At 44.4% G+C, this 288,358-nt stretch overlaps 4 protein-coding genes across 7 annotated transcripts; 1 reads left to right on the plus strand and 3 right to left on the minus strand.

The window, feature by feature from the left end:
• Positions 1 to 13,934: 13,934 nt before the first annotated feature.
• Positions 13,935 to 51,598, minus strand: CCDC25 (coiled-coil domain containing 25). Of its 2 annotated transcripts, XM_081236249.1 has the most exons (9): positions 51,493 to 51,598; positions 46,691 to 46,738; positions 42,437 to 42,476; positions 37,936 to 37,987; positions 32,028 to 32,103; positions 27,938 to 28,041; positions 27,535 to 27,737; positions 19,100 to 19,145; positions 13,935 to 15,294 (listed from the first exon to the last, which is right to left on the minus strand). In XM_081236249.1, the coding sequence occupies exons 1-9, from the start codon at positions 51,518 to 51,520 to the stop codon at positions 15,265 to 15,267; spliced, it is 627 nt and encodes a 208-aa protein (XP_081092375.1). In that variant the 5' UTR covers positions 51,521 to 51,598; the 3' UTR covers positions 13,935 to 15,264. The 2 variants fall into 2 exon arrangements, 1 of the variants encoding a protein (XP_081092375.1); XR_014016010.1 differs by lacking the exons at positions 13,935 to 15,294; positions 19,100 to 19,145; positions 27,535 to 27,737 and adding an exon at positions 30,212 to 30,314 and having other exon boundaries at positions 27,950 to 28,041.
• Positions 51,599 to 53,121: 1,523 nt separating this feature from the next.
• ESCO2 (establishment of sister chromatid cohesion N-acetyltransferase 2) lies at positions 53,122 to 81,232 on the plus strand. The gene is made up of 11 exons (XM_081236660.1): positions 53,122 to 53,210; positions 54,351 to 54,419; positions 55,180 to 56,011; positions 59,298 to 59,391; positions 65,362 to 65,419; positions 68,159 to 68,285; positions 69,388 to 69,519; positions 70,962 to 71,051; positions 71,752 to 71,895; positions 76,558 to 76,733; positions 79,847 to 81,232. The coding sequence occupies exons 2-11, from the start codon at positions 54,367 to 54,369 to the stop codon at positions 79,977 to 79,979; spliced, it is 1,839 nt and encodes a 612-aa protein (XP_081092786.1). The 5' UTR covers positions 53,122 to 53,210; positions 54,351 to 54,366; the 3' UTR covers positions 79,980 to 81,232.
• Positions 81,233 to 93,176: 11,944 nt separating this feature from the next.
• Positions 93,177 to 122,713, minus strand: PBK (PDZ binding kinase). Of its 2 annotated transcripts, XM_081237509.1 has the most exons (8): positions 122,547 to 122,712; positions 118,323 to 118,400; positions 113,507 to 113,600; positions 108,915 to 109,057; positions 108,064 to 108,233; positions 105,578 to 105,707; positions 94,814 to 94,993; positions 93,177 to 94,184 (listed from the first exon to the last, which is right to left on the minus strand). In XM_081237509.1, the coding sequence occupies exons 2-8, from the start codon at positions 118,378 to 118,380 to the stop codon at positions 93,985 to 93,987; spliced, it is 975 nt and encodes a 324-aa protein (XP_081093635.1). In that variant the 5' UTR covers positions 118,381 to 118,400; positions 122,547 to 122,712; the 3' UTR covers positions 93,177 to 93,984. The 2 variants fall into 2 exon arrangements, with proteins under 2 accessions (XP_081093635.1, XP_081093636.1); XM_081237510.1 differs by lacking the exon at positions 94,814 to 94,993 and having other exon boundaries at positions 122,547 to 122,713.
• A 35,366-nt stretch (positions 122,714 to 158,079) lies between these two features.
• SCARA5 (scavenger receptor class A member 5) lies at positions 158,080 to 277,233 on the minus strand. 2 transcript variants are annotated; one of them, XM_081238490.1, is made up of 9 exons: positions 276,891 to 277,233; positions 272,937 to 273,057; positions 252,955 to 253,083; positions 210,158 to 210,832; positions 199,620 to 199,700; positions 197,432 to 197,530; positions 195,231 to 195,287; positions 171,454 to 171,648; positions 158,080 to 160,496 (listed from the first exon to the last, which is right to left on the minus strand). In XM_081238490.1, the coding sequence occupies exons 2-9, from the start codon at positions 273,049 to 273,051 to the stop codon at positions 160,360 to 160,362; spliced, it is 1,488 nt and encodes a 495-aa protein (XP_081094616.1). In that variant the 5' UTR covers positions 273,052 to 273,057; positions 276,891 to 277,233; the 3' UTR covers positions 158,080 to 160,359. The 2 variants fall into 2 exon arrangements, with proteins under 2 accessions (XP_081094616.1, XP_081094617.1); XM_081238491.1 differs by having other exon boundaries at positions 272,937 to 273,112.
• Positions 277,234 to 288,358: the final 11,125 nt, after the last annotated feature.

Raw genomic sequence — 288,358 nt, forward strand, 5'->3', positions numbered from 1 at the left:
CCCCACCATCCTGAAACTGCACACCCCAGACTGGGACTCAAACTCACAATCTCCCAGCTGAAATTGCACACCTGGTCTCAGGACTTAATGAAGCTCAGGTTCTTTACGTCTTGTCGCATGAGGAATTCACTGAGAGGTAAAGTGATAAGAAGTAAATTTATCGAGAGATATATACGCTCCATAGACAGAGTGTGGGTCATCTTGGAAGGTGAGAGAGGCCCTGAAACATGGGGTGGTTAGTTTTTTGTTTTTGTTATTTTTTGCGGTACGCGGGCCTCTCACTGTCGTGGCCTCTCCCGTTGCGGCCTCTCCCGTTGCGGAGCACAGGCTCCGGACGCGCAGGCTCAGCGGCCATGGCTCATGGGCCCAGCTGCTCCCCGGCATGTGGGATCTTCCCGGACCAGGGCACGAACCCTTGTCCCCCGAATCGGCAGGCAGACTCTCAACAACTGCGCCACCAGGGAAGCCCAGGGTGGTTCGTTTTTCTGGGCTGGGTAATTTCATAGGCTAATGAGTGGGAGGATTATTCCAACTACCTTGAAGAAGGGATAGGAATTTCCAGGAATTGGGCCACCACCCACTTTTTGGCCTTTTATGGTAGACCTTGGAATTGTCCCAGCGCCCTTGGGTGTGTCACTTAGCATATGCTAATATGTTACCATAGCGTATGATGAGGCTCAAGGTCTACTGGAAGTCGAATCTTCTGCCACCTTGTGCCTATTTGGCTCTCAACAGTTTATTCATATGTCACTCTTTTAAGGTTGTGCCCTGCCCACTTCCCTCCTGTCTCAATCCCAGCCCTAGTCAGGCCCTGCCCCTTCCTGGATCTCTCCAGCAAGGCCAAAGGTCATCTCTCTCTCTCTCTCTCTCTCTCTCTCTCTCTCTCTCTCTCTCTCACACACACACACACACACACACACACACACACACACACACACACTCCACCCCACCCCCGCTGCCAGGAAGAGGAGGGATTTCTCCCCCAAAACAGGCCCATTTTCAACCTCTCCAATCAGATCCTTGCAGGTCCTTCCTAAGCCCTGGTTGGGAATCTTGTCTTGTTCTCCAAGTTTGGGGCCTGGTGGGCCTGGGAGGCAGGTCAGTCATGTATGGATGTGTGTATGGGGTGGCAGAGAGGGTGAGGGTAGGCCATTCTGTTTGTGCCTATGACTGGGTAGCTCCCAGTTTGGGGCAGCCTGAAGCTGATACCATTTGCCAGGAGGCCCTCTTTAGGAAAAGGTGCATAACATTACAAATACAAAATTAGACACAGACCTTGGAAGGGGGTCTGTGAAAGTGAGGTGACCCTACACATTAAGCATCATTGGTTTCATGGCAAGCCCGCTAAGACACTCACCACATCCTCAACCCACTTTGGGAGTGGGGGTGGGCTACAGAAAGAGTACAGGCCTAGGACCCTGATTCAGTCCAGCCTCTGCCCTGGATAATCAAATCAGGGCATATCTCTGTTCTGGCTGATCTCTAAGGTACTTCCCAGCTTCATGAACAAGGCCACTTAAAAACCATCCAAGTCCCTGTTACCTTTTTTGGAAGCTCCAGCCCATCTTACATTAAATGCAATAAATTTTTTTTTTGGCCATGCCACGTGGCTTATGGGATCTTAGTTCCCCAACCAAGGATTGAACCCATGCCCCCTGCAGTGGAAGCGCAGAGCCCTAACAACTGGACATGCAGGAAATTTCCTAAATGCAGTAAAATGTATTTAATTAAACATAAACCCATTAAATATATATTTGGATTTGCTGTAAAATTTGGAAGCTGTTTTTAAACTTCACTTTGGGAAGTGTCATTCATTCAGCAAATATGCATTGCATGCCCACTCTGAGTCAGGCACTGTTCTAGATATTGGGGTACAGAGTTAACAAAAACCCCTGCCCTTATGGAGCCTATGTGAGCTGGGGCCCAAGAAACAGATACAAAAAATAGATAGTATGGCAGATGGTGATAAGTGCTGTGGAGAAAAATAAAGCAAGAGATTAAAAAAAAAAAAAGCAAAAAATAAATTAAAAAATAAAGCACGGATGGGGATAGGGCTGGCTTATTGCTCATAAAGGCCCTGGACTTTGGTGGTCAGTTCTGACCTTTGGCAATGACTGATGAAAGACAATTGGGATTAGTGGTGGCCTCTGATGAGACAAAAGTCAGTGAGGGCTTCCCTGGTGGCGCAGTGGTTGAGAGTCCGCCTGCCGATGCAGGGGACACAGGTTTGTGCCCCCGTCCGGGAAGATCCCACATGCCGCGGAGCGGCTGGGCCCGTGAGCCATGGCCGCTGAGCCTGCGCGTCCGGAGCCTGTGCTCCGCAATAGGAGAGGCCACAGCAGTGAGAGGCCCGTGTACCGCAAAAAAAAAAAAAAAAAAAAAAAAAGTCAGTGAGACTGAGTGTCTTGCCAGGAATACTCAGGACTCTGGAGCTCAACCTTAATTCAGGGATGGTTCAGCGGCTCTTTGGCTTTGATTAACTCAAGTAGTTTACAAATGAGTACAATTTCTCAATAATCAATGCGCATTGCTAACTTAGAAGTTTGAAGTGAAATGTTTCTATGCTAAATCTAAGCATAAGGATGGCAGACTACTATTACATTTGTAGACGGTAGTTGAACATGTATTTGTGTGCTGGTTTCTATTTGAACTTGGTAGCCCATCCATGCTTTTAAAGGTCTTAGTCATTTTGTCTGCCCTGGGAAAGCTGGCAGGAACTGTCCTGAATGGGTGACCTGCCCTGGTAATGACCTCCTCCCATTGGGGCAGGTGCTCTTTGGTCGTGAAACTGAATAAAGACACAGGCAGGCCCTGGGTGCAGGGCGCCCATTGTTTTTGTTCACATCTACCCTGGCCTTCACATCTCTAAAAGGGAGATTGTATTCATGAACTACCCCATAGGGTAGTTTGAGGTTTCAGCAAGGTCACTCCTGGCCCTCACAGAGGCCTGCCAACTCTTCTTTAAAGTTTTTTTTTTTTTTTTTTTTTGATGTGGACCATTTTTAAAGTCTTTATTGAATTTATTACAATATTGTTTCTGTTTTATGTTTTGGTTTTTTGGCCATGAGGGATCTTAGCTCCCCGACCAGGGCTCGAACACACACCCCCTGTATTGGAAGGCAAAGCGTTAACCACTGGACCACCAGGGGAGTCTCAGGCCTCCCAACTCTTGGTGCCTTCATCCCTGTTATCCACAGAGCTCTCTTTGAAAAACCATCCACCAGCTCCCCTGCTACATCCTGCAACTCAGCAACCGGCCTCCGGCCCCCTCCTGAAAGGCTGACTCCTGGAACTGACGTCACGAAGCCCCGACCTTCCAGCTTTGTCACCGCGAACTTTCGTTCACTCTCAAACCCTTTCCCTCCTTCACCCTCCTCCTTAGCCAAAGGGGCTCTCCCCTGTCCCATGGGGTCATCTCCCACTGCCATCTCACTCCATGGCCACGTAGGGGACTCTGCCTCGTCCCCTGCTGAGACCTCCAGGCCACGAACGCATCACCATCCCCTGCTCCTCCTTTGAAGTTCATCTGTTTCTGGCACTTTCAACTCCAGTGGCTCTGGCACCTAATGTGGGCCTGGCGCCCTGACCTGGTGCGGGGTGCTCGCCTGCCTGGGGATGCCCCCCCTGAGCCTACTCCCACCCTGACATCACCCCTGGGTCCGTCTTCAGCAGCACGCAGCATCCCTTCCCCAGGCCACGTCATCACCCTACTCTGTGTCCATCCTCCCGGCCTCACGCTCGGTGGCTTCCCTTTCCTACCATAACCATAACCCACTCCCCTCTCCGCAGACCCCCAGTCACATCACCTGTCCCGTCTCCCCCGCCCACTCCACTTTCATGTCGTCTGATTTCCTTCCCCTGAGGGCTGGAGCCCCTCAGCCCTTTGGATGCTGCCCATGCCAATGGCCTCAACTCTTCTCAATTTACCCCTCTGCCCCAGACTGTCCTGTCTTCTCTCTCCTGTCCTGTTCCTTGGCTGGGAGTTGGCTGGTGGAGAAAGTTATCATTCCACGCTAAATGGACCGACTACGAAATCATTCTAACTCTGCCACTTCTTCGGCAATCTGATCCCTTTTCCAGTAATAGCACGCTTTTCATTACTCCAGGGACTATCTCAACCTTGGCCTTCCGCTCTCAAATTCTTAATACCGCGCCTATTGCCAATTTCTTAAAATTACTTCACCTACCACTTTCTGGAAGCGGATCTTTAAGAGCTTTGTCCTCTTCCCATCTCTGCAGTAAAATGCCTTCCTTGTCTTAGGGGATTAGTTGCCTCTGATTCTCTCCAAGTCCTAACTTCCTGGTCCAGATCAAGGACACTCCAGGTATTAAAAACTTGTGAAGGGGGGGACTTGGGCTCAAACAGCTCTCAAGGCTGTTTGAGAACTTTGAGAAATCACGGAAAGCAACAGGTCAGAAAACATAGTTCTGATTTTTCAAAGGTCGAAGGCGATTTCCCACAACTATAGGCTTGGTGAGCTTGCCCTCAATCTCCGACAAAATCATGGAAACCAAAAGGCTGCTTTATGCTCTTTAAAACACAGTAGAGGGGCTCCCCTGGTGGCGCTGGTGGCGCAGTGGTTGGGAGTCCGCCTGCCAATGCAGGGGATGCGGGTTCGTGCCCTGGTCCAGGAGGATCCCACATGCGGCAGAGCGGCTGGGCCCGTGGGCCATGGCCGCTGAGCCTGCGCGTCTGGAGCCTGTGCTCCGCAACTGGAGAGGCCGCAGCAGTGAGAGGCCTGCGTACCACAAAAACAAAACAAACAAACAAGAAGAAAACACAGTAGAGCAATTACTTGGAGCCAATACACGTTCTCCAAGCCTCATTTTGACAAGTCTGCTGGACTGGTAGATCAGGAAAATGCCATAAATATAGTTTATCTGGATTTCAAGCAAGGTTTTGTGCGGGGGGTTTTAATACTAAAATATAGTTGATTTACAATGTTGTGTTAGTTTCAGGTGTAGAGCAAAGTGATTCAGCTATACATATATATATTCTTTTTTAGATTCTTTTCCAGAATATAGTTCCCTGTGCTATATAGTAGGTCCTTGTTGTTTATCTATTTTATATATAGTAGCAAGGTGTTTTTTGATAATCATGTGAGCAAGCAGGAAAATATCGTCTGAATTCAAGTAAAACTAGGAGAATCAGTTACTGGGTGACTGTGCCCAAAGAGTGCTAAATAATCCATTAATCTCAGTCAGAAGGGATGTTTCTAGAAGTTTGCTGAAGGTACTATCCTGAGATTTACCCATTCAACATTGCCCAAAATTTTTTGGATGATAATATAGAAGGAATGCTTACAAATATGTAGATAATATTTATAAAGGGTTAGAGGAGATAATTAAAGCCCGAATTAACTCAACTCTAACAAGATATCTTTAATAGGGAAGATTAATTAAACACATACTATTGAGTGAAAGAAGCAAGTCATAGAAGAAAATCACAATAAGATTCCTTTTATATAAAGTTCAAAATAGGCAGAACTTAACAGTGTATTGTTTTGGGAAATGCGTGTAGGGGATAAAAACCACAAAGAAAAGCAAGGGAATGATAATCACAGAAGCTAGAAGAGTTGAGAGGGAAGGAAGGGATGTGACTAGGGACAGGAACTGAGGGTCTGTGGGGGGCTACAGGGGTTCTAATTTCTTAGCTTGGGCAACGGAACACAGTATTTATATTATTATTATCCTTGAAAATGAATATATCTTTCCATGCATTCTTTTGAGTGTTTGTTACATTTTACAGTAAAAAAAAAACAAACAAAAAAAATTGAAAGGAATAAATCTAAAGTTCTCTGGTCCAAAAAACTCCCCCAAAATTCCAATAGTCTAATCAACATGATGTGTGGAAAAGACTTAGGGGACTTAGCTGATAATGTAAGTCAAAGAGTCAGGTGATCTAGGCTAGGCATGGAGAATGGTCTTTACCCTGCTCTGTGCGAGCCACTGGGGTCATGGCCAGGAACCGTGCACAGTTGGGGAGTTGCTATTTCCCTGGGAGGAGGGGACTTGACTCAGGTCATATGAGGTGCCATTATCTGTCCTCAGATGCCTGCTTTTCCTGCTAATGGGAGTTTAGGAGGAATCACAGGTGGCAGTTGACAGCTGTCATCAAACCTTTCAAGGCTGTTACATGGAAGAGGAATTCAACTTGCCCAGGGTAGCTGCAGAAGACAGAACGATGTGTAGAAGTTACTGTGAGGCTGACTTCGGCTCAATCAAGTAACTTTCTAATAGTCAAATGGCTTTAAAAATTCACGAGCTTCCCGTCTCTGGATGCATTCACGCAGAGAGTGGAGGAGCTCTGTTATGGGTGGTTGGAAAGGACACAGAAGAGTACGATCGGTTTAAATAATCTTTCAGGTCCCTTCCAACCTCCACGGGCTATGGTTCTATGAAATTCCATGATTCAGTGCAACTTGCGCATTATGCCCGGGAAGGAAAGCAAGAGGCTGATTCTGAAACAAGAGAGATTTGTTTTCAAATATAAGCCTTATGTTTTGACAGCTTTTTTTTTTTTTTGTCTGCACCACGTGGCATGCGGCACCTCAAACAGGGATCGAACCCGTGTCCCCTGCTGTGGAAGTGTGGAGTCTTAACTATTGGACCACCAGGGAATTCCCCCAGCTTCTTGTTAGATAGATACATGGCATTGGTTTAGAAGGTTCGGACACCTTCTACCCCGCATTTCTGAGATGTCAATGGCCAAGAACTTTGAGACCCCACCTCCACCGACAGAAGCATCTCTTTTCCTGATGTGTTTCACGGTTCTTGGCGCTGGAGGGGTCCCTGAGGTCCTGTGTCAACCTCCCATCCAACTGCAGGAATGCAATATGGGCTCAGAGGGACACCCGGAACTACAACCGAACGGAAGCTGACTCATGCTGTTCTCTCCTGCCACCTTCTGGTCCTTCCCTTCATCTCCTGCTTCTTCAGAATGCTGGAGGTGTCAACTCAGGATAAAACATTTCCAGGAGGCCTCTGCCACCCAGAATTCCTAGGGGAGAGGGACCCTTCCTATAAGGGGAAAAGCCTGGAGGACTTCCAGTGGTTCTTACTAAATCTAGGAAAAGCATAAATTCACAGATGATGAGGACTGGAAGAGACCTTAGAACTCTTCTAACCCAGAGCCCTCACACTGATAGCCCATGGGCGACGGACAGCCCATGGACAGGTCTGATTGGATCTGGCAGCGCTGAATAATTTTGAGCTACCATATACACATCTGGAGACTTGACTTAAAAACCAGATTTGTAATGTAATTTGCTATCAGATATTCGTGAAGTCTCAAAACTGAGAGCAGTAAGTAGTTGAGTATATCCACATCCTACCTGCAAGACACACCAACAGCCAGATTACAATAGTGCTTATCCCAAAGGACCCCTCCCATTGGCTCTTGTATAGGAGGACCAAGTGGTAACCTTCCTTAAACCTACCTTTCTAGCCTCTGCCCCACCCCTAGAGGAGCCAGCTGCTGGGGGGCAAGGGGAGCCCAGGGAGAGCTGGAAGAGGTGGAGTGAAGAATCAGACCTGAACTAGAAGGTGGGTTGAAGTTTGGAATCCTATTTGTGGTTAAAGTTTGGATTTAAATGATACTGGAAAATTTTTTTAACTTATTTTTTATTAAAATATAGTTGGGGCTTCCCTGGTGGCGCAATGGTTAAGAGTCCGCCTGCTGATGCGGGGGACACGGGTTCGTGTCCCCGTCTGGGAGGATCCCACGTGCCGCGGAGTGGCTGGGCCCGTGAGCCATGGCCGCTGAGCCTGCGCGTCCGGAGCCTGTGCTCCGCAACAGGAGAGGCCACAACAGTGAGAGGCCCACGCACCGAAAAAAAATAAATAAATAAAATAAAAATAAAAAAATAAAATATAGTTGAATTACAATGTTGTGTTAATTACTGCTGTTCAGCAAGGTGACTCAGTTATACATACATATTTTCTTTTTCCTATTCTTTTCCATTATGGTTTATCACAGGATATCGAACATAGTTCCCTGTGCTATACAGTAGGATGTTGTTGTTTATCCATTCTATATAAGACTGGAATTTTTAATACATAAAAGGAAACTGTAATTTAAAAATGTAACTGTTCCTATCCTGGGAAGCGGTCAGAAAGTCATGGAATCTGACCTATTCATCCAAGATGTCATCCAAGGGTAGGGAAAGCAGACCATTGTGGAAGGTGAAATTAAAACGCTCTTCTTTTTCCCCTGTCAAGTTCAGCTCCTTCAAGGAATGTTATTCATTGGCTTCTCTTATGGAACTTGATTTCCCTGGAGCAATTCGCAGCTGGAGCTCGGCGGCAGCTGCCCCCTTTAGAAGAGCGACCCACACGTGGTGCGCACACGCTTGCCCACCTCGCCTCACCGGCCCTCATTCCCATCACCGGCCTGCACCCCCGTAACACTGGGATGTATAATCCTTCCGCTAGTCCTATTCCTTTCTCCAGTGGGCAACAGGAGGCCCAGAGGGGACAAGTGACTTGTCGTTAAGTCACATAGTAAAGGAGCTGAGTTACATCCTAAAATGCACACTCCTAAAGGTAAAATCGAGGGTGAAAATGGTGTACGGCTCCCGTTCCTTCATGCTACGGGCATACCCTCACCCACGCTAGATCTTCTCTCCCGTCCTTTCTGCCATAATAAGAAGAGGCGCTGGGATGCAGGGTGGCTAAGGGAGCAAGCTGGGGGCGGGAGACAGAACCGAAGCGGGGCTGGGGTGCTGACGTCCCGAATTGCCTGAGGCCAGTGCTGTTCCCACCCCCTCTCCACCCCCAAGCACAAACTGAGATGAAAGTAAGCAGTTTTCTTCTTTTCCTTTGTTCGTTCTCCACTGCGCTCAGATTTTAACTGGAACTCGGGAGTTTACTGAGAGAACCCGTCCTGTACCTCCGTGTCCAGACACAGGTGGTTTCGAGGATGGGGACACCAAGACACCACTCGTCCTCTCGTTCCTCTCCATTTCTGAACTCCTGAGGTTCCCCTAAGCCCCAGCGAGGGGTGACTCTGGGAAGGGGCTGGGCATTTTCTCTTGGATTAAATGCCCCACAAGGCAGAAGCATAGAGCAGTCCCCCCATACTCCCCCTTCACTGAGCCGCTGGTACATCCGGGCTGAGCAGCAGGCCGAATCCCCGAGCTCAGCTGAGTCCAGATCTAGACATTCTGCCTTTAATAAAAAACTGGTACTACTGGTAGCCTCCAAGAAGGGGAACTGGGAACATTTATCACTCTACCCATATTTTCTTTCAAGTAGACTTTATTTTTTAGAGCAGTTTTAGGTTCACTGCAAAATTGCGTGGAAGGTACAGAGATCCCACGTACCCCCCTGCCCCCCTCACGTGCACACAGCCTCCCCACCAACAGCCCTCACGAACGGTACGTCCATTACAGCTGATGGACCTACATGACGCGTCATTATCACCCAGCGTCCACAGTTCGCAGCTGGGTTCACTAGGTGTTGGACATTCTATGAGTTTGGACAAACGTATAATGACACGTACCCACCATCAGAGTATCATCCAGAGTAGTTTCACGGCCCTTAAAATACCTGTGCCCTTTTCTACCTTTTAAATTCTGAATTTCTGATCATATAAAGGGAAATAGTTTAAACATTCTTCCCAACTCAGAGTCCCCGGAGATCCAGCGGAGTTGACTGGTGCTTGGAGGGAGGAGTCGACATGCTGAAGTGAGGGAAGGTTTGTGGGTTTCCTTTATCCTCTTTAACCCCTGATATACGAGCAGTTGTCTGGACAGATGTGAGGGAGAAAAAGAGTCCTGGTAATCAGTGTATCGTCCTGTTCACGAAGGTCTTAACGACAATAAAGTCCTAATCGATCACTGGACTTAAACACGGCAGCAGAACGCTTTCCGCCACGGCAGGAGCAGGACCCCGAAGGGCCTCGCCAAGGGGCGGGGGGCGGGAGGCGGGCAGGGACACAGGTTGCCCTCTCCCTTCTTATTGAAAAAGGAAACATTTTCCAACTCTAGGCACCAGTACAGCTTTTCCTGTGACTCAATGTAAGCCTTGACTATTGCAGACCTTCCATCCTTTTCCTAAGACTCTTCTTAAAGCAATTCTAGTTTGGAAATAAGTTATGTAAGCCTCATTGGGTGCAGAGTACGTTAACCAAAGAACAAAAATTTCAGAGTTTTGAAGGGATTAATATAACGAAGCGAGGGGCTTCACAACTGAAGATAATTCTGGCAAGGCTGAGACAGATAAAAGGCCATTGCCTCGAACTGTATTTTTCTCTTTACATTTCTCAGTCTGCCATTTTAACCTGTTGACCCTGAATCTGACTAAGAGCTAAAACGTTTCAAGATCCACAGGATAGCCCTCAACACCTGGAAGATCCCGTTCTCATAAGCATATCCCAGAAATCATAAGCAAATGTTGACATTCTCTCTACAAGGCAAACTGCTGAGGCAGAAACCAAAATACCAGCAAACGCAGGCGGCTAAGCCTTCATCTAGGCAGGATGTGAAATGTCAGGCCATTAATCTTATATTTTTAATGCAGTGGTTACAGGATGGGGTTGATGTGGGATTGAAAAACCATACTGACTTTGGAGAATTCCTTTTCTTTTTAGCCTTAAACACTGACACCCACTCACCAGGGTTGGGTACCAGCAAAAGCTACATGGGATTCTAGGGTGAGCGTCCATTTCCCCGGCCTCTGTTCCTTGGCTGTCAACAAAAGCAGAAAATGCCTAGTCAGAGCCCACTGGAGCATGCCAACACAGAGACCTGTTTCTTATTTCATCTGGCACAGTACAGAATTGCAGTCATAACCACTAAGGTGGAGAGCTTGGTGTTCCTCCAATAATTGACACCATGAAATCAGCAAGACAAAACAAAGCAATCAACTGTGAGAAAATGGAGGTATGTATATTCTAATGGTAAGCCATGGTTAACACAGGGCGTTAGATAGCTATTTTGTATTTTCAGTGTACTCCTGAGTCCACCAAGAATATACACGGATCTCTACATTTTTCTATATGAAAAGTCTGGTTTCAACCTACATTCCCCAGATAGGTTGATTTACTCAAAACCTTAAACCCCAGGATTCTAGTCGCTAAGGCAGTTAAAACCAAAAGGGCACAGGTATTGCCTTGACTAATGACAAACAGAACCCAGCATCCTCTAATAAACATTTAAGAAGTCAAACATGCTTTTTACAGCTGGGAGCAAAGCCTGTTTCTGTGGTTCCTTCTATCCTGATACCTCCTGCCAACATACTGGGTCACGTTAGAATAAGCACTGTCACAGAAGGGGTGACTCTATAAACAGAACGCTGGCCCAGAGATACGACATTCATCAGTGATACCATTCCAGCAAGTCTACATGATTTGCACCTCATTCCGGGGTCAGGGTCTCAGGCAGACCCCTGAGAACTCTAGGGGGGCAGGGAATGAGTTGTAGACTTCAAGTTCTAGGGCTCAAAGATCACGGCCCTCAGGCTCTGAGTTCTTCAGTTCTCTTCCTGGAACTCTTGAGCCACCTTCCCTTTACTGTAATTTGCTCTCTTCTTCCTGCTAAAGGGCAAAACTGACTGCTCCAAGGGCACCATCTCAGGTAGCCGAGAACCTCCTTCTCCCTACTTGCCTGAAATCATTACACATCCTGTCAGTGAGACTGCGTCATGAAGGAGAAAAGTAAAAGTGAAATCCCCCCCACACACTTGTTTCTTCTCAAACTATCAGCTTTTATTCTATTTTACATATCACTCATCCAGAACATGATGAATACGTGGGTGGCACCATGCATGTCGTTTGTGAAATGATGTAACACACACGAGTCTCTTGCCCTGTGCTGGGCCCACATGCACGTGGCAGAGAAGAGCTCTCACGAAGCCCAACTTGAACGTGAGCCTGCTGAAGCACCAGCCGTGCCGTCCTCATTTCCCAGCTGTCACATACTTGCTGGAGTTAGATGGGTCAAGATGGACATTTAGCTTGGAATTTAAGTTTCTAATTTTACACTTCTGAGCACAGCTGGATATTTTCACAGTCTACTTTAAAATCCAAAGGTTGCCCACTCAACTCTACTATGATCATTCTGAGTATGGGATTTATTATTCACAATGCTGTACTTCAAATCAGAGAAAAGCGGCTTCAATACCACAGCTCGGGAAAAACTGGAAGTGTTCCATTTCTCCATCCTGCTCAGTTTTTCCCATAACCTCTTCCAGCTTGGAAGACGAGTTTCCCGTCTCTGACGGACGCCAATGTGGGAAGAGGAGCTTTGCTCTTTTTTTTTTTTTTTTTGCGGTACGCGGGCCTCTCACTGTTGTGGCCTCTCCCCTTGAGGAGCACAGGCTCCGGACGCGCAGGCTCAGCAGCCATGGCTCACGGGCCCAGCCGCTCCGCGGCATGTGGGATCTTCCCCGACCGGGGCACGAACCCGTGTCCCCTGCATCGGCAGGCGGACTCTCAACCACTGCGCCACCAGGGAAGCCCAGGAGCTTTGCTCTTAACCAAGAGGCTAGAGCTGAACTCTCCTTCTCTAATCTTGCTGTATGTGTAGCTCATACCTTCGTTCCCAAGTTGGGGAAACCAATGGCACTGAAGAGTTAAAAGGTTCACCAAAATCTGGGCTTCAGAAAATGTTAAAAACAGCACAACAGGGCTTCCCTGGTGGCGCAGTGGTTAAGAGTCTGCCTGCCGATGCAGGGGACGTGGGTTTGTGCCCTGGTCCGGGAAGATCCCACATGCCGCGGAGCGGCTGGGCCCGTGAGCCATGGCCGCTGAGCCTGCGCATCCGGAGCCTGTGCTCCGCAACGGGAGAGGCCACGACAGTGAGAGGCCCGCATACCGCAAAAAAAAAAAAAAACCCCAAAAAACCCCCAGCACAACAAAGAGATACTGAAGGGGTTCAACTACAGCTTAGTGCCTACTTTGCTAAGGTCAAAACCTTCTGTGTTTTGGTAAACATCCTAGTCTGTTCCACCACAAGCACTGTGACAAACTTCCCTTGCCCAAAGATCATGACCCTAGGTCAACAAAGGTGGATAAGAAATAAATTCTCAAGCTACAGGAATACAACAGAATCTGTGTAGTAAATTAAAGGATAATGTGAACCTCACCCGCACGCAGATCAGAGTGGGGAAAACTGAAGGCAGAGCTGGAAAGAGAAGTCCTCTTTATGCATGATTTGATCAAGGACACAGCTCATAAAATTGCCAACAATTTGGAATTTTCCTACAGAAAGTTGAGGAAACATGCCAACAGCAAGAAATGAGATGACTTCAGTGCCAACAGTTTGACCTGTTGGCACTGAACCAATGTCCTCAAAAGAAAAGGACAATGCTTCCTCTGGGACCACAGGAGCTGGGGAGAAAAACCTACCCATCGCACAGGCAGAGGTAGGAGGAGACCACCACAGAGCAGCTAGAAAGGTTTGAGCGCCGGGGATTCAGAAGAGAGGCCTTGACATTTGAAACCAGTGTCAGCTGAGAGTTAGGACATGTGTACGACGTGGACCCCAGGATCTCTCACACTAGAGTAAAAACAGATGTATTCTTCAGAAGCTCTCCCTGTATACGTTAAAATGTGCGGTAGAGAGGAGTCCTTCTTAAGCAGCAGAGAGAGCTGAGGTGACAAAGGCGATGTTAGAAGCGAAGGCTCCCCATTCTAGACATTTGCAGCAGTTTGCCTACAGTAACCAGGCAGGAGGGCCACCTAACTGAAGAAGTACAGTTACTAATTTACACTCAATCCACAGTGTGTCTGAGAAAAGTCATCCACTCTGACCCAGTGGGCATCTGGGGGAGAGACACATTTATCGCCGAGGCAGGAAGATTACCCCGTAGAACCTACCAGTATAAGCCTATATAATAGATGAGGTTTTCACAGCCCCATCACCCTCAAAACTAGTTTGGGGAAGGAAATAACAAGCTAATTCTAAGAATTTATATATCAGTATCCTCCCAAATAAAAAAAACGAGTCTTTATTATTACATTTCCAACTCATAGAACTCCAGGCTGAGTATGACTGGACATATATACACACACAACCACAGATTTCTGGAGTCATCTCCCACACCCCTTCTCACAATCTGGCCGAGTTATGTCTCAGGAAATCTTCCAGTTCAACCCCATACACCAACTTGGGATAAACAGAAACCCCTGAAGTCTTGTGGTTTTACCCGCCACTCCAAAGTGCTGTTACAGGTGGAATATCTGTTGGAGGAGGTATTTTTGCTGGGTTAGCATACAGCTGCAGACTCTGCGTGTGGTTAAAATGCGCATCTGCGTGCCTTCTGACCTGCGGCTTTGTGCCTTCCCCTTCCCCCCACACGGGTTGCCTTGCAGGCTGTGATAAAAATATATCTTCTATTCAGAATCATCCTGGAGGGCAGGTGGTGCAGATGGGTAGGACTGCTACATAATAAGTTACTGAGTCTACGATTGAGAAACCTGAACTCTGGGGTTCTAACTCAAAATAAATATTGTTTCAAGGTAAATAAACGACTTGACTGGCTAGTGAAATGCTTAATCCTTTCTAAAACCGTAACTGCCAAGTAGACTTGTGCTTTATGCTACATCCCAAGACAAAAATCAGATAACCTACATCGTCAAAATGATTCACAGAGCATCCCTTCCTATTTCTCCCCTCAGGGCTGAGAAATGACTCTGGAGCCTGAAGTTTAATATACGCAGCTGGGGTTACTTGGTGCTCAGGTAAAAATCGCCATAAGGCCCAACCTTGATTAACACCGATGATTTATTTAAGCCTGATGGTACCTGGATGGAGGCTCTCAATGGGAAAAGGAAGGATGTATGTAGCACGTGGAAGCTTGGACAAGCTGAGAGCTGAGGGCAGCTCTGCTAACAGACTCAGATGGCACAATGGGACATGACCACTGAAGCCAGCAACCTTCTGAAAATATCACTGTCACCTTCAAAACCCATGCTTTTTTTTTTTTCTAATCAGGAAATCGGGGGTGAGGGGAACATTCCAAGAGCAAGGGCCGCCAACCTTCATGAGGTACCAGTACATGCTCTGGCAAAAATGTTTTCACCTTCCTAAAGTTATATGCTGTCTTTAAGCCCAACTATATTGTATACGTGTGTGTGTGTGTGTATTTATCTGCTCCTTTTCTGAAAGCAGAAAAGGGAACAATTTTTTTTTAACTCCAAAGTTGGTAATATTTGTAGAATATTATTTTGGTTGGCTGTTGTTTATGACTCAGAACACAGATGAAATCAAAACTTCTGCAATTGTCCCTAAATTCACATCTTTAAAAGGTCCTTTTCTCCATTCACATGAATTCATCTGAATCATTGCCGTCCTGTAGGAAACAAAACAGTGAAACCATAAAAGCCTTCGAAATAAATAACTTGATTAAAAAAATTTACAATTAGTATTAAGTAACAAGCCCCCTTATGCCAAACTGCAGAATTCAGAGTAAAAAGTAAAATAATTAAATTCACTCACTTCTTCTCTATCTTTAATTGCTAGTTGTTTAGAATAGCTAGATTAGCAGCTATATTCTCTAAGGTGTCATTACATGGCCTGGATTGCCCAGCAATAAGATACCAATGATTCCCAAATTATGAAGTAAGGCCCAGTGACTTAGTATAGGATGTAGCAAGAGTGACCGAAAGAAAATGTAACTCTTCCTTCAACAGATATACCATAACATGAAACCAAACAAATACTGCCTCAATGTTTTAATGCCAACAAAGCTGCAAATATGCAAAAATATTTTTGACCTAAATTCCATTACTCTGAGCCTCAGGGTTATTACGTATCTGTTACTTCACAAGATGGCTTCTTTTCTTTTCTTTTTTTTTTTTTTTTTTTGCGGTACGCGGGCCTCTCACTCTTGTGGCCTCTCCCGTTGTGGAGCACAGGCTCCGGACGCGCAGGCTCAGCGGCCATGGCTCACGGGCCCAGCCGCTCCGCGGCATGTGGGATCCTCCCGGACCGGGGTACGAACCCGCGTCCCCTGCATCAGCAGGCGGACTCTCAACCACTGCGCCACCAGGGAAGCCCTTTTCTTTTTTTTTTTTTTACTGAAAAAGTCACCGGGAAACTACAGGCTAGTTATCACATTAGCTGGCTTGCCAAGCTTTTGATGAAAAGAATCGTACATGATGGTGGTATATAGTGTAAACAAGTCCTGAAGATCAAGTACAAAAGTAGAGCCCCAAACTCCTTGCTGAACTACTGCACACCCTAAGAAAACTGCTCTGGACGCCAACATTCACTAATAATGTGACTTCTGGGACATCTGCTTGAAAATGTCATAACTTGAACACAACACTGTTTTGACTCCTCTCTCTTTCCTGCTGCTTTATACCTGACTTGTTAGAGAGGGAGAGGACTTACGCTTATAGGTATGCTAGATGCTTGTCTCCTTAATAACTCGTATTAAAGATGGGCAGGGATATAGGAGGAACAAGTGGAAAACAGTGATTTCTGTGAAGTCTGGTTTGATCTCTAGTTTCATTCAGCAGGCTTCTCTGTGCTTCTCTTCAATTAGCACAACGAACTGAGGCCAAAGTAAAAATGCCTTGGACAATTGTACAAAAAGAAAACTAATGTTTGTAGTCTATCCACGCACCAGAACTCTGACTGCCCGAAAGTTCTAAACTGAAATAACAGCATTAGGGATGTTGAAAGAGTCAGCCTGCAACTTTGAAGGTCAGCTTTAGATGCCAAACACTGAGGATGTTTGTGTCCCCAAAACTCACTAAGATAATGTGGCTTGGGGCCAATCCAAGTGAATTACTCCTTATAAAGGCTGTGAGTTAGATCTGCAGAGTTGCCATGTGTCTGGGGATCTGTGTTTAGGATTAAAGTAACTTTTAAATATATAGCTGCGATCCAAGACTTGACTTGGACAATTTTTGTATTTTAGATTCCCTGTAAGAGTCAACATGTTTTTCAGCGTAGCAAAAGAGGTTTCTTGTCATCCACTTAAAAAGTGATATGCAAATAAAATGTCAAAAGTAACTGCTGATGGTTCCTGATGCTTAATTTAGAAAGATTAGAAAGAAATTATAGATTGAAGAGAATTATTCTACATAGGAGAGCAAAAACTCAAAATTAAAACCAACCTCAGAGTGGAAGACTAATATTTTTCCTGATGAACTTATATAAGCTCAATTAAAAATTAAGTCATATCTTATGTAAACACCAGCCTTTGACTGAAAATCAACTGATCATGCTGCCAAAGTGGATCAAAAAAAGGTCTGCGTCCCCTTCACAGAAGACAGTTACAAGGAGAATGAAAGTCCTTTCTTTTGAAGTATGGGGGAAAGCTGTGTGAGTCCTGCCACTGTGAGAGAGAGAGAGAGAGAGAATGGAAACACCCAATGCAAAACTTCCTCAGAAATTTGAACCCGATTCCAACCTGGGCCTCAGGAACAGAGGTAACAGCAACGGGGGAGAGAGGAAAGGCAGAAGGGTTAATAACCCTTTGGTCTACAAATCTGACTTCCTAATCCTGGAACTTGTAACATCCGTAGCTGTATTATGGTGGTGTTTGTATACACATGTATATTCGCGCGCGCGCGCGTGTGTTTATTTCTTAATTCCAAAACAACATTCAAACTTTGAAAATCCATGATGAACATGCCTAAGGTCATAACATAATATATGTGCCAGATTTCTGCTGAAAAGTTGTCTCTAAATAACAGGAAACTTCAATAGCAACAACAATCACAACAAAGACATTAGATTTGGCTTATGTTAAAGACTTCTGCTCAACCGTTAAACTGTTTTCTAAGAATAGTTTCCAGAAGCGATTAAATACATCTCATCTTTTGATACTGATACTGTGTGTAAATACCAACTAAGGACTATAAGGATAAGAAATAGTAATGACCGTTTATATTGTCTAAGTCAAAGAAGAACTTTCACACACATGACCTTGTTTAAATTTCAGAACAGCCTCAGGAAGTAATATGTCTCCTTTTATTGCTGATGAATACTCCTACTGAGAGGTTAAATAACTTTATTAGTCTTATCCAATTAGTAAATGACAGTTTAAGTGTCTAAACTTCAAATTCAAGGTTCTATTTAAATACATAATGCTACTCTGGAATACTCAGGAATAAATTATGACGATACATCTGTGACTCAAAAAGGAGACTCATAAATTTGGTTTTTCAAAGAGACAGGAATAAAAATATTGTTCTTATCCATTTTTAGAAGGACATATAGCTATGAACAAGGTGTAAAATCCTATTAACAATTACAATTCATGCACTGAATATGGGGTTTGGCTAGGTAACCCTTAAGGGACCTTAAATTCTGTTATTTCCAAGCATCTAGAGCAGTTCTGTTTAACAGTATTTTTGGCTGTGACAGAAATGTTCTATTTCTACACTGTCCAATATCATAGCCACTAGCCACACATGGCTAGTGTGACTGAGAAACTGAATTTTTAAATTAAATCACATTAAATGTAATTTAAATAGCCACATGCAATGAGTGCCCAGTGCACTGGACAACACAGACCTAAAGCATCATACATTATAAGCATTCAACATAGCAAATATATCCACCTAATTTCGATTTCCCGCAAAGACTGTTTAATAATAGCTAAGCTGTACTATCTCTAGACACTTCAAAATAAATTTGGGGAAAGACACGTGGATCACCATTTCCCTTTATCGTAGGTCCTGAGGAACAGGAAGACAACCAATATTGCTGTTTAGACTACAAATAAGATCTTTTGTTTCATTTAACTGAATTGTCCTCGCTCGATTACAATATAGAATCTACGGTCACATTAACATATAACAGTAATAGATAAAGGCACTTTCGCATGCCTGCAACTAGAAAAGAGGGGAATGGGGAATGGGAAAGTCCTATAAATACTAACAGACCTGCACTTCACAACAGACAAGATGTAACAGTCTCTTTCCACGAGGTGACCTACTTAAAAACAAACACAAGGCAAAGTCCACAGGGAAGTGGGGGTGGGGCTCAATGTCTAATAGAATCCACCTGAGTGTATGACTGCTGCCAAACCACGTCAAGCCATCTGCAACCTGTGAACCAACACTGGCCAGAGACTCAGTCATTAAAACCTTAGTGAATTATTTCAAGGTACAACATTAGAGCAAAGAACTTGAACATACCTGATTTGAAGACATGTTCTCAACTTTCATTAGTGATGAATAGCTCCTAGAAGAAAAGACACATTTAAAGTAAGGTTATTTGGCTGCCAAGTATCTCATGAACCTTTACCAGGTATCTAGCAATGCTGAGGGCCTTTCGAAGAAAATAGAATCCCTGCTGAGCTCAGGGAGATTGCAACATATAAAGGATAAATATCTATGACAATAAATGACACGTGCACTACACTTTATAGTTTACAAACATGCTTGCTCGCTCATATCATGTCACTTCCACAATAACGGTGAGGTGGTGGCATTATTCAGATGAGGAACTTCATCTATAGCCAAGAGCAGACGTGATTCAGAGCTGAAGTTCGCTGTCCAGACTACAGATCTACAGGAATTCAAAAGAAGAAACACATTAGTGTGGAAAGGGCTGTCGGGGTACTCTTCTCAGGTGACGTGTAACCCAAACTGAGCCTGACAAGTAGGGAGGATGACGGAGGAGGGCAGATGCAGAGATCGGTGTGAGCAAAGGCAAAGAGATGGTACTTACAATGGCATTTCAAACCAACTCAAGTGGAGTCTGAAAGCCAAGTAGTGGGAAACCAGGCCGAATGTGTGGGGCTAAATTACCTTGTCCTAACCATGTGAGTGAAAGCAGTGCGATCAGCAGGAAGCCACAGTACACCATGGAGTAGACAGATGAGATTCGACAAGTATTTACTAAATATCCATGATGTACAGGACCCTGCGCTAAGCCTGGGGAGAAAATGGAATGGAAAGAAACGAGAAAATGATGAATAAGACAAAGCCTAACCCCAAAAAGCTTATCAGGAAAGGAAGTAAGACCTATTCAGTAGTGGCTACATAAAAAGTTCTAGTAAAAATACATAAAGGGACAAAGGAAAGTAAGACCACGTAATACCAGTGTTTTAAAAAGTGTAATCCGGGGACTTCCCTGGTGGTGCAGTGGTTAAGACTCCTTGCTCCCAAGGAAGGGGGCCCGGGTTCGACCCCTGGTTAGGGAACTAGATCCCACATGCATGCCGCAGCTAAGAGTTTGCATGCCACAACTAAGGAGCTGGCGAGCTACCACTGAGAAGCCTGCAAGCCACAACTAAGGAGCCGGAGAGCCACAACCAAGGAGCCCGTGAGCCACAACTAAGGAGCCCATGAGCCGCAGCTAAGGAGCCCACCTGACGCAACTAAGTAGTCTGCCTGCCACAACTAAGAGCCGGTGCAACCAAATAAATAAATAAATATATTTTTTAAAAATACATTAAAAAAATAGAGTAATCTGTAGCAGAGAGAAGAGAGGGAGAAGGGCAATTAGGGCAAGGAGACCAGTTAATGATAAGGGTACTTACCATTTACCAAGGACCCTTTACTCGCTAGGACCTGTATTATGTGCTTCATAAATTACTGCTCATCCCCACAACCACCTCCTAAGGCAAGGGACAGCAGCAGGCCCACTGTACACACAGGAGCTACGGAAGCTGTCCAAGGTGTCACAGCGAACAAGTGGGGAGAGAGGTTTCGAACCCAGACCTGACTCCCAAGCTTATAGTCAGGCCATCGTGCTCCAGTCCACCGCAATATCCCACCTCGAGGGCATGAATACAAGGGGTTAACGGCTGTGCCGGTAAGAAGGGATAAATCTGAGAGGAATCAACGATGACACCAAGGCTTCTAGCATGGGTGATCTGAAGGAAATAATGCTACAACTGAGAGAAATGGGAAAATGTTGCAAAGAAGATGTACTTGGTTTAGGACAATGTCACACCTGAAGCGATGGTGGGACAACCAAGGAAATATGAACTGTAGAAACTGGAAACTGAGGACCAGAGGGAAGGAGACTTGTCACGGACAGAGACAATGAGCTGGGAGACACCCAGAGAGAGGTAGTAATGATGCTTGTAAGAGTCAGTGGTATCAATAAGATATAAATGGACAGATAAGATCAATAAGTTGCATGAGCAGAAAGAGAAAGCCATGTTGATAAAAAAAAGTAGTTAAGAGCAGAGAACCTCACTTCCAACTGTATTTTAAAATCACCTGTGAAGATTAAAATATCTTCAAGCACCCAGCTGTGGGCATCTATGAGCCAGAACCACAGGGTCCGAATTCCCACTCATATGAAAGCAACACACAAATTACCCTTCTTTAGGCCACACGCCTCCTCTGCGCTCCATCCCATTAATCCAACTGCCTGTCAGACTCTTTCGGGGGATGCCTCAAAGACACTTTCAGATTCCTGTGTCCATACCCAACTCAAGGTCTTCCCCCCGACCAAAAATAGTTCGGTTCCTTTCCAGCATTTCCTAGCTCAAAGAAGAGCATCACTATCCATTCCATTTCACAAGCCAGAATCCCCGCAGTCATTCTTTTCCCTGCCCCTCCTCTGAATCCAATCTATTTTCAAATCCTGTAATTTTATCCAGGAAACTATTTCTCACTGGTCCAGTTCTCTTCGCCTCCACATCACCACCACAGCCCAAGTGACTAACTCTGTCACGTGGACAGCTACTGGCCTAGCCACACCCCTACCTGGCACCCTTTCCGATCAGGTCAGTCACATGACCTTTCCAAAACACAAACCTTATCACACGACCCCTGGCTTAACACTCTCCAATGACCTCACAAAACCTTCGGCCTGAAGACAAACATGACCAACAAGGCCCTGCTGGACTAGCCCTTGATCCCTGGGCTCCCTCACCTCTGCCGCTCCAGACCTTTGGGTCGGCTTTTAGTCCCGTGATGTGGTCTTTGCACACACAGTTCCTTCTGCTTGCGGTACTATTTCCACTGGCCCTGCCCTCTTAACTAGCAAAATAGGTTGGATCTTAGCTCAAGCATCACTGCATCAAGGGAAGCTAATCTCAGTTACTTATTCATCTTTAATGTACTGACAAGTCACTCACTGCATGTGCAAAGCACAGGGTCACATTCAAGGAGATACAGGAACGCAGAAGTGCCTCTTTGAGGGAGCTTATCATTAAGACAAAGACCTATGGCACAACACAGCATTATTTATGGAAGGCAGCAGCAGTAGTGTGTGAGAGAGAAACAACAGGAGGTACAGTGAAAGCAGCCACTTCTACACCTGACCATACCATCCTTTCAGTCACTGGTCTCACCATTACCTCCTTGACACGTCGCCAATGAACGCTTCCGACAAGTATTCTTCTTCCTAATATCCCAGGAAACCTACAGTGGTTCCTTAGCACTTACAGCATGAAATTCTGGACTAAACAAAACCTTTTAAGTCACTCTCCAATGTACCTAATTTTTCATTCTTTTATTTGCGTTTGAATTGCCTTGACTCAGGTCTTGCCAACCTGGGCATTCTTTGCCTCACAAGCAAGCTACAGTAGAAGTGTGGACTTCAGAATTACAGACTTGAGTTTGAATTCCTGCTTTGCCACTGATCAGCTATAACCTTTCACACATTAACCTCCTTGCTAAAGTAATCTCTGCCCCCAAATCAAGTTCATGCCAATTCTCAGACTGACGACATGCTTACTTGTGACTTGCCCTCTTACCTGGGTCTTGTACTTTCCTGACTTCAATCACCTGAACCTCAGGTTCCAATTCTGATCTCTGAGACTCCCAAATTTTAAATATCCCCACCTCAGGTAAACTTAGGCCCTACCCTTGGTCTTTTCTGATCTGTTATTGACTTGCTTATTTCTTCTGGTTTCAATGTTCAGATGGTGAGCTTGATTTTGATGTTAATAAATGTTTGTTACAGTATGACAAAAGCCAAGTAAGTGAATACAAGATTATACCCTGAGAAAACCATAATTCGAAAAGAGACATGTACCACAATGTTCACTGCAGCACTATTTACAATAGCCAGGATATGGAACCAACCTAAATGTCCATCGACAGATGAATGGATAAAGAAGATGTGGCACATATGTACAATGGAATATTACTCAGCCATAAAAAGAAACGAAATTGAGTTATTTGTAGTGAGGTGGACGGACCCAGAGTCGGTCATATAGAGTGAATTAAGTCAGAAAAAGAAAAACAAATACCGTATGCTAACACATATATACGGAATCTAAAAAAAAAATGGTACTGATGAACCTGGTGGCAGGGCAGGACTAAAGATGCAGACGTAGAGAATGGACTTGAGGATATGGGGGCAGGGGACAGGGGGGAAGGGGAAGCTGGGAGGAAGTGAGAGAGTAGCAATGACATATACACACTACCCAATGTAAAACAGACAGCTAGTGGGAAGCAGATGCATAGCACAGGGAGATCAGCTCAGTGCTTTGTGACCACCTAGGGGGTGGGATAGGGAGGGTGGGAGTGAGACACAAGAGGGAGGAGATATGGGGATATATGTATAACGGATTCACTTTGTTGTACAACAGAAACTAGCCCAGCGTTGTGAAGCAATTTTACTCCAATAAAGATGTATTAAAAAAAAATAAACACAGCAGGTAAGCAGTCTGTAACCATGAATCCAACTACTGAGATGAAACTGCCTAGGACACACTGGAGGGAGCCACGGACACTCTTGCACAGCCCGTGTGGTGTCCCCTGGGAGACTCACAGGTATCTGCCTGAAGGACCGCTCCAAAAACGACATGGAGACTGAGTAGAAGCTGTTCTGCTTCTCTAACTTTCCAGGCAAGGTCACTTCTAAGGCTCTGACTACTTTCAAAACCTACGTAGACTCTCTTTTGCTCCATCCTCTTCCTCTATGTATGGCTTACAGTGTAGCAGGTACAGAAAGAACATGCCATGTGAGGCTTCCTCCCTACACCTAACCCTATACAAAGATTCTCTAAACTAAAATCCCATGAGATTCTAGGCTGACAGGGCAAGTGTGAGCTAAAAAGCTGTCTAAAGAGCTAACAAACAAGATGGGTGAGAATTAATACGTGAAGCTTAAATAAGGGGAACTTTTCATTATTGTGTGAATGAATAAAATAGTTAATAAAAGATGTTAATATACTGCTACCATTTAGCCTCCACACTTTGGCATCCTCCCAAACAATCTAAATATTTCTTTAAAAAACTACTTAGAAGGACGATCTTTATGTAGACCTATCTACATTATCAGATCACTGAAATTTCTGCACGCCGAGGACAAGGGTGAAGCACTCATCTGCAAGAACAAGATGGAGTTCTGTCTCCAGGGGCTGCTGCTCTTTTCATCTGAGAAGGAAGTTGGTGCCTTCTGTGTTGTGGGCTTTGTTCTGTTCTGATCCCGAGGCTAATGGATATACTCCTGACTAGAGCTCAGAGAACCTGGACTCTACAATGACAATTCCATCCACTTTTTTTCTCCTGGTAGAAATTAGAAATGAAAAGCTTACTGCCCTTCCTGTTCAGAAAGTTGAAAAAAGGAGTCTAGAGTCTAAATAATGGCTTTAGAATTGGAAAGAAGTTGGGTATCTTCTGGGTGTGAGGCTGTTAAGGATTTCTTCCCTATAATCATCTGGAAGCACGGGGGATACTGTCCAGGATGAGACTATCTTCTCAGTTTATCTATAGAATCCCCTGAAGACTCAAAAGTCAATTTTCTTCAGCTTATCACAGCAATTAAATTGGACATTCCTTAATCAGTTATACATATACATATGTTCCCATATCCCCTCCCTTTTGCGTCTCCCTCCTGATTAAATTTGTTATAAAGCAAAAAAGAAAAAAAAGTGGACTCACAATTCTACGTCAAACTGAACGTTTAAATCTCTGCATCAGTCTGTCTCATGCTGGCAGCTTATAACTTGGGGTAACACTTCTGGAGTTCTCCATTTGAATATTGTATTGTAAATGCAGTCACTCACCCTGTTTTAGCAGAACCCCCAACAGGGACGCGTGCATATGGATAACAAATAAATACCAGTGCCTGATCATAAAACCTCCACTCTGGTCCAATGATCTCTCTAATAATCCAGGGTATTCCAAGGAAACTAGGTCAGGACAGGGCAAGATAGCTCATATTGATCCTATACCCTTCCCAAAGGAATCAATAACTTTTTTTTTTTTTTGGTATACTTATCACAAATGAAATCTATGGAAAATAGTGGGAAAAAATCTAGGAATTCTGTGACTAGAAGTGGCAAGATTAATTTCCTTCTTTCTCAGAGAAAAACTGAGGCCCCTTCAGGTATAGTACTATGCATCTATAGAGAGTCAGTATACTAGGCAGAATAATGATCTTACCCAAATGTCTACATCCTCATCTCCAGAACCTGCGAATATGTTACCTCACATGGCAGAAGGGACTTTAATTAAAGACCTTAGATGGGAAGGGGTGGGATAGGGAGGGTGGGAGGGAGGCAGACCCAAGAGGGAAGAGATATGGGAACATATGTATATGTATAACTGATTCACTTTGTTATAAAGCAGAAACTAACACACCATTGTAAAGCAATTATACTCCAATAAGGATGTTAAAAAAACCCCAAAAACCATAAAACTATACAAAAAAAAGCTCATATCTTCTTTAGACTTCATCCTATGGAAATTTAGAGCTGTAATAAAGAGGAGAAGACTATAAATTGTCATGAAGACTGCTTGACACAGTGAGAATGGAGCTGATAACTTGGCAGTCTCTGAAAAGGCATGGAATCTGACTTGGTGAATAATAATGAGGAATGGAAAAACAGAGTGGATAAGGTAAGATGATGAAAGTACAATGGTTCATTGTGTAATACAAGCAGGAAGAGAAAAGTAGTTCATCTCTAGAAGTTCTTGTGAACCTGAGAGCATTGAGATAAATGACATTTGCAAGGACTTCTGGGAAGATGATGAACTGAAAGTGCCCGGAATGCTGTCCAGCTACTACTCGGCACTATTTCTCTAAAAATCAATAGATTCCAGAATTCATTCCCTTTCTGTTAATAGAGTTCCTGTGATTTCTCTCCATTTGTGTCCGATTCACTTATTTAAATTTAATTTAAAAGAGGTTTGATGTTCAATTTACAAAACTGAATTTTTATCATTTAAAAAAAAAATCTTAGGGCTTCCCTGGTGGCGCAGTGGTTGAGAGTCCGCCTGCCGATGCAGGGGACACGGGTTCGTGCCCCGGTCCGGGAAGATCCCACATGCCTCAGAGCAGCTGTGCCCGTGAGCCATGGCCGCTGAGCCTGCGCATCCAGAGCCTGTGCTCCGCTGCGGGAGAGGCCGCAACAGTGAGAGGCCCGCGTACCACCAAAAAAAAAAAAAAAAAAAAAAAAATCTTAGATGGGGAGATTATCACGCAGTATCTGGGTGGGCCCAATGTCATCACGTTGGTCCTCAGAAGCAGAGAAGGCTGTGGTCAGAGAGGGGGCGGTGACTACGAAGGGGCAGAGAGATGCACTGCTGCTGGCCTTGAAGATGAGGAAGGAGTCACAGGCCCAGGAGTGTGGGCGGCCTCTAGGAGCTGGAAGGTAAACTGATTCTCTCCTAGAGCTCCAGAAAGAAACACAGCCTCGCAGAAACCTTGATTCTAGCTCAGTGAGAACTATTTTGAACTTCTAACATGAAGAACGGTAAGATGATAAATCTATGTCATTTTAAGCCACTAAATTTGTGGTAATTTGTTATAGTAACAACAGAAAACTAATACAATCAGTATTTTCATGGCCTTATACACTAGAATTTCAGGATCCAAGATGTGTTTTAACTACTATTTATTGTTTAAAAATGCTGTGTTTTGGAGCAGGCCTCTCCACATTAATTACTTTAAACTTTCGAAATCTATAAAAAAGAGGTTTTAAAAACAGCTTTTAAGAGTTACTAGCACTGGCCTTTAGAGCGGAGACAATTTCACTCAAATACCATCCCTAATGTAAAACACTCAATATAGTATCTCTTCTTTACCTGAAGATGTTTACAAACCAAACTCTGAAGATAACCTACAATGGTTTATCTAAGATTAAAATTAGCTATTTTATTTTGTACACTCTCATATCCTGCCCCTATAAAAGGGCAATTCACTTGACCAACACATTAGCATAAATGCCTTATTCTAACTCATTTAAGGCTTGGAGCTCGTTATATGTCCCTTCATCTACCAGAATACCAGAATACACTTGTCCCTCGGAATCCATGGGGGATTGGTTCCAGGACCCCCCTCAGATACCAAAACGTGCGGATGCTCGAGTCCCTTATAAAAATGGCATAGTATTTGCATATAGCCTACACACATCCTCCCATATACTTTACATCATCTGTAGATTACATATAATATCTGACACACTGTAAATGCTATGTAAATAGTCATCATAAAGGTAAATGCTACGTCAATAGTTGCCAGCACAAGGGAAATTCAGGCGTTGCTTTTTGGAACTTTCTGGAAGTTTTTCCACCCCCAAACATTTTTGATCCATGGTTGACTGGATCCGGGGATACACAGGGCCAACTGTACCATTCCTAAGGGTTAATCCCTAATTAAATCAGCAGTGAAGACTCTCCAAGTCAACGGCAGTGCCTTAGCTCCAACATACCTAAGTTCGTCCATCTCCCTTTTCTTTTTCATCTCTTCCTTTTCTTTCCTTTTCATTTCCTGAATCTGGGCTTTCTTCTCATTCCTCTCTTCGCGGTCTCTGCATTCTTTCTCTGCCTCTAGGTCTGGGAACCGCTCCATTTTGGTCTTTTCCAATCGGTTCAGGATCTCATTCACTTTCTTCTCCACTGTCACAATTTTCACCTTGAGGGAGATGGAGGGAAAAAAATACTGAACCTTTATGGCTTTTCTCTTCCCCCCAGAATAGGGCAGGGCTTTCCAGCAGCTTAGCAACCCAGCTTGATTCCCTTTAGGAAAGAGACATCATGCTGAGCCCTCAACAGCAGAGACAGACACCCACTCAGCGCCAGGGCACTGCCACCTCCGGTGATGCTCACACTTACGTCCTTCTGCCTGTGAAAGCCTATCTGTCCCACATCCATGTCGGCCGTTTTCTTCAGGTTAGACCACGGGGTATAAACCACATTGACGTTGTTCATCTTGCAGCCTGCCAAGAGAGACTGTCTTCAACATGTGGGCAGGAGGACGCTGAGCAATGCGTCCCCTCACCCACAATTAAGTCACCATAATCCAACAGAGGAACAGGCTGAGAATGAACAAGCCACCAAGTGTTTCAAACCACAAAATACTTTTTTTTAAAAAAAGAAGCCACCCACAAAGGCAAATGGGAAAGCCAACCAACAATTCAAGCTAAAGTATTCTGATGAAAAGCAGGGTCAAGAGATCAGCTTCAGGGATCTTTGAGACTCTCTAAAATTGAATGCAAATTTTATTGTATGTGTTTTTAAACAGGAAAGGACCAAACAGGTTTCCTCAGATTCTCAAAGGAGCCCTTGATCTAATAAAGGTTAAGCAGCAAGATAAAGTGATTCAAGACACCGGATTCTACCCTGCACTCCCCTAAACCAGCTGTGTCGCTTTGGGAAAATCCCCATGGCTCCTGGCATCTCATCTGAAACATGAGGAAACTGGACTAGTTTAGTAGAGCTTTTTGGTTTTTGTTTCTTTAGCTGTGGAACCTCTTTTACCAAAGAAAACATAACAAAGTAATCAAAGCAGAGATACTCTGGAGGAAACGGGTGCCAGGTATCCTGCTCACTCCTCCTCCTCTCCCCTCACCACCCCCACTTCGTGTTTCCCCTCCACCCCTGACAGCCTCGCGGGCGGCTCTGAGAATCACAGTTTAATCACTGGTCTAGTGCTCTCTAAGGCCCTTCCAAATTAGATGGCAATACATTTCAATGTTCATTAAATGGCCACGTACACTGGGGAGATCTGGTGAACACGACCTTACCTAAGCGATCAGTTAACATCGCCAAAAACGAGGCAAACTGGCAGCATGTGCCTCCTGACTGTAATGCATGAGACTTCACTTACGTAGTATTCCTGCCACAAAATGCGTAATGTGGTCCTACTGAACAGGAAGCATCGGACCAACCCAAAGTGGTCTCCACTCTAAAAGTGTCAACGTCTTGAAAGACAAAGAAGTGTCCAGATTAAAGGAGACCAGCGATACATGACAAGTGAATAGAACGTATGATCCTGGATCAAGAACAAAAAACTGCTATAAAGTGACGGTAGTGGGACAACTGACAAAACTTACATATGGACTCTGTATAACAGCATTGTACCCATGTTACATTTCCTGAATTTGATCACTGTAATGCAGTTACTTACGACAATGTACTTCTTAGGACATGCTGAACGGTCATGATGCCTGTGATTTTCTTTCAAATGGTTCAGCTAAAAAACCATTGAGTGAATTACAGGGAGAAGGCAAACAAATAACGGAAAAACTGCTGATTCTAAATTTTCTTGCAACTTTTCTGTAGGTTTGAAATTTTTTTCAAAATTAGGTCAAAAAAAAGAAATCTCCATGTGCAAGGCACTGTGGGAGATACAAACATGGATCAGATAATGGACCCTGCCTTTGAAGATTAAAGGAAGACAGATAAGTACATAAATCATTTCAATGAAAATTAGAAGTTATCAAGTGATATTGGAAAGATACAGGTGAAGAGTTAAGGGAGTTCAGAGAGGGCAGTGGTCACTCAAAGCTGGAGGAAGGAAGAGGCTCCGTGGGAGAGATTAAGTTCCTTAATTCTTAAATTCAGCTTCCTCATCTATAAAATGAAAGTGATATCTTAATTCAGTCGAGTTGATCAATGAACAATCTGTAATATTCCTGGCACAGTGCCAGGCATGTAATTAACATTCAATGCTAGCTGTTATTACTATTACTGTAACTACAGCGTAGCTCTTGAACCTGAGCTCGACTCTAGACATGTGATGACTGAGCAGGAGTGTAACACTGAGGGCAGAGGGAACAATACAAGCAAAGGCACAAAGCAGGAAAACAGCAAATATCTGCTTTGGCTGGAGTATGAAATACATGAAGGGAAACAAAGTCTGTGGTCAGATCAGAGATGCTTAAATGCCAGCTGAGAAGTTTGGGTTTAACTGTAGAGGCAAGGTGAAGGCTGTCACAGAAAGTGTCTAAGCTTTTAGAAAGTTTAATCTGGCAAGAGATTATAAAATGAATAAAGAAGAGGCTGACCAGATTCTATGACGACAAACAGCCCTGAAGGTGGTCAACCAGGGAGGGAAATATTTTAATAACACAGTGACGCAAATGTAGTGTACTTAGCAAATCTCACAGCAAAGACAATCTTCTTCACTCCTCAGCATCCTCTGCTATTGACTCCTGAGAGTGAGACGCTTGGGCTTAGCTCCTTATGAGTGAGCTATCCCTGTGGAAGGCTGAAGAGGAGAGAAGAGTGATTCAGTGATTCAATGGCTCTTCCTCTTTTCTGCTTTCTTTAGAGCTAGTAAACTATAAAGGGATTAAGAAGAAAGAGGCCGGGCCAAGAATAACGAGTCCAAAGCTCTTTTAATAAATTCACAATCTGCTAGCCAGGGGCACAAAAACACATTAAAGAGGTTGCAACACACAAGGAAGGAGGATAATGACGTAGTTTCAATTTTCATTATTTTTCTTTCCATAACCAAAGATTTTAACTGGAAATCTGAGGAGCTCTTCTTCTACTCATAAAAATGCAATGTCCTAAAACTAACTGCAATTTAATGACTTAGGGAGTTGAAAGTGAATGGCTCTGTAAGACAAGACTTCCAGTTTCTTTGGCTAGGCACCTGATTCAGTAAAGCTGCCGAGTGAGATGCAGGCAACGCCGACTAAGTGATGGGGGAGGGAGCACACTGCCCAGCTCTTCTCCTCGAATCACCAGCTCCCGGGACCCGTTGTCATCTCTGTGTCTGCCCCATGCTTATCTTCTATGCAAACCACATTTTTTCCGAACCCTCTGGATCACCCCTCAACTTTCTATCAAACCAAACTTACCTCTACCTTATCCAGGTCCAGGTCCTACAACTAACGTCCAGTGTACTAGCTCGTTCCTGGCAGAATACCATCACCCAGCTCCCCTTTATAACTGCCACCTCCACTCCATTAATTGTCCTATACTGACTTGACCAATTAAATCTTGTACAGTAGAACTAAACCAGCACCAAGGCCAATACTGCAGGTCCTACTTAAAACATGGAGGCCAATTGTCTCAACACTCTTTGCACATTAGAATCACCTGGAGAGCACTGTAAAAATACTGATTCTAATGCACAACCCTAGACATATTATTTAAGATTCTCTGGGAGATAACAAGATCAACGGACTTGACATCTTCACAGTTTACAGGGAGAAGAAAGTATGGAAGGAGAGAAGGAAAGAAAGAAGAAGTAGGAAAGAGTAACTGGGAGACTTGGGTCCTAGAATCTAGTAACAAATCATGGAAACAAAGACATCAACCAACATTACAAATAAAGCCATGAGACACATCTCTTGTTTGGCAATTAACATAATGTAATTTCCAAAAGTCTTTCTACAAGTAACCTTAGGGGTAGGCAGGTCTAGACAATTTTCTTTTCTTTTTTTTTTATTTATTAATTTATTATTTATTTTTGGTTGCATTGGGTCTGTTGCTGTGTACGGGCTTTCTCTGGTTGCGGTGTGCGGGCTTCTCACTGCAGTGGCTTCTCTTGTTGTGGAGCATGGGCTCTAGGTGCACGGGCTTCAGTAGTTGTGGCACACGGGCTTAGTGGCTCCGCGGCATGTGGGATCTTCCCAGACCAGGGCTCGAACCCATGTCCCCTGCATTGGCAGGTGGGTTCTTAACCACTCTGCCACCAGGGAAGCCCTAGACAGTTTTCTATTCAAGGTAAAGAAAACTGGGTAAAAAAGACTTGAGATAGGGCCATGAAAATTAGAGGGGCAGGGAGGTTGGCTTTCAGTTCTCTGACAGGCAGTGCAACTGCCATCTTAAAGAACAAAACAGGGGAAAGGCATGTTACATGTCATTCCCTTGACTCAAGCTAAAGTCAGTAATATGTTCTCTAAGATGTAATCATTTCAGACACAGAGAAAGCGGTGTTAATTCTGAAAACACCTCTAGGAAAACTGACCTTGAATGCTATTGGCCTTCACAAGATGGGCACAGTCCATCAGTACTTCCTTTGGAATGTCTTCTATTTTCTCCCCCTGAAACACAAGAATAAACCAAATGGTCCACTACCTTGTCACTGATCAATACTGGAGCACTTTTATAGGGCTCTGCAGGGGCTCTTCAACTGTATTTCAAAACATTGAAAAATGAAGTCCATTGTGGAAATGTTTAAGAGAAGGCAGTAATATGGAAAGTCCTGACTTAATAAGTGGGGAAAAAAACAGGGTATGAAAGAAAACCACTAAAATATTAACTGTATTTATGTCTGAGTCATTTTTCCCTCTTCTCTCTCTTACTTTTAGAAACCTTGTGGAGAAATGGTGCCTATTTTTGGCAATGGGAAGTCTTCTTAGCTGAGGTCCCTACAAACTCCCTCTCAAGAGACATCTTCTAGTTTTGGGTCTCCGTGATCTGTTAGGTCATCTACCCTCGGCATTAGTCAGGAACCAAGCTCCTGGTGTGTTAGATGTGACCTTCTACCATAAAAGAGAAAAAATACTGATTCATTCTCTTTACAGATACCATATCAAAGTCAAAGCTGAATAAGCAAAGCCATTCCAAAAGAACAAAAATATCTGAGGCAAGAGCTAGTGGAAATCAACTCAGCACTTGGCTGTTAGGCATGGGATTACTGAAGCACTTCTGTCTGGGAATGAAATGTTTTATCTACCTAAATATTTGAGATAAATTAAGTTTATTCCATTATGTTTCTATTTTTTTCCTTATTTTAAATGTTTCAAAATGGAAATCTCAATTACCTAAATGTTGACCAAAAAATACGTGATTTAAGGTTGTCACTACTTTAACGCCATATCTCATCCTGTGAGATCCCCTGACCACTTAAATAGAGGATTCTGAATTTACCATCTTGATAACACAGTGTCATCATCATGAATATCAACCTTTACACTAGGCTGTAATACAGTGATAGTGATGCCTTCAGGGGCATCTAAAATACACAGAAGCTGACTGACCCTATACTAAATAAGTCAAATCAATAATTAAAAAACAAAACAATAGCTACCACTTTTTGAATATCTGCTTTTTGAGTGCTAGGTACACTAAATAAATGGCCATATGAAATGGATAGTACTACGCTCGCTTTGCCAATGAAGAAGATGAAGCTTAGCGAGGTTAAGCAACCAGGCCCAGCTCCCAGTATCTAGTAAGTGACAGAGGTGAGAGGTGAACCCAGGACCAACTAAAGCCATGCTCTAACAACTGGCTCCAGAGTGTGGTGCTTATGGAGTTTTTGTGGGAACGTACAGCTTCTTGGTGCTTGATATCAGGCTATGTCACAACATCCCTTCTTGCTACCTGTACCTATTGCTATTCCTGAAGCAATAGCCTCTTCTTGTTTTGCTACTTCTAATATAATATGAGCAGACCAAATAAAATAAAATAAAATAATTCAGCTTAGCACTATGCATAAAGTCAGAGTAAACAAACTCTGCATGGAGAGTGTAAGGTACTCTCCATATGAAAAGGCCAGAATTTTGACTGTGGGCTTTGTGCCATCTGTGTTAATGAGATAAGCAACCTCTTGATAAGGGAGATTTTTCTATAGGTTTCCAAAAATCAAATAAGCCTAGGAAAAAACACTTGTTGAATATCCATGATCTTCAAGGCTTGGGTTGAATTCACCTGAATTTGACAAAGAAAGAATGAACACACACAGCGCTTAGCATGTGCCGAGCATTATTCTAAATGCTTCAGTTATGCTATAGCTCATTTAATTCTCACAACAACCCAGTAAGACAGGGACTGTTAGCTCCCTTTTACGGATGAGGAAACGGGCACAGCTGAATAACTTGCTCAGAGTCCAACAGCTGATAAGCAGCAAGGCCAGGATACAAAGCTGGCAGTCTGGCTCCAGAGTTTGGGTTCTGAACTACTTATACCTAGTCTCACTGCATCTCCAACACTTACTTGGTACCTACTAAGTGCAAAGGGCTATGTTGTTTACTGCAGGAGATCAACCAGGTAAAAGTTCCTTAAGGAGCACATATTTTTATCTAGCACATTATGTGCTTCCAAAAGAAAATGAAATCAAACTCCTGTTCAAACAAGTTCTAACTGGTGGCAAGGTGAACCTGGGACTACCCACCGTTATTTCCACTTTCTGATGCAGCAGAACCCAAAGGAAAAAATTTAATCTGAACCAAAAGGAAAGTTGGGAACACCATACTTTATTTTCTCTAGACTTGAAATAGTTCCAGAATGGCAAGAAGTTGCCTAGGAGAATTCAGAATTTTGTTCCAGCAAAGAGTTCACAATCTTCTTTTTTTTTTTTTTTTTTTTTACAACACAGTTCTCAAAAATATAAATAGAATAAGTAAAGATGTGGTAGAATGTTTTACCCTGTTAGTAAATTAAGGAGTAAATATTATAAGCATAATGAAGTAGCATCTTGTATTTATTAAATTGGTCAAAAGGCTGCAATTTTTCTGAAGTTATAAAACCCCAAAAAGTTTTTGGAAAACCTATATATATCAGGTAGCATTTTAAACCAGCATAATATTTTCAAAGGGCAGTCTGGCATAAAAGGAGTTATCAAAATGTTTATATCTTTTGACCCAGTAATTTCATTTCTGAGAACTACTCTAAAAAAAGAAAAGAAAAGAAAAGAAAAATAGAAAGTAGTTCATTAAAAAAATATTTCTTGTTGGGGATTCATAATGCTGAAAACTGTAAACAACTTATATTCTGACAAGGGAGCTTTCAAATTAACTGTGGCATATCATCAACTCAAAGCAGCCAGTCAAAACAATAAATATGAAAATAATGCAGTAACGTGAAAAAGTTTGTAAACTGTCACTTTAAAAGTAATACAATCTTTTTGATATCACGCTCCATGAGCTGTTCGTGTATTTTGGAGATTAATCCTTTGTCCGTTGTTTCATTTGTAAATATTTTCTCTGAGGGTTGTCTTTTTGTCTTGTTTATGGTTTCCTTTGCTTAAAAGCAAAAGCTTTTAAGTTTAATTAGGTCCCATTTGTCTATTTTTGTTTTTATTTTCATTACTCTAGGAGGTGGGTCAAAAAAGATCTTGCTGTGGTTTATGTCAGAGAGTGTTTTTCCTATGTTTTCCTCTAAGAGTTTTACAGTGTCTGGTCTTACATTTAGGTCTTTAATCCATTTTGAGAAAACCATAATTCAAAAAGAGACATGTACCAGTGTTCAATGCAGCACTATTTACAATAGCCAGGACATGGAAGAAACCTAAATGTCCATCGACAGATGAATGGATAAAGAAGATGTGGCACATATATACAATGGAATATTACTCAGCCATAAAAAGAAACGAGATTGACTTATTTGTAGTGAGGTGGATGGACCTAGAGTCTGTCATACAGAGTGAAGTAAGTCAGAAAGAGAAAAACAAATACCATATGCTAACACATATATATGGACTCCAAAAAAAAAAAAAAGGTTCTGAAGAACCTAGGGGCAGGACAGGAATAAAGACGTAGAAAAGACGTAGAAAAGACATAGAAAATGGACTTGTGGATACGGGGAGGGGGAAGGGTAAGCTGGGATGAAGTGAGAGAGTGGCACGGACATAGATACACTACCAAATGCAAAATAGATAGCTAGTGGGAAGCAGCCGCATAGCACAGGGAGATCAGCTCGGTGCTTTGTGACCCCCTAGAGGGGTGGGATAGGGAGGGCGGGAGGGAGGCTCAAGAGGGACGGGATATGGGGATATGTGTATGCATAGGGCTGATTCATTTTGTTGTACAACAGAAACTAACACAGCATTGTGAAGCAATTATACTCCAATAAAAATGTATTAAAAAAAAAGTAATACAATCAACCAGGGGAAGCCAAGGTGGAATGCAGACTGAGACGAAAGAACCTAAGTGTGTGACAGACATCACTGAAGGGCATGAGGTGGGGAGGGCGGGGAGCAGCTGACAAGTAACTGTGACAAACAGCATTTTGAATGGAAACTGTAATTGCACTGTACTTCAGTTGATAAAGTTGTTTCTTATGGGGATACAGGCTAACAAATCTGAAACCACTTCCATATATACTGGATTCAGATAAGCAAATGATGGTGGATGGTGGGAGCCAGGCTTCCCACTGTCTGAGAAGGAAGGAATAGATAAACAAGGAAGGAATGTGAGAAAGGCCCCTGTAGTAACGGGTTCATCAGAGACACCAGTCATGGTTAGCTTACTGTAGATACAGAAAAAATTATGCATACGAATGACTCACACGGGTTAGTATACCTACACCTATTTCCTAGCTCTGTCACACGAGAGGGCCTAGAAGCAATGATACTCTAGTAGCAGTGAGCACACCCAGAGTCCAGATCTTGATTTCTAAATACCATTTCCCAATAAAAGAAACCAAAGTTCCTCAGAGAAATGGCTGATCCTAGAGCTGGAGCAGGGAAAATACAAGGTGAGCCTGGAGCATCCTGAGTGTCAGAAAGTAAGGAAGTGCTCAAAAAGTAAAACGACAGGAGCATGTCCAGGGAACACAAGAGCCAAGCTGGCAGAGTGAAAGCAGGGACAATTTTAGCAACAAAATGACACAGTACTGGATTATAACCCAAAGTGAAAAGTAAATGTGTGAGTCCGTACTGATATAAGTAAATGACTGAATTAAATACATGGGAGAGAAGAGATGAATCTTCCTTACAGAAGGATTCCAAACAATATATGCAGGTACTCCCCAGGCCAGGACGTGGAGCTCTCCCCCTTGAGTACAGGCTGGACTTAGTGACTTGCTTCCAAATAATAAAGTATGTGGGGAGAAGAGCAACTCTCTAGTGAAGAAACCTGACAGACATTACCCTGGCCAGGAGGTCAAGGTTAACACCATCGGTGGTAAGTCCTAGCAATGCATATACTCCTGACATGATGGGATAAGAGCACTTCACCTCTGTGCTAGTGTTCCCCCAAACCCGTAACTCCAGTCTAGTCATGACCTGGTCAGTACTTCTCAAACGGTCAAGGTCATGACAAGCAGGGAAAGAGTGACAAACTGTCACAGACCAGAGGCTAGGCAGACATGACAACTAAAATGCAATGTGGGACACGCTGGACCAGATCTGGGAACGGAAAAAGGACAATAATGGAAAAACTGGAGAAATCCAAATAGAGTCCAGAGCTTAGTTAACAGTGATGCATCAGTTCTGGTTTCTCATTTCAGACAAATCTACCATGGTAACGTTAAGATGTCAGCAACGGGGAAAACTGGACATGGGGTATATAGGAACCTGTACTGCCTTTGCAACTTTCCTGGGAATCTAAAATCATTCCAAAATAAATATTAAAAAAATACACATAATTATCCACACCCTATGATTCAACTACACAAAATACAACAGATGGATATAAAGACAGATTGGAAGAACAGTGGTTTTAGGTGACTAGGGAACATTAAATCTTTTCCCTTTACTACAATAATGCTGTTTTAAACCTCCCAAAGCAGCCCCTGATAACTAGGAACATATATGCCCTTGGTGAGGCAGGAGAATCACATGAGTCTGAGAAAAAGGAACTACGACATGATCTTCCTAGAAGAAGACAAAGTCCAGTAGTGTCAACTGAAGTGACAGGGAGAGAGAGCAGAGGTGACACACAGCACACCTCAGCTGGCAGGACAAGGCAGTGCTTCTATCTGGGAAATATGTGCTGTGTCCCCTTCCAAGCCTCAAAAATCACCAGAATTGCCCTTCGTGATTTCCTGGGTTGGGGGAAGACATCTCTTCATTTGCTAATTTGTAGACTTTTGTACATGTTTATTACTCTAAACAATTTATTTGCCAAAAAAAAAAAAAAAAAGGACAGAGGACAAGATAGGATGCTCCTCACTACAGAAAAAGTCACGAATCCATGTTTAAATCCAGTTACCTTATGTAATCGAAGGTATACATGAGCCGAAGAGAGTTTGTCCACATGAAACCTACAAAGAATGAAAACCACTTTTAGCAAGAGGTACAAGATAACCATCTCCTCAGGCCACCTGCATTTAAAGCATTCCACTCCAAAAATATTAATTCAGTGCCTACTGCACACTGAGCACTGTGGGGGGCAGAAAACAGTCACCACCTCCAAAGAGCTCACTATCAACTGGGAGAGGTGACAAAAACATGGAATGTTCTGCAGCTGTGTGAGGCTAAGTCCCAAGATGAGTACAGGAGGCAATGAATGTTAAAAGCCCAGGGAAGGGTGATTTTTCAAGTGAGGAAGAGCTATCAGTGACCCAAGGCTTCACTGATGAACTGAGACTTGGTGGGTCCCAAGCTGAACCACGGGACTTAGAGCAAACACGGGGAAGGAGTTTTAGGGGAGAAGAGAAGGGAATGAAAGAAGTCAGCAAGACTCCAGGGTTTCCAAGCCTGGGAGACTCACAGGACCACTGACAGTAACATCTTACAGTTGCAGAGGGAGCCAGTTTGGCAGAAAGATGACAGGTTTGGTTTGGGAAATCCTGAGTTTCAAGCAATGGCAAAACAATCCACAGCGAATGTCAATCACAGAGATGGAAGAGTCAGGTGAGGACTGAAGCAGTAAGCAGACCACATCACCAAATGGGTCAGACCAACAACTCATCCAGCTGCATTGCCTCTGACAATGACACTAATATGTGCCTCCTGGGAAAGCACGGTGATTGCCCTTTATGACGCTGTCCGAAAAATATTCAGAATGCCCTCTCACCCCAGTATCCTAAATTTACCTTTCATTAAGGCTCTATCATTCACCAATTTAATTAAATCTTTTAAAACTTACTTCTTTTTTCACCTAGTCCAACATTTGGGGATTTTAAGTTTTTCCTATTTACAATTCACCAAATGAAGGTGACCGCTCTCCCCAACACCCAGAGAGGCCTCCAGAATGCCAGCCGACGATGTAACACACGCCTGTCACCTCGTGATTTTACACGTTTTTGGCAGTCTATGATGACTCTCGGTTTTATTCCTAACCATTAGTGATAGCCAGAAATGAGTATAACATCTTAGTTTGATTTATTTGTCTTCTGCTGGTTCATTTACTTGTTTGCATTCCCACGTAAGAGATTGCTACTGATTATCATCTTCGGCTTGGCATTTTCCAGCCAGAAAATGTGTTTTTTGAAAACCTGGAAAGTATACCTCACTACTCTGTTTCAGAGTCTTAGGAAAATACCCCATTAGTAAGCAGGCTCCACTGAGAAAACTTCTCCCATTCCAATTTGTGTTAAGTTCTCTATTTATAACAACTCTTTTCTACATACCCATAGTAGCCTGATTGTATTCTGATTTTCCTTAGAGGTCTCTGATGTGGAATTTTGTCAAAAGACATACACAAGTAGTTTAATGTACATACACACTGGGTTCATACATAGGCAGTCAAAGTACTAAAACACACCCGGGAATATCACTGCTGATCTACACCAACTTCAGGCTTGTAGGTACACCTCTACAAAGTGCAAGGGGAATGCATGTCCCAACGGCACTTTGGTTGAAATGTAAAACGAACAAAAAAGTCAGTTCTGTAAACAAACTATTTTGAGCGAGTTTCCTTAAAAAAACTTCCAAACCTCCCAAACCTCCCAAAATGCTCACTCCAAGTTTAAATTATGCCCACTAGTTCCCTAGTTCCCTCTCTTCCTTGTTACCTTCCTCTCCCTGCTTAATCACTATTACTCTTTATTGAATGCAGAGACTAGAAACATGAGCATCCCTGACCTGAGAACGCAGAGATGCACGGGACCCCAAGCTTGGTCGTTTAACTCCTTAAAGTGGGGTCTCTGGAAATACTACTCATTAGGGGGTTTGGAAGCAGTGAACGCACACTCTTTGTATTTTCCTTTGTTTAAAATGAATTTAGTTCCATTCTCATTTAATCCTAGAAAAATTCTTTGCTTAAAAGCACCTTAGGAGGTTTCCTGGTATAAACTTAGATGCTGACATTCCCAGAGGTTAAGTTCCAGGTTGAAGATCTGCCCTGGAATGTAGATCAACTGATTCATTCTTTGCACGCCCAGGAATGTTTCCAGGATTGACAGTTTATTAACCGTAACAGGTCTTGAAATTTAGGGCTCTGCCAGCTCACACCTGACCTAGAATAGCTTCTGGAAGTAAAAGTCAATCACTTCCGACAACAGACATTAAATCTCAAGATTAAAGAGTGTCGAAATGGCTATTGGGAAGCTATAGACACCAGTCTGATAAGTGCCTTCCAGAAGTCTACATTAACGAAACGAAAAACCCAAGTCATAATACATGAGGTGTAGGTTGTAAATTGGAAATTTCTCTTCCGCTTAATTTTTTTTTTAATGTCAAGTAAAAGGCTGTAGTGAACTGACTTTCACGGTGCATCTGAGTATGTAACCTTTCCTATGCAGGTACTTTTGCCCCAAACCTTACAGCAGGTAACTGCGTAACAGGTGTGATCATCCTTATCTATTGTGTGACAGATCTGGAGATCTTTGGGGCCCTAAGGACAACTGAAATAATCCAGCCAAGGGTGACAGGTACTCAAAATGGAGATGACCAGAATGCAGTTACTGTGAAGACATGTCCAGCAGAGATCATTTCCAGACAGGCAGAGAGCTAGTCAATTAGAAAGTCCACATCTACTGAACACTTACTCTGTGCCAGGTCCTACGCTAGGTAGTGGGACAGAGTAGTGAACAAACCGGGTGGATCACTGTCCTGGGCTGGGCGGGGGAGGCAGGGGAGCAGAGATTATAGTCAAGGGTCCTAGGAAGGTAAGCGGCATCCAATGCAGAAGCCCTGAGCAGCGCAACCTGCCCACCTGAGGTATGGGGGCACCAAGCAGTGTCCACCTTGATGACATATTTGAGTTCAGAAGATGGGCCGCTGTGCTGGAACAGGGGGCTGATAAAAAAAAAGCCTTTAAACTTCCTCAGATTTCTAGTGCCTCTTGGTTCCTGGAGTGTGGACTTCAGAGAGGGCGGACAGACAGGGAAGCGCTTCCACGGGGTTAGGAGGCAGCTCCTTCACAGTGAGGTAGGCTGGAGCCAGAGAGGCGCCCTTCAGTGGGCTCCTGCAGGCAGGCCCAGGGGTTCCGAGAATGGCTACATCTAGGGAGTAGCTTGAGTTAGTCTCTGGGCAATATCTTTCCTACCAGATATTCAATGTTGCATACCTTATTGAAAATCAGTCAACTCTTCTAAAAAGTGGCAGCCTAAGCTCTGCCACTATAGGGAATTAAGTGAAGGATCTGGGCCCAAACAGCCTGAGGGAAGACAGAAACAGGGATCTAGAACTCAAGCTGGCTGGGGGCCAGCAACGACCCGAGTGGATCTGTTCAGTTTCCCTTAGCCTGAGTTTCCTCATCTGAAAAAGGGGCATGATATTGGTAACTATTTCACAGGGTTGTAGTGAAATGAAATGTATTAGTGGAGGTAAACACTCAACAGGATCTGGCCTACAGTTCATGTGTTTGGTAAGTGTCCATTACTACTATCATTAAAGCCAACAGGATCTGAGTGCTTCTCCTCAGGGACAGCATTTGGTAGGGGGGTGTTAGGAGTTATAGAGACCATATCCCGCTCTATAGTAGGTCGAGTTAGGCTCCAGGAGAGAGACATCACAAGGGTCAGAGGGAGTGGTAGAAGCTGCAGCTAGAAAAAGAAAGCAAACTGAGTGTGAGAGCATTACATGAAAGAAAAAGAAAGTAGCAGGAATCCATGAACTCCTCACAGGTTTTGGGTTTGAGTTGTAGAAGAGCCCATATAGCATCCCAAGGCAGTTAGAAAAAGAAAAGAATTCAACTAAAATGAAGGTTTTTTTTTTTCTGCACTTGTTTTGTTGTTTTTTTAGACTGGGTTTGGTGAGGAGCAAAATAAAATTATCTTGGAAGGAGGTTAAGAAAGAATATATTATAATTTTTGAAATTTCCATAAATTCTTTTAGAAAGAGTGGGTAGGGGCTGGATCAAGCCAGGGTTAAACTCTTTGTTGAGAAGACAAAGGGAAGCCAGGCTGTGTTTTCTCTAAAGCTGGACCTGGTCAGATGCTCCACCTATTCCACCGACATGGAAGCTTGAATCTATTTTCTTCACTGCTTCTTGTGAAGCCTGCATCCATCCACTCAGAAAGAGGGGTCTGAGTGTGTTAAGTGCAGTGGTCTCAGTAACCTACTATGAGGAGACACACAGGAGGTAAAAGCCTATGTTCCTGAGACCTTTGCAGTGAGGCCCGAGATCTAGCCCTAAGACCTCATTCCCAATTAATGTGGTAATTATAAATGAAGGGAGCTGGCAGTCAGCTATTTACCACTGAATATTCATAGCCAAAACGCAAAGCATGAGTTCTAGTTTTAATCATAGGAGTCAGGTGGTTGGTCAAGTCTAAGAAAGTAAATAATGATCCATAAAAAGCAGAACCAAAATTGCTACTTACCAAATATCTTCAGGCCAGCCATACTTTATCAGATCTTCATCTGCAGAGAGACAGAACAAAGAAAAGGAAAAAAAAGAGAAATGAGTCTTAAGGGATACGAACTACTATGTATAAAATAAATAAGCAACAAGGATATATTGTACAGCACAGAGAAATAAAGCCATTATTTTGTAACAACTTTAAATGGACTACAATCTATAAAAATACTGAATCAGTATGTTGTACACTGAAACTAATACAATATTTTATTTATTTATTTTTAAAATTTTAATTCAGTTTTAAAAGTATTCTTTGGTTCTTTTATTTATCTATTTATTGGCCGTGCTGCACAGCTTGAGGGATCTTAGTTCCCCGACCAAGGACTGAACCTGGGCCACGGCAGTGAAAGCGCCAAATCCTAACCACCAGACCACCAGGGAACTCCTACATATGTATATTTTTAAGGTTAATAATATATACCTCTACAGAAAGGTTATCTCAATATATACCTCTAAGAGCCATATTAATAATTAGTAATACAGAAGCATTACTTAAATTATTAAACCTAAAGTTAAAAACTGTAAGGTACAGTGACTCACATATGATGGTTTAAAATGTACTCAAGTATAATCTATCTAACTTGAATGAAGTATTTATTTTCCAGAAAAGCAAAAAGATGATAGAGTACCCTCTTGGATGAGGGTACTCTAAGCAACTGCAGACACCTTGAGTTTTCTGAAGGGTTTTCTACTAGCTTAAGTAAGAAGCTGAGCAAATAGCCGACAAGTGATCAGAAAAATCAGAAAAAGGGAATTATAAAAACCTCTTTTCCTCATCTGGGCAATGTTTGGCTCCCTGGTGACACCTGCTGGCTCATAAAAAGAACACACCTGAAAAGCTTCTTGGAGAACGTGACTCATTCAACTTAAAATTCATTTATGTTCCATCCAGCCCTCAGCCTGAAGTCATCAAGGCTATTAGAAGTAAACGTGATGTGTTAGGAGTACCAGAGAACAGGCAACTTAAAAATGTAATACTGTTCTTACAAAGCAGACTAAGAGGGTTGGATAACTCTAAGAGTGCCTGGGGAAAAGTATTCGACGTACAGATTTTTTTTTCCTACATATACTTTAAGGAGAGCAAAACACCTCTACAGTGGGCTCCAGACAGAATCTAAATTTACATCTGCAGACATAAACTCTGTATCTAGATTTGTATCTGTAGAGAGAAATTCCTACAACGGAGGTTTAAAGGATTCATTCTAGCCCATCCTAACCCACTCTTCCACGAAGCCTTCTCAGCTCTCCCTAACCACATTTACTCTCTGCCCCCTCTAATTCTACAGTGTTTGCTATTAATATCACTTCATTTTGCCCATACTTTTGTTTAATAGACTTTATTTTTTAGAGCAGTTTTATATTCACAGCAAAACTGACCGCTCTTTGGTTTTGTATGTGCCTCCACCTGAATGAACACTGTGAAGACACAGACTCAGGGGCTGGCACACGGCCTCACACAGATCAGCCCCAGCAACTAGGAAACTACAATGGAAGGGAAAAGAGACACGGTGGGAATGTCCCCGGCACAGCTGCCTGCGTCGGCAGCACTGGGAGCCCATCAGTGTGCACTGGAATCAAAGCAGCCCTTCGCTGTAAGACATACATAAAGCTGTCCCCGCCCCGCCAGGGCTGCACAGTGCAAAACCCGCACGACCTCGGCTTTAGGTGCCTCTCAGGAACCTGAGTCTTGGGTTCACACCCTTCGTGTGGTAGAAGGGAAAGTAGATTTGGTCAGGTTTGGATCCATATCTACTGTAGATAACTAGGACTCCTATAACTGTGCCTTATTGTTCAGTGTAATATAGGGAGACAGTTTCCCCTCCCCAGCTATGTTCGTCAGCAGGACGCTATGAGAAAACGTATCCATGACAATTCACGGGTTACTAGGAGAAATATAAAACTCAAGTATTAATATGCTGCAGACAGCTTCTCCATGAAGTCACAACCAGAGTCAATGGCAATAAATTCATTGTAAGGAAAAATCCGTTTAAAAATTAGTTATTGGGCTTCCCTGGTGGCGCAGTGGTTGAGAGTCCGCCTGCCGATGCAGGGGATGCGGGTTCGTGCCCCGGTCTGGGAGGATCCCGCGTGCCGCGGAGCGGCTGGGCCCGTGAGCCATGGCCGCTGAGCCTGCGCGTCCGGAGCCTGTGCTCCACAGCGGGAGAGGCCACAGCAGTGAGAGGCCCGCGTACCGCCAAAAAAAATAAAAATTAGTTATTTTATGCTATTGGTTTTTCCTCTTGGCTAGGATATGATAGTCTTGCTTATACTGATGCTGCTTATGGTTATAGCAGGGTTTGAAGCCGTTATATAGATGCAGTTTATAATTATATAGTTATATAACTATATCACATTATTGTATTTATAACATTATACATATTTTATGTGATGTATGTGTATATACACCAACTGCATATACTTAGCATGTGTAACTATATATATACATACCACTACACATTTTTATAAAACTATATGCATAGTTACATCTAAGTTATATCTAACTTATCACTGTTCTTTGACATCTTTTAATTTGGGGCCTTATTTCATTAATCAAGTGTCTCATACTAAAGAATGTTATACTTGTCTCTTTTAAAGGATCAAGTTTAAACTGTCAGTTACAAACTGCAGCTAGAACAGACACTGATGGTTTTAGAAAAGGAAAAAAACAAAAAGCAATACCTGAGGGTTAAAGAAAAGTAACTGAAGTGAATCAGGCAGCTCGCAGACTACTGAGGCAGTCACCCAGGCCTGGAGTGTTCCCAGGGGAGAAAGGAGGCGGCTTTGGGGAGCTCCAGAGCGAATCACCAGTTACTGAGCGCCCACCGTGGGCCAGGCACCCCCCCCAGGCTCTTTCATTTAACCTTCACAGCCCTGTAAGGCCGATACCGTCCCAGGATCCTCTTCTTACACCTAAGGACCCTGAGGTTCTAAGGGGTTAAGTAACTATGGCTAGTTTGCCGAAGAGCTGGGATTCTAACCCAGACTGGCCAGACTTCAGAGCTGTCTTTTCCAGAACATGATGCTACCCTCAAGAGAAGAGCAACTGTGCTTTTCAAGCTTGGAGAAGAGGAATTCTGTCACCTTCTCCCAGCTCCCTTGTTGCAGTCCTTTCCTCCCTCTTCAGTGTCCCACATCCTGAGGGTCAGTGGTGTCACCTCCCTGCTCTCTCTCTCTCTCCTTTTAAAATAAATTTATTTATTTTTATTTTTGGCTGTGTCGCGTCTTCATTGCTGTGAGAAGGCTTTCTCTGGTTGCAGAGAGCGGGGGCTACTCTTCATTGCGGTGCACGGGCTTCTCACTGTGGTGGCTTCTCTTGTTGCAGAGCACGGGCTCTAGGCGTGCAAGCTCAGGAGTTGTGGCTCGCGGGCTCTAGAGCGCAGGCTCAGTAGTTGTGGCGCACGGGCTTAGCTGCTCTGCGGCGTGTTGGATCTTCCTGGGCCAGGGCTCAAACCTGTGTTCCCTGCACTGGCTGGCGGATTCTTAACCACTGCGCCACCAGGGAAGCCCTCCTCCCTGCTCTCTTGATCAAGAAAGCTACAGTTCCCTTTCGGCGCCCCCCGCCACTCGTGCAGTCAAAAAGGCGATTCCTAAATCAGTGTTTTTCTTGTAAACTTTAGATCAAATGCATTAGTGAGTCAGAAAATTAATTTAGCAGGTTAAGACTAGTTTTTTTAAAATGAGATACAACAGAAAATAGTATGGGTATTTTTTGGTAAATTTTTGTTTTAGTTAGGTGAATGTTTGTATCATTTAGTCATAGGAATGTGCACGGTATGAGATAACGTGTTTCATTCTGAGAGTGGTCAAGAAAGCACTGTTAACATTTCAACTCAAAAAGAACCATCTTCTGCCTCAAAACAACCAAGATATGTTTCTTAAACGAGGTAAAAATGTACAGAAAATGATCTTTTCAAGCCACAGATTATTTTTATTTGATGAAAACCAGCACAAGTTAACCTCTAATTCCTGTCACCCCTAAATCAAATGATACCACAAAACTCTTTGTAAAGTAAGATTCTAATCAGCCACAGGTGGTCCAATTAGCTCAACTATTATCTGATATAATGAAAGTCTAAGAAAGTTAATCCTTTGGAATTCCTTATAACAGGTTAGTTAGTAGTTAACTGAAAACTCATATCCAACAAACCACTGGGAGAAAAGGCAATTAACACTTACCTGCTGGAAATTTCAAAATCAAATGCTTTTGAAAACTTACTTTCATATTTATCCTTTCCCATGTAAATAGTGTAAGCAGATGAGTTAACTAAGACAAAACAAAAATAAGAATAGTTAGATAACTTCAACACCGACACAACTGTTTGATGGGAAAAACAAGTGACAAATGCTTATTAGGGGTCGGCAAAACATTCATGGCCTGTAGGCCAAATCCAGCCCTGTTTTGGGACAGCCCTTGAGCTAAGAATGATGTTCACATTTTTAAAGGGTTGAAAAAAGCAAAATGAAGAAGAATAAGCTAGAGAGACCGTATGTGGCTTACAAACTCTAAACTACTGACCATCTGGAGAAGGTTTACCAGCCCTCATTAAAAATGGCTACTTTCCTACTTTCTCAGGGATTTAGTTCAACGCAATTCCAGTTCAGTCCTATACTTCTGCCTTCTTCAAAATAGTTTTAAAAAAACAACGACCAAAACTCTTCACCTCAACCATTTAAAAATAGGTTCCTATACTTAAGCAAGTTTTATTTTTCATAATTTGATTTAGCTATGTTCTAGGTGTGTTGCAAATTATAATAAGCTCCCTATTACAACGGCTCCCTATTACAAGGGGAAACAACGGCTCTCAAGCTTCTTCTAATCAGTGGAGCTGAACCCTGTTTACACATTAGAATCACCTAATTTTGCCCCAGCTCCACCTAAGACCAACCAAATCCAAATCTCTGGGGATTGGGGTTTTGCAAAAGATCTCTTTTTACAGTGATTCTAATGTGAAGTCAGCATTAGGGACCACTACTCTAAATCAAAAAGAATATTCTGGGTATGGTTTACCTTAGAAATGACATTTGCTTTCCTGAGCTAGTGTGTTTTGATGTGGGCATCCTCCATCTGGAATCAGTTAGGTTTTGTAACTGAAATTCTAACTGGGTCCTGGTTTTCCGAGCTAGTCTACCAAAACCTGTTAGACCCCGTTTGGACCTAGACTCCTGAATTAACAGCCACTGAGCCTCTGCCTACAAAGCCTGGCAGACAGGTACAAGCTTGGGCCAGGCAGTCTGCTAGCTGTCGCTCCAGAGGACTACCACCTGAGTGGAGCTCTGAAGGCTGGGAAGCAGCACTCTTCCATCTACAGATCCCTAAATTCAGGATTGCCTGCACATTCAGAATGAGAAGCTCCTTAAATGATCAATCATAGTTGCCTCTCTTGGGGACAGAAAACTCCCAATTCCTTCAGTTAGCAGTTATGATGACTATAGTCCATAATTACTTGGAAATAGTTGAGAAAAATAACTTGAAAGAAGAGAATTTTGCACTGACCAGCTGACAGAAATACTTGTCTATAACAGAGCATTATATTAGCTTGATAAGCCCTTTGCATAGCATATAACAAATGCCAAGTGCAGGAATACAACTAAAAAGTGTTTCAGATCCTCTCTGTACATTGTTATATGTGTACACCCTTTTGAGCCTATAAATGTCACCACTAGGAGTATATATCCTACTAATTAATACTCCGTCAAGCAGTGATGTTCTTTTTACAACTTAAACACTCGTTAGTTAAGACTGGTTATACACACTATAGAATATCCATAAACAAAATACCATGTACCCATTAAAAAGAAAGGACAGGTGAAGAAATTAAACAGCAGAACAGTATTTTTGTGTATCTATATACAGTAATATTCAATTTGTAAAAAATAAGTAACTGTGTATACATAAACATGTTTACATATATATTTTTAATACACGCACCCATTTTCTTTATACTGTGGAAGGATATACATTTAATTGTTAACAATAGTTACCTTGTCTACTTGCTTATAAAATGTATAGATGGTTTTTGTAATCAGAACAAAGGTAATTTTTTTAAATGATCGAAATAAACAAAGCTGTCTCTGCAGGACAAGCTATCTAAATTACAGCCAAGAGAAGGACAAATGGTTCTTTGGATGGTTGACCTATAAAGTGAGGTGATTAAGAACATAACTGCTACAAGCCCAGACTGAGGGGCATTCTACAAAGTAATTCTTCAACTGACAGTGTCCGTGTGAGAGACAAAGACTGAGCAATGCTCCAGATCAGAAGACGCTAAAGAGTAATGAATGACAGCGGAATGCAACAATGATTTGTAATTTTCCTTTGTTATAAATTCATCACTAGGACACTGATAAAAACTGAATAAAAGCTGCTGATTACACACTAGTATTGCTGCAATGTTAATTTCCTGATTTTGATAATGAAGAATGTCTTCCGATAAGAGAATATCCTTGATTTTAGGAAAAACACCCTGAAATATTTAGAGGTAAAATGCAACTTACTAACAAACGGTTCAGAAAAAAAAAAAAAATCTGTGTGTGTGTGGAGAGAGAGAGTTGGGGGGGAGGGGAGCTGGAAAAAGAAAGAGAAAGGGGAAAAGAAGGAGATAAGGTATATGTGGTAAAATGTTAAAATTTGGGGAATCTGAGAGAGGCTATAAAGGAAATCTTTTACTGTTCTTATAACTTTTCTGAAATACTGAAATTATATCAAAATAGAAAATTAAAAAGGAGCATGACTGCTGAGTAAGAAATCTGAATTAAGCTCCCATCCATGTTAGAGGGATAAAGGAAAAGTAAATTGAATTATTCTAGTATTTTTGTTACTCTCACCCAAATATTAAGGTTGATTAGTATGGGAACTAGTTATCTTCAAGATACCTGATACAGGTGTAGCAACCAGGCCAACTTTAGAGGTACTGTGATAAGTTCGTAATTCACAGAACAATCTATCTTGAGACAGATGCTAGCAAAAGGTACTAAAAGTACAAGTGAAGTTAATGAGCCATGTGCCGGTAATTTGTGGGTCCACAAATCAGAGGGGCTTAAATGTGACACTGGAAATACAGCAAGGCTAATGTTTCATTATTCTATTATGAGGGCATGAAAGAATAAAACTAAGCAGATTTTAGTTAGAGATACTAATTTTAAAAGGGAAGGCAAAAACTTTCTATTGAGATTTTCAACCCATTTTTAAAAAAAGTTTTCTTGCAGTAAACCATCAGTTGCTTGAAAAGCTTGGCTATCTATACGAAGTCATTTCCTGCAGATTCTGTGTGTTCAACTTGTTTTCTGTACTAGGATATATAAAGTTTTACTACTAACTTACTGGAAGTTATAATTTTTCCATTAACTTTGCAATTTTAAAAGCTGCACAAGTGCAGATTTGTTAGACTTTGAGGCCAAAGATTTTTCTGACAGGAAGCAACTGTGATGTTATAATGGAAGCCAATGAGAAAAACATGATCCACAAATCAACTGAAGCAGTCTGCTCTATTAAGGGCACCTGCGTGTGTACGACTAGCGCTCAAGGAATTTAGAATCACTTTAAGGAGAATAAAGCAGCCAGCATAAAATACATGTAGTACCTATATGGCCTGCCTATAGTTTTCATTCCATTGCTGGACTTGTACGGGTAACTATGGTGTCAGGGGCTCTCATGAGAGGCTACGAAGAGACGCTCCAGTTATCTGGAGGGGCAGGACAGGGCAGAGAGAGGATGAAAATGCTATTCGGGACCTATAATGATTTTTCAGGCTAGTGTGAATTTTGTTTCTAGTAGTTTTAATAATATGGGTAAGACAAAACTAAGCCTAGAGAGACAGAGAAATAGCTTATGGCACCCCGTGGAAGCCTAAACTACTGAGAAAAATGAGATGTGTGATAGTATGATGGAGTAGCAGGGGAGGGGGTCTGTGAGTGAGAACTTCCCTGGGCTTCAACGTTCTCATCTCTAAAGAGCAAGTGCCACTCTATTCAAACCCACACAAACACTGCGCAGCTAGTTTCACTTAAATCTCACCTTTAACAAATAGGCAGAGACGGGAGCAACAGAATAGAGTGTGCTAGAAGTCAAAAAATATCATTCATTGATTCAATAAGTATTTATTGAGTAACGATCATGAACCAGGCACTACACTAGAGAAACCAGGAGATCCTCTCCCTGCCCTCAAGGGGCTTACACTCTATCTCAAGCAGACAGAGTTTAATATCATATGACAAGTGCAATGCCAAAGGCATACATGGGTGTTAACGGGATCCCCGAAGAGTTGTATCTAAGCAATCCTGGCGTGGCGACAAGGCGGGAAAGGCATCTGGAAAAGATAGGCGAGGGCTGTCTCAGGGGAGAAGCAGCTAACTGGGGGATTGATTGTAGGCAAAGGGAACAACCTAAGTAGAGAAATGAAGACAACAATATTTCCTGGGAACTAAACACACCCTTTCCTTGCCTGCCAAAGACAAATCAGAAACATTATCATGTCACTTTTCAAGATCTGGGACATCAACTCTGCCCAGTGAGTGGCTGTATCGCTATTCCAGAGTCTTTTTATGGCTTTCGGTAACATCCAGGCCCTATAACCCTTTCCTAGAAGGCTAAGGCGCACTTCCGGTAAGGCAGAGTTGTTGGCAGATGTCTCCTTTCTTTCTCTATGTGGGTAATTACCAGGGCGCAGCAGGATTAAACGTTACGGGGGTGGGTGGGGAAGGGAAGACTTGGGGTTGGGGTGCGAAGAAGTCCACAAACTGTCCAATTCCAGGTAGCGACAGGTCTTTCTGATTGAGGGAAAAGAACAACTCCCGGAGGCAAAGACAGCAAGGGGGATGGTGCCTCTACGCGCCCCCAGGCCCTGACAAGGGGGCGCACGGGGGGGACTGGGATGGACACGGTGGGGGGACCATGAGGACGCGAAGAGGCACCCACTGCCGAGGAGGCGCTCAAGGACCAGGCTCAGCGGCGGCCTGGGGGTCTCGGCTTCGGAGCCCCGCGGTCGAGCAGGGACCCGGGAGGTCTCGGCGCCCACTCACCGCTGCTGCTAGTGAAGTAGAACACCATGATCCCGGCGGCGTCACGGAGACTGCAGCGCCGAGCGGCGGCACTCAGCTATGGAAGCTCAAGATACCGGAAGCGCGGAGGCCGCGTCCCCCGGAACCCCTCCGCGCACTTCCGGCGGACGTCGGGCAGTGTCATAACGTCGGCTGCCGGCGCCGTTTTCAATCCTGGCGGGCTGCCCCATCGGCGCGCTGAGAGCTCAGTTTACTGGGGGGTTGAGGGGAAAGAGGATGGAGCCAGGACAATAGGTGACTGGAAAACTGCGGGGAAACTCCGTCTTCCTAAGAGAAAAATGTCATTCACTGACTTTATTTTCAGAACCTCCACCCCGTGAGCGGTCAAATCTTGAGGCTTAGCTCTTGGTCTTATCTGCCTCCTTTCACTCGCATCTGGCCTGCCTGAGAGTAGAAACCTTTTGTCTTCTTCACAGCTAGGCGTTCACTGAGCCAGTTACGGTACTTGGCACTTAGTAGGAGCTCATTAAATTTTGAGTGAACCCCAGTTCCTCCACTATTCTCATTCTAGGTCCATCACCTACTGGGCACATTTGGTGCTGCACTTAACCTTAGCTGTAAAATGAAGATGAATAGAGCTGCTAATTCACAGGCTATTTTGCCAGGGTTAAATAAGTTAATGGGCATAAAATGTTTAGGACATAGTAAATTGTGATATTCCCCGGAGGCAATATGCCTCTCTGCGTAAGATCTGCCATCTATTATTACCTGTGAGACTGGGCAAATCTCTGAACCTCAGATATCTTCCAGATGTAAAGTGGGAATGATCTGACTCAAGGAAAGTTCCCACAGCACTTAGTTTTGACCTGACTATTTCTCTTAACTTAATCTGACCGACTTCATTCTATGAAGTTAAGCACATCACTTAACGAAATTTATTTAGAACTAAGAAAGTGCCAGAGACTGTACCAGGAGCTGGTACACAAAGATAACAACAGTAGCTAATAATCAGTGAGTGCTTTAGGAATCTTTGGGCTTTGCAAAAGAAGAACCTAGCTCTGTCCTATAAATAGTCATTGTTTTCAGGCCCTCAGTTTTATTCTCTGTAAAATGGGAATGATGATACATATCTCATAGACTGTGGTGAAGAGTAAATGAAATAAAACACATGAAACGTGCAAGAATGCCTGGCGCATAGATGTTACTGTCATGATTTTTTAATTTAACTTGAAAAATGAAAAAATGAGCTGGAAACCTAACGTATTACTAGTAAAAAAAAAAAAAAAGGTAAACTAACAGTAAAGCTTCAAATGTGAAAAAGAACTGCCTCGAAATCTTAGAGAGGCTACTTTACAAAAACATCTTACACTAAGTGACCTTAGAATGTGCCTGGAGTTCCAGAGGGCCTCAGTTTTATTCTGCTAAAAACTACAATTCCCAGAATGCATCTTAGATAAGGCCTCCGGAATGGAGCCCGGCGCGCCGCAAGGGATTGTGGAAGACTTGGTTTCTGAGAGAAGAGAGCTTTTAGCCTTGCAAGGGCGGGAGAATCTTGGAGACCGCCTTTCGGGTGGGCGGGGCAAACGTTAGTGCACAGCCAATCATCGAGACAGCCCCTGGACGCACTTGGAAGCGGCCAATCGGAACTCACCTACTTCCGCCTGGACTGGCGCGCGAGAATTTGAATACAGTGGGGACCCCTGGCTCTGCTGAGGAGAGGTTGCCCGTCCGAGGGGCAGGTAAGTCCTGCGGAGGGTCGAGGCGTGGGGTGGAAGAGCCAGGAGACCGGGAGGTTCTGTGGAACGTGGAGGTGAATGTCAAGGAAAAAGAGCCTCTGCTCGGTGCTTGGCGCGTTCGCGGCTGGAGACCGAAGCCAGCGAGCGGGTGTCCGCACTTCCAGGTCACCGGGTTTCCATCTTTCTGACGCCGAGTTTTCTCGTCTTTTTGCCCTGACAGCGTTTGGGGACAGAGGCGCTTTTCTCTCCTACCTTTCCTCATTCAGCCCCGGAAAGGTCTTCCCTTAAACCGCAGCTCGACACGAATTCCCAGAGACCCAGGTCTTTCTGTTTGTTTGAAGTCAAGCTTGTGTAATTTTTTTTTTAAATACTTGATCCGAAGGAAAAGGAAGGGAAAACGCTTATTGAGCAACATACCATCTGCCCGAGAGTTAACATGCGTGATTGTGTTTACCCTCAGCCTTAGGAGGTCAGAGTATTTTGTAAATAAGGAAACAAGGGGCTCCTCGACTAGAAAAATGAGAGGATTATGCTTCCCCGTTTTCTTGCTTCTGATGAAAAAGCTAGAGACGGTCTCTGTCTTCTTTGAACATGCAGGCTGTTGAGAAAGACAGTCAAACGAACAACAAGAAAATGTGCTAAACGGATACCAAGGAGGTGCAGGATGGAATGGAAGCCTAGGGCAAGAGCATCTAACAGCGGGAGGGGTAGGGGTGAGGGCAGTGGCAAGGACAGCTGCCCAGAATATAAAGTGATTAAACTTGGTAGGGATTCATCAGGCTAATTGAGGGGAAAGTGTGTCCTGAAATGGGGTAAAATCCTTCCTCCTTGGTAGGATCATTTTCCGGCTTGAAACATGTACTATTCCTGCTTAATTAGTTAATTAAATTGTACTGTCCCTGCTGAATTAGTTGCTACTGTGATGTAGTGTTTTTCCTTTCCTTTTTTTTTTTTTTTTTTTACCTTCATGGTTTAAACCTTTATTAAAGTGATTTGCTTTTTAAACCCATCCCCCCTTTTTTGGATCTTTATGGACCATTACCCATCTGAGAATTCTTTCAGACTTATAAAGTGTAATTTTGATTTACTGATTTTTATGCACATTGGATTAATTTGGTTATTATATTGTTCTGTTGCTTTTAGGAGTTCAGTTAAGAAGATGTCAACTTTAACTCCAAGGAAAAGGAAGCAGCATTCTTTGAACTGTGATAAGTGAGTCTCATCCTATGAGTAGAAAATCACCATCTTGCATTTTTTATCTCTACTCTTCTATCTCTAAATATTTCCATTCTTCCATTCACCTACTCCCTGTGGCTACAGTAATACTTTATATTCTAATTCTAGTCTGGAAATACTCTAAACTTTCATAATTAATTCTTTGAGGCCTTTGGAGGGAATCAGAGAAAGGGCTGTTTCCTATGGCTTGGAAATGTGGGTCAGATCTTTTATTACCTTGCTCCTTTCTGCTCTCTTATGTAATATTTAACATACTGTTTTGCATATAGTAGATACTCATCCGTAAGCAATCCTATAAAGCTCTATACTCTATGTATGTCATACCAGAGATATATATTATAGAACAGCCCTAAGTGGTCAGTTTATTACATAAAATTAATCATTTTAGGGAAATTATAGCAGGTATATAGCCAAAGCTTAGAAATAGGTTTTAAAATACACACACACACACACATATATACATATATATGCATCTCAAAGCTTCTTTGTAAACAGTGTTTGTTTTTACAAACGTTGGAATCTTAGTTTTGAAAAATATTCAGATGCTTTGTTTGGTAAAGACAGAATTTGAGAATCCTGCTGTTAAACTACTAATGTATATGGATGGATGTTTGGTGGAGAAGATGCATTTTTAATATGCCTTACAGGTAGAGTTGTTTATTGCTTAGCAGTAAATTGACATAGAAATGGAAGCAAAATAACTATATTTATCAATGGACTGTGTTTCTTTTCATAGCCTATTATCAGAAATTCCATCAAAGAAATTAATTTTGGACTTCACTGAAAATGTATTTCCATCACCTAATAAAAAGCACATTTGCCAAAGCAGTGATAAAAATGAAGAAAAGATTCATTGCTCTCCACAAGGCCATTTCATTTCAAGTCCACTCAAAACGACTAAAAATAGATTGCCATCTGCAAATCAAGGGTCACCATTTCAATCTGCTGTGTCTACCATATCCTTTTACAACAAAGATAAGTGGTACCTCAATCCACTGGAGAGAAAGCTGATAAAAGAGAGTAGATCTATTTGTCTAAAAACTAAAAATGAAGATAGATCATATCCCAGTGTGACAGAAAAAATGCAGGGAAAACCAGCCTGCTCCAAGAAGATGAACAAAAAACCACAGAAGAGTTTAACTGCTAAGTGTCAACCAGGATATAAGTACATCAAGCCTGTGTCAAAGAATTCTAAAAATTCCAAGCAAAATCGAGTGGCCTATAAGCCAATTGTGGAGAAAGAGAATAATTGTTACTCAGCTGAAAATAATCTGAATGCTCCTCGAGTTCTAAGCCAAAAGGTCAAACCACAAGTTACCCTCCAGGGAGGAGCGGCTTTTTTTGTTAGTAGGAAAAAACCCTCCCTGAGAAAATTGTCCCTGGAAGGTAAGCCATTACTGGGACTCACCCAAAAGAATAAATCAGAAGTTATTGAAGAGTCTGATGTGGAAACTGTCAATGAAAGAAGTTTTGAGACAAGGCAAGTGCCAAAGTGTTTGTTAGCAGAAAAAGAACTGAACACTGAGCTGCTGAGTGAAAGAAGTAAAAATGATGAGAAATTAATAAAGGTAAATGTAAATATATCACTTTAAAAACTAAGCTGGCTATATAACAGAGCTTCAGTATACATTGTATATACGTAACTTTGAACAAAATTTTTTTTTTTAACAAATTTATTTTATTTTTAGCTGCGTTGGGCCTTCCTTGCTGCACGCGGGCTTTCTCTAGTTGTGAGCGGGGCTACTCTTCGTTGCGGTGCACAGGCTTCTCATTGTGGTGGCTTCTCTTGTGGAGCACGGGCCTCAGTAGTTGTGGCTCGCGGGTTCTAGAGCACAGTAGCTGTGCACGGGCTTAGTTGCTCCACAGCATGTGGGATCTTCCCAGACCAGGGCTCGAACCCATGTCCCTTGCATTGGCAGGCAGATTCTTAACCACTGTGCCACCAGGGAAGCCCAGAATTTTGTTATCTTTACAGTCTGTAGGACTGCTTTTATGAAGCCAAATAGTATCATCACTCTAAAGAATTTAGAGACAGGGTAGAAAGATGGGCTTTTCCTCCCTTTTTGGCTTACGGAAGCCTACCAACATTTTCTTGGCATTAAGGTTTACATCTCATTAAGTTCCCTCATGACTGTGGTCCAGAGAAACTTAACTTTTACTTGGTAGTCAGTGTTTTTAGAAAGTAGAAATAACAAAATTCAGGTAGTAGATTTCCAGAGAATGAGCATATTTTTGTTTGTTTCAGCTCATTATTTAAAGTACTAACTTATTTTAGAAAATTTAGAGAATACAGAGAATATAAAAAATACATATCTTCTGTAATCCCACTACTTGAGATGATCACTGAATGTATAGTTGGGTTTTTGTTTATTTTACATAGTATGTTTTCGTGGGTGCCATTCCATGCTTTTTTTTTTTTTTTTTTTTTGCGCTGTACGTGACCCTCTCGCCGCTGTGGCCTCTCCCGTTGCGGAGCACAGGCTCCGGACACATAGGCTCAGCGGCCATGGCTCACGGGCCCAGCTGCTCCGCGGCATGTGGGATCTTCCCGGACCGGGGCACGAACCCGTGTCCCCTGCATCGGCAGGCGGACTCCCAACCACTGCGCCACCAGGGAAGCCCTCTATGCTTTTTTGATTGTGCTCCTGTTTGTCACAGCTGGCCTAGACTAGTGCTGTCTGATAGAATACCAATACATGTAATTTAAAATCTTCTAGTGGCTACATTAAGAGAGTTTCTAAAAAGTTTAACCCAATATGTTTTAAATGTTACTGTTTCTATGTCGTCAATATAAAAAGTTATTAATGAGATATTTTGCATTATTTTTTTGTACCAAGTCCTTGAAATCCATGTTTATTTCCACTTGCAGCATGTATCAGTTGGGACTAGCCATGTAGCAAGTTCTCATTAGCTGCTTGTGGCTGGTGGCTACCATAATAGACAATGCAGGTCTTTACCTTCTATTGTTGCCCTCTTGTCAGTAAGGAGAGAAAGGTGGTTTTCTTCCATGTAGCCACGTGCAGAAAGTAGTTGAGGCAACAGGCCTTAAGAAGGGCTCCCAGTTTGGTAACTTCCATGTCTGTGGTGACTTGTTTATATTCATCACAACCCTTGCAGCTGTAGGCTTTCACATACACTCTGAGGCTCATATACTGCTGAGCAATTCAAACTCTCTCTGTAGTCATTTCCCTCCTCACCTCCTCTTACTGTTCTCATTGCCTCCTCCCAAATCCAACCCCAGTTCCTACCTCTTGTCGTCACCTACATTTCACATCTCAATGGCAAAGATTATAATTGGTGGCCAGTGGACCAAGTCCAGCCCATGGATGTTTGCTTGGCCTATGTAACGTTTAGAGCCAGCATTTTTTTTTTTAAATGTAAGGTAACAGATTTCTGGTGTTTCATGAAAAATTGAACTCTGGCAAAGCTAAGCCCACATTCCTGCATGGCAGTAATCTCCTGGAACAGAGTATCAGGCTACCATTTGACAGGTATGGGCTCTTCATTTCCTTCCACTAAATCAACGTGTGGATACCTATCTAGATCAGTCCAGTTTTGCTGCTAATTTCATTTACTTGCTGCCCTTGTAAGCATTTCTATCAAGTATTGCCAAGTATATTGTTAAATGGAGCATGTTCTTGCTTGCCTCAGCCATAACAGCAATTCTACTAATTCTTCATCTTGTTTCTGACAAAAAAACCCAAAAAAACAAAAAAACCCACCCCTATATCTTGATAGGGGTTTTGGGTTTGGGTTACATGATATATAAGTTTATGAAAAATTCATCAAACTCTACTTTATATCTGTACATGTCACTGCATATAAATATAACTCAGTTTTTGAAAATCTAGGGCACAACTCAAGCTAAAATTAACTCTCAATCCAATGAAACAAAGTGCGTGTACGGGAGGGGTCCTGATTGGTATTCTCCATATCCATTTGATAATGAAGAGACAGGCTTGTTACAATGACATGATTTCTCTGCAGTACTCTTCTGACTTTTTTTTCTGAGCTTCATTTTAAGGGGTTAGGTTTTGGGTTCTGCCTGGTTTTTAGTAGTTTGAGAAGCTGGGCTTGTTGTGCATCTTAAATTTGTGGAACTGGGCTCTGTTCTCTACCTAAGGTTTTGTTAAATACCCACTACTAGTATTCATCTCTGCTAGATGAGGGTGAATCCTATTTTCATTAGAGGGTGCATAACCTTTCCCCAACTCCTTATGGACTCCTGAGAAGTGGCAAACTGATGGGTTGTCTCACCTTTTCTGAGATGTTATGATGTTGAATGAGTTCCTCTTTAATCAAAAGTTTTTTCCTTTTCCCCCAAGCTATATATTCTGAGTCTCACCAAATAAGTAGTGTTAGTCCCTGCTACTGCCCAAAAAGTGGGAGTTTAGAAGCCTCTCCAACTACCCCAGAATGTTTTTTTTTCTTTCCTTGGCTCCCTGATTTTAAAGCTTGTGACAAAAGGTTGTTCCTTTTCAGTTTTGCAGCTGCTGGGGAAATTTTTGCTGTTTTCACTAATTTTTTTGTTGTTGTTCAATTCATTTTTGTAGAAGGGATGTTCTATAATCTTCATTCTGTCATCTTTGTCAGGAAATAATACATTTTTGACAGGATGACAAATTATAGACTTAAATATATACACTCTGTCTTTTAAAATATTACATTTAGTAGATATAAAAGGAATTTTCCTTAAAATAGACTGAAAATTGAGAATTTAAAGTCATTATGAAATATAATTCATAATAAACTATATACTCTGTTTTAGAAGCAGATCTATTGGGATTCATTCACTAAATAGAGAATGATTAAGAATTATAGGTTTCCTTAATTTTACTTATTCATTATTTTCAGGATGCATCAGATAGAGTCATTTCTTCAAGGGAATGTAAAACCGATGAAAATAAGAGTTTTTCTTCAGAGGAGTCTTTCAGTGAGAACAAGGCAGGTAAGTAAGAGAAAAGTTTTCTTCTCAAAATGAGTTTATTTGCTTGTAATAATGCTTCATTACATGTGTCAATATAAAATTATGTACAATAATATTTTGGGTTTTTTAAATATTCAGTATCTGTGAGCTGTATCTTTGTGTTTATCTTGGTAACACTGTTTTCTATGATAAGCAGCGCAGTGCATTTTATGGAGGAGACAAAGAGACCTTAGGCTGGAACTTAAGACAAAATACTGATGATTAATTGGTCTGTGAGATGTGGCCAAGTTACTTAAGCTCCCTAGGGCCAGGTGTTCTTATCATACATACCCTACCTACCTTTTACCCCAAATAATAGAAGGGAGTGAAAACAATTTGTTATATATCTATGATCAAAGCCCAGTTGTAAGCAGCATTTAAAAGGCCATAAAAGGGCACTGAATTGGGCATCAGGAACCTTGGGGTTTTGTCCAGGTCTGCCACTAATTAACTGTGTGATCTAGGGAAGAGATCTCTAAAGTAAGGGGTTAGTCTTAATTTTTAAATTTCTCTTAGTCCTGAAATCCTATTATTAACTTATGATGGCACTGTTCACTTAAACAGTATTTACTAAACTATGGATATATAAAGAGGTTGATTAACATTCTACTTACCAGCCAGATTCTTTGTAACTTTAACTTGTTCATTATATCTATAAATTTGGAAATAAATTAAAATTCTAGAAGTAGATATGTAGACTATAGTGAGAAACTGTAGCTCACAGGAAGAAAACAAAGATAAAACTAAAAGCAAAATGGCCCTTAAGAGGATCTAATGACATAAGGATATATAGAATGATGATTCATAATGGTTATTCTGAGATATACTGTTAATAACTAGTACTTATTAGCTGCTGAATATGTACCAGGCAGTGCTAAATGTTTAGTATGCTTTCTGTTTTCCATGGGTTGTGCTATCCCTGATACAACAGAACATGTATAGCAGAAAAATAATAATGGCTTTTCATTTACAATAGTTATAAAATTTTCTTTAAAAATAAATTTATTGTAGTACACTAAGTCCGTTTAAGGAAAAATATTTAATAAATAAAATATAATACAGATGGTACAAGGGACTTCCCTGGCGGTCCAGTGGTTAAGACTCCGTGCTTCCACTGCAGGGGGCACAGGTTCAATCTCTGGCTGGGGAACTAAGATTCTGCATGCCACTCTGCATGACCAAACAAACAAACAAACAAAAGAACAGATGGTACAAGCACATGGCAAAATTCATAAAGGTAGTAAACAAATGATAAAATCTTATGACTTAATAACTAATTTATCATTTAATTCTTACAACAACCCTAGGAAATAAGTTTGTATGCCCATTTTATAGATGAGGAAACAGACTTAAAGTTAAGTAACTTACCCATAGCAGGTCAGATTCTCAACTGTCTTGGCCTTGTTTCTAGAGAATGCACTCTAATTATTTTTCAGTGCAAAGTTAAAAGTTGGCTCTTTTACTAAATAGCACACTTTCAATGTACTATTTTTCTCTAATCCATTACTATTTAACTTTTTTCTTTCTTTTCCTTTTTTTTTGGCCATGCCACGCGGCTTGTGGGATCTCAGTTCCTGGACCAGGGATTACACCTGGGCAGTGAAAGCTCCAAGTCCTAACCACCAGGGAACTCACACCTTTTTTCTTTTTTTTAATAAGCTTTTTATTTTGTAGTAATTTTAGATTTACAGAAAAGTTGTAAAGATAATACAGAGAGTTCCTGTATTACCCTATTTCCCCCCTTGTTAGCATCTTAAATTACTGTGGTACCTTTGTCAAAACTAAGAAACTTAGATCATTGGTATGTCCTATGAACTAAGCTCTAGACTGTATTTGGATTTGATCAATTTTTCCATTAATGTCCCCTTTCTGTTCTAGGATCCACCCTGGGGCTCGTATTGCATTTAGCTGTCCTGTCTCCCTAGTCTCCTCTGGTCTGTGATATTTTCTCAGTCTTTTCTTTGTTTCCATGTTTTTCATGACCTTGACATTCTTAAGGGGTCCTGGCCAGCTATCTTATCCGGATGTTCCTGAATCTGTGTTTGTCTGATGTTTTCCTCATCATTAGACTGGGGTTATGGGTTTGGGGGAAGAATGCCACTGGGGTGAACTGCCCGTCTCACCACATCGTATTGGGTGCTGATGTCCACATGACATTACAGATGACGTTAACCTCTGTCGCTTGGTGAAGGTCAGGCTTGCCCTATTTCTCCACTGTAAAAGTTACCCTTTTTCCTTTCCCAAACTCTGTTCTTTGGAAGTAAGTCACTAAGTCTGGCCTGCCCTTTCAGGGAGGGGTGGGGATTAAGTTTCATCTCCTAGAGAGGAAGATTTTTCATATATTATTTGGATTCCTTCTTTTTTTTTTAAACAATGTTCCCTTGTTTTATTTTTTAAAATAATCCTTTATTTTTTTTTCTAGATTTATTTTTATTTATTTAATTTTGGCTGCATTGGGTCTTCGTTGCTATGCATGGGCTTTCTAGCTGCAGTGAGCGGGGGCTGCTCTTCATTGCGGTGCACGGGCTTCTCATTGCGGCGGCTTCTCTTGTTGCAGAGCAGGGGCTCTAGGCGCGTGGGCTTCAGTAGTTGCGGCTCGCGGGCTCTAGAGCGCAGGCTCAGTAGTTGTGGTGCACAGGCTTAGTTGCTCTGTGGCATGTGGGATCTTCCTGGACCAGGGCTCGAACCCGTGTCCCCCTGCATTGGCAGGCGGATTCTTAACCACTGAACCACGAGGGAAGCCCAATTTGGATTCCTTCTGTAAGGAAGAGTTGTCTTTATTTTATTTTTTGGCCGCGTCAGGTCTTAGTTATGGCACGCAGGATCTTCATCGCGGCATGTAGAATCTTTTGTTGCAGTGCACGGGCTCTTCGTTGTGGCGTGCGGGCTTCTCTCTAGTTGTGGTGTGTGGGTTTTGTCTCTCTAGTTGTGGCGCACAGGCTCCAGAGTGTGTGGGCTCTGTAGTTTCTGGCATGCGGGCTGTCTAGTTGAGGCGCACAGGCTCAGTAGTTGTGGCGTGCAGGCTTCGTTGCCCCGCGGCATGTGGGATCTTAGCTCCTCGACCAGGGATTGAACCCTTATCCCCTGCACTGGAAGGTGGATTCTTTACCATTGGACTACCAGGGTAGTCCCTATTTATTCAATCTTTAAATAAATAAATGGACTCCTGGATATTCATCAGTGTGCACTCATGAATATTTTATATTTTGGTTAAAATTTAATACATTATTTATGTATTCTGTTGCTCATATTGTTCCAGCTTTGACCACTGGGAGATATTTTCAGGTCAGTTCTCTTTGACCTGTCCCCTTCTTTTTCTTTTTGAGCACTTCCTTCTTACTTTCTGTCACTACAAGATGCTCCCGGCTCACCTTGCGTTTGCCTTGACGCAGTCCTAGACTCGGCCACTTCTCCAAGGAACCCTAGTTCCTTCTGTTGGGGAATATAATTTAGAAACCAAGTTCTGGACTTGGTGTGCTTGTTGCTACTTGAGTGTCGTAGCTCCTAGGCCCTCTCAGCAGACAGAGCTAGAAAATATCAATATATGTATGTATCCTAATCCATGTATATGCACACATCTATAATCGTTTGTGTATCTCTCCATGTGTACATATGCTAAAGAAACATAAGTTCAAACTTGATGTCTTTGACTAATCCAGTCCCCCAGGGGTTATCCCTCCCTTCCTTCTTTGTTTATCTGTAGCTTCTCTCAGACAGTGAGAGACCTGGCTCCTCCCGGTCACTGTGCACCTGCTTAATTACGTACAGTCTCAATATACCTGCAGGACAGTTTCAGTATTAACTCATTCTGTGAGAAACAGATTTACCAGTGTATACCATTTAAGTACAGTCCTTTTGTCTTTAGCCTTCTAGTTTCTAGTCAAAATGTTGTTTTGTAAAGTTACTTAGGTCATCTTTCCTTTCTTCCACTGTCTCCTTCAATGCAGTTCTCCATGCAGTTCTAATGCAGTTAGATTCATTTGTCACAGTCTGCATTCCATCTTGGGATCCCTCAACATCATGGTTGAATTTTTTTTAATACATACATTCAATTTTACTCTTTGTTATATATAGTTCTATGGATTTTGCAAGTGCATAGAGCCGTGAATCAACCCCTCCACTACCCTACAGAACAGTTCTCTCATCCTAAAATTTCCCTTGTGTGTATCCTTTGTAGTCACCTATTCCACCCTTCTTCATCCCCCTGGCAACCATTAATCTGTTTTCTGTCCCCATGGTTTTACCTTTTCTGGTCAAAATGTCACACAAATGCAGTCGTGCAATAGGTAGACTTTGGGGTCTGACTTCTTTCACTTAGTAAAATGCGTTTAAGGTTCATGTGTGTTGTTGCATGTATTAATAGTTCATTCCCTTTTTTTTGCTGAACTATGGAATTACCATACATAGTCTGTTTATCCATTCCTCCATTAAAGGACATCTTGGTTGCTTTCAGTTTTTAGCATTTATGAATAAAGCTGCTATAAACATTTGTGTACATGTTATTCTGTGGACATAAGATTTCATAACACTTGGGTTAACACCTACAAGCATGATTGCTAGGTTATGTGGCAAATCTATGTTAAACTTTATTTAAAAAACTGCCAAAATGTTCCATAGCAACTGTGCCATTTTGCATTCCCACCTGCAATGAATGGGAGTCCCTGTTACTCCCCATTCCCTCCAGCATTGTCAGTTTTTTGGATGTTAGCCATTCTAATAGGTGTGTAGTAATAGCTCATTGTGCTTTTTTTTTTTTTTTTTTTGCTGTACGCGGGCCTCTTACCGTTGTGGCCCCTCCCGCTGCGGAGCACAGGCTCTGGATGCGCAGGCACAGCGGCCATGGCCCACGGGCCCAGCCGCTGCGTGGTACGTGGGATCCTCCCGGACCGGGGCACGAACCCGTGTCCCCTGCATCGGCAGGCGGACTCCCAACCACTGCGCCACCAGGGAAGCCCACTCATTGTGCTTTTAATCTGCATTTCCCTAATGACAAATGATGCAGAACATCTTTTCATGTGTTTATTTGCCATCTGTATGTCTTTGGAGGAGGGTCTGTTCAGATCTTTTGCCCATTTTTTTTTTTTTTTTTTTTTTTTCTTTTTGCGGTACGCGGGCCTCTCACTGTTGTGGCCTCTCCCGTTGCGGAGCACAGGCTCCGGATGCGCAGGCCCAGCGGCCATGGCTCACGGGCCCAGCCGCTCCGCGGCATATGGGATCCTCCCAGACCGGGGCACGAACCCGTATCCCCTGCATCAGCAGGCGGACTCTCAACCACTGCGCCACCAGGGAGGCCCTCTTTTGCCCATTTTTAATTGGACTTTTTTTTATTATTATTGAGTTTTAAGAGTTCTTTTTATATTCTGTATACAAATCTTTGATCAGAAATATGATTGAAAGTATTTACTCCCTAGTCTGTGGCTTGTCTTTTTATTCTCTTAACAGTTTTTGCAGAGCAAAACACTTAAATTTGATAAAGTCTAACTCATTTAATTTTTCTTTCATGTATTATGCTTTTGGTGTTGTATGTAAAAAATTATTACCAAACCCAAGTTCATGTGGATTTTTCTACTAGAAGTTTTATAGTTCTACATTTTGCATTTAGATCTGTGATCCGTTTTGAGTTAATTTTTATGTGAGTGTTGTCATTTTTTTGAATGTGGGTGTCAAATTGTTCCAGCACCATTTGATGACTGTCTTTTCTCCGTTGAATTAATTTATGTCTTTTTGTCAAAAATCAGTTGACTGTATCTGCGTGGGTGTTTCCGGTCTCTCTATTTTGTTCCATTGATCTATTTGTCTATCCCTTTGTCAATACTGTACTGTCTTGATTACTTTTAAGTCTTGAAATCAAGTAATGTGAGTATTTTGGTTTTATTAACCTTTAAACTCTTATGCTTTAAAGCTTTAAGTTTATTCTGTGATACAAATTATTGTCACCTTTTTCCCTACAAGTTTCTCCTGAGACCCTTGTCTATCCCATCTTCACCGTGTCTTCAGTCAACACAAAAAGGTAAGTGTCACTCTTATTTTAATGTTCAAGGTTTAATTGTGAGTCCACTGGGTCTCTTTTTCTTTCTTACACTATTTAATTTGGAGAACACTGTTTTTTTTCCCCATTAAAGAGATATTGAGAATAGGAGATGAAATCAGATCCTCTCATAGAAACTTCATAAGAACTTGAAGAGTTGAGAGAAGGAAAAGACCTTTGTGTTTGTGGACTTGAACAGTAATAATTGCTACATTTTTATATAGTACCTGACCCATAATAAGTAGTTTATATCCATTATTTCACTTATCCCCACAACAACCTAGAAGATTGATGCTATTATTACCATTTTCAGCTGGGAAAACTGTTTGTAATTCAGCCACAGTTGCACAGCTATTAGTTGGCAGAGCCAGGACTAGAATCCATATTTTAACCAAAGCCCATTAGGCTGTATTGCCACCCCTGTGTGACAACATATTGATAATAGTTCACGTTTAATGGGTGTTTACAACCTCATGGTGTAGATACCATCATTACCCCATCTTATAGATGAGGAGACTCTGGCCAGAGGAGTAAGTAACTTGCAGCAGCTTAATGCTGTTATAAATCCCAGCTGAAGCTACCACTATCCTGGTCAAAGCTAAAACTGGAAGTGTGGGAGGCATGGGTACATGTGAACATAAGTGGAAAAGCTCTGAGAAAGAAGTTTCTTAGTCTGAACGTCTCATCTAGCTAAGCAGCTTTGGTTCTTTTCTCCCTATTTGATGACAAACAACTAAAGGTATTGAGCAAGGTACTTCCTAGGTAAGTTCTCCTACTCTTAGGGCATCTCACCCTAAATTGACTTGGAGATTGGGTTGGGTGGGCAACTTTTCCCCTTCAAAGGCCATATTCCTAGTTTTTTTCACCCTTCCCTTTTCTCATCTGTCTTCTTTCATGACTATCTATTGAGGATTGAAACCTACCACAATTAGCTAATAACAGCATATAAACTAATTTAACCTAGCATAAGGAGATATTAGGGGAGTGTTGGTTGAATCATTTGAAATTTGTTCATTATGTAGGACCTAAAAAATCAGATATCATCAATTTCTTGTGGCTTAATCTATGAGTTTTACTTTAGGTAGGTTACAGATTCTTTGGATTTGTAGTCTCACGTTTGGCAAACATTTATAGAATACCATGTGGTATTGAACTACAGCGCGTTTTGGAGATGTGAAGGTAAATAACACATGGTCCTGCTATCAAGGAAGTTATGGTTAGAAGAGGACAGGTATTTAAACAAATACTTATAATAAACTTAAAATTGCTAGGATAGAAGTAAAGAGATTGTGGTCACGCATGCAGAGGTGGGAAGAGCTGAGGTACTTAGCAAACGTTGTATAAGGGGTGGGGGGGTCAGCAACCTAGACAAGTGTTTTTTAATATTACAGGCATTAGTAGTTTATCAAATCAGTTTAAGGGCATCACATCTAGCATTTTTAAAAAATGGAATAATGCATCTCTCACGTAGTAAGTGTATTTAGTGAATCCTTTTTTTTTTCAGTTATATATATATGTATCTGTATTGGTCATCATGTGAAATATATTTCTCACCATAGGTTTGTCAAGTCAGTTTGAAAGCCATTTTCTAGTCAGATGCTAGCAAGACACCTTGGGTTAGCATAAAGCATTAGATAGGGTTTTTTTTCCAGTGTTTTTTCATTTGTCAGTGTCAGCTTCTGTTTGAACCCCTTGCTTTGGGTACTTGGTTTTTTTCCTTGCCTCTACTCTCTAGAGATTTCTATTTCTTTGATCCTTGGAAAAAGGTCATTTCATTATAAGGCAAGGGTTACAAACTCAGTGCCTACAGAGCCAGCCAGGCTGGGCAGAGACTGGAGCCAACTGGAGAAGCATGCCCCACCTAAAAGAGCATGTGCTGTGTAGCTCCAACTAGTAGATTCTTCGATGAAGCAGAGGTCTAATGATCTTACAGTGTCTCTTGCAATGTTGGAAATACACATTTTTAAGTGGAATCTCTAGATTTTAAAATATTGGTAGCTAATCCAAAGTTTTAAACTCTGTGCAAGTTGATCAAAACATCTGCTAGCTGGTTTTGGCCAAAGGGCTCCTGTTTGCAGTCTCTATAAGCCAGTCCCAGCGTTCTCTCCTAATGCGAAAAGGTTGCCTCAACAACATCTCTCCAGCCAATTTTTTTTTTTCTCTAAGAATTTGAGAATAGTAGGGTGCTGCTTTAAGCATGCGGACTAGCGAGTGTATTAGCCTCACTCACTGCCCCAGTAAAAAGTTGTTGGATCATAATGTGCTGGTGACTGACTTCTTGTGGGTCTGTGAGATTCAGTATTAGAGTCTACATACCTGCTATGGTATTCCAGGAGTTTCTTTATGCCTACATGGGTAAATATTGTCCTAAGTTTTGATAAAGCAAAAAATTAAATTTTAAGGGTGACATCAACTTACAAAGAAATCCTGCACATATGCAGCTGATACTGTAGATGAAATCCCTTCGACGTGGTGTTAGAAGACAGGGATTTGAGTCTTTCTGCCATTCTTCACTAGTTACTTTACCTTGAGTAGTTTACTGATCCTGTCTGAGTGGGCCTCAGGTTTCTCATTGTTTCTAGCCCTATTGCTTTATCAAGTTTTGTCGATAGAAAGCCTTAAAAATTGCAAAGTCCTCTGCAAATGTTATATATATTTCTTTTCATTATAATTTGTCAAATATTTTTAAATTATTAAATAATACCAACTTTCTACTTCAAGATCTCTAGTTGAAGAACAGTCTTCTGTGGGATGCGTCACGTCTACTAACTTCTTGAAACAAATCAATACACAGAAAAATACTAATACCAGAGATGCAAATAAAGAAACAAAAGACCAGCTTGTCATTGTGAGTAAAGTTAAAACAAAGCTCCTCCTGTACATGGCTCTCACATACAGAACCTGAAGTCTGACGTGTTGTCTAAGCATAGTTACCAGGGGTTATAGATATTTTGAGTTTGTAAACGCTACCTTTGCTGTAGTGGCAGCATTTAAAGCTAGTCAAGTACATTTTTGAACTTACGGTGTTGGGCAGTCCTAGCAAAGTAGTAGAATGCTGATGAATGAGTTGCCTCTGGATAAGGAAAAGTATTGTTGATCTATAAAAGACTTAATGAGAATAGCAACATTGCATTAGACCTGGGTTTGGCAGACTATGGCTGTGGGCCAAATCCGGACCATGGCCTATGAGCTAAAAATGGCTTTTACATTTTTAAAGCGTTCGAAAAAAAGAATATGTGTGTCCTGCAAAGCCTAAAATGTTTACTTTCTGGCCCTTGGTAGAAAGTTTGCAAATGCCTATATAGACAATGCAAAATTTGGTATTTTTCAGTAGCATTAAGCAAAGCCTTATGAGATACAATGGGAATTAATAAGCCTTGACATTGAATATCCCTGAATTCTCTATATTCATTAACTTATCTGTGCTTTTCCTGAACTTCTACTATGTATTTTACTTATTTTTTATCAACTCTTGGGGAAAAAACTTTCAGACTCCTAACCACTTAAGGAGAAAATACTATATAATGAATGTATAAGTCCTGAAATTTTTGTCCTGCCTCTTTGAAATGAGGCTTTTTTAGGCCTCTCGTATAAGAGCTTAATAAGGAAGTTCCATTGTTCATCTTAGCTATAATATTTATGATTTAATCTTATTGCTTCCTAGAACTATGGGTCCAGCTAAAGAATCTTGATTTTTTTTCCCACTGTACAAAGAGGCAGTTTCACTTCTTTCATCACTATTGCATGTTTAGGGCTCTTCTCATTCCATTTTGTTGGTGCAGAGAGAGAAGATAGAGTAACCAGACTTTCATTTAGTATTTCACCTGTGCAGCATAAAAACAAAAAATGAGGACAAATTTGAATGAATGGACAAATTTACATGAACTAAATGTAGAGCTAACTGTGATGTGTTTAGATAGGTTTGTTTTTTTTTTCTCTTCCAATTGTAGGACGCTGGTCAGAAACATTTTGGAGCCACCATGTGTAAGTCTTGTGGCATGATCTACACTGCTTCCAACCCCGAGGATGAACTGCAGCATGCTCAGCATCACCACAGATTTCTGGAGGGAATCAAATATGCAGTAAGTAAAAAAATTAGTCGTTTCCATTTGTTCTAAAAAGTGAAGCTGGGCTTCCCTGGTGGCGCAGTGGTTGAGAGTCCGCCTGCCAAAGCAGGGGACACGGGTTCGTGCCCCGGTCCGGGAAGATCCCACATGCCACGGAGCGGCTGGGCCCGTGAGCCATGGCCACTGAGCTTGTGCGTCCGGAGCCTGTGCTCCGCAACGGGAGAGGCCACAGCAGTGAGAGGCCCACATACCGCAAAAAAAATAAAAATAAAAAAGTGAAGCTGCTTTAAAAGATACATTTCTTTTGCCTAAATATGGAAAGATCTATGTGTCCAAAAATATTTCATCATCTGCAATTTTGTTGTCCTTAATATTTGAGACTGATGGTATTTAAAAGTTAAGTTTTAGTAAAAGTGCCACTTCAAACCTCCTGTCCTAATGTAAGAGAAGCTATTGTTCTAGGCTGAGTGAACATCCTGCATCCTTACCTCTAGCTTTCAGAGCTGAGCAGTCAAGATACAAAACTCAAAGACTTGAGGAGTTTCTCCTTTCCTCACTTTAGTTTCTTCTTTATCGATAACCTTAGAAAAACGGCTTTTCTTTACTGAGAAGAGAGGTCCCACCTCTTCATCAAGCACTCTCCTACTCCAAATACATCCTATTGTTGGCCTTATCTTTATGACTACACCTGCTACTCAAATGCACTCCCTTTTTTGCCTATTTTTATTGCTGTAGTTCACGCCTTCATAATATTTTTTTTTTTTTTTTTTTTTTTTGGCGGTACGTGGGCCTCTCACTGTTGTGGCCTCCCCCGTTGTGAAGCACAGGCTCCAGATGTGCAGCCTCAGCAGCCATGGCTCACGGGCCCAGCCGCTCCGCGGCATGTGGGATCCTCCCAGACCGGGGCACGAACCCGTATCCCCTGCATCGGCAGGCAGACTCTCAACCACTGCGCCACCAGGGAGGCCCACGCCTTCATAATACTTTTAGCCTTATTTATTAAAACTCTGCTTGGTGACTTCCCTGGCAGTCGAGCAGTTAAGACTCTGCACTGCCAGTGCAGGGGGTGCAGGTTCAATCCCTGGTCAGGGAACTAAGACCCCACTTGCTGCTGGTGCGATGCCCCCCCCCAAAAAACCCCTCTGCTTATCCCACCCCTCCCCCACCTTCACACCCCTAATAATTCATTGTTTTTTCTTTATATTCCTATGAAGGGCTCTTATTTGACTTCAACTTATTTTATAATAGATTGTTTACATGTCTCCTGATAGGGTGTCAGCCCCTGGAGGGCAGACACTTTGTTTTAGGCATCTTTTATTTCCCTTACCACATTCCTGTAGTTGGGTTTTATCATTTTTATATCATTCATTGTCCATCTTTTTGTTCTCTCCAGACCATATTATTTAATTTTTTTCCCTCTTCAGATTAAACTGTGACTTTTTATTTTCCTTTGGCAGGGCTGGAAAAAAGAACGTGTCGTAGCAGAATTTTGGGATGGGAAAATTGTGTTGGTCCTGTCACATGATCCGAGTTATGCTATCAGAAAGGTGTGGAACATTAGTTTTTCTTTTCTTTTTTTCATTGAAGTGTAGTTGATTTATAGTGTTACTTTCTCAATCTTTGTTTTCCTCCTACTCTCCCCATTCTCTACCAAGAAATCAACCTATGTTGAACTGTAAAATACTTTTGCTTATAGATAATCCGCTGTACTTTGGTACAGTTGTAAGGAGGACTTTCATAGTACGTCATACAAAATTAAATTTACAGTTACAAGACAAAGGAGTGTCAGGGGGAGATTAAAGAAAACAGATAAGGCTCTATAGCTTATCTTTTACCTACATCTTCAATTTGTGAGAGAGAAACTAAACTTATAATATTGAGAAATTAATGGCTCCAGAGTCTAATTCTTATGTTGGTGTTGCCTTTGTCTCTTGGGCTGGATGTTTAGCCCCAGTGAACAATGAATAAAGCTGAAATAAAATCGTCCTACTCCTTATCCCTCCCAAGGGTCTGAATTTCTGTCTGCTAAAAGCAATCTTTAAAATAGTTTCTTAAAACCCTGTTTCCAAAGTGGCAGAAACATGCATCAATAGTGAAATAATTTTGGAATTGTGTAAATTTAGGAAGTAGAGATAAAAGAGGCTAAACTTGGTAATGGTAATCATACTTTTTGTGTATATAAATATGTATATTTTCTATTATACTTTCTAAAACAAATACACATCTTTTGGTTTTTAACATCATTAGGTCGAAGATGTCCAGGAACTTGTCGATTATGAATTGGGCTTCCAGCAAGTTGTTCCCAGACATCCAAACAGAACCAAAACTTTTCTCTTTATTTCTGATGAAAAGAAAGTAGTTGGGTGTTTAATTGCAGAGCCCATCAAACAGGTATCGTATATGTCTAATAAGTTGCTGGTATAATTTGTGAGCAAAATAAAGTAGTTGGGAGAAGTCTCAAGCATTTAAGAATGCTACCATTAATGAATTTTTCCTTCTAAAATATCCTTGACCATATAGATCATTGAAGTCATTTTTTTCTATTATATCTGGTATTTTGCCTTATATAAGCAGGATAAGTCAGTCTTAAGTTCATGTTGTCTTTTATATACCTGGACTATAAAGTATAGTATTTTTTTTTTTTTTTGCGGTACGCGGGCCTCTCACTGTTGTGGCCTCTCCCGTTGCGGAGCACAGGCTCCGGACACGCAGGCTCAGCGACCATGGCTCACGGGCCCAGCTGCTCTGCGGCATGTGGGATCTTCCCAGACCGGGGCACGAACCCGCGTCCCCTGCATCGGCAGGCGGACGCTCAACCACTGTGCCACCAGGGAAGCCCTAAAGTATAGTATTTTAAATAAGCTCAGCTATTGAACATGTGGCTTAGTGCAGGTTAATATGTTTGGCAAAATAGTCCTTACTTGTGCCTTAATTAGAATCTACTTTGGATACTAATTAGCAGTGTTCTAGCAGAGGAGCAAACAGTAGCCCATGGGCCAAGTGTGGCCCTCCACCTGTTTTGGTAAATAAAGTTTTATTGACACACAACCATGCTCATTCATTTCCATATTAATCTGTGGTTGCTTTTGTGCTACAAAGGTAGGGTTGAGTAGGTGCAAAAGAGACCACGTGGCCCAAAGAGTCTAAAGTATTTACAATTTGACCCCATACAGAAAAAGGTTGCCAACCCTTGTTCTACAATAGAGATATATAGTTTTTGCCTTTCAAGGAGCTTACAGGGTAATCTTTAGCTAGGAAGACGTATAGTTCAAATGTGTTCTTTAAACCTGACTTTATAATGTCCCACACTTATGTCTCCTTCCTTTTTTTTTTTTTTTTTTTGTTTTTCTTTTTGCGGTATGCGGGCCTCTCACTGTCGTGGCCCCTCCCGTTGCGGAGCACAGGCTCCGGACGCTCAGGCCCAGCGGCCATGGCTCACGGGCCCAGCCGCTCCACGGCATATGGGATCCTCCCAGACCGGGGCACGAACCCGTATCCCCTGCATCCGCAGGCAGACTCTGAACCACTGCGCCACCAGGGAGGCCCTCTCCTTCCTTTTAAAAATACTTATTTGTCTCAGTACATCTTGAAATGATGCTCTTAGTCCTTTTTATTTTATTATTTGAATTTTATTTATCTTTTTATACAGCAGGTTCTTATTAGTTATCTATGTTATACATATTAGTGTATATACGTCCATCCCAATCTCCCAATTCATCCCACCACCAACCTCCCCCCACCCCCGCTTTCCCCCCTTGGTATCCATACGTTTGTTCCCTGCATCTGTGTCTATTTCTGCCTTGCAAACCAGTTTATCTGTACCATTTTTCTAGATTTCACATATATGCGTTAATATACGATATTTGTTTTTCTGACTTACTTCACTCTGTATGACAGTCTGTAGGTCCATCCACGTCTCTACAAATGACCCAATTTCGTTCCTTTTATGGCTGAGTAATATTCCATTGTATATATGTACCACATCTTTATCTATTCGTCTGTCGATGGGCATTTAGGTTGCCTTCATGACCTGGCTGTTGTAAATAGTGCTGCAATGAACATTGGGGTGCATGTGTCTTTTTGAATTCTGGTTTTCTCTGGGTATATGCCCAGTAGTGGGATTGCTGGGTCATGTGGTAGTTCTGTTTTTACTTTTTTAAGGAACGTCCATACTGTTCTCCATAGTGGCTGTATCAATTTACATTCCCACCAGCAGTGCAAGAGGGTTCCCTTTTCTCCACACCCTTTACAGCATTTGTTGTTTGTACATTTTCTGAATGTAAAGTGATACATGTCCATTCTAACTGGTATGAGGTGATACCTCATTGTAGTTTTGATTTGCATTTCTCTAATAATTAGTGATGTTGAGCAGCTTTTCATGTGCCTCTTGGCACATCTTGGTATATCTTCTTTGGGAAAATGTCTATTTAGGTCTTCTGCCCATTTTTTAATTGGGTTGTTTGTTTTTTTAATATTGAGCTACGTGAGCTGTTTATATATTTTGGAGATTACTCCTTTGTCTGTTGATTCATTTGCAAATTTTTTCTCCCATTCTGAGGGTTGTCTTTTCGTCTTGTTTATAGTTTCCTTTGCTGTGCAAAAGCTTTTAAGTTTCATTAGGCCCCATTTGTTTATTTTTGTTTTTATTTCCATTTCTCTAGGAGGTGGGTCAAAAAAGATCTTGCTGTGATTTATGTCAAAGGGTGTTCTTCCTATGTTTTCCTCTAAGAGTTTTATAGTGTCCGGTCTTACATTTAGGTCTTTAATCCATTTTGAGTTTATTTTTGTGTATGGTGTTAGAGAGTGTTCTAATTTCATTCTTTTATAATGTAGCTGTCTAGTTTTCCCAGCACCACTTATTGAAGAGACTGTCTTTTCTCCATTGTATATCCTTGCCTCCTTTGTCAAAGATTAGTTGAACATCAGTGCATGGGTTTATCTCTGGGCTTTCTATCCTGTTCCATTGATCTATATTTCTGTTTTTGTGCCAGTACCATATTGTCTTCATTACTGTAGCTTTGTATCTTACTCCTTTTTATACGTGCCTTCCCTTTTTTCCCCTCATTTCTACCATCTTTCTTATTTTCCTTTTTTCTGCTTTTCATCTCATATATATATATTTATACACACACACACACACATATACATATATAGTCTCTTGTGTGTTTATCAGACAGTAGAGAGAGAAAAGCAGTTGGTTTGTACTATGGGCTGTAAAAATGATTAACTTGGCCTTTTCTTTCTTTGATCTTTTTCTTTTTTTAAATAAATTTATTTATTTAATTATTTTTGGCTGTGTTGGGTCTTCGTTGCTGTTTGTGGGCTTTTCTCTGGTTGCGGCGAGCAGGGACTACTCTTTGTTGCGGTGCGCAGGCTCTCATTGTGTTGGCTTGTCTTGTTGCAGAGCACGGGCTCTAGACTCACAGGCTTCAGTAGTTGTGGCTTGCGGGCTCTAGAGCGCAGACTCAGTAGTTGTGGCATACGGGCTTAGTTGCCCCGCAGCATGTGGGATCTTCCCAGACCAGGGCTTGAACTCGTGTCCCCTGCGTTGGCAGGCGGATTCTTAACCGCTGCGCCAGCAGGGAAGCCCAAAATCTACATTTACCGGACGTAATCCCTCATAAGTTGAGGAAGATCTCTATGGCCAACTAACTCATACATATACTCTTCTATTCATTCTCATTTCGGAAGCAAAGTTTTCTCCGTGGGAGTTAAAACTTAATATACACCTATCAAAACAGCTACAATAGAAAATAGTGACAATAGCAAATGCTGGTGTGGATGCAGGGAAACTAGATTTCTCATACATTGTTGGAGGGAATGTAAAATGTTACAGCCCCTCTGGAAAAAGTTTGGCAGTTTCTTAAAAAACTAATCATACATTTACCATATGACCCAGCAATCATACTCCTGGGCATTTATCCCAGAAATGAAAACTTATGTCTACACAAAAACCCACACCTGAATATTTATAGCAGCTTTATTTTTAATAGCCAAAACCTGGAAACAACCAAAGTGTCCTTCAGTAGGTGAGTGATTAAACAAACTGGTACATCCATACATGGAATATTATTTAGCAATAAAAAGGAGCAGACTGTTGATATATGCAACAACTTGGACAGGTATCAAGGGCATTGTGCTGAGTGAAAAAGAGCCATTCTCCAGAAACAGAGACACAAACGTAGAGAACAAATGTATGGACACCAAGCAGGGAAAGTGGCGGGTGGGATGAATTGGGAGATTGGGATTGACATATATACACTAATATGTATAAAATAGATAACTAATAAGAACCTGCTGTATAAAAAAATAAAATTAAAAAAAAAGCCATTCTCAAAGGGTCACATTCTGTATGAGTCCATTTGTATGATATCCTCAGAATGTCAGAATTTTAGAGACAGAGAACAGATTGTGGTTGCCAGGGTTTAGGGATGGTGGGGGGCAGGGAAATGGGTGGGATTATAAAGAGGTAGCAAGAGGAAGAGCTTCATGATGATGCAGTAGCTCTGTATTTTGATTGTGGTGATGGTTAAATCAGTATTCAGGTATGATGAATTGTCATGGAACTATACACACACATTGCACCCATGTTAATTTTTGCTTTTGGTGTTGTACTATAGTTATGGAAGATGTAACTATTGGGGGAAATTGGGCGAAGGATACATGTCCTCTTTGTACTATTTGTCAACTTCCTCTGAATCTATAATTATTCAAAATAAGACGTTTAAAGAAAAATTTAAATACCCAATTTCATAGTTTATGTGCAAAAACCTTCTTTAATGTTATTAGTTTTTTAGAATATAAAATGTACATTTTAGGATGGAGAGAATTACACTAGGATGTGGGAATATCTCAACACCACTAGTAATTTTTAAGCATTGTGTGACTGTAAATGGGCAAGAATTCAAGAAATAGCAAAGAATTTTAACATTTTTGTGAAAGTAGGATAAGATTAATTTTAGATACTTAAATTTTGTTTAAAAAATGGTTTTTAAAAAGAAATGTGAACTCAGCTGTATTGTTAGCTCTAGATGCTTCTGTGTATCATTGCAGGCCTTCCGTGTCCTGTCTGAACCAACTGGTCCAGAATCCCCAAGCTCTAAAGAATGTCATAGGGCTTGGCAATGTTCAGATGTACCAGAACCTGCAATCTGTGGGATAAGTAGAATCTGGGTCTTCAGACTGAAGAGAAGAAAGCGCATTGCAAGACGACTGGTAGATACTCTCAGGTAAGAAATAAAATAAAATGGATTAGACCCAGCTTAGCTTTCCCAGAACCTTTCTCGGCTCATGAGCCAAAGGGAATGATGTTGGTAAGACACTTCTATATAAATACTACCAAAGTCAGGCTAAGGCAATGCTGGCACTGAAAAAAAAAAAAAAAGAACTAGATATACTCAATTTCGGGCACAACATTCCAAGTCTGAAACATAGTAGCCCAGTGCTTTTCAAACTACCTGTGGTCAAAGACTGGATTTTGTTACAGACCAACACATTAATAAAATAAAGTAAAGATAAATTGCTAGGAAACAAACAAATGGAAAAATGGAGGCCCAAATTTTTATTAGCTTCAACACATGTAAGATTACATTTAAATAAATCTATAAAAACAAAATATAAGTTAAAAAAAAAGAATTTTGGGGACTTCCCTGGTGGTCCAGTGGTAAAGAATCTGCTTTCCAATGCAGGGGACGTGGGTTTGATCCCTGGTCAGGGAACTAAGATCCCACATGCCACGGGGCAACTAAGCCTGTGCACCACAACTATTGAGCTCATGCGCCTCAACTAGAGAGCCCGTGTGCTGCAAACTACAGAGCCCATGCGCTCTGGAGCCCACGCACCACAACTAGAGAGAGAAAACCCAAACGCCGCAACTAGAGAGAGAAAACCCATGCACCTCAACAAACAGCCCACATGCTGCAACTACGACCCAATGCAGCCTAAATAAATAAATAAATAGAAAAAATAATTTTAGAAATTGTACATTAAAAATAAATATTAAAAAAAAAGAATTTTAGAAATTGTACATATTTATTGACCGTGTGTGACTAGGTAATTAATAAAGACTTACTGCAACTCACAAGTGTAACTAAATGTAAAAGTAAATTAGCAAGACAGCCCACAGAATGAGAGAAAATATTTGCAAATCATTTATCTAATAATAAGTATAGTATATCCAACGTATATAGAAGAACTCTTACAACACGCAAAAAGACAACACAATTTAAAAATAGGCAAAGGATTTCAATGTATTCTATTTTCTTCCAAAGCAGAAATACAAATGGCTGATAAGCATGTGAAGCTATGCTCAACATCCTTAGCTATAAAGGAAATCACAAATCAAAACCATCATGAGATACCACTTCACAGCCACTCGGATGACTAAATGAAAACAAAGGGAAAATAACAAGTGTTGGTGAGGATGTGGAGGAAACTGTAATCCTTGTATGCTGCTGGTAGGAATGTAAAATGCTACAGCTGCTGTGGAATCTAGTCTGGCAGTTTGTCAAGAAATTAAACTGTTACCATATGACCCAGCAATTCTGCTCCTACAAGTATACTCGAGAAATGGAAGCATAGGTCCACACAAAAACTTATACATGAAGGTTCATAGCAGCATGATTCATAATAGCCAAAAAAAACCTGTAAACAACCAAATTCATGATTAATGGATAAACACAATGTGGTATATACATACAACACTACAATAGGATATTCAGCCACAAAAAGGAATGAAGTTCTGATACGTGCTAAAACATGGATGAACCTTGAAAATATTATGCTAACTAAAAAAAGCCACTCACAAAATACCCCATATTATTATATGATTCTGTTTATAGAAAACATCCAGAATAGGCAAATCCATAGATAGAAGTAGACTAGCAGTTTCCAGGGACTGAGGGAAGGGTGAATGGAGAGTGACTGCTAATGGCTACAGGGTTTCTTTGGGTGATGAAATGTTCTTGAATTTTGTGCAATTTTTGAATATACTAAAACCACTGAACTGTGTATTTCTAAATGGTGAGTCTTTGGTATATGAATTCTCCATTTTAAAACTACAGTATGCACACTTTGTACTAACACTGTATGTTGGTACTTAGTTGATAATGGGACAAATGAGTTTGCTTCTTTCTTGCTTGTTAATTACCTAATCTAGGTTAGATAGATGAGTTTCACAACACTTACTCTCTCAACCTCTATCTTTAAGATAACAGATTACAAACCAATGACTCCACTTTGACAAAACCAAGGACCACACTTTGAGTAGCACTCTTCTAGCCTTTGGGTTCCATACACTTCTTAAGAAAGGACACCAAGACCATGGCAGGGCTGCAGTCCTAGGCCTCAATCCTAGTCCCCCACCATACCTTACAAAGGGGAGCAGTGAGAGAAGTTGGTGTCTGTAAAGATTTTGTTTCATAGTTAATTGTGAAATACCTCCATTTTCTATATTTTATGTTGAGATACATAAATTTGGTATGGAGAATACCAGTATATAACCTGGTATGTATTTCTTAATAACAAGGATATTCTCTTATATAAGGACAGATCAGATATCAAATTTGGGGTATTTAATATCCCAATATAATGCTATACTATCTAATGTATAGTCGATATTTCAGTTTTGTCATTTGTCTCAAATGCTCTTCATAGCATTTTTTTTTCCTGTTCAGGATTACATATTGCATTTAGTCATAATATCTCTTTAGTCTTCATCTTCCTTAACCTGGAACAGTTTCTTAGCCTTTCTTTGTCTTTCAGGACATTGAAGAATTTGAAGAGTACAGGCCAGTTATTTCATAGACTATCCCTCAGTTTTGTTGAATTCTTTCAGCTAGTTCATTTTATTGCTTTTAATCATAATTGAGCTGGATCAAGGAGAGTTGTAGTCAAAATGCAGATTAGTTTTTGCCTTCTTAAAGCTCTGAGTGTGTGATGTAGTTGAAAAGAATATAGTTATTGGTTAAAATAATTATTTTTTTGTTGTTATAACTATCTGTGGCTTTTAACTAGCAATATTGTCTCATATTAGTTGCTTACTATCACGGATCACCTAGAGTCAACCGGATGGTTTGTGTGGCTCCCTTTGCCTCTCAGCAGAACTTTTTCTGGGCCTTAGTTTTCTCATCTGTGAAATGATATCATTAGACTTCCACCTGTAAAATACAAGGCACTGAGTCATTTTACCACTTAATAAAATAATGTTGGTTTTAATCAAGAATATGTAAAGAGATTGAAATTTTTTAATCGGATTGCTTTAAAATATTGATATAATTGTGCTTATGTTTAATCAAAATTTTAAGTTGTTTCCATTGTTAAATTATCTTTTTCTCTTTTTTAGGAATTGCTTCATGTTTGGCTGTTTTCTCAGCACGAATGAAATAGCATTTTCTGACCCAACACCAGATGGCAAGTTATTTGCAACCAAGTACTGCAACACCCCTAATTTCCTTGTATACAATTTTAATACTTAAAGCCAATTTCAACTATAGAACAGTTACTATATGGATGAGTTCAGACAGCCCATTATCATAAAATACAAACTGTTTAACAAATATCAAAATAAAAATACTAAGACACACACACATATACAGAAACCTGCCTCAGTTTTGTTCCTTATAAATTGAAAAGTCAGGGGTAAATTCGTTGAAAATTATCTAGGGATGCAAAGAAAGGAAAAATCTTTGGATGATGTATACTGACTAGCACTCTGAATCCTTAATTATGAAACTTGGTAGCTATAGCTGGAAGATACTTGCCTTCTATGTAAGAACATTGACAAAGCAAGGTGGTTTTCCACACAAATGTGACCACTTATCATTTATAAAGCGCACCTTGGGGCCAGAATTTTCTCGTGCCTGATCAGAAACAAAGAGGAAAATTTAAAGACAGGCAAATAATTTCCATCCCCATTTTTTTTAAAGGTAATTCCTGAATTTGTACACAAAATTCTCACTTTATAGGCACTTGGCTGTAGCAACTCAGTTTGAGTATATTTATTTTGAGTTTCTAATTTGTACCAGGGAAAGATGATAAAGAGTAAGATTTCCGTATCCTTTTGTATAGAACAGAATTCTAGAGCTTAATATTTTTATCTTTTTAAAAATCATTAATCAAAACACACTTGTCATCAGATTTAATTAAACTTAGTAATTGCACTATTGTCATTTCATTAATTTTTGGTGTTTGAAAATGCTAATTGTGTTACTTTTCTTTAGTGAACTTACTGCTGGTGATTGATGTCTAACAAAATGAATACCCAGTTGGATTAGATGATTCATATGATTACATTTTAAATGTATACTAACAGAACCAAGGTTAGTAAATAAATATATCGAGGCTGATGGGCCACAGAACATGACGACATTATGTAAATACACCTAAATATGCACACATTTTTCTGGTATAATTCTTGGATACTTACTTTGAAAAGCAAAGAGTTATTCAGGGTTTTTTTTTATTCTAAAAAACTCATGTCATAACTTCTCTCTGGCAATAAGACTCTAGGGAAGTAGTGTCCAGGTTGTAACTCTATGTAGAATCTGTTCCTCTACATTCTTTTATTTGCCTTTAATGGTTCAAAAATTTAAAAGCCTGGGTTCCACAAAGACTGTGGAAGTGTTAAAATGTGTGTAATTTTACAAACATTTTAATGCTATTTTCTGCACTGCTGTGTTTAAAAATTGTCTTAAATATTTTATTTTAAAAATTTTATTAACATTATTTTGCTCAATGCCTTTATGATGAATCAATTAAAGTTCTTTTCAGTATTTTATTCAGTTGAATGTACTGATTTTCGTTTTAAATTACAGATTGTGGTTATAAAAATAGTACATGCTCTTTATGAAAAACAACCATTGAAAACTATATCCACACAAAAACCTGCACATGAATATTTATAGCAGCTGTTGACATAAAACAAATAAACTGCCAGTTATTTCTCCATCAAAAATGGGTTTGTTCAAGATTAGCAAAGAATTACAATTCAGGGTCTGTAACCAAGTTGACCATGTTCAAGTCCTCAGCAAAAAATGGAGGGAACTCTTACAGAGAGGAAGACGAAGTTGAGAGGGCAATAGTAAACAAAGAGTCCAGCACTTGTCATTGGCTGAGTTGTGACAGTCTCTTGTTGGCTGAGCTCTAGCCAGGCAAGAAAAGGTCAGCTTCCTCTTGTGCTCTGCTATCTTCATAGGGCAGAGAGCTCCCCCTTCTGGCCTCCCAACTTTATTTTTTTATAATTTTATTTTGATTAGAGGTCTGTTTCTAAATATATTTCTATTTATTTTTGCCACACAAAAGTACCGCTGGTCTCTGCAATATGAAAAAAATTCTAAAATAATCTACATGTTGACCACTTCTCATTACTTTTTTTAAAACCTTTTCCCATTTTATTTATTTATTTATTTATTTATTTTTTCTTTTCTTTTTGCGGTACGCGGGCCTCTCACTGTTGTGGCCTCTCCCGTTGCGGAGCACAGGCTCCGGATGCGCAGGCCCAGTGGCCATGGCTCACGGGCCCAGCCGCTCCGCGGCATATGGGATCCTCCCAGACCGGGGCACGAACCCGTATCCCCTGCATCGGCAGGCGGACTCTCAACCACTGCGCCACCAGGGAGGCCCCCATTTTATTTATTTTACTTAAGTATAGTTGATTTACAATGTTTCAGGTATATAGCAAAGTGATTCAGTTTATACACACACACACATATATATATATATATATTCAGTCACATATTCTTTTTCAGGTTCTTTTCCATTATAGACTATTACAAGATATTGAATATAGTTCCCTGTGCTATACATTAAGTCCTTGTTTATTTTATATATAGGAATATGTATCTGTTAATCCCAAATTTCTAATTTATCCCCCCACCTTTCCCCTTTGGTAACTATAAATTTGTGTGCTATGTAAGTCTGTTTCTGTTTTGTAACATTTGTTCTTTTTTTTTTTTTTTTTTTTGTGGTACGCAGGCCTCTCACTGTTGTGGCCTCTCCCATTGCGGAGCACAGGCTCCAGATGCGCAGGCCCAGCGGCCATGGCTCACGGGCCCAGCCGCTCCGCGGCATGTGGGATCTTCCTGGACTGGGGCACGAACCCATATCCCCTGCATCAGCAGGTGGACTCTCAACCACTGCGCCACCAGGGAAGCCCAACATTTGTTCATTTGTATCATTTTTTAGGTTCCACATATAAATGATATGATATTTGTCATTGTCTGACTTACTTCACTTAGTATGATCATCTCAAAGTCCATCCATGTTGCTGCAAATGGGATTATTTCATTCTTTTTTTATGGCTGAGATGTACCACATCTTCTTTATCCATTCATCTGTTGATGGACATTTAGGTTGCTTCCATGTCTTGGCTATTGTAAGTAGTACTGCAGTGAACATTAGGGTGCATGCATCTTTTTGAATTAGAGTTTTTGTCTTTTCTGGATATATGCCCAGGCATGCGACTGTTGGATCATATGGTAAATCTACTTTCAGGTGTTTTTTTTTTTTGCGGTACGCGGGCCTCACTGCTGTGGCCTCTCCCGTTGCGGAGCACAGGCTCCGGACGCGCAGGCTCAGCGGCTATGGCTCAGGGGCCCAGCCTCTCCGCGGCATGTGGGATCTTCCCGGACCGGGGCACGAACCCATGTCCCCTGCATCGGCAGGCGGACTCTCAACCACTGTGCCACCAGGGAAGCCCTACTTTCAGTTTTTTAAGGATGCTCCACACTGTTCTCCATAGTGGCTGCACCAATTTACATTCCCACCTACAGTGTAGGAGGGTTCCCTTTTCTCCACACCGTTTCCAGCATTTATTATTCGTAAACTTTTTGATGATGGCCATTCTGAATGGTGAGGTAATATCTCATTGTAGTTTTGATTTGCATTTCTCTGATAATCAGCAATATTGAGCATCTTTTCACGTGCCTGTTGGCCATCAATGAAGAAACATCAATGAAAAAAACTGGAACCTACCAGAAAAGATCTAAAACTAAAGACATAAAGAAGGAACCACAACAAGTTGGGTAGGAGGGGCAGACTCGCAGTACAATCAAACCCCACCCCATGGGTGGGCGACGCACAAAATGGAGAAGAATAATGTAGCAAGGTTTTCCCACAGCCGTGGCAATTTTGAGCCCCATGTCAAGCTCCCCAGCCCAGGGATCTGGCACTGGGAAGACAAGCCTCCAGAGCAGGTGGCTTTGAAGGCCAGCAGGGCTTAACTGCAGGAGCCCCATGGGACTGGGGGAAATAGAGGCTTCAAGCTTAAAGGATGCAAACAAAATCTCAGGCACACCGGGACCCGGGGTGAAAGCAGTAATTTGATAGGAGCCTGGGCCAGACCTACCTGCTGGTCTCGGAGAGTCTCCCGGGGTGGGGGTAGGGGGTTGTAGCTCATGCTGGGGACATAGACACTGGTGGCAGACATATGGGGGAACCGCCAACCTTGGGGACGCACCTGGTGGCTGCCATATCGACTCACTAGCAACAAGACCTGACCCCGCACAACGGCCTGCGGGCTCCAGTGCTGGGAGCCTCAGGCCAAACTAACTGGGTGGAGTCACAGCCCCAGGCTGCCTAAAGACTAAAGAGCACACAGCCTCCTGCAGACACCTCCCCCCCAGACAGGTCCCAGCTCACCAGAGGAACAACACCCAGCTTTAGCCACCAGTGGACAGGCACCGGCCCCTCCCACCAGGAAGCCTGTACAAGCCACTAGCTAAGCCTCACCCACTGGTCTGTGGCCATCATCAAAAAGTACAAACAATAAATGCTGGAGAGGGTGTGGAGAAAAGGGAACCCTCCTACACTGCTGGTGGGAATGTAAGTTAGTACAGCCACTATGGAAAGCTGTATGGAGGTTCCTTAAAAAACTAAAAACAGAGGTACCAAATAATCCTGCAATTCCATTCCTGGGCATATATCTGGAGAAAACTCTAATTCGAAAAAATACATGCACCCCAATATTCATTGCAGCACTCTCTACAATAGTCAAGAGATGGAAGCAACTTAATTTCCATCGACAGATGAATGGATAAAGATGTGGTGTGTATATATACAATGGAATATTACTCAGCCATAAAAGAAAGAAATAATGTCATTTTCAGCAACATGGATGGACCTAGTGATTATCATACTAAGTGAAGTAAGACAGAGGAAAACAAGTCAGACAGGAAGACAAGTACCATATGATATCACTTATATGTGGAATCTAAATACAATACAAATGAACTTATTTACAAAACAGAAATACACTCACAGACAGAACACAAACTTACAGTTACCAAAGGGGAAAGGAGTGGGGATGGGGATAAATTAGGAGTTTGGGATTAGCAGATACACATGACTATATATAAAATAGATAACCAAGGACCTACTGTATAGCACAGGGAACTATACTCAATATTTGTAAAAAATAAATCTGAATAAAGTATGGACTTGTTAATAGTAATGTATCAATATTGTTTAGTAATTGTGATAAATATACCAATGTTAAGATTTTGACAATAGGGGAAACTAGGTGTGGGGTTTATAGGAATTGTCTTTGCAACTTTTCTGTAAATCTAAGACTTCTTTATAAGTTTATTTTTTAAAATGTACAGTTCAATGAGTTATCACAAACACCTTCATAACTACCACTCAGAAAAGACATTTTTCACAAGGAATCTCAGATTGAACTTTTTAAGAAAGTTCTCAAGGCCAACAAAGCCACACCAAGGGTGTGTCATAGATTCTGTCTGTGAGATCTATAGATTTGGGTGATAGAGATTTGGGCAAATTTCTCTCTTCTTGAGATCCCCCCAAATTTCTTGAGATTCCTGCATCCATTAGGAGGTGGTCTTCCTTATTTACCAGATAAAGCTGCTGGAAACCTAACAGTTTCCAAATTCTGAAGGGATCAGGTAGAGAGAAAAGGTAAAAATTTCAAATCTACCAACAAGTGTAATTTAAAGGCTTCCTTATATCTGGAAAACACAGATTAAAAACCAGTAATATTTTAGATAAAAACCAAAAATTATAACCATACTCATAAGTTCACTCAGTCCTATGTGACTTCCTTGATCTTAATCTTCTGTTAACAGTTTTATGAAGCCATCAGGTTTTCCAGTAGAATTCTTTAATTTCTTACCCAGTTCAGCAGTATGATCTGAAGGTTATCAGAAACATGTACTTGTCAAAAAGTCCTTTCTATGAATCTTCTTGAAGATGAAGCATTTTTGCAAAAACACCGGAGTAAAATAACTGTCTATAAATGACAAAAAACTTTTATTGAAAAGTCAAGGTTAAAGACCTGATTACAATGCAGCTGACAAATAAACTGGGGTACCTCTGTGACATACAATTTAAGATAATAACTAGAATTATAACTGATATCACTTACCAGGACATACCAGAAGTTTAGGAGTGCCATATTAATTTCTAGAATATCTATATTAATAACATTTACCCATACAATACAACCTAAGAAGTTTTATCACCACTCATTTGACAACACTTAATGTAATACAACATACCAAATAAGCCTAATTCGTTCATTCCTCTCCCTGAGATGGAGAGAAAAATACTTTTAGGTGTTCCAGGGACCCTCTGGAAAGCTCAAAGTTAGCTAGAGTTCAAACGAACTTCATTTAGAATTTATCTTTGGGAATTTTGTCAAAAATACCAAAAAGCTTCAAAACACCTGGTCAAAGAGGATCATACATCACTGTGAAACAATACCCATTCACAGCCAAAACCCAGATTGGGACTCGAACCGACGGTCTTTTAACTGAGGTCACACACCTGGTCTCAGGACTTAATGAAGCTCAGGTTCTTGATGTCTCATCGCAGAAAGAATTCAGGGAGAGACAAAGTGATAGGTAAGAAGTGGATTTATCTAGAGAGAAACACACTCCACAGACAGAGTGTGGGCCATCTCAGAAGGCGAGAGCCACACCAGGGTCTGGGGTTGTCAGTTTTTATAGGGGTGGGTAATTTCATAGGCTAATGAGTGGGAGTATTCCAGCTATTTGGGGGGAAGGGGTGGGGATTTCCAGGAATTGGACCACTGCCCACTTCTTGACCTTTATGGTCAGCCTTGTAACTGTCATGGCACCTGTGGGTATGTCATTTAGCTTGCTGATGTGTTACAATGAGCATATACTGATGCTCAAGGTCTAGTGGAAGTCGACTCTGCCATCTTGGACCTATATGGTTCTAATCAGTTTATGTCGTGTCCTCAAGCTATGTCATTCTTTTAAAGGTTGTGCCCTGCCCCCTTCCCTCCTGTTTCACTTCCATAACTTTCTGCATCCATAGTACTCTGTCCGTCACTTTCTTTTTCATTCAGAAACAGCTAGCTCTAGAAAACCATCCTTTTTTCCTTTAACAAAATGCATCTCCATTCCTCATACCTTCTTTTAATGAAAACATGCTTCCCATTTTCCTTGAATACTGAAATATTTTCCTTATAAATCGTAACCTTAAAACCTTAATCTATAGCGAAAACCAAGAAGTAAGTAATTGTGTACTCTTTGTCATACCAGCACTTCCTGATTGGAAAACTTTTGCAAGATATGTGTTGAACAAACCCAAACATCTTCAGTTTCCCTCTCATAAGAAGACAAAAGTAGGTAATCTTAGACCTGCCCAGCAGTTAATGTTCCAGTATTTTATCCTATTTGAAATGACCCAGAGAGTGAATGAATTATCATAGTTTAACTTAGTTTAGTTTCAAATAACCAAAATCTGGATATACTATCCTTAAAACAGATATTCCCAAAACACAATTATTCCTAAAGAGTTTACCTAGAAGCCCTTATCTCATTTACCTTATTTACTTAAAAATTTCATTATATTATTTTTCTTGTTGACAAACTTTCTAACAGGAATACAGTCTTGATTTCTAGCCAAGCTAGGTACAATAAAAGTATTATACTTAATGTTGATGACTTGAAAGACATGTCTATATTAATGAAACTGAAACCCAGCAGGACCCAGTGGGGCCTTCCCGGGTACAAATCCTTTCCATGTCCCCTGTTTCTTGTTTGTAGGAAATAGGCTTCGTTCAGCCTCTGTGACCTTCCTTGAGTTCCAAAGGGCAGATTCAAATAGTTGCTTATGAGAAAAGGGAGGGAATGCAGAAACAAAGGAGGAGCAGTCAAGAAACAACAGTGCAAGGTCCTGGTTCCTACTCAAGGAATATACATAATACTATACCTTTGAGTTCTTCTGTAAGAACTAAGGCACCACCCAGGTGGAGGATGGTAACTTCAGGCTGAGCCCAAGATTCCTGAACAGTACCCTGTTACCTCACCACCGACCAATCAGAAGAGTCTGCACACAGTGGATGATAACAGAGATTCTGACCCCTTCCCCAAATGATTCCCCCTTTAAATGTTAAACTGTCATGGTGGAGCAGTCTTAGAAGTTGGTTTCTGGACAGGAGTCCACCTTCTCCCCAGGTTGCTGCCTCCTGAATAAAGCAACCTTTCTTTTCCAACCAACCCATGTCTCTCGAGTATTGGTTTTTGAGCTCAAACAGCCAAACGTGAGTTTGGCAACAAAACCAACAAGCTTAAGCTAGCTTCAATACCAGATATCGATTCAGTACTATTTCCCAGATCACGTGACCCTGAAATTCATTCTGGCCAGTTTCTTTTCTATTTCTGAGTATACAAGTGCTTGATTTCCTTTAAGCCAATTAAATAGAGTTCTTTTACAAATTAATTTTGGCAATACCACACATCTACAACACACATATACAGATAGGCACAAACACACAAACAGACCTCATAGTTGCCATTCCAAAATTTCAGCCAGGAGTCAGGTGCAGCAATATAAAACTCATCAGTTACAAAAGAGGTTGAATTCAAACTGGTGGGTTTCTGGATGGTGGAACAAACCAAGGTCACCTGTCTAGATGCCTAAACACTGTTATTAATATTTATGGAGATGATACAAGATTTCTATTTGACCTTGACAACTCAAGTCCCAAATTACCTATCCCCCTTTCCTGAAATTTGCATTTTGAAAAGATGGCGGACATAAGGGTTCCTGGAGAAAACCAGGTAGAATATTTGCATCTCAAAGATATAGGAAGAGAAAGGGAAGTTCCTCCTTGGATGACTTTGTTCCCTTAAGGCCAGAAAAAAGATTTTTTTTTCAATACTTACAAGTCTCTTAAGATAAATAGAGGAGATTTGGGGAGTGGTAAAAGGATTTACCACTTTTAGATTATTTCTGGAGCCACACCTCTGGTCCTGTAAACACTAGATTTGGAAAACAAGTACAGTTGCTTTTAATTCCTCAGAGAACTGAGTGGCCACCTCAGTGATAGCAAAGGACTGACATACCCATTCACCTATGTTGGGATGTTTTACTTTCCCTCATTTAGCTTAGGGGAGAAGCACCCGCACCCCCCAAAATAAAATTCCTGTCAGGCTCTGAACGTCAGCTATGGTCAGTTTAGTCAGACCTGTGGCCTCCTATTTTGGTAATCCATTTACAAACAGTTGAGGATCCTCCCTGGGTTTAAGAAATTCTTTAACTATGGCCCTCAGTTCAGCTTTCTATCTGAAGAGACTGCCTACAGCCTCAGGTGGTCCGATTTTTCTTTTTTTTACATATATATACATTCTTTTTCCTATCCTTTTCCATTATGGTTTACCAGGTGGTCCCATTTCTAAAGGTAACCATTTAATACTGTCTTCAGAGTGGAGAGGCAATTCAGACAGATTTCTAGAATGAGTACTCAAAGAAGGATAGAGAGGAGCAATAGTTTTAGGTACCTTTTTTTTTTTCCGACAGTACTGCACAGCATGTGGGATCTTAGTTCCCAGACCAGGAATCGAACCTCTGCCCCTGCAGTGGAAGCATGGATTTTTTTTAAAAAATAAATTTATTATTTATTTATTTTTGGCTGCGTTGGGTCTTCATTGCTGCACGCAGGCTCTCTCTAGTTGCAGTGAACGGGGGCTACTCTTCGTTGTGATGCACAGACTTCTCATTGCGGTGGCTCCTCTTGTCGCGGAGCACAGGCTCTAGGCGTGTGGGCTTCAGTAGTTGTGGCACGTGGGCCTCAGTAGTTGTGGTGCATGGGCTTCGTTTCTCTGCGGCATGTGGGATCTTCCCGGACCAGGGCTCAAACCCATGTCCCCTGCATTGGTAGGTGGATTCTTAACCACTGTGCCACCAGGGAAGTCCCTTAGGTACCTTTTATGTCATTCATCTTTCATCAGCCTTATACAACGAATCTTTCAATGAGGACATTTTGGAATGTTGAAGCCTTTGGGGACTTCCACATACCAATTAAAATAGTTTAAAATAATTGAAATCATTTAAGATGAGAGCTCTCTAAAATTTAAACAATTTAGAAGTTTCTCCAATTCAAAAGATCCAAGGAGCTAGCCTAACAAATTTTTCCCTGCTAATCTAATTTTAGAAAAGAGAAAAACACTTACCACTGTTGTTTCCGGTAGACCCTGCAGGCACAGATCCAGAAGACTGCTGGCTTTAACTGTGTACTCAGAATTGGTTTGGAGTGCTAGCAGAACCCCAACTTGGCCATTTCAGGGCCCAATATCCTTTAGCTCCCATTTAAGCACTTGCAAGCATACATAAACCCAGCTGGTATTCCCATAGGTGGCTGTTTGCATGGGACCTGTTGGGCCATTGAAGCACAATTCCCACTATTAATTTGGTAACCTAATTCAGATATGAGATATGAGATATAATTTGAACAACTTTCTGAGGACACTGTGCTTCTGAGTCTAGCTCCCCAAGGAATTACCCTTGGGTCAGTTTGACTTCTTTTATGTGGCTTGGTTTCTCCCTGTGACAGTCTAAAACCATCCTCCGTCACGTCCCCCGGACGAGCAGTATTCATTTAATGGCTGTAGTGGTCTTCCTCATTCTTCAGAGATGACTAATTCAGTCTCTCATTTCACTAGGAAAAGTTTTGTTCAGACCATATATCAACTGATTTTTTTCGATTTAAGCCAAATTTAACAAAAACCCAGCCACCTATGTTTCCCTGGGCCTCTTGCCCAGAGCCTCTGTGTCCTGCCTAGGAAATGCACTGGTGCCCCGTAAGGCCCAAGGCCTAAGTGCAACAGCTCAAATAAAATTCTCAGGATCCTCACTCAAACAATAATATCCAGATATCAGGAGAACTCACTGGAACACCTGAGGAGAACCGAGAAGTCTGTGGGGCTCAATAGGCCCATGCTGGTACCGAGCGCTGGTACCGGGTAGACTCCTGGTGCCCTCTGATGGGTATCTCTGATATCCTGCCAGCTATGCCGGGCATGTAGACAAAGTTAATCAGTCGATCTAGGAAAGAAATGGAAAACTTTATTGGACCCAACTTGAGGATTATAACCCTGGGAACAGCATCTCAGAAAGTTCCAAGAACTGTTACATCTGTTAGAAGTCAAAACACAGTTATAAAAGTTTTTTCAGACAGAGGTCTCTACATTAAATGACATATTACTGACAGTTTACAAAATCCAGATCTCAGTGTCCTCGTGGCCACTGACAATATTAAGAAGGAATGTTATCTTTTAAGGAGTTGTCTTGTTGATGCTGGGAGAATGTTGCTCTTTATGGTTGAGCAGGTATTTCTGCTGACGGGGGAGGTTTGGTCGATGCATAATGCAGGTACACAGTGCGCAGTGGAGGGGAGAGAGGAGGCCAAAGGGCAGAGAACTCTTTCTTATGTTTAAATTTTTGTCTTGCCATAAAATATGAATTTTATTTCACATCTCTAAGGGCACGATTCCCATTCATGAGGGTCACCCTCATGGCCTAATCACTTTCCAAAGCCCCCACTTCCAGATACCATCACAGTGGGGATTAGGCTTCAATATATGACTTTCAGTGGAACACAAACTTTCACTTGATCTTAGCCAAAAGGCTGAGAAGCGATCAGTGGAACACAAACTTTCAATCCATAGCTACTATAAAATGATGTTTACTATAGCTTCCTTGCTAGATATGGACACTCTTTCTTACATTAAGGAAGTTCCTCTCTAGTCCCAGTTTTCTAAGATGCTTTTAAACATCTTGAAGTGATACTGGATTCTATCAACATTTTTATTCTATCTTTTGATTTTTCTTGTGTTAACATGGGGATTACATTGTACTTTAAATGTTAAATCAACCTAGCCTTCCTGAAATAGACCCAACTTGGTCTTGAGGAAGTTTTTCCTTTTTATGTTACTGGTTTTGATTTACTAATATTTTGTTTGGGAATGTTCATGTGTTCATGAGTGAGGCTGGATATCTACAGGATCTGCAGTGATGTTTCCTTTTTAATTTATGACATGTCTTTCTTGCTTTCTATATAAGTCTCGCTAGGGCTTATCAATTTTATTTATATTTTCAAAGACCCAACTTTTGGCATTGTTGATCCTATTATATGTTTGTTTTCTATTTTCTATGATAGGTTTTGCTTTGTTTTAAAATTTTTGCTCATTTATTTCTATCGGAAGGGAGCCTTACTTTGTTTTTCCTAGATTCTTAGCTGATTTTTCAGCCTTTCTTTTCTAATATAGCATTTAAGACTATAAATTTCTCTAAGGACAACTTCAGCTGCATGCCACAAGTGTTTATATATAGTATTTTTGTTGTTTAAAAAGTCAGTTCTAATTTTATTTTAATCAACAAATTGTAGACTAAGTAGGTACTGTGAGGCATGAAAGAACAGTCCTCTACATTTCGTAAGCAAGTGCTTATCATATCTGTTTTATAGAGGTACAAACAGGTTCCTGGAGGCCTTTGTCTGGGAGGTGAGAAAGCTACTTCAGAGAAGCCTGTTTTGATTTGCCAATTATAATTAACTCAGCCAAAAGATTAGTATTGCTATATCCTCAACCCAGTCACACGTAAATCTTTCCTGAGAATGAAGCAAATGACCAAAAAAAGAAGGTAACTTCAGAAGAGACTTCAAGAGCAAGTTCCAGAACAAGAATTTTAAGTTTTCTTGTCATTGGTAGTAAAATCTCTGCAACCTTGTGTTGAGGGTCTCAAGGCCCTATCCAGACTCAAAGGAAAAAGCAGGCTGGGATCACTTTGTAACGTCTGCCATAGACAAGTGCTATGAATTTGCCGGCCCAGTCCTTGGGTGTTTGTTTGTTTCCATTTAGATATTCCAACTATAGGCACTGGAAACAATTATTCAAGGAAAAGTATTTGTTTAGGTATTCAAAAGAACGTTGCAGTTCATGGGAACAGGCTACGAGAAACTCCTTTGTCAGCCTGGCAGACCTAGTGAGAAGCAACACACAACATATAAGTTAGTCAGGATAACTGATGTCAGGATGCAAAAGTGTACATAAGTAAAATTTTTCCATAAATCAGTCAGTTTTCCATTTACTTTCTTGGCACTTTAATGTTATTTTGATATAAGATAAGCCGTTAATGATCTGTATAGTACTGCTTGGTACAATCTCATACTAAAAGGAACCCTCCATTGAATTCCAGAATTGTTTAAATCTCAGAGAGCAGTGGTTCTTAATCTAAGATCCCCCATGTGACAGTAATTTTTAGTCTACGCATACCACCTAGATTCACAAGCACAATTCAATAACTGAAAAATCTCAGGGAGCTGTGGCTCACAGGTAGGAACTAACGATTCAAATCACCCTCATTTTACAGATTAACAAAATAAGGCCAAGAAAGAGAAAGAAGCCTACTCACTTTCACTCAGTAAGTTTAATGACAACATTCAAAACAATGGAGTACCAAATAAGATAATACACCTTCTGGTAACTAAAGTCCTTTACTCTATATTGTTCTATTAGAGTTTTATTATTTTTACACCAATACTGTGATATGCTTAAGTACAGATTAGTAAATTTAAAAAATTTTAAAGATACAAGTACAGAAAATACATTTAATAAATTAAAGCAAAACCCAAAGATATACCTGGAGCCAAGAGAGCAAGAAAAGCCTTAACCAAAAATGTTTAGAAATATCCAAGGAGCTACTCTTTTGAGCCATATCCCAGGTCTCTGGTCTCAGTGACCTTATTTAATAAGCACATCAGCCAAGAAAGGCCAGCAAAAGCTTTAATGTTTTAAAAGATAAGCAAATGTAGATCTATTTTGTAATACACAAAATGTTAATTTCAATAGATCCATTAAAATAGAGAATATCTGAGAAAGATCATTAATAAAATAGTCACTCAATCCAAATTAATGTTAGAGTTTACAGCACTTTATTTTAAATCTGTATAAACAAGTTCAAATACTTGAGTAACTAGTTTCTTAAACTTTATAGAAAACCCTCTACAATCTCAAATGCTTATTAGCATAAGCATACACGAAATACCTTTATAATAGAAAGTCGTTCAAATGTTAAAAAGGTGCTATCTATGGTCCTAAAATAGGCCACTTCTGAAAAGTCTAATAATTATTTAACTATATAAATGCATTATGGTAAAAAGAACAGCTATACACACAAGCTATACTTGAAGCTCCGGTAGTCATGAGTATGAGGTGATCACAGGACATCCATTTCCAAAGCGTCAACTACGTGCACAGCAGAAGGACGATCTTTAGGGTCTTCATTAGTGCATACAGAGAAGAGCTCAATTACTTTCTGGTACGATTCATCCAGTTCTTCCATATTAACAGGTGGCCTGGTTCCCAAAGCTGCACAGTATGCTTCATCATCAAAGTCACTTTCATCAAAGGTGTTATCTGCTCATGAAGGAGTTGGAGATTGAAACAAAATCACTTTAAATCATGGAAAAGCTTAGCGACTGCTCAAATTCACTCTCCTGAAATAAGAATTCATCATCCAATACGCTTTTCATTTTACACAGGCAGTCTCTTCAATTGTCCTGCCATGGTGTAGATTAGCTACTGTCAGGGAATTTTTCTGGCCGCACACGTGGCATGTGGGATCTTAGTTCCTCGACCAGGAATCTAACCTGTGCCCTCTGCAGTGGAAGCACAGAGTCTTAACCACTGGACATCCAGGGAAGTCACTGTCAGGGATTTAAAGGTTACTGACCCCAACCCTCTTACTGTTGTAGCTTTCCAATCATTTTCTCAGGCAAGGGGAGTTTTTAAGGTAACTTTTTGCTCCTCTGGATTTTCTCAATTTACCTCCCTGTTCTCATTTACTCTACATCTCATTTGTATGAGATTAAACCAGGATGGTACCAAATTAATCATCAGTATTAACATAACCTATATCTTATGCCACTAAATCAAACTAATTGCTCTTTTAAATTTTAACTTAATAGAGAAAATATAATTTTATAAGCTATTCTTTAGTTCAAACTGAAGAGATTGGGATTTATGTTAAAAATATGCAGTTATACCTTCATCATCATCATCATCATCTGGAAGACTAATGTGTGGAATAGATAAAGTCATCATTTCCCACAGAGTAAGGCCAAAGGCAAATATGTCTGCCTTGTCAGTAATAATACCATTCTCCTCCAGAGCTTCCTTAGGTTTCCAAGGCTCAGTGCCAATATAACAGGCCTCAGGGTCAGTCACTGAAACAAGTAAAATACAGGCAAGATGGTCATAAGGGCAAGCACCAGAAACCACTAAGAAAGGCAAACAACCCAAAGAACAATGAGCAAGTTATTTAACACGTTTTTAAAGGTTAATAAATATAACCAGTAAACATGAAAAATACACTTAACCTTGTAAAAAGAGTCTTTCCCTATCAGATTGTTAAATATTCAAAAAGCTAGTCAGTTGGCAAGGGTGTAGAGAAACAGCAATTCTCTTAGAAAGGGGTAGGAACATAGATTGTGGATGTCTGGAGGTACAGACTCTGGAGCCAGATTGCCTTGCCCGGGTCCAAAGACATGTGCAAGCTGTGTGACCTTGAGCAGATCACAATTTCTGTGCCTCAGTTTCTTCATTTTTCAAACCATGCTGTCTTTCAGCTGAGAAAATTACCACGTCTTTGCTTCTATGATTGCTAAATCAGGGAAAAGGGAGAGTGGAATCACACAGTGGCTCTTAAAGCTTCTCTGCCCAGGAATGACATAGGTCCACTCACATTTCCATTTAAACGTTAGAGTCAGCTTGTCAATTTCAATGAAAAGGCCAACTAGAATTTTGATTGGGATTGGACTGAATCTCTAGATCAGTTTGGGAAGAATTAATATCTAAACAGTATTGTGTCTGTCAATCCACAATCATGATCTCTCCATTTACTTAACATCTTATTTAATTCTCTCAGTGAAGCTTTATGGTGTTCAATAAAGAGGTCTTGGACTTTTTGCTAAACTTATTCTTGAATATTTTATGCTTTTTGGTACAGCAGTCTCCCCTCATACCTGGGGGATACATTCCAAGATCCCCAGTGGATGCCTGAAAACCATGGATAGTACTGAACCATATATATACTATTTTTTTTTCCTATACATACACACCTATGATAAAGTTTAATTCATAAATTAGGCACTGTAAGAGATTAACAACATAATAAAATAGAACAATTATAACAATAAACTGTCATAAAAGTTATGTGAATGTGGTCTCTCCTTCTGTCTCAAAATTATCTTATTGTACAAATCTGATGCCTTTTTCTTCTTAACTATGCACTTATCACACACTATGGCCATAATTTCTGCAGTTTCAGGTGTAACAGCAAAACTAGTATAAATTTCTTTTTCCTTCTTCACACTTTCGTGGACAGAAGATTCGTCCTTACTGTAGATCTCAGCAACCTCGGCATATGATTTTTTTTTCTTTCTTTATTAAATCGAGAACTTTCACCTTTTCACTTAAAAGAAGCACTTTATGGCTTCTCTTCGGCATATCTGAATTGCCGGCATCACTACTCTCTCACTTTGGGGCCATTATTAAGTAAAATAAGGTTCACTTGGACTCGAGCACTGCCATACTGGCAACAGTCATCTGATAACCGAGATGGCTACAGAGTGACTAACGGGCAGGATATGCTGGACAAGGGGATGATTCACTTCCCAGGTGGGATGGCAGGATTTCATCACGTTACTCAGAACAGCAAGCAATTTAAAACTTATGGATTATTTATTTCTGGAATTTTCTATTTAATATTTTCGGACTGCAGGTAACTGAAACTGGAAAGCAAACCTGTGGAAACTGGAGGACAGCTATATTTGTAAATAGAAACCTTAAATTTTTCTTTTTTTCATTATTTATTTTGAATATATAGAAATATAATAGCTAACTTCATTTATTGGTTGTAGTAGTTATTCTGTAGATTCCTTGAGTTTTTCTACCTAAACAATTTCATTTCCTCCTCCATCTTGATGCCTTTTACTTTTTTCTTGCCTTATGTTAATGGTAGGACTATAAGACAGTGTTTAACACTGGTGAGAGCAGGCACATAAGCCTTGTTCTGTAAGTACGATGCTGCCGAAGGTTTTTCTGTTAGATACCCTTTCTGAGGCTAAGTTCCCTTCTTTGTCTAGTTAGCAATTTTTATCATGAACGCAAGTTGGATTTTGTTAAATGCTTTTTCTGCTTCAATTGAGATGTTTACAAATCTCAAAACAGTTTTCAAATTTGTTAATATGGTGGCTAGCATAAACTTCTGAATATTAAAATAACTTTTCTTTCCTGGGATAAACTCTTGTTGGTCAGATGTACTATCCTTTTTATATACTGTTAGATTCAATTTGCTAATATTTTGTCAAGGATTTTTGCACCTATGTGAGTCGGTGATTTTCTTTTTTCATGAGTATTTGTCAGGTTTTGATATCAGAGTTATGCTGGCCTCAGAACAAGTTGGTCAGTGGTCCCTACTCCTCTATTTTCTGAAAAATTTATGTAAAATCGGTGTCATTTCGTCCCTGAATGTTTGATAGAAATCAGCAGTGAAAACATCTGGGTGTTGGGCTTTCTCTGGGGGAATGTTTAATAGATATAGGGCTACTTGGACTTCCTATTACTTCCTATACCAATTTTGGTAAATTGTATTTCTCAAGGAAATTGTTCTCTTCATTTAAGTTGTCAAATTTGTTGGCATTACATTATCTATAATGGCCTATTAATCTTTAAATGTGTGCAGGATCTGTAGTGATAACCTTTCTTTCATTCCTGATGTTGGAGATTTGTGTTTTTTCTTGATCAATCTAGCTAAGGATCTGTCAATTTTATTATCTTTCAGAGAAGCAGCTTTTGGCTTTATTAATATTTTCTCGTGTTTATTTTTTATTTCACTGATTTCTGCTCATATATTTATTATTTCTTTCCTTTGACTTACTCTGGACCTGTCTTGCTCTTCTTTTTCTAGCTTAAGATGGAACATAAATTATTCATTCACATCCCTTCTTTTTTCTACTATAATCACGTACACAGCTACAAATTTCCCTCTAAGCCCTGCTTTAGCTATATCTCACACATTTTTGATATGTACTGCTTTCCTTTTTATTCAGTTCAAAATATTTTCTAATTTCCCTTGTCATTTTCTTTGACACATAGGTTATTTGAATTTCCAAATACTTGGGGTTTTCCTAGACATCTTATTGTTACTGGTTTCTAACTTAATTCCATTGTAGTCAACAAAGATACTCTATCCATAATTTTATACATGTTCCTTTTCATATTTAAAAATCTTTACTTCTGCTATGACTAGGATAAACTCAAACACAAATAGAACATTCACTTCAGAGTATATTGTACTAAAAATGGAATTTTTCAGTACTTGATTGCTATAATCTCCATTTCCTCACAAATAAGGTTAGAGTGAAAACAAACTGAATTAATATAATTCACTTTCACACAGGAAGTAGAAAATAAAACACAGGAAGCCTGTTTAATGAAAGAAGCTTCTCTTCAGAACTAAAGGAAAGTCTGCCTTGAGGGTCTCAAGAAATTTACAAAGAAAGGGGAGAAAGAAGGAAACTAACATTTAGAGAACTAAAGGGGCAGACCAAGAAGGAAGAAATGAAAATACAGAAGTCAGGAAATTGAAGATTCCAGCCAACAAGCACTCATTCATTCATTCAGCATTTTGAGGAAATCTGCCTAAGAAGTAAGTGGGCTCTATCTGAAGATGAAGTGAGAACAATGATGCCAGACTAGAACAGTACCCAGCATTGGGTGGCCAGAACAAAATATGTGTGTGTGACAGCCTTTTTACTTAACCCAGCTTTAGGAGATAAAGTTTGGAAGGCAGTCATGTCCAGTATAAGCTGCTTGAAGTTTTCCCCCATATCACCTCACATCTAAGAGGCCCTAATGGAATGCATGACCGGGTAAAGAGTCTACAGACATGGTCCACATGGGCAGTGACACTGTGGCAATAAGGAAGGATTCGTACCCCATTCGAAATAGGTCAAATTCCTACAGGGATCCGCCATGCTAAAGAGTAGCTTTCTAGAAGTCTGCGTCTAATATATCAGTTCCAATTGGAGACTGCAGCCAACCACAAGTGTACTTCCTATATGTCCACTTAATACATTTCTCCAAGTCTGTGCTTAGATTTTAAACATAATAGAAGTGGCTCCCCCACATATGTTACTAATTTAAGTTTACTCCTCTGTGAAGATAAATTCTTCTGACAAAAGTTTGATGAGATCATAAGTCAATGGTTCAGTCATTCCTTCTTGTCAACACAGAAACAACTTAAATATTTTATTGCCCTTTAGTACTTTCAAAGAGTTTAAGCGGACATTACCTTTTTCCATTCTCACAGACACAAACTGAAAACTGATGAAACTGGAGGTTCTGCTCATCCTTCAAGTCTCAGCTTAAACATTAATTATTTAGGGGGGCCTTTCTCAACATCTAGGCTGAGCTGTGGCACTGTCATGTTTACAAAATTCCTTACATCATAATGGTCATTGTACTTTAGTGTTAGTTATTCAAGGACTGCTTTCCATCTAGATTATAAGCCCTAAAAGGGTAAGGACTGTGTCTATCCTTTTTTCCTCTATATTTATAGTTCCTGGCATAACGCCTGACTGTACTTAGTATTAAAAATATTTGCTAAATAAATAATCAACCTGGAATTTACCACTGTTAAGATTTGGGCTTTTTAAAAAATACCCTGTGTATATTATAGTTGTGAAATATGTGACTATGTTACCTATTAAAACACAAAACTTTAAAAAATTTAGTATTTTTTAAACTTCTCTTAATGGGTAGGTAAATACATACTTTAGGTGCTATTTTATCATCTGTTCATCTCACTTAACATATTTAGATATATTTCCATGCCAACAAATGTAAACCTATATAATTTTAATGGATATATGGTATTCTATTGTGTGGTGGTACAATAAATAACACCATCCCTTCCTTATTGATGGACATTCTCTTACATTCTTGCAAAATCTATTCTGGTACAATGTGTATTTTTCTAACACAAATTAGCTCATACACAACTAGTAAAAAAGATTAATTATGTGATTTTTCCCCAGTATGTTAATGTTATCTTTTAAGTAATTAGGAGTAAACTTCCTCACAAAGAAAAAGCCTTAGCCCGCAGAAACACCTTCCCTCAGAGCACTGCTTTAAGAACTGCTGTGCTGACTATAACACTAAACTATCTGGTGAAGCTGAGAGTGCAGGTAAAAGAGCTGCCAAGACATTTCCCCCAAGCTTATAAATACTTTTTTGTTATTATTATAATTTTTTATTGAGGTATAGTTGATGTACGATATTATATAAATTTCAGGTACACAACATAGTGATTCACAATATTTAAAGGTTATATTCCATTTATAGTTAACTATAAAATATTGGCTATACTTCCTGTGTGTACAACATATCCCTGTAGCTTATTTATTTCATACATAGTAGTCTGTACCTCTTAATTCCCTACCCTTATCTTGCCTCTCCTCCCTTCCTTCTCCCCACTGGTAACCACTAGTTTGTTCTCTATATCTGTGAGTCTGTTTCTTTTTTTGTGATATTCACTAGTTTATTGTTTAGATTCCACATGTAAGTGATATGATACTTTTTTATTGAAAAAGCCAGATAAAATTTTTAATTTTAATGAAAAGTATATATCGAAAATAAACACCCTCACATTTACCTTCAAGGAAGCACAAACCCAGGATTCGTGGCTACACAACACTGAATGATACTGGGTGCCAGTGAAGATCTAAGGTGTTAGTATTTTTGCTAGGATTGTTACTGTTTTGGGAATTGCTTTGTTTTCAAGGTTGCATGGGTTTTGATTCTTCTGTTCCAACTCTATTTCTTCTATAAGCCTAGTTCTAGCTTTTGACTTTTCCAGAAATTAATATACCAGGTTATTGTAAAAAAAATACCTGCACTGCCCCATTATTTCTTTGGAATGTGTTCTTGGAAATGAAATTACAGGATCGAAGGGCATAAACATTTTTCAGGGTTTTGTTTTTTACAGAAATACGTATTTCCAACTGCCCTCTGAAAAGGCTACAGCACTGTGGTAGTTACTAGTGCTGTACGTCAAGCAGTTCATGCTCTCCACTTTCTACACACACAGAAGGACCACCTTCTCGACACACAGAAGGACCACACTTTCTGGCCTGTCATGGCTGGGTGAAGCCATTTGACTAGTTCCAGTCAGTGACTTGTGAAAGAAGTGACCTGTGTCATTTCTAAGCTGGAGCATTTAATTGTTAGTGCAAGACTTTCTAGGGTGGCACTGTCCAACAGAACTTTCTGTGATGATAAAAATGTTCTGTATCTGCATTGTCCAATATGGTAGCCACTAGCCACACGTAGCTACTGAGTACTTGAAATGTGCCTAAAGTGGCTGAGAAAATGAATTTTAAAAATTTTTAAATATTAATTAATTTAAACAGCCATACATAGCTAGTGGCTACTGTAGTGGACAGTGCAGCTCTAGAGTTTTTTTTTACCTTCCACACAACAATGGCAGTATTCCATATAGTGGATGTCCTAGCAGCTTAGGTCCTAACATGCGAATGACATGGAACACAGCCCTAATGGACATGTAGCTTGAATAATAAGCCTTGGTTTAAGGCACTGAGGTTTTTGAGGGTCTATGTTACCATAGCAAAACTTACCTTAACCTGAATGATACACCAATTGCAACTTCTACGTAGTGTATGAGAGTATATTAATCTATACTGTTGCTCATACTAACATACAGAAATTTTTCAAAGAATTTTCAGTAGTCATGACTTTTTTTAAAAAAATGGTTTCTACCTCTGGTGTCCTTCTTAAGCCCAACATTAAGGAAATATTCACCCACAATTGTTTCTGCTTTTTTTTTTTTAACCTTTGATCTACAGGGATTAGAGTGTGAGGACAGAAGACAACTTTCTCTAAAATGACCAGACACCATCATTTACTGACTCAACTACCTCTTTCTCACTAATACAAAAATGTCACCTCGGGGCTTCCCTGGTGGCGCAGTGGTTGAGAATCTGCCTGCTAATGCAGGGGACACGGGTTCGAGCCCTGGTCTGGGAGGATCCCACATGCCACGGAGCAACTAGGCCCGTGAGCCACAGCTACTGAGCCTGCGCGTCTGGAGCCTGTGCTCCGCAACAAGAGAGGCCGCGATAGTGAAAGGCCCGCGCACCGCGATGAAGAGTGGCCCCTGCTTGCCACCAGTAGAGAAAGCCCTCGCACAGAAACGAAGACCCAACACAGTAAAAATAAATAAATAAATTACTAAACTCCTACTCCCAACATCTAAAAAAAAAAAAAAAAAAAAAATGTCACCTTTATCATATAACAAATTTTATATATTTGGGAACTATCTCTTGACTCTTATGTTAAAATTTTCTGCCTAGTTTGGCATGAGTATCATGCCTTTAATTACTATAGCTTTATAATACTTAACATCTGGTCAGGAAAATTCCTACTAACACTCTTTCACAGAATTTTCCTGGCTGTGTTTGAACATGTATCCTCAAGGATAAACTTTACATTCTCTTTGAAATGTTCTACAATAACATAGAACATATTGGGATATTATAGAATTTATAGATTTTCTCATTCATTAATTTCTTTCTTTTAGGGCTTCATTTTTTTTTTCTGATTTCAGTTGAATACTCAATTTCATAAAGGTTAAAGAATGAAAATGTTTTCCTTTGAGTACTTTTGACCATATCAAATAGGTTTTGATTCGTTCTTATGTTCTCATTATTTTCTAAATAGCGTGTAACTGGAATTTCACTTCTTTTGGCCAAGAACTATACACAATTATATTAAATTCCTGAATTTTTGTTTCCAACTGTACTACCAATTTCTATATTTATAGCACTGAGGATAATGAATGTTAACCTTTAGTCTATTTTTACTTTTTGTAATCTGAGATTTTCTTTTGTAACCTAACTAGTATATGGTCAATTTTGATAAATATTCTAATGCATAGAGATTGAACTTATTATTTACTCTGATCTTTTACATCTTAGTTTTGTCTATTAGATCTATTAAGGATTGAGAAAATTATGCTAAAAATCTTATTTTTATTCTTTTTGACAATTTCTCCTTTTATTTGCTGAAGTTTCAACCTTGTACCAATTAATTAGCCTAAGGGTTCAGGCCATTTCTATCTTTACTAATGATTACAGACATCATTATAAAGTCAATCTATTTATCTTGGCTTTTTCCTTCAATTCAACTTGTAGACTTTAACTAGAAATTAAGATGTACATAAGTTCGAAACAGTATCATTAGCCTTCCCTCTACCTTATATTTATATAAAGAGGTAAATTTAAATATTATTTATTAGATAATATGTTGAAAGCAGAGGCTTTCTCTTTAAGCCTTTTGCTTTTTGTTTTTGTTTCTCATCAAGAACATATCTTAAATTCCCTACAGTCTCTTCAGCAAGTGGTATTGGGGAAGCTGTACAGCCGCACCCCGTCACACGCGCTCATCATTCACAAAGCCACTCAAAATGGCTTAAACACTTAAACATAAGACAAGACACCATAAAACTCCTAGAAGAGATCATAGGCAAGACATTCTATGACATAAATCGTACCAATGTTTTCTTAGGTCAGTCTCCCAAGGCAACAGAAATAAAAACAAAAATAAATGGGACCTAATCAAACTTACAAGCTTTTGTACAGCAAAGGAAACCATAAACAAAACAAAAAGATAACCTACAGAATGGGAGAAAATATTTGCAAATGATATGAATGACAAGGGATTAGTTTCCAAAATATACAAACAGCTCATACAACTCAACAACAATAAAACAAACAACTCAATAGAAAAATGGGCAGAAGATCTAAATAGACATTACTCCAAAGAAGAACTACAGATGGCCAATAGGTACATGAAAAGATGCTCAACATTGGTAATTATTAGAGAAATGCAAATCAAAACTGCAATGAGATACCACCTCACGCTGGTCAGAATGGCCATCGTTAAAAAGTGTACAAATAAATGCTGGAGAAGGTGTGGAGAAAATGGAACCCTCCTACACTGTTGGTGGGAATGTAAGTTGGTGCAGCCACTGTGGAAAACAGTACGGTGGTTCCTCAGAAAAGTAAAAATAAAATTACTGTTAGGATCCAGCAATCCCACTTCTGGGTGTATATCCAGACAAAACTATAATTCAAAAAGATGCATGCACCCCTATGTTCACAGCAGCACTATTCACAATAGCCAAGACATGGAAACAACCTAAATGTCCATCAACAGATGAATGGATAAAGAAGATGTGGTACATATATACAATGGAATACTACTCAGTCATGAAAAAGAATGAAATAATGTCATTTGCAGCAACATGGATGCAACTAGAGATTATCATACTAAGTGAAGTAAGTCAGAAAGAGAAAGACAAATACCATATGATATCACTTATATGTGGAAACTAAAATGAGACAAACAAACCTATCTATGAAACAGAATCATGGACATAGGGAACAGACTGGTGGTTGCCAAGGGGGAGGGGCTTCAGGGAGGGATGGAGTGGGAGGTTGGGGTTAGCAGACGTAAGCTTTTATATAGAGGATGGATAAACAACAAGGTCCTCCTGTATAGCACAGGGAACTATATTCAATATCCTATGATAAACCATAATGGAAAACAATATTCAAAGAAGGTATTAAAAAAAAAAAAAGAAAGAACATATCTTAAATTCCCTGAGAAGAGAATGGTCAGTATTGACAATAAAGAGAGAAGAATGAGGTGCAGTGGGCAAAGGGGCAAAAAGCAGAAGACAGGCCTTAATTAGCACCCTTCTTTCCTACTCCCACTCCAGTTTCTTCCAGCAGTTTCCCAAATCTTGTCACTATGCTGATGCTAAATGAATTCCTTTACAAAACCTTATAAAAATTTTGTTTTCTATTCCCAGATCTTTTACCACTTAAAAATCGCAATCCAGGTTAGAAACAGTTCTCCACATTTCTTCAATTAAAATATATGCTAGGGCTTCCCTGGTGGCGCAGTGGTTGAGAGTCCGCCTGCTGATGCAGAGGACACGAGTTCGTGCCCCGGTCCGGGAAGATCCCACATGCTGCAGAGCGGCTGGGCCCGTGAGCCACGGCCGCTGAGCCTGCACGTCCAGAGCCTGTGCTCCGCAACGGGAGAGGCCACAACAGTGAGAGGCCCGCGTACCGGGGGAAAAAAGAAAAAAAAAAAAAATATATATATATATATATATATATATATGCTAATGAGAAACCAATAATTTATATTGTGTGTGTGGCAAGAAAGGGGGCTAGAGGCTGAGTAGAAGAGAGACATAAAAGAAGGGATTTTTTTATTGTACACTTTTTATTCATAGTTTTTGATTTTTGAAGAATGTGAACTTATTACCTTTTTAAATATGTAAAAATTAGAAATTTAAATACTGTATAAAAGCAATTTTAAAAATTAGAATTCTTGGGACTTCCCTGGTGGCGCAGTGGTTAGGAATCTGCCTGCCAACGCAGGGAACATGGGTTCGAACCCTGCTCCGGGAAGATCCCACATGCCGCAGAGCAACTGAGCCCCTGCGCCACAACTACTGAAGCCCCTGCACCTAGAGCCTGTGCTCCGCAACAAGAGAAGCCATCTCAATGAGAAGCCTGCACACTGCAACGAAGAGCAGCCCCTGTTCGCCGCAACTAGAGAAAGCCCACATGCAGCAACAAATACCCAATGCAGCCAAAAATAAAAATAAATAAATAAATTTATTTTAAAAACAGAATTAGAATTCTACTTACCGGTCATATTTTCATCCAACGGTAGAGAGACTCCTACATCACAGATTTTAATTGTTTCAAAATCACCTTTAATAACAACATTTGAAGACTTTATATCTCCATGAAGCAGTTTCTTGTCTTGGTGCAAATACTAAAAGAGTGGAAAATTAAACACATCTGAGCAAAAAATACAAACTAATTAAAAAAATATCGTAACTCTCAAACAAAAATAACAACTTGAATGCCCTTCCTAACCTACAGGCTTATATCTGTCCATCATTTCAAATTATTCGAAGCTAGAGAAGGGACCATCCCAAGCTATCTTGGTCTGCTATACTGACCAGAAATCTGAAAGATTCCTTGGAAACTGTCTTTTTATAGATAAGCTAACTTAATTTTCAAACCCACCTCACATACTTTTACATCAAAGATGCTACTGCAGATTTCAAAATATACAATTTTACTTGAGGCTAGTAATTTTTAGAAATAATTTTGTAATCTTCACAATGACACAGGGTTTCCTCAAACAAATTGTTGAGATAATGCTACAAATAATTCACAAGCAGAAGATGAAGGAGTAATGTAATCTAAGACTATACTTTGTTTTACACATTAACTCTTTCTTAGAATTGACAAGTGATGATATTCATCCATAATCAAAAACGTCCTGCAAAACTGTTATTTTTTCACTCATCAGCATTTGGGCATCTACTGTGAGCTGGGCCTGAAAATGATGCAGAAACAATTCTTGGTATTAAACTTGGAACACTTACTGTGCTTAATTTAAATGTTGCTGACCATAAATTGAATATGCTCCAATATATTTATAATGTAATTTATTAATTCCATTATACACATTTAAAATAATTATTTATTAAATAATTCAAATTATTAATTTAGTTCATCCTACCTATTTAAAATCAGTTTTTCTATACACATATTAAAATATATTTAGAAATATTGCCTTTTTCCAGTTTCACATTTCATGAAACAACTTTATTTGAACTCTTAACATGCAACTCTGACATCAGTATCATTACATAATCTGTTTTTTGAGTCATCCAACAATTTTCTGGAGCCATAATTATTTAAGTTATTTAGGATAAAGAATTCTTTTTATCTCTTACTTATTTCTTACAGTATGTCTACTCAAAGGCACAATAATTTGTTTGCATAACATTGAGAGCACTTTTTTCACTTGACCTATAGATGTATATTCACCATGTCCAAAACTTAGTATCCCACAAAAAAATCTTTGAAAGGCTTGTTTATAGCAACAGAGGGTTAGAGTACACCCCCAGGAATAATGACTAAATTTGTTTTAAATATATTAGTCCATTTAACTAAATCTAACACGCAATCTCTATAAGCAAAACTTCCTGACTTGGGTTATTTAAGGCTATGTGAAGGTGTGAAGGCCTCTAACAATACTTTGTTGATCAAAATAAATAAACAGTGCACTCTTCAATGTGAGAGATTCTATAAAGACTTTAACTTAAAGCAACTCACTCTTTGGGAAAAAAATTCCACCTTGGAATTAGGTATATTAGTATCTGTTCATCGACAGATGAATGGATAAAGAAGATGTGTATATAAACACACACACACACACACACACACACACACACACACACACACAGTGAAATATTACTCAGCCATTAAAAAGAATGAAATAATGCCATTTGTAGCAACATGGATGGACCTAGAGATTATCATACTAGGTAAGTCAGAAAGAGAAGGACAAATACCATATGATTATCACTTATATGTGGAATCTAAAATATTACACAAATGAACTTATTTACAAAGTAGACACAGACTCACAAATACAGAGAGCAGACTTGTGGTTGCCAAGGGGGAGGCTGGGTAGGGGAGGGAAGGATTGGGAGTTTGGGATTAGCAGATGCAAACTACTATATATAGGATAGATAAATAACAAGGTTCTACTGTATAGCACAGGGAACTATATTCAATATCCTAGGATAAACCATAATGAAAAAGAATATATAAGTATAACTGAGTCACTTTGACGTACAACAGAAATTAAACACAACATTTTAAATAATAAATAAATAAAGTATTTAGTTTCTTCAGGTCCCACAAAAGTCATTTAAAATATAATAGCATGGGATTCCCCTGGTCATCCAGTGGTGAAGAATCCGCCTTACAATGCAGGGGACACAGGTTCAATCCCTGGTCAGGGAACTACGATCTCACATGCTGCGGGGCAACTAGGTCAGCACGCCACAACTACTGAGCTCACGCCTCAACCAGAGAGCCCGCATGCCGCAACCTACAGAGCCCACATGCCCTGGAGCCCACATGCCACAACTAGAGAAGAGAAAACCCGCATGCCACAACTAGAGAGAAGGCCACCCGCTGCAATGAAAGATCCCGCATGCCTCAACAAAGATGTCGTGTGCCACAACGAAGACCTGACGCAGCCAAAAATAAATAAATAGATAATAAATAAATCTTAAAAAATATATATATAATAGCATAGTTACCTTTAACCCTCTTGCCATATTCAAAGCAACTTTTAAAATTATGGCTGCTGGAAAAGGATCTCGGCTATCTCTATTTCGTTCTTCTATTAAGTCATTCAGAGACTTTTCACCTCCGTATTCCATAGCAAGACACAGACTACCATCGCTAGCTTTAGTGAAAGCACGGTAACCTTAAAGAAAACACGACATTTTGTTACTGGAATAGGGAAGAACAACAGTATTTAAGTTTTTTACAGTAATGTGACCGAATACAGATCTGGATTAACACTGTCAAATATAAAATGAAATAGCTATTATTTACAAAACTCATTCAGTAGATCTAATTTAAAATGCCTTCAGTGTTTGCCAATAGTATCACAAATTGAGATATTTTTTAATACTCAATGCCTTCCTAAATATAATGGTTTCACCAGCCCTACTTACATTAAAAATGAAAATAAGGAAATTATGTAAATGAATATCATATTACACTCCTGAATTCTCCATAGTACCAGCACCATAAATGACTATATGTACTCCCATGAAGTTTTAAATATATACTTAAGCATCTAAAAATATATACTAATTTTTTTTTTTTTTGGCCAAGCCATGCGGCTTGCAGGATTTTAGTTCCCAGACCAGGGAGTGAACCGGTGCCCCCTGCAGTGGAAGCACAGGGTCCTAACCACTGGACCACCAGGGAATTCCCACTAATTTTTATTTTAGAATGTTCACATTAATTTGATTCTTGCCAAACTCCATCACTACCCTCTTCATTTTTATTTATGAAACCAGTTAAGATATTATATAAACCATTTCTGGATAAACAGAATACTACACCAGATACTGTTACCAAATAAATCTAAACTTACCTATAATGTTTGGATGATTAAGGCTTTTCAAAATCTTAGCTTCATCAGTTAGCCTCTTTTGATACATACTCTGATAATCATCATTACATCTAGGATTAATCTTTTTCACAGCCCAAGGAGAATGAGACAAACCTCTTGGAGATCTTAGAAAACAATTAATCAAAAATGTACAGAAAGATTAATAACCATAATACATTTCAAATGACTAATAAGAACTTCCAAATTTTGAAAAGGACTTAATAATAATTTGTTGTTTTTTTAAAAAAATTAGTTAAAATTTTTTAGACTATCAACACTTCTGTTATACATCCTCTTTAATTGGGTACTTATATCTGATAAATCTATTGATTACGAGAGAAGTCTGATACCTATTACTGAAGGGAAGGGTTAAAAAGAGAAAACTAAAAGGAAAAAGATGAAATGTTATAAATTTTAAATTTCAAAATTACTATAGTATTTTCTAATTTTTTCATTCAAGCATGTCAAACTACCAACTACTCAAAAAGCATTTAACTATAGGTACCAAATATGAGTTACAGAATGTTAAAGTAATAAACACTAATACCTAAGAAACAATCTAAAGAAGATATACATTTGGCTCATATATAACCATGCAAAGAATAACAGACTGTTCTTCACCTACAAATACTGTGCCTCTAACAGACTTAGCAATTCATCTTATATACCTCTCACCATATACATGTGTTTAGGGAGATAATAATAAACATAAAAATAAGAAAAAAATGTAAATTTCTATTTTCTAGGAAGATTCAGCTGTTTTAAGAATATTTAAGGTATAAATGTTTCGAGGCCTAAATAAACAAACAGGTAAAACGAAGTCAGGGAACGGTTTGTTCACCTGGTAAGGTAGGCGTTTATGAGTATGGCAGATTACAAAGGACAAAGTATATGCAGCATATGGGCACAAAAGCTAGTCAAAGAGCCTCAAAAGTTAAAGATTAAAAGTTCAACCATAAGATGGTAAACAACAGATTGAACCAAGAGCCCACTTAGCTCTGTACTATCTCATGAGCACAGCTCTATGATTGCAGGACCTCTGTTTAAAATCAAAAAACATGTATTCAAAGGATCACTAGATTTCTTAATTCATATATATCTATCATGCATAAGTTTATCTAAATTATTCTTAAACCTCCAGTTTTAGATAACAATAGCATTTGGGGATACCTCTTCCATCTCATTTAATATGAAAAATATATTTTTCAAGTTTCAAGGGGTACCCCATAGCTCTTGATTATTTAGAATTCAGTGAGCAAGTCCATCTTCACCTTTTCCATAACATATCCTAACCTACAGAATGACAAGAATGTATTTACAAAATCTGAATAAGACTTTTCCAAGTTAAAAGTTGGTTCACTAAAATACTAATAAAACAGGCAAATTTCTGTTGAGACTGCACAAGGAAAAAAACAAAAGGAGACACAAATATTGCAAACAAAAATGGGGACATATTCAGCAGAGATTAAAAAATATATAAGTGAATAAATACTAAAACTTTTAAGGCCAATATATTTAAAAGACAAAATGGACAAATTTGTTTTAAAAATCTAAGAAAACTAATAAAAGAAGAAATGTAATCAAGAGTTTAAAATTTTCCCTCAAGAAACACAAAACCTAGATAATTTTATAGGTGAGTTTACTAAATTTTAAAGGAACACATTATTCAATCCCATACAAACTGTTCCAGGGAATAGAATGAAAAGGGACTATGAGTCTAATATAACCTTAATAAAAAAATCAAACAGGGACAAGGAAAATCACAAGGAAAAAGGAAAGGAAAAGGAAAAATCACAAGCTAATTTTACTTATGTCAGAGATGCAAATATTCTAAACAAATAGTAAAATGAATCCATCCATTTATTAAAAAATAATAATACATCACAACTATGTTGGGTTTTATCTAGCAATGCAAATTTCACAGTAAAAAATGTAGACTTCTGAATTGAAATGATGGCCTGAACATACACATATAATTTTGATCCCTCTCAGGCACCTCTAAAATAAAAACAAATGAATATTTTAAGACATACACCAACCGACAAGGATGGAAAGAACGAAGAGGAGACAACAGCAACAACGTCTCGGAAGCCTGAAAAGCAGCTGAAAGTAACCGACTTAACAGGCCCAATGAACTTCTTGAAAGTTGTTTTAAAAGCAGGTGCATTCCTAGATACGATCCTCGATTCTGTATCAGCAGGCAGTTGCCCATCCTCTATCCCCCAGCTTCTGAAGATGGAAGAGTGGCTTTGAAAGGGGAAAAAGCAGAGGGTCTTTAGCCTAAGGTGGACTGACATAGTTGAGAACCTGTGAACCATATAGGAAAAGACTAATTCACGACCAAATGCACCCTAAATGCTCAGTGAGTTTTCACACGTGTATATACCTGTGTTATCAACATCCAGATCAAGATATACAACATGCCTAGCATCCCCACAAGACTAAGGATGCCATTTTAAAAAGGAAAACTTTCAGATAGTTAATTAAAAACAAGATAGACAAAAATGAAAAACTCAATGGAAGTATCAGAAGATGAAGTTGGGGAAATCTCCCAGAAAATAGAACAAAAAGAGAAAGAGAAAATAGAAAAACAGACCAAAAAAATAAATAAAATAAAGGTAGATCAGAGATCAGTCCAGTAAATCCAACATCCAAATAATAGGAGTTCCAAGACAGAGAACAGAAAAACAGGGGTGATGGGACTTCCCTAGTGGCACAGTGGTTAAGAATCCACCTGCCGGTGCAGGGGATGCGGGTTCGAGCCCTGGTCTGGGAAGACCCCACATGCTGTGGAGCAACTGAGCCCGTGGCCACAACTACTGAGCCTGTGCTTTAGAGCCTGTGCGCCACAACTACTGAGCCTGCGCTCCAGAGCCTGTGCACCACATACTGAGCCCGCATGCCACAACTACTGAAGCCCGCGTGCCTAGAGCCCATGCTCCACAACGAGAAGCCACCGCAATGAGAAGCCCACACACCACAACGAAGAGTAGCCCCCGCTCACTGCAACTACAGAAAGCCTGCACGGAGCAATGAACACCCAACGCAGCCATTAATTAATTAATTGACTTTAAAAAAAAAAAAAGAAAAACGGGTAAAATGATCAGCAAAGTAATTAAAAAAATAATTTCTCAAAAATTTCAGTACAGGAATTTTCAGTTTCCAAGAGGCCCACACCCATGCATGTCATTGTGAAATTACAGTGGGAGGAACAGATAACATAGAACAGATATATAAAAAGAATCAGTAGTCAGAAGGGCTTCAGAATTCTCAACAGCAACACTTGAACAATGTCCTCAAAATTCTGGAGGAAAAGTACTTCTGAATGAGAATTATAACCCAGAAAAACAAAAAAGGCCATTCAAGTATGAGGGTAAAATGAGAACGTTTTTAGAAATGCAAATTCTCAAAAATGTATCTTCTGTGCATCTTTTCATGGGGCGCTACCAAATGTCCTCAACCAAAATGAGATGTAAACCAAGAAATACTAAGACATGAGATACAGAAAAACAGAGGATCCAGTTCACCAGAGAAGCAAAGGAAATCTCTAGGCTACAGGTAAAGGAAAATCCCAAGCTAACAGGGCCACCCTGAAGACTGGGAGGCTCAGGCAGGAATTGCTGTTTCAATCAGTCACCTGAAGCTTCCTAATTAAGTCACATACAGTATAACTTTGTTAACAACACACTTCACTTTATAAAAATATTTTTTAAAAGGGAGAAAAATGAGACTAGCCATGAACCTGTGAAATTTTTTCTTTCAAAATAACTTAGACAAGAGTTTTAGACATTAAAAAATGAAAGTTCACAAAACTTATAGCATACAAACACACAAAGGGGGTGTTTAAACTGCAAAAATGCTTCAAGAATACCCACTTATATATAACTGCTATGCTATTCTCAATTCATTAGCTTTTTATTACAGTATTTCTATTCGGAAACAATATAAACCTAGAGAAGCTAATGATGTGCTGGGTTGGACTAGTCAGGGTGATTCCGAGAACACATTAAGCAATACGTAATGGCTTAATTGTCTGCCACTTAATAAACATGAAACTAGGTACAGAGTAATGAATAAAACAAACAACTTTTAATAAAATGTGTTTGGTGTCATGTGTAATATTATTAGCTATTAGCCCCTATTCTATTTCATTTTTCTTTTAATACGATTTTCCTACTTTAAAATCACATATTTGTCCTTCTTACTTAACAATGATGACATAAGAAATAAAACAACTTTTACTTCTTTAGAAGAGAGTATCTTGAGAAGGCAACTCTCCAGACAGAAGGGATTAATAACCACTGATATCCCCCAACACTGGCATCACACAGGAACCCCTCTCCCCTGTCCTCTTCCCTTCTTAAACAAGCCAAGGAAAAATTACAAGGTAAATTACTTCTCCTTTAATAATCCATCAGGAGGAAGCTAGGAGAAAAGTATACCAGGCAGAGCTCTGGCAAAGTTATGAACATACCCCAAATCTAAATATTTGAATTTTCATATTCCTTTTTGTCTCCAAGTACAGTGGGACTATGGTTCCACATAAAAACATTCATCTGAAATCTTATACTCACCTTTTCATGAGGTAGACATTTACCCCAGTACCAAAGCCAAGCTTCTGCATAAACGGAGAGGCAGGAATATTTATGCATGGAGTTAAACACAATGCTAAACTCAGAAAGAGAAATAAAAGATAAAATTAGTATTTGAAAAGATGTCTACAAATGCACCCTAACATTCTCAACATATTATTCTTAAAGAGTATTAACTGGCAAAGTCTTGGAAAGCAATTTGACACTATCTATCCTAATTTTAAATGGATACCCTTTGACCAAGTCTACTTTTAGAGCTCTATCTGACAGTAACACTAAAGCAGGGGGCAGTAAACGGCCTGTTTTTGTATGGCCCACAAGCTAAGCATCGATTTTTACATTTTAAAAGCCTTGTTAAAAAATAGATAAAGAAGGTCTCTTGGTCAAATCCTTAGACTTCATGACTCTCTCTTCCAACATGGCCCAAGACAACTCTCCAAACACCATGGCCACGAAGTGTAGACACAGCTGCACCAAATTCACAGAAGACCAACTGAAAATCCTCATCAATGCTTTCAACCAAAAAACTTATCCAGGTTATGCTACCAAACGAAGACTTGCCTTTAATAACACTGAAGAGTCTAGAATACAGATTTGGTTTCAGAATCGAAGAGCTAGGAACTGATTCCAGAAAAGATCAGAACCTGAGTAGGACTTAGAATCAAGCCAAGACCAAGATCACCCTGAAAGAAGATTCAAAGTAGAAAAGACAGACAGTGTCATATCAGCTACACTCCTCTCAATTACACACCCTCATCAAGGCATTTATGGACAGCCGTTATTGTGGGATTGATTCCAGAGAGCAACTTGCTAAAGAAACCAGGGTTCTAGAGTCAATAGTTCAATTCTGGTTTCAAAATCGAAGATCTAGATTCCATGTCCAGGAAAAAAGAGAAATTGAGGAGGCCTTAGAATAAAGACAAAACCAGGGACAAGATCTCTGAGTTGAGAAAATTCAAAGTATAGAAAGTAACTACACAGAATGGCACCAATCTCACTAGTGACTGTCTTATTTCTCTGGAGCCAAAACAGGGGAAACAGAGAGATAGATTCAGTGTACTAGATTGTCATCAGTCTGGACTCCAAATCTCTCTCTCTTCCTGGGAACATACCCTTCTAAACACACCTCCAGCTTCTCCAGGAGCTGAGCCTTTCGGAGACGGTAAACAGGACTTCAGGAAGCAGTGACAGATATAAGGCACCACGCAGCCCTACTGACTTAACCTGGATCCAGAGTTCAACAGATTTCGAGGACAATAAAATAAACTTTTTAATATCATTTTTCAGCCATCATAGTAATGACTGATTCAGGCAAAAATCATTAAAAAAAAGAAGAATATAACAATAGGGTTCCTATGTGGCCCACAAAGCCTAAACTATTTACTATCATATATGCATGCATATACATGTGAATATTGGAATGTGATTTGTGGTTGCAAAAAGACAAAACAGCCTAAGTACTCATCGTTAGAGTCATAATTATAGTATATCTATATTACAGAGTATTATACAGTCATTAAAAAAGATGAGATAGAGGAGTCCTACTTTTGCTAAATGAACAATTAACTGCTCCTGGAATTGCCATCTTGTCATGACAACTAGAAAGTTTGACAAGATATAATGGTCTTCAGATACTTGACAATTGGCAGAGCAGGACTGTAAACTCTGAGAGAAGAGAAACAAATGAGGTGAGTCATATCACTGACCTAACTTACTGCTTGAAGGCAGTTTCCAGGCTGCAGTGCAAAGAAACACAGCAGAGGCCTTGTCAAATTGAGGAGATGGAGATAGAGGTCAACAAGATTTAAGTAGCTAGAATTTGTGGAATAGAGAACTAAAGAGGGAGCCAAAAAGTGGGAGAAAAAGCTCAAGAGATCTGAAAAGAGGTCTCTCTTTGAGTGTCTGGCTAAGTACTTACCTGCACATACAATGGACAGAACCCCCCAAAGCTGAGGAAAGCACCAAACGCAAGCAATAGGTTAAACAATTACCAGAGATTATACAGGTCTAGGAATAGTTCAATTACCATCAGCCAGAGCATGGTAACTCTCACAGAGTATTGAGTAAAGTCCTCTAAAGAGTCACACTTAGTGGTACAGCTACATTTTAGCCCATAGAAAAAGTTTAGAACAAAGCTTACAAGCAAACCTCAAAAGAAACAAGCTAATGTGCAGGTAACCTAACTGGACCATAACAAAACCACACACCCTTCAAAGGAATAACAAAATCCAGCACTCAACAACATTAAATGTCCAGCAGCCATAAAAAATTACTAGGCATGAAAGAAGCAAGAAAATATGGCCCATCTCAGGAGAAAAATAAACCAACAGAAACATACCACAAAATGGCAGTGATGTAGAATTAGCAGATAAGAACCTTAAGATATAATCTCCAAAATATGCTCAATAATGTAAAGGAAAATGTGAGCATAACAAGGAAAGAAAAAGATGTAAAAAAAGATCCAAATGGAACTTCAAGGAATGAAAAATACAACGAATAAGAACACCACCTTAGAGAAACAGAAGAAAAAGTAACTAAATTTTAAGATGAAGCAACAGAAACTACCAAAAATGAAGCACTGAGAAAAAGATCAGGAAAAAAATAAAGAAATCATCAGTGAGCTATGGGACGAGAGCAAAACAGTAGGTTTAAATCCAACCATACAGAATTACATTAAATGTAAATGGTCTGAACAGTGTTGTCCAATAGAACGTTCTGTCTTGATGAAACTGTTCTATATCTGTGTTGTCCAGGAAGGGAGCCACTAGGCACATGTGGTTACTGAGCACTTGAAATGTGCCTAGTAAAACTGAGGAACTAAATTTGTAATTTAATTTTATTTCATTTGAACCTAAATTTAAATTGCCACATGTCGCTAGTGCCTAAACATTCCAATTAAAGACAGAAGTTGTCAGAATGGATTAAAACAAAACAACACATAACTACATGCTGTCTATAATAAACTCACTTTAAATATAAAGATATAAATATGGTAAAAGTAAAAGGTTGGAAAACATATACCATCAAAACACTAATCAAAATAAAACTGGGTGGCTCTATTGATACCACATAAAGTGGACTATGAACAGAGAGTACAACAATAACCATTCTAAATGTATATGGTACCTAATAACAAGTTTCAAAATACGTAAAGCAACAACTGATAGGATTGGAAAAAAGACACATCCACAATTGTAGTTGGAGACACTCCTCTCTCAGTAATAGAATAAGTAAACAGAAAAATCAGTAAGGATACAGAAGACTTGAACAAAACAACATAAACAAGTCAACCGGCTTGACCTAACTGACACTTATGGAACACTGCACCCAACAACAGCAGAAAACATCTTTTCAAGTGCATGAAACATCCACCAAGATAGATAAAACTCTAGTCAGACTGATCAAGAAAGAAAGAAAGAAAATATAAAATACCAGTACCAGAAATGAAAAAAGAGATAGCACTACAAATCCTACCAACATTAGCAGGGTAATAAGAGTGTATCACAGATAACTTTATGCCAATAACTTTGACAACTTAGAATAGACAAACTCCTTGAAAAAACACTAACAAAGCTTACATAGGAAGAAATAGATAACCTGTAGAGCCCTACATCTATTAACTGTGAAGTCACAGTTAAAAATCTTTCAACTAAGAAAACTCCAGGCCCACACAGTTTTCCTGGTAAATTCTACCAGTTAAGAAATACTGTCATTTCTACAAATACTCTTCAAGAAAAAGAAGAAAACACTTCCCATCTTACTTTATGAATACAGAATACCCTGATACCAAAACTAGACAAACACTCCATACAGTCAATATCTCTCATGAACATAGAAAATATCAGCAAATTGAATCAAGCAATACATAAAACACATTATGGCCAAATTGGCTTTACCCCAGGAATGAAAGGTTGGTTTGAGATTTAAAAATTAACATAATTTACCACATGAACAGTTTAAAAAGGAAAACTTTATCTTAACAGATACTGAAAAAGCACTTGACAAAGTTCAATACCCATTCATGATAATAACCAGGAATAAAAGGAAAATTCCTCAACCTGATTAAGGGCATCTGGGAAAAACCTACATCTAACATAATACTTCATTAGGAACACGGCAAATATGTCTTCTCATACCTCTTTATTCAAAAATATACTGGAGACAGTGCCGTAAGGAAAGAAAAGAGCAATAAAGTAACACAGACCAGGAAAAAAAAGGAAAACTGTCTTTATTCATCTACATTACCAACTATGTACAATATCCTAAGCAATCTACAAAAAAGCTAATAGAATAAGTGAGTTTAGTATGGCTGCAGGACACAAAGTCAATATTCAAAAATCTATACACTAAGAGCACAAAACATTTTCTCCTGTGTTATCTTCTAGAAATTTTATAATTTTGGCCATTTTTGCATATGATGTGAGCTAAGGGTTGATTTGCATATGGATATCCAATTGTTTTTATCTATTGAAAAGATTACCCTTTGTCCATTGAATTGCCTTGGAAAATACCGTTCCATGTATGAGAGGCGGAAAGGTAAAATAGTTCCTTAATGGTCCAAGTTAAGTTGGTTCTTCACCAGGGAGAACCTACAAATCTGTTAGAATGTCAATAAAATTAACTCAAAGATGACCAAACTCTGGCCTATAAAAGAAGTCTTATTTCTTAAGATCAACATTAGAAAGACGACTTATGCTAAAATTGTTCATGTGTGATAGATAATAATTAAAGGATCAAACTATAATAATACAAAGACATTTCTGATAGCAATAACAAAGAAGAAAGGTTTATATCTTACCAGATTTCCTTTTTTCAGATAATCTGCTTGGTGTCTTGAAATCACTGGTTTCTTCCATTGTAATAATCACTCAAGGTCCTATGATGAAAATAAAGAGAAAGTTACACTTCAGTTATAAAGAATACATCTTTCATTCATGAAGAAAAAAATTCCTGTAATACTATCACTCATTTACATAAAATTTGAGAACTGAAAAAGACCATGACAAATATTTAGTCTGATTTTATTTACAATGAGAAAACTGAAACCCAGAGAAGTATAATCACATACCCAAGGTCATGCTATTACTGACAGTGGGTTTTTTGTTTTAGTTAAAAAATAATAGATGCCCACGGTTAAAAAACAAAATCACCTAGTACCCTCCCACACTTCCTGGGGGTAGTTATTAAAAGGTCTTTTACGTCCTTTTAAGAGATTGGCTATGTAAGCAGCATTATTCATAATAGCCAAAAAGAGGAAACAGAAATAGCTATCAGATGATGAACGGATAAACAAAATGTGGTATACAATACACACAATAGAATATTATTCAACAGAGTACATAGTCTAATATGGAATATTATTCAGTCATAAAAAGGAATGTAGTACTAATATACACTAAAACATGAAAGAAACTTGAAAACATTATGCTAAGTGAAAGAAGCCAGACACAAGAGGCCACATATATGATTGCTTTTATACAAAATGTCCAGAAAAGGCAACTCCATAGACAGAAGATAAATTAGTAGTTGCTATGGGTGGGCTAAGGGGAAGAGAGAATGTGGAGTGGCTGCGAGTGGATGTGTGCTTTCTTTTCTGGGGCGACGAAAATGTTCTAAAATTAGGTAGTGGTTTAATATATTCAATTCTACTCCAAAAACCACTGAATTGTACACTTTCAAAGAGTGAATTTTATGATATGTGAATTGTATCTTAATAAGCTATTATTTTAAAATTGTTTTTGAAAATAAAATGTACATACTGCATACACAAGCAAGTTAATCCAAGCTTTTTATTTCTTCTGTAACATATTTCTTAAAAAATTTAAATTCATTTTTCTTTTTTAAAAAAGTTAGGTTCCATATTAGATTTACTATAAAGCAAACTGTTCCTACATGTCTATAAGCTTGTTTGGATTGTCTGTAAAAAACTGGCAGGTAGAGAGAACATTTGCTTAAATGTTGCACAGAGTCCTTAATATCCATTAATAGATAGCATCTTTAAAAACTCTGTGCTAATAAAAAAAAATCGCTCAAAGGCCCTGCTTTGTCTATTAATATGAAGCCTATTCATTTTTTTAAATGTAGCTACAATCACCACTGTCTTCAGATTTGCCTGAATTCAGAACACCAACAATCCCCTTTTCATGCCAAATATACTAATTTAATCAAGGGACGTTCAACTACAAGGAAGGAACAAGTTTTTCTGGAACAAGTTTCACATCTTTGGGAAAGGATAAACTATTTTTAACAGAGTGGGTTCAGGAGGTATTTCTACCTTGGAAATAATTTCCCCCGTGAGATTCTGATTCCCCTTTTTCCATCTCCATTTTTCCTCACAGTAAGTTGTGAGGGAGCATCTCAATGAGTTTCTAAGACTTCTCTCTACCTGTGGGAAGCTAATCTTCGTTCATTCAGTCAACTTATACTTATGTAGCATGTACCATGCACCAGGTACTGTTCTAGATACTGGAGACACAGCAGAGAACAAGACCCAAACAAACAATAAGATAAATATATAAGATGTTGACATATAGTCAGGGGAAACATACACCAAGTGAAGGGAGACAAAAGGGCTTGAAATCTGTGTTAGGGTAGTCAAGGGAGGTCTCCTTGAGGAGGTGTCATTTGAAGGCAGTGAGGGAGCTAGCCCAAGCAAGTACCTAGGGGAAGCCTGCCGGACAGAGGAAGTAATGAACCCAAAGGTCCTGAGGCAGAAATGTTCAAGGAAAAGCTAAGCGGGCAGAGCTAGCAAGAGGGAGAAGGAAATGAAGTCAAAGTTTGGGGATGGAAGATGGCAAATCAAGTAGAGCATTGTGGCCATAACATCCTTGGCTTTTATTTAGAGAGCTTTAGTCACAATAAGGATTTCAGCTTTTAGTGAGAAACGGGAAGCTATTAGAGGGTTTTGAGCAGAGGAGGTGAAGTGGTATACTCCATTTTATGTTCCACCAGGATCACTATGGCTTGTGGTTATTAACTGAAGAGAACAAGGGCAGAGGCAATCGGACCAGTAAGATGGCTATTTCAATAATCAGGAGAGATAATGGTGTCTTGGATCAGGATAGTAGCAGTAGAGATGGTGAGAAACGGCTGGGTTCTGGCTGTTCTGAATCTGGAACCAGTAGGATTTCCTAATGCTTGGTTTGTTGTTAGGAATGAGAGAAAAGTCAAAGATAGCTCCAGGTTTTCAGACTGAGCAACTGAAAGAACAGAGGTGCCACTACTGAGATCAGAAAACCAATTCTGAATGCCTGAGTCTGACGTCCAAGTAGAAATGTGAAATAGACAGCTGGATATCGGTCTGGAATCCAAGCTGAAGATGTGTATTTGTGGGATATCAGCATGTATATGGTATTAAAGCCAAGAGACTGGATAAAATTACCTAGGAAGTATGTATAGATAGAAAACTGAGAGCTCTGAGGAATCTCAACTTGAGAAATGAAAAACAAACAAAGTAGCCTGAGAAGGGGCCAGAAAAGCAGGATGCAAATAAGGCCGGCAAGAATGGTATCCTGGAAATCTTACTGCCTTCTATGTCTCACTGCCTTTCCCCCCTCAGCATAAGGCAGATTTGATATTGAGATAGACTAGGACCTCGGATCTTTTACCGGAGTGCTTGCACTTGCACCTGGGGCAATTATGACCAATAAGATACCAAAAGGCCACAAACCAACTGCCACTTCTGAGGTGCCAAGAGCAAAAGCAGGGTACTGTGCATGATCCCTGCACACCACCGCCAAGGGGGTGGGCAGACCACCTAAGCCACGCCTCTGGCCCCACCCACCCATCCGCCCCCAAGCTCATTCTATTTAAGGAACCAGCCCACCCTCCCCAGGGAGCGAGCAGGGGCACCTGTTACTTGTTTTTGCTCCCTCATGCTACAGCATGAGTCCCAATAAAGCCTTGTCTGAATTCCTTATCTGGCCTCTTATCAATTTCTATTGATAAAAGAATTCAAGGACCCCAGTCGGTAACAATAGTTAGAAACAGCACGAGTGTTAAAAATAAAACCTCCCTTCAATTAAAAACACCTGAGTTGGACTTCCCTGGTGGTGCAGTGGTTAAGAATCCGCCTACCAATGCAGGGGACACAGGTTCGAGCCCCGGGCTGGGGAGATCCCACAGGCCGCAGGGCAACTAAGCCCGCGAGCCACAACTACTGAAGCCCGCGTGCCACAACTACTGAAGCCTGTGCGCCTAGAGCCCGTGCTCCGCAACAAGAGAAGCCACCGCAATGAGAAGCCCGCGCACCGCAACAAAGAGTAGCCCCCGCTCGCCGCAACTAGAGACAGCCTGCACGCAGGAATGAAGACACAACGCAGCCAAAAATAAAATAAATAATTAAAACTTTTTTAAAAACCTAAGTTTAAACAGAATCCTTTTAACATTCCATTACATTCTAGGTTACTCTAGGACTCAGTCCCACCTTCTACTCCAACCTACTTGCACCTAAATATATCCTATCCATTCCACAGATGTCTGAGGCAACTTTTTTCACTACTATACAGTTTAGGCTTTACTCTACTGATAAATGGCTTCTGGCCACTGGCCCTAACTCTGTTTTAAATTCTGTGTATATTGTATGTACACATTATATATAAACTGCTAAATTACCATACTAATCTAAATCAAAAAGTTCTTAGGAAGCATCAAATTGTAAACATTTTAGATGATGATACATTAGAAATGCGAGTAATATGACTGTTGGCAGAACTGCATAGTTTGTCGAACAACTATAGGGTATTTTTAAAAAGTCAAGGACTATTTGAGAAGCAATACTAAAAAGTGGACAGCAAGCTAATCAACAGGCCTACTGGATCAGATATCAGTAACTTTTGGACCCTAGGACTAAACAAAAATACTGGATAAGATAATTCCCAGTTCAACGCCATATTCCCAACGTCTTCCACCTGCCTTCCAGGCCCCCAGCTGTCAGGAAAGCAAACGCAGAGGCCTCGGCTCGGGGTGGGGCGACCCCCGGCCAGGCCCACGAGCGGAAAGGGCCCGCAAAAGCTCTCCTTACCGGAGCCGCGCGGTGGGACGAGACGTCCAAGCCAAGGCTGTCTTGAAAATTGGTCCCGAGTGGCCTCCGACAACACGCCGCGACCGCCTGTACTGCCCACCTGCCAACACGGGCCCTCGGTAACTGTCGTTGCGATGGGAACCCGCCCGGCTTTCAAAAGCGCGCGCACCGCGCTTACGTCTGCCGAGAACTACGGGGTGCCGCGAAGGACATACCAAGCCGTATTCGCCGTTACTTTCTTTTTTTTTTTTTTTTTTGCTCTTTCCATTTTGCTTAGCGATCCCTTTTACTACCTAATTGGGATGATTTGAAGCCAAATTAAAGGAAGAGAAGCGCAGCAAAGGACAAACTGATTTTTACAGTCACTGTCAGCCCTTCAGAGGGACAACTCTAGTTAAAAAGAAAACATATGCCTGTACTTAGGCTGAACTTCTTCCCCAATTACGAACACTGCGCCCAGAATGTGTAATGGTTATTACATGCTTTTTTTTTTTTTTTTTTTTTTGCGGTACGCGGGCCTCTCACTGCTCTGGCCTCTCCCGTTGTGGAGCGCAGGCTCAGAGGCCATGGCTCACGGGCCCAGCCGCTCCGCGGCATGTGGGATCTTCCCGGACTGGGGCACGAACCCGTGTCCCCTGCATCGGCAGGCGGACTCTCAACCATTGCGCCACCGGGGAAGCCCCTACACGCATTTTTTTTTAAAGATGTTGGGGGTAGGAGTTTATTAATTAATTTATTTATTTTTGCTGTGTTGGGTCTTCGTTTCTGTGCGAGGGCTTTCTCTAGTTGTGGCAAGCGGGGCCCACTCTTCATCGCGGTGCGCGGGCCTCTCACTATCGCGGCCTCTCTTGTTGCGGAGCACAGGCTCCAGACGCGCAGGCTCAGTAGTTGTGGCTCACGGGCCTAGTTGCTCCGCGGCATGTGGGATCCTCCCAGACCAGGGCTCGAACCCGTGTGCCCTGCATTAGCAGGCAGATTCTCAACCACTGCACCGCCAAGGAAGCCCTTACATGCATTTTTATTACAGATTTATATGGCCTCTAAACACTGTACCTAAAAATTGATTAGCCTCGAGTAGCAATCATTTTTGGCTGAGATGAAAAATAGATATTCAGAAATTTTGCTAACTTATAATCACCACATTCATTTCACAACAAATATTTAGAGAGCATCTACTATATGCCAGGTGTGTGTTGAATGCCCACTGTAGAGGATATACTACAGTAGTCACTAAAAGAGACACACAAGACGATCAAGTCACAGAAACCCCTGCTGCTCAGGAGGATCTTAGAATCTATGCGGTGGGGGAATGGGGGAAGGGCGGGGAAGTACCCTAAGAAAGAAACACACATACAACACAACACAATACAAAACAGACTATGATGTAGGTTACTATGATCGTAAACCACATTGTTATTTCAAATGAGGAAACTATGGCCCAGAGAGGTTAAGTAATTTGCCTAAAGTCACAAAGCTACTGAATGGTTGAGCCAGGACTTGAACCCATGTTAAACTTGGACTTCCTCTTTAACAAATGTGTTCAAAACGTCTTCCTCCTTACACACACATACACACCCCTCCACCTCCAGGGCCTTCCCATTTTTGGCCACTGTCTCCTAAGCAGAGATGGTCTCATTGCACCTTCCCTCTATTCTCATTCTAATTTTTTTTTTGCGGAGACATAGTATAGACCTCATCGTCTTTTTAAAAAAAAAAACCTATAATTTTTTATGCTTTTTATTAAGTTCTACATTTTTACAAGCCCTCTGTTTTCTATTCTTATGGCTAATAAAGTCCTGCCTAAAGCCAGAGGCTTAGAGCTTCTTAATTAACCGCTGCCTGTGCAAAGTTAACTCTAGGGAGATGAGGATATTGACACAGGTGTAAGATGAGGCAGAAAATATTCACAGGAATGAAGGCCCTTGGGTAAAGGCTTATAACCATCCTGTTCCCCATCTTGTAACTACAAAAGTACCTCCAGAGATTATCTGAAGAAACATCTGAACTTCACAAGCTTAATGTTATTGCCTATGAAGTGTAACCACTAATCTCAAAATCTTGCACACCAGTCAGTTGTCATGGGAAACAGCTTCCAACATGAACGGGTTATTTCTCCCAGTGAGTAAATAGCCTGGATTTCTTGGCTTAGGCAAAAGAGACCCAAACTCTGTATTTGACTGTTGGCTGGTTATGCCCAAAGGAACATCTGCATCCTCACCTTTTTATGGCGTAAACTCCAACTTCTGCTCCATTCAGGGCCTCCCCTTTTGAGCCGAGTTTAAAGGAGAAAAAAAAAGGATATTAACTTTTTTTTCCCCTTTTCTACTGCTGATACATTTCAATTCTCTTTGAGGCCATATGGATGCTGGTGATTGGCTAGAAGAATGGTGGGAACGTTTAGGGAAGAGGAAGAAAAAAGTAAACATTTCAAAATTTCATCTTGTTACCTCTGTCTATCCAACAAGTCAACATGTGCCTAGGGTGCTGCTCTGGCATCCTGAAGCCACTGGGTCCACAGCTGAGGCCACCTGAGTGCCCCCCCCCAAATATGGTGCTTCTCTTCTGGGTCCCAGTTTTAGTGAATGGTGCCTCCATCTATCCCCACATCCTGAGCCAGGAGCTTCCCTTTCCCTTAACCCATCCAAGTTCTGACAACTCTTCCTTGTGCATCTCTTAGATCTCTTTCCTCCTCCTCATTCCACCTTCCTCTGCCTTGGACTATAAATTCTTATTTCTCTCCACTGATGACCCCAACAACCTCCTATTTTGCGCCCCCTGAGTCCAGTCACACCGTTCCTCCAGTTGATTTCCACATTGCTGCCTGGTTAATCTTCCTGAAATGTAGATCTGTAGATTGGAGAAGGTAGACAATAAATGAGTGATTAAAGCACTTGCAGATGGTGGTCAAGACTGTGGAGAGTGCATGCAGGCTGCCGTGATAGAGAATAATGGGTGGTAATATAGAGGAGTCCACTCTCATAGCGTAGTCAGAGAAGCTTTATCTGAGCAGCTGACTTTAAACTGAGATTTCAGGGATCAGAAGGAGCCAGTCGCATGAGGAGCCAGGGGGAGAACCTTCCAAACAGAGGGAAAGGCAAGTGCAAAGACATTGGAGTGTTTGGGGGACCAAGAAGAAGGTAGGGTGGCTGGGACATCATGGGAGGTGGGTGAAAGTGACCCAGGATGAAGCTGGAGAGGTAGGTGTCCTCTTAGTGCAAGAATAAGCTATTGAAGAATTTAAACAGGAGAATGACATGGTCTGATTTTTAGTTTAGGAGGATCACTCTGGCTGGAACATTTTTTTTTAAATGATGCTGGAGAAGTTGGACATCCATAGGCAAAAGAAAAAAAAAGGGAAAAGGAAAAAAGAAGAATCTTTACCTAAACCTCACCTTATAAAAAAATTAACTGAAAACAACATTATCCACACCTAGATATATATACAACTGAAATGCACATATGTGCACCAAAAGACATGCACATAATTGTGTATAGCAGCATTATCTGTAATAGCCAAACTGGGAAACCACCTAAATGTCCATCAAGAGAAGAAAGGCTAAATAAATGGTATTATATTCATGCAGTGGAATACCATATACAGCAATGTCACTGTCTGCACCAACTGGGGTTAACCTCACGGTGTTGAGCAAAGAAGCTAGATACAAAAATATAATACTTCATAATTTCATTTATAGAATGCTCAAAAACAGGTACTATGAAACCATACTATTTACAAGTTTAAACTGGCAAAAAAATTTTTTTTAAAAACCACCGAAGTGATGACCATAAAAGTCAGGTTTGTTGTCACTTAGGAGGAAGGGGGTGAAAAGTGACTGGGAGGAGAACAGGAAGTGCTCCATGAGTGCTAACATTCTAGCTCTCTATCTGGGTGATGCTACAGGAGGGTTTGCTTTGATAAATCATTGAGCCGAATGCTTTGTTCTGAGTGCTTTCTGTATTTTTGTCATATTTTACAACAAAGCAGCTTTAAAAAAAAAAAAAAGGAAAGGAAGGAGAAGAAAGTGCATGATGGAAGATGAGCCTGGGAAGTTTGGCTGTACATTGGACATAGTAAGTGGGCTCTGGTGGTAAATTTGAAATTGCCAGTGAGATGTACTCAGTGCAATTTGGAAGACAGAAGTGGGACAGAACCCCTTTCCTGCCCTTTCACCTATGTCCCCTGGCAAGCAGAGTTGTGGGGCTTGGGGTTTCAGTAGGTGTGTTCTAGTGCCTGGTCACTTACTCTGTGGACATTGAAAGACACCTGCAGTGGCAGTGGTGGTCTCTTGACCCCTGGATCACAGCTATGGTGAATATCCTTGAACATGACATTCCCAGCCTCAGCTTCCTGCCTGGAAATAGGCACAGATATATAATCCTCATAAAGGGAAGAGGGAGAGTGAATAACACGAACAGTAATACAGTCCACCACGGTATCCTAGAAATCTTCGTAACTGTGTAATAAAGTCCATCATGGCAAAGAGCTGGGAAAACATGGACTCACATGTAAAATACAAAACATAAAACTTTTAGAAAAAAATGTAAAACACAAAACTATAAAACATAAAAATGTAAAACATATAACTATAAAACGTTTAGAAAAAAGTATAAAACATAAAACTATAAAAATTTAGAAATACACTGGTGATACTTGAAGAAAAATTTCAGAACAAAGGGCTAGGTGAAGAGTTTATAGACTTGACACTAAAGGCATGGTCTATAAAAAGAAAAATTGATAAATTGAACCTCATCACAATGAAAAACTTTAGTTCTGCAAAAGACCCCATGAAGAGGGTTAAAAAACAAAAACAAAACAGGGCTTCCCTGGTGGCGCAGTGGTTGAGAGTCTGCCTGCCGATGCAGGGGACGCGGGTTCGTGCCCCGGTCCGGGAAGATCACACATGCCGTGGAGCGGCTGGGTCCGTGAGCCATGGCCACTGAGCCTGCGCGTCCGGAGTCTGTGTTCCGCAACGGGAGAGGCCACAACAGTGAGAGGCCCGCGTACCGCAAAAAACAAAAAACAAAACAAAACAAACAAAACAAACAAAAACAAGCTACAGAACTGGAGAAAATATTTGTGAACCACATGTCTGCAAAGGATTTGTATCTCAGCTCGTGTATAAAGAACTCCCAAAATTCAACAGTAGAGAAAACAAACAGTCCAGACTGAAAATGGGCAAAAGACATTGTAATAGGCTGAATGGTAGCCCCCAAAGATATGGGGTTCTAATCTCTGGAACCTGTACATGTTAGCTCATTTGGAAATAGAGTCTTTGCAGATGTGATCAAGTTAAAGGATGCTGGGATGAGGAGATTATCCTGGATTATCCAGTGGGACCTAAATGCAATCACATGTGTGTCCTTATAAGAGGAAGCAGAGGAGATAGACACAGACACACAGAAGAGTGTGAAGTTGGAGCAGAGGGAGATTTGAGGATGTTGATCTTAAAGATGTGGCCTTGTGGCCACGAACCAAGTCATGCCAACAGTCACCAGAAGCTGGAAGAGGCAAAGGACAGATTATCCCCTAGTCACCTCACTCATACGCTTCATTCCACAGGGATCTGAACACCTGCTAAAGCCTGCTGCTGCTTCTTAGATGATGTTTCCAACTCTCATGTTTTCCCTTTCCACTTAATCTCCAGGAGAAACCACTTTTGCTTTAATTTTTGTCATCTGCTTCCTGAATCCACCTGTGGAAGTAGGGAAGTGGTAAAACACTGGGCAAATATGACACCTTATTATAGTTTAATTGCTTTTGGTTTCCTACTCTGCCCCCTTCCCCCAAAGGACAGTGAAAGGGTGTGTCCGTTCAGATGCATGGGGATGGCAAGATGGAAACACTTAAGGACAGAAAAGAGAAAACAGGGACGGGAGTATCGGCGAACTCTTAAAAGGTAATCTGCTTGTCTGGAGCATCTCTTCCTAACACGAGATCTGAGACAGGGGTGCAGCTGCAAGCTTGGAGCAGAGAAAGAGCTGGGAAGCCCTCCACACAGCTGCCTGTGAGGAAGACTGGACTCCTCTAGCTTTTGCTCATCCTCAATGGCTAAAGATTTCCACTTTCAGCTCTGACTTTTCCTACCGCCCAGCAAGAAATGAAACTTTGCTTGTTCTGGGAATATGGGGCTTGAAAAACAAGAAGTGCTTTGGAAAATGTGCTGGGATCTGAGTGGCTTATAATTGATGATTTCCTTCCTCCACTGTGGCCCAGCAAACCGGGAAGATATAACAGGGAATTCTAACCCTCCCTCAGGGAAGACGCCTACTTAATACCTAACGAAGATCAGTATTCCATCCTCTGTGATTGTGTAAGACCTCTGGGCTGGTTCTGACATCTGGCCACAATTTCGGCACCCTGACTTTGTTTTTGCTCTAAGATGTTCTTTGCTTTCTAATTCAGCCAGAAAACATTTTCTTGATTTTCAGCTTCTTAGGGTGAATCAATACAGTGAATAACAGGAAAGAGGTTTTGGTGGTTTACATTTCAACGACTCAGTACCTACCTGGAATGCATAGAGAGTTTAGAGGGAATGGCAGTCCTTCTGCTTAGTGCATGCTGTTGGAAATTATCCTGCCAATAGGGCAACAGCATATACCAAACAGACTGAGTGAAGAGAAATAAACCAGATGTACTCAAGACATAAGAAAATGATAGGTTCAGGCCCTTTCTTCTGGGGATGGAGTTAAATGGAGAAGCTGGTCGGGCTGTACACACATACCACATATTAAAACCCATGAAGCAGAGCCATAAAAACAAGCCCAGAGCTTGTTACCACCGGGCTGCCCTTAACCAGAAATCACTTTTCCAGCAATATGATACACCCATTTTTTTTAAAATGGTTGCTTCTCAGGTGAAGAGCTAGGTGATTATCAGAAGGGAAGGGCCCCCCAAGACCTCAACACCTATAGGCCTTCGTGTATACCTATTAATATTCTCAGCACAAATTCAGCAATCCTGAGACAGAGAACAGTCCTAAGCTAGGTATATAGCTTATTAAAATGGCTGCTGTAGTGAACAGGACAGAGGGAGGGAGGGAGGGAGCTAGCTTTTATTTATTTACTTATTTGTTTGTTTGTTTATATATTTAGACTGTAAGCTTGAACTAAGTGGACTTTGATGAGGCTCTTCCCTGGAAGTAGTCAGAGGGATTTTGCTTTAAGAACTGCTCATGAAAATTCCAGAAGTGGGTCAACTCCTTCATTCACTTATTCATCGAACAAATGATCCTGAGCCAGGTGCTGGAGGTTAAAAAATTGAAAAAAAATTAAAACCCACCCTGCCCGCAGGGAGCATATAGATTAGTGGACAAACAGATACAGTAGAATTGTGATAAGTACATAATGCAAGTCTGACTCTACTTAAGGTGTGGGAAGATTTCACTGATGTGGGTCTTGAAAAGTAAGAAGTTTGCATGGCCATCCTGATTGGTGGGCAGAAGGGGAGTGTCTGGGATCTCCAGGCGGAGGACAGACCATGTGGAGGCATAAGAAAGGATGCATAGTCTTAGAGCAATAAACAGCAAGGAAAAGTGAGTAGGAAAATAGGTAGAGGCCAGATCCTGGGCTTTTCTGATGGTAGGATTTGGATTTTGTTTTGTAGGTATTAGAGAGCCATACAAGGCTTTGAAACAGGAGGGTTATATGGTCAGATGTTAGATGGAGAAATCTCCTTGGTACATATTGGAGAGGGTCAGACAATGGGAGATTGTTGTCAAAGTCCAGATGAGAAATTAAGAAGGGTTAAACCGGCCGGTGGCAGTGGGCTGGAAGGGACAAAATTAATCAGGGCAGTGTATGGAGTAGGAGAATCAACTTGTAGGAACTGTGAGGACTTTAGAGGCCTATCACCAAAACAAAAGGAAGTTAGTCCCTCAAGCAGAGTATCAGAACATGTTCAAAGGAGAAAAAGGCCAAAAGGGCTTCCCCAGAAATTACTCCTCTGTGATGGGGGGACAGGCAGGGAGCTGGGAGGAAAGGAAGCTAGCAGAGGTATCCACTAAGCTGAATTGACACCACCTTGAGTTCACATTGTTGTTTAGGCCTAAAAATCCAATAGAATACAGTTAAAAATTCCAGGCCAGATCAAGACTGAAGACATTTTTTGTTTTTTGTTTGTTTCTTTGTTTCTTTGCATCTTCTGCAAGTTCCTTTGTAAAAAAAGACTACTTTGGGCTTCCCTCGTGGCGCTGTGGTTGAGAATCTGCCTGCCAGTGCAGGGGACACGAGTTCGAGCCCTGGTCTTGGAAGATCCCACATGCCACGGAGCAACGAGGCCCGTGAGCCACAACTACTGAGCTTGCACGTTTGGAGCTTGTGCTCCGCAACAAGAGAGGCCACGGCAGTGAGAGGCCCGCGCACCGCGATGAAGAGTGGCCCCCGCTCGCCGCAACTAGAGAAAGCCTTTGCACAGAAATGAAAACCCAACACAGCCAAAAATAAATAAATAAATAAATAAATAAATAAATAAGCTTTCATTAAAAAAAAAATAAAAAATACTACTTTGAAAAATGTATTTAGTTTAATGTGTGTTGAATCAAAATTCACATACAGTGAAATGCATAGGTTTTTATGTACACTATTGATAAATTTCACTTATTTCACACACAATACACAAATGTATACATCTGGGTAATAAACATTGCAGTCAAAATAATACATTATTTCGGTCACCCAAAAAGTTCTCTCTTGCCCCCATCCTGATAATCTCTACCACCCATAGATAACAATTGTTCCGATTTCCATCAACTAATTAGTTTTACTTGTCCTTGAATTTCATATAAAATAAGTCAGACAGTATGTACTTTTTCTTAGCTGAATGGATATCTCACAATTTCTTTCTCCCATCTTCTGTTGATGGATATTAGAGCTGTTTCTAATTGGGGGCTATTGTGACTATAACTGATATAAATATTATTGTACAAGTCTTTTTGTGGATATATGTTTTCATTAGTCTTGGGTAAATACTAAAAGTGGAATTTCTAGGTCATGGGGCATGGGTATATTTAACTTTATAAGGAACTGCCAAACCATTTTTCCAAAATTGTACCATTTTACACTCCCACTAACAATGTATGCTTTTATTTCTAGTGCAAAGTGGTATTCCATTGTTCTTTTTAATTTATATTTCCCTGAAGACTAATAATGTTGAACATCCTTTCACATGCCTGTTGATCATATTGCTTCTTTTTTAAACTGTCTGTTGAAGTGTTTAGCTCATTTTTCCATTGGGTTGGTTGTCTGTTTATTATTGAGTTGTACAAGTTATTTATATACTCTGAACACAAACCTTTCATTGACTGTATGTAATGCAAATATTTACTCCCAGTCTTTGACTTGTCTTTTGATTTTCTAGACATCTTTCAATGAACAGATTTTAAAATCTTTTATGAAATCCAATTTAACAATTTTTCACGGTTAGTGCTTTTTATGTCCTTTCTAAGAAGACTTTGCCTCATCCAAGTTTGCAAAGATATTCTCCTAAGTTTTCTTCTAGAAGCTTTATAGTTTTAGCTTTTTTTTTTTTTTTTTTTGGTCACACTGTATGGCACGCAGGATCTTAGTTCCCTGACCAGGGATTGAACCTGCGCCCCCTGCAGTGGAAGGGCAAAGTCTCAACCACTGGACCGCCAGGAAGTCCCTATAGTTTTCACTTTTACTTTGGGTTTATGGTCATCTCAACTTTTGTGTATGGCAGGAGATAGGGGTCAAAGTTCACTTTTCCTACATACATGTCCCATTCTTCCAGCACTGTTTATTGAAAAGACTTTCCTCTTAGTGACTTTGTCGAAAATCAATTGATAGTATATATGTAGGTATATTTCTGAATTTTCTAATATGTTCTTTTGATCTAGTTGTTTGTTCTTATGCCAAAATCATTCTGGCTTGATTAACATAATATTATCCCAAGTCTTCAAATCAGGTACTAGAAGTCTTCCAACTGTGTTTTTATTATTGTTTTGACTATTCTAAGTGCTTTGATTTTCCACATAAATTTCAGAATTGTCAGTTTAGACAAAAAACTCTGTTGATATTTTGATTGGATTGCATTGAATCCATAGAGCAATTTGACCTCTGAGTAATACTGAGTGTTCATGTACACAAACAAAGTGTACCTCTCATTTTTTTAGGTCTTCTTAGCAATGCTTTATGGTTTTTGTGTGTAGAGGTTTTGCATGTTTTTTGTTAAACGTATTCCACAGTAGTCTATTTTTTTTGATGCTATCGTAAATGACCTTGTTTTCCACTTTAATTTCCAATTTTTGTTGCTAGTATAAACAATAATACAAATACAAACATACAATTTTTGTATGTTGAGCTTATATCCTGCTATTAACTTAACTTATTTACTAGTTTTAGTAGATTTTTTGAGATTTTTTTAATATACATAATTGTGCATATATATTTTCTTAATTTAATTTTCCAATTTTTTTTTTTTTTTTTTGCAGTACGCGGGCCTCTCACTGTTGTGGCCTCTCCCGTTGCAGAGCACAGGCTCCGGACGCGCAGGCTCAGCGGCCATGGCTCACGGGCCTAGCCACTCCGCGGCATGTGGGATCCTCCCAGACTGGGTCACGAACCCGTGTCCCCTGCATCGGCAGGTGGACTCTCAACCACTGCACCACCAGGGAGCCCCCCAATATTTTATTAAGGATTTTTCTATCTATATTCATGAAAAATATTAGCCTGTAATTTTCTTTTCTCATAACATCCCTGTTAGGTTTTGATATCCAGGTTATGATGACTTTGTGAAATACTGGGAAGGTATTCCTCCTTCTCTATTTTCTGAAAGAGTTTAAGATTAGTATTTATTTCTTACTTAAATATTTGATAGAATTCATCAAATTTCTAATTTACAAATTAAAAACTTAACTACTTGAACAGATATGAGCTATTCAGATTTTCTATTTCTTTCTGAGTTAAGATTGGTAAGGGCATCCTTCAAGGAATTTGTCTATTTCATCTAAGTCCTCAAATTAATTGGTACAAAGTTGTTCATAATATTTCCTTACTATCATTTTATTATCTGTAGTATCTATAGTGATGTCCCTCTTTCCTGACTTTAATAGTCTGTGTTTTCCCTCCTTTTTTTGGATCAGTTTTGCTAAGAGATAATAAATTTTATTAATGTTTTCCAAAGAATAAACTTTTGGCTTTGTTTGTTTTCTCTGTTGTTTGTCTATCTTGTTTCATTAATTACCACTCTTACCTTTTTTATTTCTTTCCTTCTAGTTGATTTAGATTTAATTTTCTTTTTTTTTAATTTTATTTTTTCCCCTAGCTTCTTAAGGTAGAGATTTAGATAATTGATTTTAAACATTTTTTTCTTCTGTAATGTAAGTATTTAAAGTTATACATTTCCTCTAAGCATTGTTTTAGCTGCATTACCTAGATGTTGACACATTGCATTTTCATTGTACTTTGGTTCAAAATACTTTCTAATTTCTCTAGTAATTTATTCTTTAATGCAGAGTTATTTAGAAGTTTGACTTTTAATTTCCAAACATTTCAAGGTTTTTTTAATATCTCAGTATTATTGATTAATAATTTAATTCCATTTGGTCAGAGAACGTATTCAGTAAGATTTTTTTTGAGATTTATTGATACTTATTTTTAATGACCCATAACTTGGTCTACATTAGAGAAATTTCCTTGTGCTTGTACAGAAATGGTATATTCTACAGTTTGGAGTGGATTACCCTATAAATGTCCATTAGATCAAGTTGGTTGACAGAGTTGTCCTACAAATAGGACAGCATATATTCTATGTATATAGTGTCTATTCTTATTGATTTTCTCTCTCCTTGTTCTATCAATTATTTAGAGAAGGGTGCTAAAATCTTGAATTATGATTGTAGATCTGTCTCTTTTTTTTTTTTTTTTTTTCTTTTTGTGGTATGCGGGCCTCTCAGTGTTGTGGCCTCTCCCGTTGCGGAGCACAGGCTCCGGACGCGCAGGCCCAGCGGCCACGGCTCACGGGCCCAGCCGCTCCGCGGCATATGGGATCCTCCCAGACCGGGGCACGAACCCGTATCCCCTGCATCGGCAGGCGGACTCTCAACCACTGCGCCACCAGGGAGGCCCCTGTCTCTTTTTTTTTAGTTCTGTTAGTTTTTGCTTCATGTGTATTAAACCATAGTGGTGGCATGTTTTTTTTTCATCAGGAGGCACATATGTCTGGTTGTCTCTCTTTTTATGATGTTAGTAGTTACTGATGGTTAATCCTTTGATCCATTAATTTATTGAAGGTTACAAAATGGTGATATTTTAATTCTCTCAGTTCTTTTTCATTTAGTAGTTGCTTCTCAAACTACTATTTTGTTAATCAGTTATACTATTTATATAACTGCTCATTCTTTCCATTTATACACCAGTTTTCAAAATAATGAATTGGTTGCCAATCATCTTTCTAAGGTGACCACTTATGGTTTTTAAAAAATACCATTATAGGGCTTCCCTGGTGGCACAGTGGTTGAGAGTCCGCCTGCCGATGCAGAGGACACGGGTTCATGCCCTGGTCCGGGAAGATCCCACATGCCGCGGAGCAGCTAGGCCTGTGAGCCATGGCCGCTGAGCCTGCACGTCCGGAGCCTGTACTCCGCAACGGGAGAGGCCACAACAGTGAGAGGCCCGCGTACTGCAAAAAAAAAAAAAAAAAAAAAAAAAAAACCCACCATTATAAATACATGGATTTGAACAGATTTGATGGATTTTAATTCATTTCAACTATAGTCCTTACTGACACACTGTAACATCTTTTGCCAGTGGAAGACTTCCCCAGTTGGCTCCTGATTCTTGTTTACATGACTTTAATAGTTTTTGATAGTTTCATTTTCAATTGATATGACAAGACGTTTCAGACCCATCTTGTACACTTCTCACCCCAGACTTGGTATCAGCCATTTCTTCAAGAAGCATCCATGTTTTTCTTTTTAAAGTGGGATATTTCAATACCACAATCTGGGTGCTAGGGATGAATCTTGCTTTTGGTTTGGTCACTGTTTCTAGGTCTAACTGTTTCTTAAACAGAGTTGCAACCAATTTTCTAACTTTAGCCACACATTCACCCCCACTTTCAAAAGTCATTACTGCCACTGTGTCCTAAGCTTTTTGGGAATTCCGTAGCCTTCTCCAATCATGGTTATCATTCAGCCTTTTCATGTCTGTTAAGTCATTCACTTCTTGTCCATCAGCTTCCCAGTTTGCTATTGCTTTTGTCTCCCCTCCTGTTAACCCATTCTTGTAGGTTTATGCCTGCAATAGACAAAGTCGCTTTATTCTTATTTCATAAGGGCATTAGGAGGAAGTGAAAGAAAGGACATGTGTCCACTTTCTCATTTTTAGCTCTGAAACTCTCCTTGACCTTTGTATTCATTGTTCAAGTACAGCCTTCATTACTACTTAGTAAACATTTGTGGAAGAAAACTGTCCTCTCTTGGGCTTGCTTTGTGACAAGATGGGTCAGTCCAGGACATGCTGGATGAGTTGCTCCTAGACACTTTCCATTTCTCCTCATTCCCGGACTTTGCCTTGCATATTCCCTGGCAATCGCCTCATTATTTAAGTTTTAGATCCTGAACTTGCGTTCCCCTGAATTTCAACACACATCTGGTTGATCTGGACTTTCTGATTCTGTCGTGCTTAGAGCTCCTTCTTGCTTATTAACCTTGCTATTGACTGACTAGTCACCAAAGCTTAATCCGGAGCTCAGATTCCCAGGTGATGCTACTGGTCAACGGTAAGCTGCAACAGAAACCCTTTAGCTGAGTAAGACCTGAACATGCTGAGTTTTAAGGCGGGTAGGTCTGCCCCAACAGGAAGAAAGCTTTAGGAAAGAACCATTCTCATCCGTCTATAAAACATGGAATGTTATCAACCCAGAGCTCCTTTGGCTTAAAGAAAGTTGAGCTCTTCTCCCCACCCTAAAGCCCAGGGAGGAGACTTTTTGCCAGAATTATTATTTATTTCAAAACATTTTATGTTCTGAGGAAGAGAAAAAAAAACATTTACATTTTTTGGTTTGGAAGTTATTTTGCTTTGCCCGAGTTACTCCTCATCTTCCAAATAATTTGCGGGATGAGGGGATTACCTGATATCTCATGTGAAAAGGAAAAAAGGAAGAGGAGAATAACTCTCCTAATTCTCTGGGGAAGCAACATGGAGTTAAAATTGGAAAAGGAGGCACCAGTGACACATTCCAGTTACCTGCAGTAAACACTGTGTAGAGGACGCCTTGACCACAGAATCCACAATGCCAGAAATGAATGCTGACTCCTTTTCTCAAATGTGACATATTTTCTTCAGAATTTGATTCTGATCTTTGCTATGACTGCCCCTGGTCACTCAGTTACTGGAAACCTACAATGCCAGTTCTTTGCTAAGTGTCTTTGGCAAGGCCCTTGCTAGTGTTTAATCACAGTAAGAAGGTTCCAGAGACTTTATTAGCTCTATAAAGAATTACAGAGATATTAGCCTAAGTTGGACAAAGCCCAGAGCAGCTGTACTGCTCTTTAAGTGCAGGAGAATTTCTCAGAGATACATTATGCTAACAGAAAAGTATCCTGGGATTTAACCCCTAAATTATGTTACCAATGAACATAAGTGTTCCTCGTTTTACAAAACAGCTGTATTCCTGAAAATTGTTGTGTAAATCTCACATCTCATACCTACTCTTACTTCCCCTTTCAATACATTGTAATTTCCAGAACGCTTAATCTCCATTTATGGCTGAATGTCAATGTACATACTGTTATCTTTCAATTCCTCTGCTTCTCCAAGTTTCTTTGACAAGTACTTGAATATAAAAAATGTAAATATACTCTGATAGCTATGTATTTAGGAGGTGTTTATTAAATGTTTTGGTAAAGTGAATATTCACTCAGTATATTTTGATTTTTACATATGGATAGGAATTAAGCCTAGGCTTTATCCAAAATGTATAACTAGGGAAGGGGTGCCTTGCAAAAACAACGGAGCCCACTAAGTTTGCCATTTTTATTTGTTTGGCTTGCAAATTTCGACGGTTCCCAAATGCCAATTTTCCAATCAGTTCGTAACAAAGCTTCCACAGGACTACCATTAAAAGAGTAAAAAGGGGGCTTCCCTGGTGGCACAGTGGTAGAGTCCGCCTGCCAATGTAGGGGACATGGGTTCGTACCCCGGTCCGGGAGGATCCCACATGCCGCGGAGCAGCTGGGCCCGTGAGCCATGGCCGCTGAGCCTGCGCGTCCGGAGCCTGTGCTCCGCAACGGGAGAGGCCACAACACTGAGAGGCCCGCGTACTGCAAAAAAAAAAAAAAAAAAAAGAGTAAAAAGGGGGAATAAGTGACATTTTAGAAGGCTAAATGCATTCCGTTTCAAAGATTATCCCTCATAATCCTGAGATTATGACCTCCTTTCCTTATTGATGCTCAAATGCCCTCTCAGATCTGAAATGGTGATGGTTTGTATAGATGGTTTTTCAAAGATGTCCTTATATGGCAAATATTAAAAGGGGGCAACCCTACAACAGCCTCCCAATATGTTTTGGAAATTAACTGATCAGTGAAACTCAGAAGTATGGAATCCGCTGGTTTACTTAACCTTCTGAAATGTATTTACCTGTAATTAATATATACTGGCATGAGGTACTGGGAGTGCTTTGGCTATGCATAATTTATGGAAGGAGACAAATATGCTCTTCCTTTTAAAATTAAAAATATTCCACTGTTGAGGGCTTCCCTGGTGGCACAGTGGTTGAGAATCTGCCTGCTGATGCAGGGGACACGGGTTCGAGCCCTGGTCTGGGAAGATCCCACATGCCGCAGAGCAACTAGATCCATGAGCTACAACTACTGAGCCTGCGCATCTGGAGCCTGTGCTCGCAACAAGAGAGGCTGCAATAGTGAGAGGCCCGCGCACCGCGATGAAGAGTGGCCCCCACTCACCACAACTAGAGAAAACCCTTGCACAGAAATGAAGACCCAACACAGCCAAAAAAAAAAAAAAAAATTCCACCGTTGAAATGGGTGCCATCAATGTATTTTCCATTAATCATTAAAATATCATCCTTTTCAAATTAATCTGATTTTCCATTTATTCCAGTGCTTGATTAGCCAACAACACTGCTTCTCAAAGTAAATTTTGTAAGAGCACTAGTTCCCTGTGTAACAGTTTTCCATGCTGCATGACAAATTACCACAATCTTAGCAGCTTTAAACAACAAACATTTAGATTACCACCTCTAGGATGACAGTGTTGAGAGCTCTGCAGTCTCCAGCAAAACAAGCATAACTAGTGAAAATTATTTCTTAAATCCTAATATTTAAAGTCTCTGGAAATCGTCCTTAGGGTATAGAGCAAATGAAGAAATACTTATTCAAGAAAACCTAGTAAAACTTGGTGAGAACAGCGAAAGTCTGTAGTATTTGAACCATGACTCATCCCCTCCCTCCCTCCTCCCAACTCAATGGGACAAAAACTCTATTCCAGGCAGGTGATGCCAAGAACACAGGGCTCCCTCTTCTCCCATCTCTCACTTACGGGATACGGTATCTTCCTGGCAGAGGCAGACCATTGGAAGTTCTCATCAGCCCCAGCTACGCGTTGGTAAGGAGGTTGAGATATCGGAAACCTCATACACGGCTGGTAGAAATACTGCCTTGGAAAACAGTTTGGCAGTTCCTCAAAAGTTTAATCATAGAGTTACCATATGACCCACCAATTCCACTCCTGTACATATATCCAGGAGAAATGAAAATATATGCCCCCCAAAAAACTTGCACACAAACATTCGTAGCAGCATTATTCATAAGAGCCAAGAGGTAGAAAAAACAAACACTCATCAGTTGATAGTCAAATGTGGTATATCCACCCAGTGGCATATTATTCAGCAATTTAAAAAAAATGAAATACTCATACATGCCACAACATGGATAAACCTTGAAAACATTGGGCTAAGTGAAAGAAGCCAGTCACAAGAGACCACATATTGTATGACTCCATTTATATGAAATGTCTAGAATAAACAAATTTATAGAGACAGAAAGGAGGTTAGCGGTAGCCTAGGGCTGAGGGAATAGAAGAATGGTGGGTGACTACTAAAAAATATGGGCTTGCTTTTGGGAGTACTGAAAATATTATGAAACTGATTATGGTGATGGTTTCACAATGCTGTGAAGAGAATAAAAACCAATGAATTGTATGCTTTAAGTGGGCAAATTGTATTGCATGTGAATAAAAGTGTTAACAGAAAAAATCTACTTGACCCAACATTTATTAGCTCACGTTTTCTGTGGATCAGGAGTCTAGGCATGGCTTAACTGGGTAGTTTGCTGAGGATCTCAAGAAGCTACAGTGAAGGTGGTGGGCAGGGCTGTGATCATATCTGAGGGTGGGATCCCCATCTAAGTGAACTGGTTGTTGGCTGCATTCATGTCCTTGCCATTGTAGGACTGAGGTCCTCGGCTCCTACAGGCTACCTACCATTCTTGCACGTGGCCTTCTCCACAACACGGCTTCTTCAATGTCATCTACAAGCTTTGGTGATTTTGAATAAATGAGCTAACCTATGTTCCACCTTCTTCATTTGAACCTGGTAACAACAACAACAGCAACAATAAAAATAGTAGCTGCTTACCATGGTTGTTGTAAAGATCAAATAATATGCCTGGCTCCTCATATCAGTCAACAACTCATAGCTGATACACTATTAATAAGCACAGGATTGTAACAGATGTGGCATAAAGAGTTCTATGGTTTAAAAAAAACAGTTTGGAGGATCTAACTTCTAGAATGATGTAGTAAAGAAAAAATCTTCTCCTCCAAAAAGCAATGAGAACACCAGTAAAAATTATCCAAATCAACATTTTTGTAACTCTGGAAATTAAACGTTTGCAACGATCCAATGAATGTTTATTAAAAGGAGGAGGAGAAGGAGGAGAGAAGCAACTGAACCTCAGTAAGAAGAATGAACTTTGTGGTGTTTTAACTTGTCCTATCCCATCTCCCCCTCCTCAGTTCCATGGTAGCCAACAACAACGATGGTAGGCATGAATTGGCAGGGGGGAAACATGTTTGAGGTCCCCTAAAAAGCCCCATCCCCAGAGAACTGTCACTATTTGACCTGAATGGCAGTTCCTTGGAAACACCCACTTGCAGGGCTTGTCTTTATCTGATCTGACTCAGAGTCTTCTCAGTGTCAACAGCCTTTTCCCTGGGGCATTTGTTGAAAATAATTAGTGGCAATGGTTTAACATCACAGCTGCCTAAGGCAGCACTAACAGTTGGAGCAACGAAGAAGCTGCCCAAAAACATAAAAGGAAAAGCTGGGGAATAAAATATCCATAGGGGGCTTTGAAAAGCTCTGACACATTCCTGGGAATCTAGAAGGTCGCATACATGGGCAGGGCTGTGCACTTTCCCAGGAAAGTCCTGAGAAGGCTATAATCTTTCACCTCTGGCTGACCTTGAAGCTCCATGCAAGCAAGAAGTGAAGGCCAAGGCAGTGTTACAAACTGCCCTTCAGAGCATTGAAGGCATTTTCCAACACACACAGAGCCTCTAGACAGAGGCTGGGAGACTTCAAGGTGTTTAAGGAAATCTCTATTTGATCATTTGATGAACCCAAAACTAATCTAGCAGAGACTTCAATGACAACACATTGAGTATAGACTTTACAGGATTCATTTAGGAAAGTCACTAAACAAACAGTAAAAATAACAATAACAACAACAAACAGCAACAGCAAAAAAGCCCAGGGGAGGGAGATCCAATTTTCAGAGTCACTGTGTTACACAATTTAGATATCCAAGTGTCCACAAAAAATTGTGAGACGTGCAAAGAAACAGGAAAGTATGACCCATACGCAAGGAAAAAATAGCAAATCAACAGTAATTATCCCTGAGAAATACCAAATGTTGGAATTATTGGACAAAGAACTTAAAAGCTATTACAAATAGTTTTAGAGAACTAAAGGCAACTATGTTTAAAGAACTAAAGGAGAGTATGAGAACAATGTCTTACCAAATAGTAAATGTTAATAAAAAGATAGAAAATATAAAAAAGAATGACCACAACATTGTAAGTCAACTACAATAAGAAAAGAAAAGAAAATATAAAAAAGAATAAAACAAAGTAAGAGAGCCAACATGCTCTTCAAGAAATACCAAAAGGAGTCCTTCAGGTGGAATGAAAGGGTCCTAGGCAGTAACCTGAATACATATGAAGAAATAAAGAGCACCAGGAAAGGTGACTACATAGGTAACTATAAAAAGGCAGTATAGGTATTGCTTTTGTTCATAAGTCTCTTTTTCTTCTATCTGATTTAAAAGGCAACTGCATAAACAGTCATTGTAAATCTGTGTTGATGGGCACATAATGTATAAAGACATAACTTGTATGATGATAATAACAGTACAAAGGGGAGTGGAGGAAATGGAGCTCGTGGGCTCTAGAGCACAGGCTCAGTAGTTGTGGCTCATGGGCTCTAGAGTGCAGGCTCAGTAGTTGTGGCGCACGGGCTTAGTTGCTCCGTGGCATGTGGGACCTTCCCTGACCAGGGCTCGAACCCATGTCCTCTGAGTTTGCAGGTGGATTCTCAGTGACTGTGCCACCAGGGAAGTCCTGGATTTTTGTTTTAATTTAGGGAGATAATGGCCTTAATAAAATTAAACAAATTTCTTTATTTCTCAGAGCCTTGAATAAGCTTTGAGATATGCTGGTCTACCTCATTCTAATGAGTAATACATCCTATCTTGGAGTCAAATTTGGATACACTTCTGGTCAATTTTGTGTCAGAAGTGGTTTGTGTACAATACTGCACATTTTGCTGTCAAAATTTCCTTAGTTTCTTTAACACTATTGTTGGGTTTCTGACTTTTTTCCCTTGCAGCTCCCCTCATATAGCTACTAAAAAATATTTTCCCAAGAGGAACACATTATTTCTTCCATGGTTTCCTACTTCTCCTGGGTTTCTTTCAAGTGGCATAAATAGGAAGGCGAAGAGTAATTAATTAGACAGTATAAAATTCCTGATGATGAGAATAGCCCAGAGACAATTCTTAACAACTTTTCATTTTTCTATTATAAAACAAGTGTCTCCAATGTTAGCTACCAAGGTGCTATGTGTACATAAAACACTTCTCTACAGCTTGTTGCTATCAGCCGCCTACAATTTTTGCCCTCTCCAATTCAAACCATTCTGTAAAAAACATTTAAATGACTTTTAAAAACAAAGCTACAATGTTATTTCAAGGCAATTACTTGGTTTTACATCTTAGGTCATCTTATCTTTTCATTCTATGCTCTCTTCCAAGGCAGGCTTATCTTTCCCCATGGCTTTAGTACTGTCTAATTTATGGTAAGTGCTAACAGCTTCTAATTCTATATTGCTAGCCATTGGACTGGCCAAAAAGTGCCTTCGGTTTTTAAGTAAAAAATAAAAGACACATTTTTCATTTTCACCAAGAAGTTTATTGAACAACGTATTCACCCTTCTGTTCCATGACTTCTGCCATTTTTTAGGCAACTTCATAATTCCACCTTCCCAAAACTTTTTAGCTTTTCGAGCAGAAAATTGTTCCAGGTGCCTTTTACAGTCTTCCAGGGAATTGACATTTTTTCCATTAAGAGAATTTTGTAAAGACCGAAATAAATGGAAATCTGAAGTTGCAATGTCTGGTGAATACGGTGGATGAATCAGAATGTCCCAGCCAAGCTTTAACAGTTTTTGCCTGGTCATCAAATAAACACGTGGTTTTGCGTTATCCTGATGGAAGATTATGCATTTTCTGTTGACTAATTCTGGACGCTTTTCGTCGAGTGCTGCTTTCATCTGGTCTAATTGGGAGCAGTACTTGTTGGAATTAATCGTTTGGTTTTCCAGAGGAACTCATAATAGAGGACTCCCTTCCAGTCCCACCATATACACAACATCATCTTCTTTGGATGAAGACCAGCCTTTGGTGTGGTTAGTGGTGGTTCATTTCACTTGCCCCATGATCTCTTCCATTCCCCATTATTGTACAGTATCCACTTTTCATTGCCCGTCACAATTTGTTTTAAAAACGGAATGTTTCCATTATGTTTAAGTAGAGAATTGTATGCGGAAATATGGTCAAGAAGGTTTTTCTTGCTTAACTTATGTGGAGCCCAAACATCAATGCGATTCACATACCCACGCTGCAAATGATTTTCAGTGCTTGATTTGGATATTTTGAGTATGTCAGCTACCTCCCGCATGGTGTAACATTGATTGTTCTAAAAAAAATTGATTGTTCTCAATTAATGTCTCCATTTGATTGCTGTCAGCTTCAACTGGTCTGCCAGACCCCGTGGAGCATCGTCCAGCGAGAAATCTCCAGCATAAAACTTCGCAAACCACTTTTGACACGTTCAATCAGTCACAGCACCTTCTCCACTCACGACACATATCTGTGTTTGCGTTTCAGTTGCGTTTTTACCTTTCTTGAAATAATAAAGCATAATATGCCAAAAATGTTGCTTTTTTTCTTCCATCTTCAATATTAAAATGGCTACGCAAAAATTCACCAATTTTGATGTCTTTTTTTAAAGGCACATTGATATGAGAGCTGTCACAATACAATCTAACAAAATTGTTTCGAATGAAGTTAAAGACAACTAAGTGCTACTAGAGCCACCTTACAGAAAAAAAAAAACCAAATGAACCTTTTGGCCCACCCAATAAATACTTAACTATTGCACTGCCTTCCTGATTCCTCTGCCTGAATATCTCAAAAGAACCTCAAATTCTACATGCGTCAAACTGAATCTGTGTGTTTCTCCCACCTCCACTCCCTGCCACATCCAAAGAATCGCTCCTGCTCTGATATTTTTCTACTGATGCTTCCAGAAACCTCTCCTCCACCTTCTACCTCAAACCAATCAACTCGTATCGATTCTACCTTCTTAATATATCTAGAATTTGGCCCTCTTTCTCCATTTCTAATGCCACTTCCTTTCTCCATAACACTGTTCTCTCTCCTGGATCACTACAATTGCCTCTTACCTCTTACCTTAGATTCTATTTGTCAAACACATCTATTACATTTTCATACCACTAATTTATTTATTTATTTATTATTGTTGTTATTATTATTATTTTCTTGGCCGTGCCATGCAGCATGTGGGATCTTAGTTCCCTGACCAGGGATTGAACCCGCGCTTCTTGCATTGGAAGCTCGGAGTCCCAACCACTGGACTGCCAGGTAAGTCCCCATACCACTAATTTAATTGTGCATTATGATTTCAATATGTGAATTTGGGGAGAGGGCACAAAAATTCAGACCATAGCACCAGCTATGTGACTTTAGGCAATTTACCTAACCTGGCTGTGCCTCAGTGTCTTCACCTACATGATGGAGATAATAATAGCAGCCTTAACATCACAGAGCAATTACAAAAGCCAAATCAGATAACACATAAAGCTGCCTTAAATTAAGTTATACTATGCAAATGTAAGGGTTTATTTTTATTGATGACGATCATCATGATGATTAATCACTGATTAGCCACAAATAATTGGCTGCCTTAAGGAAGCATGGTTATTCAAGCAAATGAGCCTTGATTGATTAAACAGGTTTAAAACCATAGAATAATCAGTCATTTACTAGGATGGTGGTTCTCAAATTTGAGTGTTTTAGAATCATCTGGAATGCTTATTGAAACACAGACTTCAAGACCCCCTTCTTCAGGGTTTCTGATTCAGAAAGTCTAGATTGGGGTCTGGAAATCTGCATTTTTAACAAGTCCTCAAGGAGACGCTGATTTTGTTGGTCCAGAGACCACGATTTGCGAACCACTGTCCTGTTCTTAAGAGGATGGGAAATTTTCATTCTTGTTACAAATTTTGGTACATGCCCTGAGGGAAAATGACAGGGGAATATGAAAGCATTTTTTTAAAAAAAAAACCCTGCCCTAGTCCAAAGGGATCCCAGAAATCTCTGCGAAGGAAGGAGCATTTGAGCTGAAATCTGACACACGGGCAGCAGTTAATCAACGTAACAGGGTGGCAGGTGGAAAGAAATGCTAGCCCCAAAGGAAGAGCATGTCAAGGCTCTGAGGCCTGATGGCATTTGGTGCTTCTGATGGAGCAAAAGGCTGGTGTGCTAGAGTACGGGAGGTGGAGTTGGGGCGTCAGTGGAGGCACCAGGGTGAGGCTGGGGAGAAACAACCAGACCATGTGGATTTTGAATTTCATCCTAAAAGCGGTGGGAATGTGTTGAAAGGTGTCCATCAAGGGACTGAAAAGACCAAATTTGTGTTTGGTCTTCTCTCTGCCTACTGTAGAGAAAATTGCTTGTAGGCAGGCAAAAGTAGAAATGGTGCAACCAGCTAGGAAGGTACCGAAGTTGCCCAGGTGCGTTGGAGGCGTGGGCTAAGGCGTGGGGTGGAGAGCTGCAGCCAGGGTGGGTGATGCAGTGGGTGGAGCGGCAGCAGAGGAAGCTGTCGGCAGGCCACCTGGACTGCGGCGTTTCTTGTTCACTGCACCCGAGAGGACTGAAGAACAGAGGACTGCTGTGTGATGGTGGTCATGGATGGAAGGGGATACAGGATTTCGTTTTGAACATATTGTATTTTAATTTGAAAAAGTTCACATAGAGTAAAAATCAGGGCTTTTTTTTTCTTTTGGAGGCTATACATTTCTATGAATTTGGGCAAGTGCATAGGCTCACGTAACCACCACTACACTGAGGCTATATAACAATTTCATCTCCAAACATTCCCTCAAGCTGTCCTTGGTAGTCAAATATTCCCCTTACTCCTAAAACCTGGCAATGCCCGGCAGAGTCTTGGTCCTTGTAATTTTACTTTTTCAAAAATGTCATTTGGGCCTCCCTGGTGGCGCAGTGGTTGAGAGTCCGCCTGCCGATGCAGGGGATACGGGTTCGTGCCCCGGTCTGGGAGGATCCCATATGCCGCGGAGCCGCTGGGCCCGTGAGCCATGGCCGCTGGGCCTGCGCATCCGGAGCCTGTGCTCCGCAACGGGAGAGGCCACAGCAGTGAGAGGCCCGCATACCGCAAAAAGAAAAAGAAAAAAAAAAAAAAAAAAAAAAATGTCATTTAAGTGAAATCCTCTAGTATATAGTAATCTTTTGAGTCTGGCTTCTTTCACTTAGAATAATGCATTTGAGATTCATCTGTGTCGTCATGTACAGCGATAGTTCCTTTCTTTTTATTCCTAAGTGGTATTGCCTTGTATGTACCCGTTTGTTTATCCACTCACCCACTAAAGGACATCTGCGTTTCCAGTTTTGGATATTTATGAATAAAGGTGCTAGAAAGATCCATGTACAGTGAACATAGGTTTTCATTTCTCTAGAGTTGCTGGCTTGGATAAGTATATAATTAATAAAAAACCGCTAAACTATTTTCCAAAATGGCTGTGCCACTTTGTATTCCCACTGGGGAAGTTATGAGAGCAACAGTTACACCATATCTTCATCACTACTTGGTATTGTTTGTTTGTTTGTTTCGCATTTTGCCCATTCTAGTGGGTGCATAGTGGTGTGGGTTTAACAGTGCTGAATGTCTTTTCATGTACGTATTTTACATATGTATATTGTCTTTGCTGAAGTGTCCCTTGAAATCTTTTGTCTAATTTTTAATCAGGTTGTTCGTTTTCTTCTTGGTGAGTTGGTCATATTGTACTTGATAGGATTTGGTGAAATCTTGGTGACAAGGTCAGCCCTTGGAGATATAAGCTTAGGGCTCAGAGATGTCTGGTCTGCAGACAGACATATGGGAGTCAGGGGCATATAGATGCATGATAGTCCAAGGAGTGCTAACAGAACTGAGTCTGGAGAAATTCCAGCACCTAAATGGCCAGGGAAAAGGGGGAGCTCCAAAGGAGACTAAAGATAAGAAACTATAGAGGGTGAGGGAAACTAGAAAAGTGTAGTGTGAAGGAAACCCGATGAGCTTGTTCCAAAAGAAAGATGGTGGACAGCAGAGCTGAATGCTGGTGAGTGAGCAGGTGTAATAAAGACTACAAAAGGCCCATTTTGTTTACCAACTAAAGGAAAACTGTTTCTCTACTCACGGCACTTCTGACACCAAATGTGTGGGTTGTCCACACCAAACATTTCTCCAGTTCTCTGTAGATATCACCTGGTGTCTCACAATTTAATTCAATTCAGACACTAACTACCTGGGGTTAGTGCAGACCCCACGGGTTAGGGGCTCAGTCCTCCAAGATGCCAGTCTCAAGTCTGGGCCTCCTGTACTCCTGACCGATCAGCTATAAATCAAGGGTTCCCAGGACTCCCCTCCTGCAGTTTGGGAATTTGTCAGAACAGCTCACAGAACTCAAGGAAACACTTTACTTACTATTACTGGATAATTATGAAGGATAGAACTCAGGAACAGGCAAATGCAAGAGATGCACGCGGCTTCCCTGGTGGCGCAGTGGTTGAGAGTCCGCCTGCCGATGCAGGGGACACAGGTTCGTGCCCCGGTCCGGGAAGATCCCACATGCCGCGGAGCGGCTTGGCCCGTGAGCCATGGCCGCTGAGCCTGCGCGTCCGGAGCCTGTGCTCCGCAACGGGAGAGGCCGCAACAGTGAGAGGCCCGCGTACCGCAAAAAAAAAAAAAAAAAAAAAAAAAAGAGGTGCACAGGGCAGGGTGTGGTAAGAGGCAAGGAGCTCCCATGCTCCCTCCAGGCATGCCACCCTCCCGGCACCTCCCTGTGCTCATCAACCCAGAAGCTCTCCCAATCCCGTTGTTTAAGCACTGACATATACACACTACTAACTGTAAAATGGATGGCTAGTGGGAAGCAGCTGCATGGCCCAGGGAGATCAGCTCGGCGCTTTGCGATGACCTAGAGGGGTGGGATAGGGAGGGTGGGAGGAAGACTCAAGAGGGAGGGGATATGGGGATACATGTATACATATAGCTGACTCACTTTGTTATAAAGCAGAAACTAACACAACATTGTAAAGCAATTATACTCCAATAAAGATGTAAAAAAATAAAATACAATCAAATTTTTAACTCAGAAAAAAAAAGATTAAAAAAATAAAGATTTTATGGAGGTTCCATGATGTTGCATGACTGATTAAATATTGGCCATTGGTGATTAGCTCAATCCCCATCTCCTCCCAGAGATCAGGGTGGGGCTGAAAGTTTCAACTCTCTAATCAAATGCCTGGTTCCTTTGGTAACCAATCCCCATCCTCTGAAAGTCACCTCATTAGCATAAACTCCGGTAAGGTGGAAAGGGACTTACTATGAGTACCAAAAGATGTCCCCTCTCCTCTTTAGCACTCAGGAAATTACAAGGGCTTTAGGAGCTCTGTCCCAGGAACCAGCGACCAAGACCACATATACACATTTCACAGTGTCACACCAACACCGAAGTCACTGGTAAGCTTAGGATTATGTCAGTGTTCCTCAAGGGGTAGGTGTCAGTGGGAAGAAGGAAATGGAGCCGGCAGTCATCTCTTCAGATTTGGCTTTAAAGAGGAGACACATAGGGAAGTAGGGTCGAGGAAATTATGTTCTTAAGCCCTGCCAGAATTGTAGAATTTCTAAACGAAGACTTGACTCGCTTCATTCACTTACTCAACATTTATGAGGTCCTGCTAGGTGCTGAGGAAACACAGCTGAATATGATCAAGGTCCTAGATGGCAAACAACCAGTTCTGGACAGTTGGCCTGTGTCTGCGGGTCTGCCTCCATGGGGTCCACAGGTCAACCAACTGTGTATAAAACATATTCCCCCCCAAAATCCAGAAAATTTCAAAAAGCAAAATTTGAATTTGTCTGAACCATGACTACTGTTGACCCTTGAACAACACAGGTGTGAGCTGGGCGGGTCCACTTATACACCAATTTTTTTTCAACAAACACTACAGTACTACACAATCCAAGGTTGGTTGAATTTGCAGATGTGGAACTTCAGATATGGGTAGCTGACTGTCAAGTTCACCTCTAATTTTCAACATCAAGGGTTGGCACCCCTAACCCCAGAGTGGTTCAAGGGTCAGCTGCATTTACATAGCATTTACATTGTGTTAGGTGTTATAGGTAATCTAGAGATGATATAAAGTATATGGGAGGACGTGTGTAGGTTACATGCAAATCCCACACCATTTAATATACGGGACTTGAGCATCCTCGGATCTTGGTATCCATGGGAGATTCTGGAACCAATCCCCCACAGATACTGAGGGACGACTGTATACAGTTCCTGAGCAGAACAGACAGTTCTGTGTGTGACATTAAGGTATAAGAGACCCCTTACTAGCATTTTTCTTCTGTTTGTGAAACCTATACAGGTTTTGAGGTCATAAAAAATCGGAGCTGGAAGGGAACTGAGAGAGCATCTAACAGCCCTTTCATCTTACATATGTAGGAATCTGGGTCCCAGAGAGGTTAAGTAGCTTGCCCAAGGACGCACATCTAATAAGTGGCAGATTCAGGAATAAAGCCCTTATCTTCTGCTTCCCAATTCAGGGAATTTTCCACTACTCCAGGCCAGATCATACATACAAGTGTCAATTTCTGCACTTCTAATTTCATAGAGCTGAACCATTACTTTAAATGGTAATGTTAATGAATTCCATGAGTCAGTGCTTATTTTCATATTGTGTCAATTAATTGTGGTTTGGGGGTAATTCACTCCAAGGCCCTGGATTATAAAATGCAGCGTCAGCTGTTTTTTCAAGGTAATTCATTCCAAAACTTGGACCAAGGACACCTAATGTAGTTCAGAGTTAGTTGAATTTGTCCCTAAGTGTCCTTGAACTAAAAAATCAAGAGTCCTGTTCATTTCCCCCATACCATGGCTATAGGGAGGAATTGTGGCATTGGGCTGGGGTGGAGGGGGGTTCCATGGAACCTGGGGAAGTGGGTACTCTGGGGAATGTAAGGGTCAGGCTTGAGGTAACCCCGCTGTAACCTGGTGGGTCATGTGCTCTTGTGACTGTTTTGGGAGATGGCCTTTCTTTGTAATTGCAGCCAGATATGACAGTTGGAAGAACTAGTGTGATTTCTGACCCAGACTTCCCTTCAGCAATCTGGACTGGGCTCTTACCATCTGGAAAATATCAATTTCATTTGGAAACCAAGAACATCATCTACCTCATCTAGAACTAGTTACTTCCCCAGCCAGGAGCACAAGGAGGTCAAGGAGAAACAGGGAAAAAAAAAAATCATTCAGTTGTACAAAACAGCCATTTTGATGCCCAAGGCATTTGGTAATCGGATGAATCTTCGGGCACCCCTGCCATCCAACCTGATCTCTTGAGCTCATCAGAGGAGGCAGACTAGACTCGCATTGCTCTATCTAAGCAGCGTGGCCTTGGGCAAGTCATGTCTTCTTTAAACGTAAGAGCTGGAAAGCCTGTCTGAGCTCAGGTAGTCTGTTGTTACAGACCAGGAAGCCAGATTTAGAGAAATGAAACATCTTATATTGCTTACATTTGTGGAGGTGCCCACCTTCTCTCTTTGCCCTCAGGCTTCCTCACCTGTAAAATAAGGAGGTTGAACAAGATGACCTCTAATACCCTCTTCACCTCTGGCATTCAATGCCCTGAAAGTTCCCGAGAGCCCTGCGACCCGGCAGGTGGAGTGGCCAAGCAGTCTTGGGCATTACCCGGGAAAACAGACCTGTGGAATCTCGGGTCCCAACCAGATCTACTGAATGAGAATCCGCATCTGAACAAAATCCCCAGGCGATTCATATGCACGTTAGAGTCGTCTTTAGAAATCTGGTTGATTTTGGCCTTAGATTGTGTTCTTTCCCTAAGGCTTTCAAGCCTCATTCTCTTAATAGCCTGCAGGTGTCACCAGAGAGCCAGCAGTGATCTTACTGGAGAGGCGGGAACCGTGTAGAGTTTTTATTGCCCTTTCTTTTGTGTATTCTACCCTCCTGCCCTTCAAGTTCCCGTACACTCTTTGGCCTGTTATCCAGTAAGCTGGAGAAATGGGCTGCAAAGTGTATTTTGCAGCTGTTCACACTACAGATGCTTCAGTGTCTGCTCTTCCAGAAAAGAACTGGACCCAGGGGACCTCTTGTTTCATGAGCAGACTCCCATGGAGTGATTTTTTTAAAACCCCAATTCTGTGTTTCCTTGACAATTCAGGCAACTCTGTGGCTGATACTCTAACAATGTAATACTACCATGAAGTATACTTTATTTGTGTCCCAGAATTTATTTATTAAGGTATTTGTATTGTATTATATTATCGATCAATTCTTACAATTTTAAATTATAATGACCATCTTTCCAGTAAACCAAAGGCTGAAGTCTTCCATGTTATTATATAAATGTTATTATTCATATAACCCTTTAGATCTTTTTAAAAACACTTTTAATTTAACATATTTTTAAAAAATCCTTGTAACATAAGGTGTGTAGGATACTTCAATTATAGATGATGACCTTGAGGCTGGAGTTTCATCTCGTACATTGTGGAAATAAGACTTGGATCCAGGTCTTCTGATTCCATATTCTATCATCTTTCTACTTTACCAAATGGCCTCCCCTAACTATAATCAAATTTCTGCTCAATGAATGATGTCAAACTACAGTTGCTCACCACTGAGGTGTTTAATTGGGGGGATGTAACATTGTTACCTACTGATTTTTGTTTGTTTTTGTTTTTGGCGGTGCGGCATGTGGGATCTTCGTTCCCCACCAGGGATGGAACCCATGCCCCCTGCAGTGGAATTGCGGAGTCCTAACCACTCCACGGCCAGGGAATTCCCCTACTGATATTTTCTGAGCTGTGTTAATTCACCAGCAATAACTGATTAGATAATGGAATTTCCAAAGGTCTCCTTATGTCTGTGGTTGGGAAGCTGCTACTGGGAAAAATGTACTTTAGAAATAATAATATCCCAAGTACTGTGGGATGGGGTAACAAAGCCAATACCCCCTTGTCCCCTCAACCTTCCCTCTACCCAGCCCCCAACACACAAGTTCTCTTTCTTCTCTCTCTAGTTTAGAAAGGAGAGGGTTTTTCTTCCTGCCTCTTTCTATTCCTTCTTTTCTCCAATATTAAGCACCTAGTATTTATCAGACCTTCCAGCAGCTGCTGATGACACAGTGGGGACACTGTGGGTGCTGATGTGCTGATGACACAGTGGGTTCCTGCCCTCATGAAGCTGACAGTCTATTGAGGGAATCAGATACCAGACAAATAGGAGTAGTGATGTGAAAAGGAAAGAGCAGGGTACCATGAGAGTGGATAATAAGGAGACACACCCTAGAGTGGGGCTCCGGGAAGACTCCCCCAGCAGCACTGATATTTAGGTGGAGAGCTGAAAGACAGCAACGGTAAGGAGTGGGAGTGGGGCCGCGGAAGGAGGAACTCTCTCTGCAGAGGAAATGGCACACGTGTCGGGGCTGTCAGGTGGACTGGAGTGAAGAGGCAGGAGACGGGCAGTGGGACAAGATGAGGTCAGAGAGATGGCCTGGGTTCACATAGTCAAGGGCTTCATGGTCCAAATACAGTACTCCCTGCTCCAAAATTATTGGTGATGAGGCCACCTGTTTATATATTTCAGTGGGAGCATCCTGCGACTATTCATATCTTTTGAGGAGCTTTAAAATATACATTGGGGGAATTCCCTGGCAGTCCAGTGGTTAGGACCCTGCGCTTCCACTGCAGGGGGCACGGGTTCAATTCCTGGTCGGGGAACTAAGATCCCGCATGCCGTGCGGTGCAGCCAAAAAATAAAATTAAATTAAATTAACATTGGAATATAAAATTTCATTTTTTTAAACATCAGAATTAAGAGTGTACTTATAAGTGATGAGACGTCAGAATGAGAGACTGCATGTTGACATCTCTTTTTGTCTCATAGTTATCATTCGTGCATTTAACTCATACTAATTCTAATAGCTTGTTCATATTCTAAGTTTTCTGTGTGTATATGATCATGCTTCCTATGTATATCACGTGCAAGTGCTTACTTTTGTTTCTTCCTTTCCAATCCTCACACTTGTAATTTCTTTTTCTTTTCTTATTGTGCAGGCCAAGATGTCTGGCACATTGCTGAAAGGTAGCAGAGATGGTTGGCATTTTTTTTTTTTTTTTTTTTTTTTTTTTTGCGTTATGCGGGCCTCTCACTGTTGTGGCCTCTCCTGTTGTGGAGCACAGGCTCCGGACACGCAGGCTCAGCGGCCAATGGTTCACGGGCCCAGCCGCTCCGCGGCATGTGGGATCTTCCCGGACCGGGGCACAAACCCGCGTCCCCTGCATCGGCAGGCGGACTCTCAACCACTGCACCACCAGGGAAGCCCATGATGGTTGGCATTTTTAATCTTGTTTCTGATGTTTGAAGGAAAGTTGCCGATATTTACATGTATCTTTGTTACATGCTGATATTTACATGTAAGTATATTTGTTACATGTCTTGTAAGTATATTTGTTTATGAGGAATTCCTGTCTATTCTTATTTGCAAAGAGTTTTTATTATTAATGAATATTGAATTTTCATTTATTGAGATAACCATTTACTTTTTCTCCTTTAACCTGTTAATGATTTACATTAGTAGATTTTCTAATGTTAAACCAAGTTTGCATTCCTAGGATAAATCTAACTTGGCATGTTGGACAATGCTTTTTATACTTTGCTGGATTCCATTTGCTAATACGATGTTTAGGGGTTTTGCATCTATGTTGATGGCTGAGATTGGCCTATAATTTTTCCTTTTTCATGTGTTTTTTCTTCTTTTGTTATGGAGGTCATTCATGTTTCATATAATGAGTTTCATAAAATTATCTTTTTCTATAATCAGGAAATATCTGTGTAAGATTTCCACACTCTGTTCTTTGAATGTTTGGTACAGCCTATCTGTTCAACCACCTGCAGATTCTATTTCTTTAAATGTCATTGCAATATATACTACTATCTATAAAATAGATAACTAAGGAGAACCTACTGTATAGCACAGGGAACTCTATTCAATGCTCTGTGGTGACCTAAATGGGAAGGAAGTCCAAAAAAGAGTGGATGTATGTATACATATAACTGATTCACTTTGCTGTACAGCAGAAGCTAACACAACCTTGTAAAGCAATCATACTCCAATAAAAAAATAAATTAAAAAAATAAAAAATAAAAATAAATGTCATTGCACTAATTCAAGTTCTTGGTTCCATTTTGGCATTTAAAAATTACCTGTGATTTCACCTCGATTTTCATCTAAATTTCATCCAAGTTTTCAAAAAATTCATAGACATAAAGTTGTTTATAATATTCTCTTATTTTCTTTTTATTCTCTGCTACGTCTCTACTTTGTCTTTGTTTACATTCCCAACATATTATTTGTTTCACCTCTTTTTCTTCTTGATCAGTTTTGCCTCAGATCTATCAACATTATTTGTCTTTTTAAACTTCCAGCTTTGGCTTTGTTCATCCACAATTATGTCCATTGTTCACAATTCATCTATCCATTCACCTGTTGCTGGGCATTGATGGACACACAAAAAAATACATTTTTGTGTATTAGAAATAAAGCTTCTATGAACATTAATATATCAAGTCTTTGTGTGAACACGTGCTTTTATTTCTCTTCCATAAAAACCTAGGACTGAAATGGCTAGATTGTATGGCAGGTATATAAGTAACCTTATAGAATTCTAGTACTATCATTGCTTGTGTTACATAGAGTGTAGTGTTTAAGACTTCTTGGGTTCAAGTCCTAACTTCTTCATTTACTGTGTGATCTTCTCAGTGCCCGAGTCTCCCCAACAGAACTGGAATGATTAGAACAGAACTAGTGGTTGTAACTCCTTCAGAGTTCATTCTTGTAAAGCCCAAAGAACCTGTCCCACGTTAAATGTTAAAGGGATGTTAGCTATTGTTTCTGCTTATGTACTGCTATTTGGAATGAATGGGCATATGTACTTAGTGTTCAATCATCCTCATTTCCTATTTGTTGATTATTTGCATAACCAGAGCCACCTATGCTGTTGTTACCTCATTAGCAATGAAGATGATTTTTTTAAAAAACAATTGAGCTATTTGTGTTTTGTATAAGTAGCATGGCAGGCAACCACTGTTCCCTCACCTCGGCATTTCCTGTTGTTAGATATTATTGTTCTTGTGTGGTTAATGTTATACTGAAAGCCTGTGAAAAGGATATTAGAGCTAGAAGGTAAGCTCCCTGAGGGCAGGGACCAAATCCGTCTGGTCCTATATCTCCTATACCTGGTCTGGGCCTCACACGTGGTAGAGACTCCATAACCATGGATTAAGTGAACATGCAGATGAAGGAAGGGCAAGAACTTTGTCAGAACCATTGCCCTGGGTTTCCACTGGGAGAGAAAGCTGATCCATTGTGCCTGTTAAAGTGATCTGTATCCGTCAGCAGCAGCAGGATGAGGTCTTCCCCTGGGCCCAGAATGAGCTCTCAGTGACTGGAAGTCCTGAAGGCAACAGAGCCAGTGCACTCTTTTCTGCTTGTTGAGGAGAACAAGATGGGAAATGAGAAAGCACCCATGATGTGGACACAGGCAGGGGCTGAGAGGGAAGCGGACCAGGCAAGGAGCCAGGACATTTTTACCAGCTCTTGGGGACTACAACTCAAGTAGTTATTGAAGGATCTAAGACTTCCATTTTGGAGACTTGTCTGTTTTAAAGCTGCTTGTCTTTTTTCTGAAATTACTTCCTCGTTGCTCATCCTTAGTTTAACTGGGCCAAGCACTGAGGAGAACCAGGCAAGAGCCCTGGGGAGCTGACCTTTGGAAGGAGTCTGAGCGGTCGGGGGCCATGAGAGAATGTGACAGGGAAGCCCTCTCCCCACCTGGAGAGCCTCTTTCCAGAACTAGTCTCCGCCAGATCCTCATGTTGTGCTGAGTTCTAACCATGAAGGCTCTTCCCTTATGATTCTCTCCCACCAGAAAATACCCACAGGGCAGACTTCTGCTTTGGGCCATGAGAGAGTCCTTACCAGAATTATCCTCCTTCTATCATAACTAGACAATTGTCCAAAATACTTAACAAAACATTTTCAGAATTTGGACCACAGGTAGCATAAGTCTGTGCTCCTTGAGAAAAAGACAGCAAGTGAGGTGAGCCTCCCCTGGCCTAGGCTCCCTGCTGACTGCGGCCAAGTGGCAAACTCGCTGAGGTGAGGAGAAAGAGACTGGAGATTGGGTAGGCCAAGGTGGCTGGAATTTGTAGGGCACAGTATCCGAGAGTACGGAGCTATGCAGAGAAATTTCCAGAAAGGTGCATAGGGTTCCCTTGACTTGTCCGCTGAATACCAATCTGTGTGAACCCCAGGAGGCCAGCTAGAACAACTTCTGAGGAAGGCATCATTACCAGAGCTCATACAGAGCTGGGAATCGTTCAAGTTCCCTCCAGCCAGGGTGGGAGGATGACCTGGGGGACTGAGGGTCCTCCCAGAAAGCTCCTTAGTCTATTCTAACTGGGGGCTGAGCTGGTGGAGAGGATTTGATAACAAAGCTCCAGTCAGTCAGAACCCATCTCAGCTCCCAGAAGCGAAAGGTGGAGGAGGAGAAGGAGAGGAAAAGGAAGGGAAAGATGTTCCATGGAGGGTTGAAGGGAGAGCGCTTCTAAGAAGAGAAAGACAAGTGATTCACACAGCTGACATCTTACAGAAATGTGAGAGTAACTGTCCGAAAACAATGTAGCTGAAGAAACCATGGTGCCTATGGTGGAGAATGGTGTAACTCCTTTCCATAATTCAAACCCACCACAGTGGTTGGCTTGACCACAATACACGAAGGCACCAAAGGTCAGTTCTCAGGTATCTGAGACCAGGGAAAAGCAGTGCCTTGTAGACATTAGAGTGGAGAAGGAAGATGAAGGGCCACCACCCTTCTCCATGGGACTGAATATAGAACGGGAACCACAGTGATTTGAGGGTGGGTATCACCAGACTTTTAAGAGGAGAAAACCAGGATGCCTCCTTTGTGCATTTCCAGAAAGCCCACTTTTCTCTGTTGACTTCCTTTGGCAAATTTTTATGGCCTACAGAGGCTTGGGCCATTAGGTTTTCCCACAGGTGCAGCTATGAGTTTGTGGCCAGGACTAGGCGGTGACCTGGGCCATCCCCACACTCTCCCTGGGTCCTGTGCCTGGGAGTTCATACCTCTCACTGGGTGATGAGGCCCAGTGACTTCACACACCTTGTACCCAACTCCGGACTGTCTTCTTATCTGTGAATGGAGCTCCGGATGAAAGCACATCCCCAAGTAAGAACTCTGGAGAAGTGAGGAAATAGGTGTTCTTTCCTGTAATGACTACGAAAGCAATTCTCTTACAAGCTGGGCCGTGATTATTGTTCTGCTGCTTGGGACCCCTTCCTTAGGTTACCGAATAGGGCTTAAGACATCAATGTGCCACCATGTTCTTTGTCTAGACTGTGGTTATTATCCTCTGGAAGTACTAAGGCTTAGACTATGTTTATTGTCCTCCGGAAGTATTAAGACAGCTTCTCATAAGCCACCCATTCTACCAATTCCCGCTGAAAAATTATCAGACGATCCAATTTTCACCCGTCCTCCCCACGCTCACTGGGTTTTCATGAGAAAGAATATGAGGGGAAGCTTGTTAGCAACATGTTTTCAGCTTTATTGAAATTCTTTCTTATAAAAGGTCTGATGTATTTTAGGTCTGGCCTAATTTCCTTTAGTCCCTGAAATACAGGTCCATGGTTATTTTATCTCCATGTCCTCTTAAGTAGGAATGTAAACTAGTAGACTTTTATTTTAAGGTTCAAACACTTATCACCGTTGTTTTTCTTTGATGTAAAGCAAGATTTGTATTTTCTCGAATGAAAAGACCAAGTAAGAAAGTTATGTGGGTCTTCATTGATAGGATAACTGGATTCTTTGCCAGAACGGACTTGGGAATTTATATCGTTCAACGTGACATCTTTCCACCTCGAGTATTTTCTTTTTTAATGCAAACTTTGTAGTGTGCTGAGCTATTTATAGTAAAGAGTGCTGTGTTCATATATGCATACATATATTGGCTCTGGGAAAAGATGCATGAGTACATGCGTGTTATGTAAACATAGCAATGAGTCAGAAGGAGAGTCTCTGATCATTAGGACATTAATGAATAACAAGCATATGGTTCGCAAAGAACAACCAATAGCACATATTGGTTTAGTTGTCAGCCAGGAACTTTGCTGGTCTTACACCCAGAGGGTCCCAGCTGTCGCCTTCCCCAGGCAAGTGGTGCTCACCAGATAGGACAGGTGATTGTGTATCCGAGGCCTGACTGAGTTTGTGGCTCCCTCAAGGGAGGAAGGTCTGCACTCACTTGCTACCATGTAGGTCCCCAGGCCTAGAACACATACATAGCCCAGTCTGACCTCCTCCTCGTGTCAAAAGCAGAATATGATCTCCCCATCACTAGGAAAGGGGTGCAGATTGAGGACTTGGAAAGGCCCACGGCCTCTTCTTCCCCCAGAGATTGTAGGGAATCCTCATTTCCTTTCAATCTTTTTTTTCTTTTAATATTTATTTATTTGGTTGCACTGGGTCTCAGTTGAGGCAGGCGGGCTCCTTAGTTGAGGCTTGTGGCCTCCTTAGTTGCGGCTCGCCAGCTCCTTAGTTGCAGCATGTGGGCTCCTTAGTTGCGGCATGCATGTGGGATCTAGTTCCCTGACCAGGGATCGAACCCGGGCCCCCTGCATTGGGAGCGTGGAGTATTAACCACTGCGCCACCAGGGAAGTCCCCTCCTTCCACTCTTACAGGCTCCATCAGGACATGTGTTCTCCTGACCACAGGATGACACCCAAAGAGGCCTGGAAGGTTCAATATCATCACCTCCAAACAGCTCTGAGACACAGGTGACATAGCTTTAACCCTGACTGCCAGATAACTGAGGATTGATCTTGGTTTAACCCAGACAGCCCCCATGTCACCCTCCAAATCAGCTTTCCTCCTGTGTGGATGGTTGCCCTGGAAGCCAGTCCTGTCTGACCTTGAACTCACGCCCTGTGGGGTTTGGAGTATGTAACCTTCTAGTCACACCCGTCCTGCACCCAAGCTTCTTGCTCGAGCCTGGCGAAGACACAGGAAAGTTCAGGGAGCAACAGTGGTCTCAGTCATTCTCGATCTGACTAACAGGCCAGGTGAAGGGGTCAGTTAAATGCTACCTGGAGGTGACGTGGTACCCACACTAACATGACTTATAGGAATGCTGCAAAGTGATAAATGAATTTAGCACCCAAGATACTATGTAATAGCACGCGTGGCAGTCACTCAATAAATGTTCCTCTCACTCCTCTTCTCTGAATCCAGACTGGTTCCTGAAGGAGACTTGCATTTCCCTCTGGCTCCTACAGCTGGCCTCTCCTCTATGTCACTTCCCCCAACTAACAAACGCTGTGCAGAGGCAGCGTAAAGGGGGCAAATGAATCACTCAATATTGTCTCTGGTTGGTCAGAACTCTTGGCCTGAGGTTTGGGAATGATCTGCAGAGTAAACGATCTGGGATGCCTCCCTCCCATCTTCACGGATGCATTTGTGGCCAACATTTTTCTGTAACTCACAGACCACAGAGAACATGGATACGGAGGCCTGATGCATGGTGTCTAGAAGACTTGGCAAAATGGCGATCCAGTTGACCAGGGCTCCATGCAGGAACCCTGGTGGAAGGGAGAGACAGGCGGTAGATCCCAGAGTTGTGCTTTGGAAAAGATGTTCAAGGGGAGGAGGATGACAGGCCACCATGGGTCCTGGGATGGGAATCCGGGGATCTGGGGGTGCTGGGCGGGGAGGCGTGGGTCAGGGGAGCCCCGAGCAATGCCCCCACCCCAGGAATGCAGGAAGGAGGCTTGGCAGCTGGGTCCGGACCTTGGGCTGTGCCCACTGTCAGTGTCTCTTGCATGTCACTCCAGCATCCTCAGCATGTCCGCAGTTTGTCACCCCCCATTTGGAGAAGCTGCAGCGGAAGATGCTTTCCTCCGTGCCCTTGCAGGCGACATCATCCATCCAAATCCTTCCTGCGCCTGTGGAGACAAGTCAACACGCTTTCTTAGCGGAGATGCAGGAGGGCAGGACAGACAGGAGCATGTTGTCTGTCCGTGACCCAGCTGTCCCGAGCCCTGCTGCCAGTTCTGGAATCTAGTGGTCCCCATCTGCCTTCTCCATTCCACCAAGACCAAATACTTCTTCTCCAGGCTCAGTTTCTTGAGGGAAGAATAAGAATAACTGACAGTGGAGATGGTGGGATTTACTGAGGAGCCCCTATGTGTCAGCATCTTACACATACGATCTTCGTCCATTCTCACCATGGCGCCGTGAGATAGCCACGAATAAACCCTTTTCCTAGATGGGAAAACTGAGGTTCAGAAGGCAACTGGTGCAAGCCTGCTCAGCTTGTAAGCGGCAGAGTCTGAACTCAAGCCCAAGTCTTGCTGCCTCCCAGGCCACGCTTTACATGAGACACTTCATAGCTTTTGAGATATACGATACCTTGTGGCATTTGTTGATGAATATTCAGACAGGGCTTAATCAGAAGGACAGTGTCCGACAGACCCTGGTTGGACAGATCCAGTGCCCCATAAGTATCTCAAGTATGTCAGTACCAACATTACCTTCAATCTTCTGAAATTTAAAGCAGATAGTCTCTTTCTATGAGCTCAAAACAGTGGTACTCGGAATGACAGGGGATCCCAGAAGTTAACATTATAACCAGACATCTATGTAATGACAGGCAGAAGCATCCCTAACCACAAGTAATTAGCTCAAGTTCCCAAAATACAAGGTCCCTACGACAATCTAGCTGAGTTTTGCCTGTCTGTTCACTCAGCTCTTAAGGGGACCAACCTACTGGTCTGAAGATGCCCATGCAGGGGAGCCTTTAGCTGGCTTTCCCAAGATTGTACCTGAGTCTCAAGAGACATAAACTTGGCACTGAGGTCCCTTACTGAATGTCAAGGGAATAGGGCAGCTGGGTGAGGCTCCAAGGGAATGGAGAGGGCTCATCTGGGGTCAGAGGGGTCAGTGGAGAGGGGAGAAGTCACCTAGAGCCCCCACTGATGAACTGGCAGGGCCATCACCCATGGTTCAGGTGGGCTCTCTGGGTTGATGGCCAAGGAAGGTCTCCAACGGTGGGAGCTCACTTGGGAGCCCTCTGGAAGGATGCCTGAGCTTTAGGGCTCCCATCTCCCATGGAAGCAGTAGCTTAGAGCTTCGCTACTCAAAGCATGGTCCTGGACCAGTAGCATCAGCATTCCCCAGAGCTTGTCAAAACTGCAGACCCTCAGGCCCCACCCAAGACCTACTGAATCAGAATCTACATTTGAAGCAAGTGGTTCTGCATTGAAGTTTGAGAAGCAGAAATAGGTACAGCAGAAATAGGGCTTTACAATAAGTAGAATAAATCTCAATTCAAGTCTCAGCCCCATCTAGGAAGACCATTTCAGTTGTAAAACCGGGAAGGGAGTCCCGAAATATGAGACTTTTCATGCTAAAGCTGGGTAGGTTCTGGGTAAACCAGGATGGTTGGTCACTCCAGCACCCTGACTTGTTAGGTCTATGAGCCGGCACCCAAAATCATGGGGTCAAAGGTCATAAACTGCGTTCCAACATTACTGACTGTGCCAACCTGGGCAAGTTCAATGAGGTGACATGTATTCCTGTATTTTGTTTTTTGTGTTTTTCTGGCCACACTGCATGGCATGTGGGATCTGAGTTCCCCAACCAGGGATGGAACCTGTGCCCCCTGCATTGGAAGGGCAGGGTCTTAACCACTGGACACCGGGAACGTCCCAAGAGAATATTTTTCTTTTTTTTTTGGCCACACCGTGTGGCTTGTGGGATCTTAGTACCCCGACCAGGGATTGAATCCGGGCCCTCGGGAGTGAGAACACAGAGTCCTAACCCCTGGACCACCAGGGAATTCCCAGTTTCTGTATTTTGAAGGGCTTTCAAATGCACCAAAACCCTATACAAAAGGTAGCTCAGGGATTAGTACTGTACCCTGACCCTACCCCCATTTCCTCCCTGTCCCAACTCTCAGCAGCCAGACAACCTCTCCTTTTAGAGGAATCGTCAGGACTAATTATTAAAACCCTTAAAACTGTCACTCACCCTTGGATTGCGTGGGAAATCCCTTTACAAAGAGCATCAAGGGAACACCTAAACCATTTTGCTGCCCACGAAAACGACCGCATGAACTAAGTGGTTTGGACATATTTTTTATGCCCAGATTTTCAGCATCTGTTGTCATGGGAATACCAAGCAGTGAATTCAGGAACAGAGCTGGGAGGAGAGGCCTCCTTCTGCTGTCTTTTTGGATGTTATTTCTTCATCAGAGCCTCTTCCCTAGCCAGATACAGTGTGCCTCTTACACAATAAACTCTCTGAGGCCGAGCAAAAATTCTCAGATTAAATGTCTCCTGGAAAACACATCAGTTTACAAATTACCCTTCCTTGGGCTACAGGCCCAAGAGCTCTGTGGGATTAGTCACATCCAAAACAAATAAAGGAGCAAATGAAGGAGACCGACAAATACAGAACAGGCCCCAAGGTTACGAGCCCAAGTGCATACACAGGATCACGAGACTCCAAACTCTAGCTGGTGTTCAGCTAGGGAGTTCTGGTTAACGTCCAGTCATGGAAGAGCTAATAAAATGAGAAAAGCGTTGTTAATTCAGCAGCACTGAATATCTACAGGTCCTGGGACATCGCTGAAGGGCCTATGAACCCAAAGACCGTTTCTGCTCCTTGCCACGTCAGAGGGGCTAGCACTGCCATGACTCCAGGTACCAATCATCCTTTTAGCTTTAGAGCTGACACCTGATACTCAACGTGTGGCCCAAGGACCAGGAAATCAGTATCACCTGGAAGGTTGTTAGCAGCAGAGAGTCTCGGGCCCACCCGGACCCGAATCAGAGTCTGCATCTTAACAAGACCTCCTAGGCTCAGGCATGCATTCAGGTCTGAGAAGCCCTGCTCTAGATCAGGTCTGCTCCTCCGGATGGTCTCTCTGTTGGCTCCGTAAGAAGCCCCAGCAGGTAAGCAGGGAAGGGGCTACTGTGCTCCCCACTGTACAGTCAGAAAAATTAAACAACAGGGTGAGGTTTTTACCTTGAGGAGGAAAAACTGGGACAAGAGGCCAGGTCTTCTGACACTTAGAGCTGTTGGAAGGTGATATCGTTGGGATGCGTAAGTGGAGATTTTATTCTATCCTTATTCATTCATTCATTCAACAAGTATCTTTTTTTTTTTTTTTTTTTGTGATACGCGGGCCTCTCACTGTTGTGGCCTCTCCTGTTGCAGAGCACAGGCTCCAGACGCGCAGGCTCAGCGGCCATGGCTCACAGGCCCAGCCGCTCCTCGGCATGTGGGATCTTCCCGGACCGGGGCACGAACCTGCGTCCCCCGCATCGGCAGGCGGACTCTCAACCACTGCACCACCAGGGAAGCCCCGACAAGTATTTAAGAGTCTACTCCATGCTCAGCCCTATTCTGGGTGTAGGGACTACATCAATGAACAAAAAATGATGAAAGAAAAACACTGTTGGTGGGAATGTAAACGGGTGTAGTCACTGTGGAGAACAGTATGGAGATTTCTCAAACAACTAAAAATAGAACTACTATATGACCCAGCAATCCCACTCCTGGGTACATATCTGAAAAAAAAACAAAAACACTAATTTGAAAGATACATGCACCCCAATGTTCATAGCAGTGTTATTTACAATTGCCAAGAATATGGAAGCAACCTAAGTGTGCATCAACAGATGGATAGATAAAGAAGCTGTGGTATCTATATACAATGGAATACTACTCAGCTATAAACAAGAATGAAATTTTGCCATTTGCAGTAACATTGATGAACTTGGAGGGCATTATTCTAAGTGAAGTAAGTCAGACAGAGACAGACAAATACTGTATTATATCACTTATAAGTGGAATCTAAAAACTACAACAAACTAGTGAATATAATGAAAAAGAAACAGACTCACAGATATAGAGAACAAATTAGTCGTTACCAGTGGTAGGGGAGGGGCAATACAGGGGTGGGGAACACGGAGGTACAAACTATTGGCTGTAAGATAAGCTGAAGGATATATTACTGGCTTGGCCAAAAAGTTCGTTTGGTTAGTGAAAACGTTGTTCAATAAAGTTCTTCGTGAAAATGAAAAATGTGTCTTTTATTTTTACTTAAAACTGAACGAATTTTTTGGCCAACCCAATATATAACATGGGGAGTATTAGCCAATATTTTGTTATAACTATAAAGGGAAAGCAACCTTTCAAAATTGTATAAAAACAAAACAAAAATCTCTGCTTCATGGAACAAACATTTGAGCTGCTGCATGTTTATTTGAGTAATATTAATAGAAGGAATTGAGGTAGGAAGTAGATGGGCCCCTGGCCTGGACAGCTGGTGTTTGTCAAGGGCAGTAAAATTGAAGCTTTGTTTTCCCCCAGACACTCCAAGGACAAAGTTAGTGGCAAAAAACTGAGCTCTGCTGAAGTAAAGAGATAAGATGACTACCCCTGAGGTTAAGAAAAACTCCCTGACTGCACAGGCACATTAAGACTCCCTGGGGGGGGGTCAAAAAGGAGGGGGTGCCACCCCATAATACGTGATGCCAAGACCCCCATAGGCCTCTGCAGTGGGATCCATCTTAGCAAAAAGTTAGCACGCATGTTGGGGAGAGTCCTAGGACAGGTCAGGTGTGGAATAAGAAACAAGAAATTGGCCAAAGGTAAACAAAGACCTGGAAGGACTGTCCTAAATAAATGATTTAAATCACCTCTTTATTGCCTCCTCATTAGAAGACGCCTACACCCTTTCTCTCCAGATGTGTATCTCTGCCTTGCTTCAGTCTCTTAACAAACGAACTGTTTCTCTGTGTGCTCTCCCACTTCTTGTGCTGTGTCTCTAATAATAAACTTTGTACCTGTTTTTACAGTTTTTGCCTCCTTGAAACATTCTTGTTTTCAAATGGGGGCAAGAGCCAGGGCCACTTAGCTTCTAGCCTCTGGCCCCTGGGGGTCTAGCAGCTAGGATTCCTGGTTTTCATCCAGGCTACCCAGGTTCAGTTCCTGGGCAGGGAACTAAGATCCTGTTTCAAGCCACCACTCACTGCTGATCTCTGAGATCAGAATGAGTTACACTGATTCCTACGGGCTGCCATCTGAGCCTCACACAGGGACAGGCAGGATGGCTATCAAACAGATATTTAAGAGGTAGGAAAACTAAGGCCCCAGAAAGGTTAAGTGACCTGTCCCACGACGATTAAGGGGATGAGATCATGACCCAGGCCTCTGACGTCCAGCCAGTCCAGTCCCCATTCCTTATAGAACCACATACACGGCACACAGCACAGATCACTAAGCCAGGAGGCTGCAAACCCAATTCGACCTACTGCCTGCTTTTGTAAATAAAGTTTTATTGGAACACGGAGCCTGCCTGCCCCCAGTCTGATTACATTTTGTCTGTAGTTGCTTTTATGCTACAACTACAGAGCTGAGTAGTTGTGAGAGCGACCATCTGGCCCAGATAGCCCAAACTATTTACTCCCTGGCCCTTTAATGTTTGCTGACCCTTGCACCAAGCCACCTACCAGTATTTGAATTTTATCTTAGAAAAAAAGGGCTAAAAAATGCTAATAATAGAATTAAAAGAGAACACTCCCAATTCTATCCACCCGCTCCCACCTACAAATCTGTATGCATTTGTACCCATCCTCAGCTCCTTCCGTCTGTCTCTCTGTCTCAAAGAAAGATTTTCTTGGCGGGTCCAGGACTAATTTCCCAGCAGCGCTATGGTGGCCTCACGCCCTCCATCTCCTCCTGGACCCTTGCTCCAGCCATCACCCTCCATCTTCCTGATCTGCACTCATTCCCTGTCCAACAGCTCTTGGACCAATTTAAAATAAAATAAAAAAAATCTCCAAGTCTTTCTCATTTGGGCCTTTCCTTGCTTTTTTCCCAGGGAAACTGATAATTCAATTATTGAGCCCTGTCCAGGAAAACTCTGATGGTGCCAGACCACAGAGAGGGCTGCCAGGGTGGGGCAGTTTCTCGTATGGCTCTGGGGAGGACGCAGGTTTGGCAGGCACAGAAGTTCCTTCCTTCCTTCTTCCCTCGCCCCCTCCTCCTGTCCCTCCTTCCTCCCTCCCACATTTATCCAGAGTACCTATCACATCCCAGGCACAGTCCTGGGTTTTGGAGCTCTGCCCTCAAGGTGTTCCCACATACCTCAGCGATCAGGAGCGCGGGAGAGGTACGCACAGAAGATGCCACGGGAGCAGTGGGGGCATCTACATCACGGGCTGGGGTGGAGCGGCAAAGCACCCCCAGGAGGTGATCATTGAGCTGACTTTAAAAGCTGAGGAGGAGGGCTTCCCTGGTGGCGCAGTGGTTGAGAGTCTGCCTGCCGATGCAGGGGACATGGGTTCGTGCTCCGGTCTGGGAAGATCCCACATGCCGCGGAGCGGCTGGGCCCGTGAGCCATGGCCGCTGAGCCTGCGCGTCCGGAGCCTGTGCTCCGCAACGGGAGAGGCCACAACACTGAGAGGCCCGCGTACCGCAAAAAAAAAAAAAAAAGCTGAGAAGGAATTAGCTAGGTGAAGAGGAGGGAAAGGCATTCCAGACCCAAGGAACAGCACGTGAGAGGATACAGAGCTGGGAAACAGCTGTGTGAGCTCAGAGGCCACACGTGGGCGCATGCAGCAAAGGGATGCGCCGCCAGAGGTGGGAGGCGTGTGAGGACTGGTCTTGGGCACTAAGCTAAGGAAACCAAATTTGATCCTGAGAGCAGGAAAGACCCACTGAGCATCGGGCAGGGGAGTGACAGAGGCAGGAGCTCATTTTAGAGAGATCCCTGGCAGCCAGGAGGAGGAAGGCAAAGGAGGCAGCCTGGAGGGGGACCGGGGGCCGCAGTGTGGGAAGCAGCTCATGGAGGACGGCCCCATCTCCACTCAACAAGCAGCAAATAAATGTGCACCGCAGGCCTGCACTGTGCTAACTGCAACCGTATGTGATCTCACTTCGGGTTTGCAGTCATCCTGCAAAAGTGGAGGGACGGAAGCCTGGAGAGGTTAAGAAATCTGCTCCAGGTCACCAGCTAGTAAGTGGCGCATATGGGATGCTAGGTTGGCTTTGACCCGGAGACTGAGCTCTAGCCACTGCTCTACCCAGCCCGGGCTCCTAAGGCAAGAGCAGGGGGAACAGAGAGGAGGAGATAGAGTCAAGGGACCAGAGACGTTGACACTGGTAGCATCTGTTAAGACTCAGGGAGCCAGCAGATAAGGGACACGGGAGTGGGTGAGGGTGCGAGAAGGGACGAGACTGCAGTCCTGGCTGGCAGGGCAGGAAGCATAGCCGGAAGAGAAACGAGTGGATGGAGAGCGGGGCCGGGGGCTTGGGAGACTCCGTGAGGCTGAGGGTGAGCGGACTGGGGTTGGGAGTCGGGGCACCTGCATGACGGGAGGCTGTGGTCAGAGGCCCGTTGGGACCTGATGCAAACCCCGCCAGCTGCCAGGAGAGGCGGGCTTCTCCTCCCTCTGCCCCCAGCTGCGAGGGCAGGCTAGCCCTTCCAACAGTTTAGAATCTGTGAACCTGTCTGCCTCCCCCTCTAAACTGAATGTGCTGAGGTCAGAGACTAGGTTGACTCAACTCTGTGCCCCAGTGCTGAGCCTAGTGCCTGCCCATGGAAAGTGCCAGAAGCTGCTGTGGGAAGAAGGGACTGCAGCCAGGCTAGGAGGATGGGTGCCAGGCAAGCCCCATCCCTTCCCCGGCCCCCATTTCCCTCTGTACACCCATGAGGAACACCTGGCTACTTGTCCAGGTCTCGAATATCACGTGACCTAAGTTATTGGATGATGATGGAAAACTACGGTGCACATTTGATGCTGATGTGGAAGCAAGTCTGGCTTCCCACTGACTGGTTTAAAGACTTGAGTGGTGGGAATTCCGTAGCAGTCCAGTGGTTAGGACTCGGTACTTTCACTGTCGTGGACCCGGGTTCGATCCCTGGTTGGGGAACTAAGATCCCACAAGCCATGCAGTGCGGCCAAAAAAAAAAAAAAAAATCCGGTGGCAACTGTAGAGCTTTCCTTCACACCATACAATACAAAAATCGAGGCAGGATGAAAGAGTTTTAGGCTAACCCTGCCCATGACATTCACATGACCTAATGTGGCTTCACTAAAAGAGTTTATGATTTTTCCCCCCCAAAGGTTTACTTCCACTTATTAGGGAGAAGCCCTCACTGGGGCCAAAAAAGGAAAACGAGGACCGTTCCCACTGTTTCTGTTCCTCATGCAAACAGAAATGGCAGTTTTCCTTGAAGAAAACAGGCTGAGACCCAGCCCAGAGCTTTAGATGGGAGGGAAGCGCTCTCCCCGAGTGGGCTGCCCTCCGTGGAGCTGGACCCTTTGAACTCCCCACGCACTGGCCTTGAAGTCGAGAGGCCAGGACGCTGGGGTCAATCGGCCACTCTCCGCCAGCTGTCACAACACATTTCACAAGAGTCACTTCAGTGAGTGTGATTGTCTTGTCTGCTCAGACTGGGTGGCTTCTAAACAACAGACATTTATTTCTGTTTATTCACTGTTCTGGAGGCTTCAAATCCAAGATCAGGGTGCCTGCAAGTTCCGGTTCTAGGGAAGGGCCCTCTTCCGGCTTGTAGGCTACTGTACATCCTCACGGAAGCAGGAGGGAGCTCTCTGAGGTCCCTTTTATAAGGGCACCAGTCCCATTATGAGGGCTCTGCTCATGACCTGATCACCCCCCAAAGGCCCCACCTTCTGATACCATCACATTGGGGCTGAGGATTCCCACATATGAATTTGGGGGGGCGGGCGACACAAACATTCAGTCTGCAACAGTGACTGAGGTCTAAGGGGCAAGATTCTGAGCCAGGACTGTGGCACTCCAAAGTGGGCGCGAGAAGACAGGCAGCTGTGGGGAGCGGAGGGTTCCATGGCCAGTTGGGATGTGACCCGGGTCTATGTCCCCATCTGAAAAGGATGCCCCTCCTCTCACCATGAGGCCCTTTACCATTCAGCACAGTGGGCTGGGCCGCCATGGTCTCAGGTAAGACAGCAAACACTCCATGACACAAGTAGCCTTCATAGCGGGGCCAGTGGGCCCTCCACGGGTCACCAGGGTACCTGGCAACTGAGTATGAGTGGGTCAGTCCAAATCCCTCCCCGCACCTGCCAGAATGCAGGTCCTCGTGACAGCTGAGCAGAAGTATTTCACATCCCAGGGGCCCAAGCTGGAAGGCACATCACAGAGTCTGTTAAGCCCCTTTAAGTTACAGATGGGACACCAAGATCCAGGGTGGAGGGGTAACAAGAGCACACAGTCGGGCACAGCACGTTATTATACAGGTGCAGGGAGCACTGTCTTCAAGCAGGTGGGACCATTGTTTTAGTTGTGAGTCAACACAGGTCTCTCTGAATTCGAGGTCCGAATAAGGACAAAGCATTTGTGACGGTGAGTATTTATAGTTGAGTGTGAACGTGTGGTGTGCTGTGTGTGCAGCTGAATTGTTATGGGCTGAATTGTGTCCCCCCAAAATTCCTATGTGGAAGTCCTAACCCCCAGGACCTCAGAATGTGCCTGTCTTTGGACACAGAGCCTTTAGAAAGGTGATTAAGGATAAATGAGGTCATTAGAGGGGCCCTAATCCAATATGACTGGTGTCCTTCTAAGAGGAAGAGACACAGACCCACACAGAGGGAGGACCATGTGAGGACGCAGGGGGAAGGTGTCCCTCTACAAGCCAAGGAGAGAGGCCTCAGGAGAAACCAGACCTGCCAACACCTCGATCTTGGACTTCTAGCCTCTAGAACTGTGAGAAAATAAATGTCTGCAGTTTAAGTCCTACAGTCTGTGGTATTTGTTACAGCAGCTGAGCAGACTAATACAGAGAACTAGCCTGAGGGGAAGACACAGTGCTGTGGATAGAGACTGGAGCTGGGGTGGAGCCAACCTCTTTGCAGTCGGAAAGGGACAGGTGGTTCCCATCAGCTGCCTGCCCAGGAAGGGTCTGCACCTCTCCCTCAAACTCTCCTGTACCGTCTAAGCCTGTCAAAGGAAAGCAACCAAAATGGTGAAGACTGCCGAAATCTTTTCCCCTGAGGATGAGATGAAGTGTTTGGAGATCTTCATCTGAAGAAGAAAAGACTCAAAGAGGAGCAGGGACAGCCAGCAGAGTGGATAAGAGAACGGACTCCCGAGCTACCTGCTTGGGTCTGAACCTGGGCTCTGCCATTTGCTAGCTGTGTGACCTTGGACAAGTTATCCAGCCTCTCTGTGCCACCGTTTCTGCATATGGGATATAGGTATGATAGCTGTACCTGCTTCCTAGTGTGGTAAGGATTACAGGAGTGAATTTTTTTTTTTTTTTCGGTACGCGGGCCTCTCACTGTTGTGGCCTCTCCCGTTGCGGAGCACAGGCTCCGGATGTGCAGGCTCAGCGGCCATGGCTCACGGGCCCAGCCGCTCCGCAGCATGTGGGATCTTCCCAGACCGGGGCACAAACCCGTGTCCCCTGCATCGGCAGGCGGACTCTCAACCACTGCGCCACCAGGGAAGCCCATGAGTGAACATTTTTAACATGTTTAGAACCAAGCCTGGCACACAGGCAGTGCTATCTAAGCACTAAATAGTAACAAAAATGTAATCGGGACAAATGGGTGTGGGATTAGATAAGAGCCCTGAGATGCAGGGCTGAAAACGGGGGCCAGTAGGAGACCAAAAAAGAAAGGGAGTCAATTCAAGGGAAGGAAGAATGTTCTAATAAGCAGAACTGTCTGAAGACAGACCAGCTCGCCTGGGGGCCGTGAGCATCCCGTGGTCATGGCGGGAAGGATCCAGGCAGAGCCCGGCTGACACTGGCAGGACTGCTGTCAAGGGGATGCTGGACAGGAGGGCAGGCCTAGGCCTCCAGGACCCTCGCCCCACGTTCTCCCCCTCCGGGTGCCCTACCTTGTCCGAACTGAGCCGTCCGGTGCACGTCCTCGGAGCTGGGGAAGCCCAGCATGCGGCACACCACGTCCCCGTCCTTCTTGTCCCAGCCGTCATCGCACACGGTGCCCCAGCGCCGCTCGTGGTACACCTCCACGCGGCCCTGGTGTGGGCCCGAGCCGTTCACCAGCCGGACCATCAAGGCCTCCATGCCACCTGCCGGGAGAAGCACAGGGTCACGGGTCACTACCCAAGCTGCACACAGTCCCCACCTGGGGACCCCCCCCGACTCCCCGCCACCACCCAACATAGGAGAGGGGAGCTGGGGCTACAGCCGAGGTGGAGCCGGCAGCCAGCAGAAACCGTGGTGTCACCCCTGCCCATTATCACCCCTGCCCGTCTTCTCTCCACCTTTTTTTTAAAAATAGACTTTATTTATTTTTAATAGCAAAATTGAGAAGGAGGTACAAAGATTTCCCATAGACCTCCTACCCCCCCTACCCCATGCACAGCCCCCTTCACAACTATCAACACCTCCAGCACGGCGGTAATCTGTGAACCCACATGACACGGCATGATCACCCAGAGTCAACAGTTTACACTAGGGTTCACTCTTGGTGTTGTCCATTCTATGCTTTGGGCAAATGTCTAATGACATGTCTCCATCATTACAGTGTCCTACAGAGCAGTTTCACTGCCCTAAAAATCCCCTGTGCTCCACTTATTCACCTGCTATCCCACCTCCGAACCCCTGGCAACCACTGATCTTTCTCCTGTCTCCACAGTTTTGCCCTTCCCAGAATGTCATATACTTGGAATCATACGGTATGTAGTCTTTTCAGATTGGCCTCTTTCACTTAGTCATATGCATGTAAGGTTCCTCCATGTCTTTTCATGGCTTGGTAGCACATTTCTTTCTAGCACTGAATAATATTCCACTGTCTGGATGTACCACAGTTTAGTTATCCATTCACCCACTGGAGGACCTCTTGGAAGGAATTATGAATAAAGCTGTTACAAACGTTCCTGTGCAGATTTCTGTGTAGGCAGAAGTTTTCAGCTCATTTGGGTAAATACCAAGGAGCAGAATTGTTGGATTCCTCTCTACCCTTTGACACCTGGTGACCAGCTGTCAGGCCTGCCAGAGCGGAGGGTGAAGGGGCACAGAGGAAATCAAGGGACGGTCAAGGCTTTGTGAACAGGTGGCCCTGCCGCGTACTTTAGTAGGTGGAGAGGTCCCCCAGGAGTGCCTCAGCCCTGCGCTGTCATCTATGTCCACCTTCCCACTAGGCTGTCAGCACGAAAGTGTTTGAAGCCAGACAGACCTGGGCGTGAATTCTGGCTCTGTCCCTTACTACCTGTTAAGTAGGGGACAGTAACTCATCAAATCTAAAAAGCCGCTGTTTTGTAAGGCCCGTCACTATTTTACATGCTACTAAGAAGGAAGAAGCTTTGCCAGTTACAGTGGCAGGCTATACAGATTGCTACAGGCTTCCAGATTTCAGAGATGTTAAAATGTGTGTCACAGAATCAGTGAAATACAGCAATAGGTGTAAAGAGCTTAGAACGGCGCCTGGCACATACAAGACTCTTCTTTCTACCTGAACGACCTTAAGAAAGTCTTCTAGACTCTCTGAGGGCATTGCCTCAACTGTGACATGGGGACAACACATAGGGCTGTTTTGCAGACTGCGTTAAGGCTCCAAGCACGGTGCCTGGCACACAGTAGGAAATAAGCAAGTCCTAGTTTGCAACCCCCAATCCCCATCTCTGATGGCTGAAGCCCTGTCACGTTCATCTATAAACTCTGTTCAGCACAGAGCTTGGCTGCAGGAAATGTACAGTAAACGTTTGCTACATCGATGAAAAAGTGAAGATTCATTCTTTTGCATTACAAAGCAAGGCGTTACTTCTCCAAGGGGAGCAGCCGAAAAAAACCTTTGGATCATCTCAAAGCCAGGGTTTGGCTGGAGAGTTACAGCGTCAGGAAGATACACACTGTTAGTGCCAGAGCTGGGATGACAGCTTGGGTCTACCGATGTGTCATCTAAGGTCCTTTCACCAACCTGCCTGCTATGCCATGAGTTGGGGTGGGGGGCAGGTATCTTCGCCCCTCAGGGACCTGAGCTTCCTCTTGACAAGATATTGGAGTGGTCACTGAGTCTTAAGTCTGGCCACACATCAAAATCATTAGCAATGCCTGTGAAAAGGCAGATTCCTGGGCCCACTCAGACCTACTGGATCAGAATCTTGGTGGCAGGAGTTAGGGATCTGTATTTTTTACCAGTGTCCCAAATGACTGTGAGGTAATCTACGTTTGTGGAGTGGCCTTTGGGAGCGATGGGATTAGGTGATCTGTAAGGTTCCTTCCGGCTCCATGGCTCAGTGATTCCAAGACCAGGGACGAGGTCAAGGTTGCCACTTTTGCAGCCAGTAACTGCCTGGACATGTGGGGTGGAGACGGGTACAACTGTGCTGTGACACAGTGACAGGTGTGTGATACAATGCAGGAAAACCCTTCCACGAACTGCCCGCGAAAACAGCAAACCTGGACTTCCCTGGTGGCGCAGTGGTTAAGAATCCGCCTGCCAATGCAGGGGACATGGGTTCAATCCCTGGTCCAGGAAGATCCCACATGGCAGGAGCTACTGAGCCTGTGCTCTAGAGCCCATGAGCCACGACTACTGAATCTGCATGCCACGACTACTGAAGCCCACATGCCTAGAGCCCGTGCTCCGCAACAAAGACAAGCCACCTTAATGAGAAGCACGTGCACCGCAACGAAGAGTAGCCCCCACTCACTGCAACTAGAAAAAGCCTGCGCACAGCAATGAAGACCCAACACAGCCAAAAATAAATAGATTAATTAATTAATTTTTAAAAGTCCTTATCTTAAAAAAAAAAAAAAGAAAGAAAATAGCAAACCCAGTCAAGTTCTGCTCCCAGTAAGTACTGCACCCTTGGACTATGTTTTTGTCTTTCTTTTCTTGACCGGCTGGGCTAGGGGATTCCCTCTTCTAATGACTGTGACTTGGCAAAGACCTTTTTTAAAAAAAAATTAATTAATTAATTTCTTTATTTATTTTTGGCTGTGTTGGGTCTTCGTTGCCGCACGCAGACTTTCTCTAGTTGCAGCGAGTGGGGGCTACTCTTCGTTGCGGCGTGTGGGCTTCTCATTGCAGTGGCTTCTCTTGTTGTGGCGCACGGGCTCTAGGCGCCCGGGCTTCAGTAGTTGTGGCTCGTGGGCTCTAGAGCGCAGGATCAGGAGTTGTGGTGTACGAGCTTAGTTGCTCCGCAGCATGTGGGACTTTCCCGAACCAGGGCTCGAACCCGTGTCCCCTGCATGGGCAGGTGGATTCTTAACCACTGCGCCACCAGGGAAGTCCTGGCAAAGACCTTTATAGGCTCCTGGAGGAGGTGGCAGAATTGATAAAGCCCGCATCTGTGCCACATGGGAAAGGAGAGGAATTAGAACTGGCTGTGTGTCTGTTTTGAGTTGCCCAGGCTAGGAAAACCCCAGAATATTCTGCACAGGGGGACCAAAGAAGTCCCCAGGAGACCACACCATTCCAAGATGCTGCAAGAGTACAGTGTGATGGCATGGAAAGGCTCCTGGCAAAGTTTAATTCCATTTTCTATGCATCCTTCATCCCTGACTATTCTCCTCACATGGGTTTGCATCCTTCATCCCTGACTATTCTCCCCACGTGGGTTTACAAGCTCCAGCCAGGTTATCAGAAAAGGCTGAGGATGAGCAAGAGAGTGCAGGAATCCTGGAGACAGAAAACACAGAGAGAAGCAGGATGCAGAGGCCAGGTCTGAGACAGGGACGCTCCCCTGGGAGCAGTCATGACAAGCTAACCTGGAGCCAGCAGCAGCAAAGGAGGCCTGGCCCCGGGTCAGGGGTTGGCCCTGGTGGGTTGGCCGAGGCTGAGATGTCAGCCTTGATTTCTCCCAGACCCGCCTCACCTCTGTCACCACACTGTCACGGTGGCAGTGGGCCACGCCAGGCCAGGAGGCCTCCAACAGCAGCCTCCGTGTGGGGTCATCAGTAGAGGGAGAAGGGGCAGGAGCATGCTGTGTGTCCCAGAGCCAGCCAAGCCGAGTTCAGGGTCAAAATAACAGGAAGAAGCTGGGTGGAGAGTGGGCAAACAGGGCTGGTGTTCAGAGATTCCCCCTTAATCTCTCCACTCTGGCCAGCCTGAACTCACTCTGTTCACTTCTTTGTTTAGCCAGAAAAGTGATCATCTATTAGGGGCTTTGTCCTGTTCCAGGAGCTATGGCTACATCCATGAACAAAGTCTCTGCCCTCGTGGACTGATACTGTAGTGGGAGAGACTAGCGATAAAGCTAGGAAACAAATAAAAATATAACTATGGCCACATAGTGATGCATAGATGGGAACAGAAGCACAGGAAGGGAATGGAGCATGGAGGGGGCGCCACCTTGGATGGGGAGACAAGGAAGGGAATGGATCATGGCGGGGTCACCATCTTGGATGGGGAGACAGGAAGGGAATGGATCGTGTGGGGGCACCATCTTGGATGGGGAGACAAGGAAGGGAATGGATCGTGGAGGGGCACCATCTTGGATGGGGAGACAAGGAAGGGAATGGATCGTTGGGGGGCACCATCTTGGATGGGGAGACAAGGAAGGGAATGGATCATGGCGGGGGGTACCATCTTGGATGGGGAGACAAGGAAGGGAATGGATCGTGGAGGGGCACCATCTTGGATGGGGAAACAAGGAAGGGAATGGATCATGGAGGGGACACCACCTTGGATGGGGAGACAAGGAAGGGAATGGATCGTGCGGGGGCACCATCTTGGATGGGGAGACAAGGAAGGGAATGGATCGTGGGGGGCACCATCTTGGATGGGGAGACAAGGAAGGGAATGGATCATGGCGGGGTCACCACCTTGGATGGGGAGACAAGGAAGGGAATGGATCGTGCGGGGGCACCATCTTGGATGGGGAGACAAGGAAGGGAATGGATCATGGCGGGGGGGCACCATCCTGGACGGGGAGACAAGGAAGGGAATGGATCGTGGGGGCACCATCTTGGATGGGGAGATAAGGAAGGGAATGGATCATGGCGGGGGGCACCATCCTGGACGGGGAGACAAGGAAGGCCTTGAGTGGAGACCTGAACGAGCAGAGGGAGAACATGGACCTCCCCCCACCCCACCCCCAACTCAGAAAAACCCATGTCTGTGCTCTGGCCTAAGATTTTCATGTCCTTTAAATCTCAGCTTGAATGTCACATCTCTCCGAAAACCTTCTGTGGTTCCCCCATACCTGGCCACAGCCCCTTCTGTGGACATACTTATCACTCCATGTAATAATTGCCTATTTACTCTTTTGGGACACTGTAAGCACTCTGAAGACAGGTCATGTGGCCTGATACAGTGCCTGGTACATCAAGATGCCCAAGCTGGGCTAAATGAAGCCATGCACGAATGAATGCGCTCAGATAGTATATACCCCAGTGGGCAAGTCCTGTCTAGTGGACACATCTCCCCAGAGCCAATGGCTTTGGTGGGGGCCTGAGGAGAGTCAGCATCAGGGCTACCAGTGTTTCCAACACCCTCTTTATTACAGCACAGCCGCTTCTACTCAGTCCCCTCACTGAGGGCTTCTTTCGGTGGGATGGCCCTGGATTCTGGACCCAGAATTCAAGCTATTGGTACAATGACCATACATTCCAAATGAGCAAATAAGGCTGTGGTCTGTCATGTGATTATAGTGAGTGCTGAAGGAAATCTGGAGAGCGTCACTTGGTTGCTGAAATATTAGAATTCCCAGGAGGCTTCAATGTATATGGAAGTGGCAAAAGAATACTTGGAAACAGGTCAACTTCCAAAAATTGGAAACATATGGTAACCATAATTATGGGACACAGCGTCAATCCTGGTCTATGCCCCATGCTCCACACACACCAAGCAAGATCACAGCCCCCATCAGTCCTGTGGCTATGTGTGTCCCCCGCGCCCCGCACACCCGGACCCCAGGGTTGGCTCATCAAGCACTGGAGCCTGTTCCTTGTCACTTGTTCCCAGGTCTCCCCAATCCAGGGCTTCTCCCTGGATGGAGGCTGAGCACAGCTCCCTGCCCACGGGATCGGCAGATGCTGCATGCCCCAAAAGAATCAATGAGGCTCATCTTGGTCTAGCTCCATCTTACAGAACATGGCACGAAGCTGCAATTTTTTAATCCTTTCTTCCCCTAACAAAAGCCCATCCCTGTGGATACCTCCCTTAGGAAATCCGTGGCTGAGATTTGACCTGATTATGATGCAAACTGCCCCAATTCAGGGAATCAGACAGTCTAAGGGGCTTTCCTAGGAACAGAATCTCTAGCCTGCTTTGCCCTGGAAAGCTACGGGGGGGCCTGGAGGCAGCCTTTCCCAGGCTGAGCCATGATGCCACCTCCTGGAATGTACTTGTGGAATCACCCAGTGATGGCAACACTGACCCCCTCTCCAGCTGAGAAGAATGTCATGACTTGCTAAGAGGTTCGGGTTTCTGTGGGCAGAGGGTGTACAGGTCGCGTACAAAGCCCAGGCACTCCTAGGCCAGTAGTCAGAGGGGATGGCCCAGGTTGGGGGCAGAGGACCTTAGGCTGTCACAACTGCATGTGACTTCCCCTGATAGCTGCCCTTGACCGACAGGCCTCTTTACTTTCTTCTTTTTTTTTTTCCTTTTTTTATTACTTTCTGCTTTATAACAAAGTGAATCAGTTATACATATACATCTGTTCCCATATCTCTTCCCTCTTGCGTCTCCCTCCCTCCCACCCTCCCTATCCCACCCCTCCAGGCGGTCACAAAGCACCGAGCTGATCTCCCTGGGCTATGCGGCTGCTTCCCACTAGCTATCTACCTTATGTTTGGTAGTGTATATATGTCCATGCCTCTCTCACTTTGTCACAGCTTACCCTTCCCCCTCCCCATATCCTCAAGTCCATTCTCAAGTAGGTCTGTGTCTTTATTCCTGTTTTACCCCTAGGTTCTTCATGACATTTTTTTTTCTTAAATTCCATTTATATGTGTTAGCATACGGTATTTGTCTTTCTCTTTCTGACTTACTTCACTCTGTATGACAGACTCTACAACCTAAGTGTCCATCATCAGATGAATGGATAAAGAAGATGTGGCACATATATACAATGGAATATTACTCAGCCATAAAAAGGAATGAAATTGTGCTATTTGTAATGAGGTGGATGGACCTAGAGTCTGTCATACTTTCTTCTTAACCTCCCACCTCGGGGAGCCCTGGGAAATCCTTCCCGAGCAACATGTGGATCCACAACTCCACAGAACCCAGTCCGCCCAGTGAAGCTCATGTGGCTATCTGAGTTTGATTCATAAAGGGAACCCCCTGAGTGAAGAGAATATCAAACTCTTTCTCTTGCTCTGGGGTCCCTACTCTGCAGACTGGAATCTACCTGGACATGTGCCTATGGTTTGTAAGCGGAGAGGACGGTAGCGACCACCAGGCTGGCCCACACCCTGCTCTCTGCAGGAAGAGCCCTGCCCGCGTTCCATCTCTGGTCTGGGAGACCCAAGCTGAAGGGAAACACCAAACGCTGTGCCCCACCGAACACCTGGAGGATGAGTGGAGGGTTTCCTGACTTGATAGCTTGTCCCAAGTCGTAGCCCACTAAGTCCTGGGCACGAGTTTTTCCTTCTACCTCCCATAGCAAGGACCCCCCGATGTTCTTTTTTCCCTGCTGCCCCAGATTTGGGGTCAGAGGTTCTCCCTTTTTATACAGAGAAGCAGAGAAAAGTCCCTTCCACCAAAGCCTCGACCAGCAGCATCACTGTAACTAACAGAGGAGGAAGCTGATGCATGGAACTCAGGGCAGGAGACTGGTCCTTTCCAGCTGGGTAGCCTCCTTGCTCTCTCCCAGATCAAAGGGTTCAGTCATTTCACCAACAAGTTTCCCAGAGCATCCGTGGCTCTAATCCCTGCTCGGAGCTTCCTGCCTAGCTGCAGGGCCAGACCCCAGAAGCCGCCTCCTCCTTCCCTGCCCTGCTCTGCTGACCCTGCCCATTACCCAGGCCACTCCTGGGACCGACCATGAGGCCCTCATCCACCCTCCTGCAGCAGGATCGCAGGTCTGCTCCAGTCCTGACCCGGCCCCTCAGTAAAGAGGGTGGGGCTGAGGCACAGAAGAGGTCAGATGGTGGAGAAGAACAAGACATTGTGTCTGGATGAAGGAGCTTTGCATTTTCTGGAGATATCTCTAGCAACAACTTCCTCACGCTCAGTTGTAGGCTACAGATGTCACCACTATTTGGTGCATTGAGCTACTTTTAGGTAATCGTCACACAGCCTTTAGGCTTTTCTTTTTCCTTTTTTGCTGCACCGCGTGGCATGTGGGATCTTAGTAGTTCCCTGACCAGGGATGGAACCCATGCCCACTGCAGTAGAAGTGCCAAGTCTTAATCACTGGACTGCCAGGGAAGTCCCTGGGCTTTTCTAACCATCACAAATGATGGAGAAGCCTAGAATTTCCCAGCTGGCAGAGACCTGGAGATCATCATAATCCAAACTCTTCATGTGATACACAAGGGAACAGAGGCCCAGAGAGGTGCTGTGTTTGCCTAAGGTCATCCCACAGTCAGTAGTAGAAGAGCTGGGACTGAACTTGAGACTTCACATTGGAACCAGTTCTCCATCTTTATCTTCCTTTCTCTCCAAGTCCTTCATTCTATTTTTTTTTTTTTTTTTTAGCCACATTGTGTGGCTTGTGGGATCTTAGTTCCCTGACCAGGGATTGAAACCGGGCCACAGCAGTGAAAGCACCAAGTCCTAACCACCAGAGAATTCCCCGAGTCCTTCATTCTTCATGGGATCTCTGCGTGGGTCCACTAAGTCGGCTTCACATCTTTGGTGCAAGATGTCTTTGGATGGAGGAGTCCCCTTAAAAACAAATGACTTTAACCCTTGAATAGTAATACTTCTACCCTAAAGGCACAGAAACAATTTGGCTTCTCCTAAGTCTTCTGGGAGTTCCAAGATGGCAGGAATACCTTCGTGAAGCACAGCTACTGCTGAGTTTGTCTATGAAAATGAAGATGTTGCTGTTTCCAGCTGGGGAAAGGATAAACCTGTCTTAGCTTTCGAGAGGAGTGATAATATTCCATTGACATCCAATGTGATTCTACTTCCTGTGCACAGATGTGGGGGACTGAAGATGCATTATCTTTATTAATTCTCTATACAATGTATGTATTTCTTTTTTCAGTTACTCATTTATTTATCCATCCAGATGCACTTATGGAATCCCTATGATATTCCAGAATTGTACTAGGTGCTAAGGATGCAAGGACAAATAAGTATTGTCTACCCTTGAGGCACTCAAATGAACTAACAGCCTAAAATGGATAAAACCACAGAATGTCAGAGCTGGTAGAGACCTCAGGGACGTCCCAGTCCAAACCCCTCATCTAAAGATGAGGAAACTGATGTTCAGAGCTGGGACGCCAGATCCCTCTCTTTCTAGACCACTGCTCCTTCCAGCATTGGCATTTTCAGTACCCTCAATACTTAACATTACGCTTGGCCAGCTGAAAAAGCTAAGTCAATGTTTGCTGACTAGGTGGGATGAATGGCAGATGGGTGGATGGATACATGACTTTGTCAGGGGGTCCGATCAGAATCCCCAGCTGAGTACCGCATGGTTCCTGTATCTCTCTGGTTCTAGTCTTAACCTTTGGTGCCTCCTGTTCAGAATGGGTGCAGTGTCTACCCACTGAGCCCACCACACCAGAATGAAGACCGTGATGGGGGGCCCTGACCCCGGGTTGTATCTATTTGTGCTGCTTTTCTGTAGATCATTCTAGACTCCCTGTTGCTGGTTGATTTCTAAACATGGATTGACCCAGCCATGGGGACACAGAGGGTTGGAACCTGCTTCTTCTCTGGACACAAAAATGCTACAAGGCAATTCCAAACTGCCCCTGCTAAGTGCCACCAGACGGGATCTGGGGTGGGCAGTGTGGGGTAGGTAGGAGGGTGGTGAGCCAGGAGGAGGGGACTGGCAGGGGCCAGGCAGGGCACGCTGCCAGCGTTCTTCTTAAGCCTTAGAGGCACTAGGACACTCTCTCTTCCTCCTTTCTTCCCCTGTCACACTCACTTCCCAGGGTGCTTGAGGGCATCAGTGACAAAGATCCTCTCCTTGACCAAACCCACAGTTTCTAACAGCTCCAAGCTGCATCCCTAGGATGACCCCAGCCCCCCCTTAAAGTGCCTGCCTGAGAACACTCAAGGCTGCTAAAGGAATTTACTGTTCATTCCAGCCGCCATCTGAAGACAGCACCCTGTCTCCCAGCCTCTGTGGGAGGGGAGGGGCTTAACTTGAATCAGGCCCAGTTAGCAACCCAGATGGGTTTCACAGGGACCAACCCCCTCCCGCTTTTAGTAATTTTTCACGTCCCTGACTCCACTGAGTCCCCACTCACCCCTCACTCTCCCATTAAAATGCCCAGTCACCCCTGTACGAATCAAAGTTGAATTCAATTCCCCTTGACCTCATTGCCCCACTACATACAGTATATTACTGAGTAAGATCTCTCCTGATCACTTTAGCACCCAGCTTTGCTTATCTTTGACATCAGGTGTGATAAGACTGGCATTAGATAAGCTAGTCAACCTGTATGCCATGCTCACAGCCCGTGGGCACTTCCTTTCCCATGTGTAAGGCCATGAGTGATGGATGGGTCTGGCTCAGGAGTTCGGTCCAAACCACTAGAATGATGTAGCAGGATCACCCAGACCCTCTCAGGAATCTGAGTGGGGGGAATATGCAGGCAGCTGAGACGCAGCAGAAGCAAAAAGAGGCAGGGACAGTGGAATTAACAAGCCGTGTCGGACATGAGACACTAGAGTGAAGACATGAACCCCAGTCCTGAAGCCCCCAGAACTGCCTGGGATTCTGAAAGAACTTCCCCTTCCAGGCTCTGCAAGGCCCACTGGTATTATGAGCCCCAGTCTTCCAAAGTCTTCCCAGGTGTCCTTACCATGTGACCCCATTACGTGAAGTGACCCAGTGAGTCTCTCTGGTCCTTGCTACCAAAAATGCCCAAAGAGAGCACCTGTGAATCCCACACACCCATCTGAAAGCTGCTTAGCTACTTGCCTCTTCTGTGCTCGGTGGATTGGGGAATGTGGAGGGAGGAAAACATGGTGGTGGGGATCCCTGTGGGAGGCACCAGGGGAGAACGGAATGAGGCTGGCTCTGGACTCAGGAACAGGGTCTAAATCCTGGCTCTACTATAGGACCAGATAGGACCTCTCTACACTTACCCTCTTCTTAAAATGGGTACAATGGTGATGGCTGGGAGCAGTCGCACATGTCAAAGACTTGGCATACCACGGGCACCCATTACTGTGAGCTCCACCCCCGGTCAGCCAGCACTTCGCCCAGAAACATGTGCATCAGCTCTGAGACGTCTTCATGAGTTGCTGAGTTTGGCTTGGATACCAGTAGCCCCATCAGGGGTGTATCCTTGGAAGTCTCCTTGCAAAGCCAGCCTGCTGCCTGGGGAGCGGGAGCAGGGGGGGCTCTCATCCCTCCAATTGGATTAATCTCCTCCTAACTTCCTCTGCTCTCCCCAGGGCTCAGTTCCTGGCTTCTTAGCATATTAGGGGAGGGGGACAGGGGTGTCAGCAGAAGACTGGCTCCTGCTGTCAGCAAGTTTCTGCTCACTAATGCAAGCTGGATGTGATTCGTTAAGCAAGGCCACTCCGGAATGGTCCAGGAATGTGAAGCCAGGGCTGAGGCCACTCTGGGGCTCCCAGCACATATCTAATATGTGGGGATTCTTTTCTAAAAAACAAATATCTTTGCTCTCTTTGCCTTGTAAATGTAGATGTAGGAAACGCAAGGTCTTAGACAAAGCAGGCTGGGTCTGCTCCAGATTCCCCAGCTTTGGCGTTGAATGCCTGAGCCCCAGAGCTGGAAGGGACTCTGGATGTTGGCCTTGAATCCCCCCTCCCACTTCAAATACAGGATTCCTCTCCACTCTGTACCAGGCCTGACAGCTGCTCATTCTGCCTCTGGGGATGGAAGGGAACTTGACGGTATCTCTTGGGAATCCATTCCAGGATTTTAAAACCAACATCTGGTTTCGCTCACAGGGCACTGGCATCTCTGGAGGGCTCCAGTGTTTTTTTCATCCAATTACTCCCTACCTTATTTTACTCTATTTGCTTTGGGTTTCAGGGTTATAATTGGGGGGGGGGGCGAGATGCAGAATAACTTCCTCTTTCTCCAGCATCGGGTGGGAGCACAGCCGAGGGAGTGGCTGCATTATTCAGCCTCTCAGTGGGTCCGGGAGGACAGCTTAATGACCAGTAGCTACCATCTCGGAACTGGTTTCCAGGGCTGGGGCAGCCTTAGAACTACCCACTGCCTATGGGGCTTGTCTGCACCTGGCTCAGAGCCGCCCCAAACCCAGCACAACAAAGGCAGGTCCTGGGTGCTGCCCGGGAGAGATTTCAAGTCAAGGGTGGACGGTAAAGGGAACTCATGTACACTCAGTCCCCACGACATGTCGGGCCCCGTGCAGAGTGCTCACGCCTGCCCTTGCTCATTTACCGTTCACAATAGCTCCATGAGTTAGGCATTATGACCCTCACTTAACAGAGGAGAAATGGGCCCATGGAAGTCAAATAACTTGCCTAAGGTCACACAGCTGCTCCGGGGTGGAGCCAGGGAGAGCAAAGGCCTTTTATTTTCAAACCACAGAGCCAACTGCCAGGCTGAACACTTCAGACAAATATTTAATAACAGCCCACACCATATGTAAAGTACCTTTCATCTATTTCCCAGCAGCCCCCTGGATCTGTAGGAATTCATGTCTTTAGGAATAAGGGAAAGAGCCTGGGACTTAAAGCCGTGGTTCTTGACCCTGGGCTTCATGTAAGAATCACTGGGGTGCTTCAAAATCTACCAGCGGGGAATCGGGGGCGGGACATTTTTGAACAGTTGGCAGGTAGTGGAAATGCCCAGCCAGGGCTAGAAGCACTGTTGGAGAGGATGGATCTGGGATCAAGCCTGGGGCTACACGACTTCACAGTAGTCAGGTCACCTCCTCCAGGAGGGCCTCCCTGACCTGTGGCCCCCCTATGTGCTTCCCACAGATGAGAAATAGTCCACCACCGCTCCCTTGGCCAACCCGCATGCCCCACCATTGGAAGCTCCCAGGAAGTGACAGGCATTCAGCATCCTTGTGGTTCCCAGTCGCAGCCCCACTTGCAGGCAGGGACCTAGCACGTCGCCATCAACAAACGGTACTAAATTAGTGAGTGGATGAATGAATGGTTGAGGGGCACTAGGAACAGAACTGATCCCTAAATACCCCAGAACCTGCTTGGTTGTGCATCAGAAGGGCCCAAAAGCCCAGGGAACTTTGCTTCTCAAGAGATGAGAGGAGGAGAAACCCAGCATAATAATGAAACCTCATAGCTCCTTTAGGTGTATTTATCCTGCCTTCTAGGCCCTGCCAAAGCAAAACAAGTCGAAAGAAAGGAGATTGTGGGGAACAGAAATAAACACATGGGGCTGGGAAAATAGGCTCTGATTCTCTGCAGCTGCAGAGTAGAGACCCGGTGATAATCTAGACCAGCTGCCCTTTAAGGAAGTTGAACTTTTCTTCTCCTGTGAAGAAAGAACTCCCCATGCCCCCAGCCAGACTGCAGCACAAGGGCTCTGTGCCTGCCTAGACGGGGCACTGCTCCTTCCCCTGACATCCACAGGAAATGTGGTCTCTATGGGAAGGACAGGAGTCATCCCACAAGCCTAAGGAATTTCCGGTCAGGCTGGAAAAGCGATGCTGGAGGGCATCGCTTTTAAAATGTGGTCTGGCCTGCGGGTGCACTTTATAAAATGCTATTTCCTAATGGCAATCTGCTCTAAATATGGTGATTTATGCCTCTTCAAAGAACTTTTGTTAGACGGTCTTATTTGATCTTGGCAGTCCTCCTCTGGGGTGGTGGGTGTGATACCCATTTTACAGATGAGAAAGCGGATACTCAGAGAAGGAAAGTGACTTTCTTAAGGTCCCAGGATACAGTGGCCACCTCTGGGTCTCCAGCCCCACAGGCCACTGTACTGTGTCTTTCATTGGGGGTCACATGGGGGTACTCGGGACTTTACTGGAGAGAAGGAATAGCAGAAGTATCTCCCAATTATCACTGTACTTTTTATGCTGGATTTTTTTCTTAACTGTTGACTCTCCCATTGGTCTCCCCAACTCTACTGCATATTCCTTGGAAACCAGGAATTTGTCGTGGCTGATTTTGTTCCTCTAATGCCCTAGCCATGGTCGCCTGGCTCCTAGCAGGTGTTCAATGAAAATATGTCTGATCAAATAATAAACGAAGCACATTCCCTGCCCAGTCCTGAAACACAGCCTCACCCTATCACAGTGGGAGGATGTCGCTAGTGCCCAGAAGCTCTGCTTGGAGCTGGATTTGTAGGAATTTACTGGGCGGCCTGGGTGGAGAGGTGAGTCCTTTGCCTTGCTTTTGCTCCTGGGCCTCTCCAAGGGCAGTGAGGGGTCATAGAGGGTCAACAGGCCTTTAGGACTAGAAAGAAATGCTGTAGAGCCGGGAGCAAGGCCATGATTCTGAACCCTCATTTTGTCACGGGTATAGCTGAGAGGAGGTGCTGACGTTTACACGGCATCCCTCTAAAGCCTTCACGGACCATTGTCTTACCTCTAGGGCTCATGACCAAGACTAGTGGCCTTTCCTAAGAAGGCTCTCTCACACCCTCTGGCGTCGTTCACCGTGTCCCCACCCTTCCCTGTTTCCTCTCTCTTGGTTCTGCTCTCTTCCAAGTTCAAGGTCTGAGACCCCTGGCTGGGATGCTTCCCATCTGCATATTCTAAACCCTTGAAGACATACCTGCTTGTATACTGGGTCCACCACTTTCTAGCTCTCTGACCTTGGGCAAGTAATTTAACCTCTCAGAGTAGCTTCCTCATCTGTTTAAATGGGATAATGAAACATACCTTAAAGACTTCTGAAATATAGGGAGCTCAGGGACCGGGGTGGCCAGTTCTCAGTAAATAGTACTGAGCTGAGTATAATTCCCAAGGATGGTGCTGGCCGCCGCAGCAAAGGACTCACCCAGCCTTTGAGTCGGTGAAGCATCAGCCGTGAGCTCCCCCGACCATAGCATCCACAAGACCTCCCGGGATGTCCACAGGCTTTGCCTACCTCTTTGTTCCATCAGAATTCCACAATGGCACTCTTTAGAAGAGCGGCTGAAATCCAGCGCTAGGGGAAGTAAGTCCATCTAGACCACTGTTTCCAAGTACACCCCGAGGGGGTTTTCCACATGCAAAGGACTCGAGAGGAAGTGGAGCCATGAAGTTCATGCAGTGGCAGCTAACTCTGATCCAGTTACATCAAAAAGACACGGCAGCGGGGACCTCCCGGATTTAATCTAGTGCCTGCAGCACGTTTACCACCCAACCTAAAATGAGTGAGTGCAGGATCACGGGGATTACGAACAATTCCTGAGTTGGTTGAGTTGCTTTCTCAATAAACAGTTCAATCATTCCTGGTTTTAACGTACGTCTCAAACTTTCCTCATACAAAACCCACATCAAAGGCCAAAACTTCAATTCTTCAGTGGTTCCAAGGCATTGTTTTTGTAGAAAATGCCTCTCTCACCCGTGATCTGAGGTTTGTATTCCTACAAGGTTTCTTTAGGGCAGATCCCAGAAACCGACGCCTGTTGGCCAGGGAGTCGAGGATGTTGTGGTCCTGCGGGGCCCCGGGGGGATGGGCTGAGCAGTGCCAGCTGAGTGTGGGTCATGTGAGACGCGCAGACGGTGCTGACACGCTCCCTGGATCACTCATCATAAAAAGAACAGGTGCTTAGGGGGCAGACAGGTTACCTCCACCTACAGGAGTAATACCCACCAGCCTAACGGTTAAAGGCAGCAGACCTCTCCAAGTGCCGCTCCAGCCCTTGGCCACTCACTCTCGACATAAACGCTAAACACTGGCTTGTTCATTTTTCTCCCTGTGGCCCTCAGCGGGCTCCTGCGTCAGTTCACTCAGCATCTATGTATCTAGAGTACAAATACTAGTGGGCCTGTTAAGGACCTCCTAGCATCCTCTGCTACGCGGGGAGAGCGTGGAGTCTCCAAGGGGGCTGCGTTGCTCTTCTCTCTCCGTTTTACAAGCCGGGAGTGTCCCTGGATCTTAGACAGCACACCTCCCCTACCACACTCTCCCACTTCGCCCCCTGGCTTCTTAAAGGAGACAGCACTTGTGTTTTTCCTGGATCTATTTGAAGCCATCAAACCAAGGGCGGCTTGGGCTCAATGGAACTGAGCTGCTTTCTGGGCAGAGCGATTTGAAGCTCTCCTGGAAGGGGTCACTAGGAAGCTTTCAGGAAAAGTCACTGGATTGGTTTTTGGAAGGTTTAAGGTAGGCTCTTGGCAAGGCAGGGCCCGATCCCATCCTTCGCACAGAACTGGGGAGAAAAGAGGAAACTGTGGCTGGAGAGGTTCAGCGAGTGGCCTCAGGGACACACGGCTGGGTCTGCAGGGGACTCGGATCTCAGCACTGCTGCTCCACAGCCCGCCCATCCCCTCTTCTTCTCAGGAAACGGGGGTTTCTGAAAAACAGGCCTTTCTCAAAGCAGAGCAGCTCAGCCAAGAGCAGGTGCAGAGGCAGCGGGGGAGCCTGGACCTGAAAGAGGACCTTCCCGTCGGGGGAAGGGCCAGCCTGCCAGGTGCTGGCTTTGGCTGAGGGGCTGAGGGCCATCAGGGATGCCTGGGGCTCCACTGTCACGGCCTGGGTCCTAGCTCTAGTCTAGTTCTCTGCTTGGCCGGTCAGCTCCCACTGTTGCCATGTCACACCCTGCTTAGAACCCGTCCAGGTCGCCCAGAGACCAAGCCTGCATTCCTGCGCACAGATCTCTGAATACCCCTCTGGCCTTAGTTTTTGTTTCTTGCTCTGCAAACCTCTGCTGTACCAAACGCTTTGGGTTTATCAGACATTGTTCTGCTGTTTCATGCGCAGTTCTCTTTCCCTGGCATTTCTTCACCTTCTCCAGGCACCGGTTGGACACCAACTTGCCCTTCAAGACTTGGGTCAAAGACACCTCACTGAGTGACTCCCTTTGTATATTCACCTCCTAAAACCCTCACCATGCTCTCCTAGGATTGTCACCTGCCAGCCTGGGAGCTCCTCAAGGTGAGGCCAGGCCTTCCTCATCTGGGCTCCCCAGCCTTCAGCCAGAGCCTGATCTCCAGCGAAGCCTCCACGAATGTTCGCTAAATAAGCGAATAACCGACGCTCTCTTGCCTAAATGTTTCCTTCCTGCCACACATGTACCTTTTCTCTAGGACAAAAGTGAGGGCGGCCCCCTCACCTTCTCTTGCCTCGGCCCCCTTCCACAGCCAGCTCCGCGCTGTGTCGGCCCGGTTTCTGATCCGGGGGCTTGAGGCCCTGCCTGCCCCTGGCAGCTTTCATCTTTCAGCTTTCATCTGGTGCCCAGCGCTCCTCGTTTTCCACATCCTTGTGCCCATTTCTCTCTCTGGGGTGTCCCCCACTCTGCTCCAGCCAGCACAGGAGACAGTGTTTGCTGTGGGACAATTTTTCTCAGTGAGTCTTGTGTGTCTGTGTATTTTCAGTCACCAGACATAAGCGTAGGGGGAGAAACATTTAAAAACCACTTTTCCATCTCCACCCACCCTGTGATGTTTGCATCTGTCAGAGATTCGCTATGTGAGGATAAAAGAAGGGACAAAGGAAGGCACAATCGCATAGTCACGAAGAATGCGCAACGCCCACGAGGGGGGAGGCTTCACTGGCAGAGGCAGAGACCCCCATCCCCGGTGTGAAAACTTTAGTCTGGCTTATCCCAGAGCCCCCAGGCAGGGGAGGCAGTTAAGGCTTGGTGAAAGGAAGAGCGAACTCTGAGACGGGGAAAAGTCTCTCAAAAGTAACTGAGCATCTAAAAAATACAGCAAACGAGTGAATATAACAAACAAGAAGCAGTCTCAATGATACAGAGAACAAACTAGTGGTTGCCAGTGGGGAGAGGGAAGGGAGAGCGGCAATACAGGGATAGAGGATGAAAAAGTATTAGGTATAAAATGGGCTACAGGGGGCTTCCCTGGTGGCGCAGTGGTTGAGAATCCACCTGCCAATGCAGGGGACAGGGGTTCGAGCTCTGGTCCGGGAAGATCCCACACGCTGTGGAGCAACTAAGCCCGTGCGCCACAACTACTGAGCCTGCTCTCTAGAGCCCGCAAGTCACAGCTACTGAGCCCGCGAGCCACAACTACTGAAGCCCACGCGCCTAGAGCCTGTGCTCCACAACAAGAGAAGCCACCGCAGTGAGAGGCCCGCACATCTCAACAAAGAGTAGCCCCGCTCGCCACAACTAGAGAAAGCCTGCGCGCAGCAATGAAGACCCAATGCAGCCAAAAATAAATAAATAAATGTATAAAAAAAGAAAAAGGGCTACACGGATGTATTGTACAGCACGGGGAACAGAGCCAATATTTTGTGATCACTGTAAATGGGGGATAACCTTTAAACATTGTGAATTGCTTTGTTGTACACCTATAACTTATATGATGTTTTATATCAACTATACTGCAATTAAAAAATAAATTAAAAAAAAGGAAGCCTTGCTAAGGAAGAAATTAGCACTTTCATATTAAACCCACTAAGGATGGTAGCTCATGAGGACCCCATGCTGACCCCCATGTCAAAGGCCAGAGAGAAAAAAAGAATAAAAGATAATCGAAGATGGTAACAGGACTGGTGGTGGGCTGCAGGGTGGACAGACCCGATCTGCGTCCTGGCTCTGCACCTGATGAACGCCGGTGGCTCTGGGCGGGTTCCTTATCCTCTACCCTCAGCCTCCTCATCTCTTGAACAGGGACATCATTATGCCTCCTGAATAGGAAGGACTGGAGAATTAAGTGAAATGTCAGGCACAGAGACTTTACTCCCCAGAGTACCTGTGCAAACTGGTGAGCAGTCTTGTGTGAGTGCTTAGTTTTTCTTGGAAGTGTGGTTTACTTTTAAACCATGTTGTTGCTGGGGCATTAAAGTGGTATAAGGAATAAGGTGTACACGCAGGGGGCTTCCCTGGTGGCGCAGTGGTTGAAAGTCAGCCTGCCGATGCAGGGGACACGGGTTCGTGCCCCGGTCCGGGAAGATCCCACATGTTGCAGAGCCGTTGGGCCCGTGAGCCATGGCCGCTGAGCCTGCGTGTCCGGAGCCTGTGCTCCGCAACAGGAGAGGCCACAACAGTGAGAGGCCCACGTACCGCAAAAAAAAAAAAAAAAAAAATGTACATGCAGTTGAGTTAATAAAGAAATATAATTATACATAAAAGGTCCAGTAGATCTGTCGCTCAGGCCTGAAAGAATGCTATCTTCTGGTGCTCAAAAAGGTCCCTTGGGGCACCCAGTGCCTCCAATTTTAGGGACAGGGATGGGCGGAAGGGAATTCACGGACTCCAAAGGACTATCTTTGCATCCCTTATTCTCAAACAGAGATAGAAGGAATTTTGTGGCGGTCCAGTGGTTAGGACTCCACGCTTCCACTGCAGGGGGCACGAGTTTAATCCCTCGTGTTGGGTAACTAAGAGCCTGCATGCCACGCAGCACACACCCCCTCCCCCAAAATGAGTACCTGTTAAAACAGAGATAGAGACATCTCAGTAGCAATGGAAAAAAAAAAACAAAACTGTCTAGAAACCACCATCCTGATCGTTTATTTTGAGCTTATACTGCATGCTGGGGTGCCCACTGGTTCCCCTCTCTGCCAAACACACACAAACCTACTTCCCTAAATATTGAAAACACACACAAGGTGTTAAACATTTTTTCAAGTTTTCTGAGATGCAACTGATAGCTATCAACAAGCACTGGCTTGGAATTTACCCCTGGGTCATTCTGCATACTTTTTTCCATGTGAAACCAAATTGAGGAAACGTATTTAAACAATCTGAATTTATATCCTGCTTGAAATTCATGCTGTGGGCCTTAAACAAGACTGGATCCTTCACCCACTCCTTAGCTGCAAAAATACTATTTATTTTTCTTGCAAATGGACCATATATGAGGGTAAAACAAATGTCTTTCTGTCTTGAGATGTGTATATGTAACTTTTTTTTTTCCTGGCGAAACTCTCAAAAGCCAAACATCTAATAGAATGACTGATATCACCCTTGCCTGAAACAAACAACAACAAAAACCCTTTACCTCCTATATAGCACAGGGAACTCAATACTCTGTAATGGCCTATATGGGAAAAGAATCTAAAAAAGAGTGGATATACGTATATGTGTAACTGATTCACTTTGCTGTACCCCTGAAACTAGCACAATGTTGTAAATTAACTATACTCCAATAAAAATTAAAAACAAACAAACAAACAAACACCCTTACTTCTCATCAAGCAGAAGTCAAGAGCTCTGTATTCTAGCCCCAATTTGGCCATGACCTAGCTGGGGGACTCTGGGAATTCTCTCCAGCTCTCTGTTCAGAGGACCGTTCAGTGGGGTCAAGGGTGGGAGAGGAGTTGGTTTGAAACACCATCCAAACCCTGTGACTCTAAAACCCTAGGACTCTAAAACCCTAGGACTCTAAAACCCTAGAACTCTAAAACCTTAGGACTCCAGGCCAAAACATGGGTAAACAATTACAAGATCTTGTGCTGAAAAATATTTTAATATTTACTTAAAACAGGGGTCCTGAGAAGTCTTTTCTGTAACGCCCTCTTCAAAGGAAAACCCCTAATTTCCAATTCTGACCTGAGGCGGGGGTCTTTGTTGTTTTTCTCATCAACCCCTTTAATGTAGTAACATCCCCACCTGCTGGAGCTTTAGGATTTCGCTGCTAAAGGTGGGAGGTGTTTGGTAAAGGTTCCAGGCCTTAGGTGCAAGCTGGGCTCCCAGAGGAGGGGGCCTCGTCCACCGTATCCTTTTCTGAAGGAGGGTGGAGCCCTGTGCTGAGAACTCCTTCTTCCCACCCACTGGATCTCATGGTGGGGCTGCCCTGGGCCCAGGGAATGACTAAGAACCCCCCAGAAGCGGGCACTCAGCCTGGGTCAGAATTTCCACACTTTTCTGAAAGATGATCCCTGGCTCCCTCTTCAGACCTCAGTCCCAGGGATCCAGTGAAGGCCTCTGGGACCAGACTTCCTTAGAAACCTAACCAGGAGTCTGACTACAGTGTGGGTTTGGCGTGAGCAGAGACAGGCCAGAGGGTGGAGGCCATGGGAAGGCCCAGGTCTCAGCCCTGAATTGCTTCAGCAGCCCCCGCTTCAGCCTCAGGCCCTTCCAGCCATATATCTAGGGGGTTTAAGGAGCCCAACCCTCCTTTTCAAGACCAGGGGCCTGAACTCTCATTCCAGAATCAGAGAAGGCCGAGGCCTGGGTTTTCTGTCCAGCCTCTGCCTTGGGTGTCTCCTCTCCCCATTCCAGGCCTCTGAGAATGGGAGATGGATGGATGGCCGTCCAGCCTGGTGGTTTTGCGATCCCCATATGTGTCCCTTGTGCCTCCCACGCTGTGTATGGCCGCCTGTCGATGGGGCCGTCCCTGTCCCCACTTTCCAGCTCCATCACAAATGGAGACATTTTGGGGTCTTGTCAGGGGGCTGTTATGTGAGCTCTGGCTCCAGGGAGGGTACAGCATCTTCAGGGCAGTCCCCGAGGAGGGGCCATCCAGAGCTGACACGGGCCTCTTGCAGTGCAGTCAATAGGCTCCGGGGTCAAGTGGATTAGCTACCCTTCCCCAGGCTCCCCACCCGTGCTTGGGGGAGCGCCCCCACGTGGCTCAGCTCCCACCCCCCACATCCCACCCCCCCCACGCACACACAGCGCCCCTAGCCTCTGAGCCCAATCCCAGCGCAAATCCCACCCAGCTGAGCCCACAGAGGCAAGGTAAACAGTGACGCGAGCATCCCTGGGGTGAATGGCGACTGACAACCATCACCTCTCCCAGGCTCGGCTAGCTGAGACCACACCATCCTCTTGAGCCAGCTGGAGAACGGCTGTCAAAGAGTCCTGACAAGCACCCCTGGGTACGCGGGCAGCGTTTCTGATTCCCCTCTCACAGGTGATCTTTCCACAGTCCCTCCCTTCCCGCCACCCCATCAGGAGTTATTTATTTCACACAGCTAAATGCCACGGTCCTTTTCAGCTGCACGGGCAGCATTCCATCAGAAGCCAGTCCACTGAGAGCTGCAGAAGGCAGCATTCAAGAGACAAAGTCCTGGTGCCCAGCCCTTAGATAAGTGTGCATCAGATCTATCTCAGACATCCTAGATCACATCTAGACTCCCGTCCTTCCCCTTCCAAATTTTCTTTTGGCTCCTGCAGGGTCCAGCAGATCTCATCTAGCCGGGTCGCTCCCAGTTAAGCCCTTGGCTATCCTTGGAAGGGACTCTACATAGTGCCAGAAAGACTGCGAAGCACATAGATGGCTTTGTGGATTACAGCATCTAAGATAAGGTGGGCATGTGGAGTCCAGGGTAGACACAGGCATACCTCCTCCTCAGGTACACCCACCACGTTAGAGCGACAGAGAGCTGTCACGTACACTTTTCCTGTTTGATCCTTAATCACTGCCCTGGGAAAGGAAAGGGCAGAGGAAGTAGGAGGCAAGTTAGAGTTTCAGGGACCTTGGAGAAGGGCACTAGTCAAGAGCAAGGTCTCCTGGTCCTGCGTGGCTGGGATGGAAATGTCATTTTAAGGACCCACTGAAACCAAAGATCAGCCTTCAAGAAACCCTCAATCTGGGTCCAAAGTGTGCATCTATAGTGGTATCTGTCCCTTTCCCCAGGTCCAGCCTTCTTAGGCAGCACCACACCAGGGCCCAGATGCCCTAGAAGTGGGTAAACTGCTTGAGCCTTCACCCAGATGGCAGCATTTCAGAGCCCAACAGATACTATATGGTGGTATTTTTTTGAATCTTGGCTAGGAGACTCTATTCATCGAAACTTGGCTGGGAGGCTTGCTCTTTTCTGGCACTCTCTCCAAGGTTCTACATGTAGCCCTTTGTGGGGGAAATAAACCCTGGAAAAGAGTGTCATAACTAGATAAGCTGGCTTCCCTTTTAAACATTTTAGGAAGGATCCTCGTTGGAAAGACGCCCGTTCCTGGCCTCGGTGGTCTTCCAAATAATGAGATTTCCAGCATCGCTGCTCAGTTAGTGGCAGAGGAGGAAAACAAACAGAATTCTGCTTCACCTCCACACCTTTCCCCATGAGGTCTTGCTGACTTTTAACAAGGTCAGTAACTGAATTTTAGCAAGCATCTCCAATGATGTAAGTCTGTCTAAATAGGTGTATTACATAGGATAATAATAACAAACACTTACTGAGTCCTAACCACATGTCCTAACCACCTGTTACATGGATTAACTCATTTAATTCTCTACAATGACTCTATGACATAAGAATGTTTCTTCTTCCCATTCTATAGATGAGAAAACTGAGGCACACATTACATAGTGAGGCGGCCGGAAGGGAGCCCATGTAGTCTGCCTCCAGTCCCTCCCACACAACCACTGGTTTATACCATGTCTGGAAATGTGGCCTGTGCCCCTGGGGTATAATTCTCTCTTGCTGGATCAGCTGAGCCCTGGAGTGGGTTCAGGGAGCCCAGGGAGCTCCTTTGACACTGGAGCCCCAGCCTATGGCTCCAGCCTCCAGCCACCGAAACTTGGGTTGCTTGGGCAACAGGCTACACCTGTGCTGACACAGAATCCAGTGACCCCAACAGAATTTCCTTACTGGCATCCCCTGTTCTGTCTCCTTTCTCTCCTTTCTCTCCTTTTGGGCCTCGGTCACCTGAAACAGAGGAGGAAAACGGACATTAGAAATGGAAATAAATCCTAATTGTAAATAAAGTCTTACGTGCAGGAAACATTAACCCAAGACCAGAGAAATCCTCAGGGAGGAGCCCGCAGCCCTGGAGGGCATGCATGGCTGAAAGGGTAAGAGCTTGGGCCAATTATGTTGCCTATTCTGGTCCCCCTTGGAAGCAGGGTGGGTGGGCACCAAGCAGGGAAGTTTCATTCCCTCCTAACTAAAGCATAGAGGAGCAGCGCAGCACAGACTTAAGGAGTACATGGTATCCCACAGGAAGAAGACAAAGCAAAGATATTCCTATTAAACAGCCAAAGTTTCAGAAGTCCAAATCCAAGGTTGTTCTAATAAGCACGGCAAGAGAAAAGGGAGGGAGGGTCTTCAGTTACAAAGGGAGAGACATAGGTTCTATGTCAGGCAGATTTATCAGTGGAGGAGGCTATAAAACACGAGGGAGAGTTTCCAGGGAATTGTGGAATTTCCTTCCCAGGATATGGTTAAAACAACAGAGCTTTTTTCTCAGCTAGCATCTCACTCTACAAAGAAGTAGAAGGGTCCTGACACCACTCAAGGGGACATTAAAATGACCAGGGAATTCCATCCAATTGCCTCCAGAAAGATATCTGCAAATCAAAAGCTTATGGCATATTCTCTCATGAAAAAAAGCAAGCCAGCAAGTTCCAGGGGGAGGATGCCTCATGTGCTCCAAGTTTTGAAAAAAACAAAAGCAACCATATATGTAAATATGAATGTGCTTGGAAAAGGGTCTGGCAGGATGTGCTCCAAAGTGTTTACAGTAGTTATTCTGAAGAATAAGCACTTAAGAGACCTAGGGGGAAGGCACTCACTTTTTACTTTATACTTTATACATTTCTGTATTGTTAAATTGTTTTCAATAAGCATGTGCTGCTTTTGTAATGTGTTTTAAAATCGATTTTTTAAAATGTGGATCATAAGAGGAAGGATAACCTCAGTCTGTTTAATCACCAACCAGAAAGTAGAATAAAAGTTCCCAGTGATCCTAGATTAAGAGGTCATCCTAGATGTGGGGTGGGAATGATTAATAGTACTTTTCTTTTTCTTAGTTTTCATTTTAACAAGTGAGAGAGCCTGGGGAAAGAATATCAGAGTTCCTCTTCTTCTTCTGCAATGGTGCTAAGAGGCCTGGACACTCTTGAAATGAACGTGGAAAGACGGGACTGACTATAAAGTGGGATTCCCTGAAAATGAACAAGATGACTATTAATGGGAAGGAAAAAAAGTCAGAAGAAACACTATTGGCAATGGAAATCTGAGGATTGCTTAAAGTTTTTTGTTTGTTTGTTTTGTTTTGTTTTGTTTTGCGGTACGCGGGCCTCTCACTGCTGTGGCCTCTCCCGTTGTGGAGCACAGGCTCCGGACGTGCAGGCTCAGCGGCCATGGCTCACGGGCCCAGCCGCTCCGTGGCATGTGGGATCCTCCCAGACCGGGGCACGAACCCGTGTCCCCTGCATCGGCAGGCGGACTCTCAACCACTGCGCCACCAGGGAAACCCCTAATGTTTTAAATATTGGGGGAATAAAAAGAATATGAGGGGCTGTGAGGAATGTGGCCGTACTGGGGGGAGGGGGCCATCCTGGGTCTGTGTTTCTCCTGCAAGCCCGCTCTCCTGGCCTGGCTTCCTCTGGTTACATCACTGAGCTGCAACCAATAGTAACACTCCCTTGCATTTCTACAGCGCTTTGGAGTTTACCGTGTTTTCACTCATATATGTTCCACGTAATCCTCGTGACAGGCCTGTGAAATATGGTATCACGCGGCTCGTTAGTTTGGGGATGAGGAAACTGATGCTTAATGGGAAGTCCCTGGGCAGTCCGGTGGTTAGGACACGCACTTCCACTGCAGGGGGTGTGAGTTCCATCCCTGGTCGGGGGAGCTAAGATCCCGCAAGCCCTGTGGTGCGGCCAAAAAAAGAAAAAAAAGAAAAAAAGAAAACAAACTGATGCCTAATGAGATTCAGTGACTTGCTCAAGGTCACTCAGCTTGTCAGTGGAAGAACTAGAATTTGAACCCGGTCCACACTCCAGTGCCCACATTGGTGCGCAGGGGCTGGCGGTGAGCGAGGGTGAGCTGAGATGCGTTGTTACCTTTGAACCCACGCATGCCCATCGGTCCCATGGCTCCCAGCTTCCCCTCGTCGCCCTTGGGGCCGGGCAGTCCCGGGGTCCCTCTCTCCCCTGGCAGACCTGGGGAGACAAGAAAGTTTTGGAGCCTCAGACTCAGAACTGGAAGGGCCCCCAGAGGCCATCGTCTGGCTTAGCCACAGACCTCAACCATGCATCCTCCTGCTATCCCTGCTTCCTGATTCTTCTCAGTTAAAGATGCTACAAAGACAGTGTCCAAAAGGTCAGCACAAACCCTCCCCATCAGCACCTTTTATCCGAACCCCTCCCCCCGAAAGGTCCAATTCTATTGTGAGTGATGGTGGAGGTGCCAAGCTCATTTGGGAGGTGTCTCTATACCTCTAGCTTTGCTAGAGATTTAGACTTGCAAAATTTTTTGGAGCCTTTTGAACGTGGCAGGCACTGTTCTGGGTGCTTTCCATTAAGTATCTTATTTAATCCTCCCCATAAACTGAGGTATTATTTCACCTGTGTCGCCAATGAGAAAACTGAGGCCCAGAGAGGGTAGGTAACCTGCCCATGGTCACACAGCAGAGAGCGCTGGAGGCAGGGTCCTATCCCTGCTTGGTCGGCTTCATCTCAGCTGGATGAAAAAGGCTTACTGGTCCTTGGGGTAGGAGGAAGATTAAATCACTCCCCATCCTATGTGAGAAACAACCAGAAAGGTCCCTTCCTTGTGGTAAACACAGGGAAGTGTAGAGAAGGGGAAGGTAGGCTGAGGAGGAGGCAGGAAGTCTGCAAAAGCTCCGTAACTGGGGCCGACAGGCCGCTGTTGCGTCAGTCCCCAGGGCTCCTGGCCACAAGGCCCCGTGGCACTGGTTGCACGTCACCATGGAAAGCCAGAGTAAACAAGTGGTTTCGCCCAGTGAGGCCTCGGCCCTGGAGGTCTGACCTAAACCCACAGTTATCTCTGCAAAGCAGGGCACTCTAATTAACTAATTAATTGTACTCTCCTGCTTCCAATGTTAGCTGGTTTCCTTTGGCCTTTTCCGCGACACGGAGAAATCTGTCTCGCACTTATGATTCCTCCGCCGTAAACATCAAACGGCTGGAAGAGGATGGGGGCCCCAAGAGGGTGGTAGCACCTCAGACGAGGGCTTGATTTCTTTATTCTTTTTTCCCTAACGCAGCATTCCTGGAGCCCAGCAGCCCTGAGGCCACGGCATTCTGTGTCTCCTGCAGGATATGCCCAGGGATCCTGCATCCTGTCATTGACTGAGGCAGAAAAGGAGGTTCCACAGCTCTGGGAGCCCTGGGCCTCCTTGATTCTGAGTTTAGGGAGCTGTGCTGAGAGGTGGAGGCCAGGAGTGGAGGCCAGGCCGTGGGTTCTGCCTCCACCAGCCTCTTCTCCTGTTCTCAGCCTCCTTAGAGATTTAGGAAGGGGGTGGTTTGGAGGTATAATTCCTGACATAAATAAGCCGACACTTTTCCCCTGATAAACCTCCCCTCTTCTTACATCACTTAGAAGACTCTACACTCCCTTAGAAAAACGCTGCTCACAGCAGAGGCTCGGGAATGGACAGGCTGGGATGCAAAATGTGGTAAAGTAACAGAACGGGAACTCCTGAGACGAGGCATTTAAGACGAACAGACTCTTTCCAGAAGGCCTCAAAGTACCCTCCCCGCCAGCTACTGGACCCTCCGGGCTGTCACTAGTGCATGTAGCAGGGTGGAGAGGGCATGAGAGGGCAGGTATCTACTGACCGGGGCAGGTTCCGCAGGAGGCAGGGGGTCAGGTGCTGGGGACTCAGGAAACACTGAGGGGACACAGCATACTTGATGGGTTGCTCTGGATCAGGGGACACCCTCAATACCTTCCAGTGGCCCTGGTCACAGGGACCCTGACTGCTGGGGTGGGAAGTGGCTTCAAGGAGTTGTGAGCCTCGTGTGTTCCCTTTTCCTTCAGGTCCTGGTACTCTCTATGCAAAAGGATTTGCTCCATCCTATAGTTCTACCAATAACCTCTTAGTCTCTTAACAGAACAGGGCATCTGAAGCTTTAACAGAACAGGGCATCTGAAGCTGAGTTGACTGGGCACTGTCCCAGGAGCTCCATAACCGATACCAAAGGGAAAATAGAGGGTCAGGGATGGATAGCAGAGCCCCTTCCCTTCCTGGTACGTCCAGTTCCCTCCCAGGGGCCTCCCCATTACCTCGAAGTCCAGGTAATCCAGGGATTCCAGGCTTGCCTTCTCTCCCGTCATCCCCCTGATCGCCTTTGGGGCCCGGTGGTCCTGAAAGGGTTACAAACAGCACTAAGGTTAGAGGATGGCTTTCTGGAGTAGGTCACCTGCGGAGGAAACTCCCTCCTAAAACGAGGAAGGGTCAGCATTATGCTTTGGATGCACACAGGGCTCCATCTAGTCCAGCCGTGTGTGTGTGTGCGTGTGTGTGTGTGTGTTTGCACTGGGGAGGTAGGAATCAGGGAAAGCTTCCCGGAAGAAGTAATACCCAAAGTGAAATTGCAAGGAGGAACAGAAGGTGGCTAAGGAAAGAGAGGAGTGGGAGTGCGTTATGGACTGAATGTCTGTGGCTCCCCTAACCCAACACCAAATGCGTATGTTGAAGCCCTAACGTCCAATGTGCTGGTATCTGGAGACAGGGCCTTTCTGGGAGATGATTAGGTTTACATGAGGTCATGAGAGTGGGGCCCCCACGATGGGATTAGCGCCCTTATAAGAAGAGACCCCAGAGAGCACTCTCCCTCCCTCCCTTCCTCACGCTGGCACTGATGAGCATGCTTTCTCTGCCATAGGGGGGCACGGCAAGAAGACAGCCATCTGCAGCCAGGAAGAAGGCTCTCATCTGAACCCAACCCTGATCTCAGACTTCTAGCCTCCAGAACTGTGAGAAAGGAATGCTGTGTAAGCCACCCAGTCTGTGGTATTGTTATAACAGCCTTAACTAAGAGGAAAAGGGGAAAGTTCCAGGCGGAGGGAACAATCCCTGTAAGAGCTTAAAGATAAGAAGGAGATCTGTGAGACATGATGGGATTAGAAACTGGGGGTGGGGGTCCCACGATGGGATAAGAAGGGTGAGAAAGTGGAGGGTCCTGGAGGCCTGGTGTGTGTTGAATTTGACCCTGGGGGCACCAGGAGCCACAGAGGGGGCCTGAGAGAACAGTGTGGTCATATCTGCACACGAGGAAGACTGCTCAGGCTGCAGTGCTGGAAAGGGATTGGAACAGAGGGAAAGCAGAGGCAGGGAGGTCAAGGAGGAGGCTGCACCCCAGGTGAGAGGTGGGGGAGCCCTGTGTTAGGGAAGTAGCCGTGGGGAGGGATGTGAGCGGCTGTTAGGAAGTAGAAGAGACAGACCTTGGCTAAACTAGGTGAAGGCAGGGGAGGCGGCCAGGATCAGGTTCAGATCTCTGGCTTGAGCACCTGGATGGAAGAAGAGGTTTCTAATTGCTCCTTAGCGGGGCTTCCTTCCAGAGCGAGGGTCCAGCATCATGGCAGGGATTCTAGCTTGTGTGATCATATTCAGTCCCCCCATGCTGGGTGTTGAGACTACACAGCCAACTAGCGAGTGAGGGAGCCGTGGTTTCAACTCAGGTCTGCCTGGCCCTGCCCACCCTGCCTTGCTCCTCATGCAGACCTCCTGCCATTCCCAGAATGCACCCGAACCTTCCCGCACGGCAGCCTGCTGTTCCCAGACTGGCGAGCCAGGGGGGCCTTCCTTGCCAATCTCCTATGGCTACCTGCCCCCCAAGGATGCTCATGACCACCTTCTTGGCCAAACGTTCTCTGATCTATCTTTCCTGCTGCAAGTGGGCATGGTCTGTTTGAATGCACGTCTTTGGTGCCACTTGACGTTTATCTCACACTGCCTGGTCTTACAGTCACAGGAGTACGTGTTCTCTTTTTCCTAAGAAAATGGCCAGCTCCCTGAGACAAGACCACATCCTTGACATCCTCGTACTGGCTGTGAAGATCCAGACTCTAAATTGCCCTGCTCTGGCTGCTGGATGAGAGAAAAAAGAGGACCAAGGAAAATGCCCAAACTGTATTGCGTTGGGTGGAAGTGTGTCCCCTCCAAGTTCACGTCCACCTGGAACCTCAGAATCCGACTTTCTTTGAAAACAGCATCTTTGCAGATGTAATTAGTTAAGATGAGGTCAGACTGGAGTAGGGTGGGTCCTTACCCAATGACTGGCATCCTTATAAAAAGAGAACGCACAGACAGCTGGGCAGAAGGCCAGGTTACCATGGAGGCTGAGACTGGAGTGATGTGTCTACAGGCCAAGGAACGCCAAGGATGGCTGGCAACATCAGAAGTTAGAAAGAGGCCAAGAAGGATCCTCCCCTAGACCTTTTAGAGGGAGTAGGGCCCTGTGGACACCTTGATTTCAGACTTCTGGCCTCCAGAACTGTGAGAGAATACATTTCTGTTGTTTTAAGCCACTCAGCTTGTGGTGCTTTGTTATGGCAGCCCTAGGAAACCAAAACATGTATACTCGCAGCAGAGCAGTCATGTCTTGCACAATAAATATTTGATGAATGAACGAGTATATGAGATCAGAGGGTGTTAATACACACGAAACAGCCAGGTGGCCAAGATCAGGATGTACTGATACATTCCCAAAGTTGACACTGTCTGCAGACCCTAACCAAAGTTGACAGCTGTTTAAGAATTCAACAGCACGTGCACAGGGAAAAAAGTAATCAACAATTGAAAAATGCACACATCATTACACAATGACTTGTGAGTTACACAAATCATTTAAGGAGGACTGGGGTTTGTAGTCATCTTCCTCTTTTCTAGGAAGAAAAGCAAAGTAAGACTGGCCATGTTGACCTCGGTTTTTGGACCACAGGAACTGCTGGGAACACGCCTAAGATTATACAGCAAAGAAAGATAGAGTCCAGAAGCAAATGAGCTTTAACAGTGCCCATTCCAACAATCTCCTGGCCAGGTCAAAGCTGCAGCAAAGGGAGCTGAGAGTGGTTCCTGGATCTCTGTACGTCATGGGCTGCCACTGGGCTGTCACCCTCCCCCTCCCCCCAGTCCACTCCATCCCTTTTCACTCTTCTCTGCTCCCTTCAGGCCTCCCCGTGGGTAACCCAGCACTCCGGGAATCAAGCAGGTCAAGGATACCATGGACCATGCCCTCCATTTGTTTTATTCACTCTGATGTGGGTGTGACCCAACATATGGACCTTCCCGGGAGTAATTCTGGCAAAGAGAGGATGCTGTCCAGTGGCCTGACCCTGATGGTAAGGCATCAAGGTGGCAGAGATCACTTGGAAGGTGAGGTTTGAGGATGGATATGGAAGATCTTAGGTTCAGGTCCTGGTTCCATAAAATCTAAGTAAAAATCCCTTCCTCTGGTGTTTGTAGTGAGGAAGAAGCGAATTCAGTGACATCATGGATATAAACAGGCTTGGGAAGCTTTGAGTGGCAAGGCCATCCCTGACCATCTGTACCTCACTTTTCGTAATGCTTCCTCAGATCTATTTGGAGATGGTTATTCCAGGCTCTGAAATCACCCTTCCAATTCAGGGAGAGCCAGATCCAAAAAACATCCTACCCATGGAGAGTTCTTAAGACGTAATAACTAAGTGGTTAGTGAAGGCCTTTACTAGAGATTAACTGGGAAGAAGCTGGGGTAGACAGTTAAGGTGGGTGCTGATTTCCAAGCCTTAGTCATGTCCTCAGGTGGTACTGGCCCGGCCGACTCAGAAGAGCCTGGAATGTGGCCAGTCTGAGTCTCATGGGGCCATGCTGCCTGGAGCTCTGAGGATCAAGTGCTTCTTTAAACCAGTACTGCCCATGGGTGATGCACTCGTGGGATCTGACTTTTTGTCATTTTCTCAGGAATCCAGGTTAACAATCTGGAGCTTTCTGGGACTCCTCCCTTTCCTCTGCCCAGCCCCCTTCAAGGCTGTCCTCCAGGTGATTCCCATGTCATGTGTCTAACTCCTTCCTCACTGCCTCACTCATTGGGGTCCCCCCAGCCTCCCTCCTTGGCTCCAGCCTCTCTCTCCAGCCCACTGTTGCTGTCTGATTAATCTCATCAGAATCAAGTGAACTCAGAGCCCTTGGAGGCCCCTCACACCGTGATGGGCAGCCCCCTCTGTTGGGGACCCCCTGAAAAGCATTCCTAACCTGACCCCTTCTTCTGCAAACCCACAGGCTGATGCTTCTCGACACAAACTCTCTTCCACCTCAGCAAAAACGTTCTCCTCATGGCGTCCCCAAATACTAGCCAAATCTTTTCCTTTCTAAGAGGTCCATCACTCTCAGCCCTGAAGCTCATCTTCACACTCATCCCTCCCATCTCCAAGGGCACCAGGGCAGAACCCCCAGATCTCAGAACTGGAAGGACTCTCAGGCATCACCATGTACAAACTGCTCAGGGGAGCACCAGAGCCTGGTCAGGCCACCCCGTGCCCACACGCCAGCCACTGTCACTCCCCTTGGACTGTGGTCCCCAAGGAGGACAGGCCTATCCTGTCCTCCTGGCGATTGTAGTGAGGAAGAAGCGAATTCAGTGACATGGTGGATATAAACAGGCTTGGGAAGCTTTGAGTGGCAAGGCCATCCCTGACCATCTGTACCTCACTTTTCGTAATGCTTCCTCAGATCTATTTGGAGATGGTTATTCCAGGCTCTGAAATCACCCTTCCAATTCAGGGAGAGCCAGATCCAAAAAACATCCTACCCATGGAGAGATCTTAAGACATAACTAAGTGGTTAGTGAAGGCCTTTACTAGAGATTAACTGGGAAGAAGCTGGGGTAGACAGTTAAGATGGGGCTGGAGCCCCACTTTCTGTGGCCCTGGGCCTCACATAGCACCTGGCACACAGGAGAGATTTCAAGGAATGACTTCTGGGCAGTCGTGGAAGCTGTTATGGTGTCAGTGGTCCCAGTGGTCCCCAGATGAGCATTTTTAAAAATTTTTATTAAAGCATAGTTGATTTACAATGTTGTGTTAATTTCTTCTGTACAGCAAAGTGACTCACTCATATATATATATATATATATATATATATATATATATATATATATATACTCTTTTTCATATATGGCTTATCACAGGATATTGAATATAGTTCACTGTGCTCTACAGGAGGACCTTAATGTTTTTCCATCCTAAATATAATAGTTTGCCTCTGCTAATCCCAACCTCCATCCCTCCCACATCCCCCTCTTGGCAACCACAAGTGTGTTCTCTACAACTGTGAGTCTGGCTTTGTTTCACAGATATGTTGATTTGTATCATATTTCAGATTCCACATATAAGTGATATCTTATGGCATTTGTCTGACTTACTTCACTTAGTATGATCATCTCGAGGTCCATCCATGTTGCTGCATTGGCATTATTTCATCTTTTTGATGACTGAGTAATATTCGGATGAGCTTTTAAGCTTCTCAGCTTACGCTATCAGGTATCACCTTTTCTATCCCTGGAGCAGGCCAGGGCAGAGGTGGGCTGGGACAAGGAGAGCAGAGTCCACTTCTCCTCAACTGTGGAAACAGTCCAGAGCCCCTCCACTGGGCTTCCGGTCCTGGGTGCCAGCCCCTCTCTCCCGCCACCTCCCACAGGGGGCACTGGGAGTGAGAGGAGGTGGGGAGGGAACCTCCTGGCCCTGGGCCCGGGCCCCCCTCAGAGCCTGTCCACTGGTCTAGCCCACCCCCCATGCCGCCCCCAGCACAGCTCTGCCCTCGCTGGGCTGCCCTGAGCCGCTCCAGCTGGAAGCATCTCCAGCACAGAACAAAGGATTTGGGACTGAGCATTTGGGAGAAACACCAGGATTCTTCTGGGGACCAGCCAATGGGGAGGGAAAAGCAATCCGTTCTCCCTTCCCGGATCCTGGAACGAGAGACGGGGTGGGGGACTCATGTGTGCTGGAATCTAGACAGTGCCCTGCCAAGAACAAATGATCATGACAGCTGATGCCTCGGGCCCGAAGCCAGCAGAACGGTGACCAAGCTCGTAATGTAAACACCACTGCAGAACCACGCTAATCCTGGGGCGGCTGCCAGAGGTCGGGTCCCTGCTCCCATTGCCCTGATGTCACTGGGGCTCCGCATTGTCAGCGCTAGGACGTTTACTGTATCAAGAGCTCTCTCACTTCATTTCATGCATCCTCTCTGGGACCCTGAGCGTGTGCATGGGGCCGTGGCCCAGCGTGCAAAGCCAGTTTTCTTCTGAGCCTCAGGCAGAGGGCTGGTGGGCAAGGCTGGGGGCAACTGCTAATTTCCACAGCAGGCGCTCCATTCCCCTCCCAGCAGAGCCCCCTGCAGCCTGTCCCGGGGTTGGGGAGGGCGCCACCAGTCCATGCTTCCTAGCCCGTGGTGGGATAGAAACACCTCCGTTCACAGAGACGCCCACCACCTGCAGGGATGCACATCCCTGTGCACCAGAGACCAGGGCCCACCGTTCCAGCCTGGAACCCGAGACCCCATTCCCATTATGAACATTTGTTGAGTGGGACTCTCTACTCTACTAGATGGTGTTTTTTCTCGAAAAAACACAGATAAGTTTGCTTTGTCAATTTGCTTTCACGAATTGAGAGATGAATCTTCTAGCCCAGCCGAGGCACTGGCTGGGGATTTGATGTAGGCAAATCATTTCCCCTCTCTGAGCCTCAAGGGCCTCAAGTACAAAATGAGGGGAGTGGACTAGGTGATTTCAGAGCCCTATTGTCACTCTAACCTTCTGTGAATCTATAAACACCCATGTAGCGAATTGAGTCACCTGCATGTGGCTGGGGAGTCTTGCCTTCAGGCCTTTGCTCACACACTGCCCCCTCCTGGGATGCCTCCCCTCTCTGGTTAGCTTTCCCCCTCCTGGGATGCCGCGCCTGTCTGATCATCTAAGTTCTCTGCTTCTTTCAGAGCCACAGAGAGATTTCAACAGACTTGCTAAATGCTGAAAATCCAAAGCAGAAAACAGAAAGCCCCACTGTGAATGTACACAAAAGACGAACCCAGAGACAAAACTCATAGAAAACTGTGTAACAAAGTGAGAGAATGAAACCGTTTGGGGTCAAGCTCAAGAATAACATAAACAAGCTCATATTTGAAAAATATACATAGTGGGGTATTTGTGGATTCTGAGCCAGGAAAGGGCAAAGGGCATGTGTGTGTGTGTGTGTGTGTGTGTGTGTTTAAAGACTAAGGGAGGAACTGAACAAAACTAGTAAAGAAAGGCCCCTCAGACAGCAGTGTAAAAATGCAGGAAAGCTTATCTGGTGAAACATCCCTTATCTAAAAGCCACGGTAGAGTTTTGTGCTGTTGAAGTTGAATGGTAATTACATTCAGATATACCAAACAGAACTCTCTTTAATCATACCAGTTGGGTCCCTAACCACCATGAGAGAGGGAGGTGGTAAGGGGAAACACCAGCCACAGTGGTGGTCCTGGGAGATATAGGGGCCGAATGGTGTTCACCTCTGAAGAGCCAGCAACCCATCAATAACGCCAAGCTGGAAGACTGGAAGGCAGGTCTGGGCAGAACTGAGATGAAACTTCAGTTCAAAGGAACCAAGTGTGAAACTTAGTTTCAGAACCAAAGAAAGACTGCTTAGAGGATTCCACCAGAAGAACCATGGCAAATGCATGACCCAGAGCCGCTTCAGCCCGAGCCAAGGAGAGGGACTCAGAAATTAAAGAATCAGGATGTGAAATGTTCGCTGAGGCCAAAGAGGCTGCACCAGCAGGAAGCCTGGTGATGTCTGTTGACCGGAAGAAGAAGGAAGGAGGAGCACGTGGTAGGGCCTACCCCCCAAATACGGGAATAGACCCGAGGGACCATGCTCCCTTCTCACTTCATGGCTGCTAGCTGGTCTCTCTCCACCTCAGAAAGCACCACGGTCAGTGAAAAAACATGGTTTCTGAGCCAGAAAGACCCACTTTAAATCTTGGCTTTGTCACTTGCCAACTGTATCAGAAACACTGGGAAAGTTATTCGAGTTTCTCAGCTATAACATGGGTTCAGTAATACCTTTTTTGCAGGATGTGAGGATTAGCACTCTTTAATGTCTACTTAGAGAATAAATGTCGACAAAATGTCTGGCTCGTGGTAGGTTATGATTCGGTGTCGCTGCTATTATTGAGTACTGAACAGACTGGGGAGGTCAAGGAAATGAAAAGATGGGAAAAGCTAAGACCCCAGGGGTGCGGATTTGGAAGAAGACATGCTACCGCCTGCTCTCCTTTGATTTCTGAGACATGAAACCAAAGGGACCCAGGACAAGAAAACTGATCCTCTGATGGCACGGGTTCAAAAGATGTAACAGCTGTTCCACAAACATTCCTCGAGTTCCAGTCACATGTATCACACTGTTAGGTGCTGGGGGACACAGCTGAGGGTGACTGGCTGTGACAGATTGAGCACTGGCGTCGAGCTGAAAGTCGTGGGCTGGCGACTGAATGGCACATTTACAATGGGTGAATCCGACGGCATGTAAATTACACCTTATTAAAGCTGTTGAATACAAAAGCCCTGGGTTGGATCATTTCTAACTGTGTGTCCTGGAGTAAGCCTGGTATTTTCTCCTGCAGCTTCAGTTGCTTTTCTGCAGGAATCCTACCCGCTCTCCATAGCGAAACCTGCCTTCAACCAAGCTCATAGCTGGTGATGGGGACCCACTTTAAAACAAAATAATGTTCTATTATTATTAACTGGATCTGGAAAGTTCCATGCAAATATAAGTCTCCATCATGACTACCTTCTGCTCTGATAAATACAGAATCCCAGAGAAGGGAGACTTCGGTGAGCTACAGAGGCCAGCGGGCTCCTGGAGGAGGTGGGTTTGACTGAGATGGGAAGGATCAGTGGGATTTGGATCACGAGGAGGAAGAAGGGGGGTTTGCAGTGGAAGGAACCGCTGGAGTAAAGCTAAGGCAGTGGGAAAGGTGGGCTGTGTCTCTGGGGCAGGGACAAGACGTGTCCCACTGGACTGGATGCTTCACATAGGGCAGGGGATGCAAGATGGCTGTCTGTGGACCATGTATGACCCACAGATGTGTTGTATTTGGCCCACAGAGTTAAATAATTAAAAGTTTCTAGAACATTCCATGTTTCCAGTTTCTCTGGAACAAATGGGAAGACCTTATCAATGCCAGGCCAAAATGGGCTGGACCTGCCATAGCCCCTACTACTCCCCTGACACCAAAGTCATTTTAGGCATTGACATTGCTCGACTGGCCCCTGCAGACAGTTCTGTTTGTAACCCCTGGTACAGGGGACCAGTTAGAGGAGAAGGCAGGAAAGACAGGCTGGGGCCAGGGATGTGATGGAAGGCACATCAGCTCTGGGATCAGAAGAGCTAGGGTTCAAGTCCTGGCCCCATCACCTCCTAGCCTGCAACTGTGGGCAGCTTCCTGAATCTCAGCACATTCATGGCTGTTTTCAAAAGACACCCTGTGAGATACACTTGGCACGGTACCTGACATAGTTGTTGTTCAAAATGGTATTCTCATTGTCCACTGTCAGCCTGAGGAGTTTTTGGTGAACCCCGCAGACCTGGGTTCTGAGCAGGGGGTCATGCAGGAAGAGTACATTTCTCGAACACTCTGACAGTGACATGCAGGGCAGACAGCAGCAGGAAGGAATGGGGGAGAGGGGAGCGGGGGAGTGGTCAGTCAGGGGTGCAAGAGAGGAAGGTTGGCTGTAAAGGTGCTGATGTTTGTGGACCCCAAGCGAGAGTACGAATGGAGGCCCGTGCATTTTTGCCATTATACTCAAGAGTGATAAATGAAGCCAACACATTGTTAAAGAAAATAAAACATGTTCTTCTACCTGGATAAATATAGCTTTATAACAGCCTGGAAGGCCAGGTTCAAATTTGGAATTTTCCAACTTTTTGTAGCTCCACCATGTATACGGTCAGGCCGCCCAAGATGGCTGTTCTCTTGTTCTCTGAACATCCCCTGCCCAGCGAGTGTCTGCTTCACCTACACCCTAATCACGTGACTCATCCTCCTACATACTTGCCTCCGCCCCAGCTAATGACTGTTCTTATCAAAGGGGCCTTGAGGGGCGTGACCCTCTGCTGGTTTCCCTGGTAACCAATGAGCCCACCTGACATCAATTCCCAACTGGCAATCTCCCCCCCCACCCCTCCCCAGAGAGAAGACTGCCGCCTTGTCCTGCCCGCCCATCCGACGCACACGGTGGGGTGTAACTCCAGGACCTTGCTTCAGACGTGTAAACTCCCCAATCCATTAAACCACTGAGGTCTCTGTTGCTGACTCCAGGCTCTTTCTTCTGTCTTAAAGCTGGGCAAGTGCAGGCCTCGTAGGCCTGCCGGGCACAGCCCAACAGCATGGAACACCATATGCAAGGACCAGGACACTGGGGGAGCGCCTCCCTGTCTGGCCTGAGCCCCAGCTTTCCTCCCCAGCCCCAGACTCTTGGAGGCTCCGGCTGGCACATCCAAGCTCTGACCACCCAGGTCCACAGGAGCCATCTTGGCCATTCTCATGCCTAGGGATGCAGACAGAGTGCACTGTCTGGGGCGGGGGGCAGCAGAGAGGAGGTTTATCCTGTGCGGGCCTGGAAATGGGCACAGTCCATTTGGGCAGAACACTCCAGGGTCCTGGAGGGCAAGACTTCATGAAAGGGGAGCGGGTTCGGGGAGGGAGGGGGACTCCCGGACCCTGGGGAGGCAGGTGCGGGAAGAAGGCCTGAGCAGAAGGGCCCAAGCAGCCCCCGGGGTCCCGGGCGGTCGGAGGTACCTTTGGCCAGGGAGATGTTGCGCAGCGCGATGGAGTGCTCCCAGTCCTTGAGGCGCAGGTCCTCGGTGACGCTGTTGAGCACGGCCAGCTCCTGCTTGAGCTGCAGCTCCAGGCTCCGGTGCACGAGGCGCATGCGGCGCGCGTCCTCGCTGGCGTTGCTCACCAGCACCTGCAGGTCCCGCAGCCGCGTGCCCTGCAGGGCCACGTCGTAGGACAGGCTGAGGTTGAGGCCGCGCAGGGCGCCGCCCACGTCGGCCAGCTCGTCGCCCAGGGCGCCCACCCGGCGCGCCAGCCCGTCCAGCAGGCCGGCGTGGCGCCGCAGCAGGAGCTGGCTGCGGTTGCTCTCCACCTGCAGCTGGTAGAGTTCCAGCTGCGCCGCGTCGCTCTGCTGGGCCGTGCGGTCGCGCAGCAGGGCCACCGCCTGCTCGCTCTGCGTCGCCTGCGCCTGGAGTCCCCACAGCGCGCCCTCCAGCCGCTGCACCGCGCCCGCCAGCGCCAGCAGCGAGTCCGACTGGTTCTGCAGCGCGTCCTGCGCCTTCCACACCTGCTCGCTCAGCTCGGCCTGCAGCGGAGCCTGCAACAGCCGCAGCTGCAAGTCCCGGAAGCTCTCGTTGAGCCGGTTCACGTTCCGAGTCAGCGCCTTCAGGTCGTCCGGGGAGCTCCGGGGCCTGGACACTGCGGAGGAGGAGGAGGGGTGGGGGTGGGGGGAGAGATGAGGCGGCTGCGGAGGCCCCCGGGGCCCAAGAGGCAGGCCCGGACAGAGCCCGACAGGCCGGAGGTGCTCAATAAACGACAGATGAAGGGAAATCAGAGGTGGCCATGGCTGAGCGCCTCAATACATCCCCGGCACTGTGCTCAGCCAGTGGTCCCCAAACGTGTCTGCCCGTGAGAATCACCTGCCCAGGCATCCCACCTGTCGAAATTGTGATTGGATGGGTCTGGGAGGTGACCCGGGCTTTGGAATTTTAAAAAGAGCCCGAGATAATTCTAAGGTGCGGATGAGTTTGGGAACCGGGGACTCATTATGGATGAGGTTGATCCATAAGACATTGTCTTTTTTTTTTTTTTTTTTTTTTTTTGTGGTACGCGGGCCTCTCACTGCTGTGGCCTCTCCCGTTGCGGAGCACAGGCTCCGGACGCGCAGGCTCAGTGACCATGGCTCACGGGCCCAGCCGCTCCGCGGCATGTGGGATCTTCCCAGACCGGGGCACGAACCCCTGTCCCCGGGATCGGCAGGCGGACTCTCAACCACTGCGCCACCAGGGAAGCCCCGACATTGTCTTTTTTATATTTTGGAAATGATCAGACATCAGCGGTTCCACGTGGCTCATCCTACAGTATTGTGTGTCATCCTCTCCACTTTAGGAGGGAGGTACCCTTATTTATCCCCTTTTAGGGCAAGAGCTGTTCAAGTTGCCCCAGGCAGAAGAGCAAGTAAGAGGTGGAGCCAGGATTCCAACCCAGAGGGCTTGCTTGCTCCGGAACCCAGATGCTTCCCTACAAGTCTGCTAGGGGACCGCCTGAAGGGACCGCGGCAGCAGCAGACTCAGCCAGGCTCTGGGCAACACTGGTAATTCCCACTCCTGAATTCAGGGTCCCATTCCCTCTGGGTGGGTGGAGATGCTTTAACATCCGTACCCTCCCTTCTCCGCCTCTGACTTCTAGATCTCCTACTTCCCTCCTCAGGCAAACAACCCATCTCAGTGATCTCCCACCCTTTCCTCTTGGCGAGGTTTCCTTTTCTTGGTTATAAGAAAAGCTATTTCACAATACGAAGGGGAGGGGTGTGGTGTGCATCTTAATCATTCTAAGCTAGCATCTGGTGTCTCCTGGAAGCTCAGGGACTGCACTCAGGTACGCTACAAACCCTGGCGCATCCTGGGAGGTCTAGGGATACTTGTTTGTTTGCTATTCACTATGCACAGCTGCCTCCCGCCCTGCTCTGCAAACCAGAGAAATGGAAACTACTAGTGGGGGGTGGGGGGCAGGGCAGGAGATGGGGGCAAACAAGGCACAGAGGGAGTTGTGCCTTGGAAATCTTGGAATGGAGCGAGCCGTGGAATTTGGTACACAGCTTGTTCAAGCGATGAGAAGATTTGGAAAGGGAAGGTAGTTTGGGAGGGTGCTGGGGCTGATGCTTCCAGAAGTGCACAGCATTGATGGTGGCCACCCTGCAGGAGATAAGTCATTTCAGATTAGATTCAGAGGCTCACAGTGCTAGCTGGGCATTGGAACCCCACTTCAAATTCTCCCTCGGGACTTCCCTGGTGGTCCAGTGCTCCCACTGCAGGGGGCAAGGGTTCGATTCCTGGTCGGAGAACTAAGATCCCACATGCCGCGTGGCATGGCCAACCCCCCCCCCCGAAAACCAAACAACAGCAACAACAACAACAAAACAAATTCTCCCTCACTCAGCCCTTTAATCTCCAAGAAAAGCATATGCCCAGCCTCTGCATATACCCATCTCTCCACCTTCAGTTAGTCCTAACTGTTCAAATGTTCTACATTCCGTCCAGACTTGAAAGTTGCCTCCCTGTAATTTCTATCCACTGGTCCTGCCCTCTAAGATCACATAAAGCAAGTGAATTTTTTTTTTCCCACAAGACAGCTCTTCAGCATGTCAGACAGTTATCACATCCCTGCTACGTAACAATGTTTCTGGTTTAAATCTGTAGTTCCTTCATCTGCTATCTCACAACAAGCTTCTAAGCCTCCATGAATCCTGGCTAACCTCTTTTGCACATACTCAGTGTGTCAACATCCCCTTACAGGGTGCGGCTTGATCTAAATTTGGTTTTTCCATGGTGTGGAAAGACTGGGCAAAGTATGCTAGAAGGATCGTCAACTTCATTCTGGGCATAAGACCCTCTAATACGGCCCAAATTGGGTTTTTCAGACTTTCATCACAGAATTTAGGTCTATGCAGTCATCTGTAAAAAGTTTCCCCAATTTACAGATAAAAAGACTGAGTCCGGGAGAGTATTCGTGATCTGCCTAATGGCATGCTTCCTGACTCCTGGTCCAGTGGTGCCCTCCATTCCTGCGCTACTCTGGAAAATTAGCCAAAGCGTTGTCAATACAAGTAAAGGTTCTGGGGAAATGAATCCATGAACCCGTCACAGCCCAAGTAACCACAGGAATTGTCTACCTAAGAAATCATTGCAGTCCAGGATTAGATCATGTGTTTGTCCACAATATTCGACCCAGATTGCTTGACAAGTATTAGAGACAGGGCAGTTGGAAAACAGAAAGCCCAATATTTTAGTGGCAGTCTCTGTTCTTGATGCTCCAAAGTTCAAAGAGATACCGCAGCTTATGAGAAGTAGTAAAACACTGTGGGTTTTGTTCATTCTGGTTTTAAAATTGGCATTGTGAGTGACTAAGAGTAACAGTGCAACTACTTGATTTAAGACTCCATTAGCTCAGGCCGGCCAGAGGCAATGCCACGAAGGAGGCAATTTCCCTTAAACTCGCTCTCCACCAGCTCCCACCAGCCCCTCCTTCTCTCTTCAGGTGGTCCCCATGCCCAACTGGTGCCCTGTGCTCTTGAAGGCTCCTGGCCTTGCCCATCAGCCCCCTCCTTTCAGAACCTGCCAGCTTTAAGACCCCTTCTCTCTGTCCAGAAAACTGGACTGAAACTTGCCCATATGGTAAAAGCTGACAATCAGCTACCCCCTCCAGGAGGGTTCATTTGGGTCTTTGATTATTGTTTATTGCACAACCAATATTAACATAAATTGAAATAAAAGAAAAAATTCTTCCACCATCCCACAATCTCCAACAAAGCCCACTGGTTTTCCTTCCATTTTCTTCTTCTAGTTCCATCCATGTGCATACCCAATCTTTACAATTTGATTTCTGGGTTTTTTAAATTTGTGAATGATTATTTTACAAATATTCTCTCATCTGTCATTTATAATTATACTTTTGATGGCTGCCTAAGAGTCTGTCAGGGAGATGTCTTGTAATTTACCCATTCTCAATCATGGAAAATAAACACAGAAATGTCCCTCCTTCTTTTGGAATTTTTCCTACCAGTAAATTCCCAGAAGTTGGATTAGTAGAGCCAGAGTTATAGACATTTTTATGACTCTTAAAAATTCCAACCCAATCACAAAAGAAAAAAAAAAGAATAAAAAAATTCCAGCCAAATCGCATCCCCCAAAGTTATACCTATTTATAGGTATATTATAGATTTTTAAATGTGCCAGTTTCAGTGAAACCTCAGTGTACCCTTACAATTTTCATCCTGTTAATTTCACAGATACAGAACGATACCTTGTTATTTTATGTTAGTATATTTGCATTTAAGAAATGGCTGTTTCAAGGCAATGCATTAGCTCAAAGGAATGTTACAGGCATTTTAGGTACTCCAGCTAATCAGAACAAAATTATTTTCAGGGGTTAATACTCTTCAGGCAACCAATCATGCCGTAGAAGCCCAGAGCAGCCTCCCCATTCTGGGATCACTTACCTACCCGAGAAGTGAATTATCTCCTTCCAACAGTCACAGTGTGTTCTTAGCTCACATTACCCCCACCCCCTCTCATCCGCCATTTAATTCCTTCCAGATGTTTGCTGTCCTCAACAGGGAACAATTCTTCCTTGAGTGTGACTCTCTTAATTCATGTTTATGCAAACAGTTCATTTATCTCTCTGCCTGCTGTATTTACTTTCAATGTGCTTTAACTATGCTTCAACTTTCATACTTTCACAAGGGGAAAATAAATTATAGAGTAACAATAATAACTGGCATTTCCTGAGTCCTATGTGCCAGCCACTCTTCTAAGTGCTTCTCGTATTAATACACTTAATTCCATAACAAGCCTCTGAGATAAGTGTTGTTATGATCCTCATATTCCAAACGAGGAAACTGAGGCACACAGAGGTGGAGTCACTCACAAGGTCACACACTGGTTGATGGAGGAGACTGACTTTGGCCTCAGGCAGTTTGGGTCCAGAGTTCCCCTTGCGATACTGCCGAAACGGTGGAAGGCACAGAACAAACTTTTTAACAGAGACACACAAATATGGAATAAACCTTGAAGGTAATGAGTTCCCCATCATACACCCAGGCGGGAGTCAGGCTGCTTGGCAGGAATCATGGATTCTAATTGGGATTCTGATTCAGTATTAATTGCTGAATACTAATGAATGTGTTAATATACACTTTGTCATAATATATGATTAACGTATTCATGTCTGTCTCAGGCCATGCCCTGGGCTAGGTGGTTCGCATAGACACGTCTCCTGCAGCCTTCCTACCCACACCCCAGCCCTGAGATGTCTCCCTGTTCCATACTTGTCTTCTATGTTCATTAAAAAATGATCACATGCTGGTTAAGTCAAGGTGCTCCAGATGTCACTGACCAGCGAGGATGCCTTCCCCCAAAACATCAGGCACACCCACAGTGCCAGCGAGGAAGGGGAAGTGTGTATGAGTTGGGAGGAAGAAAGCTAAGTGTTCTGTGTGAGGTCTGGTCACCTAAACCTTGGGCATTGGTGTTAATAACCCTTTATCTCTGTACAAAATGTCACATCCATCACCTCCCTTAATTTTCACTGTAACTAATCTCAGGAGGTAGGAAGGGTAGGTATTCCTAATCTCATCGAAGGGTGAAAACAAGAGGCTTAGAGAAGGCAAGAGATGCCAGAAGCATGAAATAAGGACGCGATGGGGTCACCTGTCCCTCAATCCAGTCTTCTGTCCTCCATGCCTGCTGCAGGGAAGGTCAGTCCCATACTGAACTCCAAAGTCTACACGGGGAAGCAGGGCAGGAGATGATGTTTATTAAGCACCTACTGTATACCATACTCGGTTCTCATTTCTTGCTACAAGTGGCTTCCTTTCCTCGTCCCAGCACACGTGTGAAGTAGGAATTCTGCCTGTGTTCAGATGAGGAAGCACGAGAAGATGGCAGAGCATGAAAGGAAGCTCAGGCTGCTCGGTCTCTGAAGGCCCTGCTGGCCCCCCCTTACCCCCCAACCCCCTTACACAAAACAGCAGAAGGCATCTGCCTCCCTCTCTACCCAGACCACCTGGGCAGAGGCCCTGTACCGGGCCTCTGAAGCAGGAGGGACTTGTTAGAGGCTTGGGGAGGGGGGTGGCACGAAGAAATAGCATCCAAGTTGGATGGAGGCCCTTGGGGAGGTAGATGCTAGGACACTGCCAAGGGCCGAACAATTCTCCTGTGGTCCTCCCAAGCCTACGGGCAGAGGGTATCACCCTTTCACAGATGAAAAATGGAAACTCAAGCGATGAAGTAAGTAACTCAAGGCCATCTGTGAGTAGGAGGTGGACCTGCCTGGCTCTTTCACTGCCCCATGCAGCGGTCCTGCCTTGTCTTCATTTAGGCTGACAGAAGGAAGGCGGGTATCAGAATTCATAGAGCATCACATTAAGGGCAAAGATGGGAAAGGATGGGGCTGAAATGAAACTGCAAGGTAAGCACCTCAATTTAAGCACCAAGAAAAAGACAGGGGCTTTCTTTCAGGAGGTCTGCAACACAGGATTGGATTTCCTGCGATCTGGAGACATGTGACTTTAATAGAAAATTAATTTAAAAGTGGAGCATAATATTCACTCAGAATTGCATAACGAAGAGGTTATCAGTAGGCCTTTAGCGCTTAAAGTGATGCACATTTTCACTAGGGCCCCCCTGTTTCCAAGAGGTAGGAGGAAACCGGGGCCAGCCTCGTGGTGTGTGACCAGTGCAGTGACACACGGCGCCGCGTGCAGAAGGGCCCCGTGCTTGGGGCTTACTGCTCTGCGGTCACTCTCTTGAAATTTTGCATAATTTTATCTTCGAATGCGTGTTTTGTAAGTGAAGGGCTGAGGCAGGGGAAATGAAGCAGATTGAGGAGGGAGGGTATTAGGGGACATTCATAAGGACCCAAAGAAGAGGGCAGCACATTGGTACATTTGGGGTGAGCTTATTGCCTTATTTGTTTTTAAGAACCACATACCCTCATTCCTAGCTCAGCAGGATGTCCAGGATAAACATTTATAGTCTGGAGACTGGCTTCTCCTTTGTCTGTGGCCTCACCAGCCCCTGCTCACACAGGAGGGAGCCGGGAGCTTGCAGCTGCAGCTCAGAGCATCAGGAGGCCCTTTGAGAAGGAAGCCAGACAGAATCTCCATCTTTGCACAGGTGGTCTGAGCTTTCTGATGCCCGGTCCATCTGAAGACTCATCAAGCAGTGGCTCCCGGGGCCACAGGCTTTGCCCACATAGGTGTGCCCTCCTGAGAGCCTACCTGCAGTGGCCTTTGTCAGTTCAGAGGCTGGTAGGGCTCCCTAAGTAAGCAAGCACAGGTGGCCAATTCTCAGTCTTACAGGCAGGATCCAACAAACAGGCATGAAGGATGCAGACTACCTGCCCCCTGGAATGCTGGGTTGGCTGCAACCCAGATACCCATCCTTTACACATAGACCCTGACTCTGGCCCATGGATGAGCACAGACTGGGAGCTGGAGGATGCATGGAGCACAGGCTGACTGGAAGCCAGCGGACAGCCATGGATATCCATATTAGGATGGCCTGATACAACCTCAGAGGAAGAAAAACCCCACCAACAGGTTGATCACTTCCCTCAGAGGTGTGGCTGGATATTCTGTGCTCCTGGCATAAGCACTCCCTTTGGTGGCCCAAGCAGATGGAGTCTCTGATAATTCACTGTTGATACTGTGGAAATGGGGTCCAAGACAAATTATAACTCAGAAGGCTTCTCTTGGAGAACGTATCCCCGGGATTCCCATTTCGGAGGCTAAAGGATCTGAAATTATTACCAGCAATGTCAGGCAACCCAGCATTTTGATGGGGCGCACACGTCTAATAGGAAAGAGACCAATGCTTTGTGAATTCGCAAATGGAATTAGGGACTTGCTATTTAGACTAGCATAGTGCCTAGTGCAGAATCTTGCAACCTGGTAGCTGGTCAGTAAATAGCTATCAGATGAATAAGTGAATGATTGAAAATGGAGAGTGGTAGGGGGCACAGAAGTGCCCACATCTCTTCTTAGAAGAGCTTGGAGGACTTCTCTGGTGGTCCAGCGGTTAAGCTTCTACTGCAGGGGGCACAGGTTCGATCCCACAGGCCATGCAGTGCACCAAAAAAAAAAATGCCTGGACCAGTGGAGGAGACGGGGGCAGCTCTTGGGCCCAGCCTCGCTCTCTCTCAGCCTACCTTTTACTCTGGCCAGGGCTACAATGACCAACTTCAGGTGGGTGTAACCCGGCAACACCGCACTTCATCCGCATCTCATCCGCATCTCCGATCTCTAGCTGTCTGCCCCCAGGGCTTCTGTGACTTCTCAGAATCATGGGAGCCACCTGGACCTCATCCATGCATGGTCTTGCCACTCAGGGTAACCCCGACCTATGCAGGAAGCAGCTGGTGGACAAACACTCTCCACAGACAGACAAGTCTGCAGCTTTTACTACATAGCCCTTTGGAAAGTCCTGGAAGGGCTGAGCTCTAGCAGCCACAGCAGAGACCGGCTCAAGAATATATCCTTGTCATTGTTTTCCCTCCTTTCTGATCTCTCCGGTCCCTACCTCCTGCCTCCCAGGATCACTTTTCACAATAAACTACCAAGCCCGTGTCTCTGGCTCTGATTTCCAAAGTAATTCCAGGCTAAGACAAGAAGCATCCCTTCTTCCCTAGGCATGAAGAGGCCAGCTCTCTTGCCGTCTCCCTTTTGGCAGATTCCCTGTTCACATCCTGATTCCCTGTTGTCCTAAGAGCTCACAACTAAGTTTGAGTTGGGGATATTCATTTGTTCATTCATGCATTAAGTCATTCAGTACATGTCTGTGACGTACCAACTCACTATATGGGTTTGGGCAGCCGTAAATACACAGAAGTCTAAAATGTAAGCTTTCCTATCAAGAAATTTATCATTTACTTAGGGAGAAATGTACACACAAAAGGAACCTGTTTTAAAACTCTTCTAATGTGTTTCCAAATGTTCTTTGGGAAAAGAAAACCCAAACCCAATGTTAAGATTATCTGAAGAAGCTGAATGCAATGAGTGTAATGAGGGAACTTTCTTTAGTAGTCTGGAGTGGCTTCTTGTCAGATGCTTCTGCCAGCGGTGCAGAGAGTGAATTGCAAAGAACAGGACCTGGAGGAGGTGTGGAAATGCAGTAGGAGGCTGTGGTCCTGGTGACGGAGGAGGGCCTTGGGGCAGGGCCACGCCTGTTAGGACAGAGAAGAGGGACATACAAGACACCATAGAGAAGTAACATTGTTAGGACTCAGTGGCCTCTTGGAACTGGAGGTTGAAGAATAGGAAGGCTGTAGTACTGTTGAATGATATGGTATCAACCTGGAGGAATCAAAATGCTATTTTGTGGGGGGTGGAAGGGGGTCAACTTTTTAAAAAATTGAAGTATAGTTGATTTACAATGTTGCGTTAGTTTCTATATAGTTTCAGAAACTATATAGTCTTTTTCAGATTCTTTTCTGTTATCGTATACTACAGGATACTGAATATACTTCCCTGTGCTATACAGTAGGTCCTTGTTGTTTATCTATCTTATATATAATAGTTTATATCTGCTAATCCCAAACTCCTAATTAATCCTTCCCCCACCACCTCTTCCCTTTGGTAACCATAAGTCTGTTCTCTATGTCTGTAAGTCTGTTTCTGTTTCATAAATAAGTTCCTTTGTGTCCTATTTTAGATTCCACCATATGATAATTCATAGCATATAGTATTTGTCTTCCGCTGCCTGACTTACTTCACCTAATATGATAATCTCTAGGTCTATCCATGTTGCTGCAAAATGGCATTATTTCATTCCTTTTGTATGGCTGAGTAATACTCCATTGTATATATGTACCATGTCTTCTATATCCACTCATCTGTCAATGGACATTTAGGTTGTTTCCATGTCTTGGCTATTGTAAATAGTGCTGCTATGAACATTGGGGTGCATGTATCTTTTCGAATTAGTGTTTTTGGTTTTTTTTTTTAGATATATACCCAGGAGTAAAATTGCTGTTGTTCTATTTTTAGTTTTCTGAGGAACAGACTGTTTTCCACAGTGGCTGCACCAACTTACATTCCCACCAACAGTGTGGGAGGGTTCCCTTTTCTCCACACCCTCTCCAGCATCTGTTATTTGTAGACTTTTTTATGATGGCCATTATGACTGGTGTGAGATGGTACCTCACTGCAGTTTTGATTTGTATTTCTCTAATAATTAGCAGCGTTGAGCATCTTTTCATGTGCCTATTGGCCATCTGTATGTCTTCTTTGGAGAAATGTCTGTTTAGGTCTTCTGCCCATTTTTTTTTTTTTTTTGCGGTACGCAGGCCTCTCACTGTTGTGGCCTCTCCCGTTGTGGAGCACAGGCTCCAGACGCGCAGGCTCAGTGGCCATGGCTCACAGGCCTAGCCGCTCCGCAGCATGTGGGATCTTCCCGGACCGGGGCACGAACCCATGTCCCCTGCATCGGCAGGTGGACTCTCAACCACTGCACCACCAAGGAAGCGCCTGCACATTTTTTGATTGAGTTGTTTGTTTTTTTGTTATTGAGTTGTATGAGCTATTTGTATATTTTGGAAAGTAAGCCCTTGTAGGTCGCATCATTTGCAAATATTTTCTCCCAGTCCATAGGTTTGTTTTTCTGTTTTGTTTATGGTTTCCTTTGCTGTGCAAAAGCTTATAAGTTTGATTAGGTTCCATTTGTTTATTTTTGCTTTTATTTCTATTCCCTTGGGAGACTGACCTAAGAAAACGTTGGTACAATTTACGTCAGAGAATGTTTTGCCTACGTTCTTTTCTAGGAGTTTTATGGTGTCATGTCTTATATTTAAGCCTTCAAGCCATTTTGAATCAAATTGCTGTAGATAACCAACAGCCAATGCAAAGCTGTCAAGAGTAATATTGTAGGTGACAAAATCAAAACTCAAAATTATCTTAATTGATGTGAAATCTCAGCTGAAGGCAAGAGGATTACATATAAAAGGGACAAATGTGGTATATTGCATTTACAATCAGACTCTCAAAGTGATCCCTGGATTCAACATTAGTTAGCTCATCCTTGTCAAATTCTTAGCAACACCTCAGACATTCCATGTACCTGTGCTACTTAATCCTCAGAACGACTTGTGAAGTAGGCATTATTTATTATCCCTGTTTTAAAGTGAGGAGAGCTAAAGCTCAGAGAAATTAAGTAAATTTCAGAGGTCTTATAGCTAAGAAGGGGCAAGCCAGAGTTGGGAGCTGGGTGTTTTGATGCCAACTGCAGAGGCTCTCCATCAGACTCCTCTTGGCCTCACATCATTGTGGGGAAAAAAAAAGCACTCACCATGAAAACAGAGTGGTGTGATATTATAAGCAGGGGCTGTAAATAAGACGATTTCTTGTGGTTCTTCTAAGCTGTACCTGTAATCACCCTGCCAAGCTTCAGTGGGCCATCCAGGGAGAGGCAAGTCTAAAAACCATTCTACTCATGGATATGCTTGTTGTTACCATTGTTTCTTTCCCTTTTTTGTCTTTATTTTGTTTTTTCCTTCTTTTATTTATGCATTTTTAAAAGTCAAATAAATGATATATTAGTTTGCTTGGGCTGCCATAGGAAAATACCACAGACTGGCTTCCCTGGTGGCACAGTGGTTGAGAGTCCGCCTGCCAATGCAGGGGACACAGGTTTGAGCCCTGGCCCAGGAAGATCCTACATGCCACGGAGCAACTAAGCCCGTGTGCCACAACTACTGAGCCTGCATGCTGCAACTACTGAAGCCCGTGCACCTAGAGCTCGTGCTCCACAACAAGAGAAGCCACTGCAATGAGAAGCCTGCACATTGCAAAGAAGAGTAGTTCCCGCTCGCCACAACTAGAGAAAGCCCACGCACAGCAATGAAGACCCGACACCGCCAAAAATAAATAAATAAAATAAATTAATTAAAAAAAATACCACTGACTGCATGACTTAAACAACAGGAATTAGAAATTAATTGTCTCATAGTTCCGGAGGCTGGAAGTCCAAAATCAAGGTGTTGGCAGGTTTGATTTCTCCTGAGGCCTTTCTCCTTGGCTTGTAGATGGCTGTGTTCATCCCGTGTCTTCATGGCCTTCCCTCTGTGCATGTCTGTGTCCTAAACTCCTTTTCTCATAAGGACACTAATCATACCGATTTAGGGCCCAACATGGTGACCTCATCTGACTTTAATCACCTCTTTAAAAGCCCTGTCTCCAAATACAGTCACATTCTGAGATACTAGGGGTTAGGGCTTGAACGTATCCATTTTGAGGGGTACACAATTTAACCCATAATAAGTGAGGGCCTTTACTAGAGATTAACTGGGAAGAAGCTGGGGTGGAGAGTAAAGGTGGGTGCTGATTTCCAGGCCTTGGTCACATCCTTAGGTGGTACTATCCTGGCCAACTCAGAAGAGCCTAGAATGCAACCAGTCTGAGTCTCACGGAGCCAGACTGCCTGGAGATTTGAGGACCAAGCCCCTCTTCAAATCACTGCTGCCTTTGGGTGATGATGCACTCTTGGGATGTGTGAGTTTCATTTAGAAACAAAAATCTAGTGGGGGGTCTTCTCTATACTCCAATGGGGATTGTTGGTCCTGTATTGCAGTTATTTCTACAAAGTAGCCCCCAAAGACTTACTAATGGAATACAGTTATAAATAAAGACCTCACCTGACAAATTTAGACCCTTATTCTCAAACCACACATGGAAAGGAGAGTCCCATTTAGAGAAAAGTGACTTGCCCCATGGTACACGCTCAGTGATTTTCCCAGGCACCTTTCTTTGACATTTAAGCTGGAGTCCCCATTGATACACAATATAATAAGACCCCTAAGCTATAATGAAGCAATCCATCAAGAAAAAGGGGTCGGGGTGTAAATACTGCTCTTTTAGAGCCCAGAGTTGATCTTATCTCCAGCAGTTTTCATTCTATTTGAAAAGGAAAGTAAAACAACAACAACACAAAAGAAAGTGAAAAAAACCTAAAACTTGCTGGATTTCACTTAATGCACGGCCCTTCTATATACATGGTACCCACCCATCATAGAGCATAAACTCCTCTCTAGACTCTCATGTCATCACTGGGCTAGCAAATGGACCATTCACATTTTTTAAAGGATACAAATAAGTGTTTGAATGTTATTAAGACATGAGACAGTTTCATTGGGTCATGAATAATTCACAAGAGAGGAAACTTTCATATTCAGCACTTATTGATTGCTGGACACTTGACCATGTGTGGAATATCGGATACCCACCCCAATCTTTTTTTTTTTTTTTTTTTATAGCAGTCCTCAGAGTTAGATGTTATGGGGAAACTTAGGGGTTTGGTCTACAGGCAAGATACTTACATCAGTGTGAAGATTAAATGTATGCGGTGGAATAGGTGCTTTTGTGCTTCACAACCTCATACGCAATGTCCCTGCTCCCTGGCTCACCAAGGCTGGGCCCATGGTTGGTTACTGGGGAGATTAACTGTGTGGGCTCTAAAGAGATGGCCCAGCATGGGCCATCAGAGCTGGACTCTGTGCTCAAAGGTGTGGACAATCTCTTTTTCAATCTGGCATCACGGTTTCAACCTCCAAGGCTGCTTTTTCCATGCCCCCCTGTGGGACCTCTTGTCCCAGTCCTTCCATCCCAGAAAGGTGCACTTCCAATCTCAGCAGGAATCAGACAAGAAAGTGGCAACATCGGGCCTTAAAAGTACCTTGGCGGGCTTCCCTGCTGGTGCAGTGGTTGAGAGTCTGCCTGCCGATGCAGGGGACACGGGTTCGTGCCCCAGTCCGGGAAGATCCCACATGCCGTGGAGCGGCTGGGCCCGTGAGCCATGGCCGCTGAGCCTGCGTGCCCGGAGCCTGTGCTCCACAACGGGAGAGGCCACAACAGTGAGAGGCCCGCGTACCGCAAAAAAAAAAAAAAAAGGTACCTTGGCGACCATGTGGATGCCCCTCCCTCTTTCACAGATATGAAAACAGAGTCCTAGACAGAAGGACCCTCTTGCCCCAGGTCACACAGGTAGACAGAGGTGTAGATGGGATGACTAATCCCATGGTCCTTCCACTTAACTGAACAGAAGAAGAGAGAAAACTAATATTAATGACTGTCCACTCAGTATTGGATAGTGGGCTGGGTGTCATGTATCTTATCTCATGTGATCCTTTGAGATCGTCGTCCGTATGTCCAGTTTCACAAATGAGATTTGTTCTGTATTGTATCTGTGAGTATACATACAGGCATGCCTTGTTTTATGATACTTTGCTTTATTACACTTTTTACAGACACTGTGTCTTTTACAAATTCAAGGTTTGTGGCAACCCTGCATCAAGCAAGTCTATTGGCACCATTTTCCCAACAGCGTTTGCTCATTTTGTGTCTCTGTGTCACTCTTTGGTAATTCTTGCAATATTTCAATCCTCCATCTCCCGGCGAAAAAGATTACAGCTCTCTGAAGGCTCAGATGATGGTTAGCATGTTTTACCATCAGAGTATTTCTAAATTAAGGTATGGACATTGTTTTTTTAGACATAATGCTATTGCACACTTAATAGACTATAGGATAGTGTAAACATAACTTTTTTTTTTTCAGTATGTGGGCCTCTCCCGCTGTGGAGCACAGGCTCCAGACGCGCAGGCTCAGCAGCCATGGCTCACGGGCCCAGCCGCTCCGCGGCATGTGGGATCTTCCCGGACTGGGGCACGAACCCATGTCCCCTGCATCGGCAGGAGGACTCTCAACCACTGCGCCACCAGGGAAGCCCTAAACATAACTTTTATATACACTGGGAAACCAAACAATTCGTGTGACTTGCTTTATTGCAATATTCACCTTATTGTGGTGGTCTGGATCCAGACCCACATGATCTCTGAAGTATGCCTGTATATATAATTATTTTCTGTATATTATGACATTTTTACTTCTTAAGAAACCTTTTGGGCTTCCCTGGTGGCGCAGTGGTTGAGAGTCCGCCTGCCGATGCAGGGGACACGGGTTCGTGCCCCGGTCCGGGAAGATCCCACATGCCGCAGAGCGGCTAGGCCCGTGAGCCATGGCCGCTGAGCCTGCGTGTCCGGAGCCTGTGCTCCGCAAGGGGGGAGGCCACAACAGTGAGAGGCCCGCCTACCGCAAAAAAAAAAAAAAAAAAAAAAAGAAACCTTTTTTGGCTGGGGAGAGACAGCTCTTCCTGAAGCTAGCCAATTCTTAAAGATGCAAAGGACCCAGCGGGGAGCATCCTTTACTATCCAATCTGGAGCCCTTCCTCCTCTCTCTGGCCCCAAGAGGCAATATTCCTCTGCCTTAATCATCCCAGGGCCAGGTCAGAGGCAACTAGAGACCACCTCTATAGCCCAAAGTCCACCAAAATTATTCAAACTAGCTAATCCTAAATTGCTTACCCTGTCCTGCCTTGTCTTTCTCACAGAAACCCCGAGAAAGGCTGTGGCCTAACTGTTCCCCTCACTCCAGCCTTCTGCTTCCTGATGCCCCTGATGCTTCCCCATGTGGCCCTGTGTGGCCTTTGTGCCTCCTGTCTCTGGGACCTGTGAGTACAATACACTTTGCCTGAGCCTCTGTCTCCTCTGTGGCCACACATGCCTGGCCATTTCATAAAAGAACACATGACATGTTCATATCCCCAGTTCTACAGATGAAGCTCAGAGAGACTGAGCAGCTTGTTCGAGAAAACACTATGTGCAAATGGCAAATCCAGATTTAAACCCCAGAGAATGTGACTTTTTGCTCTACCCCATGTGCGGTCCATCCCTCTGGCGCCAGCAAGAGCCTCCTGATGCTGGGTTAGAGGGGCCCCCTCCATCTCTCCAGTCCGCCTCCCAGCCACAGTCACATGAGGCCATAATCTGAAATCAGGGAGGGCAGCGAGCATGTTTCTGTGTTTCTATCTTTCTGGACAATTTGTTCCATAAGTGCTTGTTTTCAAACAGCTCAATATCAGTCCCCTAGGGCTTCCATGCAGCTTTTGGTTGGAGTCCTGTGAGCTCTCCCCATTGGCTGATTTTCTCAGCTCCATCTTTCTTCATTGCTTGAGTCTGTCATAAAGTATTTTGAGGAGGTTGGAAATTATTCTCACTAATTAACATGTGAGGACTCTGAGCCAGACTTGCCAGGAGTCTTGGCACTTATTGAGTTTCCTCTTTTGGAACACGAGGTTTGCAGCCAATGTGTCAAATCTCTTATATCTTGGTTCTTCAGAACTCGGACTCGTGGTGCAGTTAGATCATGGATGCTTTGAGCTAAGAGTGACCTTAATAATCATTTACTTCTCAATTTCAGATGAGGAAATGAAGGCTGAGAAAGGTGATATGAAAATGTCCCAGGTCATCTAACAATTGGTGGCAGAATCAGGGCTAGGACTCATATGTCTTGAAACCCAGTTCACATCTCTTTCTACTATACCACACTGTTGTCCAGGAAATCAGAATAAGGTATCCACCCATCCACCCATCCATCCATCCATCCATCCATGTGAATCACTATCAACAATAATGCAAAAGCATTTTCACCCAAACAGGCAGAGTTTTTCCAACTAAAAACATTTACACCAAGAGTAAGAGTTACTTTGAAATATTAATAGGTCCCCAGAGTATCTTGCATTATTAGATTGGATATTGTTAGTATTACAAAACTATTTACTACTGCAAAAGAGTCATATGAAATTGGGCCAGTGACAGTCACCAATCACGATGTGGTATTATGTGGGTTTAGCGCCTTTTCTACAAAAGGGAAAAATTTAATGACGACTTTTAACATATTGTAATTAAAAAAAACCCAAAACACTGCATGTATCTCACATGTACAATTGTTCAAAAACTGTGCCTTTTGAAGTAAAATGCTGACTCAGGAGTAAAGATTTGGAAATGTGAAGATGGAGGAACTGAGAATAGCCATTGCTCTGGGGAACCAGTAACAATTTAGACTATAAATCTGCCACATCGCAGAATCACTGAACTCCCAGTTCCCTGAAAGATACAGATAAAGGCCTGACACACATTCCTAAGTTGTTTGTACAGGAAGCCGACCCATCAGATGAAAACTGCTGACCACAGGAGCATGGACCCCTAGACTGGTTGAAAGTGGAGGGTAGATGATGCTTGAAACTTCACCTTGATGCCAACCAATCCGAGAATGGTCCACGAGCTGATCACGCCCTGCTCCCTGAACACTATAAAACTCCTCACTACCCCCCTCCAGGGTGGGTCACACAGTCTTGAGGGCATTAGCCCGCTGTGCTCCCCTGTGCCTGCTGGCAAAGCAATAAAAGCTACTCTTCTCAGGCTTCCTTGGTGGCGCAATGGTTAAGAAATCGCCTGCCAATGCATGGGACACGGGTTCGAGCCCTGGTCCGGGAGGATCCCACATGCCACGGAGCAACGGAGTGCCACAACGGAGCCCGTGTGCCACAACTGCTGAGCCCGCGTGCCACAACTACTGAAGCCCGTGCACCTAGAGCCCGTGCTCAGCAACAAGAGAAGCCACCATAATGAGAAGTCCGCGCACCACAACAAAGAGTAGCCCCCGCTCGCTGCAACTAGAGAAAGTCTGCATGCAGCAATGAAGACCCAACGCAGGCAAAAATAAATAAAATAAATTTTAAAAAAAAAGCTACTCTTTTTTACTTCACCCAGAACACTGTCTCCGCATTTCTATTCAGCACCAGTGAACAGAGGCTGAGTTTCAGCAACAGCTTTGATCCTGCAGCAGGTTAAAAAAAATGCTATGGAAGCAAGTTAATTATGGATGATATATTTACAATTGCATTGTACCTACATTAAATTTCCAAATGTAAAAACTCTAAGTGGTGATATAAGAGAAGTCCCTTGTTCTTGGAAATCCATACTAAAGTATTTAGGGGTGAAGTTTACAACTTACTTTCAAATGGTTCTACAACAACAACAAAATAGCACTAATAACAATGAGAGAGGAGAGGAGAGAGAGAAAATGGAGCAAAATGTTAACACTTGAGGCACCAAGATGAAGGGTATATAGACACTCATTATACAATGTTTGCGACTTCTCTGTAGGTTTAAAATGTTTTTCAGAATAAAAAACTGAAAAGACAGGAAAAAAGGACAAACGGGAATTGCAGAGGTGTCTAAAGTACGTGGAGCCAGACAGTATCGTCACCTCCCTTATTCTACACACTGCACCGCTATTCACATGACTCTGATGGCAACAGCTTTTGGTGAGCAGCTGTATTAAACAGTGCCTCATTCTGCCAACCTCACACCCTGAATCTTCCTTTAAAGTTCCTGTCAAGTGCACCCTCCCTACGCTGGAACACAGGACCTCACGCTCATCCAAGTAAGATTCTCAGTTTTGGGCTATCTCTCTGGGTTTCAGGCTCCTTTTGGATTCTGAGCCGGCATTCCTTTGAACGGAATACAGATCTCTGTGAACTGCAAGAAACAGAAACGTGTTATCTGGGGTTGAACTACACGTGACAAAATTTACTGAGTACACAAAATGTGCAAAGCAGTGGACTGGGTACAGAGAAATCAGCAATAACTAAATAAGATGTGATTGTTGATTTCAGGCTTCTGGAAGGTAAGAGCTAAGCCTTACACACCCTTGGGCGCCCTCTAGTATTCCCGGAGCGGGTGGTAGATACTTGATCAGTATCTGATGTGGCCTCACATAGGTAAGCAGGAAAAAGGCTTAAAGAGCCAGTTTCTTAAGAGATGCTACAAGTAATAATCAAATGTATGAAAAACTTTATGAGATTATTAGTTATCAGAGAAATGCAGAATAAAACAAAATGAAATCTCTCTAAAAATAATGGGACGGTGCTACATATGCTGGCAAAACTATGGTGAAAACTTGTGCATTTATATATTGCTGATGACAACATCAAATACTTTTGGAAAGCAATTTGCCAAAATGTATCAAGAGCCATAAAAATGTTCACATCCTTTGTCCAATAATCTCACCCCTGGGAATTTACCCTAAGGAAACAGTCCAAAAGAAGGGAAATGGGATAGCACAAAGAAATTCATTGTATCCTTGTTTGTAGGGGTAAATAACTGGGGAAAGTCATGACTGAACCATTTAGGAATAATTAAATGATTATACATCCACTTGGTAGACTTTGATGAAGCCCTAAAAATGACAGCTATGAGGTCTATTATGTAACAATGTGGGAAATGCATATGCTTTAATATTAAGCAAACACACACACATAGATCAAGACTGGGATTCTTAAAAATAATTGAGTTTGGGGGCTTCCCTGGTGGCGCAGTGGTTAGGAACCTGCCTGCCAATGCAGGGGACAGGGGTTCGAGCCCTGGTCCGGGAGGATCCCACATGCCACGGAGCAACTAAGCCCATGCGCTGCAACTACTGAGCCTGTGCTCTGGAACCCACGAGCCACATGTAGTGGCTCTGAGCCACTACAACTACTGAGCCCACGTGCCACAACTACTGAAGCCCGCGCACCTAGGGCCCATGCTCCGCAACAAGAGAAGCCACCTCAACAAGAAGCCGGCGTACTGCAACCAAGAGTAGCCCCTGCTTGCTGCAACTAGAGAAAGCCTGCACTCAGCAATGAAGACCCAATGCAGCCAAAAAAAAAAATTTGATTTTTTTGTGGTGGAATTATGAGTAATTTTTATTCTATTTTCTAATGGTATTATATTTGAGCAAAAGCAAGAATTTAAAATAATCATCGGGCTTCCCTAGTGGCGCAGTGGTTGGGAGTCTGCCTGCCGATGCAGGGAACACGGGTTCATGCCCCGGTCCGGGAGGATCCCACGTGCCGTGGAGTGGCTGGGCCCGTGAGCCATGGCCGCTGAGCCTGCGTGTCCGGAGCTTGTGCTCCGCAACGGGAGAGGCCACAGCAGTGAGAGGCCCACGTACCGCAAAATAAAATACAATAAAATAATCATCTATCGAATAAAGGAGGAAATGATTGTGTTAGGGGCTAAATCGTGTCCCCCCGTCCAAAAGTCATGTGTTGAAGTCCCAACCCCTGGTACCTTAGAATGTTAACTGTATTTGGACGTAAGGCTTTTAAAGAGGTGATTAAGTTCAAATGAGGCCATTGCCCTTGATCCAATATGACTCGTGTCCTTATAAGAAGAGAAGACACCAGGGGCAGAAGAACACAGAGAGATGACCTGGTCAAGAGGCAGCAAGAGGGTGGTCATCTGCGAACCAAGGAGAGAGGCCCCAGGAGAAACGACCCCTGCTGACACCTTGATCCTGGACTTCCAGTCTCCAGAACTGTGCGAAAATACATTTCTGTTGTTAAAGCCACCTGGTGTACGGTATTTTGTTACGGCAGCCTGAGCGAATACAGACTGTTGTAGACAACCCAGCCAGGCAGGGGTCACTATGCTATGACCAAGAATCTGGCAAACAGAAGACCAGATGTGATGGACTGGTCATTATCGACACTCCAAGTGTACCCAGGACCACAGAGAATCTCACGAGGTCCCTTTTACCCACTTTAGCCCAGTGGGTGGAATGTGTAATTTGCAGGCAGTGGCTCTAAAACTTGCTATGAATCAGAAGCACCCAAGTCACTCTGAGGTTATAGCCTGGAGATTCCAATTTAGGAATGGGCTGGGCCCTGGCAAGCTGCATTTCTAATAAAAACGCTATCCCATTTCTGTTTCAGTGACATTGCTGTGCCGAGAGCTGTGGGATGATGAAAGTTTATTATCTCCTTCACTTTTGGTTTTCTTCTCTAATTTCCTTCAAACTCTTCTGTCTCTCCCAGCAAACAGAGGGCCCAGGTGGTCAGAATGTCCTGCTGAACTTTCAAGTACAAAAATCCAAAGAGCAAGCAATTTGCACTTCTGGGGATACTCCCAACAGAATTGAAAACATGGACTCGAATAGATATTTGTACACCCATACCCATAGCAGCATGATTAACAACAGTCAAACAGTGGAAGCAGCCCAAGTGTCCACTGATGGATGAATGGATAAAGAGAAAGCAGAATATATAGAGACACACACAACGGAATATTACTCAGCAATGACAGCAAAATGACAGCTATCCTGTCACATGCTACAACATGGATGAGCCTGGAGGACATTATGTTAAATGAAATAAGCCAGTCACAAAAGGACAAATACTGTTGCTTCCACTTACGTGAGCTTCCTAGAGTAGTCAGATTTGCAGAGACAGAAATCAGCGGGGTGGCTGCCAGGGTCTGGGGGGAGGGGAAATGGGGAGTTGGTGTGTAAAGGGCACAGAGCTTCAGTTTGAGAAGAAGGAAAGCGTTCTGGAGATGGATGGGGGTGACGGTTGCACACTGTGAATGTACTTAATGCCGCTGAACTGTACACTTTAAAAGGGCTAAGATGGGGACTTCTCTGGCAGTCCAGTAGTTAGGACTCTGATGGGGCACGGGTTTGATCCCTGGTCGGGGAACTAAGATCCTGCAAGCTGCATGGTGAGGCCAAAAAAATTTAAAAATAAATAAATAAAATAAAATGGTTAAGATGTAAGTTTTATTTTACGTCTATTTTACCACATTAAAAAAAAAATTCTAAAGGGTAGCTAAAGAGAAGAGCTGGGGTGGGGTAGATGAAGCCTTGCCTGGGTCTGGGGACTGATCCCCCGGGGGTAAGGGCGGGGCTGAGGGGAGAGTCTGGCTGGGTCTAAGCGTGCACCCCAGGCAAGCATTACTCAGGCTCTGCCTGGTCCCACCCAAGGCCAGATGATAAATGGGCCGACCGGGAGCCACTGATGCAGCCCCAGCTCAGCTTTTACAACTGAAGTTTCAGGAACTGGCCTGGGGCCCATGGGCTGGAATCGTTTTCCCTTCCCCCATCTTCTCTGCCATCAAACGTAAAGGAAGGAGGAGGGGCCTGGGGCGGGCCCTGCTCTGGGGGAGGTCAGGACCCTGGGCCAGCTTTTTGGCTCATTGGGAGAAAGAGTGCAGCCTGGGGCCCGTGTGTTGGGAGTTTGTGTGCCTGGGGACTTGAAAGCTCTTCAAACTGCCTATTCCTCCGGGGTTTGGTGGGTAACCTTCCCAAGTCCCTCTCCAAGGAAGAAAAACAAACAGTGGAGAGCAGGCGGCTCCAGCTGTGGGACATTTTCCAAGATTGAGAGGAAAAAAAAAAATTATTCCAGACCAAACGCCTAATTAGATTGAAAGCAGTGGGCTGCGGAAAGGAACAGGAACGTCTCCATCACACCCTGTTTTATCGAGAAAATTTTAAAATCCATCCTTGTGAGTTCGTGCGTTTTACTTTGCCATTTGCGATGCTTTACAGCCCTTTTTGTAGATCTGTTTGTATAATGTGTGCTAGAAAAGCAGACATCATAAAAACCCGCATGGCCAGGCTGTGTGAACAGATACAAAAGGATGGAACGGTGGATTGGCTTGGAAGTAGCCTTCTTTGTGAAAAACCACGCCCCCTTGTCCCTCACGACCAGGTGCCTCAGTTTCTCTACCTACCTCTTGCCCAGAGGCCGTGAGCTATGGGAACAGAGACGAGGACGTGAGCCCCAGGCCTGTTTTCATCCTGCCTGGCCCAGAGGACTGCTTCCAAGCTGAGCTGCATCCCCTTGCGGGGGGCCAGGTGGAAACCATGTGGACGCTGCACGGGCACGTGGGACAAGCTCTTGGCTGGAAAACCCGAGTCTGAGCCCAGCTCAGACCCCAACCATGGGTGCCAGTTAAACTTCATGAACACCTATTCACCTGTGGGAACTAGCAACCTCACTGGGCCTTGGTTTTCTCATCTGTAAATGGGGATAATGGTATCTACCCCACCAAGTGAAATGGTGGATGGAAAATAGAATATGACTGTGATGTAATGTTGGCCGGGGTGGTGAAGGTAGCAGCTGCCGTGTGGCAAGGTGGGGGACTCGGGCACCACCAACTGGGCAGCTGGGGCATTAGGCCGTAGTTGCCACGGGAAAGCTCAGAGAGAGAGGAAGGTGAGAAGAGGGCGTAGCAGTGATACGTTAACCCACCCCCAGCCGACCCGCTTCCGCCTTAACCACAGCCCCTTAGAGAGCCCTTCCTGGTGGAAACGGTTAAGCTCATGGTGGCTGGAGCCAAGTGGGAGCACCCCTGCCTGAAGCCTGACGGGGTTGCAGGTCTGCATCCTCCACTGCAGGCGGCCTGGGCGAGGACGGCCGGTGGGCACAGGTATGGCTCCTGCAGAGGGGCTGGGGGCGGCGGCGGGGTGGGACACTGGCCCAGCCGAGGAAAGCAGGGCTGCTGCAGGAAGAACCAGAGCCGGAGGTAGCAGGCTGGCCCCGGGCAGGTCAGGGGGCACCAACGGGGTAGAGACCAGGAAGGCGCAGCGAGTGTGTCTGAGCATCCTTCCTCCCTGCGAGGCCTGGGCTGAGAGCATCCCCTCCACCCACCCCCTGCTGGTTGCCTCTGAGCAGAGTCCCTGCAGCCGGGGAGGTCCAGAACCCCCGAGGAGGGGCCAGGCTTAGCACGTGGCCACTGCCAACTGGACGCCAGCCTCGAGGTCGGAGGCAGTGACACCAGCACGTTCGTAGCCATTAAATCACCCATGTCTGGGCTTTGGTGAGAGCCAGAACTTGGAGGTGCCAGGAACACGTACGCCTCCCCAGAACCTGGTCCAGGCATTGCCTGGTGAGAAGACCCTCACCCTCCCACCCCTGTGCGGTCCTGCACCACAGCGGGCCTCACACCCATGCCTGGGGTCACTCCAACATCCAAATTCCACCCTCCCACCCCCCCAACACCTGCAAACAGCTCCTGCTTTGCCACCCTCTGGCCAGCAATATGATTTGCCCTCAGCAAGACGGTCCAAAAGCCCTGGAAGAGAGCTGGGCCTTCAGGGCAGGAAATTCCCCAGCACCAGGTCCCTGGGGCAGGGCCCAGAGGGAGGGGTCAAGGGCTCCAGGCAGGTATGTTTTCTTAGTGCTCAAGAGGTCTCGCCTTGTGGGATCGAATGTGGTAGGATGAGGGACTGAGTGGGTCCCTTTAAAGTATGGGGACAGGGCAGGGGCTCCAGTCCAGGTGCCTGGATCTCAAAGTGGCACTAACCTTGTCCATCTCAGCAATGCCCAGAAACCCCGATGCTGACTCTTTCCCTGGAATATAGGTTAAGAAATACCATGGGTGCACCCACTCAGTCTACCCAGCTGAGATCTGTCACAAAACACCTATTTGAGCGCTCAGCTCCAAGAGAAAAAACTAGGTTAGCGTGCACTAAACAGCTTCTTCTGTAGCCCACACCAAGAATTACCGTAATATATGGTGTACTGGGACTCCTTCCCAAGAGGAATGGTGGGCACTTAAACACACTGTCTCGTTTAAGGATCACCACGTCACTTGGAGGATGGCACTAGACGTGCCACTTACTGAGAAGAAAACTGCAGCTCAAAGAGGTTCAGTAATTTGCCGAAAGTCACAGAGTGAAAAAGAGCAGCTTGGGACCAGAGCCCAAGTCCGTATAATTCCAAAATCTAGGCCAATGTGGATGATACAAAGGTATTCGCATGTGGCCCCTGCCCTCACAGAGGGCACAGTTTAGCGGGGAGTCATAGAAACCACCAGCCTCAATACAAGAGTGAGATGAAAGATGGGCTAAATGGATGCAGAAGGGGGACACCAGGGGACCTTTTCCAAGCTGATGGGACGTCAAAGGTCTAGTCCAGAAATTATCAACCTGGAGTCCCTGATATAACCTCTAAAGAGCCTCAGAGTAGAAATGGGTTTTCATCCCTGTGCCAAATGATCAGGTCTCCAGGCTTCCAGGCCACACGGCTAGTGGCAGTGCTGAGGCTGAGAGCCAAGGGCCGGACCACCAGTGTGGAGACCTGTCCTCCTGGGGCAGCTGCTGACTTGCCCACGGTGTCCCAGTGAGGTGGAAGACAGAGCCCACTCTAGAATGTGAGTGCACCCCGCCAGCCCCCTGAGAACGCTGCACTGGTGTACATGAGCTGGGACCAAGGAACCCAGGTCCTTCCTCTTTCCCACAGGAGGGTGTGTGTTGTATATGTGTTTAATTTTCTTTATATTACAATGTTTTGACATCTCTTCCTGGCTGGGCAGGGACAGCCCCTCCCTGGGCTAGCCAAATCTTAGAGATGACAGCAAGAGCCCCGCCTGATGCACGTCTATGATGTGCAAACTAACCAACCCAGAGCCACACCTCCTCTATCTGGCCTGTGCGCCCCAGGAGTCAATTTTCCTCTGTCCTAATCATCCCAGGGCCAGGTACCAGGCAACTAGAGGCCACCCCGATAGCCCACAGCCCACTGGAATTATTCAAAGCAGCCAGTCTTAAACTTTTTACTCTGCCCTGTCTTTCCTTTCCTTGAACCCCAATACAGGTCATGACCAAAGTACTACCCTCACTCCTGTCTTCTGCCTCCTGAGCCCCCTGATGCTTCCCCATGTGGCTCTGTGTGGCATGTGTGCCTCTCGTCTCTGGGACCTGTGAGTACAATACATTATGTTTTCCTCAGCCTTTCTGTCCTTTCTTCTTGTGGCCGCACCTGACTGATCATATCATGAAAGAATATGAAATAGGGAGTTTCCCTTGAGATTCAGCAGAAGAGGAAGCCCAAAATGTTTTCTTTCTTTCAATGCTTTTCACCAGCAATGACTTCAAACGTACTTCCATTCCCTGGTATACTGGATCAAATAGCGTCATGTCTACCCAGAACCTGTGAGTTGGCCTTATTTGGAAAGTAGGTCTTCGCAGATATAATCAAGTTAAGTTAAGGTCATACTGGATTAGAGTGGGCTCTAAACCCAATATGACTGATGTCCTTACAAGAAGAGGGAATTTGGACACAGAGTCACAGGCACACAGGGAGAAGGCCACTTAAAGATGAGGCACATATTATAAGATGCAGCTACAAGCCAATAAATACTAAGGATTGCTGATAACCACCAGAAACTAGAAAAGACAAGGGAAGATTCTCCCCTAGAGCCTCCAGAAGGAGTACAGCCCTACCTGAACCTTGATTTTGGACTTCTAACCTCCAGAACTGTGAGAAAATAAATTTCTGTTGTTCTAAGCCACCCAGTTTGTGGCACTTTGTTAGGACAGCCCTACGAAACTGATAGACCCGGGGAGTCATTTTCTGATCAGCTCAAAGTTGGAATATGAGGGTCGGGGTAGAGATCCCAGTTTGTATGGACCAAGTTCTTGGAAAGCTGGAGGACAGTGGACTCTTTCTGCCTTCACTGCCATCATAAGGGCATGGGCTGCAGACCCAGCAAAGTGCTGCTTCCCTTGGGTCCTGAGTCCTCAGCTAGTTACCCAAAGGGCAATTAAGCTACTTCCTCTATTTCTCACAAATAACAAGACCTTTCTTGTAGACCCAACAGTGACAAACCATTTACACATAGTTAAGACAGAATAATTAAAAATCTTGTCCTTCCATGTAAATTGGTTCAATCTTTCCATAAAACCTTAAAAACATATATCCACTGAGACACAGCAATACCACCATCAGGAATCTATCCAAAGGAAATCATTGGACCGTTATGATTTACTTGCTATATGGACAATGGCTTATGTGCAAGCATTATTTATGATAGCAAAAAACAGTGAGACAGGGGCTTCCCCGGTGGCGCAGTGTTTGAGAGTCCGCCTGCCGGTGCAGGGGACGCGGGTTTGTGCCCCGGTCCGGGAGGATCCCACATGCCGCGGAGCGGCTGGGCCCGTGGGCCATGGTCGCTGGGCCTGTGCGTCCGGAGCCTGTGCTCCGCAACGGGAGAGGCCACAGTGGTGAGAGGCCCACGTACCGCAAAAAAAAAAAAAAAAAACAAAAAAAAACAGTGAGACAGAATGGATTCTTTTCCTTCTCCCTTCACCCTCTTCCTCATTATGACACATACCCAACTCCTTTTGGGACCAAGCAAAGGCCAAGCTTGGGTTCAAAAAGAAAAGGGGTCCTTTGTAAAAGGCCACAAAGAGAAAGAAAGGTGACAGGAGTTCCTTTTTAGCACAATAGTCCATGGGGAAATTGCTTAGAGTAGGTCATTTTTGCAGGAGAAGGTCTGATACACATAGATATCTGACCCTGAAGCAGATCCAGTGAGGGATGTTTTTCTTCATTCTTGTTTTGGACTGAACTGTGTCCCCTCTAAATTCATACGTTGAAGCCCTAACCACCACCACACCACCCCAACTGTGATTGTATTTGGAGATAGGACATTTAAGGAAGTAATGAAGGTTAAATGAGGTCATAAAGTGGGGGCCCTAATTTAATAGGACTGTGGCCTTATAAAAAGAGAGAGACACACCAGGGATGTGCACATAGAGGGAGGACCATGTGACGACACAGTGAGAAGGCGGCCGTCTGTAAGCCAAAGAGCAAGGCCTCAGAGAAAGCAAACCTGCCGCCACCTTGATCTTGGACTTCCAGCCTCCTATCTGTGAGAAAATAAATTTCTGTTGTTTAAGCCATTCAGTGTGTAGTATTTTGTTATGGCAACTTGAGCTGACTAATACAATCCCAGTCCCTCTTTCTGTAGTCTAGCCCAGAGGGAAGCCAGATGGCCTGAAGGCTGACATCCAGGACCAAAGGCTGTGAGGAAGCGGGAGGATGGGGTGGGCTGGGATGGCGGAGGAGGAGGGGCCCATTGGGCCAGGTCATCTGAGCAACCAAGCAACAGGGAGGCTCCTTGAAATGTCAGGAAAGGGATGCTTAGATGGCCCCAAAGTCCAGAGCAAATGGGCACAGGTGACATGCTGCAGAAGCCCTTTCCTCTCCCCACCTGGGGGAGGACCTGGTGGGCCATTGGAGCCTGGGCTGAAAAGGGCAATCCCATGCCCTCCTGAACTCTGCCAGCCACAGAACAATGTCACCATTAATCAACTGTTGTGTCCTGTCCCTCATGAAGAGTTGGAGACATTGGCGTCCAACAACGGGGATTTGGTTAAAGAAATAATGGTACACCCATAAAATGGGCTTCACATCTTAGATGGTTATGTTATCAAGCAAGGTGAAGAATAAGGGAGGCTGGGATAAGGACAGACGGTGAGTTTGGGTTTGGGACTGTTGACTCTGAGGTGCCTGGGTGCCCTCCATGAGGAGTTCTTTAGAAGGCAGTTGCCTGTAAGGAAGGACTTAGGGGCTCAGGGTCCTCAGAATGTGCAGGAGGTGCTGGAGGCTGTGAAAGTGGACACATGTTAGGGGACACAGGTCACAGCGCTGAGGCCTGCTCCTAGCGTGGAAGGAGGTGGGCGTGCATGCGGGGGAGAAGTCACAGAGAAACAGACGACCTCATGCACTGCTGGTGGGAACGTAAAGTGGTACTGCCGCTATGGAAAACAAGTAAGGAGACACCAAAAAAAATTAAAAATAGAGCTACCTTGTGATCCAGCAATCCCACTTCTGGGCATATATTCAAAAGAAATGAAATCAGGATCTCAAAGAGATATCTGTTTATTGCAGCATTATTCACAATAGCCAAGATGTGGAAACAACCTGAGTGTCTGTGGATGGATGAATGGATCAAGAAAATGTGGTATATACGTACAATGGAATATTACTCAGCCATAGAAAAGAAGGAAATCCTGCCATTTTCAACAACATGGATGAACCTGGAGGATGTTACACTAAGTGAAATAAGTCAGAGTACTGTATGATCTCACTTATAGGTGGAATCTAAAAAAACTAAACTCATAACAGCAGAGAGTTAAAGAATGGTTACCAGGGGCTAGGGGGGGTAGGGGACGTGGGGAGATGGTGGTCAAAAGGTACAAAGTTGCAGTTATGCAGGATCTAAGGTCCAGCATGGTGACTATAGTTAACAATACTGTTACAATAGCCAAGACATGGAAGCAACCTAAATGTCCATCAAAAGAGGAATGGATAAAGATGTGGTATATAGATACAATGGAATACTACTCAGCCATAAAAAGGAATGAAATAATGCGATTTGCAGCAACATGGATGGACCTAGAGATGATCATACTAAGTGAAGTAAGTCAGACAGAGAAAGACAACTATCATATGATATCACTCATATGTGGAATCTAATTTTTTAAAAAATGATACAAATGAACTTATTTACAAAACAGAAACAGACTCACAGATTTCGAATACAAACTTATGGTTACCAAAGGGGAAACGTGGTGGGGAGGAGGGTTAAATGAGGAGCTTGGGATGAACATACACACACTACTATATATAAGATAGATAACCAACAAGGACCTACTGTAGAGCACAGGGAACTCTACTCAATATTCTGTGATAACCTATATGAGAAAATAATCCAAAAAGGGGGCTTCCCCTGGTGGCGCAGTGGTTGAGACTCCGCCTGCCGATGCAGGGGACACGGGTTTGTGCCCCGGTCCGGGAAGGTCCCACATGCCACGGAGCGGCTGGGCCCATGAGCCATGGCCGCTGAGCCTGCGCGTCCGGAGCCTGTGCTCTGCAACGGGAGAGGCCACAACATTGAGAGGCCCGCGTACCGCAAAAAAAAAAAAAAAAAAAAAAAAAGAATCCAAAAAGGAATGAATATATGTATAACTGAATCACTTTGCTGTACACCTGAAACACAATATTGTAAATGAACTATACTCCAATAAAATTGAAATAAATTTAAAAAACAATACTGTACTGTACACTGGAGATGTGCAAAGAGAGTAGGTCTTAAGTGTTCTCACCACACAAAAAAATCTTAACCATGTGAGGTGATGGATACATTAATGGCTTGATTGTGATGATCATTTCATAACATATATCAAAACATCACATTGTACACCTAAAATCTATATAATTTTTGTCAGTTATACCTCGTTAAAGCTGGGCGGTGGGGAAATCTAAAAGCAAGAAAAAAGAAAAACAGTTTAAATGGAAACTTGGAGCATTTAATTTTATTCCCAAAGGAAGTAGAAGTCATAAACAAACAAACAAACAAACGTTAGCCAAGCAGAGAGCTTTGAGAACAAAGGGAGGCACCAGAAAGCATGTGCCTGGTTCTGGAGGACAGCTGGCACCCCTGAGGAGGGTGCACGGGAAGACAGGGCTTCCTGGGGGACCAGGAGCTTGGGGGGATCTGGAGCCTTGGATGCAAGTCTGTACTGGGACACAGAGGCATGGGAAATCCTGAGCCAGACACCCCCTCCCTGGGCCTCAGTCTCATTTACAAGGTTGAGGTCAGGACTCCCCCTTCCCAGCCCTGGGTTTATTTGTCCTTCGGCCTCTCCCTTGCTCTGTGCCCTCGGGGCATTTGTCCAGCTCTCCATCTGTGTCCCCTGGTCCCGGCCTCCAGGAAGCCTCTACTGGTCGCCATGTGAAACCAGGCAGGGGCAGCACCCACATACGTTTGGAGAGAACTGAGGGTGTGCTGGTGAATCCAGGACAGTCAGAACTAGGCTGGTTGCTGTGTGTGGTGTTCCTGGGGTTATAGAAGGATTCCCGTGGCTTTTTTTTTTTTTTTTTTTTTTTTTTTTTTTTTTTTTTTTCTTTTTGCGGTATGCGGGCCTCTCACTGTTGTGGCCTCTCCCGTTGCGGAGCACAGGCTCCGGACGCGCAGGCCCAGCGGCCATGGCTCACGGGCCCAGCCGCTCCGCGGCATATGGGATCCTCCCAGACCGGGGCACGAACCCGTATCCCCTGCATCGGCAGGCGGACTCTCAACCACTGCGCCACCAGGGAGGCCCCCCGTGGCTTTTTTAAAGGTGGTTTTATTAAATCACCAACAACATTAGAGGAAACTGAGAAAGAAGAATGTGTACAGGGCTTCCCTGGTGGCACAGTGGTTGAGAGTCCGCCTGCCGATGCAGGGGACACGGGTTCGTTCCCCGGTCTGGGAAGATCCCACATGCCGCAGAGCGGCTGGGCCCGTGAGCCATGGCTGCTGGGCCTGCACGTCCAGAGCCTGTGCTCCGCAATGGGAGAGGCCACAACAGTGAGAGGCCCGCGTACCGCAAAAAAAAAAAAAAAAAAAAAAAAAAAAAAAAAAATGTGTACAGATAAGCCTCACTCTACCACAGTTGTTTTCATTCCTCCAAGTTCCCTTCCAGCCTTTCTCCTTTTATATGCACATCTGCTTGCACAACTGCCCTGGAGCCTACACAGGCAGTTGGGCAGTCTTTTCTCCCTTGACATGATTTCATAAACGTTTCCCCATGTTGCTTCATAGTTATCATTTGGAATGGCTGTGTAATATTCCTTTGGGTTGACTTAACCAAAGTTTAGCTAAACAATCCCTTAAGGTTGGCATTTAGGTTTTTTTCCAGTTTCCTCAAGGCAATCTGCTTGTTTATTCAGGCTGGAGGGCCACTAATGGTCAGGGGATGGGTGTTAATTTGTAAATCAGAGACACCTTTCCTCAACTCCTCCCAGAAAGATGCGGTTTTTCCAAAACCTTAGCAGATAATATGCTGAAATGTTACACAGAGGACAACTGGCCAGACCCTGTCGTCATTGACAACAGCAGGAAGAAGAAATAAAGAGCTCTGCAGAAGGGCTTCCTCCCAGAGTGACTCAGCACAGCTAGGGCTCTGGATGATTCCCCAGCTTCTCCACCCTTGGAACCGGCACCATCGCCTCCTAGAAGTCACTTCAGACACCTTCATTGCCCTCCTTCATGTTCACGCAGGTACTAAGTTGGGATGGGGATTCCAAAGACCCCACATAGAGATGGGGATCTCGTGAAAAGGAGGGCTGCCTCTGGGTAGCGCCCCTAGAGGACAGCTGAGCCCAGAGTGGAGAACAGCTGAGCATCAGAGAGGACCGCAGCGAGGGACCATTGGGAGAGGCCACCCATGTGCTCTGAGCTGGAGCGGAGCCTGGGCCTGCCTGTCTTCTGGGATTTCCTGAGGAGGGGAGACTGTGGAATGAGACCACCCCGGGAGGATGAGCTGGGAATACGCCAAGGGGGCACACCCCACACCCACCCCCTGCCGCAGTTCCCCGCATCCCTTGGTTTGCTCTGAAAAGCATCTTGGGGAACGTGGGGCTCCCACAAAGGAGCACAGAAAAGGGCAGGAGCCCAGGGATGCCTGCAGCCATCAGCCCATGCTGGGCTGCTCAGGTGGAAGGACAGCTGAGGCCAAAACACTCGGTTTCCCAACTCTGAGGGACTTCTTAAGGATGGATGGCATGGACCCCCTGGGATAAACCAGGCACTGTGCAAGGCATTTTATGTGTTCTCTCACTGAATCCTCATAATACTGATAAGTGATCATTATTATCCCCAATTTAATGTTTTTTTTATGAGGGTTAAATAATTTCCCCAGATCACAATTCATAAATGATCAAGCCGATATTTGAACTCAGGTTTGCCTCGTTCCAAAACTTCTGTTTCTTTGCTGTATACTGTGTTTCTAGTTTATCTTTGCATATCTGCTCTTCCAGTTGCTACAATCTTTATGGCAGGGGCCTCTCTTCATTCCTCTTTGTATCTCGCTGTGTCTTAACACACTGCCAGGCACGTTGTTGGCACTCAACAGGCGTTTGTTGTTTTGGATTTGATGCGAGAGGGCTCCAAGCCCCTGGGCGGGGGCAGGCGAGGCAAAATGCCTAGGATCGTTGCAGAAATTCCAAGTTTATAACTTCTTCTCTCCAAAAGAGCAAAGAAGGAGAGCTTGTTCGTGGCTCAGCTTCAATCCCAGGCCACACTCAGAGCCATCAGTGATGAGATCTCTGTGTGCCCTGATGGCTAAGGGCACACAGAGCAGAAGATAGAACCAGAAAGCAGCAGGCAAGGCAGGTTTCACAGGTGCGAAGGCTGAGCCATGAAGAGGGAGTTGAAAACTGCAGAAGGAAGCAAGAGCCTAACTCAAGCCCATTCCATCTTCTTTCGCTAAAATAAGAAAGCTCTTCTCTTAGCAAGACCTGGGTGCTGTGTTCACGGTGCCCCTAAAATTTCTTCCAACCCTGGCTTCTGGGAGAGAAATCAAAGCAACTGACAAGGCTCTCTTGCTATTTTCTGTATAGATATGGACGAATGAGGGCTGGATTGTGGTACGGTTGATGGGAGTTGTTTTTTGTTTGTTTGTTTTGTTTTGTTTGTTCGTGCTGCACGGCTTGTGGGATCTTAGTTCCCTGACCAGGGATCGAACCCAGGCCCTCAGCAGTGACAGCGCAGAGTCCTAACCACTGGACCGCCAGGGGATTCCCCAGGTGATGGGCGTTAGTCTCGAGTACAATCACCTAACAGCACTAATGATACTTAGCGACATGCCATGGACTACTGTTAGCCGTTTACACGGATGGATTAATGTAATCTTCACTGCAGCACTTTGAAGTGGAGAGTATTATCACTTCCACTTTATAGACGGGAACACTAAGACTCAGGAAGCTTGAATAACTTGCCTAAGGTCACACAGTACGTGGCAAAGCCAAGATCTGTACCCTGGCAGTCCGACTCTAGCTCCCATGCACTTGGACGGTGAGCGGTAGATAGTACCTCCAATTGGAGTCTGGGGTAAGAGAAGTCCCCAATTCACACATTCCCATGGTCCTGGTCCAGGTTCCCACTGCCCCACTGCGGGGCCACAGGCGGGCACAGGCAACTCCCCAGAGCCTGTTTCCTCATCCAGATACTGTGAACTCTTTTCTGGAGTCCTTCGATTGTTAGAAGGATTAGATGACATCATGTATGTGAAAATTCTTTGAAAACTGTGAAGCACAACACAGAGGTGAAAGATTAAAGGGTTAATTAGTGGTCAAGCCTGGAGGGGGAGGTCGGCAAACTTCTTCTGTAAAGGGCCAGGGAGTAACTATTTTAGGCTCTGCAGGCCATCTGGTCTCTGTTATAACAACTCAGCTCTGCCCTTGTAGTAAGAAAGCAGCTGTAGACAATACACAAATGAACAGGCACGGCTGTGTGCCAATAAAACTTTATTGACAAAAACAGGCAGTGGCTGGATTTGGCACTTCCTCAAGAGAAAGGATTCTAGGGGATGTAGCTGAGTAGGTCCTCTGCCCTGTCCTATCTAATTATTGTAACATTTTGATTGAAGACCCAGAGAGCATATTGTCAAGTTTGCAGGTGACCTCCCCCCGGGCCCACTTTTCTCATTTCAGGGGTGGTTGGAAGCCTCCATCAAAGTCAGAGAGATATGAAATGTCTCCCATGCAGGGCAGTGGAATATTCTGTGGAGAAGTCAGGATGTCAAACTCCCTTCTTCCTTTTCCTCCCTCTGCCCTGGAGCTAAGGTGAGGCTGGGGGTACTTCTGGGGGAGCTCTGATGGCAAGGCCCACACAGCCAAGGTCGGTTGCAGGAGAAAGGTGGTTTCTTAGGTGGGGTTGGTCTAGGTTTAAGGAAGAAGGCTGGTGGGGGTCTGTGAGGTGTCCCCACCTCGCCTCACAGGACGGTAGAGCGCGTGCCTAAGCTGGCGTGCCTTTGGTCATGTCCTCCTGGGAACCGTCCACGTGGCGGCAGGCTGTGGGATGGGGATCGGGTTGGGATGTTGGCTCAGACACGACTGATGACACAAGACTGAGAGGAAAAGTTAAGTGACAGATGTCCGGGTCTGGATTCAAACTCATCCAACAGGCTGCAATACTTGGCAGAAACCTGTGTGATGACATGGAATTGGGATCACTAACAAGATGTGCATTTAGGTGAAGGCAACGACAACATCAACCAAAAGCCAGTTGTACTGATGTGGGACAAAGGAGCCCTCGCGAGGCAGTGTTTCTTTTGAGAGAAATCTGGGCTTGGGGTGGGTGGGCCGTGGACATGATTATTAATGGCTGCCTAGTATTCCATCATTTCGATGTGGTATCCCGTGTTACTGTGAGTCACTGCTGGGAAGGCTTATGAAAATTTAGGCTACATCAGCCTAAATGTGATCTGGAGGGTCCAGATCAAAGTTCGTCTGGGAATTCCCTGGTGGTGCAGTGGTTAGGACTCTGAGCTTCCACTGCAGGGGGCATGGGTTCAAGCCCTGGTTGGGGAACTAAGATCCCACATGCCGCGTGGTGCGGCCAAAACAAAAGCAAAAAACGAAACAGATCAAAGTCGGTCACAGCCCAGCAAACCCCGTCCTGGACAGGCCACACCAGCAGTCCTGTGTCTATTCTGTTTACCACTAAAACCTGGAGCTCGTTGGGAGGGGCTGGGAGGATGCCCATTATGCTGAGGTGTTCAGTTTAGGCCACACATTAAATGAGCATCTACTATGTGTAGGACACCCCATTAGGCACTGGGAATACAAAGATGAACAAGACACGGTGCTTTATCGTGAAGAGCTTTCTTTTGGACTAGGAGGGGAGCAGGCACTTAAACCGATGACTTCAATACAGTGTGGCAAGATCAGGGCATCTCACAGAGGCCCCCAAACCAGGTCTCCCAAGCAACTGTTGCTGAGCCTGTTATTTTCAATTCTCTGAAGAATAACCATGAGGATGAGGAGACAGCCTTGTTGTGAGCTGTTCCTGCCAGAGAAACTAGAAACAGCATGTGTGGGACAGTCAGGGATGATTAGGCAGGAGTTCCCTGTCACTGGTGGCTGTTCTTCCATAACAGCACAATACCTCTTCTGTCTGGGGAGTCGGGAGGGAGGTTCCTGCCCTGGGAGGGAGGGTGTTCAAGGCGTCCCCTGAGGCCCCTTCCAAGGCTCAGCTCCCGAGTAGCACCGCAGAGCTGGAAACACTGTCCTGTTTCTTGGCATCCTGTTCCCTGGGCTGCCACAGCAAGTGCAGGGTCCCTCAGAGTCTCCAAGCTTCCCCTGTCAATTTATTGGAACCATGTGGGCTCTGAGCACATCCCCTCCCACTGCACCGAGCATGCCTAGTTCCCTCTGTTTAAACACAAAACCACTGGGTGCTCAGGCTAAATGAAGAGGTTTCTAACCCTTTGCTATTCTGACAGAATGTGCCGGGCACGAAGAGGTTTCACACATGGATTAATTTCATCCTCATGACAACCCTAGGGGGATAGGTACCATGGTCATCGCATGCAGTAGGTGGGGAAACCAAGGATTTGAGAGGTTAAAGGATTTGCCCCAAGATTACAGAAACATTCAGAGGCACAGCCTGGACTTGAACCCAGAAATTTACTCTCAAACCCACAAGCCAAAGAGAACATAGCTACTCTCTTAGAATGTTTGAAAGACACATAGAAAATAGAGCTATCATTTAGCCCATTGTATTTCAGACATTGGTTTGTACCCCATTCGTGGATCATGAAAAAAATGTGTGGGTTGTGACAATTTTTTTTAAGTGAACAGAATAGAAAATCATCAGCATTCATCACACATTTAAGATTATTTCAGTTATGAATATATGTGTGAACTAGTTGTCATGTAAAATGTATTTCTTAATGTAGGTCATGGTCAAAAAGTTTGAGAAACACTGATCTAATCCAACCTGCTCATTTTGTAAATGAGTGTACAAAGGTTCAGACAGCAAAGTGATTTCTCCCAAGATTACAGGGTGTTAATGGATGAAGTGGGACTACAGACCCAAGTTTTTCTCTCAGTTTATGTCATCAAGCTTAACTGACTGCAAAGAAAACCAAGAAAAAGCAAAAGTCATAATACTGATAGTAGGCGTAGTACTACTACTATAATAACAATAGTAGCTACTACTTGTATCATGTTTAATGTGTGCCAGGCACTTCTCTAAGCGCTTTAGATATATTAACTTATTTAACTCTCATAAGAACCCAAAGGGGCAAGTACAATTACTTCTCCCATGTTCAGATGAAGAAACTCAGGTAGAAAAAGTTCATGTCACTTGGTTAACGTCACATAGCTGGTAACAGAGAATGGGGAATTCAAACCCAAACAGGCTGGCTTCAGAGTCTGTGGTGTTAACCAGCATAAGGTACTACGTGACCCTCTCTATCCTAATATTCTCCCTAAATGCTGTAACGCCAATACAGTAGATACCATGACATGTGTGTCTTAATATAATTAATTACACACCTACTTCTTCTATTAGCCAAGGGTACCTGATGGTGAGTCCATAATTACCATGTCATTTAGATATTTGGCTAAAACTGAAATCATCATCTTTTTTCCACAACTAAGATCCCCTCTAAGGTACCTTATCTCATTCATTCATTCACATATTTAAAAAATCATGCACTTGCAGAATTGAATATAGTAGGCAGAATTATTTTTAAAAGACAAAACTGGGGGCTTCCCTGGTGGCGCAGTGGTTGAGAGTCCGCCTGCTGATGCAGGGGACACGGGTTTGTGCCCCAGTCCAGGAAGATCCCACATGCCGCGGAGTGGCTGGGCCCGTGAGCCGTGGCCGCTGAGCCTGCGCGTCCGGAGCCTGTGCTCCGCAACGGGAGAGGCCACAGCAGTGAGAGGCCCGCGTACCGCAAAAATAAATAAATAAATACATAAATAAATAAAATAAAAGACAAAACTGGGCATAATACCCTTCCTTGTTCCAAAAAGGATTAAGGCAGTTTATGAGGATACATAAAATATTCTAAAATAACAGTAGATGAGAACAAGATAAAGGAAGAACAAGTTAGAGACACTAAATGAAGGTAAGAATGAGACTAGCAGAAAAACATTTGCCTGGAGGTCAATACACTTGCTGTGTGGGTGGATCAGAGATGTCTCCAGGTTTCCATTTTAATTGCCTACAAATTCACACATCTTACAAAGAGATGACAACTCGCTCTCAGTTTGCATTAGCTACCACCAGGAAAGTGATTTTAATGACTTTCAGATCTACAGTCTCCTTCAGGTGAAAACAAACTAATTCCTCAGGAACAGTATTTCTCCTTCTGAGACTGAGACAGAAAATACTTTCTCCACGGGTCCTCTTAGTTGACGTTATGTAACAGAACAAACAATGTCCTCAAGGGCGCCCTCACAATAAGCACAGGATGACATCGCATGTGCTGCTTCTGACAGAGTGTCCCAGAAAAGGCTGAGGGCATCACACTCTAAATTCCGAGAGGCACGATGGTATCAGTAATCTGCAGTATCAAGGGATGTGGGCTCTGAGCACGCTGTTCCCAGATTGCAAAGTCGGCGACAGACCTCCCTAAAACAACGTGATCTAAAAAGGGGTGCTCAATTTAAACAACATTTGGGTCACTTGGTGTTCAGCTCTCTCAGGCTGAGGCTGCCCCAACCCCTCCAGCTCCTGAGAATCAGGCTCTCCTTTGCAGAATTTGGCACGGAGCCTTAGCTACATCACATTGTCCTAATGTGTACGTGTGTTAGGATTTTAAATCCTCCCAGAGCAGGAATTACATCTTTTATTCCGTAGCTATAGACTGAATGTTTTTGTTCCTCCCAAAGGGATGGTAGTAGGAGGTGGGGCCTTGGGGAGATAATTAAGTCAGGAGGGTGGGGCCCTCAGGATGGGATTAGTACCTTTATAAAAGAGACCCCTGGGGCTTCCCTGGTGGCGCAGTGGTTGAGAATCTGCCTGCCAATGCAGGGGACACGGGTTCGAGCCCTGGTCTGGGAAGATCCCACATGCCGCGGAGCAACTAGGCCCGTGAGCCACAATTACTGAGCCTGCGCGTCTGGAGCCTGTGCTCTGCAACAAGAGAGGCCGTGATAGTGAGAGGCCCCGCGCACTGCAATGAAGAGTGGCCCCCACTTGCCACAACTAGAGAAAGCCCTCGCATAGAAATGAAGACCCAACACAGCCATAAATAAATAAATAAATAAATAAAATTAAAAAAAAAAGAAAAGAGACCCCTGAGAAATCCTTAGCCCTTTCTTCCATGTGAGGACACAGCAAAAAGACAGCCATCTGTGAACCAGAAGTGGACTCTCACCAGACATGGAGTCTGCCAGCGCCTTGATCTCAGACTTCCCAGCCTCCAGAACTGTGAGAAATAAATACTTGTTGTTTAAGCCACCCAGTCTGTGGTAGTTTGTCATAGCAGCCTGAACAGACTAAGACACCAGGGCTTGCTCTGTTGTCCTAAACCCACTAAGCACTCATGCACAAGTTAAATACTTACTGAGGATGCTGATGGCAATGGCTGACTGCTATTAAGAAAGGATTAAATTAAGGCATGATAGGAGCCCCTAGATCACCAGGAGCTCTCCCTGGTCCAACTCTATAGTCTGGATTGCTGTAATGCTCCAGCTTTCCACCAAATTAGATCCCCAGATGTTGACACGTCCCCTTTCTGCTGTTTCATGTCACAGTGGGAGTTCAAATTCTTCAATGGAGCCATGACAGGCAAGGGGAGGAAGAGATAGTTCCTGATGACCACCCTTTGTCACCACAGTGATGTCCCACAATAGTCATGGATAAGGTTGAACCTCCTCTAACCCTTGAACTCCATCACAGAGGACATCTTCCATAAAGTGCTAGATGGAGGACCTCCTGAACACATGATCATCCAATCTCAATTCCCTTGTTCATGAACTTAAGCCTGAGAGTCTTTACTGTCCCAAAAGGAACGCTGGAACAGGACAAAAACATAATGGGAAACCATCAGTCCAGGTAAAATGGGTTAAAGACATAGAAAGGCTTAGAGGAATTTGGGAAGAATGGACCGATGCCACCTTCTTGGGAGATGATGGAAGACTGTGGGCATAGAACCCAGTGATGGTGTGGGAATATCAGAGGAAAGTTCCCAAGAGGATGCTGGTCGGGAATGGAGAGTTAGGTGGTGGGTAGAAAGCCCAATTGAGTACATAGTTTGGGCAATGGCTGGATTAACCTGAGAGGGGATGCTGAGATGCTGCATAAACACAGATACAGTATTTGTCTTTTATTTTGAATACTTGGATAGAGAAAGGAATCAAGAGAAATCCCATGGGAAATTTTATGAGTAATATTTTTATGCAGTGAGACTATAATTTGGTAATATTGAAGTAAGAGTAGGCATCTGTACTTCAATCAGACGTTACCAACCGGGTATTCAGACATGGCACTTGGTTGCAGTGGTTAATTTTGTCATACAATTGTCAGATGTATGAGCTTTGTGTCGACGAGGAGGTTTTGAAGTCTAAGAGTGGTTCATACAGAACTCCTCTTGTCTTAGCTAGGGCCGCTATAACAAGGCCCCACCCTCATGACCTAATTAGCTCCCTAGTGCCCCACCTCCAAATACCATAGGCCGGGTGGCTTAAACAACAGAAATTTATTTGTCGCAGTTGTAGAGGCTGGGAAGTCCAAGATCAATGTGCAGGCAGATTTGGTTGTTGGTGAGGACTCTCCTCCTGGCTTCTAATGGCCCCTTCTCCCTGTGTCCTCACATGGCAGAGATCTCTCTCTCTCTGTGTCTCTCTCTCCCCTCTTCTTATGTGGCCACTAACCCCATCATAAGGGCCCCACCCTCATGACCTAATTAGCTCCCTAGGGCCCCACCTCCAAATACCATCACACTGTGGGTTAGGGCTTCATATATAAATTTTGGAGGGGACACAATTCAGACCATAGTACCTCCTATGAAAGGTGACCTCGGTAGGGCACTGGAGAGCAAGTTCTGCCCCAAATGAGGAAGCAGCCACAGCAGGACACCTAAGAAAAGGCCAGGCTAGCTCTGGTTTACACTGAACCATACATCTCCCCACCATCTTGGTATTTTTGAAAAGGAGCATCCCTGGAGGTCTTCAATCAGGGTAATCTGAAGAAACGTCCTACCCAACGTCAGGCAGGGCCTCTCTGAAGAACCCCGGACTCATCCACCACATTCCTAAGTCCCCTCCCTAGGGATGGGGCAGCTGGTGACGATAGTTTTTCATTGGCTACCCTCCTCAAACCTCTCCCAGAGGCCAACGTGATTTTCCGGACAAGAAACTGGGAAGGTGACAGTGGCCAGGCCACAGAGCCAAGAGATAAAGTCTGATGCTCTGTTTCATCAGATCAGTTCCAATCCACCCCAAATTTTCATTCCACACAGGCAATCTGGTACTCATAAACTTCAGGTTCAAAGGTAATTATGATGATCAAAATCCTCCCCAGATTTCCACATGGAATAACAGGAAGCAAGGCAATGTTTCCATTAGATTAGGAAACCATTCTCCACCCTCCTTTCTGAAACTTCCAGAACATCATCATAAATCCCATTCGACCTCCAAGCCAGAAGAAAAGCCTCTCTGCATTGTGCTGGGTACCACTTCTTGTTAGAAAGTCTCCTGTATTTTGAATGGGAATTTGTCTCTTTACAAAACCCACTCATTCACTTAGTTCTACCCTCTGAGACCACACAGAATATGTCCGCCCTTTTCCACATGGCAGCCCTTCAGACCCTGGAAGAGAACTTTCATTCCCCTGAAACCCAAGAGATGATGCCCTTCCAGGCCTTCCAGGCCTCCAGAGACCTGCCCCAGGGTCCCCACCAGCCTGGCTCTCTCCTCCACACCCTCTTCTGTCACCTAAAAATTCTTGTTCAGCAGCGTAGTTGTAATACCATAGCCTAGCTTTCCTGCCAGGCCAAAACACTTTCCAAAAATTTTGTAAATTTGTTATGGTCGTGGCTGCCAAGCCCACAAAACCCAGATCCCAATCTCTCACTCAGCAGCCCAAGAACATGTTCAAAAAATCCTCTGGCTGGACATCATCCCTTGGACGAATCATTAGTTTCTCTCATTGTTGCTGCTGGCTGCCCCCCAACCCGGGTCAATGGTTGATAGGACAGACACCACCCCTAGTGATGCCCTTTGCCCCAAGTGTGGGAATCTGAGGGCAAAGGCAGCATTGAATATCCCATCACCGGGCCCAAGTGACTAGTCTCACTTGACAGAAAGTGACACGAGACCAGAGATTTCTAGTGAGGGGTCATCCTCAAGGGCTTAACCTCCATATTACTAGAGTTAAGGGCAGGAATTAAGAGTTAAGTCAAGGACCCCACCCTCTGCACTCCAAGTCAGCTCTGTCTGGCCAGCAGCCTTTCTCTGACTACATTCCCCGTACCCCACCCTGGCCCCTCCATGCAACACCCACACTTGCTCTGTGTGCATCTCCTCTGGGTCACCACAGCACTTGTGTGTCAACATCAAAGGCCCCATCATAGTCCCTGTCGCATTCTGCCTTGAGACAGGGCTCCACCTCTGTGCTCCCACCTCCTCCCCTAGACTGGAAGCTCCAGGAGGGGATCCCCTGGGTCTTATTTAGCAGTGTCTCCAATCCTAGCGTGGAACCAGGCACCAAGTAGGCACTCGTGTAAGATGAGTGATGCTGATCCCTTGGCCTCACTTTGTCAAGCCTTATATACCTCCATTGAGGTAGGTGGGAATTGAGCCTCTCTCCCTCTGGGTGGGAGTCAGGAGAGACCACCACGGTCTCTGTCCCTATCTGCTCCACCATCTCCATCACGGTGGTCTGACCTGTGTGTGAGCTGGGCTGATCAAAGCATGGGATCTTCCATCTGATCCCCTCCTGGGTCCATGAGCTCTGCTTCTGGGCTAGAGGACATGGTCCAAAGTCCAGCCTGTCACTCGCCTGTTCTACGGACAGAAACTGGGGAGAAGAGCCCAACTGAGCTGGGGCAAACTCATCCCACCCCCAGTCATCACAAAGGGGCAGCAGGTTTACCATGACCCTGATTAGCCTCAGCAACAAAGTGTCTCATAACTATTTTCATCACATCCCAGGACAGGGGGCCCAGCCTGCTCAGTATGAACCATAGTGCAGAGCTCTAGGGAGGCCCAGTGTAATGCACAGCATCAGACTATGAGTCAGGACAAGGCAGAAGCCACCTGGAGCAGCTAGGTCTCTACTCCTGGACTCAAGAGGTTTCCCATGCTCATAGAGCCCCTGCCAGCTCCTCACCCCCACACAAAGCAGGCGATGCTGCTCAGACTTATGCCTGGTTGGAAAGACCAGCCAGCTTCCTCCTTTGTGGTTTCCATGGTGAGGAAAGCAGTGTCTGAGTTCCTGACTATGGGAAGGAAGAGCTCCAGCTCCCCAGTTTTCCCATCCACTCTCACTTCTTGCTCACCTCCTTAAAGGCCAGGATGGGAAAGGATGCTCTTACCTGCTAAGATGAAGATGCCCACGAGAATCAGGAAGACCAGCAGGTAGAGCCCAAGGACTGCGTGCTTCAGGGCCGACAGGGAGCCCAGCTGGGTGCAGCAGCCACCCGCCCGTCCTTTGTGGCATGGACCTAGACAATAAGGGTAAGGAGAAGAGGAAAAAAGACATTTGAAAAGCCCCAAAGCCCTTTTTCTCTTTTGGTCTCGTCTCTCCCTGATGTATGCAGATGTTCACATGGAACCTCTCACACAACTTCTGCACATCTGTAATGCAGCTGGAATGGTGGGAAGCTTTTCTGAATCGTGAGAAGCTTTTCTGCTTCTATCTCTCCTCCCACCCTCTGTGCTCATGAACTAGCCAGACAGGCATGCCCACAGCTCACGAGGCCACGCAAACCCACCTCCTAGAGCCAGTCCAAGCCACAGAGAAAGCTCAAATAGGCTGGAATATGTGTCCTTTATAAAGTGTTATTGTCCCATGTGATCAGGAGAAGATGGAGAGAATTTTAGAACGAGGTTGCAAACTCCAGCTTCTAACAGTGGCCTGGAAGGGATGTGGGCCAGGTGGGCCTGGGGAACCCAACAGTGCATGCCCAGTCCGGAAGAGGTTGCCATGCAGGAAGAAGGGCCGGGCATTGGCAGATCCAAAACTCACTTCTCAAAACCACTTCTGGCTTCAAGACAAGTCAGAAGTGATTTGGAGAAATCGCCCTTTTTTTAAGTGTTGACAACTAATTAGAAAAACAAAAAAACCAAAAAAAACACTAGGAAGCGTAAACAAAACAAAACACATTTACATGCCGGATCCAACCACCAGTTTACAACCTCAGGTTAAGATTTACAGGAAAACATAGTACCTAACTTCCTCCTGTGAAACGACACAAGGCTCACCAGGTTCTGGCCAAAATGGAACAGCAAAATATCAGAGTTCAAATGGAACTTACAGATTGTCTAGTACAACCCCTTCTGTTTACAGATGAAGGACGTCAAATGTTAGTGACAAACCCTGGGTGAGGACCTAGGTGTCCTGACTCTCTGTCCTCTTTCCACTGGACTTCTCCTTCGAGACAGCCTTCAGATGGCCGGTGCAGAGGCCAGCAAGCTCACCAACCTCCACCAGCTCTGTCAGCTGACAATGGAGAGGAATGGATGCCATTCCACCCTGACCCCCAGCATGGCAGGTAAGAATCTATGGAGGGGGGACTTCTCTGGTGGCACAGTGGTTAAGAATCCGCCTGCCAATGCAGGGGAGACGGGTTCAAGTCCTGGTCCGGGAAGATCCCCCATGTCGCGGAGCAACGAAGCCCGTGCGCCACAACTACTGAGCCCGCATGAGCCTAGAGCCCGTGCTCCACAGCAAGAGAAGACACCGCAATGAGAAGCCCGCGCGCCGCAACGAAGAGTAGCCCCCACTCGCCGCAACTAGAGAAAGCCCACGCACAGCAATGAAGACCCAATACAGCCAAAATAATTAATTGATTAATTAATTAATTAATTAAAAAAAAAGAATCTATGGAGGGCATTTTTTTTTCAAAGTATGCATGTCCCTATTATGCTCATTCTTCACCCCCTGCAAGGGAGAGTATTGCCAACTGCAGAACATCACACATGGAGGCATGGGTGGGAACTGGAAAAGGCTGACAGCAGATGATGAAATAATTGAGAGTCAGAAAACGTTTGAGGTGCTTCGGGGGCTCCTTATCACCTCTCAGGTAACACTGCCACCTGCACGGCCTTCAGGAGGTTTGGTGACCACAAGGGAAATGGCGGTGACCACGCTGGTGCCCTGGTTCTCCAGAGGTATTGTTCAGTGAGGAACATTTTCCCACGCTTTTACTCCATTTTATGGAAAATGCTGTTGTTAAAACAGCTAAGTAGGACTATTACATAATATTTCTGTAAAACATCGGGTACGATTTGGAACAAGTTGTCGAGAAATACAAATGCAGTTACCATTCTCATCAACACTTAAATGTTAGCGAATTTTCTAGACTTAACCTGATTTTCCACAAAGACTTGCACATCTTTCTAACTCAGCCTAAAGCTTCTTTTCCAGAATTTTCTATCTCTTTCCACACAGTAGGATCTATAACCTGTTTTGCTCCTAAATATGCAAGCTTCTTGTAGCTTTTTGTCTTTTTTTTTTTTTTTTTTTCTCATGAGAGCCGCTGGCTGGTGGGTTGCAACTCCTAGAGAAAAGTTTTTTTCCCCTCAAGAGTCAAAGCGGTAGGCATAGCATAGTGTATTATACAAATATTAGTATCTTTTTTGGGGGGTGGTACGCAGGCCTCTCACTCTTGCGGCCTCTCCCGTTGTGGAGCACAGGCTCCGGACACGCAGGCTCAGTGGCCGTGGCTCACGGGCCCAGCCGCTCCGCAGCATGTGGGATCTTCCCGGACCGGGGCACGAACCTGTGTCCCCTGCATCGGCAGGCGGACTCTCAACCACTGCGCCACCAGGGAAGCCCAAATATTAGTATCTTTATTGCATGGTTGTTCCAGCTCTCCTCATCCTTGCTTTTCTTGACATAATGATGGCAGCCTAGCTACTGGGAGGGGTCAGAAGATACCCAGGCTGAAATGCTATTGTCCTTATGTTTATCCCCAATCCATCTTGGGCTTCTTCATTTGTTGCCTTTGTTTGACCCTCTTCTTATTTCCCTTGAAGGTTTAATTAAGTTCAACCATATGCTGTTAACTGTTCCAGTTTCACTGAAATGTTCTATTTCTTGTTCATTACAAAAAGAAATCGTTCTCTCAAAAAGATGTTGCTATAACTTTCTGCATGTAACTTTTTTACTGAGACACAACAAGACATTATATTAATACTTTGCCTGAGCTTGAGGCAGTCTGTTTAGTAAGCTGAACATTAATACAGTAAAGGATTAAGTGCAAACAACAGACATTCACGGATTGACTAGTGAGGCTACTTACGATTTATAAAGTGCTAGCTTAGTGATAATGGTCATTCAGTTTGAAAGTTTTCACCTTGGGAAGGAAAACAAAGCAATCAGGACCCCTTCCTTCCTCTAGGAATGAAAACATTTTCCTAAACCAATCAGTCACAAGAGCAAGGGCTACTTTTCCTTTACTCCCACTAATTAGAACATCATCCCTTTATTGTCAAGTCTGTACTAACTATCAATATTTGGCAGAATGGGGGAGGAAAGTCACAGCCAAGAAGACTGTTAACTTGCTTCTTGCCCTGTTGCTTGCATGTGTATTGCCAACTCATTGTAAGAGTGGGGCGAACTACAATGATATAGTTCTATTTTTTCCCCATCAAAAAAGAGTAGTTCCCTTCTCCTCTACCTGAGGCTTCTGTCTAATAGCAAGCACCCCTGGTGACAGGTCCCTTCACCAACTTACACACACAACATAGACCTTCCTCTGAGAGAGCTCAGTCCTTTTAGCAAGACTCAATTACTTGCGCATTACACAAAATCCATTCTAGATAGAACATAAAAAGGGTTTCAAATAGAGATTTTCCAGAAACATTCAGTGAACTTCCATTCCACAAGCGGAACTTCACTGAATGTTTCTGGCACGATGGCTAGAGAATATGATTGTAAGGGAAAGAAGACAATTTAGGGGAAAGACAAGTTACTAAGTCTGCCCAAAACACATTTATTGACTTTTTAATATAACATAGCAGCAGCATGTTAGCTGAGTAGACCATTCAAATTATTTAAGCTTGGTGGAAGATTGAAAACACTCCAAAACAATGCAATCAGTAAAAACAGTATGCTCATTTATTTTTTAAAAAAAGTAAAAGAAATGAGCCATCAAGCCATGAAAAGACATGGAGGAAGCTTAAGTGCCAATTAGTAAGTAAAAGACACCAATCTGAAAAAGCTACTAACTGTATGATTCCAGATTTATGACATTCTGGAAAAGGCAAAACTATGGGGACAGTAATAAGATCAGTGGTTGCCAGGGGTTGGGAGTGGGGAGGGAAGAACAGGTGGAGCACGGAAGACTTTCAGGGCAGTAAAACTCCTCTGTATGATACTGCAATGATGGATACATGTCATTATACATTTGTCTAAGCCCATACAGTGCTCAACACCAAGAGTGAACCCTAACGTAAACTATGGACTTTGCATGATAATGACATGTCAGTGTAGGTTCATCAGTTGTAACAAATGCACCTCCCTGGTGGGGATGTTGATTATAAGGGAAGCTGTGCACGTGTGGGGCAGGGGGTACATGGAAACTTTCTGTAATTTCCACTTAATTTTGTTGTAAACCTAAAACTGCTCTAAAAGTTAGTCTGTTAAAAAAAAGTAAAGGTTTTTAAAAAATATATTTATTTATTTGGCTGCATTGTGTCTTAGTTGAGGGATCTTTGTTGCAGCACTCAGGCTCCTCTCTAGTTGTGGTGTGGTCTCTAGAGTGCACAGGCTCAGTTGCCCCGAGGCATGTGGGATCTTAGTTCCCCAACCAGGGATTGAACCCACGTCCCCTGCAGTGAAGGGCAGATTCTTAACCACTGGACCACCAGGGAAGTCTCAGTAAAGGCTTTGACTTATGGATTGTTGAGGTAAAAACTCTAACAGACTTTTATTGAACACCCACTGTCCTACTGTGGTAGCCCTACTGTGGTAACCAGCCTTCAAGATGGCCCCAGATGATCCCATCCCCTTGCATAGTCTCCTTCTGCATTGTACCAGGATTGGCTTGTGTGACCAGTAGAATATGGCAGAAGTGATGGTGGGTCGCTTCTGAGATGAGATAAAAGACACTGCAGCTTCCTTCTTGCTTACTCTTTCTCTCTCTTGAAATATTCATTTGGGGGGAAGCCAGCCACTATGTCATGAATACACTATGGAGAGTCTACATGGTAAGGAACAGAGGCCTTCAGCCAACAGCCACGTGAATGAGTCTGGAAGCAGGTCCTCCAGCCAAATCAAGCCTTCAGATGACTACACCCTGGCTGAGATCTTGGCAGCAGTCTCATGAGAGACCCTGAGCCAGAACAACCCAGCTAAGCTGCTCCCAGATTTCTGTCAGATTGGACTATATGTATATCCATATTTTCTGAGCAGAATTTTGGATCTGAAAAAATAAACAAAATCTTGGATTTCCTTGCACACCCATGGCCTCCTCAGAAACGGAGTGAGATAACAATTTTTGTTGTTTTACGCTGCTAAGGTTTGGGGTCATTTGTTACGCAGCAGTAGATAACTAATACACTATGTAGACATTGGGAAATACAAAGATAACAAGCTGTGTGAGGGAGAGATTTTGTCAGTGTCATTCACGTCCAACTTTCCAGTTCCTAAACCACTGTCTGGCACACAGCAGGCACTCAGAAAATATCTGTTGAATGAGAGATGAAGATACAATCACTGCCTTTCAGATGCTCACACCCGAGGGAAAGAAGACATATAAACTGATAACTATCACACAGGTGTGAATGAAGCAGATGTAGAGGGGCGATATGGCACAAACAAAGCCTGGCACTGCAGAGGCAGTGAGTCCTTCTGTGTTGCAGGTCATCTCAGGGTCTGCCTTGAAGAGGCAGCAACTCAGCAGGGCTTTGAAGGACAGGCTTTTGTAGATGGGCTGAAATCCGTTATCTTTCTCTCCAGCTTTATCGTCTGATTTATAGCTATTAGAAATTTGAAAACTGTGACTTGAAGAAGAAAACTTGCTTCCTCCGTGTGAGAACTGTTCTGAGGAAAGTACCAGGCCAAGCTGTTAGTTATTAAACATAGTCGTTGCTTGCAGATGTGGTCACACACAAAACCAGATCGAGGTAGAGAATGGCACCAAGAAAACAAAACAAAAACTCTTGCAAGATCTGGGAGAATCAAGGGAAAGGGTTTTCATCTTGCAGTGGCCTCCAGAAAGACGGGTGACATCTCAGACGATCAGGAAGCCAAGAGAAGGAGGCTCAAGAGGCTTGGAGAGGACAGTGACTCTAAAACGGCAAATAGGAACTAAAAAATAAGTACAAAGTGACTTGCAGACTGGGTTCCGAAGACCAGGCTGGGAGATGTTGTGTGGAACCGTGCTTGGTGATGAATGGCTAGAAGCAGTCCGATGGGTGGTTTCCCCATCTCTAAACACCCATCTACATGTAGCTGCACAATTTTCCTGTAGCTGAGTATCCCTGGGCTATTATTTTCTTTCTCATTCCACTTTTTTTTTAACTCAAATTTATGTAAGAAGGAAATTTTATATCATCCTCATAAGTGGAAAATTAGTATCTTCCTATTCCATTATTACTAATGGAATAAATAAATGGTACTTATTCCTTTAAAATAAATATCTAACTATTAAAATAACAAATTCACACCCCTATGTCACCTTGAATACCACTATCGTATATAGTCACATTCTGAGAATCACTGACTTTAGTAAAAGTAATTAAATCACAGTTCAATGCAAGTTGTGGAGAAAAAGTTGATGCTCTCCATAGAAGAAGTCACTTATAGAGAAGCAAAACCAAACCTTTTAGATGTTCAAGATTAAGAATAATCTAGAAGGTAAAATGTTAAGGATTAAGTGCCATTGAAATAACCACATCAGAACCTTGCCCTCATCTCTCATACTAACCTCATTATTCACAATTGTCGATTTCCATCTCTCCCTGCCCTGCTTGTCTAAAGGTCCTCTGAGACTCATCCATTTCCCTACGCATCAACCAGCACACAGCAGAACTGCAATAAGGTTCTTTGCAAGAACAAAGATACGTGCGACTTCCCTGGTGGCGAAGTGGTTAAGAATCCGCCTGTCAGTGCAGGGGACACAGGTTCGAGCCCTGGTCCGGGAAGATCTCACATGCCGCGGAGCAACTAAGCCCGGGTGCCACAACTACTGAGTCCACGTGCCACAACTACTGAAGCCCGCGCACCTAAAGCCCACGCTCCGCAACAAGAGAAGCCACCGCAGTGAGAAGCCGCGCACCTTAACAAAGAGCAGTCCCCGCTCGCCACAACTAGAGAAAGCCTGCACACAGCAACAAAAACCCAAGGCAGCCAAAAATTAAATAAATAAATAAATTTATAAAAAGAACAAAAGACATGTGTAAGTCATTTATTTTTGGTGCAAAGGCTAGTTCTTACAGTTGTCGTATGCAAATAGTTGACACATTTTTTGGGCTGAAAAACAAATTTCTGAGCAAAATTTTGGTCTGAAAAAATAAACAACATCTTGGCTTTCCTTATTCACCCATGACTTGGAATAGCCACTTAGTGCCCACACAGGTGAACTGTGGGAGCAATTCATTGGAACTGAATTGGCACTTAATCCTAGCTGGGCATCATCATCACGTGTGGTGCTGTTGATGCCATCCAGAGGCCTAAGCCACAACCCTGGACATTCTTGTTCTGATTCAATGATGAAATCATGCATCTATGGCATCGAGGTACCCAGTTCTGGAGTAAGGCATTTGTCATATCCAAACAATGTGAAGACACATTTTTGGAAAATCAATTAAAATCTTTCTATTATCAGAGCTTTGTTTAATTTTTTTGAACTTTGATTTCTCTTTAATAGGACACACACAAAAGGAGGTTGCCTCAAACTATTGTATTACTCCCAGAGGTTAAAATTGTGACGAGTTCCTTTTAATCATGAGAACAAGAGTACCCGCTAAAGAGCTTTTGCTAAAATACTGCTTCCTGAGGGTGGTGAAGTGCTTGGGAGCAAGGATTAACGAACAGAAAAGGAAAGTTTATCTGAAACCCACTTGGTCCCAGGCAGCTGAGCTGAGGGTGAGTCGTGAGATGGTCCCCAATGTTAGCAGGAGCCTCAGAACCTCTGGGTCTTTGTTTCCCTGTACTATATTAGGCAGGTGAGGGTCCCTGACACTCTCACAGGGGGACAAGCATGGTTTGGGGGCTCTGTGTAGACAGATCCAAAGCCTGCCTCTGGCACATATTGGCTGGGAGACAGGAGAAAGCATTCTGAGTTAGCCCTTGCATCAATTTAGCCTTTCTTTGCAAAGCTGAGTTTTCAATTTCTTAACCATAATTTGAAGGCACTTGGGGAGTTATCTGTTTGAATTTATTTTCCTTCCATTTGAAAAAATACTCACACATTGCATCTGATAAAAGTGGGTATTTACTTCTTTCCAAAGAACCTGGGTCTAAACAACCTTAAAAACAAATAAAAATAAATAAATAATAAAACAGGATGAAAGGATTCAATTGTCACCTAATTGAGTTTTACCAACAACAAACACTCGGCCATTTTTTGGTCGTTGTTGTGCTCTTTGGTCCCACAGCTCATACACAGCAGGTGGAGATAAGGGTTTATGGCTGGGAGGGACCTTGGCGCTCATCCCATGTAAGGATCTTGTTAAACCCTCCCAAGGTGACTTCATCCTCCTCACTCTGGTTACTCATCCCTCACTTTGTTCATTGTAATAGGCAGCCCCAAATAACCTCTGTCTTTGAAGCTGCCACCACTTCCTGGTTTTCAGGGAGACCTCTGTTTACTTTTCCTCAGTCAAGGGAAGAGGAGGGTGTAAGGCAGGGACATTACAGAGCAGTGTCATCTGACGTGAGTCTAAGAGGGTCCCAAACCACCAGCCGGGGTGGGGTGAGCACCAATCACCTCTGCCCTGTTGGACCACACACCTGAGTCTTCAAGGCAGACAGCCCAGTGAGGGCGCCAGACAAAGGAGACTACAGTCCTCTGCATGATCCTATGGGATCCCATTTCTAAGAAGAGGAGAGGGAGGGATGGGGGAGCTAATTCAATCTAGATGTTATGATGACCTAGGACAGTTTCTCCCAGTACTTCTAGAGATATTTTGTAACTTTCCTGCAATACTTGTTATTTTTTCCATCCCTATCTATTTCTCAAGTTACTCTGCATAAAAATTCTTGAGAACAATCAGGGGCTTGTGTGCTTATTTATCAGCAGTGGGAAGGGACCCTGGCTGGTGTGCATATAATTTTGCAGCTGGGGCTGACGGATGAAGAGAGAGAGCCAGGTGGGAGGGGTTAGAGGTCAGTCAAGGTGAGCTGGCTGGTCACTGCAACCCAGGAGGAGGGGAGAGGCCAGGGAGTCCCTGGAAGAAGCAGCAGGTCCTGGGGCTGGGGGAAGATGCCCATACTCTCACCCAACATGGGCAGTGCGTGGATGGGAAGAAATGCTGTCTCAATGCAGAGAGACTCAAAACAACAGTGGGCTCAGGGTTCGGCCTAAATAGGGGCCAAAGACCCTCCTCCTCTGGATCCCTTCCAGAAAGATTCCCAGTTCCTCTCCTGGCGCCTTGTCAGAGGAAATAAGTCATCTGATAATGTATTAGCAATGTGGAGGCCAGGGCTCAGCTATTTCCACGTTTAAATCATTACTCTTTCCAGGCTGCTAGAGCAACCTCCCGCCCACGCCTTGGTCCACCTTGGTTTGATGAATTGGTTTATCCTCGGGGCAGGAAGGGATAGGTTTAATACCCTCCGCCCCACCCCCTGTCTCACTCCCCCAAATCCCACCACCAACTGAGTTGGAAGGGCCACCTGGCTGTTTGGTTTTGAAGACAGGAAGGCTAAAGTCTCAGTCCATGCCACCTGTATGGGAGGGAGCTGGGACTGTCCCTGAAGCCTCCAGGCTCAGAAGCCTCCAGCTCTGGCCTCTGCACAGGAAGCAGTGCAGGCTGAGCCACAGGTGGGAGTTTAGCAGATCTGAGCAAAGACGATGGTCCTCAGACCCACCGAACCTCTGTCACCTGCTAAGGCCTAGAACCAACCGTTGTCAGGTATCGAGCTTCACTGGGAAATCATGGCCAATAATGGGATAGTTAATAATGAGAACGGAATTGCACCCATCAATCACATTTGTCGAGGGTCAGCTCCCAGAGAACAGGGTCTGTGATTCATCTCTGGATCCCACAGGTCCTGGCATATAGCAGATACTCAATTAACATCAGTTGGCTGTTTGTAGATAAGTGAGACTAATAAACTGAACACACATTTACTGGGCCTTCCAAGCCATTGTTTAGGCTTTGGTAATAACCATGTGTTCTAGTTTCTGTATTTGATGCTTTGATATCTTGGAGCCTTGGGATAGGAAACATCCTCCTCTCCACCACTCAGTTCACCTTTGTATCCAGGACTTGTGCTGTTTCCTTTGGTGATGGAGTTTTGCCCCTCCAAGAGAGGTTCATGATCTCCTAGGACCTAAACTAGATACAAAGAACTTTGGGGCTTTGAAAACTTACCTAGAAATAGAGTAGCTAGAACAACCATTTTTATATTCCTGGTCACAAACAGAACACTTTACCAGGAGGGCCTTTCTCAGAGGGCAGGGAAAGGACACACCCAACAAGCTGAGGGTCCTGGGGCTGCCCTGGGCGTCCCGAGGTAGGCAGGCTTTTCTTACTTCCACCCACTGGCAAGACAACGCCCTTTTCACCTTCAGTCTGTCAGCACCCAGGGACCAACCCCCGCCCCCGCCCCCAATCCCCATAAACCTACATGTGAAAGGCAGCTCCCCCTGGACACACTGGAAATGCTTAGAATACTTAAGATGTCATATTTACATTTTAATAGATGTCCTTAGGTCAGGTTGGGAGATCATCATAGCTCCAGAGGGAAGAAAGGAATTCCTACATAATATACTGAGGTCAGAATGGGACCAGAGAACCAAGATGCCCAGATAGAACTTGCCGAGCAAAGGGACAAGATCAAGCTCACTGTTACCCATGCACAAACTATGAGATCATTTTCAAACAGAGACACTGTGAAGAGTGAATAGTGCTCTATGAATCAACACGCAGGGAGAGCCGAGCGCCATAAACCAAACGGTTCCTGTGAGCTTCAGACAGCACACTTGTCCCAGTCTCCCCTGCCCTCTTAATCCTTTTCAATCTGCCTCTCCCAACCTGATGGCTGTCATCTGCCGCCTTCGGGTCTCTGGTACATTTTATCTTCCCAGTCTCTCCTCCATCAATTGGAGAAACTCACCCACACGGAGTGTCAGGAGAGAGGGCCAGCAGCCAGCCCCTCCTTGTAGCCCCCTCTCTTACCAGGACGTCCTAAACACATGGCTTCTTCTGCCCGCTATGAACATCTTGGGTTATCTTGACTTGAACTCAATCTCAAGCCAGAGAGCAGGAGGTAGGGAGGTACCAGGGAGCAGGTGGGCTTCAGGGCACCGTGCGGAAGGCTGGAACCATCACGGGCCCCCATCGGCTCTGTGGCTGGGCCTTAGGTTAACCAGCATCTGCGTCTGCAGGGCAGGTTCCCAGCCAGTCCTACCCTGCTGGGCTCCCTCTTCATGGCCGTGTTTATATCTTCCGAAACCTACTGCTGAGCTCTGCATATGCCGTTTAGACTCCAGCCCAGAAGCCGCAGGAGATGGTGGGGGGAAAGGGGTGGATGATGGGGAGAGAGGGGCCTTTCTCTGACCTAATGTCTGTAGAGGATAGCGTCCCAGGCTTCCCTCTGAAGCCATGTAAGACCCTGTCCTTGTGCTCTCGTCCAAACCTATTTGGGTTTATATCTATTTCCTCTTAGAATAATTCGCTCCATCTCTCTCCTGCAACAGAGCCATTTATTCCCACGGCCCCGTCCTAGCTTTGTCATTGCCCAGGATGTCTCCACCTCTGAAACCTGAAACGCCAAGAATCCACTCTCAGCCCCTCACCACCAGCAGCCTAGCTCCTGAAAGGCCAGGGTCTCCGAGTCCTGGAACCGCAGTGAACAGGGTGAGCTACGCTGAGGGGCGGGGCTTAAGGACCAGGCAGATGTGGGTTTGAATCCAGGCTCTGCCTCTGACTACATGGGGGACCTTGGGCAATTTGCGTCACCTGAGATGTTACCTTCTCATCGACAAACTGGGAATAATAATATGTCCTGAGGTGTTTTTTTAATTTACCTTCATTATTTTTTGTATTGGAGTATAATTGCTTTGCAATGTTGTGTTAGTTTCTGCTGTACCACGAAGTGAATCAGCTATATGTATACATATATCCCTTCCCTCTTGGGCCTCCCTCCCATCCCTGCCCCCCACCATCCCACCCATCTAGGTCATCACAGAGCACCGAGCTGAGCTCCCTGTGCTTTGGAGACAATGTATTGAAGCCCTGAGCACAGCCTGGTGCTCCATCAAGGGGAACCATTGTATCATGATCGCTTGTATGTATCACATCGTATCATCACCGCTACAGGACCCCTGCCCCCTTCCCACCACCTCCCTTGGCCTCCCCCGATCTCCCTGCCCCCACAAGAGCCAAAATGATCTCCAGAGCTCCTGGAGCTCCAGGACAAGGCCCCCCTCCCCTGGCCCACACACCATGGTTGGGAAGGGAGCACTGGTACCCTAGGGCTGTGTGCTCCTGGCAAGACCCCTATCACCAACACTCAGGCTTGCCAGCAGTTCTGCCCTGAGACCAGCACCCCAACCTCACTGAGTCCTCCATCCTGACTTCTCTCAGCCCCACAGAAGCCCCAGGGCTCCCCATCACCCACCATAATCCCCAGACAGCCTTGTTTCTTCTCCTTTGACATCTCCCTCCCCATCTGCTGAAACCTTCTCACTGTGGCCCAAGATGTCCCAGCCAGTCAACCAAAAAACCTTGATTTCCCCAACCTCTGCTCGAACATTTCCTTTTCTTTCTTCTTCTAACTGAACCCTGCTTCCCTTGTCTTCTCAAGTATGGATTTCTCTCTCCCACATTCATGCAACTGACCTAAGGGTGCGGTAGGTGGCTTTCTTTGCTCCTCGTTACTTCCAGAACCTTCTCTCTCTTCTCCATAAAAATCCCAGCTCTCACATCACATGACTGTACACTTCTCCTTGCGCTAAGGGACACCTGCTCTCCTCCCCATCTCCGCGCTCACTGTCGTTCTCTCTCAATCTCCAGTTCTGACTCTTCCTTACCTTCCCTCTCCTAATGGCACGTCCTCCCTGATGCACTCGAAATGTGGGCAAAAATGAGACGGGCTCGGAATGCAAAATACACACCAGATTTTGAAGGCTCAGCCCGAGTAAAAATGTATAAATATCTCCATCACTTTTACAGTGATCACAAATCAAATGGATACTATTTTGGATATACTGGATTAAATCAAATATATCCCTGTATTTAAATTCGGTTCGTCTGTGTCTCTCCCGTTTTGTGTGGCTACTAGAACGTTTAACATTGCACATGTGGCTCACATGACATTTTGATTGGCTCTACCAATCATCAAGGCCCTTTCTTAATCCCAATTTCACGCGTCCCAGGTGAGAGCTACCTCTCAGGTTTTCCTGGTGCCCTCCGTCCAGAACGCCAAGTCGGCATTCCCTGACCTCACCAGGACCTCCTAACCATGGACCCCACTGTCTTTCCACCACCCTTCCCGTCTCCCATCCAGCCTTCCCTTCTTGTCCGACTTGCGTTCCATGATTTACGCTATCCACTCTCTCCCACAGCCTCCCCTCTCTCGTCCCTCTCTGGCGTCCTCTCACTCACTGGGCAGCGCTCTGACCCTGGTTAAACCTAACGCTGCAACTGCACTGCATCCACAGAGCGGAGCATGGCCGGGAAGGGAAGGACATGCCTCCACGCTCCTGACTTTTCAGGAGAACTTCCTTCCTTCCCAAGGCAGACTGCGGACCTCTCCCCTCTAAACGGCACTTCCATTTGAAAATGAATCACATTATAATGCGGGGTCTGTGTCTTCTGGGGACTTGAAGCCCCTTGAGGGCAGGAACCAAGACCTTTTATTGCTGCACTCACCAGCAGCACCGTAAAACCCTGTCCTCTTTGGATGAAGGAGGTCCCAGTTCCCTGTGTGGACGCAGGTGCCCGGGGCGAGTGAGGCTGTCTGTAGTCTGCACCAAACGCCACCCTCCACCAGGAACGATGAAATGCACCCCTCGACTCTTCTGGTAGCCAGCCTCAGGGATCTACTGTCTCTGATGGGGGTCCAGGGGTGGACAGGCCCACACCTGCCACCGAGCCAGGTGCCCTCAGGACCCAGAATATTTCTTACAGATCCTATTGTACTCTTTGGGGATTAGGACTAAAAGAACTTGCTTGGTTTCCTCTAGTCTTCACAAGGAAGCCCACTAACCAAAACTCTGCCTTCTTTAGCAGAAGGAGGAACCAGCCTTAAAACACCGTCCAGGGGCTTCCCTGGTGGCACAGTGGTTAGGAATCCACCTGCCAATGCAGGGGACACGGGTTCGAGCCCTGGTCCGGGAAGATCCCACATGCTGTGGAGCAACTAAGCCCGTGTGCCACAAGTACTGAGCCTGCGCTCTAGAGCCCGCTAGCCACGACTACTGAAGCCCGTGCGCATGGAGCCCGTGCTCCGCAGCAAGAGAAGCCACCGCAATGAGAAGCTCACGCACCACAATGAAGAGCAGCCCCTGCTCACCGCAACTAGAGGAAGCCTGCATGCAGCAACGAAGACCCAACGCAGCCAAAAATTAATTAATAAATTAAGAAACAAACACTGTCCAGGCCAGGGGTCTCTGAGAAGTGGCGTGGGTGCTTCCTGGGAGACCCTGCGTGGCAGCAACTCTCCCTGACCTCCCTGTCTCGCCCTGTCCTTCTCCAGTTCCCCAACATGTGCAGGGGACTCCCCAAAGGGCAGGGAGGTGAAATAAGTGTGTATCGAGGGTGCACTGTGTCCAAGGTGCTCGACTTGGGTTCTATCATGTGATTCCCCCACGGGTCCTGTGAGTTGAATAACATTATTCCCATTTTGCAGATGGGAACACTGAGGATGAGAGGGTCAGGGCCCCAGTGAAACAGATGGCCCACTTAAATTAGGAAATGTCATAGAATTTAATAAAGGGAATATATGCAAAGGTGTGGCCAGGGTGTAAGATGCCCACAAGGGCCAGAGTGGTGTCCTTGGACTGTAGCCACCTCGGTTACAAAGCCCAGGAGGGGAGCAGTTACTGGAGCCTAGAAGGAGAAAGCCCGAGTGGAGAGGGTGGCTTACCAGGGGCTGTGACCTCGGGTGGAAGGACACAGGGGCCCAAGGTGACCCCACAGGGCAGGAGCTGGGGATAAACACACAACCTCCCATCTTCCATCCTCCCCGTCCTGCCAGGGCGGCTCCCCACAAGGCGGAGAGCGGCGTGTGGCAGCGGGTGGGAATGGAGGGGCAACAGAAGACACCCCGCGCCGAGCCCAGACCTGCCAAAGTTCAACATCTTGGAACCTCCCTGGGCTGTCCCCCCTCTTGTGGAGGGACAGTCCCTGGGGCCCAAGAGATCCAGGGTCCTTCCTGGCCACCAGCCCCCAGTGAGCTGGGGGAGCTGAGTGCACCATGGCATCGCATGAGTTAACATCGCTGCTGTTCTCCTGCTCCAGTGCCGGATTCTCCAACCTGTAGAGGGCTGGACCCTCCCAGGAAATCCACTCCCACCCTTGGGCAGCTGCCCGGCAGCCCTCAGCTACGCCAGATGAACCAGGGAGATGTGATGGATGAGAAAGTAGATGTGGGGGCTCCCTTAGGAGAATAATTTAATTTTATGGGGCAGGGACGCAGGAGTGGGGAGCTCGGGCCCTAAACTCAGCAAGCGGCCTGGCTTGCAGGCGTTGGGCGCGGCCAGGAGCATGTGTAACTCATTACCTCTGCGAGCCTCCCATTTGCGGCCGATGGATGATGCTGGGAGCGCGGTGCAGGGCCCGAGGCCACGGGGTGAGCGTGACTGCAATATTTTTCTGACACTAACACCTCTCTCTGGCCCTTGGAGAGAGGGCCGTGGAGGAGCCAGGCCCGGCTGAACACCACCCACGCCCAGCCCTCGGCGGCGGGAAGAGAAAGGCAGGACCAGGGAGGGGAGGGGGAGGGGGAGGGGGAGGGGAAGGGGAAGGGGAGGCACAGAGGAGGTGGGGTGAGGAGGGCTCGCGGGCCCAGACAGCCCCTGTGTGGGTTTCTGCTCCAAGGGAGGTGTAGGTGGGCCCTGAGGTCAGCGGGGGCTTGGCTGGAAGACCTTGGAGGTCGCGTTCTGCCGTGAGCCCACCCACAAATTCCAGCCACACAGGTGGAGCCCATGCTCTTGCCCCGCTGGAGGCTGGCAGGTGAGGAGGGCGTCTTCCCATCCACAGCGGGGCTCTGACACAGGAAGGAGGCGGCGGGGTCCTGAGAGGTGGCCCGGCCACGGGGTGCAGAGGATGGAGAGGTCCAGAAGGTGTCACCGTGGAGCAGGGGTGAGAGGGAGAGAGCCTGGAAGGATGTGGGTGGCACCATGGGGGAGAGGGGCAAGGTGGCCTGTCATGGCGGCGCCTACCGGCCCCTCAGCTTCCTTCTCACCTGGTGCGTGAACAGAGGGGAAGGGATGGGGCCAGGGACCTGTAAAGAACGCCGCGTTCACACCCTGTCTTTAAAGACCCACCTGCGTTAACGCCTGAGTCATACCTCAGTATCTAGGCTGCAGTTTTGCAGCTTTGCTCCCCCCCGATCCCAAGATCCCCGGGGCCAAGAGGAGGCACCCCCTCGCCTCCCATCTCCCTGCTTTCAAGGGGGAAATCCTGGGAGGGACTTGGAGCCCCTACAAGGCCTAGCAGACGACACTGCTTTCATTTACTCAAGGCCTGGAGTCGGGGGTGGGGGCGGCTGGCAGGGTCCCCACCTCCGTCCACCTCTGTTTTCCCATCAACGTCCCTCCGCCCCTACCAGCCCCACCCCGTCCTCCCTCTCCTGTGACTCTGCAGAGGTGAGGATCAAAGCAGCAAAGTGCGGGGGAACAGGTCAAATCTGGCTTGCATTTTCCCAAGTCGGAGCTCACCATTTTCCTCTTAGAAATGAGAGGGAAGGGGAAAAAAAAAATCAAACCAGAGACCTAGGAGCCTTTAGGTGGTGATTTCATCTCAACACTGCAGTCTTTCTGGGGTCTTCACGGCCGCCCCTCCACCCCCGGCCCCATGTCTGGCATCCAGGAATGAAGTGTGGAGGAGACCCAGACGATGTGGAAATCAGGTTTAGAATTTATTTGTTCTGCCACCTTTAGATTTCAAGGACCCCTGTGTTTGCTCAGCCATTAGTCTGTTCATTCAGTTATTCAACAAATATTGATACTTGTGAGCACCTGCTGTGCATCAGGCTGGGAGACACTGATGAACAAAACAGAGATGCCTGCCCTGGTCCAGCCTATGTTCTTCCCATGAGGAACAGAGGGTAAAGGATAAACATGATAAATAAGAAAATGATAGAGTGTGTTGAGGAGACTAGGACTAGGTGAAAAAGGAAAACGAGAAGCAGGGAAATGGGTGTGCAGGGGAGGACAGGAACCCCTGACACAGAGGTGAGATTTGAGCAAAGACCAGAAGGAGGTGAGGGGGACGCCTGGAGGGTCTGGGGGCAGCGTGTGTCGGGTAGAGCGTGCCAGCAGGTCCACTGTGAGGGCCAGAGGCTCCTTGGCCACGGTCAGTGCCTGGGTTTTTATTCCCTTCAACGTGGGAGCCTTTGCTGGGCTTTGCTCCAACTTAGGTTTTAAAAGGACCACACTGCAAGTACAACATCCAAGTCTGTTTCTGTGCACAGAATTTTAGGACTGGATGGGAGCTCAGAGACACCCCCTCTGCCCCTGTGGAACACTGAGATGGAGACACTGAGACCCAGAGAGGGGACGTGTCCGTCAGGTCACGTGCCCCAGGGGGGCTGGGGACAGGGGAGGGAAGAGTCAGCATCCAGCCTACATCTTCCGACCTCTGCTGTCCACACTTCATGGGGGTGCTGTGGCTCAGGTGACCCCTGGGACACTTGCTGGCCTGGTTCTAAAACTGCCCTCTGACCAGATCTCCCCATGGCTGGGGTTACTGTTATTTTTCAGTCCTTCTGGTCCAAATGGCCTTCTTTAAAATCTCAGGTTCAGAAAAGGGGAGGTAAGATGAGGTCAAGAGAAGGGGGAACCATGGCCCAATGACACTCCCCAGGCCTCTCCCCACCCCTGGGGTCCCCCTGCCATTCCCTTCCCCACTGGCACCCCAGGATGGCCCTGGTGGTCCTGCAATTACCTCCCTGAGCTGTACCCCAGTTCTTTCCTGCCAAATCAGGCCTCTTTACTGATGGGCCAGTGGGGAGAGAGGCTGGATGAACGATGTGAAGGCCAGCTTGGCTTTGCTGATGTACTGATGGGGAAAAGCTGAGCACTGGTAGTGATCCAGCTCCCTGGGAGTGGGGGGGGGGCTTCCTCTCTTCCCAGGTGTCATTAACTTAACAGAAACACTGGCCTGTCTGGTGCAACTCAGCTGGTAATACCTTTCCCCAACTACCTCTTTTACAAAATTGTATTCAGTCTTTAAGGCCTTTATCAGAAAGGCTTCGCCCTGCTTGACTTGAATAATCACACATATTTTTACCTCCTTTACATGGTGGGTAATTGTCCCCATGCCAGTCCCTCCCACTGGGGTCAGAAGCTCTTGGAGGGCAAGGATGGTTTCATTTCTCTCTGGAGCATCTCTGGCACCTAACCCATAGCTTGACACATTGTGGGTCCTCAAAATGTGGTTGTGGGCTGGAATTCAGAGGAAGGGCTCTGATGGTGGGTAGTTTACTAGGGCAGGTGACGAGCCCAAATCTCCTGTCTCCTCTCCCTCCTGAGACAATCCCTAATCCCTGCCTTTCTGAGCCACCCAACTTCCCTTCCTACACTCAGCACCTCATGGGAGGAAAGATGGGGTTGAATGAGGGGGAGTCATTTCTAATTTTGAGTAATTTCAAGACAAAGGCAGTTGGCAGAGTGGAGCACAATGAAACATGGTGCTTGAGAAGAAGGTTGAATAAAGGCATCTGGGATGGTTAATTTTATATGTCAACTTGGTTGGCCATAGGGTAACCAGATTAAACATCATTTCTGGGTGTCCATGAGGCTGTTCCAGATGAGATTAGCTTTTAAATTGGTGGAATCAGTAGAGCAGATTGTCCTCCCCCGTGTGGGTGGGTCTCATCTAATCAGTTGAGGGCCTGAGTAGCACAGAAGGTGGGGGAATTCACTTTTTGCTTCCTGCCTGACTGCTGGAGCTGGGACATATCAGCTCATCCTCTCCGGCCCTCAGACGGTGATCTACACCATTGGCTTCTCTGGTTCTCAGGCCTTCTGACTCGGACTGAACTATACCACCAGCTTCCCTGGGTCTCCACTCTACAGACAGCAGATCGTGGGACTTCTCAGCCTCCATAACCACGTGAGTCAATTCCTCATAATCAGTCTCTTTGTGTGTGTAGACATCCTCGTGCTTCTGTTTCTCTGGAGAACCCTAAGACAGCCTGTTTCCATCTCATTGACCATAAGTTTTTACAAAACTCTCCTGTGAGTTTCCTTCTACTCATCTTTGAAATGGGGATGAAGCTCTCATCTCCTATACTCACTGCATGGAGGAGTGTACTCTTTCAGGCAATAAGCATTTATTAAGCCTACTTACAAGTATCGAGCTCTGTGCTGGATGCACAGGAGTTGGCTGTTAGCAAGGTGTTCTGAGCTCCTCTAGAGGAAACTGCATCCGTTGAATCTCCAGAGTTTTAGCAAATAACCAGCCCCCAAAGATGCAGTGAGGTCTGGGTCACTAGGATGGGGCCCCTTCCTGTGCCATGACCTGAGGCCTCAGGCCCAGGGGAGGATGAGCACCTGGAGAGGTGCGTTCCCTCCTTGCAAACGCTTTAGGAAGTGCGCTGGAGGTTCATCACCCAAGAGGGTCTGGGCTTCTTGGTTCCGTTGCCTTTTGCATGACCCCAGCCTCACCCAGAGGAGAGGATGGCAGAGAGGCAAAAGGATTGCCCTAGGCGTCAGGAGACTCAGTGCTGGGGCCCCTCTATGACCGACGAGCTGTGTGATGCTTAATGCTTTTCTCAGTTTCCGCTAGCTCATCTGTAAAATGCGTCTCATCTTGCTGGTCACACAGGTGTGTTGAGATGCATGAATGAGAAAACACACAGAAAAGACCCTTCCGAGCACGCATTTCAACCTATGCAGTATTGTGTGTGTGAGTGGGGGGGGGGTCACCAGCACCCTGGGGCAATGCCAGGATCGGGTGGAGGGGGCAGGGCTGATCTTGCGCCTAAGACCGAGCCAGAGGCACTCACCGTCCTCACACAGGTTCAGCTTGGACAGGCTCCTGCCATCAAAGGGCTCCTCAAAGATGGAGCCAGAGTCGCGGTCGCTCACGGTGGCGTGCAGGTACATGGCTTTGTTCTCCATAGCGTCCTGCAGCAGCAGCAGGAGAGGAAGGCAGGACACGGGGGGAGAGAAAGAACATCAGCTGTAGGTGGAGACACAAATGAGTGGTGACCCTGAGCCTGAACACTGGGAAACTCCCTCATCAGCAGGCATCAGCCACCGGATCCTTAGGACCCCAATTCCCCCTCCTCCACTTCCTTGGCTTGGGGAGGCCAAGGCCCTTTGGACCTTTCTGACCATGGGATCCGTCCCCTCCCTTTCATAGGTCTTGGTGGGGCTGGAGCCCTGTGCTGGGGGGCACCAAGGGCCATGCTGGGTGGGGCTGGGAGAAGCCAACCCTCTTGACCCAAGCAGAGGAGTTTCCAAGATTCTGGAGCCCTGGACACACCAGGGAGACTTGGGCTTCTGCTCTGTGTTGGAAATGGAGGGAAACTAGACATAAAATGGGGTACAGAGACCACCAGCCAACACAGCTAAGACCACAACTGCTCCCAAACCTGGCTGGGCTGGCATGGTCGGAAGGGCTGGGTTCAGGGGACCAGAGCAGGGATTCACCCCCATGGGAGCCCAAGGGGCAGGTGGCCTCGGTGAGGTCCCCCGGACACTAAGGTCTTAGGGCAGCCTTAGACTGGGGAGGGCCCTGGTGTCCGATGGCCTCCTGAGGCTGGATTGCTGGGGCTTGGGTGGGGGGGCCCATGGAATTTCAAGAATGTCCCATCAACATGGGGAAATGCTGTGTATGCTATTTGAAATGAACCAGCCCTGTTTGCACAACTGTGCACAATGTGATCCCATTTTGTAATATCTACACATGTCCCAAGTACGTGACAGGAAAGATGATATTCAGAGATGTTCTGGGTTTCCCTGGGTGAGGCATGTATTACAGGACTCTGGTTGGGATTGTGGGGATTTGTGCTTATTTTTGTTTGCTGGATTTTCTGGGGTTTCTATGATACGTTTGCATTCTTTGTGTAATAAGAAGAAATCATTTGTGGAGCCAGATCACAAAGTATTTATTTACATAAAATACTCAGTATCCTTTTCCCACATATACACTCGGTGATGTTGCAAATGACTCTCCACTTTCTGCTCAGTTCCAGCCATTGATTTATGTTGACTTTCGGTTCTGATGCTCTTTGACTATCTGGATATTGAACCCCCAAATTCGCTTTTAAAAAGTGAATTCTGTGGAAGATAAAAGCCCCCCCGGGGAGGATGGGTGGGTCCCAGGCCCAGCGTGAAGCTAACTCAGCCCTGAGGCCCAGAGAGCCTAGCCAGGCGTCTACCGCTGTGAGAAGGGGACGGGGCCTGGCAGGTGGCAGTGGGGGGACAGTGGCCACTGACTGAAGGGAAAGGAGGCACCCACCCTGTTCCGATAAATAGGGACAATGGCCAGACTCCCTTGCCAGGCACAGCAAACACAAATCCCCTATTTTCACACCCTGACTTTTCTCTCCAGAGACCTCTGACCTCAGGGCTGAGAAGAGGCCAGAGCTGACCCGTTGCCATCCACCTGTCCTTCCGCTGGCCCGGAAGGGATGGCTGGGGCTTCTGTTCTTGACTTCATGCCGTCTGCCCCACACACATGGTCACACATGCACACACACACACGCAGGCACACACACACTCAGGGTGTTCCAGGCCCTGTGGGCCTTTCCTCCAGCCAGTGGGAGGGAAGGGTGGAGAGGAGCCCGCAGCCCTGCCAGCATCTCTCTTCCCTGCCCTCCGGGATTCCTGGAGAGACGGCTCCCAGCCCCGCTTCTCCAGGCTGCAGTTGTGTCCAGTTTGCGAGTCCCCTGATGCTGGCCCTCCGTCTAAGTCCTCCACCCAGGGAGGGCCTCTAGGTGCGGCCGTGGGCAGCTCCACTGCTGCTAAGCTACAGGGGACCCTCCCTCGTTTCACAAGCGCTCGCGCGGCACCCCGCCCTCTGGCCTCAGTCCTGGGGAGCTGCAAAGCAGGAGGCCGGTGTCTCCTCTGAGAGAGAGAACCCTCTCTCTGCCAAAGGCAACAGCAGCTGCCGTCCAGAGCCCGTGGGGTCTCCGAGAACCAGGGGTGGAGGTGTGGAGCCGGGCTTGGACCAGCTTCCCTCTCTGCCCATCAGCTCCTGGATCAGAGCTAGAATGCGCAGCGCATTATCTGGAGTGTGTCTGTAGGGCGGCCCCTCCCCTGCCCCTCCGGACCCCTCAGCTGGTGGAGCCCTGGGGACCCTGCTGGGAAAGGGGCTGAGCTGGAGGCCAGATGCCGCGCCATGAGATTGGCAGTGCTCAGCCGGCGCTGCTAATGTTTGCTACTTGGGAATGAAACCTAAGAATGTTCTGTCTGCCCCAGGTTTTATCTGGGGCTGCTTTTCTTTCTTGGGGAATGGGGGTCAGGAATTTGGACCTTCCCAGTGTTGGTCTTATAGCCTTTGGGCCAAGCCTGTGCAACTAATTGCCAAGTGCAGTGACGACACAGCAATACCTCCCAGCCCCGCACCCGTGTGCGTGCAGCCCCCGCAGTACAGACCCTTTGCCTTTGGGACCTCTCTGCTTCCCAGGAGCCCTGTGAGGGAGGCAGGTGGCATCGGTCTGTCATATTCCCATTCTAAAGATAAGCCAACCGAGGCCCAGAGGGGAAGAACCGATGGGTGTCAGAGAGGGTGAGGCTTCCCACCCAGGGCACTGGCTTAGCGCGAAGTTGCTCTGTCCAGGAAGCATGTGGCAGTCCCTTTTGGTGGCCCCCTTTCGGGCCCAAAGTGATGCAGTGAAGAGGGCCAGGTTAGGTGACCTGGAGCCAAGAGAGCTGGAAGGGAGAGGACCAGAGCCACAGAAACACGGGCAGGGTGGAGACACCAAAGGGACCTGTGGGGAGTGCGGGCTCAGAGGACACGGGGTCCCATCCCGGCTCCACTTCTTGTCCCTGGGGAACTTGGCCCAATCAGCTGAGCTCGCTCAGCCTCAGGCCATCACCTCTGTGACAGGAAGAACACATCTGCTAGCCACCTGGTCCCAGTGAGCCTCGTGTGGGACAGGGCATGTGGGAGGGCTGTATGGACAGGGCCATGCAAGGTGTCGGTGGTGGAGTCTGGTGAGAACCAACAGCCCCTCAGCATCTTCTGATCCTGCCAAGCAGCCAGGTACAGGGGTCCCTGGTCTCCTGAGGCCACCCTCCTGCCTAGCCAATCCCAGAAACAATGCCATCTGGATCCCTTTGCGAAAGGCAATCACGAATGCAGACCAGAGCTGAGAGCTGGAGCCTGGTGCTCCAAGTACCCCTCTGGGCAGCAGCAGGACACAATCAATTCTTCCTGCTGAGGGGGTGGCCCCAGCCTTGCTGGGTTCCAGCGTCTAACTCTACAGGGCCCGTAACTCATCAGAACTAAATAGAGAGCACCCTGAATGTGGCCCTCTCTGGAGACAGAATTGCTAAGTCGGTTTTAAGCCCTTTCCTCCTCTAACGGTACTTAGTTCACCTAAATCATAACCCAGAGCTGGAGAGGCACAGATGGTTTATAAATAAGCTCTGCCTTCATACGCTCCACCACTGGACACACCTGCAGGCACGCACACACACATAAAGGGACTGTCACCTGTCCCATCTGCTCCCTGAAGAGGCTCTGGAGCTGTGACATGAGCCTGGAAGAGTTGCCACTAAAGCAATCGCTTCCTCTGGCTCCCAAATGCAGGCTCACACCCACCAGCCCAGGCAGCTGGATGAGGGCCCAGCAGATCCCCCAGGCTGACAGCTAGGACTTTCCCACCCAGCAGTAGCACCTCCACGCTCCACGTCCTGGGGATGCTCAAACCCAGCGCCCTGTGACCCCTGGCTGCCTTTAGGAAGCTATGCCCAGGTGCTAGGACAGAGTCAGCACCAAGACTCACCTGAGGGCCCCCAGTGGGCTGCAGCGACCGTCCCCTCAGTTCCTGGCATTTGCCATGGTGGCTGGAGAGCTGGCTGCTACCACCCCCCCGAGACCCAGGCAGCCCCGCAGAGCTCGTTCCCACTGCCAGCCAAATCCAGATGGAGTCATAGAAAGAGGCTGCACCGTGCCCAGGGTCTCGGGGGTCACTTCTCCAGGAGGATCAGGTCAGGAGGCCAGACTCAACCTTGTGCCCAAGTGGGAGTCCCTGTCTTGGTGCCCCGCCTCGGTCAGCCTTGGGCAGCGCTCGGGAGGTGTTCTGTGGAGGCACCAGCGGCTCTGCGAGGTACTGTCTGAGCTGTGGACTGCAGCTGCTCTGGCCGCCGGGCTTTATAAAGTTCTTGGAGCAGTTGCGAGGCTCCTATGGGGTCTGGAACGCGTCTCCCTCTGGTGGCCAATCTGGGCATTACAGCCCCACGCAGGAACACCCGCTGGATCCGGAGCAGCCTCGGTCTTGGGGACTCCACCCGCTTGTTCTAAAGGCCCTGCTCAAGGTATTTTTGGAACGCTTCTAGTGGAATGGCAGCTAGACCTGGCTTATGAGCCGCGCAAGAAAACCAGCCTTGTAAATTTATTCATAGGACGGAATTGGCATTGCTCGGTTCATTCACCGAACTTAGCTTAGAATTACTTTCTGTGTTTTCCTGGAGTCACATCCACCCGTAAAGGACACAGATTGCCTGATTCAGAAGAGGGTTCTGGGAGTGCTGAAGGCACTTCCCAAAGTCAAGTTCAATGCAACTCAGTAAGGAAGGCAGCATTTCTGGAGCATTGACACTGCGCAAAGGTCGGGATACAGAGGTGAGTGAGAGGACCCCGCCGGCCGCAGGGGGTTTCAGTCCAGGCTGAGAAGTGGGCTTGGGCACTGATAACTGTAAACCTAGTGTAAACCTAAGCATAACTGATGACGTGTAAAAAAGGAGATTTCACCAAAATGTTAAGGGGGTAATTACCTTCCGGTTGAGGTGGTGATGGCAGAGGCATCAGGGAAATTCCAAAAATAGTCTGAACCAAGGCACATGGTCAGTTTATGCGTACGCCGTCCTACCCCCCACTGCCTGGGGGACACAGCTCTGAGGTGGCATTCACGAACACGCTCGTGTTTATTGTTTACGAGCTCAGCCTCAACCCCTGAGGGTCAGACCTCGTACAGGAGAGTAGTTTGCCGAGGCTCAGCTCTCCCCACTGTGCAGCCAGCAAACCACAGCTGAGTCACAAATGTCTTGGTCATTTGCAGTGACTGCGCCTTCTGACCGGCCCTGGCAGGCAGCTACAATGTGAGGCTCCGAGGCTCCGTTTTACAGGAAAAAAACCCAGTAATTATATCATAAGGATGATGATAATAATAATAATTGGAGAAGGAAGAGGAAGGAGGAGGGGAGGGGAGGGGAGGGGGGAGGAAGAGGTGAGAAAAAAACACTTCATAATATATACGCTGTGCTAGGCAATTCCAAGTGCTTTTCATATATTAACTCATTCAACCTTGACAATAGCCCTATGAGGTAGGTACTGCTATTATTCCCACTTTATTGAGACAGAAGAGCTAAGCAATATGTCCAAGGTCAAGCAGCCTGTAAGTGGCGGAGCTAGATTCCACTCCAGGCACTTTGACTGTAGTCTGTGCCCCGAACAACTCCCCTAACTGCCTCTGATGAAAAAAAGTGTGTTTTAGTCACCCATCAAGTCACCAATATTCCTGGGAATGTAATCTTACAAATAGCAGGAAATGTGCTCAAAATGTTATGTCCAGGGATCTCATGATGGAGATGTATATATTAGCAATAAATGCCATGGTTGGTGAGAACCTGGTGATGTAGTACTTATGTGAAACAAGGCTTTTTTTAATTTTTGAAGTATAGCTGATTTACAAGGTTTCAGGTATACAGCAAAGTGATTCATTTATACATACGTATATATTCTTTTTCAGATTCTTTTCCATTATACATTATTACAAGATGTTGCATATAGTTCCCTGTGCTATATAGTAGGTCCTTGTTGGTTATCTGTTTTATACACAGTAGTGTGTACCCGCTAATCCCAAATTCCTAATTTATCCCTCCCCCACCCCCTTTCCCCTTTGGTAACCATAAACTTGTTTTCTCTGTCTGTGAATCTGCTTCTATTTCATAAATAAGTTCATTTGTGTCATATTTTAGATTCCACATATAAGTGACATCATATGGTATTTGTCTTTCTCTTTCTGACTTACTTCACTTAGTATGAAGTATGACAATCTCTAGGCCCATCCATGTTGCTGCAAATGGCATTATTTCATTCATTTTTATGTCTGAGTAATATTCCATTGTATATATGTACCACATTTTCTTTATCCATTCATCCGTCGATGGACATTTAAATTGTTTCCATATCTTAGCTATTGTAAATAATGTTGCTGTGAACATTGGGGTGCTTGTACCTTTTTGAATTAGAGTTTTTGTTTTTTCTGAATATATGCCCAGGAGTGGGATTGCTGGGTCATATGGTAACTCTATTTTTAGTTTTTTAAGGAGTCTCCATACTGTTCTTCATAGTGGCTACACCAGTTTACATTCCTACCAACAGTGTAGGAGGGTACAAAGCGTTTTTTTTTTTAACACTCCTATACTGGTGTGCCCTGCCCATAGGGGAAGGGAAGGATGGGGACCCAAATGCAGCCCAGGCTATTGGCTGAGCCTCTCCTTACCATTGGTAATTGATGATACAGACATGGAGGGGTCTCGTTCTCTGCATGTGAGACCCACGAGTGGGTACAGAACTAATAAACTCTAACATTGCAGGAGGAATAAAGCTTAGCCTTTTAAACTCAGTAGCTTCAGGCAAAAGACATGACTTTCTCTCATTAATTCTTGATTTATTTCACTTCTTATAGTGATAAGATTTGTCCATATCAGTGCACATAGCAGTAGTTTGTTCTTTGTCTTTTCCTTTTGGCTGAGTAATACTCCATTATATGCGTAGAGCACAACTTGTTTATCCATTCTCCTTTTGATAGGCATTTGGGTTGTTTCCGATCTTTGTTATGAATAAAGCTGCCCAAACAGGCGAGGAGACATTTGATAGCGAAGTATAGGAATGACCTGGGAGGCATGTCTTCTAGTGGATGAGAGTCCTTCTGGCAGCTCATAGCCCCGATGATACCTTCTTGCCAGCTGAAATCAGCATGGTCCAAAAAGCTTGCTTCCATTCAATGGCAGAAGGCATTTATAATAGGCATTTCCCACCAGATGGTATTATGAAACTGTGATTACATTGAAGGAGAGTAGAATAAACCTCTGCAGTAGCTGCATCTATGGATGTGGAAGCCAATGAGGCACATCAGTGTGCTCAAGGGCTTCCTGCTTTCTTTGAATGATTTCATTTGATTGTCCCAACAACTGTCTAGGGTGGAGATGGGGAGAGAGTTATCATCCTCAGTTTTCATATGGAGAAACCCAGCAATGCTGAAACTGAAGGTCACGACGCTGGGCTCTTGGATGCAACTTTCACAACTGTCCTCTACCTCTAGAGCCTCTACATCTGCAGGGATTCCTTCCATACATTCAGTTATTCATTCAACAAACATCTGTTACATAACCTTCATGCAATGTATTCCAAATATTTCTACCAACATGAATTAGACCCAGCCCCTGTCCTTCAGGATCTCGGTCCAGGGGCAGAGAAGGTATGAGAGCAGAGAATCACAGCCCAGCACCCCTCAAGGGGCTCCTCGTGGCTTCAGGTTGGATGAATCTCACACATTCATCCTCAGGCCAGGTTTTTCCCCCAAAAGACTCTTTTTTTTTTTCCCCCAACAAGAATCTTTTTTTAAAAACTCTAAAAAGTTTAACTTCTTTTTGTAATCTCAGGAGATATATATGTGTGTGTGTGTGTGTGACTGGGATGAAAAAGATACAGAATTTTTTTTAAAGTCCCCAGGCAACCAAAATAAAACTCTAAAATGAAACATGGGGAAAAAAACTCTAAAAAGTTTAACATATCTAAGGAAAAACGGACAAATCATAATCCAATTTGTACATTCTTCACAAACTGAATAGAATCCAGCACCTGAGTGTAGAGCAGAACATTCTAAGCACCTCAGAAGCTCCCCTCGTGCCCCTTCTGGTCCCTGATGCCCCCAAACCAGATAACCACTATCCCATATTCCATCACTGCAGATGATTTTGCCTGTTTTTGAACTTCATGTACATGGAATCATTCACTGCGTGTCTGGCTTCAACATCATGTTTGAGATTGTTCCCTTGTGCTTAGTAGTAGCCCATTCGTTCTCGTTGCTCTAAGTACTCCATTGTGTGAATATCCTTTCTACTGTGGATGGCCATTTGGGTAGGTTCCATGTTTCAACTGTTGTAAAGAGTGCCGCTATGATCATTCAGTGCATGTCTCCTGGTGAGCAAATGGGTGCATTTCTGTTGGGTATATACCCTGGAAGGGAATTGCTGGGTCCTAGGGTGGCCTGTGTTCAGCTTCAGTAGATATTGCCCAAGAGTTTTGCAAAGTGATTGTACCAGTTTACCTTCCTCCAGCAAAGCATGAGAGTTCCAGTTGCTCCACGTCCTCACCTGTGTTAGTGATGTTTATCTTTTGTGGAGTCGTCATATTGTGGTTTTAATTTACATTTCCTTGACGACCAGTGAAGCTGAGCTCCTGTAACTATACTTAGATAGTTTGATGTTTTTACCTGAACTCTGGACCTGAGTTCCCAGCTGTCTGTGCATCTCCATCCCTGCCTGATGAATTTGTGTTGACTGTTCCATCTGCCAGGAGTGGTTCCCCCACGTTTGCAAGGTGAAATCTTGCCTCCTTCCAGTCTTTTCTCAAATGACACCTTCTCAGTGGAGCTGACCCTAAGAATCTTGTTTAAAGTCGCTCTCCAGGACCTGCCTGGAGATTCTCCTTACCCTGCTCCACTTTTGGTCTTTTTTTCCCATTATCCCAATAGACTTAACTTACCACATAATTCGCTATGCTTGCAAATGATTACTACTGTATTGTTTATGGCCTGTAGAAGGCCAGCTCTGCGAAGGCAACTCACTCATGCATCCCAAGTGCCTACACCAGTGCCTGGCACACAGCGAGTGCTGCACAGACATGTGCTGTGTGAAGAGCTGGGTAAAGAGCTTTCTACGCACAGGGAGCAAGTAGATTCACAGACCCCAGTGTGGAGACAAAGTGGACGAGCTAGCGGGGCAGACAGGAGGACTGCAAGGCTGAGCACAGAGAACACAGGAGGAAGGACCTGGATTATTCTGAGCACAGTGGGAAGGCCCAGGCCACCGCCCTTCTCATATCATCCTCTTTTTCCAGCGAGCACAAAGGTCCGTATCATATATTTAGGGTTTTTTTTTACATATATCTTCACTATAGTTTGCTATTTATTTATTTTTTTAATTGAAGTATGGTTGATTTACAATGTTGTGTTAGTTTCAGGTGTACAGCAAAGTGATCCAGTTATATATATATATATGTATATGTATACACACACACATATATACTTGTATATATATGTATTCTTTTCAAATTCTTTTCCATTATAGGTTATTACAAGATATTGAATATAGTTCCCTGTGCTATACAGTAGGTCCTTGTTATTTATCTATTTTACATATAGTAGTGTGTATTTGTTAATCCCAAACTCCTAATTTATTTTTATTTTTAAAATTAAAAATTTTTAAATGTGCTAAAATACACATAACATAAAATACACCACCTTGACTATTTTTAAGTATATAGTTCAGTAGGTAAGTATATCCAAAGTGTTGTGCGGCCCTTCTCCTGAACTGTTTCGTCTTGCAAAATGGAAACTCCATACCCATCAAATAATAACCCCCCACTGCCTTCCCCCAGCCCCTGGGAGCTCCCATATACTTCGTCTCCATGAATGTGATGATCTAGGTATCTTGTTATTTCTTTATTAGTGGCCTGCTCTACAAAAATATATTCTTCATTAATTTTTACTTTTAGTCTTTTCTTCATCATTTGTTTTTAATCTAGTTCAGGTGAAATATAAATATTAAAAAACCATTTTTGTCCATGGTTCACAAACCGGTGTTTATCTTTTTCTGTCGTTGTAGGCTTCATAGGAATGTCCTGGTGAAAAGTACATAATCTCTCAAAACCCAGAATTTACATTTACCGTTTTAAAAAAGTAACTATTGTTTAATTATACAGTGAATTTCGTCAGTTTAGGTCTTGTTCAGGAGAGTTTTGGTAAAAAGTAGTTATTGTACACATGAAATGATGTAGGAATTTGGCTTGCGTGGTTTTATACAAGTTTGTTTGATCAATAACATAAATGCTTTCTGGCTTGTCATCTTATTGTTTATCTCACAGCACCCATCTGATCTTAACTGAAATCCATCAACCACCTCCAGCCACTAGCCCCAACGCCCCCTGCCAATAAGAGCTAAATGTGAGGAGAGGAAGAATGTACCCAAGGAAAGGGGTTTCTGAATCAGAACAGCCCAGGCCTCTGGAGAATCTATGTCTGACCAGCTTTAAGTCATTCCTAGTGAATTTTATTTCCTCCTCCATAACTTTCTGTATCCACCCCACCCCCAAATAAGTATGCATACTTTGTTAATTAGGAAAAATACAATAATTGTCTTCAAAAGATGATTCAGGGCTTCCCTGGTGGCACAGTGGTTAAGAATCCACCTGCCAATGCAGGGGACATGGGTTCGAGCCCTGGTCCAGGAGGATTCCACATGCTGTGGAGCAACTGAGCCCACAAGCCACAACTGCTGAAGCCTGCTCGCCGCAACCAGAGAAAAGCCTACGCACAGCAACGAAGACCCAACGCAGCCAAAAATAAATAAAATAAAATAAAATAAAATAATTAAAAAAGAAAAAAAAGATGATTCAGACACTGTACGCCTGAATTCGGACAAAGCCATAGACTCATAGTGTTGAGTCCAGACCTTAATCTGAGGGTTCCTACTTGCGTGTCCTTGGGCAAAGCACTAAGTTCTTAGTCTCAGCATTCTCACTGGACCTAAAGATAATAACCCCTTCTCACAGGGCAGTTCTGAGGATCGGATGGGATGAGACAGTGACTGCGAGCCCACTAGTTTCATGAGATGTTTGTAGGAGTCCCTTGAAAAAGGGTTCTCTGGTCAAAGCAAAAGTGTCCTTTAATTGCAGGACTTATCAGAGCCTTTAAGATGCTATTGAGCATGGTGCCTCTCCAAGAGGGGGATGGAGTATTAAGTTTTCTCCCTTTTTAAGTGCACACAGAGAACAGGGCTGGTGTTCTACAGCGCATGCTGAAGGAAATTCTGAGCTATAATAGTAAAAAGACTTTGTTTACAATTAAACCAAAACAAATTTTAGAAAACTGTACGTCTTATTCCTTTGCGTGCCAAACAGTAGAAGATGTCTCGTGCTACTGGCGTGTGGGGAGGAGGCGTTCATCCTGCGAGGGTGTAAGATGATCCTGCCTGTCACCTTCCTGAAGGAGGGACCGCGTCCCTCTTGTAACTGCCACCCTAGGCTGCAGCACAGCCCCATAAATGTTCGTGAGCTGGACGCCTGAAGCATGGGTTTCACCTCCTTGCTCAAGGCCAGTGGCTGCCACCAGCTCACCCTCTCCATCCTGTTTTCTTCACCTTGACCCCTGCCAGGCCGGTCCCTTCCCACCCCTCCCCTCCCCACTCACACCCACCCACTGCCTGGCCCCCACCCCCATCTCCCCAGACTTTCCAACACAGCTCACCCTGCAGGACCAGCCCATGCCCTGCCCCTCTCCTGAAGCATCCTGCACCCAGCGGGCCTCCTCTTCTCTCCATGGCTCTTGTGCTCAGAGGCTGCCCCACCTGTTCAGGTGCCTGAACCAAGTGCCACAGCTTGCTCTGAGCTCGTGGAGGTCAGGGTTCACGTGTCATACTCTTGTGTGTACCCCGTCCAGCATCTAGCCCAGCAGTAGGCCCAGCACAGCTGGTAGGTCAACACTTACTAACGACGACCTGACCGTTGGCTTCAGAGAAGCCTTGTGGTGAGAACACTGCAGGCAGGATGCCCAGCCTTGCCTCCAGCTCCATCCTCCCAAGCGCTGGGGCTGTGGGCAAATCTCCGAACCTCTTCAAATCTTGGTTTCCTCATCGGTCACACTGGGTTGCTACTCCCCGGCCTTCCCGTCTCAAGGGTTATTACAAGGGAGAGCAATGCTGAAAACTCAAAGCACTTCGCAAATGTTAGCCATTGTTTTCATTTTTCAGAGTTGACAGCCCCTGACAGGTGGAGTATTCACTGTGACGTGGCTCTCTCGCTAGTGTCCAGCTGCTGACAGCTGGCACGGAGTCCGAGGCAGCGGGAGCAGGGGCCCCCACCTCGTGGGGTTCCCTGCTCCGCGTCCAGTATGGAACCCCCCCAACCATCTGATCTGTCCCCACATGCTCGGCTCATTTTCATTTATTTCCTAGAAGATGTGGGGATGGATGACGGATTACAGGAGACAGCTCAAGTTTTCTGACACTGGTCCAGGGCTGTAGGCAGTAAAGGCCATGAATCCCACTCCACATCATAGGCACAGGCCAGAGACCCAAGAGGAGGGCTGGCCCCGACTTCCTCCTATTGTCAAACTCAATGGCCCAGGGGATCCAACATGGGTCATATAGCGAGGGGCTTGAAGGAGATCTGTCTTGGAGCTGAGGTGATGAAACTTTCGTTTGGGAATTGGGTGATGAAGTAATTTTAATGTGAGCAGTTTGTAATTGGAAACGAAACGTGTTCATTCAAGTGAATCATAAGGAACTTCTCGAAACAGGGTGAAAATTGGGGCCAAAACTTGTGAGAAGAGATTAATGGGATAAATGTGAAATAGACACAATGCTGGAAAAACTCATCTGTTTACGTACAGGATATGGGATACCAGGCCTCTCAGGAACACATAAGAGAAAAAAATAAGATTTTAAATGACTTTGAGGGTGATTAAGTCAGCAGGAGTTGAGAGAAATAGATATTCAGCTATTTCAAAACTTAGGCTGCATCAGCAGAAGCATGGTGAGCAGAAAAAGGGAGGTGACAAAGCTCCTGCAGTCTGTACCACTGAGCTCCCACCTGGTGAAGTATGTTCAGTTCTAGATGCCTCTGATTGAAAGAGTAAAGTGCAGCTTAGAGGGTGCCCACGGGTGTGAGTAGGGTGGAGAAGGGTCCAGAAACCAACAGGAAAGAGTAGTGTTCAGCCCAGAGCAGAAATCACTCATGGGGTTGGGATTTCTGCTGACAGATGATATATGAAGAGCTGTCATGGGGAGCAGTGTTAGGTTTTTTTTTTAAATCCTAGAGAAAGAGGCAGATTTCCATTCAACATCTAGAAGCTCTTATTCACAACTGAGCTGTCTGGCTCTGGATGTCCTGGCTGATGACTGAAAATTCACATTGTTTAATCAGAGCCTGGGTAGTCTGTGCTGAACAGAAGTACCGCAGAGAGGGTCTCCTAAACCAGGTGACTGGTTGGACCCAGTGACCTCTGACACCTCTCCCAAGTCTAAGAGCGCCTTTACATGAAAAAGTTTTCCGCCTTGTTAAAAAGTAACTTAAACTGACTTTGCTGCTTAGATTGCTTTGGTTGGGGGAAAGAAAGAACATTCCATGCATGCTTTTAATATTAAGAGCTAAGAACAGGAAACATTATGTTCAATAAATATAATAAGTAATAATAATAAAGATGTTTTGGCTACATGTCATGCCAGAAAGAGAGAAAAGGAGAAAAAAGGGAAAATGTTGAAGAGAAATTGAGAAAGAATTACGGTGGTAAAAGAGAGGAAAACAAGGCAAATAAATGGAAAAAGAGAAGGGGAGAGAGAGAGGAAGTGGGGGGAAGAGTGAAGGAATCAGACAGAATATCAAGTGATAGAATATTTTTCTTTCTTTCTCTCCCTTCCTGAAGCACTGGATATATATCACAGCTAGTGCAACATGAAGGTTTTCTTTCTTTAATTTAGATTTTATGTTTATCAAAGATATGCATGCATTTAAAATAATTTTTTAAAATAATCAATTAGTTCTACAGGTTTATTATGAAACAACAGCTCCCTAAATGCTCAAACCCAAATCCTAATTCCCATAGGCACCCATTTTCAGTCTTTAAACTGTTATTTTTTTATATTTATTTCCATCTTTCTAAATAACACAGTTATACTGCTATTTCCTGATTTTTGTGTGTTTTATGCATTATCCATTCCCACTGTGGAGAAAAGAATTAGCTTTCCCTACCTCCCACCTCAAACACATTCCTTCCCCTGCCCTCCTAGTAAAGCCATATCATACTTCTGTTTAGACCGTTTTTCAGCTTATTTTATTATGACTATGTAGATGCTATTTACAGCCAAGCCATGTGATATATTTTCTTCTACAATATTTGATTTTCCGTGGAGTTACGTAATTATCTTATTTTTCTGATTCTGTAGTTTTCTATTTATGTATCACGAATTCTTCTCCAATCTCCACCCATCCCCCAGCATCATTTGCATCCCTCTCTTCTAGGTATAATCAAATACAGCAGATATCCTACTAGTTTACATTTCTGTAGATATCCCCCCCCCTCAGACTTTCTGATTGGCTTCATGTAGACCAATTGCACTCTACACCTAGTTCATGGCTATTATCCAGAAATTTTCCTTCACCTTAATCCTGGAGCTTCTCCTTGATTCTGTTTTGGGTTGGAGGCTCTGCTTTCTTACTATCCTGCCTTTCTCTTCCTTGTTTGGTGGAGCACATTTATGGTAGAATACTTTTATGGAGACTTTGCACAGCTGAAAATATCTTTACTTTTACCTTCACCCTGGACTGATAGTTTGTCTTGGTATAAAATTCTAAGTTGAGATATTTTCTCCTCCAAATTTTGAAGGCATTCTACTATTGTCCTCTAGCTTCCAATATTATGAAGTTCAAAACCATTCTTATCTCTGACCTTTTCCTATGACCTTCGTCCTTTCCTCCTTAGAAGTGTTTGAAACTTCCTCTGTCCCCAGTGTTTTGAAATTTTACAGTGATGAGTGTTGATACGGGTCAGTTTTTACCCATTGTTCCAGGCACTAAATGGGACCTTTCAATCTGAAATCTCAGGTTCTATATTTCTGGGACATTTTCTTGAATTATTCCCTTCACAGTTTCCTTCCCTCCTTCCCCACTGCCTTTTCTTTTTCAAAACTCTTCTTATTTAGATGTTGGACTTCCTGAACAAGTTCTCTAATTTTCCCAGCTTTTCACTCCCAGCTTCCATCTTCTCATTTTTTGTCCTACTTTTGGGGACATTTCCTTGAATTTATCTTGCAAATGCCCTTTTTAATTTTAAAAAAATTCTGCTAGCAAATTTTTTAATTTCCAGGAGTTTCTTACTGTGTGATACATTTTAATCATAGCACTTTCTTTCCTCATCAGTGCAATATCTTCACATGTCTCCCTAAAGATATTAATGATAGTTTCTAGGTA

Source organism: Mesoplodon bidens, assembly GCF_964165515.1.
Source record: "Mesoplodon bidens genome assembly, chromosome: 6".
Lineage (NCBI taxonomy): Eukaryota > Metazoa > Chordata > Mammalia > Artiodactyla > Ziphiidae > Mesoplodon > Mesoplodon bidens.

What these genes read in the sequence shown, in the direction of transcription:
- SCARA5 (XM_081238490.1), bottom strand. Translation starts at nt 273,051, where the DNA reads ATGGAGAACAAAGCCATGTACCTGCACGCCACCGTGAGCGACCGCGAC. An exon ending in GCTGAACCTGTGTGAGGACG is followed by an intron (nt 253,084 to 272,936) that starts GTGAGTGCCTCT and finishes CTTATTGTCTAG; the next exon opens with GTCCATGCCACAAAGGACGG. An exon ending in GGGCATCTTCATCTTAGCAG is followed by an intron (nt 210,833 to 252,954) that starts GTAAGAGCATCC and finishes CCTCCTCCGCAG; the next exon opens with TGTCCAGGCCCCGGAGCTCC.
- CCDC25 (XM_081236249.1), bottom strand. Translation starts at nt 51,520, where the DNA reads ATGGTGTTCTACTTCACTAGCAGCAGCG. An exon ending in TATACCTTCGATTACATAAG is followed by an intron (nt 32,104 to 37,935) that starts GTAACTGGATTT and finishes CTTGTGTTTCAG; the next exon opens with GGGGAGAAAATAGAAGACAT. An exon ending in AGAACATGTCTTCAAATCAG is followed by an intron (nt 15,295 to 19,099) that starts GTATGTTCAAGT and finishes TGTTTCCTACAG; the next exon opens with GACGGCAATGATTCAGATGA.
- ESCO2 (XM_081236660.1), top strand. Translation starts at nt 54,367, where the DNA reads ATGTCAACTTTAACTCCAAGGAAAAGGAAGCAGCATTCTTTGAACTGT. An exon ending in TTTCAGTGAGAACAAGGCAG is followed by an intron (nt 59,392 to 65,361) that starts GTAAGTAAGAGA and finishes TTTCCCTACAAG; the next exon opens with TTTCTCCTGAGACCCTTGTC. An exon ending in CGACTGGTAGATACTCTCAG is followed by an intron (nt 76,734 to 79,846) that starts GTAAGAAATAAA and finishes TCTCTTTTTTAG; the next exon opens with GAATTGCTTCATGTTTGGCT.
- PBK (XM_081237509.1), bottom strand. Translation starts at nt 118,380, where the DNA reads ATGGAAGAAACCAGTGATTTCAAGACACCAAGCAGATTATCTGAAAAA. An exon ending in TAATCATCCAAACATTATAG is followed by an intron (nt 108,234 to 108,914) that starts GTAAGTTTAGAT and finishes GTTTTCTTTAAG; the next exon opens with GTTACCGTGCTTTCACTAAA. An exon ending in ATATGGCAAGAGGGTTAAAG is followed by an intron (nt 105,708 to 108,063) that starts GTAACTATGCTA and finishes CCACTCTTTTAG; the next exon opens with TATTTGCACCAAGACAAGAA.